Below are 235,000 nucleotides of genomic sequence, written 5' to 3' on the forward strand. Positions count from 1 at the left end.
TCTTGGATTCAGAGCTCTTATGAATTTCCCAGTAGGAAATAGAGTAGAAAAATCCTGTGAAAACATTGCTGTTAAAATATCTTAGTTCGACCAAGGAAATTCTACATTTAGTGTTTAGTTTTTTCTGTATCCATGACAACAGAGCTCTGATTGGTTAGTTTGATTGATAAAAATAAATACACAGCTGCACAGACCATCAGTTTTATGTATATTCATGTATAAAACTCAAACAAAACATATTTTTTAAGTTTTTGTCGATAAATAAGATCAGTACTTGGTGTGAAAGGGCTTGAGTCGGTCAGCAGGACCTCTAGCTCCACTGTCTCCCCGTCCCCGTCCTCACTGCATGGTGAACTCGTATACACGTCCCTGTCCCTGAGATTTTGTGTTTCTGTAGCATGCAAAAGCCAAAAATGCCTTGGTCAGATTTCTCGGGCATTTTTGAACGGCGACGTGATAATGTTTCATAGTATAAAAATAATAATAAGAGATAAGAAACTGCACTTTTATAACCTCCAATCCCAGACTTCATGTATACGGTTGGTTGTTTTTTGTTGTTTTTGGTATTTTTAAGGGTTTTTTTGGACGTACACTATATGTTTAAAAGTTTGTGGACACCCCACTGTAGGAGAGAAGTACTGCCAATAGAATAGGACTCTGTGGAGAAGCTTCCCAAACACAAAGATATTGACTCCATGTCTAATAGTGTCAGGTGTGAGTTATAAAGGGTTATAAACCCCTCAACAGTACTGATCATATATTTCACTTGCTGTCTGTATTTAAAACACCAGTTAGCTCATATGTATATATCCACTTATGCAAGACCAGCTACCTATTTCTATGAATAGCGAGAGACCAAAATACTCTAAACTAACCACATTGAGGGAAGTGCTAAGGGTCACTAAGAGTCGAATTACTATTTTAGTAATATGTTATAAATTACTGATAAAACTGGATCAAATTTGACTTTTTTGCCCCAAAAAACGTAGTGATTTTTGCACTTGTTCCTGCTGCTGCACTTACGCAGATCTCCACATTGATGGACATGTTCCAATCTAATCCGCCATTCTTTGTGCTGATTGGCTGTTTTTATTGATGGGCGAGACTTCTTCCATAAATCTAGTCTTCTCTAGACAGGTGTCCCATCACTTTTGGCCGTATAGTGTACGCAGTGAGGGCGCTGGGAACATGGTGCCCCATTGGGCACAATCAATATTTGTTATATAGAAAGAGATTGAGAGAGTTTTTATGTGATTCGTCTTTTTCGTAGAGTTTATCGTAGTTATACCGATATCGTAGCGTGTATATATATATATTTATATATAAATATATTGCGCGGTATATTGGTGCATTGGCTGGAGTTCGGACGCAGCTGTAATACGAGCCGAGGCTCTTGGGTTTATCGCGCTACAGTTCGGGATCTGTATGTTAGCGGTACCTGATAAAATGAGGGACATTCTCTTCGACGATGTTGTTGTTGTTGTTTTATTATTATGCAAATAGCTTTAAGAACAGGAAGTGGTTTGACGTAGTTTAAATAATAGACGGTACTTTTAGAGATTTTTATTATTCAGAATATTCACAATATTCAGTGACTTTCAGCCTTCGAGCAGAGGAGATCCAACCCCAGAACATAGACACTAGGTAGATCATATACTATATAAAAATATAAATATATATGCAATAGAAATAAATTATATAAATATATAAATATTTATCCATATTTATTTTTTATTGTTGCCTAAATTAAATTCAGTTCAGATGCATATGTATGTATGTTTGGTATGTTTGGTATGTTTTTTGTTTTTGTTTTTGTTTTTTGTTTATTTAAGGCCTCCTCCACACGTATCCACACGGATTTAAAAAAAATTAATGTTAAAAAATTTTAAAGCTTTTGTCTGTGTTTTGGCCTCTAGTTCACACAAAAATAGCTAATTTATTGGCTTTTTAAAACCGATGCATTTTTAAACACTTTTAAACACTGTTTTCATGAAGTTGCTTTATTAAAAGAGCTAACATCACAAAACATACACATTTATTATGGCTGAATCCCAAAAATCTCCTCACTCCCTATATAGTGAACTAAATAAGTAATAAAACTACAGTGTCTACACACAGAAATACACTAGATTCCAGATTTACATATATTAATAAATGAAAATACTGTTTTAGAACACTTAGAATCTGTAACTACCTGATTTGCTATTACTATTAGCGCCCCCTCAAGGCCTGGCATGCTAATGCAATCGCTTTTCTTTCATTGGAGCAAAATCATTTTAAAAGATATTCGGATACGTGTGGACACGGCCTCGTCAGATATAAGAGGCTACGATTGGCCGAAATTGGTCCAGTAAGAGATGTGGTAACCAGCCACAGTCCTTTCCAGCATATAACTGCATCAGTAGCACATCTGTAATCATAGTTTTACCATGTTATTGTCAGTTATAAAGACGTTTGTGAGATTTTTGGTCATTATTAGTGAAATGGGACGATTAGAGTCGATTTATTCTTCTGCGTGGAGTCAACTCAGAGTTTACGACATCGCCCGCGCAAGTAGCTTTACGCTGTTTTAAGTGTTTAGGTGTGTTGGACCAATCACAGTGGCTGTGTCTTGATTTGATGCAGAAGAATAACTTGGCGTTCAGAACTAAGAAAACATTCCAGACCTGTGATCCAGCCGTAGCTTTACTGGTGCCGAGACAGAATCCACTGTGAACTGAATTCAGCCTGTAGCGTTCTTCCCCAACACCAGATCAGAAGCTGGAGATGCTCATCAATTACAGTAAAGCTTCAATTTCCCTTTTTATTGCACTAGAACACAGTAGTGTGTGTGTGTGTGTGTGTGTAGCTTTAGCTTAGTTAAACACCATGACCCCATTAGTTTCTCTTTCGTTCCCACAGCAGACGGTGCTTCTCCTCCACTGCATGATACTATAACACTGCATGACCCGACTCAACTCAATTCAGCTTCTTTACTTTCCGTTCGGATGCTTTTACACTTTATTTATTCCTTTTAGACTTTTTTTTTACTCTGGTCCAAACCAAAGTAGCAGGTGTGAAAGGTTCCGTAAACCAAAGAACCAACAAAAGAACCTATATTTCATGTGAACAAAGTAGAGTGAAATAAGGGTTGAGTTCAGTCAAACTAGTGTGGAATCAGAGTCAGTCTGTGTTAAATTCGAGTCGCGAAAAGTCAAATAATAGTACAATTTAATCAAACTAAATTTGAGTCGACTCAAATAAAAGTCAAATATAAGTCAAGTTAAATCAAACAAAAGTCAAGTTTAAGTCTAATAAAGTCAAAAATTAGTTGAGTTAAATAAAATAAGTCAAATTGGAGTTTAGTTGAATCACATAGGAATCGAGGTCAATCAAACAAAAGTCAAGTTTGAGTCTAGTAAAGTGAAATCAAATTAGAGTTGAGTTAATTTAAATTAAAAAAGTCAAATTGAATCAAATAAAAGTGAAATAAGAGTAGAGTTGAATAGTTGAGTACAGTGCAATAAGAGTGAAATAAGACTCTAAGTTAGAGTTAAGTTGAGTAGTGTAGGTATCATGCAGTGGCAAAGCACCTTTATCCTGTTAATCAAATCAATATTCAGTATTGATTATTTAGGATCGTCTACATGCTGTAGTTCTGAGTAATAATAATAAATTCCCCAGTTTATACTCTGTACGCTAGTTTTCTCCAGCGATGTGTGCGAGTTAAACACCATGATCAGCTAAGAATCGCTCTAATGAACAGTGAGCGACGTTTTATTTTATGTTGACCATTTTCCGTTTGTTTGTGTTGTTGGTCAGTGTAACGGTGGACAGCAGTCCAGTCTTTATATAGTTTATATACCAGTTATTTATAAATATTATGTTGCCTTTATGAGAGGTTTAAAAGAGAAGCAATAGTTACGATAGTTATTATTATTATTATTATTATTATTATTATTATTATTATTATTATTATTATTATTATTATTACAGGGGTTAATTAACAATGTTGTACAAGGAAAGGACCGGGTTCAGATGTTACCTCAGTTGAGTTTGCATGTGTTCAAGAATTTACTTTCAGGTTTGAACCAGTCAAAAGTTTGGGCACACCTCCCCTTCTCATTCAATGTTTATTTTCTGTATTGTAGATTAATACTGAAGACATAATAACAATGAATTATGTAGTAAACAGTAAACAAACAGATTATAACAAACCATCCTCCTAGCAACACCTTAGCAACCAAAGCTATACAATAGCAACACTTTAGCTACCACTTAGTAGTAATGCCTTACCAACTGACTGCCAAGCAACAACACAGTAATCAACACTTATACCATAGCAACACCTTAGCAAACACCAAGCAACCAACATCAACACTACAGCAACAGTTTAGCAATCATTGCCAGAGAAACACCTCAGCAACCCCGTAGCAAAAAAATATCAATACAATATACTATAGCAATATCTTAGCAACCACCTAGCAACAATTTAGCAACCAATACCATAGCAAAACCTTAGCAAATTCATATAAAAATATGAAGGTGCTTTCCGTACTCTTTTTATTTCATAATTAACAGGTTTGATCATTTATAGTTAGTTCCGATGTTTTTAATATTAATCTATGATGTGGAAAATAAAAAAATCATAATAAAGAAAAGTCATTGTTGATTGGTGGGGTTGTGAAGGGGGTGTGTCCAGATTTTGAGTGATGGGTGGGAAGGGGGGGTTTGTGACCATGCATTTCTGCTCAAACTCAAGACGACCAAAGTTACCGCGCCTCGTATCAGATAGTTCAGAAACACTTCGGCCAAAGCCTTTTGCACTTTGATCTGTATCTCCTCCGTCCTGCGCCGTGACGACGGAGGCTCCGCCCCCTGGCTGGGTTTACGTGGAGGAGGGAGGGGCTCCCGTGGCTCAGAACTAATGAAATTCCTTCGGGCTCGGGGTCCAGTCTGCTAATCTGCTCTAATTCGCACTGCCGCTGTTCCAGAGCCAGGGTTTCACTCCCACACTCACCAGAGAGTTAAGAGTTGAGACTTAAATTGAGTTGAGTTAAGAGTTGAGTTGAGAGTTGAGTTAAGAGTTGAGTTGTAACTCGGAGCAGGACGGTTCTCGGTTTGATGATTAGTGAACAGTGGAGGTTAACGATTATGAATGTGGGAGAATTTTCCTCTGTGCGTAATTGATTTACTCGTTGTTTGTGCTCACGCTCGTTTGCGTGTCGTACATTAGCTCGTAGAAAAGCTCGTAGAAAAGCTAAGGGCTTGTCGTCCACCAAACAGCACATATAGTACAGCCCTCCTGGCCACTGAGGAACCACACTATTGCTAAGGAACACACTTGTCTTCCATGCACTTGCTAAAAAATGAATTTACCACAGCAACCCTTTACGTTTTTTTTTTTTCTTTGACAAAATAAAGATATTTCAGTTATAGTTTTATGGACAATGCTAATGATGATTTATTCATCTGGATACTCTTTTTTTTTTTTTCTTCTTCTTTTTTTTTTCTCCCTGAAACATGTACGTTTTATTTTTTCTGAGGGTTAGATTTGAAGTGGCTTTCTTCTTCTTTAATTTTTTTTTTATCTATGTCTATTACAGAGTTCGATTATTTGATTTATTAATATATGATCTGTGTTTCTCTGTTAAGGGAAGAAGAGTGTAACGAGCAAATGTACTGTACCTCCAGGTATCTTCGGTTGTTCTATTTAAAGCAATGTGTACATAGTGTTTTATAATAAATACTGGAGGAGTTCTGATGAAATATGACAATAAATCTGAGAGATCTATTTCTCTATAAAAAAAAATACAGTTCTCAGTGTATTTATTGTGTATGTATTAGATCTTGTTTAAAGCTACAAAAGTTTTTAATAAGGAAACCAGCCAATAAAAGCTTTCATTAACCAACAGCTACTGTATGACAACACCTTATCAACCACATAGCAATACCTTGCAAACAATGTAATAACATAGTAACCACCTGGCAATATCTTAACAACCAACATCCATACCAAAGCAACCAACAGGCATACCATGGCAACACCTTAGCAAGCAACCTGTCACCATATCAGAGAGAGAGAATTTTCAAAACTGTGATATTTGGAAAAGATAAAGTATTGGGACAAAATAGAGAACTAGTATTTCTGACTAATAAAAAGTCCAGCCTCATATAAAAATTAATTCAGACTAATACTAATGATAATTGAACGTATTGATAATGATTTTTTCCCCGACAAAATTAAAAAGCATTATAGATGTAAGACAAGGGTCTCCAAACTTTTCAATAGGGGCCACCTTGGGAATGGTGAACAAGTGATTCTTATATTAAACATTAAATTCCATTTTAGTCCAATAACCAACACAAGAAAATCTATCAGCAATCACTAAATGCTTTCCTGTAGATAAATTCCAGTCAGAGAAACTAATGGCTATTTGTTTTTGCTTCCATAACACTGTTGCAACCGATCACTGTACATAAAACTTAAACATAATTGTGAGCCATTAATAATGTATTTTAGAGTGATGCAGAGGTTAAAATACCAGTAGTCTGCAGTGGTCGGGTGAAATATTTTACAATGTGATGGTTGAGGTTAAATGTACGAACAGTGTTGCTGGATTAAGTTAGGTTACACAACTCATTCTGTTCCTGCAGTTCTGCACTTTATTCATTATTACTCTGTCACATACTGGACTATCTCTGCACTTCCACACACACAGATATCAGCGCATCTATATAGCATTGTATTGTTTTATATCCAGTAACATTAAAATATATATCTACAGTACAATACCATATATCAATATGACTTTGGTGTGTATTGTGTGTATACTGTGTATTATATTATTTTATTATTCTACTCTATGTTGTAAATATTTTCATTTGCACACTAGTGACAATAAAAATATATATTGAATTTTGAATATACAGTGTTTATATTTCACTCTGACCTGACTCGACACGCTCAAACGGGGCGGGGTTTTCTTGTGTCGTTCCTTTTTCCAATTGGTGGCTAACAATGCTGTAATCTGATTGGTCGGGTGAAGCATTCGACGTAGATCCGCCCGAGAAGCGGAGAGTTGAGGAGCCCCGGTTGTTGTTGTTGGGGTTGCGGAGAGCGGGCCGCCGCCGTACCGGGGGTTAGGAGTCCCCGAGCCGCTGGAGGAGGAATCGGTGTATTATTATCGTGTTTTTCCCCGCCCCGTGTTTCGCCATGGCTCCGCCGGTGAGGACGTTTCTGCCGCTGTTTTCCGCGGCGGTAGGAGGGTGACGGTAGGCGGGCGGGGGTCACATGATCGGCGGGGCGGAGAGGCGAGCTGCCCGAATCCAATATGGTGGTCGTGCGGCGGTCGCTGCTCCCGCTGCTGCTGCTTCTCCTGATCCCGCTGCTGCTGGGGGGCAGCGCCCAGAGGCTGGTGGGTCTGCGGCTGGAGGAGGTGCTGGAGGTGCAGCAGGGGGGGCAGCTGCAGGAGGAGGCCGGCAGGCGGGTGTACATGCGCGGGCGAGTTCTGTTCGCTGCTCCGGGGTCTGGATTCAGGCTGAGGCTGTTTGGATCTGAGCTGCTGTTTCTGGTTAAAAATAATAATGTTATTAATAATAATAGTAATAACAATGCAAGCTGGCCGTGGCTCGCGTTCGCTCGGGAGGCGGGAGTGGAGAACTTCAACTCCCAACCTGGACCACCTCCTCCTCCTGCTGCTCCTGCTGCTGCTGGTGCCTCTGGTTCTGATGGTCCTAGTTCCAGTCCCGGTCCAGTAAAGGAACAGGAGGAGGACCCATGCAGGCAGGAGATCCTGAGGAACTCTTCTATATTCCGTGTGGAGGGGGAGTTCTCCGCGGATGAAGACAGCAGCGGTGTGCTGGAGGTCCGCACCGCGGAGGGGGACGCCTCCAGCGCGGGCGCTCTGCACCGGCTGTGTGTGCTGAGCGGGCCGGGTTGGGAGTCGCTGGGGGCGGATAGATTCCAGCTGAAGGCGCCGGAGCCAGAGCTAAAGCCTGAGCCAAAGCTACCCCCAGACTGGATCCCTACCTGGGCTTTATCGGTAATTATAGCAGCCTTGGTGTTTATTTGTGCTCTGATTCGCAGTTTAAGCCTCAGTCTGCTCTGTCTCGACCCCCTCGAGCTCTACGTGCTCCACAGCTGCGGCGCGGAGGACGAGAGGCGGGCGGCCAAGCGCCTGGAGCCGCTCCGGAGACGCGGTAACTTCCTGGTGTGCTCGCTGCTCCTCCTGACCGCGCTGGGTCACTCCGCGCTCGGCGTGCTCCTCTACCGGGCCTTCGGCTCCATCCTGCCCGCGGTCTTCACGTGTGGAGCCCTGCTGTTCCTCCTGGCCGAGCTGCTCCCGCACATCATCAGCTCGGGCTACGGCTTCCACCTCGCCCCCGGTCTGATCTGGCTGGGTCAGGTGTGCCTGGCGCTCACCTGCCCGCTCACCTGTCCGCTCGGCGTGCTCCTGGACGTGGCGCTGCGGCGCGACGTCAGCACGTGCGGCGTGCGCGAGAAGGTGATGGAGATGGTCCGCTCCAACGTCAACGACCCGTACAGCGAGTTCGTGAAGGAGGAGTTCCGGCGCGGCGCGCTGAGGAGCAAGACCGTGGAGGACATCCTGACCCCGCTGAAGGACTGCTTCATGCTGCCCTCCACCGCCCAGCTGGACTTCGGAACCATGTCCGAGATCATGCAGAGCGGATACACGCGCGTGCCCGTCTACGAGGAGGAGCGCTCCAACATCGTGGAGATCCTGTACGTGAAGGACCTGGCCCTGGTGGACCCGGAGGACTGCACCCCCATGACCACCATCACCAAGTTCTACAACCACCCGCTGCACTTCGTCTTCAACGACACCAAGCTGGACGCCATGCTGGAGGAGTTCAAGAAAGGTGAGGCGGTGGGACCAACCACAGGTGTGCAGAAGTGTTTGGATACCTGGGGTTGTGTGGTGTTGCATTCAGTAAAGATTACTGAGGTAGTTTGAGATGTTGGAGATTTTGATGATGACCAGACAAAACAAAACAAAACATGGCAAGATAACACAACACAAATGTAATAAATACACTGCCTGTCCAAAAATAAGTAAATAATCTGGACCTGATGCTGCAGTTTGTCTGCAGGTTTAGGTTCAGCAAAGGAATATACTGAATATAGACCAGGTTCTTCTTCCATCAATGGAAACCATCAGGTTCTTCCATTAATTTTTCTTCATATTCCAAGATGAATAATATCAGGATTGATGGTGCTGGAATTGTGAAAGAGTTCAGGGTTCAGGGAGCATGAGATCATCATTTTCACACATGGATTGAGAGAGAGTTCACCACAGAGTCCAGATCTTAACCTCATTGAGAATCTTTGGGATGTGCTGGATGGAGAAGAGCTGCTTTGTGCAGTGGTCAGACTGCACAGATAAAAAAATTAATGCAAAACTGGATTGAAATAAATAAATCTTGTGACGTTGCAGAAGCTTATTGAAACAATGCTACAGTGAATGCAAAGTCACACAATCAAAGATAAAGATGGTTCAGCTAAATATTAGAATTTTTTTTGTTGTTGGAAACTTTTTCTTTGGCCAGGCAGTGTATCGTACTTGTGTTGGGCGGAAATCACTTCATGCATAGAAACACACACTCACACACACAAAAATAGTTGAATATTGCATTTATTAGCAGGAGTGTCCACAAACATTTGACATAAATAATGAAAAAAAACACTGTTGGCTGTAATTTAGTTTTATTTCTTTTTTTCTAGGAAACTCTCACCTGGCTATAGTGCAGAGGGTGAATAATGAGGGGGAGGGAGACCCGTTCTACGAGGTTCTGGGACTGATTACTCTGGAGGACGTTATAGAGGAGATCATAAAGTCTGAGATCCTGGATGAGTCTGATGGCTACAGTAAGTATAACCTGTACATGTGAAGCTTAGAACAGAGCACATCTACTGCCTGCAAAAATCTGATTTGTGTTGTAAAGCTATGTGGCTGAGCAATATTGAAAAAACAATGATGTATATCCAATGCCGTTGTTGAACTGATAAACTGTACATCTCAGTGTGTAGTCATAAAGCACTGAATAAAGCGTGAGTTTGTTGGGTCAGTGTGTGGTGGTGTGGAGAGATGGTGTGTAGAGTGTTTCTCTGATGGAGTGTCTTCATGTCCTGCAGTGAATATGAAGGTGAAGCGTCCCGCCGCCGCGCTGGAGATTCCTCTGGAGCCTCGCTCGAGTCAGGAGGAGTTCTCGCTCTTTAAACCACCGGAAGGAGAACCCAAGATCCGCACGTCTCCTCAGCTCCTGCTGGCCACACACCGCTTCCTCTCCAGAGGTGTGGAAACACTGAGCTTCAGCTGGAATATTAATTTAATTGAATAGATTAATTGAATTACTTTACATACAGAAGCTGCAGAGTGAATCTTAGTAAATAGACTAGATTTACTTCTGAAAACTTGTAAAGAACTCTCTTACATAACAATGATTTTCATATTTTTACAAATTTCATTATATTTAACTGAAATATGTGGAGGTTATGTGCTGTATTTTTCACACTTTAAGATGCTCTTAATATCTTAGTACAGCGTTATAAGGGTGAGTTTTCAGTGAAGTTTCTCCAGCACTAAGGCTGGAACAGTATTAGCATTAGCCGCTAACCATAGTGCTAGCTCTTTCGCTGTACAGAGATGAGTTTAGTAGACTGTAGTCTGCATGTTTACGCATTGTAGTTTCTCATTGTAGCACTTTTGGGTGGCATTAACTAGCGCTAAGCACTGCGAACCATGGCTAGCGCTGCTGCTAACTGCACTGTTATATATTGGAAATGTAAGCTTGCTGTAAATAAAAGGAAGCACTTTACATACACACATAAATGTTTTTTGCTGAATTAGAAGGGAAGCATGGTTACACCCATGTTCCTTACTAGTGCCACTTGAAATGCACCTTATAATCCAGTGTGTCTTATGTATAAAAAAATAGATCAGAAAACAGATGTTTGTTGATAATGCACATTATAATGCAGTATGGCACGCATAATATGGCACACCATGTTTAGTAATAAGCAGTCTATAAAGAACAGGTTGAGTAATCCTGCAGCTCCTCAGTGTTCTTATCTTTAGCTCTTATCAGTTCAGAATTGCAGTTTAGACTCTTACAGAATACAGAAACACAGATCTGCGTTTCTCCTGCAGTTTATGAGTAATAAAAACACAGTTATGATTATTAATAATCCTGTTTTTTCCTCTCTGTTACAGAGGTGGAGCATTTCAGTCCACAGCGAGTTTCAGAGAAAGTCTTATTTCATCTCCTGCGGCACCCGAGCGTCAACCAGGAGGTGAAGTTTGACCCAAACAACCGTCTGAGTCCAGATCATTACCTCTACACCCGGAACCACCCTGTGGATTACTTCATCCTACTGCTGCAGGTAGACCCGCCATAATTACCCACCTGAGTTATTTTACAGTATAGGAACAAAACGTCAGAATTAGCTTCTGGGGCTGGGTATTGTTTTAAAATTAAATTCAGTACCGATACCCAAATGATACAGGTCTATAGCAGTGTGTGTAATAGTGTGTATAGTAGTGCAGTGTGTTTGGTGTGAAATCATGTAGTTGAAGCAGAAGCAGAGGGGTTTGTTCACTCTGCTGAAATGTTTGAGTTGTTAAACTTGTACCAGCATGTCGTCTCAGGTCGCAGCTCCAGCAGGAGGTTAGCAGGACCTCGGCCTCTGAGGGTTGTTGAGTTACTTTAACAGGATGATGAAACGCCTCAGAGTTCTCAGAAATCTGCTGTTGTTTTCAGTAACTGAAGTTTAGTGCTCAGAGTAAATGTATTTTATACAACCTCTATACAAACTTTATGAATATGAACTTGTTTTCTTTGCATTATTTGAGGTCTGAAAGCTCTGCATCTTTTTTGTTATTTCAGTCATTTCTCATTTTCTGTAAATAAATGCTCTAAATGAGAATATTTTTATTTGGAATTTGGGAGAAATGTTGTCTGTAGTTTATAGAATAAAACAACAATGTTCATTTTACTCAAACATAAATCAAATCAAATTTATTTATTTATTTTGTAAGGTGATAATGATGTATTTTAATGCAGATCTGTTTATCTGCTCTAAACTCAGAGCTGATAATATAGTCCAGTCAAACACATTCCAGATCTTTCCACTGCAGTGTGTGTTCTCTACTGTCTCACGCTGTCTGTGCAATAACACACAATAAAGTGTGTGCGTGTGTGTGTGTGTGTGTGTGTGTAGGGTCGTGTGGAGGTGGAGATTGGTAAAGAAGGTCTGAAGTTTGAGAATGGAGCTTTTACTTATTACGGTGTATCAGCTCTCACAGCTCCCTCCTCAGGTACGTACTCTATACCACTGCCAGGTAAAGAGAATAACTGAATAAAAGCATATTCAATTATTTAGTAAATAAAAAAAGTGTTACAAACCAGAATGTTTTATATTTTACATTATACAGTTAACAGCTGTGCTGAACTCGTCAAGAGATAATAGGTTTGAAGAGGTAGAGTTACAGGTATACAGTGAATAGCTCTATTAGAGTAATGTTTGAGCAAAGACCATTAAAAACATTATAATGGTGAAACTGGCACTCATCAGGACCGTCCCAGTAAAGGTTAAAAGAGTGAGTGTTTCCTCTGTTGTACAGGATAAATTTATCAGAGTTTCCAGCCTCAGAAACCACAAGTTAACAAACAGCTCCTCAGATAAGAGTATCTAAATACTTCACAGAGTATTTTAGTTTGTTTATCACTGTTTTTAAGTTACTACATGATTCATTATGTGTTCCTTCATAATCTCATAGATCACTTTACTATTTTATTTACTGTGTAGGAATACATAATATTAATAGAAACACTGATTGAAAAGGTATAAAGATGTAAGGATGTGCCCACCTGTAGTTGTTTATGTTGGGGAACTGATCTTGTGTTAATACAGTGCATCAGTCCCCAGTGTCCACACAGCGGCGCTCTCCCAGAGACCCCTTTGAGCTGGGAGATGCCACCAGCCCGTCCAGCTACTGTCCTGACTACACAGTCCGAGCCCTCACCGACCTGCAGCTCATCAAGGTACGTATAAACCAGGGGATCCAAACCTCACTGCAGCGCTGCATTGAGGTGTAATAGGAGGAATAGCGGTGCTCTCATGTCTGTGCCGGAGCTCCTCTGAGCTCAAACCAGACTCTGTAAGTTTTCCGGAGGCGGCTGCGACCAACGCTCGCGAGAACTGCAACCTGCTTTCCGACCTTTAGTTCTAAACAGTTCTACAAGAAAAACTGGTTCATTCTTTATAAACTAACATACAGACACTCTGGCAGAAGCCGAATACGTCTGTGAAAGACAGAAAACGAGAAAGAGAAACTAATCCGTCTGAAACATTTATTACACTCTACAACTGTAGGGGGAGCCCACAAGCACAAAATCTCAATCCTACCTAGTGGAGCTTTAAAAGTGAAAGACCACGGGAAGACCACAAATAGACATTTTAGAATTAATGAAAAATCAATGGAAGGGAATGAGGCCTTTAAAAAATGACTTCCTAAAAAGAAGAAATAGTGTTTAATCCCATTTTTTTTCTCTCTCTCTCTCTCTCAGGTGACCCGGTTGCAGTATCTGAATGCGTTGATGGCGTCTCGTGTGGCTCAGAGTCCGGATCCTCCTGAGATAAAGATTCTGCCGAACAGTCAGACGAAGCTCCTGAACGAGAAGAACACGAGCACAGGTACCGAGCTGTGACTGAGGCACAGACTCCTCCAGCACAGCCTCAACTCCTCATGCAAGTAACACACACTTCTGTACATTTACCTCAGCGGATCAGAATCAGAATCACTGATTATAAACACACACTCTCTGATTATAAAACATTTACATTTCTGTTTAGTTTCTTAATTCATCCCACAAATTAAAGACTGATTCTCTTTCTCTTCTCTCTTTTCTCTTTCCTCTCTCTCTTTTATTTCTTGTTTTTTATTATTTTGACATTTTTTTTCTCCCTAATGGCAACTCCAGACTTTCCTCTTCACTTTTCATTCTTTGATGCAATTGAGAACTACTGTTAGAGTACAGTGTGCATGAGGTAAATACCAGTTCAGTCCTAAGCATGAGTTTGTGCAGCATCCTCTGTGAAGCATCCGTTACAGAGCATCACCAGTTACAGTCTTTATTTAAAATCTTTATCTGTCTGATATCTTATAAAATTCTCAGGAATCTTACCCCACCTATCACTAGTGATGCCCCAGTACCAGGACCCATGTGAAGTCAGACTCCGCCTCTTTTTGAACCTTTTTGCCGAGTAGCATTACAGTGCTAACGCTCGGAGGAAAGCGCAGCGACTCGGTTCTGATACATCAGCTCACAGATGCAGCCTTGTGCTGATCTACATCACCCTAGGAGTGATGAGGGGAAAGAGAGAGCGCCATCTACTGTACTGTACCCACCCAGAGAGAGCAAGGACAACTGTGCTCTCTCAGGGCTCCGGCAGCTGATGGCAAGCTGCATGACTGGGATTCGAACCAGCGATCTCCTGACAATTTATCATCCATTAAAAAAAAAGTTATCATGACAGGTCTATGGATAACATGATAATAACAGCTTTTTACTGGGGAGATACGAGGTTTTAAAGCTGTGAAATTTTGGCTGAGCTAAAGCAGCAGTAGCTTACAGCAGTCCTGGAGAAGCTTAGCTAATGTTAGCTAATGTTAGCTAGCACTGTTAATAGCATCCTACTGTAAAATGACCCGCCCACGATTACATCATACCAATCAGCAGCCATCCCCCAGAGCCCAGAGGGAGCGTGGGAAAAGGAGGCGTGGCTAAACGGCTAATAGGCTTCTGGTGTTGCTCTATAAGTTCACTCCTGCTTTAACATGGACTACACGCTGTGTATCATGTGATCATTTTCCTCCGAAAATGACTATAACTCTAAAAATGAGACGTCCTGGATGCTGCCTCCATCACAACCATTAAATAACCTCCTTCCAGTTTATTAGGAACTTTTATTTAATGTTCCCTTCCTGCGATAATTTATCTCCATCTAACTGATTAATTGCATCATCACTAATAATATTAATCAGGTAAGTTTTGATCTTGTGCTCCTTTAACTGATAACCTGTAGTTTTTCCCTGTTTGTCCATTTTAGTCCCTTATTTTAGAAACGTTCTGTTCCTCTGTACGTCTGTCCTTATAGATTTTCCTGTTTATTAATTATTATAATGTGTTGATTAGAAATAAAGGGCCAAGCACCAAAGAGACTGGAGCTCTTACTGTATTACTCTTACTGTATTAATGTTTTTTTTTATTATTTTTCTCACTTTCTTTTTGTTCTAAATAAGAATAAATTATTCTTTAGTGTGTTTTTTAGAGTTGTAGTTCAATTCAGTTCACCAGCTGAAAAAACACACCAAAGAATAATTTATTTTAATTTGAACATTTGTCCAATCTGAACACACCACAGTGTGTGTAGCTCCGCCCACTCCCTTATTTTGGTGATGTTCTCAGGTGGTGCTTGGCTCCTGCTTTTGCTTTTTGTTGTAAAATTCTGTATTTCTATTTTAATTTTGCTGCTTTGTGATCAGATGTGTTTAAAATGCTTCAGTGTGTAAAACCCTTTCTGAATTATATCTGTGAAAATGCTGTTTATTATTCAGTTACATTTGGGTGAAAGAGGAGAGAAACTGCAGATGTGTGAGTGTGATTGTGTGTGTTTTGTTGAGTGTTACGGTGTGTGAATGTGTTATTGTGAGTGTGAATGTGTGAGTGTGTTATACTCAGTGTGATGGTGGAGTGTGTTATAGTGAGCACATTGTAGTGTGTGTGTTCTAGTGAATGTGAGTGTGTTTTTGTGAGTATGTTATGATGTGTGTGTGTGATGGTATGTGGTACAGGTTGAGACCTGCAGTGGAATCTGATTGTGTGTGTGTGTGTGTGTGTGTGTGTGTGTGTGTGTGTGTGTGTGTGTGTGTGTGTGTGTCTGCAGGTCTCGGCGAGCTGCAGGAATTCAGGATGGAGGAAGGAGGCGGAGCTTCAGGACAGAGAATTGCTTTCTGACTCTCTGATGGATGAATCTGATTGGCTCCTGCAGGATCTGATTCTAAATGAATAAATTCAGATTTTTACACTGATTTTCCTTTTTATCTCTGGAGTGCTGAGATCTGACAACTTATTCAGGTGGATTATTATTTTTATTTTTGGACAGTTTGAGACTTTTTGTAGAGCCTGTCTGACGACACGTCCACTACTGTTCACGACTGTCCTCATTCTTGCCTGGTTTTTAATTTTTTTAAACTTTTATTTTGACGCATTCCTCTTGTGGTGTCGTACCGGTTTTTATTGCGGGGTGTTTTCTCGTCCTGTAGGTGGCGCAGTGCCTCAGAGTGTTCGGTCTGAACTGTGCCGGGTCCGGGTCGTGCCGTGCTGTAATGTGGCAGCGAGGGCAGCAGGAACTGCTCTGTGATTTGGACGCAGCCGCGAGTCAGGAACACACTACACTGTTTTGTCTTGTCTGGTCTTACCTGATGTTGCCTTGCCCCTCCCTCCCTGCCTTGCTCCGCCCCCAGCCCGTCCCCCAAACCACGACACACTTATTTATGCTGTTTTGGTATAAAATCCTTTTTTGCCATGATTCTCTCGCTCTGTGGGGTAAAAAAAAACAGAATATTACAGGTTTATTTTCACTTTTTTGTTTTATCGTATAATCTGATCCTCATAACTACAGATTAATATAACATTTCGGGCTGTTGCTCTGAATGACTGGCTGTTTTCAAGCAGTTTAGAAAAACACTCTGCTGAAGATGGTGTTTATAAGCTAACATGAACATGACCATACATAAACCAATCATCATATTCACCATCATTAATGTTTCTTTAGGTTTACATGCACTTAAAAAATCTGATTCTGCAGTTATCTGATTATTATTGATGTAGTGATGTAAACAGCATACTCCCATTTCTTAATCAGAGTTAGAACACAGAAGTGTAAATATTTCTCAGAGTACGAAAGAGAGTACAATAGGTTGTGGTGTGTCTCCATCAGCAGCCGGAGTCAGAGAGAGAGAGAGAGAGAGAGAGAGAGTACAGTAGATCATACTGCGTCTCCATCAGCAGCCGGAGTCTGAGAGAGAGAGAGAGAGAGAGAGAGAGAGAGTACAGTAGATCATACTGCGTCTCCATCAGCAGCCGGAGTCTGAGAGAGAGTATTCTGCAACTGACTAAAGTAATTTTACCCTGAATAATGGCACTTTCTTTGAAAAGCAATAGAAAATATATTAAGGTTATTTAATTAATGCAGAGAAAAGTGGCAAAATGATTGAAAACCTGTTCAGTGTTCTGCCGAACGTATTGTTGGTTTTGGTTCGGTTTCTGCCAAAAATCTTGAATATATTGTGTGTATATTTGCAGTGTTGAGGGGTTTTAAGGTTTTTTTTCTTTTAGTTTGTTTTTAGTTAATTATTTCTAGTGCCTCCAAAACTCCACATATCAGCACAAGCATACAATTCCACTACATGCACACATTATTATCCATAAACATGTATAAACGGAGTGGTGGATGGTGAGCTGCTGTCTGTAGAAAGTGCCGTGTGAAGCTGAAGGACGCCTTCGGTTCAGTCTGAGTCGGTTTGGGTCGGTTTTGATTTGATTTTTGTTTTGATTCTTCATAATAACATCATTTTTTAGTTATTGATGCTTAAACCTGACTGGATTTAATATTATTATTATTAATTTTTTTTCCTCAGAATTTTAATCCAAATTTGTGGGTTTGCGGCATTTTTATGGTGCTCACAACTTTTTTTTTTTTTTTTTTTTTAATCCAGATTCTCTGTTAATCGGATTGGGCAGTCTGAACACAGTATAAAATTAGTTTATTATTGTTATTATTAGTTTTGCCAAATTAATTCAGTTTAATCTGAATCTCATTTTGTCAGAAAGTATTTGAACGATGTGCCATAGCAGTGCAGGTGGGTTGGACGTGGGCGTGTCTGTTTGGGTGGTGGGCGTGACTGTTTGGGTGGTGGGCGTGTCTGTTTGGGTGGTGGGCGTGGTTTTTCATTGCCTTTTTTGTTTTCTTAAAACAATACAGTGTTCTGTTCATTTAAATTTCCGTAATTTTTCAACTTTTTCATTAATTACATTCCAGCTTGTGATTGGACGGTGGATGTGGGAGTGGAGCTGTGTGTGAATGGGTGGGTGTGTATTCAAATGTGCCAATAAAGTGATTGGACAGTTGGGCCGGTGGGCTTCAGGATTGTTTTCCGTTGTTCAGCAGGACTGTAGTTCTCTGTCTTAATTTTTTATTTTTCATTTTTTATTATTTTTATTTTTTATCTTTCTTTAAAACAGCTGTATAACCGAACCTCCACATCTGTAAGGTCGCTGATGCATTCCGGATGATGCACTCCGCTGTGTTACATTTATCGTGAATTATTATTATTATTATTATTATTATTATTATTAATCTTCAGCATCTTTTAACATGTTAATAAACCTAATCCTGAGTAAATATTTTAATTTGTTATAATATGTAGTATCGTTTGTTCTGTTGTTACTCAGTTTGTATAATCTGGAGAGAGTGAATGTATATAGTTTAAAATAAAACTGCGATATTAATCAGGAGAGATGCTGTTTTTTGCTCTTTGATTAGGGTAGAGATTGCTGTATATTAATAAACCTCTAAATCATAGAATCTATAAACAGAATAATTGCTGGCAACTGATTTTTTTTTTGTTTTGTTTTTTTTCCTGAAGGAAACTGAATTGTAACGAGAGATTTTTGTAGAAACTCTAAACCCGTCTGTAATATTAAATATTAAATACTGCTTATTGCATCGAATGCTCTTGATCTCAACTTTTCCAAGGAAATAAAAACAAACCAATGTGAAAAAATTGTTGTTTTTCTTTTATTTTTATGTAAAATTTCATGTCAGTAAACTCCGCCTCCAGTAGAGGGAGCTGTTAAATCACAGTGTTAGTTCTGTGTTCTGCACAGCTTTAGAACAGGGCGTCCCATAATTTCTGGCTCAGTGTATCATTTATCAGTTAAATTTCTGTTTGTTTAATGCTACATTTTACAATATAAAATTGAGTATAAACATTATTTTTCATTAGTTTCAATTTACTTTGATTTTTCTGCATTTTTCACATTTTTACTTATTGATTTCTGCTGTTTGCAAACAGAATTTTAGGTGAAAAAATACTATTTTCTCTGGATTTTGATTTTTTAAATATTCCACCTGATTGAAAACAAAGATTTGTTCTTAATAAAGGTGCATCAATGAAAAAAAAATAATAAAATGATAAAAATCCTTTTCCTCTTTAATATAACCTGAATACAGTTATAGAAGATCTATTGATTATCTAACCTGTGTTCTCCAGATCCAGATCAGTGGATGTTGGTTAAACTTCAGTGGAGTTTATGGTGTTGGAGCTGTGCGTCACTGTGTATTCTTCTTGAGCGTAAATCGTAAATCCTACACTACTGATGATGTGATTTTAAATCGTAAATACTGTTACGCCTCCAAACTCTTCTCGTCTAATAGCTTTTTTTTACTGTTATGTTATTGTTAGCCGTCTTTTGCAAGAATACACTGATCAAATAAATTAGAAATAATGCAAAAAAAAAACAAGTTCATATTCATAAAGTTTTAAGAGTTCAGAAATAATCAATATTTGGTGGAATAACCCTGGTTGGTTTTTAATCACAGTTTTTTTCTATGCATCTTGGCATCATGTTCTCCTCCACCAGTCTTACACACTGCTTTTGGATAACTTTATGCTTCTTTACTCCTGGTGCAAAAATTCAAGCAGTTCAGTTTGGTGGTTTGATGGTTTGTGATCATCCATCTTCCTCTTGATTATATTCCAGAGGTTTTTAATTTGGTAAAATCAAAGAAACTCAATATTTTTTAAGTGCTCTCTTATTTTTTTCCAGTGCTGTATTTTAAAATCTATATTCTTTACTACAAATTCTCACCAAAATCCAGCTGGAGTGATCTCATGGTGTCTGTGCACAGCTGTAGTGACTGTGTAAATAGTGTGAGTGTGTTTTAGAGTGATTTAGTGAATTTCTCAGTAATATCTGTGATCTGAAGGTAAATTTACCCGATTCTCTGTAAATTATACAGATCAGCAGTTTATCAGTTTAAACCCCGGATCTTCCTGAACATCAGACACTTCTATTTAAATCTCACTTCTGTATTAATCCTGCAGATCAGTGTCGCTGCGCCAGAGTCACTTCCTCTTTTTCTCTTTTGTTTTTACACAATTCCCTTTGTCTCGTGTCTTACGGAATTTTTACACGCTGTCGCCAATTTCTCACCACAGGTCTGAAAAATCCTGGATTATAACAATTAAAAACAATATTAATAATGAGATTAAAACAGTAAAAAAATCTGCACCAGCATCATAACCCAACGTGCGCTTTATATTATTACACTGCATTTAAATATATGTATATATATATAAATATCTTATAAAAATAACCAATAAATATTATTAAAATATTTTTAATTAATTAAAACATCACTCTAAATTAACCATAACCCCATATCTTTAATCCTTATCTAATTCTAATTCAGATTATGATTCTAATTCGGTTCTTTATTACTGTCTATTAGTAGTAAATAAGTTAGTATATTAATTTGTGTATATTAATGTAACTGACCTGTCAGACCTGCACTATTAATATTATTATATATTAATGTTTATATATTGAACAATCATTGATAGAAAAGCAACAAGGTAGAAAGAAGTTAATAATTGATAGTTATAATGTAATAAATGTTTATCTGTGTGAGTGTAATATTAATAATAATATATTTAGTAGGGGTGGGCAATATTGCCCTAAAATAATAATAGTATCACAATATTTCATGGTATTTTTTTATGATAACGCTACTCTTGGTGATATGACAAAACACTGAATTAAAATAAAAATTATTTCAAAAATACACCACTGCAACAAAATGAAAATTAAATGTTGTTATTGCATATAATATGATATGATATGGTACACCTCTAATAACTGAGATATTAAAAAATACAATAATTTTATCAGATTTACAGTAACAGAAGTCAATGATCCAGAATTATTAGTCATGATACTACTACTACTACTACTAATAATAATAATAATAATAATAATAATAATAATACTGCACTCCATATATCTCCATATATCCAGGATTAAAGTAAAATAAATGATACTGTACAGATATAATCTGTCTCTAGTAGATATATAATGGGAAATTAAGAGAACAGTGTAAATTTTTCTTTTGATAAAAACAGTAAAAAAGTAGAACCTGATGTGATAATTAGGGGTGGTGATATGGTGTTCCTCCTATCACTACTAGGTGTGACCGACTGTCATATTTCACACCGTAATTCACTGGTTTAAAACACAGCATCTTTCCTGCTGAGTTCAGAAGGTAGATTATTATTATTATTATTATTATTTATACTGATGATACATAGATTAAATCTTAACACTCCCAGCTCAGCTGCTGATGACTGGATTTCCACCATTAAAGCACTTGACCCTTTTTCTGTTGTGATTAATCTGATGATTTTTTTTCACTGGTAAAACATCTAAATCCTGTGATCTCAGTCTGATTGATCTTCTGAGATTTACTCAGATCTGTTTTATGAGTAAATCTGAGTGACTGTGTCACATCCTCTGCAGTAATAGGGGGGAGGGGTTCAATATGACTGACTATTATACACAAAAATCTAATATATGTATATTCCATCCTTTTCTGGGGTGGTCCTGATGAGTGCCAGTTTCGTCATTACAATGTTTTTAATGGTCTTTGTAATTAGGATTAATAATCACAAATCATAGGAAACTTTAAACAAATTAATGTAAAATATAAAACTGTATAAAAATATTCTGGTTTGTTTGACACGTTTTGCTTACTAAATAATTCCACATGTTTGACTTTAGTATTAATCTACAATGTAGAACATTTTAAAATAATGAAAAAATAAAAAACTCAGAATTTAAGGTGTGTACAAACATATGATTGGTATATATTTGTGTATATATATATATATTGTATATATTTCATCAGATCTAGAGTAACTTTAGTAAATTTAGCTGCATTTTAGCTGAATGTTTGAGTCCAAACACTGAAATATTGGACTGCAGATGTGTTTGGATAAGAGAGCTTTATCCCAAAATTAAGGAATGTTTAAAAAACAAGAACAAAATCAGAAGAATAAGAAGAAAAGTAAGTTTCAGGCCAAATTAATACCTAAACTGATTGATGTGTATTCTATTAATAATAATTAAATCAATAATATAATGTAATAAACTAATGTAAATAAAAGTTAAATTGGGGTAAAGTCAGGTCAGTAAGGTATTTATCTGTATCTGTGTAGTTTACTGACTGAAGCAACACTAAACACTCATCAACTTGTGTTTTTATTGCTACTGACGTTCACTCTCTGAGAGGATTACGCAACCCTATATCCGACACCTTTAATCTGTGTGTGGGTGTGTGTGAGTGTGTGTGTGTGTGTGTGTGTATGTGTGTGTGTGTGTGTGTGGGCAGGATTGGTATGAGGATGAGGGAGTTTCTAGGTTTTCCACTTTTTCCTCACTTCAGTTTCAGCCTGAAAAATTCAAGTTCAAAAGTATTGGGACGCTTATTAATTCCTATTCATTTCTTCTGAAATTAAGATTATTAAAAGAGTAACAAAGTGCTCATAAAGTTTTAAGAGTTCAGAAATCAGTATTTGGTGGAATAACCCTGGTTGGTTTTTAATCACAGTTTTTTTTTCATGCATCTTGGCATCATGTTCTCCTCCACCAGTCTTACACACTGCTTTTGGATAACTTTATGCTGCTTTACTCCTGGTGTAAAAATTCAAGCAGTTCAGTTTGGTGGTTTGATGGTTTGTGATCATCCATCTTCCTCTTGATTATATTCCAGAGGTTTTTTAAATTGGTAAAATCAAAGAAATATATATATACAGTTTCTGCACTGCAGTTAACAGATAAATGAGCTAGTAAACATTGTATATGTGTGGATTTCTCGTCTTTTTTTGGACAAAACGCTCATATATTGAAGACTATAATCTGAGAAAGTGTGTTAAAGGAGGGAGATTCTGTAGTTTGAGATGGTAAATATCTGCAGGATATTCTGTAATACCTAGTAATTATACAGTACATGTATAATTACACTGTAATTATAGTATATTAATTGTCTGTAGGTGTTTTCAGGCCACAGCAGCTGGTTTACGGGACAGGAAGTTCCAGGTGTGGATCAGGTATCGTGATTTAATCTCTATTATCTGTAACCGGGTCAGAACCTGCAGAACTGCACTGCTGTGTTAATTATCAGAGTTTTAGACTAAAACGATAGTAGTGATAATCACAGTTAATCCTATTTTTTCCTATTTAACAATGAAACTTTTAATAACTGATGTTTTCATGTAAAATTAAAGAATGGTGTAAATTTTGACTAAAAACTGAAGTTTTAGATTTAAATAATACTAAACAAACAGCAAAACTTTGATTGTAGATATATAAAATTATATTATATAGATCCAAAACTGTTCTGTTTTGTATTTTTCCTGCTCTAACTCTGTATTTCTATCTTTTAGAGTACCTGTTTCTGTTTTCCTAGCCATGTGCCCCCTCCTTACCTCTGTGTTATCCTTGTCTCCGCCTCTGTTTCAGTGCTCTGCCCCCTCGTTACCTGACCCCAGGTGTTTCCTGTTTACTTACCTGTATATAACCCCTTTGTTTTTTATAAACACTAATTACTACTGGTTTACACTATATTAAAGATTTTTTAGAGTTATCATATGTGCCATTCAAAATGTATTTATATATATTATGAAGCTGCAGTTTTACCGTGTAGTAGTGAAGTAATTATAGATCTGTAATTGGAGTTTTTAATAATCTCAGAATTACAGTGTAGCATTCCAGGCTGAGCTGCGAGGCTGTATTTCTACAGAGCTGTTTGTTTTCCTCGTCTTGCATCACTGAAAAGAGGAAGGTTTTACAAAACCCTCAAAGTTTGATGGACTCTCCGAATCCCAGTTACAGCGAATAAAGACTGTAATTCAGCGCTTTCCCTGATTTATGAAAGTTTGGTTTTCGTGAGAAAGTAAAGAGAAATCAAATGAAAGTGTATGTCACGTACTGAAATCACAATCTAAACTCTACACACTGCAGTAAAACACACTGATCACTACACACACTCACACACACTCACACTCACACACACACATTATCAAACTATATTAGGTAATATAAAAACATATACTGTAACACAAAAAAGTATATATGTTATGTAGGAGATACAGTAAATTCACACAATATATAAAAGAAGAATTATAACAGTGTGTCAAACTCATAAACAGAAACAGGAAAAGCTACAAAATCAAACATGCATACAAACACAAGAATAATGCAGGTAAAAACTTCTCATTTAAAAAATAGAAATGCAAAAAAAAAGAATAAAAGATGAGGCATGTAAAAATACATAATAAAAGCATATCAAAATATCAGTATCATGATGAGCAAGGTAAAATAAAAAAAAGGATTTCAAATAAATATAAATGAACAGCTTAAATCTTTAAACCTCTCTGCTAAAGAAGTTTGAAATAAAAATGTAAAAAAAAAAATATATGTATAATCAGATATCTATACATATATAAAAGATGCAGAGCTTTCAGACCTCAAATAATGCAAAGAAAACAAACAAGTTCATATTCATAAAGTTTTAAGAGTTCAGAAATAATCAATATTTGGTGGAATAACTCTGGTTGGTTTTTAATCACAGTTTTAATTTCATGCATCTTGGCATCATGTTCTCCTCCACCAGTCTTACACACTGCTTTTGGATAACTTTATGCTGCTTTACTCCTGGTGCAAAAATTCAAGCAGTTCAGTTTGGTGGTTTGATGGTTTGTGATCATCCATCTTCCTCTTGATTAAATTCCAGAGGTTTTTAATTTGAGTAAATCAAAGAAAATGAATTTAGGTATATCTAAATGTGCTAACAGTGTAAAAATATTAAATGTAAATATTGTTGGGTGTTGAGTTGTGAGGAGATTCAGGTAATTTAACAATAAAACCCTGTTTATTATTTTAATATCTGCAGTAAAGTAAAGCAGATACACTCTCTACAATAAACAGGATCTGGCCCCAAGCCAACTGACAGCAGCAGATCTGCCTCAGAGTCGAGTGACGTAAAGTCTATACCCAAGATTACGCAAAAAGAAATTCCCAGTCCAGCCTTATAAATACTGCAGCTCCTCCACAGCACTACATCAGCTCTACCAGCTCCTCCAGAGCACTACAACAGCTCTACCCCAGCTTCACCAGCTCCACCAGAACTACAACAACTCCAACAGCTCCTCCAGCTCCTCCGCAGCACTTCACAAGCTTCACCAGCCTTACCAGCACTACAACAACTCCTCCAGCTCCATCAGCTTCAACAGCTCTACTGAACACTTCTCACCACTTTCTTTATTTACTTTATTCAGTATTAACATAGAGATGGAAGACGCCCGCATGCTGCTGCTGGAATGGTGAGAATTTAATTCTGATCTGATCTGTGTGGTTTATGTTTCTGTGGTTTATGTTTCTGTGGTTTATGTTTCTGTGGTTTATGTTTCTGTGGTTTATGTTTCTGTGGTTTATGGGATGGTTGATGTGATTTCCTCTGTTCTCTGCAGCTCCTCTGAGAGCGACAGCACGTTCGAGTCTGATGAGATGGATTTTGATGAACTGGACTGTTCTGACCCGCTGGCCATGGTGAGCAATTAACTCATTACATACAGAACCAGTTCATTCAATTCTTTATCTGTATTTGTATTTATATTGTGTTCTAAATGTATATTTGTAGTATATTGTAGAATAATAAACAGCAGCATCTTGCTTAGATGACAGTTTTGCATATTTTCTCAAGAGTTAATTACTTGAGTTTCTTGTCTCTTAATGTTGATGTTTGAGAGCATCAGTTAAAGTAAAGTAGTGAAGAGGTAGAGTTACAGGTATACAGTGAATAGTGAATATTTGAGTAATGTTCGAATCCAGATTATGAGAAGAATAAATAAAGAAAAAAAATACTTTACCATGTATAGTTTACTGTTTAACGTGTTAGCATGTGTAGTTGACAGTTTAGTGTGTAAGCGTGTATAGTTAATGGTTTAGCATGCTACCATGTGTAGTTGACCGCTTAGCATGTTAGCATGTGTAGTTGATGGTTTAGCGTGTTAGCCGTTAGCGTGCTCTCTCTCTGACGCTGTGCTGGTGTTTGTTTGCAGAGCGGCCGGTGTGATCTCCACCGAGGGCTCCGGATCGAGATTTCCCAGCATCCTCACAGCATGAGGAAGGTGGCGAACATCGTGATTGGCCTGCAGAGGCTGCAGAAGTTCCGACACGCTGAGAAAGTGTCTCGATCCACGGAGTTCACCGAGCACGAGCTGCTCAACATCATCCTGGAGAGCGTGGTGGAAGGTGAGTGATATCAGGACGCCGTTAGAGTGCCGAGAAAGACCCGGTCCGGATCTGCTGGACCGTGCAGGTGTTCTGGAAGGTTCTCGTGACGATGACCTTTCACCTGTTCTTCACACAGAGACGGTGGTGATGCGGCTGAGCTGTGATTCGCCGGTGACGTACAGTAAGCAGGATAAGGAGCTGCAGTGCACCGTGTGTGATAACCTGCAGAAGAGGCTGGTGCACAGCGAGGGAGACCCCTACCTGCTGGCCGTCACCCTGAAGGGAGGAAACCAGAGTCAGAGCGGTAAGTCCCGCAGATCACCACATATTTACATATTTACATCACCATCGGGCGGTTATCTCAGTTTCACCAGAAAAGAGTTTTATCTCTATTAATGGAGAGTGATAAAAACACTGGAAGTACCAAAAAAAATCTTATAAACAGTTTGTCTTTGGCTCATTCTGGCTACTGCGCTTGCGCAGATCTCCATATCACAAGCATAAGTAGCAAGCTGATTGGCTCTCTCTGTTAAAGTTTGGGACTTTATCTGTAAATAGATGCCATGTTGAGCCCTAACAGAACTCCTAGTCATATTTCATCCCTTGGCTGCACTCCTCATTAATAACATCTCTGATCTTTAACAGCTTAATCATTTCATTCAATTTAATCAATTGAAATAGTGTTGAAGCAGAATACATAACCTTACACATTAACCTTAAATTTTGACCTAAATCACATCACATTAAGTAGCTCACAGTTTTCGCAACATTAGAGGTTATTTAATAGTTTATATTATATTTTTTAATAAAACTGAATTATTAATTCTATGTAAATAACTGTAATTTTTTTCCAACAGTTCGCATGAACCTGTCGACCTATGCCTCCCCGTCCTGCAACTCCACAAAGGGTCAGCCGGTGTGTTTGGGAATCGCTAAGAGTAACCTGTACCTGTCCTGTACTGAGTCTGATTCTGGATCCCCTCACCTGAGCCTGGAGGTGAGCACACCTGACCATTCCACACAAACCCAAAGAACATTTAATCAAATCAAAGTTAATTTAACCCTTGTGTTCAGCTGTTTTAAGTTGAAGCCAATCAATTACTGTAACTGCTGTATCATTAAGACCTACCACTCCTTGTTTAGCTAACTATTCAGTTCTAACGGTTATGAAATGCACTCTGGATGGGCAAAAAAACGTCAAAGTCGTCTATTTGTTAAGTTTGTATTGGTAAAAAGTGACAAAGTTGCCGCTAGTGTGAATCTTCTTGTAATAAATTATGATTTAGGGCCTCTAAATCAAGAAATGTCGATAATGTGTCTTAATATTTGAGTTCACTGCTGTGTTCTTTCAATTCAATTCAATTCAATTTTATTTCTATAGCGCTTTTTACAACAAAGGTTGTCACAAAGCCGCTTTACAGGAAAAACAGGTCCACGCCTCTTATGAGCAGCACCACAGAGATGCTGATTTTATGGTGACACAGTGGCAAAAAAACTCCCTTTAAGAGGAAGAAACCTTGGAAGGAACCAAGACTCAGTCCGAGGAACCCATCCTACTCGGGTCGACCCGCTCAGTACAAACAAACAACAAACAAATAACAGAACAAAACAGTACAGAGAATTAATGTGAACTATGGCTAATATAACAGGTACTAATTTATGAATATAAGAATGTGATGGGCACAAACTATAGAGCTATGGCTAATACAGAAACAGATACTGAGTGTGTTAATGGTAATCAGTGCAGGGCTGCAGAGCCGGAGAACAACACAACGGGCAGTGGAGAGCCAGGCTGGGAACAGTTCTGTGTTGAATTGTGTCCATATAGAAAAATTACCAGAACAGTTTCCCTCCAATATAATAATAATCAGAACTTTTAGCTTTTGCAGTGGAAAAAAGGCTTTATATTGCTTTCAGGTCCTTTTTAGAACCTCTAGAACCTGAAAAGCCTACAGAACTTTAAGAGACACTTTAAGGGTTAATTCCCCGGTCCGGTTAATCTGTAATCAGAGGGTTAATAATAACAAGTCTTTATCTCTGTTTTAGGAGGTGAAGAATAAAGAGGAGCTGAAGATGATCCGGGGGGAAGACGGGCTGAAGCGCTTCCTCTTCCTCCGCAGCATTAAGGGCGGCTCGGTCAACACCTTCGAGTCGGCCCGGTTCCCCGGCTGGTTCATCAGCACGGCTACGGAGGACTACCAGCCCGTGGAGATGTGCGCCGAGGCCGACACCAGCCGCCAGCGGGTCTTCACGCTGCTGCCCTGAGCGCTCGAGTGAGCGGCGGTACCGGTTCCAGAGAGTATGGTAGTATGTACCGAGTACAGTTCTTACTCTGGAGACCGGCGCCGCGGAGCTCCCGGATCAGTTAGAGATTCTCACCCGAGAAGTAACGTTACTTCAGTTATAAGTGTAGGCCGAAATTCGGCCACTTTAAACGTATTTTATTATATATTGATATATTTTTAAAAGAAATTAATTTAAAAAGCAATGTATTTACATTTGCTGTGTTATTAATTTGTTTAATTTATACACTATTTATGTGTGTTCATTCACTTGTGTATTATTGTGAATTTATGATGTATTTTTATTGTATTAAAATTTTAAAAATCTCATTTTGTTTGCACAGTATTTTATTAGTAATTAAACAACAACACAAAGGATCAAACAACACTTAAATTTCCAGCAGTGTAAAGAGATTTAAAATTAGTTCTGATTATATTTGGACTGCAGAACAAATAATGTGATTATCAGATGATCAGAGTGTGATTATCAAATGACTCCAACAGATCTGAATATAACAGCCAGAAGGTAACATAGAGCTGTATAGTAGGTCAGTATATTAGGGTGTACAGTAAAGGCATGTTCTTTTATACTGATTTGGATTCTGTTGGCAATTCTATAAATTAATACATTAAAATATATATATAAATGGGTTACATTTACATATTTAACGTTCACAGTATCTATTTTACAGTGCCAATCAAAGTCTGGACATGAAAAAAAAATAGCTTTTAATTTTTAGAAGTATTTTCATTTAATCATTTCAGATCTTAATTTCATACTGAGAGTGGAATATTCTATGCTGTTCTTTATTCAGTTCCAGGGTAGATTAATCTAAGAATTAATTTGTATAATTTATAAAATGTATTAAAAATTATACAAATTATAATCATGTCATCAAATCATTTCTAATGGTTGAAAATTATTGACCAGGAAACAACAGGTGTACAAAAATGTATCAAACACACCAAATCATATAATAATGTCCACTGCCTTAAAAAATGTTATTTTCCCAACTGAAGTAATTTTTTGGTCCAAAATTTCTTTTGAGTTCTTTTTCAGTGTACAGTTGGAGATAATTTTTTTTGTAAAATTAAAAGATTTTTGAACACAGATCAATCAATAAAAAATAAATCAATCAATAAATACATATATGAGTTAATAATATGAATATGGAAATATGGAAAAAGATTCCTGATATAATTTTAAGTATGTACAAAATGTTTTTATTAATTTATTTATTCATACATACAATTATTTATGCATGTATTTATTTATTAATTCATTTATATGTGCATTTATTTATTTATTTATTTATTTATTTATTTTTCATCCTCCATACAAGTCAATGTACTCCATTTCAGTGTTAATAAATTAAATAGTTTGAGCTTAAATTAAACAATGAATGAGGTTCAGACTCGTTAAGTAAACAGGATTTAAGCAAATTTATACGTGCATTTTTTATTGTAACAGTTCACAATAAATAATAAACATTAATGGTAATGAGACTAATAATAAAATGTAACTGGCTGTGCAAAATTGGGGAGAAAAAGTGAAAAATAATAAAAATTATATTTAAAAAAAAGAAGATTAATAAGAACAATAGGTTGGCAGTGTGAAGTCAGACTAATCAGTAAAGGAAGCCGGGGCGTATTGTTAGATGATTTTTTATTTATTTTTTTGTTGGTGCTGAATTCGAGGTGTACTTGAGATACGTGAGAGACGTGAGAGACGTGAGCTTCTGCTGCTCTCAGAATAAAAACAGAAGTGCTGGACGACGGATGTTTATTAAAGTGTATCAGAGAGCAGAACCAGACTAACTCTGAAATCTTTACTTTAACCTCAATAATCAACATCTAAAACCAAAACTGCTACTGTTTACTGTACTTACTGACACGCCAAATGTCACGGGACAGCAGTATGTACATTGATCATAAAGTGTTTCCTCAGGGGACAGATTTGGGAACACCTGAGATTGATTGTGATGATGCCAGGTGAATTATGGGAGTTGTAGTGAGGGCTGATTGATAGTGTGTGCAGGTGAATTATGGGAGTTGTAGTGAGGGCTGATTGATAGTGTGTGCAGGTGAATTATGGGAGTTGTAGTGAGGGCTGATTGATAGTGGGTGCAGGTGAATTATGGGAGTTGTAGTGAGGGTCTGATAATAGTGGGTGCAGGTGAATTATGGGAGTTGTAGTGAGGGTCTGATAATAGTGGGTGCAGGTGAATTATGGGAGTTGTAGTGAGGGCTGATTGATAGTGGGTGCAGGTGAATTATGGGAGTTGTAGTGAGGGCTGATTGATAGTGGGTGCAGGTGAATTATGGGAGTTGTAGTGAGGGCTGATTGATAGTGGGTGCAGGTGATTTATGGGAGTTGTAGTAAGGGCTGATAGTGGGTGGAGCAAACAATTGGGACACCTACAGGAGCTTTTATGACATTCCATTCTAAACCCATAGCTTTTAATATGGAGTTGGTCTCCCTTTCACATGATTTCATATTTTAAGGATCCAACTGGAGACTGGTTACAAAAAAATAAGCACATAAGATATCTATGAACATCTATTTTATTAACTTTGTGGAGGTACGGGTGTTTTTATTCTAAAGTAAGATGCTACTTTTTACCATTTTCACTGTTGACCATCAGCAGTCAGATAATTAGTTCCAAATATCACAGCAAAATAAAACTCTTGTGGATAAAAATATGATTGATCAAACATCTCAACAAGTTTAATGAGTGAGAGATGAGTCCTAATACTTTAGTCAATATGGTGCATTCCCAAAGCATTACCTAAAAATAGACAAAGCCAATATGGGCTTGAACAAAGTGATTTTCCTCAAGGGGAAAAAACAAAAATAGAAAAAAAGGAAAATTAAAAAATGAATAAATAATGGAATGATGTAACACTAGAGAAAACTGAATAAAATGAGTATTATAATATGATAGTGTGCACTGAAGTGAAGGTATGAATGATATGAACAGGTTTGTGTGCTGTTTCGTGAAGTTAAGCCTATAGTAAAACTAGCCCTGTCATGATCTGGATTAATCACATCATATGTTTCCTGATTCAGTTTCAGTACAGAATTTCAATATTAATGACAAATGCCATTGTTTTCACCCCCCACCCCCAGATCAGACATCAAAGAGAATAAAAGGAAGGAAGAGTTGCGTGACTGAGATAAAAGCAGAACCTGAAAAAAAATCTTCCCTCCGTTTTCCTCTAAAAACCATATTTGGTCAGTCTGACTTCATAAAGCTTCTGCCCAAAAATAACTCATGATATTGATATCTGATACTGATTTAAACTGATTCGATTAAGAAATTATAATAAAAACACATAATTAATGAGGTTTACAGTGTAAACTAGAGAGTGCAGTTAAACACAGGCTCATATATGTTTTATTTGCATGGGAATCTTTTTTTCATTTGTATGTATTTATATGGTGAAAGTGTTGGCTGCAAATAGCTGGTTGATAAGGTGTTGCTCTGGTTAGTATACTTGTTGGTTGCTAAGGTGTTTGTCACATCCTGAGCCTGTTCTGTCTCTGTGTTTTACTTGTCTCAGCCCATGTCTACCATGTTTTCACCTGTGGTTCATTTGTAGCTCCGCCCCCTTGTTACCTTTGCCTGGTGTTCCCTGTTTCCTTCCCTCTTTGCGTGTGTATTTATACCTGTTTCCTGGGTCAGTTCTTGTACGTTTTTTTTTTAACGTCTGTTTGGTTGATGGTTTTCCTTAGTTCCTAGTCTCTGTTTATTTATCGTTTCTATGTTTTTCTATGTTTATCTCGTTTTATTTTTGTTTGGTTATTGTTTTTTTTTTGTTTTGTAATAAACATACTCGCATATATTTGCGTCTTTCTCCGCAGCCTCTCCTTTCTCCTGCTGCTCAACCTGACAGAGCTAATAGGTGGTTTCTATGGTGCTGTTAGGTGGTTGCAGTTATAATATGCTGAAAAAATTATAGGCTTAACTTTTTATATTTTACAAAAACAATCCATATGTGTGGAGTGATTGAGGGATAAAAAGAAAAAAGGCTACTACTGACAGACAAGGTGAGTAATATGGGATGTTTATCCCATACATCCCATTTCTAAGATACAGTCAGAATGAGTTAATTCAGCATGTGTTTTACCAACCGGTAGAAGGCAGTTTAAGGGGTTAAACAATGTGTGAGTAGTATAATGAGCTGCTGTGATGATGAAATACTCCAGTTAATCCAGTACAGGCTGTACTGCAGCCGATATGATTCAGTGCTTCAGTATGACACTGTTTTTTACAAGCACAAAATTCCCAGTGTGAGTTACATCACACCGTACCTTCCACAGAGACCTGCTGCTCCTATATCCTGTTCCTTTATACTGTATTAACATTATTATATCATACATGCAATTAAATTAAGCTTTATATGCGTAAATGTAATAATGAAGATATATAAATACAGTTTCTGAATCAGTTTCTCTGATTTTGCTATTTATAGGTTTATGTTTGAGTAAAATGAACATTGTTGTTTTATTCTATAAACTACAGACAACATTTCTCCCAAATTACAAATAAAAATATTCTCATTTAGAGCATTTATTTACAGAAAATGAGAAATGACTGAAATAACAAAAAAGATGCAGAACTTTCAGACCTCAAATAATACAAAGAAAACAAGTTCATATTCATAAAGTTTTAAGAGTTCAGAAATAATCAATATTTGGTGGAATAACCCTGGTTTTAATCACAGTTTTTTTTTCATGCATCTTGGCATCATGTTCTCCTCCACCAGTCTTACACACTGCTTTTGGATAACTTTATGCTGCTTTACTCCTGGTGTAAAAATTCAAGCAGTTCAGTTTGGTGGTTTGATGGTTTGTGATCATCCATCTTCCTCTTGATTATATTCCAGAGGTTTTTAATTTGGTAAAATCAAAGAAACTCATCATTTTTAAGTGCTCTCTTATTTTTTTCCAGAGCTGTATATATATATCATGACCTGAGGGAGGAAGTTAGGGAGAGTCAGGGAGTATAAAGACATTATTATGGGATGTTATTATGCTGCAGGATGTTATTATAGCAGGTTATTGTCCTGTAGGCGTGGTTTCAGCTGGAAAACTGGAAGTGAGGGTGTGGATCAGGTATCGAGATTTAATCTCTTCTCTTGTGTCACAAAATACCACAATATCCGCTGAGATTTAATGATTATATTTACGGAAACTCTTCCTCTCTAAACCTGAACTCCTCCTATTTCATCACCTCATTATCCTCACGGGTCAGAACCTGCAGAACTGCAGAACTTTACTAAGAAAAACATCTGAAATATTTACTTAAGTAATATTTATTTAAGTAATAATAATAAAAATAATCTACTAATCTACAGATCTGTACACACATTCTGACTACCCAGATAACATTTTTAAAAAGGTTTTATAACTGGATATATAACTTTAGTAATTCCATGTTAACTGTTAATTAATGAGAACATGTGATTAGTTCGATTAAATGTATAAATCTGTAGATCTGATATTAATAATAATTAAATATTTCATAGAATAATCTGCATTATAGAGATCTGTAAATTGAAAAACTGAAAAAAATGTTTTTTACTGGTTTTACTGGTGAATATTGATTTATTATTGAGGAATAGTAATACCGTATGGTAATACAGTTTGTAATATTTGTTCTTATGTTCAGGTTGTGTTCATTAGGGAAAACGTCTGAGCGAAAAGGGAAGTACTTAAATGGGTGAAATCATGTTTTCCTGCTGCGTTTGTAGCAAAAGAAAAGAAGTTGCCTAACCTCAAATATTTGGACATTCCCAAACTCACAGTTAGAACCAGTGCAGACTGTAAAATCATGAAAACACTGAAAACCCACAATGGTGTAGCTTTCCCAACTTTTACTGGTTCCTCCGAGTTTGTGTCAGAAAGTGACAGATTTGCAGCTAATCCACTACGCTGCGTGTCAAAATAAAAGTCTCCTGCGTCACCAGTTTAAACGAGCATCACATAAAACAAACACACTGGAAACAAAGTTATTTACCTTATAAAGTTATTTACCTATTATCATTTTGAAAAGGGCTCAATTTGTTTGGCACATTTTTTATGTTGTTCCAGTACACACAAAGGAAATTAAAATGTGTAATTGCAATAATTTTCTTGGAGAAATACTAAAATACTTCCTTTTCTGGAAAGATTTCAGGAGTGCCAACACTTTTGGCCATGATTCTATACAGTATATATAAAAAATAATAGAGGTTGAGATAAATATGTTACATTTATTTAGATAAACGAGTATTTTTAAAAACACTAAAATTGAACAACAAGCTTTATAAACAAGCCTTTAATAAAGTAATTACTGTTTTTTCACTTAAATAGAACAGCAGCAGGTTTCTCTGCTGCAAATCAAGGAAATACATTTTTCTTCAATTTAAACGGAAATCAGTGTATAAATATATATATATTTTTAAATAACTTTAGAGCATTTCTATTGGTCTATTCATCATGCCATTCTAAAACAATGTAAAAAAACAACCACCGGATTTACATTATGGGATTCAAAGTAAAAAAACATGGACATAAAACGGATATACAGGCTTGTGCGTGTCGGTGATGAAATTAATAGCAGTTCAGGGTCTGGCCCTGGGCCAGGTGACGTTGGTTTCTGACTTGCGCAATTTTAGCACTTCCGTCAAGAATTTCCCAGTCCTTCCCTTTATAAACACTCAACCACCACCAGAACCAGCAGAACCAGCAGCAGCAGCAGCAGCAGCACTACTGCACCAGCTCCACACCAGTAACCCACTCACACAGGTACGTACTGAACTGCTGCACCACCTTCATTATTTCACTTCATTTACTTATTTATTTCACAAAGAATTACTAGAATTAATACAGTATTTATTTAATAATTATTTTTATTATGTTTATTTTTCTTAAAGAAAAAGAAAATAGAAATGGCAGACTTTGAACTGCAGATGTTGGAATGGTGAGTATTTAATTATCTGATCTGATTATCTGATCTGATAGGTGATGTGTTTGTTAAATAATGTTTTACACATTTAATTGTTTAAAGATTCAGGATAAATATTTATCATTATAATTTATGGAGCATAAAAGTTTAATATTAAGCTTCAATCTGCTTAATTATTGTAAATAGAAACATATTCACTGAATATAATTTGTGCATTTCAATATACCTATATTAGACTGATGCAGTCAATTTGATTTAGTAGTGATAGTAGAGACTTCAAAGAGTAAAAATTAGAGACGCACCAAAATTATTTCAATCATTTTAACACTTTTTTTCACCCCTGAACAAATGTATACCTTTTGTTCAGTATAAATTACCTGGTTACTTTACTTATTTTGCCATTTTTAGACAAGAAATAAGTCATTTTTTTGTTGGTGTTGCTGTTGATGTGTAAATCATAAATTATAATATGTAACATTTATTAAACTAACATTTATCATTTTTTGATCATATATTGATTACTGCAGTTTAAAAATAACAGAAGGCAAAGCTGTTTAGGTTTATATAGTATAATATTCTTTATTTACTGAAACTGTGATCTGATGTTTTTTCAGCTTGTCTGAGAGCGACAGCGCCTTCGAGTCCGATTTTGATGAACTGGACTGTTCTGACCCGCTGGCCATGGTGAGTTCAGCACAGCAAACATCTCATATTAACATGATAAACAGCAAATATCTCATATTAACATGATAAACAGCAAACATCTCATATTAACATGCTGAACCAGTAGCTGAGATCCAATCCTAATCCTTCCTGTTAGCATGTTAGCATGTGTCGCTCACTGCAAAGCAAGTTGGCGTGTTAGCATGTGTTGTTTACTGTTTTGCATGTTAGCATGTGTAGTTTAGTGTGTTAGCATGTGAAGTTCACTGTTTATCACTTTAGCATGTGTTGTTCACTGTTTAGCACATTAGCATGTTAGCATGTGTAGTTTTGTAGGTTTATCGTGTTAGCGTGTGTAGTTCACAGTTGAGGGTAGTTGATGGTTTAGCGTGTTAGCCGTTAGCGTGCTCTCTCTCTGACGCTGTGCTGGTGTTTGTTTGCAGAGCGGCCGGTGTGATCTCCACCGAGGGCTCCGGATCGAGATTTCCCAGCATCCTCACAGCTTGAGGAAGGTGGCGAACATCGTGATTGGCCTACAGAGGCTGCAGAAGTTCCGACACGCTGAGAAAGTGTCTCGATCCACGGAGTTCACCGAGCACGAGCTGCTCAACATCATCCTGGAGAGCGTGGTGGAAGGTGAGTGATATCAGGACGCCGTTAGAGTGCCGAGAAAGACCCGGTCCGGATCTGCTGGACCGTGCAGGTGTTCTGGAAGGTTCTCGTGACGATGACCTTTCACCTGTTCTTCACACAGAGACGGTGGTGATGCGGCTGAGCTGTGATTCGCCGGTGACGTACAGTAAGCAGGATAAGGAGCTGCAGTGCACCGTGTGTGATAACCTGCAGAAGAGGCTGGTGCACAGCGAGGGAGACCCCTACCTGCTGGCCGTCACCCTGAAGGGAGGAAACCAGAGTCAGAGCGGTGAGTCCCGCAGATCACCACATATTTACATATTTACATCACCATCGGGCGGTTATCTCAGTTTCACCAGAAAAGAGTTTTATCTCTATTAATGAGGAGTGATAAAAATACGGAAAGTACTGATAAAACTCATAAGCAGTTTGTAGAGTTTGGCATCATAACACACAGGAGTCTTTGGCTCGTTCCGGCTACTGCACTTGCGCAGATCTCCACATCACACAAGCATAAGCAGAATGCTGATTGGCTCTTTCCTGACTTTATCTGTAAATAGATGCCATATTGAGCCTTAAGAGAACTCCTAGTCATATTTCATCCCTTGGTTGATCTCCTCATTAATAATGTCTCTGATCTTAAATAGCTTAATAATTAACACAGCAAGTAGCCCACAGTTTTACCAGCATTAGAGGTTCTTTAATAGTTTATATCATCTTTTTTAATGAAACTGATTCATTCAATGTAAATAACTGTGATTTAAACTCAATTTTTTTTCCAACAGTTCGCATGAACCTGTCGACCTATGCCTCCCCGTCCTGCAACTCCACAAAGGGTCAGCCGGTGTGTTTGGGAATCGCTAAGAGTAACCTGTACCTGTCCTGTACCGAGTCTGATTCTGGATCCCCTCACCTGAGCCTGGAGGTGAGCACACCTGACCATTCCACACAAACCCAAAGAACATTTAACCCTTGAGTTGTTTTAAGGAGCTAATAAATTACTGTTACCACTCCTTGGATTTGTAAGCAATCTATCACTGGTGGACTCAGGTATCTCCATGCTGGGAAATGCAGTTCTAACGGTTCTGAAATGCACTCTAGATTGGCAAAAAATCATCAAAGTCTATTTGTTAAGTTTGTATTGGTAAAAAGTGACAAAGTGGTGTGAATCTTCTTGTAATAAATGATGATTAATTGCCTCTAGATCAAGACACTTGATAATGAGACTTAATATTTTAGTTCACTGCTGTGTTCTGTGTTGAATTGTGTCCATATAGAAAAAAATACAGAAACAGTTCCCCTCCAATATAATAATAATCAGAACTTTTAGCTTTTGCAGTGGAAAAAGGGCTATATATTGCTTTCAGGTCCTTTTTAGAACCTTTAGAACCTGAAAAAGCCTACAGAACTTTAAGAGACACAAGGGTTAATTCCCCGGTCCGGTTAATCTGTAATCAGAGGGTTAATAATAACAAGTCTTTATCTCTGTTTTAGGAGGTGAAGAATAAAGAGGAGCTGAAGATGATCCGGGGGGAAGACGGGCTGAAGCGCTTCCTCTTCCTCCGCAGCGTTAAGGGCGGCTCGGTCAACACCTTCGAGTCGGCCCGGTTCCCCGGCTGGTTCATCAGCACGGCTACGGAGGACTACCAGCCCGTGGAGATGTGCGCCGAGGCCGACACCAGCCGCCAGCGGGTCTTCACGCTGCTGCCCTGAGCGCTCGAGTGAGCGGCGGTACCGGTTCCAGAGAGTATGGTAGTATGTACCGAGTACAGTTCTTACTCTGGAGACCGGCGCCGCGGAGCTCCCGGATCAGTTAGAGATTCTCACCCGAGAAGTAACGTTACTTCAGTTATAAGTGTAGGCCGAAATTCTGGTGTTTTAATATATTTTATAAATGAATTTTAGTGTAATAGTGTATAGTTAGATGAGTGAAAGATAAGCTGATTATCGAAAGGCATAAAATTAAAGGTTAAGTATTACTTTATTATTTCATTCATTTACATTTTTTATTAAAGTAAAAAGAAAAGACTTTTTTCCACTGGATGCAGCACAACCCCAAATCATGATCCATCCACCCCCATGCTTAACAGTTGGTATTAATAATAATCACAGAGTTATATTGCTTAAAGTATCAGCCTATTTTCTACTCTCTTAGCTATTCACTAAAACAAATTCTGACCAGCGAAATATATTTTATATTATATATTTATGTATGCTGTATTAATGAAATGTTATTTAAGTTTTTTTTATATATATTTATTTATGTGTGTTTCTGCAAAACTTGTATTGAACACCAGTGTATTTATTATGAATTTATTTAATGTATTTATTTTGTGCAGATGTAAACGTCAAAATAAAAATGAAGCAAATACAGATTTGTGTCACTATTTTCTGCATTACAAACAATTTATCTTTTTGAATTGTACTGAAACCAGTTCCTATATAGTAATCAGAACATTACTATATAAATCCTACTCATGCCATTAAACACTATACCTGTATATAATCTGTACTCTGTCTACTATTATATAGGAGTATAATGTACCTATATATAAGGGTACACTGTACCTTTATATAAGGTATACTGTACCTGTATATAACTGTATACACACCCTTTATATTAGAGTATACTGTGCCATTATGTAAGGGCATAATGGACCTATATATAAGGGTAAAATATATTTTTTTATAAGGGTATAATGTACCTGTATATAACAGTATACACATCCTTTATATGGGGACATCTCTACAATATACATAAAAGGTATGTAAAGGTAGAATATATATATATAGGTGTATAGGTAATATAATGGTATACTGTATCTTTATAATACACTCTTTTTATAAGAGTATACTGTGCCATTATGTAAGGGCATATTTTACCTTTATATAGGGGTATGATGTACCTATATATAAGGGTATACTACCTGTATATAACGGTATACACACCTTTAATATAGGGGTATGATCTACAGTGTAGAAGGGTATATATTACACTTTTATATACCTTTATATATTATATATTGGTATACTGTATGCTTATTTATGGGCATTTTGATGTACAGTACCTTTATATATACCTTTATATAAAAGGTATATTGTACCTCTTTTGCATACTCTTTCTTTATATAAGGGTAACTGCACTACTATATGTACTCTAATGGTATATTATATACCTGTAGCTCAGAAGATATTCAGAACTATAAATATTAAGTAAGAAGTGCTGAATCTCTTGACTGTTGTGTGATTGGCTGGTTAAAGTGAATGTGTGTCTGGTTTGTTTTATTGTTTTATTGGAGGTGTACGTGAGTTATGTGAGCTTGTGCAGAATTAGAAGTGTTGGACAGTGGATGTCTGCGGATGTTTGAGCTGATCAGGACTGAATGGAGCAACACAGGAAACAGTGAAATCCCCCCGGGGGGAACTGAGGTCATCAGAGTTAGAGCAGAATGAAAATGCGCAGTAATGCACGCAGAGTAATATCACCCTTTAATGACCTTACAGAACTCACCATCCTACAAAATACTATTCAAACATATAGAGAATAGTGGTGTCAATCCATTAATATAGTTAGATATAATCAGATTAATCACAACACAATTCTGTGATTAATTGTGATTCATTTTAATCACACAAGCTTTTAATTATGACTATTGAAATGTAAATAAAATATTCAGTGTTAGACAGGTAAAACTGAATTACATTAATATTAGTGTTATAAATCGCCTAAAAAAATATTTGTATGAATCACAACAATATTCTGTGAGAATATGAGTGAGTCCTCAATGAATGGGAGTGAATGGAGCTAAATGACTAAAACTCTAATTTATAATAATATCTAACCACTTGACCACGATATTCCCTTAATTTAGAAAAGTGTGTTTGTGAGTGTTAATGTATGCGAGTATGAATGAGTGTTTGCGTGTGCTTGTATATGTGTTTGTGATTAATTTTTTTAAGTGTTCGGGAGCTATTTTTGAGTGTTTGCTAAGCGTATAAATTATATATATAAACTTATATAATAAACATCTAGTGATAATATGTGTCTGTACATCTGTTTGTTATTTGAATTTTAGAATATAATAATAATATTGATTACAACACATTTCTAAGTATTGATGGTGTAATAGTGAATAAATACTGTATATTAGGCGGAGTTAATCATAATCGATGTTTGTGGTTCGATTGAGCGGGCTGTTTAAGGGGAGGAGTCAACAGAGGCGCTCTTTGACCTGATTGGTTATTGGTCGCTTTGTGAAGATGTTTAGGGAACACTGGCAGGACTGTCTGGTTCTTTTCTCAGTGTATTGGTTATTTATTGTGTAATATTGAGTAATTGATTATTTAATTGGTTATTTATCGGGTAATATTGAGAGATAATGGGAAGGATCTGCGCGTACCGCGGCTGCAGGAGCTCCACCGGGCTGCACAGGCTCCCCGCGGACCCGGCGCTGCTCTCTCAGTGGCTGATCCGGATCGGACTGAATCCGGACACTAAAACCTCCGGCCTGCTGGTCTGTAACCAGCACTTCTCCCAGCACAGCTTCTCCAACTACATGGAGGTAAAGATGGGCTACCTGCCTGAGAGATACCTGAAGCTGAAACCTGACGCTGTGCCCAATCCTGCAGAACACCTGGCCTGCTGGTTTAAGGTAAATTCTCATGTCCGGAAGTAAAAATCCATCCCGGGGTTTTGTACCAACTCCCTGAGCGGCTCTGCTGCAGCTCCGCTCATCCAGCTCAGCCCGGGCGGTTGGTACAAAACCCCGGGATGGATTTTTACCTTCTGCCAGTTCTGCAACAGTGTTTCCCAAACAGCCTCACGAAAACAAACATTAACCAATCAGGTCAAAGGGCGTCTTTTTTGCTGACTCCTCCCCCAAACAGCAGCACGCTCAATCAAACCTCAAACATCGATTCAATACTGTCGAGTATAGTTACAGTATTTATTCCCTTATACTCTGAAAAGTACATATAAATGTGTTGTAATCAATATCATTATATATATTCTGATATAAAATAGCAAACGTATGTACTTATGCATTAATAAAATACTCCTAAAGACACATATAACTAAATAAATAAACTAAGAGATCACTTCAGTTTCTGAATCAGTTTCTCTGATTGTGCTATTTATAGGTTTATGTTTGAGTAAAATGAACATTGTTGTTTTATTCTATAAACTACAGACAACATTTCTCCCAAATTACAAATAAAAATATTCTCATTTAGAGCATTTATTTACAGAAAATGAGAAATGACTGAAATAACAAAAAGATGCAGAGCTTTCAGACCTCAAATAATGCAAAGAAAACAAGTTCATATTCATAAAGTTTAAAGAGTTAAAAATAATCAATATTTGGTGGAATAACCCTGGTTTTTAATCAGTTTTCAGTTTTCATGCATCTTGACCAACTTGCATCTTACATGATTACATTCAGAGGATTTTCAATGGAGTTCAGAGATTAAAATTATATTTTCTTTTCTTTTTTTAGCCAAAAGACTGTAAAGACCAGGCGTGTCAGACAGACCCAGCCGACCTGCAGGACGTCTGTGATCAGGGAGATGTTAAACCACACAGAACTTATGACAGTAAGTACAGAGATACTGACATCTCTTATATTTGAATGTGAATTGATATTAAAATTACTTATTATATATAGTTCTTGATCATTTAAAAATATATTATTTTTATTGTGATTTTTGCAGCCAGTTTACTTGATGCCAGTTCAGTCCAGGCAGCTTCAGAGACGCCTTTAGACGCATCCATCCCCCTAAAGAGACCCAAACCTGAGCCTGAGGAGCTCAGCATCCTCCCTGACCTGACTGACTCCGCCTTCCACCCTGATCATGTGACCAATGGCACCGCGAGTTGTGAAAGGTGTGTTTATATCTGTTATACTATCTGAGCCAATCCTCACCAGAGCCCCGCCCACTAGATCAATTATATATCCTATATCCGCTATTTCAGTCTCCTCGTTGAGAACCTCAGACAGTACACAGCAGGATTAGCCAGAAGACTTTGTCTGAGGGAGGGATCTATACCTACTGTCCATAGCAAGTCATGGCAAGTCATGTTGTTGACGATGAGTTTTGTGCTTCTATATAGCGCTTAGCGTAAACATGGGGCGTGGCCAGCAAAAGCTTAATAATTTGCATAAAAGTGACAGAGCTCAAACAGCTCATTCTGAAAGGGAATGAAACTGGTAAGAATAGAGCTGTGAGATCTTTAACTTTTTTAAGAGTGATTTTGTGGAAAAGATCTTCATGAACATGTTTTGTACAGAATATAGACCTTCAATATTCTAACTTATGTAGAAATATATAAGTATAATATGTCTCCCTTCATTTTGGAAAGTATAATGATGGATTTTGATAAAAAAGCAAAGAAAACTAAATTGTATATTTCCATTTTTTTTTTTACATTAAACTGGATTTAGGCAGTAAAAGCTCTGAATTTAAAAGCTCTTTACTTCTTCTATATTATAATCTAATTATTTTACTTTTTTTTCCCCCACATTAGGAATGTACCAGAAGCCCCGCCCCCTCAGAAGAGGAGGAACTTAGTTATTTATGAGGAAAACCTCAATCAGCTGTTCAGGAAATGCCCAGTTTGCTCTAAAAGCTGTGAGATCAGCTCGAGCGTGGCGGGGTCGCTCCTGCACGTGACGCAGAGATGCCCACACTGCTGCTGCTTATTCGAGTGGAACAGTCAACCCAAATATATCCAGAACCTTCCGGCACAGAACCTCCACCCTGAAGCTGAGGGTGAAGCTGAGGGTGAAGCTGAGGGTGGAGGAGGTGTGGTTCAGTCTGAACCCAGCAGCAGCAGCAGCAGCAGTGATACGGTTAATATGGTGGTTTATGTTTCTGTGCCGTCCAGTCACCTCCTCCTGCTGCCCCCCCTGAAGAACCCAGCTCTGTGATGAATGTGTGAATGAATTTTTATATATGATTAAAATATACTGTATAATATATATATATACATTATTATTGTTTTTTATTGTTCATTGATTTAGATATTTTTATTAATCTATACTGATCCTGAAGGTATAATGGACTCTGTGTCTGCCATAAGGATGTGCTTAAAATCATGTACACAGGATTAGTATGGTCATGAAAAAATTATAATGAAAATAGCAATTTTCAGGCCTGGATAAGTTCTGGAAAAATAAAAATACCCAGAAAGATTGGGTAATTTGCTCTACAAATGTGTGTTTGCATTTATCGATTGAGAAAAGCTATTTTGAGCTAACAAATACATCAGCTCAGAGTTAAGTCAGTAATACCACCCTATACTATATTTCTATTATTATTGAAGATTTGTGTCAACATTGCTTAAAGAAATGTTTTTTTTTATCATTATAGTTTTAGTTGTTTTTAGTTGGTTTTAATGTTCATGGCTGCACTGATGTTTTAGAGCTTGTATGGTCGTGAAAATTTGCGTTAAAAACATGAAAATGTCATGAAAAAGTGAGGGAAAATTATATTATTAAAAAGTGTAAAAATCCTGTATACAGTAAAGAAAAAAGGTGAAATATGAAAGACCTCCTTTTCAAAATAAAGAGAGAAAAATTGTACGATTGGAACACAGCACTCACTGTCTAAAAAACAAAATTGATTATTTGATTGTAATTTTATTGGAAAACTCTGTATAAATGGATTATATGAGTTTCTGGTGATTTTTTTTAAAGGATCCACAGCGCCCTCGTGTGGAGATTATTATGCGCTGCATGCATGAAACACAAAACTACAGGTTGTAAACAGTGTTCAGTGTATTAAACATGAATATAAATACAAATACAAAAGGGCATTAATAATAATAATAATAATAAATATATTAGGAATTGCTTAATAACCCAAAAGAGCTCATGGTGATGTATGTGTGTTACATAGCCTTTAAAATCTGTGTAAAGTTTTTTTTTTTTTTACAGAACTCTTTACTTTACTTTTAACTCTAAATCTACAGTTTGACTCATGATACTATTATTAAAATCTAAAACTAACTTATTAAACCAAAAGAGTTCATCTGTTTGGTTTATTTTTAGTCACACAAAAACATGAATATGAATAATGGCAAAATAGTAATAACAATTAAATGAAAGTCAATATTAAACTATTTATTCTGAGTCATTTTGGAAATAACAGAACAACTGAATGACCCTAATGATGAAGAACTTTAAAAAAAAAAGGATACAAATAGAAATACACGTTTTTTGCGTGAGTGCGTGATTGTGTGACAGTGCGAGTGAGGCGTTACAGTGTATTCCTGGTGTGAGTAATATGATGATGCCGTATGATGAAATTGCATGATGTCATCAGCAGCATAATGCAATCATTTTATTTATATTATACATTATGTAAAGTTTTTTCCTAATTTTTCACCCCCAAATTAGTCATTTTAAACTCCCACCCACCAGTGAGGATTCCCCCGATCACACGATTCTCCCAGTGTAACACTGTGTGGAGGAATGATCTCATGTGTTTAATCAGAATCATAAGACCCCGGCGGAGTGCTTTATTACATCGATCACTGTGATTGGACGGCTGAACACGCTTGGGGGAGAACAATAAAGCTGCTTTATTTTGTTGAATGTAATAAACCGAGGAATGCTGTTTGAAGCTCTTAAAAGCTGATTTAAGTACTGAATCTGCATTGTGCATGTTTGAATTAAATTAACTTTTGAGTAAACTTGAAATATTGAATGGGATAATTAATAAATTTAAACTTTAATAACTCTGCTTTTGTGTTTTACATTTTGACTGGGTGAACGTTGTTTAAAATACATAAAAAATACCACATGATAAAAAATATATTTAATAAAAAATATAAAACATGAAATAGATTAATTGGATTTTTTATTATATTTTAAAATGTATGCACCTGATTATTTTTACGCATAGTAAAAAATTCAAATGTATGAATTACATTAAATTTACTTGATTTATAATAAATGTCAAATATATAATGACATTATTATATATTTATATATGACGTTATTATATATTTTAAGTTTATTAAAAATCAAGTTTATTTAATTTAAACAAACAAGATTTAAATATGTCTGTCAGTTTTTAAGTTTCATATACAGAGAGATTAAAACAATGGATATATGCACTTATATTTGTGTATTTTGTTAATAATGTGTTCCCCTAGCCCTTTTATTTAAATTTGGTATCATTGTGTTCTATATGTGTTTATGTGTAGATAAAGCCTTCAATTTAGAAAATACTTTAAAAATCAATCGATTATTTCTATCAGACAGGATCAGACCCGCTGATTTTGGCTCATTTTTAAACTAAATTTTAAAACGGAATTACTTTTAATCTGTAGACTTTTAGGGACTTTTATCCTGTTGGATTGGAACGGAACGGGCGGACCCGGGTTGAAAGGAAATGATGTCAGGATCGCAGAAGCTAAGCTAATACGCCAATAAATAGCCTACCGTCCCGCCCCCAACACTTGAGTGACAAGCCCCTTATCCAATCAGACGCTTGAAGCCTCTGCCACTGACAGACGCACGACCAATGGGATCTCAGCGGTCCGTGCTGGAGGGCGGCGTGAAGGCGGCGGGTTGCTGTGTCGGCGGCGGTGCAGGCGCGGGGAGAAGCGGGCTGCGGAGGTGAAGATGGCGGATGGAGACAGCGGGAGCGAGCGCGGCGGCGGTGGAAGCAGTGGCGGAGGGGGAGGAGGAAGCGGCGGGGGCTTCCCGCACCTCCAGCGGGAGCAGGAGACCCAGGAGCTGGCGTCCAAGCGGCTGGACATCCAGAATAAGCGCTTCTACCTGGACGTGAAGCAGAACTCGAAGGGCCGGTTCATTAAGATCGCGGAGGTCGGAGCCGGGGGCTCCAAGAGCCGTCTGACCCTCTCCATGTCGGTGGCGGCCGAGTTCCGCGACTACCTCGGCGACTTCATCGAGCACTACGCCCAGTTGGGGCCCAGCAGCCCGGAGCAGATCGCTCAGTCCTCCGGCGGCGGGGAGGACAGCGGGCCGCGGCGGGCGCTGAAGAGCGAGTTCCTGGTGCGGGAGAACCGCAAGTACTACCTCGACCTGAAGGAGAACCAGCGGGGGCGGTTCCTGCGGATCCGGCAGACCGTCAATCGAGGCCCCGGCTTCGGCGTGGCAGGCCCGGGCGGCGGCATGCAGGCCGGCCAGACGATCGCGCTGCCCGCGCAGGGCCTGATCGAGTTCCGCGACGCCCTGGCCAAGCTGATCGACGACTACGGCGGGGAGGACGAGGAGCTGAGCGGCGGGGGAGGAGGGGGCCCGGGGGCGGGCGGCTACGGCGAGCTCCCCGAGGGCACCTCCATCATGGTGGACTCCAAGCGGTTCTTCTTCGACGTGGGGGCGAACAAGTACGGCGTGTTCCTGCGGGTGAGCGAGGTGAAGCCCAGCTACAGGAACTCCATCACCATCCCCTTCAAAGCCTGGAGCAAGTTCGGCGGAGCCTTCTGCCGCTACGCCGAGGAGATGAAGGAGATCCAGGAGAGGCAGCGGGACAAGATGTACGAGCGGAGAGAGGAGTCGGAGGGCGAGGACGTGGACGACGACTGATCGTGGTCCTGGTGGCCTGGTCCTGGGTGTGGGTCTGGGTCTGATCCTGGGCCTGGGCCTGGTCCTGCTACCGGCTTGGATGAGGTTCTTCTGCTCCTAAAAGTTGTTGTTTATGAGATTGCAGGACTTAAAAAAACAAAGTGCATGACTTGATGATGATGATGATGATGATGATGATGAACTTGGTGATGAATCGGATTCGAGACGATAGATAGCCTACTAAAAATATTGTGGAGTGATGTTCATTTGACAGAAAATACTAGATTATAAGGTCTGTGAAGTGTGTGGTGGTGGTGATGATGATGGAGAAGGAGATGAAGATGATGGAGATTTGGTTTGGAGAGAAAAACCCGTCTATAAAGCCATGACCTCTCATTGAGAGGGCGAGTGGTGGTCCATTTGTTTGTTCCATTGAGGTGTGAGTACTGAGTACTGATTACTGAGTACTCAGTACTGATGATTACTGATTACCGAAGGCCACCCTCATCCTAAACCAGCAAGTTCAGCTGTCTGCGGAGAAAAAGAACATCTACTTAAATCTCTAAAACTGCAAAACACTAAAGCTGCTGAATCCGGGACGGACAGAACACCGGAACCTGACCCGAGGCTGACCCGAACCCGAGAGGATGTTCAGCACATTGTGAAGAGTATAGTCTCAGTATAGTCTCAGTTTAGTGAGGCATAGGCCTGGTCTCTCAGTCTTGGTTCTGGTTTCTCAGTCTTGGTGCTGAAGTCACATTTTAGTGATTTTCCTGCGTTAAAACACCAACTGTAACAAAAAGGGCTGAGTATTTGCAAAAACGTAAGAACGTAAGTGTTTGCAGGAGTTACAATTCAAAATAATGCAAAAACGTATCTGTAATATAAGGCGATATATTGTGATTATTGCAAAATCTCTATTGGCAAGAACCTAAGATCTTATAATCATAATACAGGATACAGAACTTAGAGATTTAATAGAAGCTTTCTTTTTTTTTTATCCAGTCAAAACAGTGGAATCGACGATAGATGAACCACTTCTGACACCAATCTTCTCTAATCTAAACTAATAGTAATTAAATTAAAATGAAACCTATTTAAGCTTACCAATTACCAATACCCCCACTTTAACCCCACCTTCCATAATGATCTGATTGTTTGGATCAGGAATGTTGGGAGCAGGGAAACACTGAGCACTAAGGCATGCAGGGTAGTGAACCTCCAGAACCAGGGCTGAGAAATCCAGGCCTAGAACTCAACAGAGCCTCGACCATGAATCAGCCTCAGCAGCGGCTCGGTTTTGGCTAGGACTGTATGTAATAATGTAAAAATGAGTAACGTCGGTCAGAGTGGTCAGAACAGACCTGAGGAAACTAGTTATCTAACAGTGCTGTCACTCTCTCAAACCTGCTCGTCATACCTGCTGTTCTCAGGAGCTGCACAGGCTCTGGCATTTCTTAGTTTTTTATTATAAGGGCGCAACTCTACCTGATAAGCCATAGAAACATTAGAAACGCCCATCACCATAAATAAATCTCAGATCACACATTAAATCACGTTAAACTGAAGTCTGAGGGATTGGCGATCTTCAGACGATCTTTAAAACAGACAGGAGATCTTCTTATATTTTCATCTCAGATCATGAAGGCTAATCCTGCAGACTTTAAACCATTTTTTATTTTAAATTTTATTTCAGAATTCATCTAATGCATCTAAACTCACTTCTAAACTCTATAAACTGAGAGCAGAAAACCAGAGCTTCGTCTTCTTCTGTGGCGAGACGTTTTAGACTAAACTCACACCAACAATACGAGCCATTCAAAATCAAAAATCAAAATCTCTGGTTGTATTCATTTAGAATTACATTAGAGATCTAAAACTGCACATATCCTAAATGAACCCGTTACTACTAGTCTGAACGAAATATATTTAGAGATATATTAGAGAATTATAATTTGTACTAGTCAGAGTTTATTTTATTTATGGATATATGGAACTGGAGTTTATACTAATTTAAGAATTTCAATAGAGACATGCTATTATACTTATTCTACTAGACATTTAAAATAAAGTAATTATAAATATTTGTAACTGTATTTCTTACTCTTAGACTACTCAGAATTACAATGTGGATATGTAATTATAATTTCTACCAATAATAGTAAAGTAATTATAAATATATTTTACTGTAGTTCTTATTTGTATAAATGTAATTATTGATAAGAAAATCAATGGGAACCTGTGATCAGTCAGATTTACAGTGAGGATATGTGGTGCTGGTCATGTGACTAGTCTGAATGCATTTATAGATCTGTTGATTAAAATGTATAAACTCCAGTGCAGAGATCTGTAATTTAAGCTTTTCTGGTAAAAACAAAAAAAAACACATTTTATAGTTTAGGATTGGTGTTATTGGTGTGATTTTTTTTTATTCTAAAATTTTTCGCCTTATTTTTCTTCCAGCTTGGGTCCAAATCTCAGTGACAACATTAGAAAGAATAGTTAGTTTCCTCTCTCTGGATCAGTCGGAGAACCTGAGGCAGTGCAATGAAACCACACTCCCTTTTTTATTTAAAGAAAAGAAAAATGCAGAGATGAATGTTTTCCTTTTCTTCCCTTCTTTTCTCTTTTCTCTTTTTTGTTTGCTTGTTTAGAAGAATTATGAATTATAAAGATTACAGATTATTCTTTATGACAGAAGTACTGAACAAACCAGCATATTTTTAATACATAAAATAGAACTTATATGTGTATTACAGAATTATTAAAGCCTGAGAGGCGAATTTTATAAAAAAGAAAAAAGTGAGATGGGATTTGAAGACTGTCCAGTGTATTTGTTTGTTTTCCCAAAAAGTGTTTAGTAAGAGAATAGCATCTATATAAAAGCGTTATAATGATAATAATGATGATGATGATGATGTATCTTGACAGTTTATTATTTTAATTATTTCAGATTATTGATCCTCATCCCATCTCCTGCACTGCGTAGAAATATATGTTTACATTATACTCATTCTCTATTATTTGCTCCTTTTTTGGGTCTAAATTACTTAAATTGCTCCTCTTAAAGGGATAGTTTATCTAGGCAGAGCTAACAAGGCTAATGCTAATTGAAAAAGAAAATAAATATATGAATAAATAAATAAATAAATGTATATTGTAGCTGATTAGTATGATGTCATGCTGAACAGCATATCATATATTTTCTTTGTTATTTAGGCCAATACGATTGACCTTTCCCTTTAGTTTAATATCATTTAATTTGATGTTATAAGAAATGATAGCGCTCACATATATCAAGTGGTCCTTTATTATGAATTTATCAATTTATGAATTCTATATTGTGCATGCCTGTCCCCACATTGCCTTTTATTTAATTTATTAATTATATAAGCTTAGTGTTTTGTGATTGTTTATTTGTTTTTACCCTCCAGAACATAAATATTAACGGGCAAGCAAAGCAAAACACCAGGTCATTTATTTAACCCCTTCAGGGCTGGGCTGATACGGCAAAAATATTATATCATGATCTCTATCTTTTTATTTATTTTCATTTCTTTCTGGAAACAGTAGACAAAATTGACCAGTAGCTTCAGACTTTGAAAAACTATATTAAAACAATTCAAATATATTCACATATTATAGGGCTTTAGTAATTTAATTTGATTTATATTCTAAATGTGCTGCATTTCATCAGTACTGATGAACACTGTTATAAAACCTGCACAATATTGGAAATAAACTGTTATACATTTATTGTAATTAAAAATACTGTAATTTCACCATAACTGAAAATTATGTAGTGAATTTGACATATATAGTCTGCCTCTATTAGATATGTTTATAACTGTTTAAATTAGTAATTATATATATAAATTTATATAGTGCAGCTCTAATGTGTGCTACGATTAAATTGATCACGATATGATGAGACGTTGTGGTATTGCCCGGCCCTCCACATTTAGCAGATGTTTTGTTTGAAACTCGTCATGTATATCGTTTTATTTCTTTTCCTTATGATGAATGTGAGTTATCTGAGTTACCCAAGTATACCGTTGGTTTTTGGCCGTGGAAAGTAAAGGTGTGTTATGATGATGATGATTATTATTTTTCTTTCTACACAATTCTTTATTGCACTTTAATAAGACAGAGTGGGGTGGGCGGGGTCAGCACTGTTTTTATATATTTAGATATATATATATATAATAAGATATATAAAATATAAAATTACATTTCATCACACACATACTGACTCATTCGTACATCATCTGTTACCTGTTTCAGGTATAAATGGCAGCTGCTTTACACCATCGAGATCCTTCTCAGAGATTTATGTTAAGCCTGTTACGATAATTACGCTATCGACTTATCGTACGGTTTATGAACATAACCTCAATAACACATTAAACTGACCCTGATATCTTTAGTTGTTTTTTACGTGTATGCGCTTGTTTATTTATTTATAAATGCTAAAACACTACACAGCTATATTTCAGAATTTTAAAGGCGTGGCTGCAGTCATGTGAAATCAGTGAGCAGCAGCGCCATCTGTGATGATGGTGAAAAATGCAATCTGTTCAATTACTAATGCAGTACAATTACTGCAGGATAATAGGATATATTTACAATAAAATGTGTAAATCTGCCAAAATATTATTAACTAAAAGTTACAGGAAAGGAAAATTGTTCTTTAACCCTCTGGCATGAATATTTTCATTTTATTTGGAGGAAAATAAACAAGCACTGCTCAAAAAGAGGTATGGCTGCATTATGTTGTCCTGGGGTAAACGAAAGAAAACCTTAAGTTTAAATAAGTAAATTAAAACCTCAATGTAAAATTACATTACTCTACATGTTATTGCACCTATACCTATTTATTAATATTACGTTAAAGCTATTTCAGTTCATTCATCAATTACTGATGATGTTGCATCTTCTGTGGCTTTGGTTACTTGAAATATTACTCTACCTCCAGAAACAATGTTAAACCAAATTTTCACCCTCATTTTATTTATTCCTAATCTTGTCTTTTCAAATAACATTGAAAATTAATGGGATTCTGTAGCTCATTACTGAATAAGTGGTTTGTTGCCTGAGGGTTAAAGTGTGTAACTGCATAACTATCAATATCAATCTACAAGTGGATTAAAATTAATTTAGTTAAATGTTATTTGGTAATTTAGTTTCTGGGACTGTATATCGTACTAATAATAGTTATTGTTACAGGTCTACTTTATGTAGGTGATGGGCACATGCTCAGTCGATGTCGGAAACAGTGGCCGTTTTTACAAGACACATTTTGGTGCCAGTTTCTGGCGCGGTGTTCTCGGTGTTCCCCGTTCCTCCAGCTTCTCTCTGAGGCTGCAGGCAGTGGCAGCTGTTGGTTGGCTATTTTAATGTGTGGCAGGCTGGCATTCCTGCCGCGCCGGGCGGACGGGTCAGCTGTGCCGGTGGCTCTCGAGTGCCGAAAGACACAAGGGCTCAATTGTCGAGGCTGCTAAACACACACACACACTACACACACACACACACGATCGCTCAACTTCCGAAATCGTAAATGAATGAATGAGTTAGGTCAGCCACTAAACACAAACACACACACACACTCTCAGCAGATCTTCAGTGCTGTTCTCATCATGCACTGTGTCCAAATGTGTACAACCATTCTACTAACACATTTATTTGTTTAGGACCTGTATATTTGAATTATATTTACCTGACTTTAGAATTTTAACAATGTTTTTTGTGTTTTAAACATGAGCCAAAATTTGCTGTTGGAAAAAATACACTTAGTTTTAAAAAAAGATGATTTTTATATTCCGAATCAAAAATATTCTAATTTATTTAAATATATTTAATGTATTTTTTTTTTAAATATACAGAGCTTCAGCCTGTGCTCCTGCTGACCCACCAATCCCCATTAATCATAAATCTCTGGATGACCCTAGTGACCCCCCCCCCAGCCCCCCTCACCCCCCAACACACACACACACACCAGAACCCCCCCACCAGCTGCCGTCACCCATACGGGATGCCCAGTGAACCAGTCACAGCACCGGTGGCTTGTGGTCATGTAACACCACACTGGGCCTCGGGCCAACTCACGCCAGGATTAGTTGGCATGCAAAGGGCACTACATTGTCTGGCATCACACACACACACACACACACACACACATATATATATATATATATACAGCTCTTTAAAAAATGAAGAGAGCACTTCAGTTTCTGAATCCGTTTCTCTGATTTTGCTATTTATAGGTTTATGTTTGAGTAAAATGAACATTGTTGTTTTATTCCATAAACTACAGACAACATTTTTCATGCATCTTGGCATCATGTTCTCCTCCACCAGTCTTACACACTGCTTTTGGATAACTTTATGCTGCTTTACTCCTGGTGTAAAAATTCAAGCAGTTCAGTTTGGTGGTTTGATGGTTTGTGATCATCCATCTTCCTCTTGATTATATTCCAGAGATTTTTAATTTGGTAAAATCAAAGAAACTCATCATTTTAAGTGCTTTCATTTTTTTCAGAGCTTTATAAAGTGATAAAGCCAAGATAAACAATTAGATATTCTGGTAAAGGAATTTCTCTGTGTTTCTGAAAGGGTTAATTTTTATTATAAACTCTCCACAGCATCCAGTAACCAGCTCAGCTTCCCAGCAGTGTGTGAATGGGAGTAAAACTACTACCCCGGCGGAGGAGGCTGGTTGGGGGGTGGATGGGTGATGGAGGGATCCTGTGATCAGGAGGATGTGGGTCTGATCCGGGAGCTGTGGAGCTGCTGGGCTATATTTAGCCTGGGTTGCCATGTGTGCTGAGTGAGCCTGGCAACACTGAACCACACAGCGCCAGTCTGCAGCACGGGAACATGTGAAGCTGTGTGTGTGTGTGTGTAGAGGGAGGGGGGGGGGGGCATGCTGGAGCACAGATCAGCATATGTTCAAAACAGTTGTTCACCCTTTTGCTCATCACACACTGCACACACTCGATAAAATATTTACAGTATTTTTACAGTTATACTCTGATACACGGTGAAATGGATTGTATCTGATATCGTATCTGAATACAATACTATAGTAAACTGTGTGTCATGTGGTTAAAATATGCTTCTGTTTAAATAGCTGGATGTTTAAAGAAAGGATGCACGTCCAGTTCTGGTTTGGAGAGGGAGAGTCACCTGGAATAGTTTTCTCAGCGTCTTGAAGGAAGGAGTTCCTGGAGGTGCTGAACAATAGTTCCCTTAATTGTATTCATGTCTTTAATATTAATCTACGGCATCGGTTCATGACCTTAAGATCAGGCGTACTTGGGCTCTGTAGCAGGACTATGACCTGAAGCAAACCAACAAGTCCACTTAGCAATGGCTCAAAAAAATTATTTTAGAGTGGCCTGGTAAAAGTCTGATTGATTGAGATGCTGTGGATGATATATTTTAATGCAACCTGTAATTTTCTCAGAGGACGTCTGAGAAAAACACGTATATGGTCGTTCTGGATGGGAATAAAATCACAGAGGATAAAAAACACATAAAAGAGATTTTAAAAATTACCCCAGAACCCCCTGAGAAAATAATCCCATCCAGATAGGGCTTTACATGCATATTTTTGAGTGACACATTTTTATCTGGCTAATTAAAACGTTTACATATTTTACATATAACAGAAAAATTCCAAATACCCTTTATATATCAGGGATAGTGTTTTTAGCTTTAAAGTGTTTTAATTTTGAACATTATTTTCCCCAAAACACCAATAACACCAATAACACCAGCACTGCTGCTGCTGCACTACCTCACATTTTCCACTGTTCCTCTCCTAACCGACAGAGGGCGCTGTTTCCCAAACTACAGATCTGCTGTTTAATATTTTTAATTATTGATTTTTCCCCCTTTATTTACAGTGTATTTCTCATATTTTTGTGTAGATTATAGTTGTGCAGGGACTTAAAAATAAATAAAGCAGTACAGTATTATTTATAATGTCTCTAAATAATTCTGGCGAATCAGCGCCGTGCTTTCACTTTCGCTTAGAGCTGCATGGAGGAGAACAGCGGCTTCCCTCAGGTTTATTTTATTATTTTTCATAAAAACACAGCGATAAAAGATGTTTAAACACCGCACGGTGAATTAGCGTTTATGTATGGTCTTTTTATCTTCATATACAGCGATATTCAGGTAGTTGGGGATCGTTTAATGGTCGAGGATGGAGTTGTTGATGTTTTAGCTTAGCTAAGTCAAGTTAGGGTAAGTTCCTTATCTAGTAAATATTTTACTGTTATTTCTTAAATACTGTAGCAGTTCTTTATCTAGTAAATTATTTTACTGTTCCACCTTAAATACGGTTCCACCTTAAATACTGCAGCAGATACAGAGCTAAGCTTATAATACTCTGTTTTAGCCTGAAGTACAGCAGTAAAACCAGTCATAACTCAGTTTATACCAGTAAATATGTCTCTATAATGTAGTTTATACCAGCAGAAACTTAATACAGATATCAGCTCTTAAATATTTAACTTCTAGTAATAATATCAGATCTACAAATATCTGAACTGTATTTCTCAATAGTACACTAAACTTCTAATCTAGTAGGTTAAATAGCACAACCCTAACAACCACTTATTGAACCACAAGAATTTGTATAAAATAATAATAATGTAATAAAATAAATAATGTAACATAGAATAATAAAATGTAGCTAAAATTCTAATGCTTATAAATTACGAACAACTATAAAAAACAAACTATGCAAAAAAAAACTGTCATCAATTTCCACCCATATGTATCTGAGACACAATTTAAGGTGGAAGCAATTATTGTTGTTGTTTTAATTAGAATAGAAACGGCTAGTGGTTTTGTTAACCCATTCAAACATGTTATTTCCATCAGATTATATCAGATATCAGCCTGTATTGGATCCTTGGATCTTCCTCCTGAGAGTTGTCGGATCCGGATGAGCAGAATCATGCTGCTGCTGTTGAGTATCTCCCTCCTCCTCTTCCTCGTTCCTCCTCTCGAGGCCCTGAATCCTGGAAACACAACCTTCTCCAGTTTACTGTGGAGCATGAGACTCCCGGACAGTGTTAAACCTCTTCACTACGACCTGCTGATCCACCCCAACCTCACCTCCCTGAGCTTCAGCGGGGCGGTTCAGATCCAGCTGGATGTTCTGCAGGAAACCCGGCACATCTTCCTCCACAGTAAGAGTCTGGAGATCTCCAGAGCTCTGCTCTTAGGATCCAGATATCAGCATCTTCTCCAGGTCCAGGAGTCTGAAGCGTTCGAGCAAATCGCACTGTCCTACGAGAACTTCACGTTCAGTACGGGGCTGTACGTGATCCGGCTGGAGTTCTCAGCCAACCTGTCGGAAAGTTTTCACGGCTTTTATAAAGGAACGTACAGAACGAGCAGCGGAGAAGTCAGGTAGGAGCAGATCCTGTGATTTAATACACTAAAAGTGTTTTCACACTAGTACTGACCGAATAATTCCTTTCCCAGGACTGTTTATAGGCTTATTTGGGGGAGGAGCTTATTATCACTGGTTTGTTTTCACACATAGAAACTTTTCCGAACTGTTTATCGTTTGTGTAATTCAGTGTGTCAGTTTTGTGTGTGTAGGATCAGTAAGGCTTCATCTGTTTGCTGTTTTTTAGTTGGATATATTTTTGTTGGATATAAACAGTTGAGCGGTGAGGGACTATCACAGTGCAGTTCATTACAGTACCCTTGCTCCAGTCCCTAGTCACACACCTACTACTATAATCAAAATTAAGAGAGCACTTAATTTTGAATCAATTTCTCTGATCAGTTTCTCTGATTTTGCTTTTGATTGTTGTTTTATTCTATAAACTACAGACAACATTTCTCCCAAATTCCAAATAAAAATATTCTCATTTAGAGCATTTATTTACAGAAAATGAGAAATGTCTGAAATAGAAAACGTTTTAAGAGTTCAGAAATCAATCAGTATTTGGTGGAATAATCCTGGTTTTTAATCACAGTTTTAATTTCATGCATCTTGGCATCATGTTCTCCTCCACCAGTCTTACACACTGCTTTTGGATAACTTTATGCTGCTTTACTCCTGGTGTAAAAATTCAAGCAGTTCAGTTTGGTGGTTTGATGGCTTGGGATCATCCATCTTCTTCTTGATTATATAATTGATTTATATCCATTTCAGGACTTTGGCCTCCACCCAGTTTGAGGCGACTCACGCTCGATCTGCTTTCCCCTGCTTTGATGAACCAGCTTTCAAAGCCAACTTCTCCATCCGCGTTCGCCGAGAGCCACGGCACATCTCTATATCCAACATGCCGAAGGTACAGTCACACTGTTAATTTACTGATTTACGGAATATATGTCTGTACTGATAACTGTGTTGATTATTTAAAGAGGACAAATTATGCATAACTCACTTTTTTGCATGCTTATGTATTTCCACTTGAGTCTCGACTGTGATTCTATGAACTGTTTGGATGCTCCTCCCTTATTGTGATGTCACAATAAAGAAACCTCATAGAACCACCCTATCTTCACCTCTCACCCGGCAACCCCCACCAGAGCCCCACGCACTAGATCAGTTGAAAAAAGGCCATATTAGTTATTTTGGTTGAGAACCTCAGACAGTACACAGCAGGATTAGCCGGCAGTCAGACTTCGTCTGAGGGAGGGATCTGTACCTACTGTCCATGGCAAGTCAGCAGATGAGGAAGATGTGAGAGCTTTCAAATAATCAAATAAGTTTTGTGCTTTAATCGCAGTTAAGCATGAACTAGCTTGTTTGTGTTTTGCCATTTAGCACAAGCTAACGCTAATGTGTGATAAATGCTCACCATAAACTTGGGACGAGACCAGCAACAGCTTATTTGCATAAAAGTGAGAGAGCCCTTACACGGCTCATTCTGAAAGGGACTTTGTAGCCTTTTTATAACTTGTGTAAAAAGAGGCATAATATGTCCCCTTTTATATATACTGGACAATATATCGTTTCAGCATCGTTTTCACAGCGGACATACACAGTAGTGACAATGCAAGAGACACAATCTTGTGCAATGTCAAATACATTTTTTAACAGCTTTTTGTTGTTTTTCTTTAAAGCTGAAGACGGTGGAGCTTGCTGGTGGCCTGCTGGAGGATCAGTATGATGTAACGGTGAAGATGAGCACATATCTGGTGGCTTTTATCGTCTGTGATTTCCTGTCCATCAGTAGGCGGAGTCAACATGGCGTGGAGGTATACATCTCTTTCTTTACGCTGCTTCAGATCAGACTGCAGATAAATACAGCTCTGAAAAAGAATAAGAGATCACTTAAAAATGATGAGTTTCTTTGATTTTACCAAATTAAAAACCTCTGGAATATAATCAAGAGGAAGATGGATGATCACAAACCATCAAACCACCAAACTGAACTGCTTGAATTTTTGCACCAGGAGTAAAGCAGCATAAAGTTATCCAAAAGCAGTGTGTAAGACTGGTGGAGGAGAACATGATGCCAAGATGCATGAAAAAAATGTGATTAAAAAACAGGATTATTCCACCAAATATTGATTATTTCTGAACTCTTAAAACTTTATGAATATGAACTTGTTTTCTTTGCATTATTTGAGGTCTGAAAGTTCTGCATCTTTTTTTTTATTTCAGACATTTCTCATTTTCTGTAAATAAATGCTCTAAATGAGAATATTTTTATTTGTAATTTGGGAGAAATGTTGTCTGTAGTTTATAGAATAAAACAACAATGTTCATTTTACTCAAACATAAACCTATAAATAGTAAAATCAGAGAAACTGATTCAGAAACTGAAGTGCTCTCTTCATTTTTTACAGAGCTGTTTATGAAAAGTATCTGTTATGTAATATGTAGTGTAATGATGATCTGCTGCTGTAGATATCGGTGTACACGGTTCCGGAGAAGATCAGTCAGGCGGAGTACGCTCTGAACACCGCAGTAACTCTGCTCGACTTCTACGACGATTACTTCAACATCCCCTATCCTCTTCCCAAACAGGGTGAGCAACAGACTCTATACAGAGTTTCAGCAACTCTACACCACACTCCTGCAGAAACTCACTATAGAGAATAATGCATTTCATTAATAATATCTTTATTTCAGTCAATCAACCCGTCAGCCTTTATTTACACTGAGAAACACATTTTCAGTGTAGCCAATCGTTTACAGTAAATAGGAACTGTAAGCATGGATGCACCAAAATGAACATTTTTGACAGAGACTATGACCAAAATATTTATAATCATACATTCACCTCAGTAGAGCTATTCTAATCATAAATTTACTTTAGCTGTGCTATTCAAATCATATATTCACCTCAGTAGAGCTATTTTAGTAATAAATGTACCTCAGTAGAGTTATTCAAATCATATATTTATCTTGGTAGAGCTATTCTAATCATATATTTTCCTCAGTAGATAAATTCTAATCATACATTTACCTCCGTAGTGCTATGCTAATCAGAAATTTACCTCAGTAGTGCTGTTCTAATCACAATTTTTTCCCAGATCTTGCTGCTATCCCAGATTTTCAGTCGGGTGCGATGGAGAACTGGGGTTTGACGACGTACCGAGAGTCCGGGCTGCTGTTTGATCCGGAACGTTCCTCCACCTCAGATAAACTGGGAATCACCAAGGTCATCGCCCACGAGCTCGCCCATCAGGTCCGCGTGTATCAGTTTTATACGTCCGTATCGAGAGCGCAGCGTTCTGTTTATAAACCCTCTCTACCTCTCTTCTCTGTATAAACCTCTTATCTCCAGTGGTTTGGGAACCTGGTGACGATGCAGTGGTGGAACGACCTGTGGTTAAATGAAGGCTTCGCCAAGTTCATGGAGTTCGTCTCCGTCAACCTCACCTACCCTGAGCTGCAAGTGGTGAGAGACTGGGGAGCTCCTGATGAGAGCCAGTTTCATCATAACGTTTTTGATGGTCTTTGCAACTGCACATGAGCATATTTTTTCACTGTATACCTGTAACTCTACCTCTTCACTGCTTTACTTTAACTGATGCTCTCAAACATCAACATTAAGAGACAAGAAATTCAAGTAATTAACTCTTGATGAGTTCAGCACAGCTGTTAACTGAAAGCCTGAATTCCAGGAGACTCTACCTCATAAAACTGACAAATACAGCAGAGATGTTCAAAACTTATCATCTAAGAATGTAAAATATAAAGCATATTCTGGTTTAACACTTTCTTGTTTACTAAATACATTTTATAAGTTTTTATTCATAGTTTGAATAAGTTTAGTATTAATATACAATACAGAACTTTTTAAAGTCATGAAAAAACATTACATTTAAGGTATGTTTTGAAGTATCGCGATATGATACGTTTTGTAATTTCAAAAACACAGTATTATAAATGAATAATTAGTTTATATGTAAAGATTGATGTCTTGAAAATAAAAGTAAAAAAAATGATTTGTTTACTTTTTGTGTTTTAGGACGATTACTTCTTAGAGAAGTGTTTCACTGCGATGGGCGTGGACTCATTAAGCTCCTCCCACCCCATCTCTACTCCCGTGGAGAATCCGGCTCAGATCAGAGAGATGTTTGATGATGTCTCATATCAGAAGGTATAAAAGCAAATTATTCCATGGAACACTCATAGTTTAATGTATGTTTAATGTATGTAATGAGTGTTTTGTATGTTTTATATAGGGGGCGTGTGTTTTGAACATGCTGAGGGATTTTTTGACCCCGGAGGTGTTTAAGATCGGGATCATTCGTTACCTGAAGAAGCACAGCTACCAGAACACTGTGAACTCTGACCTGTGGTACAGCCTGACTAACGTGAGATATACTGTACATATATTTAAACACATATAGCTTTAAATCCATTGTTTTTGGTAAAATAACAACTCCTTGGGTATGTATTTTCAGTTGTATAGTATATATAATGTAGATTTTACAAAGAATTTGGCTTTACTGATGCATTGTGGCTTGCAACAAGTATCATGAAAATATCCTATAATTCTGTAAAAAAATCGTTTTTTTACCCTGTTTCTACAATGAAGGGTTATAATAATGCTTATCTTGACATTCACATTGACATATTTTTTCACTTCAAGTAAAAACTATGAATAAATAAAACATTGCACTTCTAAAAAAGAGCATCTAAATTGCTTTTTTTCAGTTATTTATTTGTCTTTTTTTTTTTTTGCAAAAAGCACAACATGTACAAAAAGCACAAGAAATGTTCATGATAGAAAACACCCCAAAATAAAACAAAAATTTGCATGTGAAATGTGCATGTGAAAAAAACAAACAAACAAAAACAAAACAAAGTCAAGCAACATATTCAAAGCAAATTATACAGGTAAGAAATACAGTTAGAGGTCTGTTAAATTGCTTATTTAAAGAAAATATAAATAAATAGTGCAGTTTAAATTTCACTTTTTCATTTTATTTAAATCTGTATTTAAAATTTAATGCATTAGTTGCACTAATTGCATTTCTCGTGTTTTTGTCTCTTTTTTCAGGTGTGTCAGTCGGATGATTTGGATCTCGGGAGGCTGAAAGAGGACGGATTCTGTTCCGACAGCAAAACCAGAACATCTGCCTCAGTACAGTACCATCACTTATCTCATACAGATACAGTCCCGTATTAATTAAATATATAATACTGTATTTTTTGCACTACAATCCACACTTAAAAAATATATATTTTTCCAAAAGTCATCAGTGCTCCTTATAATGTGGTGTTCCTTATAGTTTGAAAAATACAGTGATCAAAAAACTCACTGCCAACACTACAAAGTGTTCATCAGGGGCAGCAAGTGGAGGGTTTTAGACTGGCCTACTCAATCTCCAGACTTAAACCCTATCTATAATGCTTCAGATTGTTGATGGTAAAATCTATATTTTAAATGTAGATAATGTTGGTAATATTTCCTGTAACAGAAGTGGTTTATGGAGGATGATCTGGACGTGAGGGAGATAATGGATACCTGGACGCTGCAGGAGGGATTTCCTCTCATCACTGTGGAGGTTAAAGGTCGAGAGGTTCGACTGAAGCAGGAGAGATTCCTCAAAGGGGCGGAGTCTGCAAATCATCCAAAGTTAGTTTATTTATTATATACTGTCATTTTAATTTTTTTTTTTTACTATTTTTATTAGTGACATTTGTTTGAACAGACATGCAAATATTCATACAATTCATATAATTTAACTTATTGTTATATATTGCAATACTATAAGTTGTGCTGGGCAATTATGAATTAATATGAATGAAATGTTAATTGAGTCAATTTAAAGCACTGTTTAAATGCAGTTTTGAACATAACGGAGAAGCTGCAGAGGATTTTTACTTTTTTCCTTAACTGAAATATATAAACTATATTTTGCACAATATAAAAGCTGCTTAAGATTTTATTTTGTTTTTTTAAGTCGGTTTCGTACAGTATTTCAATATTTATTGTGCTGCACGGTTTTGAATCCCTTATAAATAAATGTTAAAGAAACACTAGTTTTATATATATAATCATTAATATAGTCATCAATATTTAAATTACAGTGTAGAAAATCATAAAAAGAAATAAACACACTGAATGAGAGAAAAGAGGTGTGTTGAAAGTTTTGACTGATACTGTAAATCAGTATTTTCTTACACACCTTCTTTTTTTAATGCCACTGTAAACAGAGGAAATTTTGCAGTGTCTTAATTTATTTATTCTCTTTTTCCTTATAAACAAAGCTTCCTGTGGAAAGTGCCCTTGACCTACATCACCAGCGGCTCCAGCTCCGTCCAGCGCTTTCTGCTCAAAACCAGACACGGTCGGTTCTGTACCTGTACTGAAAATTAACAACTAATTATATATATGTATAAAAGTATAATATTTATATATTTATAATATATATTTTTTCATTATTTTATGCTTTATTTTACTCTCTGCTGTATTTTTGATTATTTAATGGTATAAACTGTCTCTCTCTGCGTGTAGACGTGCTGTACCTGCCGGCGGAGGTGGAGTGGGTGAAGTTTAATGTGGATATGAGGGGGTATTATATAGTGCATTACGCTGCGGGGGGGTGGGACGCTCTGATCCGGCAGCTGCAGCTCAATCACACCGTGTTCAGCGGAAACGACCGGGCCAGTCTCATCCACAACATCTTCCAACTCGTCAGGTGAGACACACACACACACACACACACACACACACACAATAACTTCAATAATGTCATAGTTAAAATATTTATTTTTGTACGTTTCACTTTACAGAGCTAAACAGTGAAAATGCTTTTTTATGCTAATTTGTACACAAGTTACAAAAGGTTTCGGACCATTTTTAGTCAATTATTACACAAGTTAGCAACATTACCATAAATTAATGAGACCACATAAATCATCTGGCCTTGCCATGAGCATGCTGTCCAAGATAACACCTCACAACATACAGTACCGCCCAAAAGTTTGGACAGACCCTCAATTCTGTGTTTATTCATTACTTTTATATGCTCATCCAAACTATGAATAAAAACGGACGTAATTATTTATTAAACAAAAACAAACAAGTGTTATTGATTATTGATTTCAGTATTGGGAAGGTTCCTCTGGACCGGGCTCTGAGTCTCAGTCAGTATCTGAGCTCTGAGAGTGAGATCATGCCGGTCACTCAGGGCTTCAGTGAACTGGTGCCGCTTTATAAACTCATGGAGAAAAGAGACATGGCAGCTCTGGAGAACCAGCTGAAGGTGAGTAACCTGTAGCTCTGAATATTAATCTGTAACCTGAATATTAATACAAATATCATATATACAGCTCTGGAAAAAATAGAGAGAGCATATCAGTTTCTGAATCAGTTTCTCTGATTTTGCTATTTATAGGTTTATGTTTGAGTAAAATGAACATCGTTGTTTTATTCTATAAACTACAGACAACATTTCTCCCAAATTACAAATAAAAATATTCTCATTTAGAGCATTTATTTACAGAAAATGAGAAATGACTGAAATAACAAAAAAGAAGCAGAACTTTCAGACCTCAAATAATGCAAAGAAAACAAGTTCATATTCATAAAGTTTTAAGAGTTCAGAAATAATCAATATTTGGTGGAATAACCCTGGTGGTTTTTAATCACAGTTTTTTTTTCATGCATCTTGGCATCATGTTCTCCTCCACCAGTCTTACACACTGCTTTTGGATAACTTTATGCTGCTTTACTCCTGGTGTAAAAATTCAAGCAGTTCAGTTTGGTGGTTTGATGGCTTGTGATCATCCATCTTCCTCTTGATTATATTCCAGAGGTTTTCAATTTGGTAAAATCAAAGAAACTCATAATTTTTAAGTGCTCTCTTATATATTTTCAGAGCTGTATTAATAGAGTATCTGGGTGTGATTGTGTTTGCAGGGCTACCTGGTGAATGTGTTCCGGAGGCTGATTGATGCTCAGAGTTGGAGTGATGACGGCTCGGTGTCGGAGAGGATGCTGAGGAACTACCTGCTGCTGTTCGCCTGCGTTCGCCGCCTCCCGGCCTGCGTCGGCCCCGCCCAGCGGCTCTTCAGGCAGTGGAAGGAGTCTGACGGAGCGCTGAGGTCAGTGTTTAACCCCCCCGACCTGTGCTGAACACTAACAGGTACTGAACTCCTGCTGAACACTGCGCTGTGACCTGCAGGTTGGCGGCTGACGTGCGGCTGGTGGTGTACACTGAGGGAGCTCGTACAGAAGAAGGCTGGGACTTCCTGCTGGAGAAGCACGGCAGCACCATGTACCCGTCTGAGAGGAGTCAGATTAAAGCAGCGCTGTCCTACAGCCCCCTCCCCCACAAGCTGGAGTGGTCCGTTCACTTTTATATCTAAATCAAATATACCTGCATTTACTGTGATCAGTGTAGAAAACAGTGTTCATGTTTAATTGTGTTTTTGGTCCCTATTTAAACTCTCTGTAAGGTGCGTCATGATGTTCATTGCTAGCTTACACCCCACCAACACTCTATTTTCACGCCTGAGGTGTATTCAGGTACATTTCTGGAGTTTTATCTTGTTTATCTTGGTAACAGAAAACACAGGAGCTCCACTGACTGAATACAACCTAGACAGATGCCAACAGTCAGACGTTCATCGCTATCTCGGCAACACAGGCGCCGTGCCGAGCCGAGTGTACACCCCCACTTATTACACACACATGAACACACAGCAGCACAAACCCAACTTTTACATCAACAATAAACAGAATAGTAAATAAAATAACATTGCTGTTCCCGTAAATGAGCTGCTGGAGCTCCTTCACAGCGTCAACCAGCAGCTCAGTTTCCTCTGCTGAGAAGAGTTTGTTGAACACGTCCAGGTAGCTGCACCGTTACAATAGCAATCCAACAAAGACAGAGCTCACCTGATCTACTCTTAAAGAGAATGATGAGCCATGATGAGACACTCTGATTGGTTTATTTCTCGTTACACCGAGAATTAACCACACCCATGATTAATTAAGAATTAGAATTAGTACATACCTTTTGTGCGTTAAGAGATACGCCAGGTGTACTTTTCCTGTTGTTATGATAGCAAAGACACACTGACGCCCTAAATCAAGCTGTCACTAAACTGTCACTAAAACTATCAGTAAAAGTGTGTTTATCTGTGTTTGTGTGAGTGCAGGCTGATGGAGAAAGGTCTAGAAGGAGAAATCCTGAAGACCCACGAGCTCCCGTCTCTCATCATCAGCGTCAGTAAAAACCCAACAGCCTACAGACTGGCCTGGGACTTCCTGACAGCTAATTGGCAGAAACTGGTTAAAAAGTGAGTATTTGTATATTGTAGACCATTTTGAATAAAACATTTATATGAATTGATGAGCCAAACTAAAATTTAATGAAAGCATCTTAATATAATATTGAATTTTTAATTATTTTTAAATATTCTGCATTGTGGATTAATACTAAAATGTTCCAAACTAAAAAAAGTGTTAAACAAACCAGAGTATGTTTTATATGTTTTGCATATGAAAGGACATGTGTGATCATGTGACACTATTTTTTGATTAGTATTAAATACATATTAAATAAATATTTTTTAATTTCAGGTTTGATCTGGGTTCCTCTGCGATCTCGAGGATGGTGGTGGGCGTGACCAATCAGTACTCAACTCAGGAAAAGCTGGAGGAGGTACATATTACACTTTAAAGAAATCAATTAATTTGATTTATTATAGTACACACACATGGTTCTCCTCAGGTGTAATATAAAAACCTTACGATACTACACCAGCCAGGGTTATTGGGCAGGTATATTTATTGATGTTATGTCCATATATTGTACAATAAATCGATAATGTAATTATAATAAGATGCCTAACATCCATTTGTTGGACGTTAAAATTATTTTTTTTACCTCATAAAAGCCCTAAATTTCCTCGTCCCAACTTTGTTTGGAATGTGTTTGAGGTCTGAAATGTAAATTACGGTAATATATTAAATGAAGTTGAGCAGCTAAAACCTGAAATGTAAATTTTTATTTGCATTTTCAAAAAATATCCCAACTTTTTCTGATGTGGGACTGTAATTTACACAGACTGTACTCTACAGGAATTATATCACACATGCTTAGCTACATAGCAGCTGCAAAATTATGCAAAATATATGGTCATTTTTTAATATTTTATTAAATGATTGAGTACCATTTTTTGATGTTTACAGCATATTGTCCAGCCCTGTTGAAGACGTTTTTGTTTTAAAGTAAGAATTTAAAGCAAAAACAGAGGTGGGTACAGTACAGTAGATGGCGCTCTCTCTTTCCCCTCATCACTCCTAGGGTGATGTGGATCAGCACAAGGCTGCGTCTGTGAGCTGATGTATCAGAACCGAGTCACTGTGCTTTCCTCCGAGTGTTAGCGCTGTGATGTTACTCGACAATGCTGCAGCATCAGCAGCAGTTCCAATTTTATCACTGTGGATGAAAGCAGCTATACAAATAAACTCACCTCCATCAGTGTTTATAAAGATACTAAATGCCTGGTTTTAATATAAACTATATATGAACTATATATAAAATATATTCTGGTTTCTACAGGTGCAATCGTTCTTCGGTTCTCTGGATGAGAGCACAGGGGCGGGGCTACGCAGCATCCAGCAGGCCCTGCAGAACATCCAGGAGAACATTCGCTGGATGGATCAGAACGTTCCGGTTCTCCAGGATTGGCTGAACCGCCACAGCACCGGACCGGCCCTGTAGAACCTCAGCAGATTCATAATGTTCCTGATCCGGAGTGCGTCCCAAAGTCTAGAACTCTAGCATTTCTCAGGTGTTATATTATAGAATCTGTTCCAAACTAAAACAACCGTATGCAGAAACACAGCCCTCGATCTGAAGGGCGCAGCTGATGTATCCTTCCTGGCCCTCAGTTACCCACAATTCTCTGCACAAATACAATCCAAAGATAAAAGGAAAACATCCCAATCAGTTATGCACACCATGAGGTCATTGCGAAGCCTCATTAGACTCATTAGATTAGGCTCCGCCCCACCTCACCTGCAGCATAGACTTTGGAGCTAATACACTGCTAATGTATGGTGGTTTTGGATGGCGCTCTGCTAAACGAGGTTTATATATGAAGCTCCTCCTGGAGAATCCTGCAGGTCATTAAGTACGGCTGCGTTCACATTATTACCAGGCTAAAGTGATCCATTTCACACCAGATTTCTCCTTTAAATCAAAGAAACTCATCATTTTTAAATGCTCTCTTATTTTTTCCCGAGCTGTATTTAATAAGTGAAGCATTAAGATAACCAAGCCCAATCTGAGCAAATAATCAGAACTGATTAATGTGGTTTGTAATGTGAACGGAGTCTATATGTAGAGTGTTGAGATTCTATTTTTAAAGCACTTTTTGGTACAAAAACTACTGATTGTATTTTTTGTAATATGAAGCACAAAGTCCTCTAAAATAAATACATTTGGAACATTTTTTTAAAATGGATGATGTAAAAACATTTTATTTTATCTAATAAAAACATTTTAAAGTCAAAATCACCAACAAATCTGGAAATTCATAACCTGCACAGACATGAGATTTGCATATTTACAGATATAAACAAATACGTTTTGCACTTTAATACATGCAACATTAAAAAAACAAAACAAAAAGACATGAAAACATTCACAGTGTTAAACAACATAAACGTACAGCGATTTGTACACAAATGATTTCCTGAGTCCCAAACAACCTATAAAAATATAAAATAAAAATACAGCAGTAATTTGACGCATGCTGCTGTTATTAAAACTTAAAAATAATAATTATAAATAAATTAGCTGAAGGAGTTAGTACAGTACAAATCTGGAGTATCTAGAACCTTAAAATATAGTTTTAAAATAAAGAGCCCTTAGAACCCGGACAAAAAACAACAAAACGACGTTAAAGGAAACGGGAGTAGCTTACGTCAGCTGGCCCGACGCCAGAACACGGAAACTTACGAAACTTTAGCGAATTATTTCAGCGTTTTGACCTGTTTGAACAATTAAAAAACTATTCATAAAACCGTTTATACTGATCATAAAGAACTAAATATGACCCAGGCGTTATGAATATTAGTAAATTTACATATTAATCTACCAATATTCAGTAAAGCCCCGCCCACTCAGGAGATTGGGGGATTTTACGCTCGAGCGTCGTAATCGCTGACCATCCTCTTAATGTGATTCAGCTTCGCTTTCAGATACTTGCATTTCCTCTTCTTCATCAGGTAATCAGCACTCTGTAAAACAAAAGAGAGGAAAAACATTCAGGTTTTTAAATCAATTAACCTTAAAAAAAAATTAAAAATACAAATAAAATTAAGATCAAGTGTTTTAATCAGTTTTATCTAAAATAAAGAACTTCATAAACAAAACAGTAACATTTCATAAAGAAAGTAAACGGTTAAAATAAATAAAAAAGGTAGAAGGCCAGAAGGTAGAAACTGAAAATAAAATAAATTAAAAGGGTAAAAGAAAAACTTAATTTACTGCTGTTTTTTTTTTGTTGAGTTTACAGCTTCAGGCAGTATTTTATTACTTGAACTGTAGCTATGTATGTGTGTTTTCCCATTTCCACACACAGGGCTGTCAGGTATACAACACTGCAGCACGCAAACGGGCAAGCTTGCCGTTTTTTCAGATGAACAGGTAAACGGCAAGAGGTAAAGGATCACTAAGCTTCAGTAAGGTTGCTAAATGTAGCTACATAATTTAGCGTAGAAGAAATTGGGATTTTGGACATTGCAAATATATATTAACTGATCAGCTACAGAATAAGACTCATTGTCGCTTGCCACTGTGGGTCAATCTGGCAACCCACATGTTTGGCGTATGGGGAGAAGTAGGTGGAGCAGAAAAGTGTATCAAGGGTTTGGAAATTGAACATCTTTGTAGCCATTTTACAAATACACTCATTTATTTCACTGTTTCACTAATAATTACAATAGTTTTAATGATGGATCTACATATCTAAGCTTTCAAAAACAGTAATCGTGTGTTTAACTGAAACACTGAATTCACTACATTAAAAAGGAATGGGGAAGGGTTTAAAATATTTAAAATGTACTTTTCATTGTTGTGTTCAGAGTTTACAAAATACATAAACTTTTATATATCCTTAATATTCTATTTAATTCATTTAACAAATCATCATTAATAGCAGTGCACCTTCAGTGAAAAGAGCTTTAAAAATAAAAGATTTTCCTCAATTTACTCTCAAATTCAGCTGGAATATTAATATCCTGTAACTTTTAAAGCACTGTAAAAGTACTGTAGTAAAGTGAACTCTTGCTCAGCACTTTGCTGTTGATGAAAGTGTGAGAAACGTCCAGGTGAATCAGATTTACCTTCTTCTTGTCCTTCAGCGCGTTGTACTCATCCAGAGCATCCTGTTACACAACAACAACGACAGGAACAGGTCAGCAGAAATATAAACAGCTGAATTCAGTTTCAGGCAGGGTAATGATGAGTCTGTTCATCATCAGGTGGAGTAAAGTACAGTGAGAGCGGAGGTCAGGTCAGGTACAGGTGTATGTACAGGTAAACACTGGGGTATCGGGTCACGCCTGACTCAGCGTAAAGAAGACCAACGGAAAAAGAAATACATCTTTATTTATTTATTTATTTATTTATTTATCTCACCAGGTACTGAGGAGTTCCTTCCTGCAGCTCGTCCAGCTCTCGGTCCACGTCGGCCAGACGCTTGTTAACGTCGTCCATCTCCGTCTGCAGGGTCTTATACTCCTGATGCTGCCGATCAAACTCGCGCTTATAACTCTCGCGCTCCGTATCGTACGCAATGGGCGGGAACTCACTGAGAACAGAGAAAAACCAAAAACATTCCACCTTAAAAACAGGAGATTTACACTTACTGCAGCACTCAGCGTGTATTTTCTCCTCAGATTAGCAGATACTGTATTTTTCACACTATAAGATGCACCTAAAATACTTTAATATCATCAGAGCTCCTTATGTATGAATTCTATCAGTCAGGCATTAAGGAGCTGTAAAGCCACTCTGCTGAAGTACAGAGTTATAAGGGTGAGTTTTCAGTGAAGTTTCTCCAGCACTAAGGCTGGAGCATTTCCTGCTAACCACTAGCCATTTCACCGTTCAGAGGTGAGTATATTATTGGATTGTAGTCTGCAGCTAACCCTGTATAGCACTGCTAGAGCAGAATTAGCACTATCCGTTAACTGTGCTAACCATTCAGGTCAGGTGAGGTGAGTTTACCTGGAGAAGTCCTGGTCGTCGAGCTCGTCTCCGGATGAGGCGTAGTCAGTGTCGTAGTCTTTTCCTTCGGAGCGGCGGGGGCGTCCCGCTCGCTTCTTCTTGGGTCGACTGGCCGAGCTCCCCACCTCCGAGCTGCTGTAGTACGGAACCGAGTTCATCACCGGAACGCTGTGCTCCACCCCCCTACACACACACACACACACACACACACACACTTAAATTACATCACTTACAACAGGGGTTGGAAATTAAGTTTGGCCGTGCCCAGATATTTTCCAAGCCATTACATGGCCACAAAAAAAAAATCTCTTTTGTAAAATGAACTGTAATGGGATGGAGCTACAGATTATGAGCTCTCCAGCCCAGAGGGTTGTTGAACCCAATTGTGTAACAGTTGATCTCAAAGCAGGTAAACCCAAGAAAAAAGGAAAAAATAAAATAAATAAACACACTGCTCCTCACACGGGATCCGACTTGTGTCGAACCCGGCTAGTGAATTGGGACACGGCCGGGAAAAAACACGCCCTTATAAGGAGATGGGGAGGGATGTAAACAAAAGCTCAACAGAGAAGCTTTTCATTATTATTTTTTTTTCATTATGGTTTATTATAGTTCAAACAACCTCATGGGTCAGATGTTTCATGTATATTCAATTTAATATCAAATGGCTAAATTCACACCATGTGTAAAAGTAAAAACAGCACAAAATGAGATAAAATCTGTGAAACTCCACAGTTTATTAGAGCTGAACTCACGGTAAACTCTCGGGAGGTTTGTCGTAGATCGAGCTGCTGTCGTCCAGGTAGGTCCTGGATCCTCCGAACTTCTCAGGATATTCACTCAGAACCGGCTCTGGAGCTCCAGATACATTATTCACCTGAGAGAGTGATTAAACATTTCATGTAACTCATACTGTATCAAACTGTAATGTAATGCATTTTATTTCATTCTTTAGAAAGGAAGCCAAAAATGTCCAAAGCCAAGTAGTCAAATTTGCAACCAGAATCTGCTCAGTAGTGACAAGAGGCGGAGCCACAATCATTTAATAATCCCGCCCCCTTTCTCCCAAACCAAGTGTCTCAGGCTGCCTTCATTGAGTTTATAGTGCTGCTTAAAGGGCCAGTAACAGAGTGGATTTAATTTTGTTCTCCAGTATAGTTTAACTTATTAACCCAACTCTATTAGACTTACTAAAAAAACTTTATATAAAGAGTTTTTTTGCATCTGTTAATGCAGCCAACAACACAATAACACCACATGATCAATTACAGTATTATTGATTAACTAGCTAATCATATATCTAACAGCTGGATTCCAACTCCACTGCTGTACCTACTCCATGCAATGCAATCACTTCATTCCTGCCAATCACTTTATTCCTAAGTGTAGCCCCACCTCCTTATGATAATACAGCAGAACTAACAGCTGGTATCGAACACTGGAGATATAAAGACGAGAGAGATAATGGGCGGGGCTGTATAGTCATGGAAACAAGAAAATATGTGGTGGGAGGAGCTACAAATATGCACGCAATACTGCAACCAGCCAGCAGAGGCGCTAAAGCTGTGGTGAATACATTTTGGCAGAAGTTCTGATGTCCATACTTTTCTACAGCCAATATATAATAAAGCATGTATACGCTTATATTATATTCCATTATATTCTATTCTAAAATACCTGTAGATTTTTTCTGTAGACTTTCAATTTTCTCCTCTATCTGAAATGGGCAGTTCTGGTTAGTTGCTAGAGCGGTTTAGCTGGTTCGATTTTATCTTAAAACATCGTACAATTTTTAAATTTCAGCTAAAATTGTAAAATATTGTACAGAATTTTCAGTTCTGTTATTTTCCCTTTAAATCAATTATTTTCTCAAAATCTCTCTCACTTGTACTGAACTGGAACGTCTTCACTAAAATTAAAAACATGAAGAGTGGTCTCTGACTTGCACCTACATGTATATATAATTCACACACACACACACACACACACACACACACACACACGTACGTTTCAGTTCTTTAGTGCTTCTGCTGCAGGTCTAAACACGCCACAATAACCCGACACTCTACACTGCTGCACCTGAGAAGCAGCAGAACCAGCCGGCCGTGTTTTATAATAACTTTATTTATTTCCACAGCAGCAGCAGCAGCAGCAGCAGCAGCAGCGTCTACACAGAGTTAAATTAACTCTTTCCATAGAACTGATACAGGTGTATTAAAAAAAACTAACCACAGGTAAAACACAGGAAAATAAAGCTCCAGTTCATGAAAACAGCTCTGCAGTTTACCTACCACAGCTACTGGTCCAACCAGTCTGCACACGCACGCACGCGCGCACACACACGCGCACACACACACGCGCACACACACACGCGCACACACACACGCGCACACACCACACACACGCGCACACACCACACACACGCGCACACACCACACACACGCGCACACACCACACACACGCGCACACACCACACACACACACACACACACGCGCACACACACAACTGAACTAGTGAAACAAACTCATTTGAAACATTTTTTAAGAAAAAAGAAAAAGAGGGGAAAAAAACTTTCAACATAACTGCAAAATTCCAAAATTGGGGGAAAAAGCTAAAAAAAAATTTTTTTTTATTATTTTTAAATGTTCTGTATTGTAGATTAACACTGAACTCTGATTAAAGATTAAGACCAAACTTTGAAGAAAAACATAAAAAAAATAATTTACTAAACAAAGAAGCGTTAAACAAACTAGAATATATTTTATATTTTACGTTCTTCTAAGTAGTTCCTCTTGTTTAGATTTGATGATCATTGATTTTCTCAGTCAGTTTTATGAGGTAGAGTCTCCTGGAATTCAGGCTTTCAGTTAACAGCTGCGCTGAACTCATCAAGAGTTAATTACTTGAATTTCTTGTCTCTTAATGTTGATGTTTGAGAGCATCAGTTAAAGTAAAGTAGTGAAGAGGTAGAGTTACAGGTATACAGTGAATAGTGAATATTTGAGTAATGTTCGAATCCAGATTATGAGAAGAAACAACGACTCAACTAAATAAAGATAAAGGAAGAATTTCAAGAATTTCAAAACTATGCTCAAGTGCATTCACCACAAAGGCCATCAAAAACGTTAAGATGATGAAACTGGCACTCATCAAGGCTCCACCCCAGGAAATGAAGGAAGAGCGAGAGTTTCCTCTGTTGTACAGGATGAGTTTATCAGAGTTTTCAGCCTCAGAAACCACAAGTTAACAAACAGCTCCCCAGATAAGAGCATCTAAATACTTCACAGAGTATTTTAGTTTGTTTAACACTGTTTTTAAGTTACTACATGATTCATTATGTGTTCCTTCATAATCTCATAGATCACCTGAAGGAAAAGGTGTGTCCAAACTTTTGAATCTGTATATAAATAGTGCTGAACTGAGTTAAAAATGAGAAACTCACAGTTCCAGCACACCTGAGTGAAACTGTCACAACAAAGCCACACCCAGAAACCAGGTATGTGTGAGACTTCCCCTCCCCCACCTGCCCTGACAGAAACCTGTCTCTCCACCTGCAGCTGCTTTACCCAACGACCAGCCGTCTCACTGCTGCATCACCTCTCAACAATTCACCCGCGGTCTCACCCTGACTCACCACTGCTACAGCTAACAGGTAACAGGTGTCTCACAGCACTGAACAATTAATTAATAAGATAATGAATAGCGTAATTATTGTGATGACCTGTTCTCATTTCATTCATCTTATAAAAGTTTATGATAATAAAATCATTAACCCAGATCTTCAACAAAACACAAACACCCTGATTAACTCTGAAACTGAGGGAGGAACAGAAACAGAGCGTGGAAATATTAAAACTTCCTTTTATATATTTAATGTTTCCCAACATCTTTAGAAAATTAATAGTTTCAGCTGTTCAGGAGAAAAGTTGGGGAAATGAAATCTGATTATGTTGCGTAAAAAAGTTCCTTATCAAACACTGGCAAAATTAGTTCCTTAAAATCTAAAACTAATCCAAATTTGTAGATGGCACGAAAATAGAGTTGCGTAATGATTAACAGATTCTATAGTTTAATAGTACTAAAAACGCCACAAAACATTTTTAGAACAATGCTATAAAATTAGAGATAAACTTCTAATCATAAATTTACCTTGGCAATGCTATTCTAATAAAAAATCAGCAGTGCAATATTAATCATGCACTTCCCTTAGAAGTACTGTTTTAAATATGAATTTACCCCAGCAGTGCTATTCTAATTATACATTTAGCTAGCTACTTACCTTGACAGTGCAACTAAGCAAGAAATGTACCTCAGGATTAGACAAATTCCCTTCAGTAGTGCTATTATCCACATGAATTTACCTCAACAGTGCTATTTTAGACAAATTCCCTTCAGCAGTGCTATTCTCTAAATAAATTTAGCACCTCACCTCTACCCTACTCTCTGCCTCGCTCTGCCTCCAGCCTCAATATGTCACATGATCACAGTCTGCAGTGTAGAGAGCAGGAAACGCAGTCCGAGTTTACTGTTACTGACGATGTTATCACAGCTCTTATAATGATGATGTTTATTGTAATTCATTATTTCGCAATAATGACACAAAAATACTACTTATCTTAGTCAATTTATCTTCACATCATAAAAAGAGAAAAAAAAGAATGTACATACCCAGTCCTCTACATCCTGAGGAGGATTCATATCATCCACAAATTTCTCTCTGTGCCACAGAACATTCTCCTTCCCAAACTCGTTCATTTTCTGACGGGTTTTAATGGCGAAAACCAGGATGATGACGAGACACGCCGTTACCACAAACCCAAAAACGATGGCCACCGCCTGGAGACGAGGAGGAGACGGTTAGAGCTGAGCTTTACTCAAACATAAATAAGTGCCATAACGTTATCCAAAAGCAGTGTGTAAGACTGGTGGAGAAGAACATGATGCCAAGATGCATGAAAAAAACTGTGATTAAAAACCAACCAGGGTTATTCCACCAAATATTGATTATTTCTGAACTCTTAAAACTTTATGAATATGAACTTGTTTTCTTTGCATTATTTGAGGTCTGAAAGTTCTGCATCTTTTTTGTTAATTCAGCCATTTCTCATTTTCTGTAAATAAATGCTCTAAATGAGAATATTTTTATTTGTAATTTGGGAGAAATGTTGTTTGTAGTTTATAGAATAAAACAACAATGTTCATTTTACTCAAACATAAACCTATAAATAGCTAAATCAGAGAAACTGATTCAGGAACTGAATCTTTCCAGAGCTGTATATATTTACTAATTATTCTTCAATGAAGAACTTAAGTCTTATAAAATGGTGACTTAAGAACATTTTATTTATAATAAAATTTTATTTAGTTATCTAGCCACTTTTTTTCAGCACTGCATAAATTAAACAACATAAATATAATTTTCTGTCTTGTTGTTTATGATTTTTTTTAAATATTAATGAATATTAGAATAGAAATGACAAAAATATTGAAAATGTTTACAAAATATCCAAAACATAAAATATAACATAAGGGTCAACATATAGCAACTGAATGATGTTATAGATAAATAAAACTATATAAAATTAACTGTATAAAAATTTCTTCAAAAACGTACTGATACTTTTTTAGGGATTGTCAGTAAAATGGGGCTGTAATGAATATGGAAATTGTAATCTATAGACAAACAGTTTCAGTCATTCAGGATTCAGGGAAATGAAAGCGGATTATATAAAAACTTCCTTATTTCTAAACACTGGCAGAAAAAGTTCCCTAAAAAGTGAACAAAATATCATCAAACATTAGAAACATTATATTATACACAAGAAGAGCGCCAGTATTTAGAGTTATATTTAAGTGAAGCCATGAAAGAACCATTTTTATTATTTCCATTAAAAAAAAAAAAAAATATTATATAATAATTTATTAATTCTTTACTTTTTAAACTATACGTGCTACAAACTGTACAAATGGTGACAAAAAAAAGTCAGTGAACTAAAAATAAAATATTAAACTACTATTAAACTAAATAACCTTAATGCTCAATTTGTGTCATGTTTTTGTTTTTCAAAGAAAAGGCGATTTAAAAATGATATAAAATAACACTGGAAAACTGACTGATTTTTACCATCCCAGCAGACACACCAACGAAAAACAATATGACACCAGCCATTGTTCATTGTTTAGTCTTTCCTTCCATTCTGTTCTTAGAAAGATTTTTTTCACATTTCTGCCTGAATAAAAAAAAGACCCCTTTCTTTTCATAGGAAAATTAAAAGTAATAACTAGATAAACAAACAATTAAAATAGCCATTGTTCTGTATAAATGATTTGACCCATTGTCTTATTGTGAACACTAAAATAATCATTGTTTTTCACAATAATAGGGACTCCTTGTTTTTTTAAATAAATAAATAAGTTGTAAAAAAAAAAAAAAAGTGTTATTTTGGTCAAATAATTTCAGTTGCTGTATATATGGTGCATCATCCCTACATAGAATCAGAGCCATTTTTATTTCTATAAAATTAAATATTTACATATATAAAATAATATATATATATATATATATAAAATGTTTATTAAAGGTGTGAGTTAAAACCCTTTATGGTTTCTAGCTGTTTTAATTGGACAGGAAGGTTCTTCAAGCTCTTGTATAAAAATGGTTTTGGTGCTAAAAACTGGTTGAGGAACAAAGAATAAAGAATAAAGAACAAAAGGACCCTTTGTATTAGATCCCATTGTTTAAAGAGTGTGATCGAGTTTCACTGATCACCTCCACTGATCACCCCTCACCTCCTGAGGATCCACCACGCAGTAGTGATACAGGTACTGGTTGACCAGCAGCTGGCTGGAGATGGACGGGTCCTGGTACTGGGCGCACAGGGCGATCACCTGGTTGTACTGCATGGAGCCGGTGGTCTGGGCCATGGGGTTCACGCCCACCAGGTACACGATGGTGGCGATCAGCATGAAGGCGGCGAGGATGGCGGAGCAGATGATGAGGATGAGGAAGAACTTGCGAGAGCGCCCCCTGTGGGAGATCAGCACGATGAAGATGGCGAGGAGCGCGGCGAAGGTCACGATGGCCATGGTGATCATGAAGCCCTTGGCCTTCCTCGGGTCGTTCTGGGAGCCCAGGAGTCCGTACCCGAACCCGCCCCCGTAACCCCCGCCCCCGTAACCCCCGCCATAGCCCCCGCCGTACCCCCCACCGTAACCCCCGCCGTACGATCCTCCGAAAGAGCTGCCGTACCCAGATTCGTACCCAGAGTACCCGGCCACGCCCCCTGTGGTGTCCCATGCCAGCGTGGACGCCACGCAGGCGAAGATGCCCACGCAGAGCACGATGCACATCACCGCCATGATCTTAATGATGCCCGGCGGAGACGACCAGCGGTAGAAGTGCTGGATTTCCTCATCAGGGTAGTAGGAGTACGCGGGCTGAGGCACCACGTTACTGCAGAACACAAAACACAGACAGAACCAGATAAAATTAAAATTAGTTTTAAAGCTTTAAAACAAAAAAAAGTGTTAAACAAACCAAAATACTAATCAAAAAATTTGTTTCTGATCCTGGAAACTCTGATGATCTTATCCTGTACAACAGAGGAAACTCTCGCTCTTCTATCCCTTCCTGTGGCGGTCCTGATGAGTGCCAGTTTCATCATTATTCAAAAAAAATGTGTGACTACACTTGAAGATACTTTCTTAAAGATTTCTTAAAAATCTGATTCTTCTTTTCAGTTTGACGGACCTTCATTTTTTATTATTTTCTTAGTTGAGCAGTTCTTGCCATAATATTGATTAAAACATTTGTAGTCAATAATAAATATCTTTAAATCAATAATATTAGAGATGCACTAACATTTTTGGTCAAAGAATATTTGCTGAACATGAACATCGTTGACATCCTACCAGATACACCAGCAAATCACAGCATGATTCAGTATAGATTTATCTTATATAACTTTCAGCCACATTATTCAGCAGGAGAACACAGGCTAGGGTACGCATTACTAGAGGATGTTTTAAAAATGAATAAATAAATAAACAAATAAATTCTGAAATGTTTTGGCTGAAACTGAACAAACCCAAACAAAATGAAACATTTGCTCGAAGTTTAAATATCAAGTACCAAACTTGTTTTTTTTATTGCAGGCTTTCATTAAAATTAGCAAGAAAAAAAGCAAATATAAATCTACAACTATAACAAACAAAAATTGACAGTGATCATTTTTAACATCCCAATATTTTTGATTACAAAGCATAATAAAGTTCAGCATATGCTTTCAGTCTTTTTACTTTATTTTATGTTTTCCTTAAATATTTTACTTTAATATTTTATGCCATTTTCTGTTAAAATATTTTAAGCTGCCAAATATTCAGTGCATCTCAAACCAGTTAAAAACTGAAAGATTAAAAATAAAGAAATAAATAAAACATTTGGCTAAAGCCTGAAAACCAACAACCAAACAACTACCTTTTAAATAAAATAATTTTAACATTATTACATTATTTAAAAAAAAAAAATACCACCTTTAACATTACAGTAGACACACCAAACAATGCACAATCATTATGACTTTTATTTATTACACCAAACATTTTTTCCTTTAGCAGTTAAATTATTTTGTTTGGTAAATATTTGATGCACTGCTGACTCGTTAATAACAAAATAAAAGCTGAAATCAGAGTAAAAACAGTCTTTTTTACTGAAACTGGAGGAATATTCTAACATTAAGTCTAAATGCATTAAAACACAAAGACTGAGCTGAGTAGAAATGTAATAAAAGATTTACTCAAATGTAAAAAAACATAAAATAAAAGCATTAAAACCAGAGAAGTATAAGAGAATAAAAGCTCTTACTATTCCGGTTCAGACTCGTAGGGAGGAGGACTTCCATTTGGTTTGGAAGACATTTTCCCTCTGCAGCAGAAAAACAAAGAAAAAGAGAATATAATCACTCAAACACAACATTTACTGCTTTATTAATTACTCCACATAATATCCTACACTACACTGGAGCTTAATATCTAATACATAAACAGGGTCTGATCTGTGAGTTAAATGCTAGTTATTATCTGTAATCTGAGAGCTTGTGGTGTTTTGGTAGATAAATATTGTAGATAAACTCAACATAAAGCCAACAGAATCACATAATCACATTAAATTAATAATTACCAAGCTGTTATTAGTTATTAAAGATGACTACAGGTGATATAAAGCCTGTATAAAGTGTATAATCTGGTATTAAGTGTATAATAGGCTCACCTGTGCTGCTGTAGCTGCGCTCTGCTGGCGGAGATCCGGGTACTGAGCTGATTTTCCGCAGGTGTAGTTTAAACGTTCATACGCCCAAAGATCGCCCCGCCCACACAAACAGTGACGTCACTGTGTGTCCCCGCCCCTTGTTTATCCGCTTCACCAACAGCAGCACCAGCTCTCAGTACAGATCTTATCTAATTTCACAAACTATTTCCTGTTATAATCATAATTATTACACATATATACAAATAAAATAGATATACATATAATTTTATTTTGCATAAAATTACTTTATAATATTATTAATCTAAAATAATATGAAACACTAATACAAACGTATCTTTGTATGAACATTTTAACATTTACATCACTGGAAAAAGTTAAGAGAACACTTCAGTTTCTGAATCAGTTTCTCTGATTTTACTATTTATAGGTTTATGTTTGAGTAAAATGAACATTGTTGTTTTATTCTATAAACTACAGACAAAATGTAGCGTTGTCTGAGAGCTTTTAGACCTCAAATAATGCAAAAAATAAACAAGTTCATATTCATAAAGTTTTAAGAGTTCAGAAATCAATATTTGGTGGAATAATCCTGGTTTTTAATCACAGTTTTTTTTTTCATGCATCTTGGCATCATGTTCTCCTCCACCAGTCTTACACACTGCTTTTGGATAACTTTATGCTGCTTTACTCCTGGTGTAAAAATTCAAGCAGTTCAGTTTGGTGGTTTGATGGTTTGTGATCATCCATCTTCCTCTTGATTATATTCCAGAGGTTTTTAATTTGCTAAAATCAAAGAAAATCATCATTTTTAAATGGTCTCTTATATTTTTCCAGAGCTGTATAATAATATATAATTTTTTAAAGTCCTAATATATACAGTACCAGTCAAAAGTTTGGACACACTCTCTTTTCATTCAATGTTTATCTTTATTAAAATGATTTTCTACTTTATAGATTAATATAAAACACATGAAAACAATTAAGGGACACATATGAAATTAGGTAGTAAATAGTACAAACAGTATTTCTCTTCTACAGGAAATAAACAAGCAACAAGAGTTTGGGTGCATTTGCATATCTGTGTCAGCAGCAATGGGTGCTCGTATCAATAAAGTGTGTCCACAGGTTTTTAGACATATATAGAGTAGAGTAGAGTTAAAGTGATAAGTGTAAACAGTTACACAGTTGAATAAATACACTGAGACAATATTTCATTATTTTTAATGAATAAAAAAGTTAACACTTTGTGGAGTTTAAAGCTTGTAAATGTTTTCTTGAAGAAATAAAAATTGGACAGTGCTGTTTACCACAGAATAACACAATATTCACTCGATAAACCGTATTAAAACAAGACGAACAGATATTAGAACACCGGGCCTCATTCACCAACCATTCCTCAGAAATAAATTATTATTAAATCCCTCTTACGAAGAAACTAACATTCAAAAAATGTATAATCCAGTGTTTTTTGTGCAACGTTTTCGGTTTATGATGAAAATTGGATCCATTACTATTTCCATGAATCTGAAGTAGGGCTGCACGATACGGCCAAAATCACGCAGATCACAATATATTTCTTCATTTTGATCGATATGAAAAAAATTCAGATTTCAATATGAACAGTATAAATGCCCTTTGTGCTCAGCTTGAACGCAGTGAACTGAGAGCAGCTCCCTGTAATGAACAGATGCTGTAAATACTGTACAATAAGATATCAGAAAAAACGTTACACAATCAAATTACTTTTATTAAAACATGTTCTATTCTGATATACTGTACGAAGATATCGAAATTATAGTCCAGCCTCAATCTGATAGAGTTTTTGACAGCATGTAAAAGGGACCCAAATCCGATTTTTGTCCTGTTTTTTTTTCCAAAAACACACTGAATCCGATCTTTTAAATTCCAGAATTAAAATTTGACCTTTTTACAGTGATCTGAAACACATTCTCACTGATAAGCTGCTCCAGCTGCAGATACTGAAACTACATGATAGCTCCTGTGATGAAGGAGAAGATGAAACCGAAACTTCACATGAAGCTCTGCTGCTCTTTAAAGAGCATACGTGCTAATTTAGAAGCGTGAACTGCTCAGACTAAAATAGACTAAAATAAACATCAGATCTGGGTCATTTTTACCTGCTGTGTAAACACATAGCCTTTGTTCTGTCTGTCTTTTCTCAAGAACTATACTTATTAAAAATTATGAAAATTCTTAAGAAAAATGTTGGTGAACGAGGCTCAGCATCGGTATTTAAGCTTTTAAATTGTAAGTGCAGTTTAGTGGTCATTAAAAATGCAAGTATGTCACAAAAAACATCACAGCTTTAAAGAAGTGGTTTTAAATATGAACGCTGCAGGAATCCAGCAAAATAAAAGTGCAAAATATGAACCAGAGCATAATAATGCATGAAAAATAACGAAACGAAACAACAAACAAACAAACAAACAAACAAACAAACAAACAAACAGGCAGACAGCAGGAGTTTCGGCAACAACACGGCAAAACAGAATCGAAACAGATCTGATAAAATCATACAATGTTTTCAGTCAGTAGTTCAATATTGTTCAGCATATCCTGAATGTTAGGAATTGTGTGGAATACTGTGTTTATCTCTCTTCCCTTTAGTAAAGTCTCTGAGCTCCTCGCTGTGGGTTTACAGTATGATGAGATGCTTCAGGCCGGAATGAAAAGAAAGGACCAACTGTGCTGAAGAGCGAGGATTTTAACCGTAACCATCATTCCACATCATAACCTTATCATACTCCTGGATTCTGTGTTTAATGTGAGCCAGTTTGTTTTTCAGATATTCACATCTCTCCTTCTTCTCAAGAAACGAAGGATCCTGTAAAACAAAACATTACATTTACTGTTTACTGTCTACATTACTATTGTTTATTTACCTACATTCAAACAGGAAGAGTCTCAGTCACATTCTGGGCAAATTTTGTCCAAGATCGCCATGAACACATCATAAAACATATCTACACAAATCTGTAAAACAACCCTCGATAAATCATTTAAACTAACCAAGAGAAAAAAATCATTTTAAACACCTGCAGCAGCATTAAAAAAATGTGTTCATAAACCCTTCACAATCTGATCACTGCAGAACATCAGCGTGCGTCAAATAATCCAATCAACCCGTTTACATGAACTTCAGATAATCATGATTACATAACAGTAAAACTTAAGAGTTTATATCAGTCAGACAATATATAATCAGATCTCTGCTTTACAACCAGCCAATAAACTCACTGAATAAGAAGAGTTATAAACATCACATAAAACCCAAACTGAAGATTGAAGATTTTAATGAAGATTGAGGAAGAAGATTATTAAACTCCTTTAGTTTTAGCGTTGCTCCCAAAGTGTTAAACACTGCTGCTTTATTTCCACCACCAGGGTCTGTTTTCACTCATGCACAGACTGAGAGATCAGATATAAGAAATGCTGTTTATATCACTACTTAAATAATCAGATAATAATCAGACTTCTTAAAAAACTAACCCTAGTAAACAATCTTTAATTATTCAGCTCTGAATTTGTGTAGATATGTATACATATAAAATGAGTTAGTTAATTTCTTCTTAATTAGTGTAAGGAGAAGGAGGCACTAGTGTAAGAGCAGCGGGGGCACTAGTGTACTGGGGAAGGGCATTAGTGCAAAGGGAAGGGCACTGGTGTAAGAAGAAGGGGGCATTACTGTAAGGGGAAGAGTACACTAGTGTAAGGGAGTAGGGAGTTAGAGCTGTATTGACATTTCCTTTTCCTCATCACCCCACCCTTCCTGCTCCGGTCGTTCACACAGTAATACACCACTACACACACGCACCCAGGGGGCTAAACAGACACGGGGACACACCAGCAGGGGGCGGAGCTTCACCCGGCATATTTAACATCCCTACCAACTCCCAACACATTACAGAACGAGGAAAATAACATATGGAAATAATGTATTTGGGTGGGGAGTGGTTGTGAGGTACAGTGGGGTAGTTAACAGAAACAACAGGCAGGATGTATCAGAAAATACAGTATTATTATAGTATTACTAGTAATAGTAATACTAGTAATAGTAATAGTATTATAATACTAGTATTACATAGTAATACTAGTATTATAAGTATTACTATGATTCATATTCTATTATATTGTATTTCCAAGTATTGTAATTGTATTGGAGGTCCCTGTTTAGTCATATAAACTATTACCCACAGTAGGACAATTACCCCAGTATATAATGAACCAGAGCAATCACTATATATGAGATATCACTATATATACACACTTGTGAACAAAAAAAAATAAGGGCGGAGCCTGCATTGACTGTGTGTGTGATTTCTGTCACTATTCACTATGTTCACACAGACAATTCTAGCCATAAGCCGCTGGTCCTCATCATTACCCAACACTATTAGCCTTCAATCCAACTCCCATAATTCACCTGGCCTTGCCATGAGCATGCTGACCAGTGTTCAATCAACCTCACCCACAAGTTAACACCTCAGAACTTATGCACTGTCTGTGAGCTCTTTAAAGGGTTAAATTCATTTTTAACTTTAAAAACTTACGTTTTTCTTCCGCTGATATTCCTGAAGGATTCGGTTTATTCGGTCCAATTCCTAAAAGAATAAAGAAATATGAGAAAAATGTAAAAACTATTAATTATTAGAAATGGAACTTGTAGTCATAGTAACACTGTAAAACATTGTAATTTAATATAATGTAATCTAATCTAACAATCAGTCAGAATTTCTCCCAGTTTTATGAGTAATGAGATGATGTCATAAACAAAACACAACACAATGCAACACTGTAACCAAAGAGCAACAACAGACCGCCTGATTGGACGGGTGTTTGGGCAGGGTGCGCAACATCCCGTCCACCTCGTCGAACTTCTTCAGCGTCGCGTTCACCTCCGCGTGCAGCTCTTTATACTCCGAATATTGATCGTTGAACACAGCTTTGTACTGGTCCCGCTCTTCATCAGTTCGGATTGTTGGGTATTTACTGTAAACAAACAAAACAAAAGAAAAGCATTAGAGAATTCAGAGCAGAGATTTAACACAGAAATATAAACTGACCTTTATGCTGGATTCTAGCGGCCATAATCTGATTTGGAGCAAGTCTAGGTAGTTTCCATATTGATTTTTTACGGGAACTCTAGTTGAGTTCGAGACAAAAAGGTAAGATTCTTGATTGACTGATGAGAATATGAAGGATTTAAACTTTTCCAAAAGCATGTTTGGACTTGCATTAAAACAGAAATGACAGAAGTTACAGATGTCCGTGTATCACTTTATTAAACAGAGTAAAAGACTACAGCAGCAGTAAAACTGTAATGTGTATATGTGTGTGTGTGTGTGTGTGTTCACAGTATCAGTACCATCTCTGCTTAAATACGTGCAAACAAACCCAATGACAATATCATAGGCAGCAGAAATAAACAATGGCATGGCAATGTCAGACAGTGTTTTATTTTGTATGGTGTTAAAAAGCTGCTTACTAGATTTGTACTTTGGATAAAAAGTAAACTTTTCTTTCACTCAGATTTTACAAATATAATATATGATATCAAATCACCAGTAGCACTTACGATATATAATCTGGTACGACCACAGGTTTGGGGGTGTATCCAGATGGAATCGGCCCTTTAAGCAGTTTGGTTTTGGTAGCGGTGGGCGGGGCTGGGTAGGTGTGGTCAGCTGGTGCTGCAGACGAGACGATTATGGGATCAGGAATTCTGGATCGATCCACAGTCTGGAGGAGAAGAAGAGAAAACTGTGCTATAATTGGATCATTGTACATATATAACTTATCCTACAATACAACATATATATTTATACAGGGACAATCAGAATAGAGAGTAACGCAGTAGTTACCGCAGGCTGGACCACGGGATAGTCTGTTTGATGCATCTGAGGGAAGTAAGGAAAGTGTCAGTACAGTATTGCCTATTTTTCAACAAAATATTCATATTTGCTACAAATTGATAATGTATTACAACAGAAAACGATCCGGTATATCGGAATATTGATATTTTATCCCACCCCTACAAACAATGATGAAAATTCAAGGGTGGAAAATTCCTTTCTAAGAACAATTATCAATACATGTAATTATCAATACACATTAGGGGAAGGGCACTAGTAAAAAGGAAGGTAAAAGATAGGGCACTAGTGTAAGGTGAAGGGGGCACTAGTATAAAAGGAAGAGCACTTGTGTAAAATAATTAATTGATAAATCTGTTAATATAAGCTCAGTCAGTGCAGCAGTCTCACCTCATGGCCGTATTTCTCGCGGAAGCGCCGGGCGGCCTCGTGCCTCCAGAGCTTCAGGCACACGATCGCTCCTATCAGATACACCAGCATCGACACGAACAGGAAGATGATGGCCGCCGTTTGCCCCGCCTCCGTTCTGCAGAATGCGGCGTTGATCCCGTTACTAAACATGGGGTAATAGCACAGCCCCCCCCGCGTGGTGTCCCTCACGTACACGATCGCAGCGGCCAAATACAGAACGGCCAGGACCAGGTTAATGGTGAACTCGGTCAGTGGCCACCAGCTGGAGTCCAGCAGTATCTCGCGGTAGTACATGGTCATGCCCAGCACCAGCATGATCACCGTCACGATCCACGCCAGCCCCGCCACCACCAGGATGAACGGCGTCTTGGGGCCGGTGTAATAAGCGTCGCCGTATCCCCCGCCGTACGTCCCGCTGTACCCACCGTACATCTGCGGCTGCGAGTATCCGAACATGTTGTACCACTCGTTATCTTTGTGAATGTACGCGCAGACACAGGCGAACACCGCCGCGCCCAACAGCAGCTCCACGCACCCCAGGATCCGCAGGAGCCCCGCCCACGACTTCATGTAGGCGTAGCGCTGGTGGTACTCCTCCACCCGCTCGCTGTAGGTCATCGCCGTGTGCGCGGTGCGACCGTCCACCGATTCCATATGATCCCCCAGCAGCATGGCTTCCCGCGCTTTGTTGGAGTTGTAGCTGCCGCCCGAGCCGCCGTACTTGTCCTGGTAGGAGCTGGGTACGGACGGCGAGTGCGGCGGCGAGCACCGAACCCCCTCGGTGGTGGTGTTGTAGCTGCTGGACGCGAGCATGGAGCTCTTCGAGCTGCTCCGGTTGCTCCCGCGGAAGAAGTTCTTCCAGGAGTCGGGGATGAAGCGGTGGACGGGCTTGATGTCGGAGGTCGGGTCCTCGTTGTCTTCGCTGCCGCTGGGGTCGAACTCCGGTCCGATGGGGGGCTGGTCCGGTAGAGGAGGAGGAGGTAGAGGGTCGAAGCTCAGAGCCAGCTCTGATGACCGGTGACGCTCTATACCGGGGAGGCCATTGGCTCTCGGTAAAGAGTCTGGAGGCAGGTCGTCATCCTCGTCGTAGTGGGTCGCATTTCCGACACGCTCAAAGCGTCCGGGAGAACCTCGTCCCGAGGACATGGAGAACGGAGATTGCCCTGGAGAGACGAGGATACAGAAGAGTGAGTGAAATGAAAGACACACGACCGTGCATCATTACGTATTCATGAGGGGAAACTTTTCCCTTTGTGAACGACTTCATAACACTGATTAGCACAGAGACTTTGGACTTTGTGAAAATGCACTAAAACAATTCTAAACAATTTAACTGCATAACTACAACCTTAAATCAGAAAACACTGGGACCAGCAGTGCACAATATGTATCGTTTAAGCATCGATATCGCGATGTGTACATGAGCAATGTTTTGATTCTTGACACAAGAAGTACTGTAGATACACAGCGCTGTCTCTGTGTCTGTGTGAGTGACAGGCTGCTGCTGCCTACGCGAGAAGCGCGAGGGGGAGGGGCAGGAGTAAGCACGTGGTAACCGCAAGCATGGCCTCCATCCACATGGTTGGGCACGTGCTTGTAAACGTGAGCACGTGTGGAAAGCTGTGCTCCTCAGTCCAGCACAGTTTACCAGTGCAGATATTTCCAGTTACAGATGAATTCACACTTTTAATCCCAGAAAAACAAACGCTCTTATTTACCTTTTAAAAAGCATTTAAATCCTGATTAAAGGGACGATTACTGTTGTTTTGCTGTTTGGTTTTTGAGAAGGGAAACTGCAGGTTGATGACGTCAAGGGCCCTGCATTATTTAATATTGCAATACATATATATATCGTCGAAATAAGAACATTTGCAATATAATTCTTTCCAATATTGTGCCGCCCTAATTGGGATAGTATCTGTAATACTGACTGGTCTAACCATGATACACATTAATATATATCAAGTATCACAGAATCAAATCAACAGTATCGTGATAACCAGTACTCAGTATCAGCCGATACTTAAAATTTGGCACCGGAATCGATGCATCCTCAGTATATATATTAATAAAAGAAATAAAGTAGATCAGCTATTGTCTGCAATTAGAAACACATTGTCCATACTGTCCCTCTGTTTTCTGATTTCAGGTTGTACTGTATTACTGCACTGCTCATTATTCCCTCAGTAAACACAGTCAGTAATAAACGTGCTGAAAGCGCCACCAGGAAGCGAGCAGAGACTGAAATGGAGAAATCACAGTTCATCATGGGGGAGATAATGGATTATTAGTAAGCACAGGATACAGCAGCCCATGACACCAGGACAAGATACGTCTCACAGAGCGATGAGTCCGATACGGCCTTCACAGGTTCCTCAGAACATTTCTATTTCCTGTTTATAGAACTGCACCACTGATCGATGTGTTTATGTGGTGGGAAGTTATAGAGGGTATTTTACGAGTTTACTTCATGTTTTTATTGTTTTATTGTTTGGATTGTTTTTTTGATTGAGTTCCGCAGTTCTGACACCAAATGAAGGCAGCATCGGAGACTCTGATTGGAGAAACACTAGGCCTGTCACAACAGCATAAAACTTTCAATTGGTCTATATAATATTTTAATATAAAGATTATAGAATTACAATTTTAAGCCCATTTTATGCCACTGATATACAGATAAATGTTATTGTATTTTTCTTTCAGTAGCAAAAAAGCAATTACGAAACTACAGTTAAAAACACGGGTGCTATGATAATGAAACATTTACCTTAGCAGTGCTATTCTAAACATGAATTTACCTCAATAGTTCTACTCCAATAATACATTTACCTCAGTAGTTCTATGCTAATCATACATTTACCTCAGTAGTGCTATTCTAATTATACAATTACTTCAGCAGTGCTGTTAAATTAACTGAGACATTGTTTGGTTTAAGCTGAATATTGCTGGACGCATATTTATTTTTGGTACATACCTAATATTAGAATAATAATACACCTTTTTAAAAGAGCAAACCTTTGAATTAACTTTTAATTATAAAGAATATTAAGTTATTATAATTGGAATATAAATAAATACAAATAAATTTAGCATTAACAAATAAAAAACACTGTTTTTATATATAAAAGATCTCACTCATCTCATTAATAAGGCTTTCTGTTTACATTATGGGTTCTCTTTGCTAAGTAAATACATTATAATATAGCAATATTTAAGTAATAAAAAAAGACTGAGGTCATCTACAAATATTGTACGACAAGTTGATAATGTTACTATTGTGACAGGCCTTAGAAAAACACATGAAATGAGTTATTAGCCCCATATTTGAGTTAATGTAGAGGGAATGTGAAGCATGTGGAGGCATGAGGTCCGCCGGCTGTAAGACAATAGGTCTATAATCAGACACAGTAGCTCTGCAGGACGGGGTTCTGTAACCCGAACAGATCTGATAGTCCTGTAACCGAACCCCCCGCAGATCCCTCACGCAGAAACACAGAGCCTGGGGAGGAAAAACCTGCAGCCCAAACACTCACAGATAATCTACAGACACCAACAAGCCCCATCACGCTATTTCAGACCTGCAGTCTGATTATTACTCTGTTCTCTGAGCTCGGGTTAGGACATTAGCACATGATTATCACCCTGGATTTCCTTAATTAAGCAGAATTTCCCTGGTGAAATAAGATAAACAGAATTATTTCCAAACATAAAAAAGCATTTTATAGAATACCTCTTCCACACGCAGTCACTCAGCAAGACTTACATTGGCCTGCAGTTCATTGGGCATACCTGTCCTGGCCATTCATTAACGCTGCGTGACCTGCGGGAACAAAAACGCCATAAACACCTGGATTAACCAGAGTCTGTGAATAAGAGACACACCTTATAAACACTGACATAGCCCCAGATGTGAGTCATCAGTGAAATAATATAAATAATACTCTGTAAATTATTAATATTACATACAATTTTTTTGGCCAGAAAATTTGGCTTTGGAGCATAATATATTTTAGAGCAAATTAAAATAATGTAAACTTTAATTTTGTACAAGAAGCAAAACTATATTTATACATATTATTATTTGGCATTGCACAAGGCATTGCACATGCGCAAGTTGGGATGATAATTCTGAAACAATATGTTGTGAACAATAAAAGAGAAAAATAATATAAACTAGAGCTGGGCTTTTACTAATTTTGGAATATTAAAAATATATTAAATACTGTTTTTCTTAGGAATCTGCTGTTACATTTGGCCAGAATGTCAAAATATTGACAGTTTTTTTGTGTATCATGACAATGTCTTAAAATATTGTGATACAATATGTTTTACAATATCGCTCAGCTTTAATTTAAAACCCAGGGAGAAAAATATATGTATTTTCTTATTATTATTTGAGATTATATGCTGACTTAAGTTTTATTGTTTTTTTCTAGATAAAAATAGTTTTTTTTCTTAGACACAGCGAACTATACACAAAACTATAAGATATTACACTTATTTATGTGAACTTAATATAGACACTAAATGTAAGATCACATCATTTTTCACCAGAAATTCAGTTGTGATGTATTATTTAGATTAGTGACTAACAGAAGGTTGATTTTATTCAGGAGCTGAGTTTCAGAAACAGGAGAAATCTGCAAAAATTTACTAAATTTCGCTCAAATTCAACAAAAAACTAAACCATGCCTAAACAGAACTACTGTACATGTGGGCAGATCTACTTTTCTGTGCGGAGGAAAGACCCCCCCACCTCCAGACCTCCTCCCACCTTCTCCTTCCCCTTCCTCTGGAATTCCACATTTCCACACGCTAATAAACAACATAAACAATGTAAATAACGTGTTTAATCTAATAACATTAAAATAATAAAGAGAGAAATAGCAGAAATAAGCAGGTCTACCGTCATTATTAAAAGTTTAAAACAGTCCAGTCTGCACTTTAATCTACATCCGCCCGCAGGCAGTCTGAAAAAGCGGGACCCGGTCAGATCCAGCGCCGTAATAATAAACAGCACAGCTCTAACTCATCCCTCCGCGCTCTTAAACACCATATAACCCGCTAACGCTGCGCTATAAAGTCTGATTTAGTGAAGTTAATGTGTTTATATAAAGGTATTTACCTGTACAGGTTGGATTCAGGTGTTTAAGCGCTGTATTTTCTCTGTTCTCGGGGTTTATAAGTTAGCAGCAGCAGCAGCAGCTCAGCCAGAGGTTTGGAAACTCGAACCACGTGACCGGCCGATCCCTGCCTCTGACGTCACGGACTGAAACTCTGTACCTGAAGCGGGAAGTGAAGAAGCTCCGCCCCAAAACTGATGATTAAACTCCGCATGTCTTACCTGTTACCTGTGTTATCCGTGTATGTCTACCTTCACACAGCAGGTAAAATTGGCCAAATTCTACGTTTATTTTAGGCTGTTTGTGTGCATGACAGAGCAATGCTTCACGTTAAGATTCACTTTAATCCAGAATAACATAAATCACAATCACACAAGCTATGAATAAGTTCAGCTGCAAAAAAGTGGCCTTTTTGTCGCTTCACCTATAAAAGTCGTAAAAATTCCGATCTGCCCGTTCACACTGAGTTGCAATGGAGCAAATCGGACATGTATTGGATTTCAATACCACATATGAAGTGGCCCAGATCAGAATTGTATCACATACGATATAAATATGATGTTAAGGTCAGATTTGGGCCACATTTACCTGCTGTGTGAACAAAGCCCTATTATTTGTGGTAGTCAAGTCAAGTCAAGTCGAGAGGCTTTTATTGTCATTATATCTGAGTACACAGTGTTGTGAAATTACATTCCTCCGGAACCACGGTGCAACACGGGACAACAAACAATAGACAACATAGTGTCTGTATTACAGCTAGATGTAGATGTTTGATAAAGAATTTACTTGTTTATGTAATAACTTGTTTCTATTATTTGTTGCATGCTACTTATTTTGTGCATGGGCACCGCTTAAAAGCTCTTTAGCTTCTTAGGGTGTCCCTTTTCACATAATTTAATTGTTAAAAATTGCTTTGACACTTGTTGCTTAAACAGATGTGTGATTAAAAGCATGATAGATACTTGTTACTTGGCCTGATCAGCTTATTATAGAGTTATATTAGATGAAGCTGTGATGTTGAGAGTAATAGAGGGGTTTCTCTGCGTGTTTATAATCAGTATTTACAGTATGTAGGTCACTGGCCCTGATTATGGCTTTCTTAATCTGTTATGGCTGGACATCATTTTTCCAGCAGCCCTGGATCTCTCATATTTCTGTAAAGTGGACCAGCTCTGATCCCACTCTCAGCTCTTTAAACAGAAAACTCTATAATAATCTTTTTATCAGGATGGGTGTGTCTGTGCTGAGAAAATTACTGCAGCTAATAAAGATGTAGGATAGGGACTACATTGCTTTGCTTAACACACAAACACACACACTGGTTTTGTTTTTTTTGTGAGGACTTTTCCACTCACATCTTCACTCTTTTTTTTTTTTAAACAATATTTGTATATTTATGTATATATATGTTATATATATATATGCTAATGCTAGAAATGACCTGCACTGGAGCTCAGTGTTGTTGCAGTTTATCACCTGGCCTGCAGAGGGCAGCAGTTTAGTCCTTTTAGACTTGTCATGTCATTCTTACTCATTATTTAGAGTTATTAAGTCACTATTTGGAGACATTAGCTCGTTATTTCTGTATAATATCAAATATGTTCGAGATAATATGTTTTTGTTTCAGATATTGACATGTTTTGAGAAATTACCATTTTGAGATGCAGTATTTTTAGGCATTATTTTGAGTTTAAAACCTAAATCTATTAATTCTGAGATATCATATCGTAGTTTTGAGATATTGTCATTATTAAGAGATAACAAAATAATAAATACAGCACGTATTTATTTCCTGCCTGCTGTTATACAAAATCTATAAATTATATTAGTTGAAATTTGTGCACACATTTGCCTATTTCTGTGAAAATTATAGCATAGTCGTGCATTATTAGTATAGAACATTCTATTTAATTCAAAAGCCAATATAGTTTAAATTTGATTAGCTTTTTACGAAAAATCCTGGAAAGTTTAAAGATAGATAGAAATATGAACATAAAATCATAAAAAAATGTATTATTATATATTATGATATAGTATAGATTGTGGGGAAATGTACTCATCTGTAGAACATGATCAAATACAAAATCTAAAGGATCTTTTACAACAATGTTTTGTTTCCACTGCTCTTTTAGTTTATTAGATTATTAAACGTAAAATCCTGTAATCTTACTGTACCACTTCAGTCCACAAGCTTCTCTCACATCCAGGGATGCATTTCTTTGCATTTCTGCTTGTCTAGAAATGCATGTGTACAGCATGTCCTTAAGGGGTGGCTCTAAGCATGAGTTACAGTTTCAATTTAGTTTATTATGATTTTTGGTGTTTTACTGGGAAGGCCTCTCAGAAATGGAACACAGATTCTATATTCAGAATATTTGGCACCAATAATAAAATCCTTTTCCAAATATACATGGAAAATACTGAATAAATGATTGACGGCACATTTACAGTATATAGTGCTGGCTGCCCATATCAGTGCTGATTACAAAACACCTCTATCACTACTGACCTCCATTGTTTATCACAGAATAATAAAAGATTCAGCAGGGAGTGGAGATTTATAAGGTTATAAGGCCCTATGTCTCTGCAAACCATCACAGATTGGTGGAAACTCGAGCAGTTTGGACTGTGTGTCTCTCCACTCTTCCTCCAGACTCTGCTCCCTTAACTTCCTTTAAATAAAATGTAGAATTTACTGATGATCAGTGATGGTTTGGAGAGACATGTCTGTCATCTGCTGGTGTTGATCCACTGTGTTTTATTATCAAGTCTAAAGTCAGTGCAGTTTTGTTTTCCCACAAAATCTTACAGCTCTTCATATCTTACAGCTTCCCTCTGCTAAAAACAACTTTTATGGAGATGAGGATTTCATTTTCCAGCAGGACTTGGCACACTGCCCACACTGCCAAAAGTACCAATTGGTCTTATATAATATTCTAATTTTCTGAGACACTGATTTTATGGGTTTTCATTGGCTTTAAGCTTCATAATCATCAACAATAAAAGAATAGATCACTCTGTGTGTAATACATCTATATAATAAGCTTCACATTTTCAACTGAATTACTGAAATTTATTAATTTGTTTATATTAGTGTAGTATGTGTATGTATGAGTGAGTATATATGTGTTTATTTTAGTTTAGTGTCTGTGTGTTTATAAGTGTGTAAATATATATATATATATATATATATATATATATATATATATATATATATATATATATATATATATATATATATATATATATATATTGTGTGTGTGTGTCTGTGTGTGTGTGTTTATATTAGTTTAGTATTTATGTGTTTATGGGGACGCTGTAGCTTTAAGGGAGTTGCTAACCTGCTAGCGGGAGCACACCGGCGCTCTTACAGCAGCAGAACTGGAGCAGCTGCGGGATTTCTGAGGAATAAACCCGCTGTTAGCCGCTGTCCGCCCCTTCAGAACCGAACCGAGTGGACCTGGCACCGCTCTGAGGACCGGGGACTGAACTATGAGGCATTTTACGGTAGATATCCCGCGGAACCGGGGCGGAGATCTGACCGGGGCTGTTTGGGTGAACGGTTAGCCGGTTAGCCGCTAACAGCTAACCCGGGTTATTTAATGCTGAGTGTAGCTCAGTTAGCCGCGCTAAGCTAACCTACTGCTAACTGTCCTGCTTCAGCTAGCGACAGATTTATCTCCAAACAGCTAACCCAGACAAATAACACTATTTAATAACATTACTTATATTTAAGTATTTATTCAGGATCAGACAGTACATATTAATACATATTACTACATATGTGTGTATGTGAGTGTGTATATATTAACCTATACAAGCTGTATCTGTGTGTTTATATTAGTTTAGTATCTGTGTTTACGAAAGTGTGTATATACGTGTGTATGTTCAGTACATTAGTTTAGTAGCAGTGTTTACAAGAGTGTATATAAGTTACAGCTCTGTAAAAATAAAGAGACCCCTTCAGTTTCTGAATCAGTTTCTCTGATTTTGCTATTTATAGGTTTATGTTTGAGTAAAATGAACATTGTTGTTTTATTCTATAAACTACAGACAACATTTCTCCCAAATTCCAAATAAATATATTCTCATTTAGAGCATTTATTTACAGAAAATGAGAAATGGCTGAAATAACAAAAAAAAAAAAGATGCAGAGCTTTCAGACCTCAAATAATGCAAAGAAAACAAGTTCATATTCATAAAGTTTAAAAAGGGATAATTTTATGCCACTTCTAATGGTTGTGATCATCCATCTTCCTCTTAATTATTTCCAGAGCTGTATGTGTGTTTATAGTATTTGTTTTAACATTAGACCTGTTTAGTTCATTATTTAGGGTTAATCAACGGTTTCCTCTGACTCACACTGCTGTGATTTAGCTGGAGATGTTTAGTTTAATATTTTACCTGCTGATAAACATCTTTCTGATTGTGTTGTTGTTCAGTTCGCCTCTAAAGTAAAGGGGAATCTGATGTCCAGCTGACTGACTCACTGACTGACTGACTGACTTCGTAGTTAATTAACCCCAACCTTCCTCCAGTTCTCTATTATTAGCAGAGAAGTTGTTAAAGCTCAGCCTGGAAGAGGTTCTGGCTGTAGCTCCGTGAGGAAAAGAAGATTATCTGAATTTAGAAAGCTTGCTGCACTAAATGTTTGATGAAGAAACCCAAAAAAACACAAAACATTTCCAAAATTAGCTATACTGTAGGTCCAGTGATCAGGAGTTGACAGTTCAATAGCTGGTAACAGTATAATAAATTATTAATATTAGCTATTACAGTTTTTGTTTGAATGGCAACTATGCAGTGAACTAGGTTAACTAAGATAGCTATTATATTAAGGAGAGAAAACCATCCTGTCCAGTAGGGTAAAAAAAATAACAGGTAAAAAAAACAAAATAGAGATAATAGATCTATGGAAACTAATAAAAATAAATAAAAAATGGCTTAAATCAATACATCTCCATGTAGCGTGGCCCTTTTCATGCATACAATAAATATGTCAGGAAGTATTGGGTAGAAATATGTAGACCTCGGCCCAATGCTGGTGAATTTTTTGCTGATCTCGATATAATTACGATATAATTGTGCGTCTCTAATTATGTTACAGTATTGTCAGTATGTGAGTGGCATAAAATGACATAAAGATTGACTAGAAAAGTAGGAATTGAATTGTAGGAACAGATTTTAAACCACATTAGCCATAATAGACCATCTGAAACTAGCTACCAAAGCTGCTTTTGAGCTGGATTTTTAGACTTCAGGCTATCAAGATAACTAGTTTTTTGTAAGATATACATTAAATGTTATGTTGTAGGATATGATCATGACATGTCTTAACTTCTGAATCCATGTGTTCACCTCTTTCCACAGGGGTGATAGACGCATATAGTTGCCCTATAGGATGGACAGCTATTTTAAAGCTGCTGTGTGTGACCTGGACAAGCTTTTGGACGACTTTGAGCTGAACTCAGGTGAGATGATCTCCTCTTCTTTCATTGTAGTGTAGCGTACTGTGTTGTACTTTAGTGTAGCATAGTGTACTGTAGTGTAGTGTACTGTAGTGTAGTGTAGTGGAGTGTATTGTACTGTAGTGTACTGTAGTGTAGTGTAGTGTACTGTACTGTAGTGTACTGTACTGTAGTGTACTGTAGTGTAGTGTAGTGTAGTGTAGTGTAGTGTAGTGTAGTGTAGTAACCCGTGGGAGAATGAGAACATGCAGCAGTTCTGTTGTGATTAATTACCGTGTCCACTCTGAAGACACAGTTATTGTCCTTTATTGAACCCAGAGTTTGTATGGAGACTAACGTGCTTATTGCAGAACAGCAGCGCTGAGGTATTCATAATAACTGCTGAGGTCGGAGAGCACTTAATAGCATTGTTCACAACTGGCCTTGTGTGGTCTGTTAAATGGATGGTCTGTTAAAGTACACGTGCGAGTAAGTTTTTTTTGAGATCTTTGTTAAGATGACGGTACCTACATAGAAAATATATCTGCACTGTTCTCAGTATAAACTCAATTTTGTGGTTTGGATCGTTGCCTCGCCAGAAAATCAATCGGCAGCCCAATTTTAGCTGCCTGACCGAGGGAGTCCGTTTTCATCCTATGCTGCCCCAGAACTTAACACTGTCTATATTATCATGTAATTTAAATAATTAAATAAAAGTCCTTTTATACAGCTTTGAAGTTTTTGAATCAGTTTCTCTGATTTTGCTATTTATAGGTTCATGTTTGAGTATAATTAACATAATAACCTGGTGGTTTTTAATCACAGTTTTCATGCATCTTTGCATCATGTTCTCCTCCACCAGTCTTACACACTGCTTTTGGATAACTTTATGCTGCTTTACTCCTGGTGCAAAAATTCAAGCAGTTCATGTATATATATACACGTAGTTCAATTACAGTCAGTAATGAGGAGAGTATGTACTTAAAGGAAAGCTTTCCAAGAGTATTTTAAAAATAACATTTTTGCATTTCATGCTTCAGGAACTGTTCTGCTTCTAAAAGTTTTTTATTTTGAGATCATTATTCTCAATTGTCACAGTTTCTAAAAGACACTGGCTGAATTTAGAGCTATGAAATTCAGCTTTCGTCCCAGTTGTCTTATTTGTTAAGTGAGCCGTCACCTTCTCAGTGTCAAATACAGTTATTTTTAAACTTTTAGTCACATGGGAAGCAATAGAAGCATAAGAACAGAGACACGGGACAGATCAGATGCTACTTCTGCTTTTGTTCAGAAAATCTGTGGGTGTAAAACACTGGGGTTTTTCCTAAACTAAACAAAAAAGTGTCACGTGTAGTTCACATCAAGTAGTAGTTTGTTAGCAGTGCTGTTCTAATCATGAATTTACTTCAGCAGTGCTATTCTAATAATAGATTTACCTCAGCAGTGCTATTCTAATTATGTATTTCCCTAAGCAGTGGTATTCCAGTCATGATTTTACCTTAGCACTGCTGTTGTAATCATACTTTTGCCTCAGAAGTGCTATTCTACTCACACCTTTAGCTAAATAGCTAACTCTGGCAATGCAAGTTAGTCATACATTTACCTCAGTAGTGTTATTTTAGTCATACATTTACTTAAGCAGTGCCATTTTTTTGTCATAACATTTTTGTTTTATTTCCAGAAGAGGCAGAAAGCAAAGCTACATGCCAGGACCCGACCCTCATCACCCGTCACTGTTTGAGCTCGCCATGCTTCGTACCCGAATCCCCCACGGCTCCACCGGTTCTCCCCGACGTCAACGCCCTGCACTACGGCCCAGCTACAGTACCCTGCAGCGGCCAGAACCAAAGAGACGACGGCGTGAAAGTGAAAGCGTTAACGGGTGTTGACCTCCTGTCCTCTGTGGACAGCAGAGCTTCCAAACATTTGACTCCTCCTTGTCCGGATAGGTCGTTAAAACCTGTTTGTGACCTTGTTAACGATACAGGATCGGTCAAGCTCTCTAACAAGCAGACGAACAGTCGCGATGTCTTTAAACAGCTGGAGAAGGCTGAGAAACAGCTGGAGAAGGAGCAGCAGCAGCAGGAGCAGCAGCAGGAGGTGGTGGAGGAGGAGCTGCTGGTAGATTTTGATAGTCCGGTTGTGTCGTATCCGGAGCCTAATCATGGAGTTGACCTACAGGGATTGGATATGGGTGTTCACCTCGGTGATTTATCAAACTCTCTTAGTTTGCTAGATGTTATATTACCTGCAGCTGTGGACAGGACTATTGAACACCAGCCTGAGCAAACTTTATCCAATGATCCACCACCTCCAGAAAGCAATGAGGGGAAATTAGGGGTTCCTCAAAGTAGCTGTCCTGAAGCAGAAACAGGAATTCCTGTTTCTTCTGAACTTCTGAATAGCAACTCTCAGTTCTCTTTAGAAGAAGATGAAATAACTCAGAAAAGCCCGGTTTCAGATTCAGATGGATTACCTGGAATAGAAACTGAAATAGAAACTGGAATAGAAAACGTTGTAGCATCCAATGACGTCAAGACGTCAAGTCAAGACTCAACAGATGTCAACCTAGAGTGCCAACACTCTGTTGTTGAGGATGACGATGGTTCCTCAGGCCTTCCCCTCAACGATAAGTCAAACGATCGCCAATCTTCCCTCTCCTGTCTCCCCATGGCTGTCTCCATGTGTGGATCTCTCGTAGCTTCTTCAGAACCTGAGGAGACGACGACGACGAAATTGAACGAAACCAAAGACGAAACCGAAGTCATTTCCCCTCCTGAATCTGAATCGACACCACCCGCTCAAGATGTGGGAAACATCATCGCTGGTCCTTCGGAGAAAGTTCCATACGGTGCTTCGTCTCTATGTCTCAGCCAGCCTGATTCCTCGCCCGAGGACGATCCTGAACTTGTACAGATAATGTCGAATCCCGAAGGCGTGACAGCACTCTCGACTCTTGCTACAGTTCCTGAGCGAAACTTTGAATGCACCTTATCTCTTCCAGAGAACCTCGTGTCGAGAGATCTGCCTGATAGCAAGTCGCCCAGTGACGCCGGAAGCCCTGGGAGCCCCACGAGCCCCGATTACCCCTCCGAGTTCGGCTTCTCCAGTGACTACCTTCCCGAAAGCGAGCAGAACATGATGATGGTCACAGACGAAGAGTTAGACGCTTATTTAATGGGACAGGCGCAGAGAAGCGATTCTGAGACGCTCGCTTCAAGTGAAAAGTTTGTAGATGACGGATTTTCTGAGTTTAACGGAGATATGGAAGGAGAAGGTCTCTTGGAGGAAGAGTTGCAAAGCTGTAGAGTTACTACATTCGCGTCACCAGAGAGCGAGCGCTCTCTTCGATTTTTAGAGGAGAGCGAAGAAGGTTCGAATGTTTCGTCGTCGTCTCAGGACAGTAGCCCGTTGAAAGCATCAGACACGATGCAAACCGGTAAGATGGCCCAACAAGGCATGGATGTGCCGAGCCCTAGTGAAGTTCAGGCGGTCTGCAATGCGAGCCATCAACCAGCGTCGTGTTATGGAGGAGCACGACCTAAGCAGCTGCTGTCTAACCAATCGACAAGACCGCTACTGTCGCAAGAGGGACAGAATAGTATGAGCCAGTCTGTGTCTGAAGAGATTGTCTTAAGTTCTGAGGAGGACAGCAGTGGACAGTCTTCTCCTGCGACTCCTGTAGCTCCTTCAGCTCTTGCAAATCCTGCAATTCCTGCTATAGGGAGGCAACCGCCCAGCTACAGCGAGGTCACGGCCGAATGTCAGGAACCGTATGACGACAGTTACGGCCATGATGAGCTTTCAGAACCTCCTCCATACCCAGGAGAACTTAGCGGAGATGGAGAATCCTCGCTGGAGCTCGACCGTTCCAGACCAGACAACGGCGACGGCAGCCTGGGCTCGAGGCAGCCGCCCTGGGTACCCGATTCTGAGGCTCCAAACTGCATGAAATGTGGGCAAAAGTTCACCTTCACCAAGAGGAGGCATCACTGCAGAGCGTGTGGTAAAGTAAGTCCCTTTTTTATTTTTGCTCGGTGGCCTTTTGATCTCTTTTAGAATCTGCCACGGTTCATTTTTAATCTGAAAGTGATGAGTTACTTCATTACTAAGTAATGACCGAGGCCTGTGTTGCATTATTAACTCCACTGAAACACTGAAAGATGGACTGTACTGTTTATAATGCTTCATGGTTTTGGCTCGGGAATAAAAATCCTAGAAATGTGTATCAGATGCTCTGTTGTTAGGTGTTTTTCTCTGATGTTGTACTGATATTGAGTTTACATTCTTGAGTTTCTGACTTCAGACTCAGAGTGGCTCCTGAAATCAATATTCATTATATAAATATATACAGAGTGTATATATATATATATACAGTAATCTGACAGCTATAGATATAATAGAGATGGACGTGCTTTGAGTCAGCGGGTTGGATAAATAGCATTTATATTTATTAATTCTCTCGACATGACGCTCCACTGCAAAGATGCTGAGCAATTCATTGAACTCCTTACAGTTTATTTACAGTAGCTGCATTATTTCTAATGAAGACAGGGTTTCTTGTTATCTGGTTTAACAGCGGATACTTTGACATGTAGATTACAACCATATAACCATATTCTTTAAATATATGAGCGATTCTCAATTACAGTCAGTTACAATTTTTAGTTCTTACATAACAACTAAACAAGCAGCACCATTTATAGTGAAACTTTTGTTTCTTTTACATTTAATTTTAACATTTTTCCCCTTGAACCTTTTATATTAAACGCATAATATTTTACGCATATGATATTAAAATATATATTAAATGATACAGTATAATATTAATAATACATTTCTTATATTCTATTAAATTATATTAGTATATAAAATTATGTTAAACTTTTATATTAAACGCAATGTAAACATAACTTAAAAACAATAGCGTTAAAAAAGGGTCAGATATGATAAGACAAAAATAAGGAGACTTTTTCTTCTTTTTATTTAAGTGTATAAACAATAAAAAAGGCTCTCTCTACTGTTCTGAGCGTGAACAAACTACGGTGCTGTTTTATTTCTCAGTTAATCACTTGTTTATTTGGGAAATCTAGAGTGAAAATACCATTGTCTAAGTGGACAGTTTGGTGACTTTACTTTAATTAGGCTGCATTTAATATTCTACTACACTTTTTGAAATCTGTCATTCCTTTTGGCTTGTGAGGGCTGGGTGGAGAGTCAAATCCAAAAGTTTGGAGAGTCAGAACTTGTGTAGTGACCATAGAAAACTCTCCAACCACCAATTTTTGTGACCTGTTTCAGTCTAAATGACTAAAACGACTGACGTATCATCTGCCCTTTGCTTACGCCCACTGGTTCTCCAGCCTGCACTAGCAGGATTTCGATCTCTGGTGTTCCAACAATGCAACTGCATAAGATATGTTCCCATGATGCACATCGTGAGATTTTTACTGTGTGATACACAATGCGTGATGTCTTGTTACGCCCCTATTTGTAACACCATCTTTGAGTTTAGACCAGAGGCTGTAAATAAAATGATCAGACATTCTAACAGAATTTTAGCAATAACAGCAGAATTGTATTATTTTTAATTAGTGGTAATTGGTTGAAAAAATGCAGTGATTGACCATAATCTCTGCTGGCTGTTACAGGTATACTGTGCCATTTGTTGCAACCGAAAATGTAGACTGAAATACTTGGAGAAAGAGGCGCGAGTGTGTGTAGTCTGCTATGAAACCATACAGAAAGGTGAGTGTACTTTTTTACTTCTCTATTTTATGCTAATACTTGACTGAATATACTGTTTGTTAGTATTTTTAGTAGTTTTAAAAATCAGCCAGTAATCTTTCTATGACTCATGTAATATCGTGTGACGTAGCTGAAGGAAGTAGGAAATTAGTGCTCTCTGCTCTGTGGGTGTTGTGTTTGATGGATTATTGCACTGATTGTGCAGCAGTGTGGAATGCAGGGCAGCTCTGTATGAATTTACTCTGCTGTACAGTACAGTACAGTACAGGTGGCTTGTACAATAATAGAGTTGTAAAGTAGTATGGTGTGTAAAGTGAGTCCATCTTTATAGAAAATTTGACGTTTCTTAGTTGCTGTATTGCTGCAACACTGCAGAGGCATGCTGCTGCTGTCCGTTAGCATAGTCCTGCTGTTAGCATTGTAACAAACCCAGTCCCACTCATTAGGACTCCCCCTGTCACTGGTGATGCTCCAACACTGACCCATGTGAAGTCAGAGCTGCTGCTGATGCTGTAGCATTGCCGAGTAGCATCACAGTAGCGCTAACGCTTGGAGGAAGGCGCAGTGACTCGGTTCTGATACATCAGCTCACAGATACAGCCTTGTGCTGATCTACATCACCCTAGGAGTGATGAGGGGGAAAAAAGAGCGCCATTTACTGTACTGTACCCACCCAGAGAGAGAGTAAGACCAACTGTTTGTGCTCTCGCAGGGCTCCGGCAGCTGATGGCAAGCTGCATGACAGGGATTTGAACCAGCGATCTCCTGATCATCGTGGCAGCTGTGTGACATTGTTTTTCATTGGTATTATTGTGTAACAATACGATATAGCACGCCCCTGGTACCAACTAACCAGAGTCTTTTTAAACCGGAATAAATAGTGCTGGTGTGAAAACCCTACTATCGTCCAGATCTCATTTATCACCTTTCAGTGATTTGCTCTCGTTCAGTGAACTCTTTACACGCCTCGCACGAGTCCAGTCGCTCAGGCTGAGTGTGAGGACGGATGTTTGGAGAGGACGGGTTTGTTTTGGAGGCTCTAGAGGAGTTTAAAAAGGGGTCGCCGGTGTTTAGCAGTGCGTGACGTCCATTTACACATTAAAAAGGACATTCATCAGCTTTCTGAGGTCTGAGGGAATGGTGCAGAGAGAGCGAGAGAGCGAGAGCGAGAGAGCGAGAGAGAGAGAGAGAGATGCTGGGTGGAGCCTCTGGGAAATGGTGTACGTCCTTGACAGAGTGTGTGTGTGACAGTGCGCGAGAGTGTTTGTTTGTGTGTGTGTGTGTGTGTGTGTGTGTGTGTGTGGTATAGAGACCCACCTGGTGCAAGTGTGTGCTCTCTCTCAGACTTTCCACTTCTGGCACAGATTCCAACAAACACACACACACACACTCTCGCGCATTGGCACACACACACACACACTCACTCTCACATGCTCACTCATGCAACATCCAGCCACCTCCTTGGTATCGTCTCCTGTCAGGAGAGGGAGCAGTGCGTCACCTTCACTCACTCCTCTCGCGCCCCTAGCTCCTCTGACTGCTCTCGCGCCTCGCTCGGCCCGGGGCGGCCATTTAAGACGCACTCGTCCATCTTAGCGGGCATCTGACAAAGGTACAGAGAGCGAGAGAGGGCAAAAGAGAGAGAGAGGAAGCGAGAGAGTGAGAGAGAGAGAGCAAGAGTGCAATAGAGAGAGAGAGAGAGGGGTTTGGCGCGCACACTCGCGTTATTGTGGAGGTTGGAGCCAGGACGGGGCTGGCGGGGGCCCGGGGACAGACGGGTCCTCAGCGTGAGCGAGCGAAAGTGGGCCGCTCCCCGTCCTGAGCGAGTGAATCGTCCCGAGGCGAAAGGATGAGCGCCCTTCCTCTCTCTCTTCCTCTCTCGCTCCTCTGCTTCCTCCTCTCTCTATCTCTCCGTCTCCCTCGCTCTCTCGCTCACTCGTCAGCATGGGACGCTCTCGCTCGCCCCCCTGCTCGGTCAGTCCGGTCTGAGGGACTCCGGGGACGCTGATCTCAACTCGCTCGGCTGGGCTGAGATGAAGGGGACTCGGGCACTGAGCTGAACCACACTGAGGTACGGGGGGGGGGGGGGGGGGCATCAGCAGCTCGGCTCAGTCTGATGCAGATCGGCAGGTACGACGGGACGGGTCGATTATGTGCGATTATATAGTTATGTGTTTAAATGTAGAGTAGGCATTAGTAAGTAAGACTTTGTGACGTAACTTCTTGTGGTCTTCATTTTCTTTACTTTACTTCTTTGCACCATTAAAGATATGTAGAAAAGTGCTGTGTTTGGGTGGTTAGGAAAGTGAGTGTTTGTATATCTGTGTCTTTGGATAGTTGAGTGTTCGATAGGTGTATGTGTTTTTAGGTATATAGTTAATGGTGTATTTGGGTGGGTGTGTGCTTAAGTGTTTGTATCTATAGGTGTTTGGGTGATAAGGTGTTTAGGAGAGGATGGAGTATATGTTTGTGTGTTTGGATAGTTGAGTGTTTGTGTGATTGGGTGTTTGTTGGGTTTAGTGTTTGTGTTTTAGGTGTATGTTTAGGTGTATAGATAAGTGGGTGGGTGTGTGATTGAGTGTTTGTCTAAAGGTGTGTATAGGTGGTTGTGTGTTTCAGTGTTTGAATGGTGGAGTGAGTGTGTAGCTAAGTGGTTGAGTGTTTGGGTGTTGGTCTGGATGAGTGTTGGTCTGGTTGAGTGTTGGTCTGGATGATTGTTTGTTTGGTTGAGTGTTGGTCTGGTTAAGTGTTGGGTTGTTTGGGTGGTTCAGTGTTTGTGTTTTTGGATGTATAGTTGTTTGTGTGTTAGGTATTTGTGTGTTTAGATGTTTGTTTAGGTTTAAAGGTGTTTGTGAGGTTAAGTGTGTGGGTGGGTGTGTGGTTAAGTGTGTCTGTAGGTTTATATGTTGAGGAGTTTGTGTGTATAGGAGTTTAGGTGTATAGGTGGTTGTGTGTTTGAATGGTTGAGTAAGTGTTTGGGCGGTTGTGTTTTTGTTTGTTTAGTTGTTTCAGTGTTTAGGTGGTTGAGTGGTTGGGTCTTTTGGTGTTTATGTTTTGGTGGGTGTTTGGGTGTTTGTGTGGTTGAGTATTGTTGTGGTTGAGTATTGGTGTGTTTGAGTGTTTGGGTGTTTATAGGAGTGTTTGTGTGTTTATAGGAGTGTTTAGTTGTTTATAGGGGTGTTTGGGTGTTGGTATTGGTGTGGTTGAGTGTTTGGGTGTTTATATGAGTGTTTGGGTGTTTATAGGAGTGTTTGGTTGTTTATAGGGGTGTTTGGGTGTTTATAGGAGTGTTTGGGTGTTTATATTGGTGTGGTTGAGTGTTTGGGTGTTGGTATTGGTGTGGTTGAGTGTTTGGGTGTTGGTATTGGTGTGGTTGAGTGTTTGTGTGTTTATTGGAGTGTTTGGGTGTTTGTATTGATGTGGTTAAGTGTTTGGGTGCTGCTCGTGGTCGGGATGGGGTCAAATTAAAATCACGGTTGAAGGACGTCCCGAGCCCTGCCCCTCTCAGCTGTGTTTGAAAGCAGCTGCTGTTTGTTTTGATGCCTGTATTCCTCTGTGCTTTATTAGTGTGTTATATATGTTTTATATATATTTATATATGTGTATAAGCTCTGTGTATCTGTGTGTGTGTAGGTTTACAGTGTGTATAGATTGTACTCCAGGCTTTACATGTTTACTCGTGTTCTGATCCGATGCCGGTGTAATCGGGCTGATGGGATTGTATGATACTTAATCAATATACTGCAAGGCCAGGCTTACTCAGCACTTCAGTACACGCAGCAGCAGCAGCAGCAGCAGCGATGGCCGCCGCTGGCACTGGATGTTCTTTTGAAGCAACTTTTACTTACCTTAATGTTTTGTCCCGCAGCCAGACCCGGGGTCGTTTGGCCGGAGCGCAGACTCTGTAACTGATATATATATGTGTGTGTGTGTGTGTGTGTGTGTGTGTGTGTGTATATGCGCTGTAGTGGTAAAAACATTAGGGCTTATTGTTTACTGTGCCAGAGATTACTGGATTATTGGATTCATTCATTTAACTTTCTCAATAAAACAGTAACTTTTGTGTATTGTAAGTTATTTTATTTATTCATAAATGCCTTTATGAATTAAGGAATATAATTCTAAATTAATTTGTAAATAAAAAGGGAGAAATAGTAGATAGTAGGGCAAAAATCTCAATTATATATTGAGAGATAATCAGTCTTAACTATATATATATATATATATTTTTTTTTTTTTTTTTAAGAGTTTAATGTGTAGTTTCAATGTTTTATGGCCGAATTCTTCATAACAAGCATAAACAAAGACCGCTAGTAGTTTGTCTCAGTAGCCAGCTGAGCTTATCTAACTTTCCCATTCCACCTTAAATAGTAGAACAGATCGCAGCAGCTGCGGCATTTAAGGTGGAATGGAGCAATTAAGTAAAATAAAAGATAAACAAATAATTTATATATAAATGTATAAAAATATTTATATACAAAAAATTTCAGTAATTTTTATTTAATTTCTGTACCATCTCCCCCCTTTCTAAAGACATACAATAAAATAAACTTTTAAAATTAAAACTAGTTAACCAGCAGCAGCTCGGTTACTGAGCTTTAGAGCCTCTGTTGGTGTATCGGTGGTGATGCATGAAGAGTTTAACACTTCTTAGAGGGGGAATTTCACCCCTTACCCTTTTCTATTCTAAAGGGGAAGGGTGACACTCGAAAATAAAGGGTAGGGGCCAAGGGGTGAAATTGGGATTGAGCCTTAATGTACCACCATTCAACAAAATTAAAAGAATAGAAGCTATATAAAAAAGAAAGAGAACTGTTAAAAAATATGCTGTGTAATAATACTGTAGTGTGTGTGTGTGTGTGTGTGTGTGTGTGTGTGTGCAGCTCAGGCCCTAGAGAGAATGATGAGCCCTACTGGGCCTAGTCCCAATCCTAACGTCCCGTCCGAGTACTGCTCCACCATCCCCCCCATGCAGCAGGCTCGCGCCGCCGGCACCCTCAACTCACCCCCACCCACGGTCATGGTGCCCGTCTCCGTCCTCAAGCATCCGGGCACTGACGGTACACACACACACACACACACACACAGTGCACCAGGCTGGAGTGTAGGTTGAAGACAGAGGGCAGCATTAGCATCAGGTTCTCAAGCGTCTTCACTTAGAAGATCCCAGACCCATTTCTGAATATTGATTCTCAATTCAGAATTGAATCACATAAATTCAGTGAGGAGAAATTCATGTTTGTTCCTTTTTGTCATCACATCACTGCAAATATAGTTGAAGGTAAAATCCTGATGTAACATAAATGACACAACATTTTCATAACTAGAATTTTAACATTATACTATAGAAAACAGGTCAGAACTAATTATATGGAATGTCAAACGTTTACCTTATTTACCGAATTATAAAGCGCATTATTTTTAAAGTCAAACGAGTGCACAGATTTACCTCCTAAAACTGTTTATGTGGGAGAGTAAAGCACTTCTGTTTATTTACAATAAGCTTAGATTTACAGACAGTGCTAAACTGAGGAACCCTGAGAGTTCTGGTAAGCCAGGGCGATATTAGCTAGAGGTTCGTCCCATGTAACTTGTTTTAACACTGTAAACGGGAAGGCTACAGTCCGACATACCTACCTCTGAATGGCGAAAGAGCTAAACTGTGCGTAGCGCGGTTAACAGGTAATGCTAATGCAGCTGCAGCAGTGCTAGCCGGAGTTAGCAGCAGGCTATAGTCTGATATACTCGCCTCTGAACGACGAAAGAGCTAGCACTTACCGCGGTTAGCAGCTAATGCTAATGCTGCTCCAGACTGGGTGCTGGAGAGCTAAACTGAAACTCCTGTATAACTCTAAACTTCAGTGGAGTGGCTATACTGCTCCTAAATAATTAATTTTATCATTGATATAAGTGTGCATTATTAATATCATAGCATGTTTGGTCATGTACATGGGTAATTTTGCTGTTTTTTGTTTTGTTTATATTTTTGTAAGAGAAATCTGTACAATAATTTAAAATATCCATTAATATGAAGCCAATTGCTGAATTATCTTAGTAAATTCCAGTCTGAGTGTTTTAACGGTGAATTTCTCTCCTGTTCTGCAGGTTTCCCTAGAGAACAGAAGCACGTGTGGTTTGCTGATGGGATACTGCCTAACGGTGAGGTAGCAGATACAACAAAGCTCTCTGTACGTCCGCGGAGATCCTCACAGGAGTCCAGCCCGGTTACTCCCGACCCACCGACAGTACGATACGCCTATTTATAGTTTTACACTCTCACTAATTAATCCTCTAAACTCTAAACAGCAGCCATTTATCTTAATGGCCCAGTTTTACACACAGCAGTTCCTGTATTAAACTGTTCTGCACTAATTCAGTAACTTGCAAAAGTATTCATATTGATATAGGGGGCTGAATTCTTTTGCACGTCTCATTTTTTAGATTTTTTATTTATTTAAAAAAACAAGTATAATTTCTGTTTTCCTTTTCAGTTATGTGCTGCTTTGTGTTGGGTCTATCTCTTAAAATCTCAAAGAGAATTCGTTAAATTTGTGGTTTTAAGGTGACAAATGTAGACAAATTCAAGGGGTATGAATACTTTTGCAAGCCACTATATCAGTAGGTTTGAACAATAAGTCTTGAATAAAATTAAATTTAATAAAAAAAAAAAGGAGTTTATTTGGGTGAGCAAAGCGCTTCCATTTATTTACAGTAAGATTAAATTCACAAATTTCTCCAGCACTAAGGCTGGAGCATTGGCATTAGCATTAGCAGCTAACCTTTAGCGGCTAATGCTAATACTGCTCCAGTCTCGGTGCTGGAGAACTAAACTGAAACTCCTGTATAACTCTGTACTTCAGTGGAGTGACTTTACTGCTCCTTAATACCTGACTGATAGAATTCATACATAAGGAGCACCGGATTATAAAGAGCTCTGATGATTTTTGGGAAAATTAAAGGATTTTAGGGGCGCCTTATAGTGCGAAAAATCCGGTAAATTAAAATGATAAGTTTCAGTAGATAATCAGAGTAGAATAATATATTATAATTATATAATATAATATAAATATAATATGAAATATAATATAATATATTTCAGGTTAAATAAAGCTGTTAATCTGAGCTGTATATAATATCTGTGGTCTCTTCCTGTAGCTCACAGGTAAGTTCCCGGAGGTGAGTGACGGGTCCAGGGACTGTTCTGAGGTCAGTGTGGAGGAGGTGCCGCGCCGGCCAATCAGCGGACCCTGGGACTTCGCCCTGCTCTGCGGCCTCGCCACCAGCGTTCAGGGAGCCGTCAGCCTCGTACCCGAGGACGAGGAGGGGCTCCCACCACTGCTCATTACCACCGGAGAGGAGGAGGAGGGAGGGGGTGAGTCTAATAACTTATTATCTTTACATTTTCACACAATTATCACAACTTTCTCCTCTTATATTCTAATAAAATCAGCCTCATTACTCCTATTTACTCATTTCAGCTGGTTTTCATTCCGGCTTCTCATCATTTAATAAAACCCCTATCCAGATAAATCTCTCCATCCAGATAGAGTGAATCTGATTGTGATTGGATGTAGAGAAGTATAAACATATACCATTCTGACTCCCTATTGGTTTATACTGTGATCCATCTCAGACGTATGTAGTCTAGTATGAAGATGATCCGTGCAGAGACTCAAGAGAACTCCAGATAATATAGTGGAATATAGGACTTTGTGGGCGTGGCCTAAGCTTTTGTTCTTAATGGCTTTTTTATTTTTTCACCTAACATTACTTTTACTTTTATACTTGAAGTAGTTTTAAAACCAGTTTTTTTAAAAAAACTTTTACTTAAAGGGTAAAAATAAAAAATATATATTTTTTAATCCAATCAGTACAGTGGGATTAGAGAACACTTTCTCTGTATTGAGAGACTGTGTAGGATGAACTTTTGGGAAATTAGACCCAGAAGAGTTGTTGGTGAAGCTCTGTGAGCTGTGGAGCCGTATATAACACACACACACACACACACACACTCACTGTTTACGCTCTGTTAGTTCTCGCGCTCAGCAGCCTCCCTCACTGCAGACCTGAACCTGAGCTGAGAGCCTTTTGCTGTTCAGCACCTTGATTATTAATTCCCCACCTCACATTATTAAACACGCCCCCTCCCTTCAGTTATTTAAGAACTTAAAACCCTTCTTCTTTTAGAAAATTGTTGATTATTATTTTCTTTTATTGTTTTTTTTCACAACACCACATTTTTTTTTTTACAGTTTACTAAAATTAAAAATTAAAAATACTTATTGTATTATTGTAATAACCTTTTTTTTTGTATATTATATTACAGATTTACTAGTAGAGGAGCGCCCTGCTGCCTGCCAGATCATGCTGCTTTTGGAGGAAGGAGGTCCAAGGCCTTTGACCTTTGTGCTGAACGCCAACCTCGTGGTTAATGTCAAGCTGGTCACATGTATGTAAAGTTTAATTATGCACTAATTATGGATAGGGATGGATGATATGGCCCTAAAATAGTATCATAGTATTTAAGCAATAAATAATACACTCGAGGTCCGTGCTATAAGGTATAATATTGGCACTGCTGTGCTGCGGTCGTAGGCGCGAGGCCTGAGAAATCTAAGCTTACTGTAAATAAACGAAGCGCTTTACTCACTCAAATTAACAGTTTGTAGGAGAGAAATCTGTGTAGATTAACATCCAGTGCTCATTTGACTTGTCTGACTCATCTAAAAAAAATTTTTTTTTTTTTTTATGATTTATAGTTTTGTTTGTTTTCTTAGTTTAGCTTAGCTTTACAGGTGGCGAGACCTGCAAAATTAGATTTACAGGAAAACATGGCAACACCCCTGTTTCTTACTAGTGTCGCATAATATGTGCCTTATAATCCAGTGCGCCTTATAGTGCGAAAAATAAAGTAATTAATTTAAAATACTTGCTGCTTCAGGTGTTCAGGTGTGTGTGTGTGTTGTGTGTAGACTGTGGGAGGAAGTGCTGGTGTTTGAGCTCTAACGGGCTGCAGGGTTTGGGACAGAGAGAGCTGGTGTTTATTATCGAGTGCCTCCCGGAGGAGAACAGTCTACCCAGAGACGTCTTCAGCCTCTACATCAACGTTTACCAGGATGCTCAGAAAGGTAAATCATACAGGAGGAGGAATAAAACCTTTTTACTGTCAATGAGTAAAAACATTCATTTAAATTTATTAGTTATAAAAACGTTTTTTTAACAGAATGATGAATGTGACAGACTTTACATTTTAAATGATGTAGTAAAGTATAAATCGACAAAATTTAAGATACATCTGAGATGTATTTCTTATATACAATATATATATATATATATATATATATATATATATATATATATATATATACATGAATGTAAGTAATTTTTACGTTCAGTGTAAAAAAATAAGGCTGTAATGATGCACTCTGCTCACAATTTGCATTGATTCATGATTTTCATGATATTTGAAACAGATTTTAAATAATTTTTCAAAAATATTTCTTAACTGTATAAACAATGCCAAACGCACCTTATGTAAATGTTCCATTTATCAATATTTGTATATGTACTACTTATTATTTTTATTAAGTATCATTGTGTGGGCATCCCTCTACTAAATGCTGCGTGAGGTGGACCTCGCCACAGTCGCTGTGACAGATCTATAAACCCTTTTAGGAGGCTGCAATAGAAAAGATGGACAGCTAACTTTGTTGATTGGCTTAAAAAACTGACTTTGACCTCAAAAAGCTGTTGTGTGATTGGCTTTGGTCTAAAAACATGAAATAATGCTCCGCCCTTTGCTTACGCCCACTGGTTCTCTCACCGCCCTGCACTAGCAGAATTCTGACCTCTAGTGTTCAAGCAATGCAACTATACAAATGTACATCCGTATTATCCTGAAAGTATTATATTCTAATAATAGATTGTCTGTTTTAATTCCAGGAAAGTATCTGGAGGATCTGGGGAACGTGGCGTTTACGGACAGTTTCCTGGGCAGTAAGGATCACGGCGGCTTCCTGTTCTTCTCTCATAGCTTCCAGCCTCTCGATGGGCTCAGCCTTCCTCACAGCTCCTTCCTGTTTGGGGTTCTGATCCAGAAGCTGGAGGTACCGTGGGCCAAAGTGTTCCCTCTCCGGCTGTTTCTCACTCTGGGAGCAGAACACAAAGGTGAGCTTCCTCCATTTATCTGCTTTTCATTGCTTTTGTGTTTAGTTTAGTTTTTCTTGCTGGAACAGTCTGTGAGCGCAGTCTTTAAGAAAGTGGAATTTTCAGAGGGTCAGTCAGATGGGGAAAGACTTAATTCAGGGTACCTAGAAATCCCTTTGTTGCTGAAAAATGCAGCGTAATTTGTTTGGGAAAGGGAAGTTATCTTCCTCTGGTTTATTTTCTATTTGATTAAAGCTGCAAAAACATTATAAAATTTCAATTTTATTCAAGCTGCATTTAAAATCATTTAATTTTCCCAAAATTCAGGTATTAAGCAGCAGTAAAGCCACTCCACTAAAGTACAGTATTATAAGCATTAGCATTAGCTGCTAACCGCAGTGCTAGCTCTTTCACAGTTCAAATTCGAGTATATTAGACTGTATTCTGCATGTTTACCGAGGTAAAACAAGCTACGTGGGACAAACCACTAGCTAATATCGCCCTGTCTAACCGAAACACTCTGTGTTCCTTAGTGTAGTGCTGTGGCTAGCGGCTAATGCTAATGCTGCTGCACCTAGCCATAGTGCTGAGGAAACTTCACTGAAAACTCACCTTAGACAAAATACTGGAAATCTATGCTACTGAAAATAAACAGAAGCGCTTTACTCACCCAATTAAACAGTTTTCATTTAAGAATTTATGCACTTCCCCCAGATTCCCTATTAGAAGGGAAACATGGCAACAGCCCTGTTCCTTACTAGTGTTTCCTTATAAACCGATGCACCTTATGTATGAAAATAGACTAGAAAATAGATGTTCATTAATGGTGCACCTTATAATCCAGTGCATTTTTGTCTGGTTGTTATTATGTGCGTGGCCTTATTGTGATGCCAAAGCTGAAAAAATATATTTTGCAGTTCTAGTTTGTTGTGAAAGTTTGCTGCTGCTTATAAGTTTACCATATCTTAATGTACGCTGTAATATAGGTATAATTAATTCAACAAAATAAACATTCAGATCGTGAATATAGCAAGATTTGAGTGAAACAATTTGTATCTGTTAACCTATCTCCAGAAATGAACCTACTTGCAGCTGTAATTTTAAAGTTTAAAGTTTATGCTCCTACTTACAACCTAGAAAATAGCATGTTATTTAACCCCATATGTGCTTAATATTGTTTGTCGTTATTATTATTCTTAATATTAATATTATTACTGTTATTTTTTTATTTATTTATTGTTTTTTCCTCTGTAGTTTATCCCAGTCCGCTGGTCAGTGTCCGGTTTCGGGAATCTATTTTCAGAGAAACGGGACACACCATCATGAACCTGCTGGCTGTAAGTCCTGCCTCTCCTCTGCCTCTACTCATACTCTAATCTGAGTCTGAGTCGTTCTGTATTCATGAGATTCAGGACTGTGTTTCCTGCAGTTACATCCTTACATACCTCAGGCACTTTATAATATACATTTTAATGATGAGTTTTTTATATTTCTTTATTTTAGTGATTTTGTGCACTGCGGCAGCAGGACGATGTCGGCTATAGAATCAGAGCTGTATTAGCACCACAGTTATTTTAAACACACTTTGGTTAATTAATTATAATAATAGTTCTGGTTTATGTAAGTTGGGCCTGTATGTATGGTTTGTAAGATAAGTGAAAGGCATTTTATTGGCTAATATAAAATTAACTTTTAGAGCCCGATTCAGATTTTCTGTACGTGGTTGTGACACTATTTCAGGTGCAAACACGATTTAATCCTCTTACTGTTCCCAGAACTTCATCCTGAAACCTGAAAGTCTCGCTTCTACAAGCCTTTGTGTAAAAACTGTATAAACTGTGATTTAAATGCATTAAATAAAGCGCTATTTAGTGTTTGTTTTGTCTGTAAATGAGGATAAATCCGTAACTGTCTGCAGTATTAAGGAGAGACGTGGTTATTTATTAAAGAGCTCTTGTTGTTCCTCCTGACTGAGCAGACTGAATTCAGTCCAGCGCAGTTCAGCCGGCTGATTAGATTAGAGCTGGAGATATATATCCTCTTTAGTCTCGGCCACTTTCACTCTCTACAAATGAAATGGCTTCCTGGCTGAACGCTCTGTTTTACTTTTACTTTTCTTACATACAGACCTTCTTGTTTCAACACCCATCCATTATGTTTTATATAAGCAAATAACTTTAATGCTCTCCTTCCGCTAAAATGAAATTTTTCTTGTTGTTTCTGAAATACAGTGGGTCTCTCTGAGATGTTTATGATGCTGCACATGATGAAACTCTTCCTCAAACCTCTTCCTCATTGTCTGCAGCAGCTAGTAAAAGAAAATATAAAAAAACCCAAAAACGAGTCGATCAGGAAAAGCACCGTGTCTATATCAACCCGTGAATTAGTATTCATGGCCCCGCCCACCTCAGCTCAGGACCGCCCACGGGCGGCAACGCGGCCTCTTCAGATAGGAGCTAACTAACAGCGCTAGTAACAGCATGCAGTTCATTCCTGTGTTATTTGTGCGAATAACACATCAGTGTTTATATACTTTACCCAGTAATTCAGAGCTAAGAAACAAATGGGTAGAATTAGTCTATGGAGGAAAAACACCACCAGCCAAGTACAATTGTGATAGGTAGGTGTATAGATGTTCCAACTGCCTGGGGTGGATTTTTTTTTTTTACTTTCTGAACCTGGACTCTACCCAGGTTTAAATAGGATCTCCGGTGGATTTGGTGTTTTACAGAGACTCTAAGACTAGGTCAGTGGCTGAACAGCACTTAGCAGGGCATTATTACACATGTTGTAAAGTAACATATGACATTGTAAAGACTGTTATTAGTGTAAAAATAAATTTTAAAACATTTCAAAATCCTATTGTTGCATGCAGGATTTGAGGAATTACCAGTACAGTGTGCCTGTGGTTGATGGTCTTCGGATCCACATGGAAGTGGGTAACAGCTACATTGACATTCCCAAGTCGAAGTTTAATGAGGTGAGATTTCCTTCATAATCCATCATAATTGAGCAATCCTCAAACTTACTTCAACCATACGAACATAATATACTTATATATTGTATATTCTATCATTTTTGTAGTTACAGCTCTGGAAAAAAAATAGAGCACTTAAAAATGACGAGTATCTTTGATTTTACCAAATTAAAAACCTCTTGATAAATTATTATATGCTGCTGATTTAAACGGTGTGTTGCTGGTTACAGATGCTGAAAGTGGTGAATTCATCCAATGAACACGTTATAAGTGTTGGCGCTTGTTTCAGTACTGAGGCAGACTCTCACTTAGTCTGTGTTCAGAATGAGGACGGAGGATATCAGACCCAGGCCAACAGCATTCAGGGAAAGACCAGGAGAGGTTAGAGCTTTTACTGTTCGTGTTTTTAGTGTTTTTCCTTTCCTCTGTACAGTATCAGTGTAGATATATTCAGAAGCTTTGCTGCTGTTTAGACCAGGCAGGAGGAAGGAGTGAAAATAGACTGTTGGTGGGGTGGAAGATAGCAGTGAGCATCACAGTGCACCTAACGGAGGGTGCAGGATAGGGCCCAGCAACATTTTTAGGTGATTATTTTATGAAGGTGACGATATGTATGATAGTAAATACCCTCAGGAAAGTGTTTAGAAGCTTTGTATAAGACTGTGTAAGTATGTAAGTAAATGATTCTGTCCTTTCTTAAAAAAGCCAGTGTTTCAGTGGCTGTATTTTGATTGGATGGTTTATTGTATATTGTGTGTTTTGCAGTGACCGGAGCGAGCTTTGTGGTTTTTAATGGAGCTCTGAAAGCCTCTTCTGGATTTATTGCCAAATCGAGCATCGTTGAAGGTAATGTGATTCTATATCCTTTAGACAGTAGGGTCTAGCTATTTTTAGGAACTCTCAAGTCTTTTGGTGTGTGGATTTAGGTTTACAGTATGTAGCTAAAGCAACAAAAAAACAATGATCTTAATTAAAATTATAGTAAAGAATAGTATAAAAGTCTGGTTGCAAAATAAATGATGTAAAATTATTTTATCTGTGTTGTCTGAATTGTGGAAATAATTGGCCTGTTGAACAGGTAATCACTGAGCTTCAGTAAGGTTGCTAACAATAGTTAGGTAATTTAGTGTGGCCTTAACAAGAATTAGTGAGTGAGGCACTGCAATAAAAGGTTTATTTTTTTAAAACAGGGATGCACATTATTTGTCTAAGACAAAAAAAAACAGATGAAAAGAAAATTTATTTTTGCAGAAAAAATTGGTAGAATTAATGGAAACCCTTCAATAAAATGTTTTTTGTATTAAATTTTGTTTAGTTTAGACCTAAACGTTTATTTCCAGTGCTCTATGGTGTGTTCTCTGTGTGATGGTGTTCGCTGTTCTCTCAGACGGGTTGATGGTGCAGATCCCCCCGGATACGATGGAGGCTCTGCGGCAGGCCCTGAGGGACCAGGCAGACTTCCAGATCACCTGCGGCAGGGCCAACTCCGCAGACACGCGGGAGAACGTCAGCGTGCGCTGGGTGGACTACACGCCTCCCGTCAATACCGGGTACTGATCAATACTAATCACCTGCCTGATGTTAATCACCTGCCCGGCAGCTCCAGGGCTCTGTAGTGAACAGAGCTGCTGATGAAACGACAGCATCCGAACCTTTACTACTGTCCAGCTCTTTATAGAGAGGGAGGATAAATCAGAGTGAACACTGATTAATGTAGAGCTACATTAGGTACTTCCTGTAGTAGAGGAGTTCTGCCAATAGAATAGAATTCTGTAGATAAATAGAAATGAAGCTGTTGGCACCATTTCTAATGCCAGGTGTATTTAATGCCCCCAGTATTGAGCTCTAGAGCAGTGGAACTGTGTTCTCTGGAATACTTTAAGATACTGAGATGAGTTGTGGGATGAGTTGAAGTGTTTGGAGATGAGTTGAAGTGTTTGGAGATGAGTTGAAGTGTTTGGAGATGAGTTGAAGTGTTTGGAGATGAGTTGAAGTGTTTGGAGATGAGTTGAAGTGTTTGGAGATGAGTTGAAGTGTTTGGAGATGAGTTGAAGTGTTTGGAGAGGAGTTGAAGTGTTTGGAGATGAGTTGAAGTGTTTGGAGATGAGTTGAAGTGTTTGGAGATGAGTTGAAGTGTTTGGAGATGAGTTGAAGTGTTTGGAGATGAGTTGAAGTGTTTGGAGATGAGTTGAAGTGTTTGGAGATGAGTTGAAGTGTTTGGAGATGAGTTGGGGATGAGTACCATAACTTTTGCCAGTATAGTAAGTGTGTGTCTGTGTGCTTGTTTTACAGCATTACCAGCCCTGTAGACGGGAAGTCTCTGGAGGGCGTGTCCAGCATCCGGATCCATCAGGACTCTGAGTTTGAGATGGACGGGAGGACAATCAGGTGTACTGAGGTGCGTCTGAGGCGTATATATGTATTTTTGTTTAACTTTAGTTAAAAGGGTTTGCAATAGTAAAGAAATTAACAAATTTCTTCCCAAATGGTTATATATTGGTAGGGCTTAGTATGAAAAATGTATATAAAATAGTTTATGAAAATATGTATGTGTGTACAGAAATAATTTCTCAGTAGCAGAATTAAATACTAGAAACAGTAACTAATATTTATATTTATTTTGTTTATTTAAATTATAAGTTTGAATCTCTACTACTTTTTGTTGTAGAATAATACTCTGATTTTAGTGAGGATGGAGATTTACAGCTGTACCGCTCGCTCTGCTTTACTCACCTGTTCTGTTCACCTGTCAGGTGTTTTACCTGCTGAAGAGCCCGGACTGTGTTCTCTCTGCCATCCTGCCGTCCTGCAGTCAGTTCCAGAGAGAGATCGCCACGGCCGGCTGTGCCGCGCTCTGCCCTCACCTCTCTGTTCTCATCAGCAGCGGCATCAACTCCCTCGCCCTCAGAGTTTCTACCGACACCGACATGGTCTGTACTTTATTTATCTGATTTAGATTTTTCAGTCATTAATAACAAGTAAAAATGTTTTTTTTAATAATAATTTCCTAATTTTCTAATGTAATAAATAAATAATAGCAGTAATCTTGTAAATGTATAACAGTTGAGAATTAGATAATAAAATATGATTCTGCCCCCTTGTGGATCACTCCTGAACTGCATGCATACAGATTTTTGAACTGAATTACTGAAGTAAAGTAACTTTTAAATGATATTCTAATTGTTTGAGGTGCACTAGTATGTTGGGACAGTGTAACATTCATCAGTTTAATTTTCTGACAATTGCAGGTAAAATTCATAATTTTTTTACATTTTGTGCAGTGTAGAAAAAGTAAGTATTCTACCATTTTTATTATTATTTTTTTTTAATAATAATATTTATTTTTTCCTTCTCTGCCCCTCACAATCAGAGTTTTAGGTAAAAAGAAAATATATATATGTTCTTTCTTTTCAGATTTTTCCATGTTGGATCTTGTAACAAAAGTTGGTTGGATTATACCATCAGAAACTGAAATAATTAAGTTTTACAACAAATTTGAAATGTTCAGAAACTGGAACTGTTAAACATCACACTGACCATGCTGCATAATTCAGGGTTCGTACAGTCATTTAAAACCTGGAAAATGTCAGGGAATTTAAACAATAGCGATCATTTCCAGGCCTGGATAAGTTTTGTAAAAGAAAAATACCCAGAAAGTTTGGGAAAAGTCAGACGTTTGCTCTACAAATCTCTCTGTTTCAGTTTCTCAATGGGAAAAAAAAATCTATTTTGAGCTACAAATACATCAAATACATCAGCTCAGAGTTAATTCAGTAATTTATCTCTACACAATAGAGCTCTCAGGATCTGACTCATATTGTATTATTAAAAAAATGCGTGTCAACATATGCTTTTATATGGTTCATTTTAGACCTACTGTAAAATAAAATCATGGAAAAGTCATGTTAATCTAATGTATTGGTTAAAATGTGTATCTTTTGAAGATTTCACTTATAGCTCGTTCTCTGGACATCATGTATTTTGAATTATTGTAATGAATGTATTGCTCTGATTACTGTTTATTGTGTTTTTGTTGCGTGTCTGGTGTGCAGGTGGAGTACCAGGCCGGCTCGGGGGGGCGTCTGCTGCCTCAGAAGTACCTGAACGAGCTGGACGGAGCTCTGATCCCCGTTATTCACGGGGGAAGCTCATGTGTGCCTCACCAAGCCATGGACATGGAGTTCTTCTTCTACATCACTCAGAGCATCTGAGAGAGAGAGACGCCCTCCAGTGGCAGGGAGCCTGTCTCTCCTCTTAATCCAGGAAACGCTGATGCTGGAGACACACAGTCAGACGCTGGAGTCCTGTAATAAACACAAGCAGCGTGTGCAAGACAGGAACTGATACAGAAATTAGATTATTAGACCTCCTCAGAAACGGTCAGGAAGGGTCTGATAGGAAACGGCTCTGCGCTGGATGCAGGTTGGTGAGATGAGCGAGGGTATGTCTGTAGACGTGATGAGCTGAATCAGTTATTATTATAATGCTTATTTTATATTATTATTATTATTATTATTATTATTATTATTGTTATTAGAGATGGAAAGATTTATTGTTTATGATCAGTATATTGATATTAGCCAAATTTCCCCAAAATATAAAATGCTCAACATGCAATCAGCTGATATTTCTCTTATTTAGCCAATTTAGAGATCCGTTCGAAACAAATTCGACAATATGAGTTAAAACGTCTCTGTTATGCTCATTTTTCTCTGTGCAAAGTTTAGCTATTAAGACGTGTGAAGTGTGATAGTTAAATAATGAAGAATAAGAACAAAAAAATAATAGTAATACTTCATTTAATTACGTAAATTCTGTTAAAAATTACATTTTACATGCACAATATTTCCAGCTAAAATACTGCATGCCATCCCCAGAAAAAAACGATATTTCTCTAAATTTAGCAGATCTTATGTGCCGATCTGTTCATATTTAGAAATTAAGAGGTTTTTATGACCGTGTGATGATTCAGTATGTAATAAATAAAAATAATAATATATAATAAATCAGATAAATATATATATAATACATGAGAATCAGAAAATAAAATCAGATGTGCTTTCTGATGAAAGCCCCCTTTTGGATTAGCTTTACACTGCATGCACCACTGATTTATTAGTGATTTTTAGCTAAAATTTGCTGTTCTCAATGCGAGGCTAATTTTAGCTTCTCAGAAAAGCTGCAGTTTCTCATTTAAACACTAGGTTGTGCTGGTTCTCAGCGCAGGCATCTGTTAGATCAGGGTATCAGAGCTGGGAATGCAGTGCTTTCCTCTTAAAGCTCTTAAAGCACTGTTCTAACGTTCCTGAGTGATGCTGCATTTCATTGGCTGCACCTGGAAAGAGGCGGAGTCTGAATTTGCATGTTCAGGAGGAGGCTAAGGTAACTGAACTTCGGAATTTAGGAAAAAATGGGATGAAATTATTAACTTAATGACGTGATTAACTGATTAAGCTGAAAGATGATCAGATATTTATATTGACACCAAATCACTGATCGTACCATCTCTAATAATAGTGATATTAATAATAATATAATGATTATTATATAAATATATATTAATATTATAATTATTATTACGAGTTTAGAGATATCAGAACAGACTTTGATTTTGTTCTGAACAGGAACAAAGAGTATGAAGGATTTCTCAGAAGACGGATCAGATCAATCTGATTTTATTCGTAGTTTCTCATCGTCACTCCCCTGATCCATCCGCCGCTTCATTCACCCGTTATAGTTATATATTTCTTTAAATACGGCGTACTATTCGCCATTCTGTCGTCGGATTTGTATCGTACGTTCTGCTTCTGTTCCTTAAAAAAGAAAAAGAAAAAGTGTAGATGAAATCATCTCGTAATTCTGTGAAGCTTTTATGAAGCTAAAATTCTGTTTTTTGGAATAACGTATAATAATATCTAATAGCTGTAATAAAGAGATATTTTTGATAGGCCACTAATATTTAACTTAAATCTAAAAGTATAGAAGTGTAAATGTGAGCAGTTTCACTGCAGGGGAGCCGGTTAATGAACTTCATTCAGTTCACGAGGCTCAGTTTTATTTTAATTTTAATCGCACTCTTATTCACTGTGTGTTACTCATTGTGAATTCTATCTATAATCTATAACGCTAATCGATAATAAAAAAACAACAATGACACAATTAGCATACGTTTTGCTTAATGGAGATGATTTGTTGTTGTTTTCACTCGGCTGCAGTGTGTGTGCAGATTGCTTTAAAAAAACTCATTAAAACCAGTTTTTTTTAGCTGTGTAAAATAACACTACAACACAAAAAGCAACCCTAATGTTTGTATTAAACACATTGTACATGAATTATATATGAATATATATTTTCAGTCTGGCTGTTTTCATAATGAATCAATGAAAATATTGCAATAAATATTAAAAATATTGATGATCATACGGTTGGTTAGAGCAACATCAGCCAACCTACAAATAATGCAAATGTAATGTAGCTTTGAAAAAATGTGTGTTTCTTTATTTTCAGGGTTTGAATGTCTCTTTGTTGTATTTTTTAACAACCATGTTAACATTTTCCCCTGAGTAGAGAATATTTATGCTGAATTCGGTTATTATGCACCGCCATGCAGGACACTGGTACAGATTAGTTTCTCAGGGGGTTCTGGGTAATTTTCTCTTTAATGGGGGTTTTTATCCTCTGTGATTTTATTCCTGTCCAGAACGATCATGTAGGTGTTTTTCTCAGACGTCCTCTGAGAAAATTACAGGCTGAATTACCTACTGTTTTTCTCTGAACTCCGTGCTCCTCCGGTAATTTTAGGCCCGTCCGGACGCACATCTCTGAGTTTCGTCTCCTCGCCTTTAATAAAATAGATATTTGTCCACTGCCGCGCACCGTAATTACACTTTGGGTGCGCCCTGGTTTCCATGGAGATCCACGTTAAAAACACAACAGAGAGTGGAAATGGAGGAGCTACTGAACTCCGTGATGATGTCATGTGACCGAGAAAAACTAAAACCTAAAAACTCACTGGTCCTCCTGTTTTTTCAATTGCAGTCCGAATGCTGGAGTTTTATCACTAAAGAGTAGAAGTGTGAAATATAAATTTTTCGAAGACGCCCCCCTGAGAAACTAATCCCGATCAGATAGAGCTTAATGCTGCGTTCCATTTTAACTCCGATGTCCTCATTTTAACAGGAACATTCCCACGAATCCCACAAAATTCCTATTTGTTTAAATGTTTAAATTCTGTTTGGATTAAAAAAATTAAATACTGTATTAAGTGTTTCTATCAATGCTAATCTGGGACAGTACTGACCATGATAACCTAGGATATAAAAAAGTGGGACACAACTCTTGGGGAGAAAAAAAAAAAAGAGCACTTAAAAATGATGAGTTTATTTGATTTTACCAAATTAAAAACCTCTGGAATATAATCAAGAGGAAGATGGATGATCACAAACCATCAAACCACCAAACTGAACTGCTTGAATTTGCCGTAAAACTTTGGTCCTAAATTAAACTGTGGCATGTTCGACTTCTGAGGTAAATGGAACGCAGCATAAACTCTTACACCAGAGTTATCTTGAAAAAATGTAGCTGCTAATATCATGGAGAATGAGTGATTTTATAGTATTTCCCTAAAAGATCAGAATTCTCATTTCATGTTTAAAGTCTGAGTAGAAGTAAGGCTGCGTTCACACAGCAAGTAAAAGTGTCTCAAATTCACACTTTAATCTGTTTAAAGTGATCTAAATCCAACATTAGTCTGAATTTTGTCATCAGCTCACACTCCTAAACTAAAGCTCATGCACTAAAGAGCAGCAGAGCTTCACGTGAAGTTTCGGTTTCATCTTCTCCAGCGTCACAGGAGCTTTTAAACAGTTTCAGTGTCTGCAGCTGAACTTAAATCTGAAAATATAGAAGAGTAAATGTGAGCAGTCCCACTGCAGGAGAAGTATATACTTCTGTGTGCGCATATCAGCGGCTCTGAATCGCTCTACAGTTTAAACCGTGAAGGCGGGAATGTGTGGGTGGGAACACAAGGCCTGACGGATCAAATTACGATGCGCAGTTACATATTCAGAGAGGTGCACGTCAAGCTACGGCGTGGGGTGCGCAGCAACGCCTAGGCTATGGCGCAGATTTAACCCAGTATAAATTGGCCTTTAGTTGCATGGCCATGAATCAGAATCATGTATCAGATTTAAGTGTCACATATAAAAACTATAAATATATCAGATTTTTCTATCGATTTAGAGATGGAGGACATGGCAGAAATAATCGCTGACTAGTCGACTAATCGTTTCTGTCTAAAAATGATCATCAGATTAGTCGACCACCAAAATAATCATTATTTACAGCCCTAATTCACACTAATAACACACCTCACTTTTTATCTCTCACTTTTACCTGCTGTGTGAACTTCTAGTCTAAATGATGTCTGGTTTAAATGGATGTTGCTGATTTGTCCTCTAGGTGGTGCTGTTAAATGAAGATTTGGGGGTGAGTGAGGCTGGTCTGTATGAAGTGCCATTTTTGTGCTGCTGTCACATTCTGTGATTTATCGTTTGTGACGATTTAATGATTTATTAAACCAAAAGAAAGAAAGAGAGAGAGAAAGAGAGAGAGAGGGAGGGATGCCGATAAGGAGAAATACGAGTCGTTTGATTGATTGGAGGGAATTTGATAGATGCCTAGTAAATACAGAAGGAAGGAGAGAAAAAGAGAGAAATGTGTCTTTAAAACCAGCAAAATGAAGTCGTTAGATGCCAACCGTTAACCGTGTCTGAAATTTACGATATTATGCACTTTCACAATGCGAGTTGTGATCTGACTGCGAAGTGATTGTACTTTTCTTATTTCGTCGTCTCGTTCTGACTGTGCTGACTGGAATAGTACACTTATTAAAGTGTGATTTTATCTGAATTAAGTCTGATAGACCGTGTATGACTCATAATTCTGTATACTTTTTAAAGTCTGCGTTTCCTTTATATTCCTTATTATGATACCATTTAAAAAAAACTGTCTTCTATAGTAAAATAATTAAACTGTTTTTTTTCCCATTTGGTTTATTTAGTTTTTTTCCTCCATCACGTTTTTTTTTGTTTGTTTCTACAGATCGGACAGGTTCTGTAACTCTTCACAGTATACTTTAACTAATGCAATGCTGTGTAAATATACAGATTATTGATTATTGATTGTTTTGGAAGGTCTGAGATGAAATGTGATCATTTTGTAAACATCTATTAAGCTGAATTTCCGATTCAATTTTGGGGGATTTAAATTATTTTTCTCCCCGTCGTTGATTTGATTCATTGATAAATCATCACTAAAAAAAGTATTTTATGCTTTACAAAGCTGTTTAACTGTGTCATTTTGCATAATGTATATCTATTTATTCATGAAAACCAGCTTTATTTGGTAATACTGGTATCTGGGACCTAAGGATGTTCTTCAAACATTCATTTCTAATATGTATCACATGTAGAATAAAATTTTGATATAAATATACGAGCGTCTTTTCTTTATTTATTTTACCAAATTAAAAACCTCTGGAATATAATCAAGAGGAAGGTGGATGATCACAAACCATCAAACCACCAAACTGAACTGCTTGAATTTTTACACCAGGAGTAAAGCAGCATAAAGTTATCCAAAAGCAGTGTGTAAGACTGGTGGAGGAGAACATGATGCCAAGATGCATGAAAAAAAACTGTGATTAAAAACCAACCAGGGTTATTCCACCAAATATTGATTATTTCTGAACTCTTAAAATTTATGAATATGAACTTGTTTGTTTTCACATGAGTTACACACTATTTCTGCATGTGTAGATCCATAAATATTACAAAATAAATTTATATTCATTTATTGATCACTTTTATCTTCCTTATGAACAGCATTTACATCATAAAGCCCCCTGACCGTTATGTAATGTTGACAGACAATTATATATTCTAGACAATTCCCACTTCTGACATCATTCTGCTGTTTAATTTCTTTATTATACACTCCCTGAGCACTTTATTAAGAACCGAACACTGTAGTATAATACTGAGTCGAACCTCGATTCCTCTGAAACCAGCCCTGATTTTTCAGTTCCTTTAAGATCTGTGTCCATTTGAACATGATTGTCATTCAGGTCCTGCTGATTTTCTTTTTCACATTCATGAAATCTGCAGATCCTGAAGAAGTTCTCCTGGATTCAGTTCAGCTGTTCATATTCTAGGTCAGTAGTATAGATGATTCTGTGCCACTGCAGCCTTAGCTTTCTGTTCTTGACTGAAAAAGTGGAACACATTGTGTTTCTTCCAGGGTTTGTAGTCCATCCAGCTTAGTGTTTTATGTGTGTGTCCTTTTTCACAGTTGACAGAGTTATCTGTAGAGTTATCATAGTTGTCTGGAGAGTTTACAGAATTGTCTGTAGAGTTATCAGAGTTATCTGTAGAGTTTACAGAATTGTCTGTAGAGTTATCAGAGTTATCTGTAGAGTTTACAGAATTGTCTGTAGAGTTATCAGAGTTATCTGTAGAGTTTACAGAATTGTCTGGAGAGTTTACAGAGTTATCTGTAAAGTTTACAGAGTTGTCTGTAGAGTTTACAGAATTGTCTGTAGAGTTAGCGTAGTCAAGCATGGTTTTAAACATCCTACTGCTGCCGCGTGATTGGCTGATTTAGGTAATTGCATGGATGTGTAGATGTACACATAATAAAGTGCTTATCAGTGAGTGTATATACTTGATTGATTAATCACAGAAAGACAAACACACAATAGAGTTCAATTTAAACTGAGTTGAAGTGAATTATGTGAGTTTTAAGAATAATATACAGCACACAAAAGTGGACAAAAGTATTGGGACATCCAGGGCCGTTTCAAAGCATTTGGGGGGCCCTTAAGCAAAATAGATAAGTTTGCTTTATGATTACTGAAAGTTCATATTTTGCCGGCTGCAGGAATGATGAACCCGGCTATGGGTTTAAAAAATCCATATTTTTTTTGTATTTGATAATTTTGTAATATTTTATCCTCTTCAGTAAAATGAAGAATCGTACAAATGTCTTGTGATCCTGAAGACCAGGATCGCAGAATCACAGATTCACAGTATCATGAGATCATTATAATCATTATAACGGGCAACATATCGTGATGATATCTTGGTTATCAGGAGATGAGCTGTGATTCCCAGCCCTATCAAAGAATCAAAGACCAATTTTGATCATGATGATGGTTCTATTCTTGCGTCTTTATGACTACGTTAATGATAATAATTTATATTAGTCAGCCATATTTAAGTGATCAATGGCCGAGGATGTCATTGAAATCTCCTAGCTGTTTGATCTGCTCAGTCTGCATGGAGTGGCGTCTCATGAGCATTCTCCTGGTCTTCAGATCCTTTGGTAAGCCGGTGGGTGCAGAGGGCAGGTAGGGCATCATGCCTGGCACTAGACCGCAGGCCGGCTTGTTGCTGGGGCAGAGAGTGTGGGCGTGGGCACCGCAGGATTCGGTAATTGGTGCAATTGGCACATGTTGGTTCAGCGGCGGTAGGAACCCGGGTCGTGGGTGGGAGGCGTGATCCATGAGAAGAGCACCCGACCCCCTGCGCTCCAGATTCATTGGGTATTTCTTGTGTAAATACGCCAGCGAATTGTTCTCCAGGGACTCTCGGGAGCCAATCAGCGTTGAGGAGCGTGCGCTGACCAGTTGCCTCCTCTCGAGTTGCCTCTTCCGCTCCTCTGGGGAATGTCCTGACAGGGAAAGCTGTGAATCGGAGCTGTAGTGGTCCATCCCAAGCTTTCGGCGCTGGATGATGTTACAGAGACTGGAAACCGCCAAGTTAGGAAGGGACTTCTCTGGGTCCTTGTCCGTTGCTGCCGAGACCTCTGTGCTGCTTTTGGAGTGGAGGTTCGGATGCGAGTGGGAGTGCAGTGAGGAAAGACCATCGAAGGACATGTTGCGAGATATTCCGAGTGCTTCCTCTGGTCGTAAACAGCTGGTATCTCTTGCGGTTCTTCCTTGAAGCAGGGTCTGGTTTGAGACGTTGGCTTCTTTGAGGTCGATGCTGCAATGGTGCGAAAGAGGAGAACCGAACGCCAATCGATTCATCCTGAACGAAAGCTCTTCTTCGGGAGTTATGTCAGGTAGGTCTTCTATAGGAAAGGGGCATTTGTCTTGCTGTTGGGCGAGGAAGGATTGGGGTATCTTTAGCCAGGGTTCTGAGTGTAGTCTCTGGAGGTGATGGAGCTTGTTTGCTTTCCCGTCGAGCAGCTGTGGATGGTGAGATGGGGAGGTTGGCTGAGATCCGGTCATGTTTTGAAGGTCCTGGAAGGAGAACATGTGCTCTGAGGAGCCTGAAGAGCTAGCGGCGACGGTTCCTTGGGGCGAGCTGCTGAGATGAATCTCAGAAGGAGACGCACAAGGAATTGATGAGAAGTTCGTCTTGCTCCAGAGGTTCTCGGATGTCGCCAATGGAGGAACTTTGAGGTACTGCTTGGCCATCTGCTTTCCAGAAGCGAGAGTGTCCGTTGCGATGATGATGACCTCTTTACCTCTGGCCTTGCAAGCATCCATTAGCAGCTTCAGCGTTTCCTCGTCGCTGGACTGGATGGCGTAGACCAGAGCGGAGGAACCCGTGTGGTCCTTCAGGCAGGGATCTGCTCCACTCGCCAAGAGCAAGGACGCCACCTCGGGTCCAGCCTGCTCCAGGCAGGCGTGCATCAGCGCCGTCTTCCCACTCTTGTCCTGGATGTTTGGGTCGGCGCCGCTCTCCAGCAGATATCCCACCATCTTCACCTTCGGAACCCCCTGATGGTCCGTTTGTCGGCTCTTGCAGGCGATCATGAGGGGAGTCTCCCCGCGCTCATTGCTCTCGTTTATGTAGGCCCCACCCTCGAGGAGAAGGCGTGTCAGGCGGAGGCGGCTCAGGTAAACAGCTTTGAGAAGAGAGTTGCTGTCTGTGTGGACGACCTGAGCGCCGTTCATCCTCACTGCTTTCACTGGGATTCACACCTGGCAGATGTTGCCATCACAACCTGTGAAGACAAAAAGATAAAGATAAAACCAAGTTTAGTATTGTGAGGTCACACAATATACAGGATATACAAATCACGTAATTCTTAGCCGACTTGAACCCTATTGAAAACCTCTGGAATATAATCAAGAGGAAGATTGATGGTCAAAAACCATCAATCAAAGCTGAGCTGCTTGAGTTTTTGGACAGTGGAATAAGGTCACCCAAAAGCAGTGTGTAAGACTGGTGGAGGAGAACATGATGCCAATATGCATGAAAAAACTGATTAAAAATCAGGGTTATTCCAATAAATATTGATTTCTGAACTCTTAAAACTTTATGAATATGAACTTGTTTTCTTTGCATTATTTGAGGTCTGAAAGCTCTGCATCTTTTTTATTATTTCAGCCATTTCTCATTTTCTGCAAATAAATGCACCAGTCTTACACACTGCTTTTGGATAATTTATGCTGCTTTACTCCTGGTGCAAAAAAATCATTAAAGCAGTTCAGTTTGGTTTGATTCAGTTTGTGATCATCCATCTTCCTCTTGATTATATTCCAGAGGTTTTCAGTTTGGTAAAACTAAAGAAACTCATCATTTTTAAGTGCTCTCTTATTTTGTTCTGTGTTATGAGTTAAGATTTTCTCTCTGCAGTGTTTTTCTGTATCTAAGCTGAACTCGGTGAGCTGAGAGACCTTGGCTTCATTGTCTGGTAGCAGAAGATCAGATGTTTAGAAGTGTCTGTGTCTCTGAGCGTGATCTCCGAGCTCCGCCTCCTCCTGCTCTGTGGAGTGATGGCGTCGCTGTGGAGTCCAATGTGTCAACTGGCCTTGCTGTTACCGTCTCCGCACTGTGCTGCAGAACATCACGTCTCAGAGAAACACGCACTGTTTCACAACAAACTCATCTGAACGGAACGTTACACACGTCCAATGCATTTACAACCACCTAACAACACCTTAGCAAGCAATTTCTGTTTCAGAGTAACACCTTATTATCTACCTAGCAACACCTTAACAACAGGTATATCCAAACAACTGCTTAGCAACACCTTAATAATAGCTATACCATAGCAACTTCTTAGCAACCATCCAACAACACCTTAACAACAAATAATTTATATATCATAGCAGCTTAGCAACCAATTCCTATTCCACAGTAACACCTTATCAACTACCTAGCAACACCTTAACAACAGATATACCAAAACAACATATTAGCTACAACCTAACAGCACCTTAACAATAGCTATACCATAGTAACAGCTTACCTACCACCTAGTAACACATTAACAACAATAGATATAGTAACACCCTAGCAACCATCATTTTTAGCCCCACAGTTGGCGCCTCTTGGGTAAAAAAGTGTGTGTTTGTTACTAATAAACATATAGATAAAAAATATATATAGTTTGTAAAATGTTATAAAACAAGAGTACACTGCATAAACACTACATATTATTATAATTATTATTAAACAGAAAAAAGATCCCACTGACTGACGGCCTAATTCCTCATACATTTATCCTGATTTATCCCTAATTTATCCTGATTTATCTCTGTATTGCGGCGGGTGGAGGAGGGAACTGCGTGTTTCTGCTGCTTTAAGAAAATGCGAGTGAAATTGCAGCTTTTCAGATCTGGCCTTGAGAGTCTGTATCTGTCAGATAGCCAGTAATGACAGTCCATTTCCACACAGCAACATAGCGCAGTGTTACGCCGCCGCCGCCGCAGCAGATAGCACTGCAGCCTTTGTTGGTTTTCCTGGAATTGGCCTGAATTCAAGCCTAGAGGTTCAGGTTGAGAGACACAGCCCGTCCACAACCCGTCCACAGCTTCAGCTTATATTTTTAGGTAGAAGACCATTAATCTGGGATTTGGAGTAAAATAATACAAAATAATAATGGAATCATCTGTACTGTAAGACGTGTTGCATTGCTCATTGCTATCTTACACCGGCTACTTACACCGGCTAATAAGACAAGGGCACACTAGCAGGGCTAGCAGGAACTTCAAGCTACACCAGACTGCTCTTTTACTTTTTTTACTTTACTTTCACTTCAGATACGCTGTAGCAGCAACAGCAAACGCGCTTTTCAGCGCGCTTTTTCGGACAAGGTTGGGCGATTCTCACTTGAGCGGGGCGTGGCAAACCCCCTCTTTCACACTTTCTCTGTTTGCGGACCTCGGGGGCGTTACTCACGGCTTTAAAAGACAGTCTGGTGGCGCTGATTTCCTAAATAAGACAAGGGCACACTAGCAGGGCTAGCAGGAACTTCAAGCTACACCAGACTGCTCTTTTACTTTTTTTACTTTACTTTCACTTTAGATACGCTGTAGCAGCAACAGCAAACGCGCTTTTCAGCGCTTTTCACTCACACGATCAATGCCTCTTTAACTTCTGGTGTATTCCCGACTGCTTTCAAACAAGCACACGTGACACCACTGCTTAAAAAGCCTTCTCTCAACCCCGCCCAGGTTGACAACTACAGACCGGTCTCACTGCTACCCTTTCTCTCTAAAACACTAGAAAGAGCAGTTATAAATCAGGTCTCTGGCTTCCTCTCCCAGAATGACCTTCTGGACCAGAACCAATCTGGGTTCAAAAAAGGACACTCTACCGAGACGGCTCTGTTGTCTGTGACTGAAGCGTTGAAAACTGCTAGAGCTGCAGGTCAGTCCTCAGTGCTCATTCTGCTGGCCCTCTCGGCTGCTTTCGACACGGTCAACCACGACTTCCTCCTAACTATACTCTCAAACATGGGGATCGCAGACAATGTGCTGTCATGGTTCAGATCGTACCTCACTGGGCGCTCGTTCAAGGTGTCGTGGCAAGGACAGCTGTCCTCAGCCCGCTCCTTATCCACTGGGGTTCCCCAAGGTTCGGTACTGGGACCCCTTCTCTTCTCCATATACACCACCTCTCTTGGTCAGGTTGTCCGCTCACACGGATTTTCCTACCATTGCTTTGCTGATGACACCCAGCTATACCTGTCGTTCTCACCTGAAGATCACTCAATCTCCGCACGGATATCGTCGTGTCTCTCTGACATATCCTCATGGATGAAGGAGCATCACCTTCAATTAAATCTCTCAAAGACTGAACTTCTGGTTATACCAGCAAAACCATCTTTTCAACACAACTTCTCTATAAGTATCGACTCTCTCTCTCTCTCTCTCACCGACAAAGGTTGCTAGGAACCTGGGTGTTCTGGTTGATGACCAACTCTCCTTCACGCACCATGTGGCCTCGGTTGCTCGGTCCTGCCGCTTTGCGCTCTGTAACATCCGAAAAATTAGACCGTTCTTGACGCAACAGGCCACCCAACTCCTGGTGCAAGCGGTCGTCATCTCACGCCTCGACTACTGCAATGCCCTGCTAACTGGCCTCCCGGCCTGTGTAGTAAAACCACTCCAGATGATCCAGAAGGCAGCAGCACGTCTGGTCTTCAACCAGCCAAAACGGACACATGTCACTCCGCTGCTCATTGAGCTCCATTGGCTACCAGTTGATGCTCGCATCAAATTCAAAACTCTTACAATCGCCTACAAGGTGATGTCAGAACAGGCTCCTTCCTACCTGCACTCGCTCCTGAAGACTTACGCTACCTCCCGGCCGCTGCGCTCCTCCAATGAACGTCGCCTCGCTTTACCAAACAAACATTCACACAAAGCAATCCAGACTGTTCTCATACAGAGTTCCCCAATGGTGGAACAAACTACCTTCTACTACCAGATCAGGAGAATCTCTCGCTATCTTTAATAAACTCCTGAAGACAGAGCTCTTCAAAGAGCCCTTACTCTCCTAACACCTCTAACTAACTACCTTCTACTACCAGATCAGGAGAATCTCTCACTATCTTTAATAAACTCCTGAAGACAGAGCTCTTCAAAGAGCACTTACTCTCTTAACACCTCTAACACACTAACTACTTCTAACCTCATTTCCTTCTTCCCCTCCTTCACTCCTCTATCCTATTATTCCCCTTTGACCTCCTTTTATCCCTATCCAAAGATGTTTTTACCTTTAAACTTATTTTACATTGTACTTGACTATTGTAAGTCGCTTTGGACAAAAGCGTCTGCCAAATGTAATGTAATATAATGTAATGTACTACATTTACGAATACAGCTCTGAAAATAAAAATACAGATCACTTAAAAATGATGAGTTTCTTTGATTTTACCAAATTAAAAACCTCTGGAATAAAATCAAGAGGAAGATGGATGATCACAAACCATCAAACCACCAAACTGAACTGCTTGAATTTGTACACCAGGAGTAAAGCAGCATAAAGTTATCCAAAAGCAGTGTGTAAGACTGGTGGAGGAGAACATTTGATTAAAAACCAGGTTTATTCCACCAAATATTGATTATTTCTGAACTCTTAAAACTTTATGAATATGAACTTGTTTTCTTTGTATTATTTGAGGTCTGAAAGTTCTGCATCTTTTTTTGTTATTTCAGTCATTTCTCATTTTCTGTAAATAAATGCTCTAAATGAGAATATTTTTATTTGTAATTTGGGAGAAATGTTGTCTGTAGTTTATAGAATAAAACAACAATGTTCATTTTACTCAAACATAAACCTATAAATAGATAAATCAGAGAAACTGATTCAGAAACTGAAGTGCTCCACAATCTGAATGTAGCTGAATGTAGAATTAATTATGGGGGCATCCATCCAACATTTTAGACATATACAGGAGTTCAGACTGTAGGATCACCATATCATCTCCACTTAAATCTCAGAAATGCCAGTGATTCAGATTAAACCAGCAGTAAATGATGATGTATGAATGAGCAGAAGGCATGGTGGTACAGAGAGCATCGCTATTAGCAACATGCTGCCCGTTACCATGGTGCACCTGGGCATCGCATCACTGTAGCGCCAACTTCTGCCCCTGTCAGCAGTGTTCCTCTGAGCTCCGCCGGGAGAACCTGCGGCGCTGCATGAGTGTAGAGATCAGATCAGGATACACAGAACAGAGCGAGGAGACCTCTGGAACCCCAACCAGACTCTCTTTTTTTATATATATATAATTAAAACATGTCTAATTTTTATCCCATTACCCAACCCACTTATTAGGACTCCCCCTATCACTAGTGATGCTCCAACACCAGGAGGGTTAAGAAGACTAGCACATGCCTCCTCCTATACATGTGAAGTCAGACTCCGCCTCTTTTTGAACCGAGTAGCCGAGTAGCATCACCGCGCTAATGCTCGCAGGTTAATGTGGGCGGGGCTTTGCTATCTTCACTACAATAATAATAATAATGTCATCATATGCATCTCTGATCTCTTGCTAACAATAACACTTATATAACAACTTTCTGCCTTTCTAGGCGTCCAAGGACGTTTACAGTTACATTCTACACACAACCAGTGAGAAGCAGCAGCCAATCAAACACAGAGTACTCTCAACCGGAAACCACCGTCCACCTGCGCTGTATCCCGATATCCACACCTGTATACTTTGTGTTGGACACTTGATTGGATGATTCGATTAGCCAGGATTAACACCTGTTAAAGAGCCACTAGACCCAGACGCTTTTATATTGTGGTAATTTCTGCCTTTGTAGCGCCCTCACAGGTTCAACTGTGCTATAGGTGAGGATGATGTTTCCGAGTACTTTGGTACACAAACACAATATCACAATATGCAAATCAATCAGTCTATCAATAATAGCACCGCTCCCTGCTAACGTTTAACCATCTGCGTCTCACTGCTATCAGAGGCACACTGCTCAGCCCAATTAAATTTCTTTCTTGCTCCGCCCCTAAACCCATACATCACCCCTCACTTATTTCAGCTAAAATGTAGGGGGTTTAGCTACACTTTAATGCCAGTGTGAACAAATGCAAAATGGGGCGGATCTACCAAATCAGTAGGTGATTCAGGCTCCGCCTTCACCTCACCTTAATTACGCAGACTCTGGTTGCAAATTCGACAACATGTCGGACATTTTTTTGGCTTTTGTCTTTGTTTTTTGTAAATGGGATGGGAACAGAAGCTCGGCTCTGTGTTTATCTGCAGTCGTTGTGTTGAAACGGATGCTGAAAGTGTGCTGAATGGGTTGTGAAGAGGACGCGAGTGTTTCTATTCTCATCAAAGTACAGCTATTGAAAAGCTTTCAGCGGTGCTCTGTAACAGCGGCAGCGGCGCGAGAGGGACGCGAGAGGGAGAGAGAGGAGGATTGGGTCGGAACTTTCATTCGTACGGATCGAACACTGCGGCGAATACTGTGTGTGTTCTGACATGATGAGATAATAAGAGGCAGCAGATACAGAATGGAGCACTGACAGGGAAATATATATACATATAAATACAGTAAATATATGTAATATAATAAAAGGCATGCTGATAAATGGAGAGATACTCACCCAGAAAGCTCGATGAGTAGAGACGTTAGCCGAGCTGACAGTGGTGTTAATACAATACTGGTTTGTTCGGATGGTTTGGCTGAATGTGGAGTGTGTGATAGAGTGTGTGTGATAGAGAGTGTGTGTGTATCAGTGCAGGTGTGTGACGTTAGTTGGTTAGATCTGAGCGACAATGAGCAGAATTACTCACACGCAACAGAGCTGTACTGAGAGAGAGAGAGAGAGAGAGAGAGAGAGAGAGAGAAACATAGCAACCAGTAGACAGTTACAGATTTATCAATCTCTCGATTTTCTTGGATAAAAATAAAAAAACTCACCAGTAAGAAGATGAGAGTTGTATGTAGTTGAATGTAATGATGATATAATCAAATAAAAGTATAAAATGAATTGGTAAAACTGTTTAAAACACTTGAAATGATAAAAGGCACTGATCTATCTAGTTCCCTGTTGGTTCCTCTATGCTGGATATAAGATGAGATTGAGACGGTTGGGTTTGGAGGTTCTACAGGTTCTTTATGGATCCTGCAGCACATTTACCCACAGATGTTGCTACAGCTGGGCCTGTAGATCCTGTAGCTCTACACTGGCCAATAGGTTCATATACAGCTCTTAAAAATGACGAGTTTCTTTGGTTTTACCAAACCTCTGGAATATAATCAAGAGGAAGATGGATGATTACGAACCATCAAACCACCAAACTGAACTGCTTGATTTTTTTTTTTACCAGGAGTAAAGCAGCATAAAGTTATCCAAAAGCAGTGTGTAAGACTGGTGGAGGAGAACAAGTATCTGTGAAGAACCAGAAGCTGTAAAAATATGTCTTTTTAATCCAGTCCCTCGTGGCATTACTGGGCACTTTATTAGAAGACCCCTGTCGGTTCGCCCACAGATAAACACGATGCCCATCTGCTGATCTGCATAATTCCTGCTGCAGTGCTTCATCCTGGTGTCCAGTTTCTGAAACTGAGCCACTATTGGCTGGAATTTTTGGCAGGTGGACCCAATCTCCTCCCACAACAGAGAGACTGAGAGAGGCAGATAAAATACCCAATAAATACAGATAATAAAAATCACAGGTGAATTATGGGAGTTGTAGTGAGGGCTGATTGATAGTGGGTGCAGGTGAATTATGGGAGTTGTAGTGAGGGCTGATTGATAGTGGGTGCAGGTGAATTATGGGAGTTGTAGTGAGGGCTGATAATGGGTCTAACCAGACCACACACAGCACATATTGAGTTTTGACGCAATCTGAAGTGCGTTATTCTTTGTAAATGAGTGTATTTCTTGACTCAGTCAGTGTTTTGTCTCTGTGTGATGATGAGCGATGGCCATCTGTGGGTGTCTGAAACGTCCCGGGCGAAGCGGATGGATGAGGACTTATCGAGAGTATTCAGATCTCGTAGAAAACAGGAAGTGACTCTGACGAGGATCTTTTCCGCTTCTCTGTAATGATGAGAATTGTGTGCCGGGTTGGCTGGCAGCTGAATTAACTGTCGCCAGGTTGAGAGGAAGGTGAGATGGCGTAGTTCCAGCGCATTTGAGCAATGCCATCGCCATGACAACCGCTGAAGGGAAGGATGGCGGTGTTTTGTGGGAAGTCCACCTGACCGGTACTTTCGCACTGCAGCCAGTCGTCAGCGTTCAGATCTCAGGGTCGTATTACGAAGGACGTGACGTATCACCAGGACTTTCTAATCAGAAAATCACCAGTGTGCTCAAAGACCCTGTGCTCATAATGGACTCTGACCTGCTGCTCATTGGTCACTTCCATACTGGTCAGTCACTCTGAGAATTAAGAATTGGTGAAGTGTTAAGGTGCACACTAAGAAAAAAAAGCACAGATTTGTACTTGTAAGAGTATAAAGCTAGTCTCTGGGGCTGTACATTATATTTTTGAGGTACAATAGAGTGAATTATTTCAGTCAAAGCCTTTTTTGTACCAGAATTTGTGAAACTGAATTTGTGTGTCAAGAACTTGATTATCCAAAATTGTCTGGCTTTTGAATGAAAATTTTAAAATTAAAATGTATATTCTTGTTTATTAGTGCAGTGATACAGAGTACTGAATGTACAATTAGTAGCTGGATAAATGGTACAAATATGCTCCTCCTGCTGTTAGGAAAGACAAATCTGACCCTTTAAAGACCTATATTATACTTTTAAAAGTAAAATTATGAAAATTCTTACTCTGAGTACAAGACAGTACTTATATCGTACCTCTCTTTTTTAGTGTGTGTTTAGGAGATTTCTGGCAAAACAGAGGTGATGAGGTGATTACATGTAATGACATGATTAAGTGATATATATTATATGAACAGTCAATCATTTTAAGGTTGTTTTATTTTAACAGAAAGAGACAGAACATCAAAAACAAATCCAGAAAAAAACGTTATAAAAATAAAAGTTATATTTGTAGGATAACAGTGATTCTGAGAAAGATGGGATGGGCTTGTTAATGATCTCAAGGGAGCTGGGAGCAAAGGCACCAAGAAAACCATTAGTGACACAATTTCGATAATCAATTGAAATCCTGCAGTTCCTCTGCTGAAGAAGGTTCGTATACAGCTCGTCTGAATTTGCCAAAATTAGCTAAATTTGCTAATGAGTCATCATCAGCTGTTCAGGAACAGAGTGCTCTTCGCCTAAATTCGTATGACAATAATTTCCTCTAGCTGATTTTGATCTACCAGCTGTGGTCAGGTGAGGACAGGTGAATTTAGGTGAGATCAGGTGAGTGTAGGTACGATCAGGTGAATTAAGGTGAATTTAGGTGATGCTCATGTGAGTTGGTGATTCAGTAGAGTGGTTTTATAAGGATGGCCGGTAGGTGGCAGTGTTTGAACACTTTTCAGTACAGCAGCTTTTCCTGTATAATAGACTGAGCTGCTCTGACTGATCTCAGATCATTAAACACGTTTTCCCTCCATACAGCTCAGAGTCACAGCCGGGGATCTTTACTGATCTCAGACAGAAACTGAGAGTCTGGGCTCAGAAAGAAAAATAATCAAAATAAAAATAACTGTAAAACACACAGACAAAATATTTCCCCTGATATATATATATATATATATTTTTTACAAATATTGACCTGTATAAATGTAATATATTAATTAATCTTAATTATCATCTTAAGCACATGTTTAGATAGAAAAGAATTGATATAAAAAATAACATAATATTGTAATTTTTTGTATTTTGTAATTTTACACAAAATTACTTTTGCAATGCTCATATACAGTATAGCAGAATAACACTGTAAAATACAGTTTTTAATTGCAATAATTCAATTGCATTTTGCATTTATTTTGTTGCAGATGTTGGTGCAGTTCTATATAAAATACTGTATTTATGATATTTCACATTTTCTTAACTTCACTTTTCAGAACAGGTTTTCTGTAGTGAGCCGAACCGTCTGGACGTTCCTGGTTTTAATGCCTTTAGATTTTTAGCATTAGCTGCATCTGTTCTAAAACAAAACATCAACAAATGGATTTCCCTACCAGCCCCATTTTACCGACTTATTGGGCAGCAGCTATTTTTGGGATTGACAGACATACTAGTAATCCACTATAATCCCCCAGTATTGCCTTTCCCTTCAGCACTAACACACACACACTAAACACACACTCACACTAAACACTAAACAGTGTTTATACTAAATATACAATAGAAATGTCTATTATTGCTGTATATTAATATTATTTCTATTATATTCATCAATTATTGCTGACTATTTTTGTGATCATTAATATAATACTGATATAGGATTAGATTAATTGCTTCATTGACTTTCTGAACCATAGAACCAAGAAATAACTCAGAAATAATTCATAGAATAGTGAGATCTCACTATTCTACTGTTTTTATGAAAATAAGGATAAGCACTAAAATGCACTAACAGATAAAAAATAGCATTTTTAATCAAACCCAAAATTAACATTTACCACATTTTTCACTATTGCATTAAAAAAATATAGATATTAATAAATAGCTCCAATGTTTTTTTTTTTGTTTTTTTTTATCAATTATTCAGTTGTTTTATTATTCTACTGAACATGGAAGGTGTTTTTCGTCATTTTCAGCTGAATAATTTTGTTTGCAGAATATCTGATGGATTCCTGATTAATATTAATAGATGATGTGTGATGAGTTCAGTAGTGAAACAGTAGTGAAACAGTAAAACAATGCAGCTGCTGCTGATTGATTAAAACAGCAGCGCAGAGTAAATGTAGAAATCTTTAGCTGTTCTCTCGGAGCACAGCTGCCACTCTCTGACCCGCAGGCGGGCACTGCCAGTGTCCCGGACTCGCCTTTGCCCCAGATAGCGCTCCGTTTCTCCTGACATACTTTCCTATTGTCTGCTCATCATTAAAGGGCCTAGAGGTGTGTCATATCGCATCGTACGCAATAAAAAGCACCCTCTCTCTGCAGCGTGTACGGATCGTCTTCTTGATAAAAACGCTTTAACTTTACTTTGAAATATGCTCAGAGAGGGGGTGCTTTTCCTGGCGGGGGTGCTGAATTCAGCACCTGCTTCTCATCGTTCAATAAAACCCCTATCCAGATAAATCTCTCCATCCAGATAGAGTGAATCTGATTGTGATTGAATATAAAGAAGTATAGACATATATCGTTCTGACTCCCTATTGGTTTATACTGTGATCCATCACACCTGCACCCCCCCCACACACTCCAGTAAGAACATAGCAGATGTATGTAGTCTAGTATGAAAATGATCCTGCAGAGACTCAAGAGACAAACTCCAGATAAACTCCAGTCCAACTAAACTAATTTAATTTAAATATTTACATTCTACTAAATTTAAAATACATTCATTTTAATCAGCATATATGCAGCTGAAACACTAGAGAACAGCCGAGTGCAAAATCCCAAATTATATTATCAACATTAACATTTTATTATTTTAACATTATAGTTATTATGGCTTTTAGAAAAAAGTGTTTTGGGGATTGCTTCTAATTTTATACTTTAAGTTTAAGTTTTGAAGTTTTTTTTTACAATTTTACTTAAAGCGTAAAAAGCTTGAATTGATACTTTTTCAACTTCTACAGAAGTATTTTATTTAACCCGAGTATCTATACTTCTACCTACAGAAAAATGAATGGAGATACTTTTTTCACATCTTTGATGTTTGTGTTGTTTGTGATGTTTGTAATATGTGTGATGTTTGTAGGCTGGCTGTAGTTTAGCGCGCAGGGGCTGCTGGGAGGTGTAGTTCCTCTCCGGGCGCGGTGTAAACAGAGCGGTCTCTTTAAGTGGGTGTTAAAGCGGATTAGCGCTGATCCCGCTCTGATTCGGGTTCGGCCGTCTGTTCCTCAGTCCGGTTCGGGTTTACGGACGGTCTGGGTTGGGATGTTCGGTTCTGGTGTTCGGGAGTTTGTGTTGGACCGGTCCCGGTAACAGCTGGACCGGACCGATCCTGCAGCGCGCGAGAGAGCAACTTTCCCCAGCGCGCGGATTATCCGGAGCGATTCACTCTCCTCACACCGGACCGGACCGAGCCAAGACCGCTGAACCGGACGGGACCGGGGCCAGGAGTCTCTCCGAGGGGAGCATGGGCTCGCGCGCGGCGGCAGCGGCGGCGGAGTGACAGGGCGAGCTGAAGATGCAGAAGAGCGTGCGCTACAACGAGGGGCACGCGCTCTACCTGTCGGTGGTCGCGCGCAGAGAGGGGGTGAAGCGCGGGTACCTGAGTAAGAGGGGGGCGGAGAACAGCCGCTGGAGCGAGAAGTTCTGCGCGCTCCACCAGAACCTGCTCTTCTACTTCGAGAACGAGCAGAGCGCGCGACCCACCGGCATCTACCTGCTGGAGGGGTGCACCTGCGAGCGCGTGCCCGCGCCCAAAGTGTCCGCCGTGGGGAGGGACGCCTCGGACAAGCAGCAGGTGAGCCCACCTTTACCTGTCACCTGTCATATTTCCTGCCATTACATTAGGAACACACTTTCACACACTTTGATGGGGAGCAAAAAAGAAGAGAAGAAGCCTAAAGCGCGAGCGCGCCCTGCGAACCACCCAGCTGGCATTCATTTGATGTTGATTTTGAAAAAAGTGAATCAACGTTGATATGGCAACATTTGATCAACTTTCAACCTTTAATAATCCATAGCTCACTTAAACTATAGCCTAGTAAATCCTGTGGTTAACAAAAGTGGTTTTATTCTGTTTGTAAAAAGCAGTAACTGCTTTTTAATTTAACACCAATTCTTCACCATACCTGCGGGAATGTTCTAGTGTTTTTGAAATCAGTTGTTCAGTAATCAGATTCAGAGTTCAGAGAAAATCAGTAGATAATTCAGCCTGTCTGAGAAAGGACGTCTGAGACAAACACGTACATGATCGTTCTGGACGGGAATAAAACCACACAGGATAAAACCCCCATAAAAGAGAGAGAAAATGACCCCAGAACCCCCTGAGAAACTAATCCCGTCCGGATAGGACTTTAGTCACACTCTGAGAGAAGCAGGTTGGTAAAACAGGCCAGAGGCTCCAACAGTGCACTAGCATCCTTCCAGTTGTACAATGTATTCTCAGTAAACTTCTCCTTTCACTCTCATCTATCATAAATACATTCATTACATTCCAACTATTAGCTTCATGCTGCATTATTTATATACATATATATGACTTTTTTAATGTGAGGATTGATGCCTAATCCTTGAAAATAAAGTAAATGTAAAAACTATTCTTATCCTTCAGTAGAGTTTATTTGTAGATGTTTATGTGTGTTTTTATCAGCAGCCTGTTATCACCACATCACTGCCTGGGTTTATAGTTATGAAACACGAGTGACATAATTTTTTTCGTGGAAAATTTGAAATGCCGCTACGCGCCCCCCCGGCCGGCGAGGGCCGCTCAGTGAACCTTCAGCAGACGTCGCTCATCAGCACGTCTCTAAAATCTAATTTAATGCACAGCGCTCTGAATAAGCTGTGTTTATCGGACAGTGTGTCTAAAGATTCCTCTCTGATGTGTGAAGAATTCTGTCTATTAATAACTCAGTTTATAATAGATAGAGCTATTTTAAGACCAGTGACAAACAGAATGATCCAAAACAATAGGACCAAAAGAATCAGACCCCACGTTCAAGATTCAACAAACAACAAAACAGATAAAAATAATAATGAATACTACAAGACCTACTGCACAACATGGGGTCCTGCCATCATGCACCTCTGACTATATCAAGCCCCGCCCCCTGACACCTGATCATCCTAGAGGGGCATGTGGTCTGTCTGGACTTTCAGATTTTTCAGTTGACTCTGAACTAAATCAGCAGATGTGGAAGTTAACAAAAAGTTAATAAAAAGTTTATAGAGTCAGGCTATTACAACAGATTACAGTGCTGGTGATTCTGTATCTACTGTAACTGTAGATTAATTACAGAGCAGTATGGGTACAATAGATTACAGGGCTGGTGATTCAGTATCTACTGTAACTGTAGATTAATTACAGAGCAGTATGGGTACAACAGATTACGGTGCTGGTGATTCTGTATCTACTGTAACTGTAGATTAATTACAGAGCAGTATGGGTACAGCAGATTACAGTGCTGGTGATTCTGTATCTACTGTAACTGTAGATTAATTACAGAGCAGTATGGGTACAGCAGATTACAGTGCTGGTGATTCTGTATCTACTGTAACCCACACAGATTATGTGACATACTGCACATAGCTCACACAGTTCAAGTAATAAAATACTGGCTTAATGCCAGTATGTAAACTTTTTTACTTTTTACTTTTATTACTTGAACTGTGTGAGCCATACTGCTCTCTTAAAAGAGATAATTTAACATTTAAATTTGTACTGTGTTCAAACACATCACATCAGTAACAAACAGTTCTGAACAGATCAGATCAAAGAGCTTCTGAGAGCTCCGGTGTTTGGCTAATTGATTGGCTGCGTTTGATTGGCCGATCTGTTTGAAGAGGTCTTCCTTTGTGAAGCGTTAAGTGTTCTGCATGTTGATAACTCTGTTGTTTATGGATGGAGCTGTTATAATTATAAGATAAAATAAATTATCAAGTCTATCGTTAGCTTGTATTATAAAGATGAAATAGATTTTTGATTAAATCGTACAGAATTCACTTTTTTGTGTATTAAATTCATTTACTTTAAGAAACAAACCCAAGCATCGTTATGAAGCCGTTATGTTGAGTAAACACAGACTGGCGTTAGCTCGGCGGGCCGTTAGTTAACGGCGCAGTCGGGCCGTTTGATGGTACCCGTTAAAGATTCAGATGCAAATGGGAAATACTTGACAGAAGTGTGAGCGAGCGAATGACTTGGGTTGCCATGGAAACGGGGTTTGATGTTATGCTGAAGTGGCACTGTATTATTATGCTTGAAGCGCTCGCCGCTAAACGTTACGCAAGATATCCCGCCACCCTCCCGCCGAACCGGTGAACCCTCGCCCCGGACACTGAATTACAGCCTTACTTACTGGATTTTTACTGTTTTAAAGTTTTTATGCTCTAATTTCTCGTTTCCACAATGTTTCCAAACATTTATGCATTGAGATGTTTGTGGTGAGACTTTAGATAATTATTATAATGCAGTGTAGCACTAAATAAAGCACAGGAAATACACTAAATGATTTTACCAAATTTAAATCCTCTGGAATATAATCAAGAGGAAGATGGATGATCACAAACCATCAAACCACCAAACTGAACTGCTTGAATTTTTACACCAGGAGTAAAGCAGCATAAAGTTATCCAAAAGCAGTGTGTAAGACTGGTGGAGGAGAACATGATGCAAAGATGCATAAAAAAAAACTGTGATTAAAAACCAGGATTATTCCACCAAATATTGATTATTTCTGAACTCTTAAAACTTTATGAATATGAACTTGTTTTCTTTGCATTATTTGAGGTCTGAAAGTTCTGCATCTTTTTTTGTTATTTCAGTCATTTCTCATTTTCTGTAAATAAATGCTCTAAATGCACTGAATGAATGAGAAGAGAGTGTGTCCAAACGTTTGACTGATACTTTATATGAACAGATACTATTGTAATTATCCTGCTGTATGTTATAATAGAGTGTTCAGGTTGTCTGGGCTCTGTGGAACAGTGCAGGATCTCTCAGGCGAGTGTGTCTCTGCTCAGTGCACAATTCACTACTGCCCTCGCACTAATAATAGCTCAGCCCTGCTGGTGGTGCTTTACTTACATTTACAACATCTGTACAAATACAGAAACTCATCCAGCAGACCGTCATCATAACTGTATTTTAACACCAGATACTGTCCTAAAAATAAACTATATTATTGTCAATTTATGTCCATTTATTGCTGCTTTTAAATTATAATGTAATATCATAATAATGCAGTTGCACCACTTTAAAAAGCAAATAATTACTGATTATTATTATTATTATATTTATAATGGACTACATTTGGATTTTGTGTTTGGATAGTTAGTTTTTCCTTAGTAAATGAAATCATTATTTTAAAAAGGTGCTTTTTATATTTACTCAGGGTATATTTGTCTGATTTCTAATCATGAATTTACCTCAGCAGTGCTGTTTTAATCATAAATTGACCCTAGTAGTGCTGTTTTAATCATAAAGTGGCAGTGCTGTTTTAATCATAAATTCACCTTAGTAGTGCTGTTTTAATAATACATTTACCTTAGTAGTGCTGTTTTAATCTTAAGTTGGCAGTGCTGTTTTATTCATAAATGTACCTTAGTAGTGCTATTCTAATCGTATGTTTGCCTCAGTAGTGCTGTTTCAATCATATATTTACCTCAGCAGTGCTGTTTTAATCATGAATTTACCACAGCAGTGCTATTCTAATTGTGAATTTATGTCAGTAGTGCTATTATATGTGTGTGTGTGTGTGTGTGTGTGTATGAGTGTGTGTGTGTGTGTGTATACTATAGTGTGGAAGTGGCTCTATTGTTATCTCGCAGCTTAAACAGGGCCCGGGGCCGAGGACAGCGCATTAAAGGCAGAGAGGAGAAGCACCGACTGTTACATAACACACACACACACACACACACACACACACACTCACCAGCCTAGCTGCTGTAGAGCAGGAGAACACAAACAAGCCCTTAAGCCTACGTCCTATAACGCGCATGCATGCACACACACACACACACACACACACTACACACTACACACACACTCTCTCTCTAGTTCGTTGCATCAGCACACTTCTGGACACTGCAAAACACACACACCTGAAAAACCCTTGCAGTTCCTCTGCTTTAGATGGGAGATGTATTTTTGGAAAATGTCAGAAGCGTGATCACAGTCAGATCAGTTTTCCCTGCTGAGAGAAACTGCAGATAATATATATTTATATATATTTTGTAAATGCAATTTCATGGCGGTTCATAAAAGTCTTTAACAGCGGCATCAATACATTTTTGATCTATCAGACTATAAAAGAAACACATAATGAATCATGTAGTAACTTAAAAACAGTGTTAAACAAACCAAAATACTCTGTAATACTCTTATCTGGGGAGCTGTTTGTTAACTTGTGTTTTCTGAGGCTGGAAACTCTGATGATCTTATCCTGTACAACAGAGGAAACTCTCGCTCTTCTATACTTTCCTAGGGCCTTTCCTAGAGTCCTGATGAGTGCCAGTTTCCTCATCATAACATTTCAAAGTTCTTTTAAAAAATCTTCTTTTTGTATTGACTAACCTTTATTTTTTCTTAAAGTATTTTAAGAAAACTCAACAACACACCCGCCCAGAAATCCATCCTTCCTCCTGGTGACCAGGTGCTGACGCTGTCCCCAGACAGTGTGAGGAGAGCATTCAGCAGGATCAATGCTCGGAAAGCTCCTGGGCCTGACAACATTCCTGGCCGTGTGCTGAGAGACTGTGCCTGGGAACTCGCAGAGGTTTATACTGACATTTATAACACCTCTCTGAGTCAGGCGGTGGTTCCCACATGCTTCAAAGCCACCACCATCAACCCTGTCCCAAAGAAGGCATCGTCATCCTGTTTCAATGACTATCGTCCAGTTGCACTCACCCCCATCCTCATGAAGTGCTTCGAACGACTAGTCATGCATCACATCAAGTCTTTGCTCCCTCCCTCCCTGGACCCCTACTAGTTTGCTTATCGGTCAAATCGCTCGACCGATGATGCCATCTCCACTGTTCTCCACTCAGCCCTCACACACCTAGACAAGAAGAACTCCTACGTCAGAATGCTGTTTGTTGACTTCAGCTCAGCGTTCAACACAAGCGTCCCCCAACAGCTCATACACAAACTGGACAGTCTGGGGCTGAGCACTTCACTGTGCAACTGGCTGTTAGACTTCCTGACTGGAACACCACAGGCAGTGCGGGTTGGCAGCAGCACATCCAGCATCACCACACTGAACACAGGGGCTCCCCAAGGATGTGTGCTGAGCCCCCTTCTGTTCACTCTGCTGACCCACGATTGCACACCAGCACACACCTCCAACCTCTTCATCAAGTTTGCGGATGACACGACGGTGGTGGGTCTCATCAGCAACAACGATGAGTCACACTACAGGAGAGAGGTGAGCCGCCTGGCCTCCTGGTGCAAACACAATAATCTCTCTCTGAACACAGAGAAGACCAAGGAGATTGTTGTGGACTTCAGGAGAACTCACACACTGCACACCCCTCTGTTCATCAACGGAACTGCTGTGGAGAGGGTGAGCAGCACCAAGTTCCTGGGTGTGCACGTCACAGAGGACCTCTCCTGGAGCACCAACTCAGCGTCACTGGCCAGGAAGGCAAACCAGCGTCTCTACTTTCTACGCAAGCTGAGAAGAGCTGGAGCCCCCACCCCCATCATGACCACTTTCTACAGAGGGGCCATCGAGAGCATCCTGACCAGCTGTTTCACCGTGTGGTACGGCCTGCACAGCATCCTGCCGCAGGACCCTCCAGCGCATCGTGAGAGCAGCTGAGAAGATTGTTGGCACCTCTCTCCCCTCCCTTCAGGACTTGTACAGCTCCCGCCTCACACGGAAAGCCCTCCGTCTGGCAGGAGATCCCTCCCACCCACTACACAGCTTCTTCATCCTGCTGCCATCAGGGAGGAGACTGCGGAGTCTCGGGTCTAGGACCAGCAGACTGCGAGACAGCCCCATCCATCAGGCTGTGAGGATGCTGAACTCTCTTCCTGCTCTACCCCCCATCCCAATCCTGCCCCCAGCACACACTCACTCAGCATCCTGACCCCCCCACTAATAAAGTACTGAAACTCTGCACTACAATGCACAAAGTACTGGTCCCTTCCAAACGGACTTGCACTACACAACACCTGCACTACTGATATACTTGCACTGTCAATACGCACTTTAATTCCACTTAATTAAACTGTGAACTTTAAGGACTTACGCACCCATTCACTTTACCAGCCTTAAGCTATATACCATATACCGTATTTGCACTACTGTTATTTACTATTTTTACTGTCATTCCATCTCAATCACCATCAATATTGCACTATTGTCTTACGTATGTTTATTGTGTCTTGCTGTATTGAACATATAGTGTCTCCCACTCTTTTATATTATAATTATATATCTATTTTTACTTATTTACTTATATTTATATATCTATTCCTCCCCCACACCACTGCTCCTTGTTTTTGTCTCATGTATGTCTATTTGTGTCCCTGCTGTATTGTACACATAGTGTCTCCCATTCTCCTTTATTATATCTATTATCTGTACTTGCTGTAAAATTGGGAAGGAGAGTAACGTAATTTCAATTCTCTGTATGTCCTGTACATATGCAGTACTGACAATAAAACTACTTGACTTGACTTTATTTTTTCTTTACTTTTAGTAGTTTTTGCTTCTCATAATCTGCATTAAAACATTACTCACATATTCACTATTCACTGTATACCACAAGAAATTCAAGTAATTAACTCTTGATGAGTTCAGCACAGCTGTTAACTGAAAGCCTGAATTCCAGGAGACTCTACCTCATAAAACTGACTGAGAAAATCCAGCAGAGATATGATTGTGAGAAGTATTTATATGTTTTTAGTGTTATTGATGATTCTGATGGACGGTCTGTTATTAGGATGTTCTTGTTCGGACACTGTTGTGTTTTAGTATAATGTCAGAAGCGTGACGCTGAAATAAACTGAAATAAACTGAATTAAACTCTTTGTGTGAATCCGACCTGCAGACGTGTCTCAGATCCAGCATTAACCCTTTCTTTCTCTGCTCCTCGTTAAGCACTATTTCCTGGTGATCTTCGGTCATGACGGGCAGAAGCCTCTGGAGCTGCGAGCCGAGGAGGAGGCGGACTGCAGCGAGTGGGTGGAAGCCATTCAGCAGGCCAGGTACAGCACAGCAAGGACATTTACTCTATTTTACTGTAGAATTATTATTATTATTTCTCCTGCTGCAGCGGCCTGGTTTAATAACACTACAGATATAACAGATCTTCTGTAGTCCTGTCTTTTAAATCGTGTACCAGGACTTGTTCTGTATACAGTCTACAGGTAAAGGTGATATAAAACCCTCTTTTATCTGCAGTAAAATAAATTATTTACACTCTGAAAACGGTATTTGTTTTGGAGAGACTCTCCTACAGGACACTCTGAAAAGCTGCATGTTCTCTCTCTACACTACATTAATTAACTTCAGATCAGTAACAGGAATCTATGCAAATTGATGCAAATCTGCATGTTTGGAAATAGATATAAAAAAATAGAGAAAACATAACGAAACTAAAGAGAGAGAGAGAGAGAGACAGAGCGATATATATAGAGTGATATTTTGAGAAACAGAGATAGAGAGTGAGTGTGTGTGTACTGTTATTATTACTATTATAATAAATATATAAATTATAAATGTTATATATCTTTTGCTTTATCTTACTTTTTCTTTTAACTATAAACTATACCTTTAACTTTCATGTGCTTTTGTAACTTTTTTCTCTTTTCTGTAACTTTTTTATTTCTGTTTATTATTATTATTATTATTATTATTATTATTATTATTATTATTATTATTATTATAAGTAGTAGTAGTAGTAGTAGTATTTTCTAATATCTGTTTACTTTTATTATTAGTTGCTTTGACAATAGCGTATAAAATTACATTTATGCAAGAAAAGCAACACTAAACTGATTGTTTGAGAGAGATAGAAAGAGAGAGATAGAAAGAGAGAGATAGAAAGAGAGAGATAGAAAGAGAAAGATAGAAAGAGAGACAGAGAAAGAGAGAGAGAGAGACAACCAGTGTTGAAAAAAACACACAATATCAATTATTATAACTAATTTCTAATATTACTGATGTATTACTTATTATTACACATTTATAAAGTATCCACACTCTTATTTCCTTTTATTGTAAGTTACCATTAATAATATGTATAATTGTTAAATCTTGTAAATATCTCAAGTTCTGTTGTTGTAATTGTATGTAATCTTTCTTTTATTTTATTATTATTTTTTTATATATATGTTTTCTGTTATATGTTTTGGCAATAATGTTGCTTGTTACATTTATGCCAATAAAACACTGTTAAACTGAAATTGAACGGAGCGAGAGAGAATGAGAGAGAGTAATAGAGAGAGAGAGAAAGAGTGATAGAGTGAGAAAGAGATAGAAAGAGTGATAGAGAGAGAGAGAGAGAGAGAGAGAGAGAGAAAGAGTGATAGAGTGAGAAAGAGATAGAAAGAGTGATAGAGAGAGAGAGAGTGATAGAGAAAGAGAGAGATACAGAGAGAGAGAGTGATAGAGAGAGAGAGAGAGAGATAGAGAGAGAGAGAGTGATAGAGAGAGAGAGAGTGATAGAGAGTGATAGAGAGAGAGAGTGATAGAGAAAGAGAGAGATACAGAGAGAGAGAGTGATAGAGAGAGAGAGAGAGAGATAGAGAGAGAGAGAGTGATAGAGAGAGAGAGAGAGAGAGAGAGAGAGATAGAGAGAGAGAGAGTGATAGAGAGAGAGAGAGAGTGATAGAGAGTGATAGAGAGAGAGAGAGAGAGAGAGAGAGAGAGAGTGATAGAGAGAGAGAGAGAGAGACAGAGAGAGAGAGAGAGAGTGATAGAGAGAGAGAGAGAGAGATAGAGAGTGATAGAGAGAGAGAGAGAGAGTGTTAGAGAGAGAGAGAGAGAGAGTGTTAGAGAGAGAGAGAGAGAGAGAGAGAGAGAGAGTGTTAGAGAGAGAGAGAGAGAGAGAGAGTGTTAGAGAGAGAGAGAGAGAGAGTGTTAGAGAGAGAGAGAGAGAGAGAGAGAGAGAGTGTTAGAGAGAGAGAGAGAGAGAGTGTTAGAGAGAGAGAGAGAGAGTGTTAGAGAGAGAGAGAGAGAGAGAGAGAGAGAGTGTTAGAGAGAGAGAGAGAGAGAGAGAGTGTTAGAGAGAGAGAGAGAGAGAGTGTTAGAGAGAGAGAGAGAGAGAGTGTTAGAGAGAGAGAGAGAGAGAGAGAGAGAGAGTGGTTGATGATCTGGTTAAATCCCTGTATTTTCTCACACACTCTCCATCTGTATCTGCAGCTCTGTGTTCAGTAGTTCAGACTGAGGTCGAGCGCTGCTGCCCTCTGTTTATAGATTACATCACACACACACACTACACAGACACTCTATCCAGTCTTTCTTTGAGAAATTTTGTTTTTAAACATTTCTAAACATTTTATACTCTTTTATTGATGCTGCTTTTATAATAAAATCATGTTTACAGTGGATGAATAGAATGCAGAGCTTGATAACACACAGAGAGATTGTTTAAACTTCTGTAAATTATCTTTCTACAGAGGTTCTGTTTATTTAAAACATTATTTATATTCAGAAAGGATGAAAAAAGAAAAAAGTGAATATATTTTAATAACAGCTGTGCACTCAAATGTGATCATCCTTCATCCTACCGCACATCTGTAATTACATCATACAGAATATGCTGCACAGATACACTCTGTCTCAAAACTGTTGATGCACATGAGTATTTATATAAGCTGTATTACTGTAACCCATCTGTAACAGTAAATATAATATCACTCCACTGTACAACACTGCATTCTGTAACACTGACTGTAAAATAGAGAGAGTAGCATCTCTAGTGGTGATACTCTGGACTCAGAACACAGATAACTGCACCATGTAACTCTGGTGAAGCGAAAAATACAGGTTAACACTCTGCAGAACTGTGTAACACTGTGTAAACATGATTGAGTGTAAATATTAGTGTAAAATCCTGTAATAAAACTCTATTCCCTCAGTGAACATGCTCCTCCCACTTTCTCTAAACGACGCATCTGTATCTCTCTCAGCTTGTCCAGAAATGCATGTGTAAAGTGTGACCTTTTAATGGCAACTCGAAGTGTAAATTGACTGCAATATATTATTAGAGAATTGTGCTAAGCTAATTGTGTAAAAGTGTGACAGAAATATGTTTCACGCTGCTGTTCTTCAACTCCTCCAGTTACTCTGACCTCATCATCGAGCGGGAGGTGCTCATGCAGAAATACATTCACCTGGTGCAGATCCTGGAGACGGAGAAGGTGGCAGCCAATCAGCTCCGGACTCAGCTGGAGGACCAGGATACGGAGATCGAGAGGCTCAAGTCTGAGGTTAGACATTTAATCTGATCTGAGATTAAAAACTGATAATATCCGGAATACACTGTGTTAATTATTTTCCTAGTGTACGCAATTTACAAAATGGTCATTTTGACCAATTATTTAAGAAAAAAGGGGTAAAACTTTGCTATCATATCAACAGGAAAAGTACACCTTGCTCGCTGTAAACATGCAAAAGGCATGTACTAATTCTCAGAGGTGCTAACTTTATGCATTTTGCAGATAATTCACCAGGGGATACGAACATATATCTGATTTTGTTTCCTTATTTATGCTTATTAATAAAAGTTTTTGTTTATTTTGGTTATTATTTATTTACACATTACACTCTTGGTTTTAAAGTTTAACGGTTGTAATCAGGTGGTTTGTTTCTGTTTTGTTTTCAGATTGTTGTCCTGAATAAAACAAAGGAGAGGATGCTTCCGTTTCAGTCCATTCAGGATGAGGAAGATCCTGATATAAAGAAAATCAAAAAGGTATATTATTTAAATTAAAGGTTTAGATTTAACATTGATTTTAAGATTCAAGCCATACTTGCTGTGAATGTAGTCGAGCTAAAAACTTATATTATATACATCACTCTCTCAGGCCTCTCTTGTGTTTCTGGTGATCGTGGAGACTCAATTTCCCACAATCCACCTTCTTCTGTACTTTCGGTCATGTGTTCTCTTCCTACCAATCAGAGACAGTTCCCACATTCACAGTCACCTGAGTACTAGATTATCTGCGCCTATATTTAATGTCCCTGTTCTTTATAAACACCTATCTGTCTGTTTGTCCGGTTCTTTGCGAAGTATTGCCAACACAGTACTTGATCTTTTATTGGTTTTTGACTCTGATTCGGTTTATAACTTAATTTTCTCTTTTATGGGTTTTTTTTATCCTCTGTGATTTTATCCCTGTCCAGAACGATCATGTACGTGTTTTTCTCAGACGTCCTCTGTAGAAGAGTGAAATATCGTCCAGATAGGTCTTAATCCACCGTATTTTTCAGTAAACCTGTACCTCCTATCTCTCGGTGGTCTTCTCTCGGTTCAGGTGCAGAGCTTCATGCGTGGTTGGCTCTGTCGGAGAAAGTGGAAGATAATCGTGCAGGACTACATCTGCTCTCCTCACGCCGAGAGCATGAGGAAGAGGAACCAGATCGTCTTCAACATGGTGGAGGCCGAGACCGAGTACGTTCTTCAGCTCTCCATACTCGTCAACTGCTTCCTGCGGCCGCTCAGGATGGCGGCCAGTTCCAAAAAACCGCCCATCAGCCATGATGACGTCAGCAGTGTCTTCCTCAACAGGTTTCCTCTCTCGGTTTGGTTTGTTTTCACACAGGCACAAATCTAAATGCACCAAAATGCGCCCCAACAAACTATGTGAGCACAATGTTGTATATCTGTGCAGCATATAGCTACATACATGCTTTAACACTGAATGCAGAACTCTTTGCTGGGCTTTAATTGGGTAGAGTGGTCCCTGCGGTTGCATTGTAAAGCGAATTTGTGTGAGCAGTGAACGCTGCACATACGGCATTCTGTATGTAAACAGCTTAGCATGGAGCAGCAGCAGAGACAGATACAGAGCTTGTTAATAGCTGTAGTTTTTTTTTTCTGGGTAATACATCAGTTAAACTGCACCTGAACAGCCGGTTAGCTCAAACATGAGGAGTATATTTAACCCTAACCCACCTGAGAGCAAATACTGTATTCACACTTGCTGAAACAAACCGCACCAAAGGTACCTTCGAACCAGAGTCTGAATAGCGTTATTGTGAAAATGCTCTTGAATCTCGATGATTAAAAACTATCTATAATGACCATCTTCTATTTTGCTAAACTTAACTTTTGTATGAATATATACGATTATATTCAAGATTGGGGCACTAATCCCACAGCACTCCCACATTTCTAGCACCAGGTAGCACTTTAGGGACCGTAGAAAAAATACCGGACAAAACGAGTAATGAATAATTCTGTTAAACTTTCTCAATATGTGATCTTGTGATATCAAACCAATATTTCATTATTTGTGTAAATTACTTTGTATGGTGCGATTGGTTTCACATATTTCTCCTATGGTCCCTAAAGTGTCCACAAATAATTGGACATTCAGGCAAATGGTGTATTAAAGATAATCCAGGCCAATGTAAAAATGAGATTTAGTTTTAGTGAACGATGTCCTGATTCAGATTTTTTTTTTTTTTTATTTCAGTGAGACTATAATGTTTCTTCATGAGATTTTTCACCAAGGGCTAAAAGCAAGAATCGCCAACTGGCCAACGTTAGTTTTAGGTGAGTGTCTCTTATCTAAATAACAAGGTTTTTACCTAACAAAAGTAAAAAATATACACTTATCATCAGAGAAATGCAAAAACTGTTCAGACTGAAGTGTGGGATTGTGATGCTATTTGACAAAAGATACAAGTCACCAGGATCAATAAGTGATTATAAATTTTGGGTAATATTTATTGATCTACGCATACAGAAGTAGTGTAATGCATGTGTAACTGTTTTACCGTTTAGTATTTACTTTAAATTTGTTTATTTTATTATTACTATGCATTATTATTAATATTTTATTTTTTATTGTACTAAATACATTTGTTTTAGCTTTTTTGCTGTTTATTTTTTATATTTTATTAATCTATTTTTTATCTATTTTTATTTTTTATTCACTGTTATTTAATTTTTTATTTTTTTATAATGTAAAATGATTAAATTTAGTTTTTAATGGCATGTCAATCCATGTTTTTGTAAATGCTCAACTACATTGAAAATGAGGGTTACCCTCAATGTACTTCCGAGTCGAACTAAAGATTAGTTAATTGATTAATTGATTGATTGATTGATTGATAGACTACAGTCTGGCATGACCACCCACCAAGTTTCATTCCTGTTTGTGCTGATTGTCCTGATTCTGCTTTTGTATGTCTTTATTTTGCAGCTGATCTGTTTGATATTTTGCTGCCGATGTTAAACATCTACCAAGAGTTTGTGCGGAACCACCAGTACAGCCTGCAGGTTCTAGCTAACTGTAAGCAGAACCGGGACTTTGATAAGCTGCTGAAGCAGTACGAGTCCAACGCTGCATGTGAGGGACGGATGCTGGAGACGTTCCTCACCTACCCCATGTTCCAGGTAATCAGCAGAACCTTTCACTGATTAGATAACGCTTGATCAGAATCAGTGTTTAAAGAAATATTCGATTTAAATTTAATATTATTTTAATCATTATTGTTCCTCCGGTTCTAGATTCCTCGATACATCATCACTCTGCATGAGCTTCTCGCGCACACGCCCCACGAACACGTCGAGCGCAAGAGTCTGGAATTCGCCAAATCCAAACTGGAGGAGCTCTCCAAGTGCGTAAAAATCACACTGATCTCTTAAAAAAAACACTTTAGTATTAAAAACACTTTCTATAGTATTAATCATCTTTAATTTCAAATTATATTACTGTAGGAAATTTAGTGGAGTTATTTGATGGCACAATTACAAAAAAATGCATATTTGTTTGTATATAGACCAGAAATTACACTCCTATTAAATAAAATCAAAGGATTATTAAATAACTCAACTGAAGTCTTAAAGAACACTTTATTATAGATGTTTCAAGTAATAATGCTTTTTTGTCTAATTAATAGAATGAAACGTGTTGTGTGTATGCTGTAAACATAACCCGTAATAAAAGTGTTTTTATTAATGATTTTATTGTGTTTTATTGTATATAATGAGGATGTGGTTTGTGTTTATGTGCAGGATGATGCACGACGAGGTGAGCGACACGGAGAACATCCGTAAGAATCTGGCGATCGAGCGAATGATCGTGGAGGGCTGCGACATCCTGCTGGATACCAGCCAGACCTTCGTACGACAAGGTGAGTCTGAGTATCTCCAGCAGACTGAGCTTCATCATCTTCTTCATCTTCATTCACAGATAAACTGCTAATATCAGTGAGCTGGTGTCTCGTGATATCTGGCGCAGTGGTTTATACAGAGCGCTGTAATGAGTTCAGAGTGTCGGATAGAATAACACTCATCCTGTATAAAGTCGAATTCAGTGAGACAGTGCTGTCTAGTCTCCTCATCCTTTCAGAACCTTCAGAACCTTCACATTCTGTAGTTTGGATTATAAGATAATATAAGATAATAATATTCTTTTATACAATTATATATTGAAATGTAACTATTTTTCTCAGGGGTTTCTGTGATTTTATTCCCGTCCAGAACGATCATGTAGGTGTTTTTCTCAGACGTCCTCTGAGAAAATTACAGGCTGAATTATCTACTGTTTTTCTCTGAACTCCGTGCTCCTCCGGTAATTTTAGTGCCGTCCGGACGCACATCTCTGAGTTTCGTCTCCTCGACTTTAATAAAATAGATATTTGTCCACCGCTGCGCACCGTAATTACTGTACACTTTGGGCGTGCCACTGTTTCCATGGAGATTCACAGACTGTAAACACAACAGCGAGTGGAAATGGAGGAGCTACTGAACGCTGTGATGATGTCATGTGACCAAGAGAATCTAACGCATAAAAACTCACTGATCCTCCTGTTTTTATAATTGCAGTCCAGATGCAGGAGTTTTATCACTAAAGAGTAGAAGAGTGAAATATTTGTATTTTTAACAGACGCCCCCCTGAGAAACTGATCTCGTCCAGATAGGACTTAAATGCTAAATTTTGACTGTCTGTGATGCTGATTGATTGATTGATTGATTGATTGAGTGGCTGATTGTAAAAGCTAATGAATCTGTATTTTATTAATATTTTATGTGAACGCTCGTCTCCTGCAGGCTCTCTGATCCAGCTGCCGTCGGCGGAGAAGGGGAAGCTCAGTAAGGTGAGGCTGGGTTCTCTCTCTCTGAGGAAAGAGGGGGAGCGGCAGTGCTTCCTCTTCACCAAACACCTCCTCATCTGCACCCGAACCTCCGGCGGGAAACTGCACCTGCTCAAAGTGAGTCTCCGCTAATGCTAATGCTAACGCTAATACTGTGAAACTACAGCTGTGTACAACACTACCGTCTGCACCGCCTGAGGGAGGACAGACTGAATAACTGACTTATTAATTATTTATTAATCATGTATGAATAGTATGTGTACTTTAGTGCAATAGTGAGTGTTAAAATGCACTAATTTAACAGCACATACGTGTTTTGTGCAGCATATTTTAAGTACAAGCCGTGAAGGAGGGTCAAAGATAATTTTATCCCATTTTTCCCCAATTTATCTGGCCAATTGTCCTGCCCATTCAGAGAGAGTGCCATCTACTGTACCCACCCAGAGAGAAACTACAAGGACAACTGTGCTCTCTCGGGGCTCCGGCAGCTGATGACCAGTATTTAAAACAGCAATAGAGGTTAATAATATGCCTGTTTTAAACAAGGGTAGTCTTGGTAAAAATGTGGAATCTTAGTAAATGGGCTGAAACTACAGTTTTTTTTTCACATTGCGTTGTTGTTACTATTTAATATATATTAAAAGCCAGATATTTTATTGTGCTATTGTAATAAACAGATTAACAGTTTATTTTATAGAGCGAACTGTGCCATTTAAGGATGAGTTTGATGGAGTTTGTAAAAGGAAAGAGTAAAATATGCGGATGTTTTGGCTGATTTGACATTTGACATGGTTGGAGGTACAGTAGGTGTTAGAGGTTTTATAGCAAATTGCTCCGGTCTGTGTTGGTGGAGTTTGGGTTCTCAGGCCGGGTGCTGAGCACAGTAAGCTATAAGATCTGGTGAATGGTCGTGGAGCTGTGTGCTACAGTATGAGCATTTGTAATTTTATAATTTAACAATATACTTTATATATAATTAATTCAGCTTGTTTGATCTGTTATGGTTTACAGCAGGGAGGAACTCTGTCTCTGATAGAATGCACTCTGATTGAAGAATTGGATGCCAATGATGAGGACTGTAAGTATACTAAATAGCTGTAAAATAACAATTAATAACTGTTTTATTTGTCTTGTTTCTTGTTTTGGTGAATTTCCTGTTCAAATACACATAATGTCCTGTACCTTTATGTCCTGTAGATAACGCTGCAGGTCAGGGCTTCAGTCATCTGGAGTTTAAGGTGGTGGTGGAGCCGCCGGACGGTTCGTCCTTCTCGGTGGTGCTGCTCGCTCCATCTCGCCAGGAGAAAGCAGCCTGGACCAGCGACATCAGCCAGGTAAACTTCAGGACAACACTGTGGAATCTGTGGGAGCCTAAGCTTCCAGTTAAGAGTTAAAAATGACCCGCCACCATGTTTAACATCTGACAAAAAAACTCTAAATCAGGGGTCGGCAATAGGCGGCATAAAACGACAATAAAAAAAAATAATAAAATGCTTCTCTGGAGAGCTTTTGTTTACCATCCTCCCCTGTCTCTCTCTCTGTTGCTCAGTGTGACTTTAGTTTAGTTTCCACCTGTTCTTGTTTTTCCACCAGTTCTTAGGCTCCCGTTCTCCTTATGAGATAATTATTCAACGAACAAAAAAGTGTTAAACAAACCAGAATATATTTTATATTTTACATTCTTCAAAGTAGATTTTTAACACAAACATATTTTTAAACATTTTACAGTGCGTGGAAAAGTCCGGACAGGTTGTGTAAATATATAAATATAAACACTAACATTGACTGGTACTCGGGGGTTAATGGGTTATTGTAATTGAGTGTGTGTTCGGAGGGCCGTGTTTTTCTGTAATTCTCAGGACTGTAAATGCAGAGGGACCGGGGTGTGTGTACACACACACACACACACACACACACTCTAACACTCTGTAACACACTGCAGAGCCGAGCAGAGCGCGGTGGGTCTGGTGCGGCGGCAGGCCCGGCAGCAGGTCCGTCTCTGGGGGGCGGTGTGTTTGTGGTGCAGGCGAGGTTGAGGCTCTGGGGACGAGGTGCTGCTTGTTTTGAAGTTCAGGGTGTTTCCAGTCCCTCCCTCCACCTGCAGGGTATCCCCACCGGACCGGTACACCCCCACCGGACCAGAACCCCTGCGCTTATTCAGAGCGTAGCAGCATTTAACCCCTGTGTAGCATCAATATTCTGTATAACCTGCTCGTCCTGAGGGTCAAAAACTGAGAATAGTGCTATTCGAGTAATGTTTTAATCCATATTATAGCAAGAACTACTCAAATAAGTAAATAAAAATCTTAAAAGAAGAATAAAAAAAATGAAAATTGAGAACTTTTTATTTTACCCATGTTCAAGTCAGAGATCATCCACCACCATGTTTAACAGCAGTGAAAAGAAGTGAAAAGCCCCTAATGATGAACCTATGCTTTGATACATAGGTAACTCCCGCTCTTCCTTTCTTGGGGCCGTCCTGATGAGAGCCAGTTTCATCATTATAATGTTTTTGTTGGCCTTTGTTTTACAGCTGCTAATCTAAGTGAAAATTACCCTCAGTTACCACATGTTTACCCATTTTTGAGACCACCATGTTTAACAGCAGTAAAAAAAAGCAGAACCTATGCTGTAAAACAGAGGTTACAATGATGAAACTGGCTCGCATCAGGACCGCCCCAGGAAATTAAAAGCACTAGTTGCCTCAGTTTCACAGGAAAAGTTCATAATTAGAGGCTTTTCACTGCTGTTAAACATGGTGGTGGATGATCTCTGACTTAAACATGGGTAAACATGTGTGTTTGGGAACAGAGGGTAATTTCCGCTTGGATGAGCAGCTTTAGGACATCTAAATCCAGATACCAGTAAACGCTGTGTGACCTGTGTTATTTTCAGCAGGGTTATTATAGTATAAGAGAAGTGAAACTATCAGGAGATAAATATAATGTGTTTTATTTCCTGTTTCCTGATCGGTGGCGAAGTGTATCGATAATATCCGCTGTAACGGCCTGATGACCAGCGTGTTCGAGGAGAACTCCAAAGTCACCGTTCCTCACATGCTCAAGTGAGATCTTATATAAAAATACAGTTCTGAAAATAATAAGAAACACTTAAAAATGATGAGTTTCTTTGATTTTACCAAATTAAAAACCTCTGGAATATAATCAAGAGGAAGATGGATGATCACAAACCATCAAACCACCAAACTGAACTGCTTGAATTTCTGCACCAGGAGTAAAGCAGCATAAAGTTATCCAAAAGCAGTGTGTAAGACTGGTGGAGGAGAACATGATGCCAAGATGCATAAAAAAACTGTCATTAACTTGTTCTTTGCATTATTTGAGGTCTGAAAAAATATCTTTTGTTGTTTCAGCCATTTCTCATTTTCTGCAAATAAATATTTTTATTTGTAATTTGGGAGAAATGTTGTCTGTAGTTTATAGAATAAAACAACAATGTTCATTTTACTCAAACATAAACCTATAAATAGCAAAATCAGAGAAACTGATTCAGAAACTGAAACTAAAACATGCATCTTGGCATCATGTTCTCCTCCACCAGTCTTTCACACAGCTTTTGGATAACTTTATGCTAGTTTGTGATCATCCATCTTCCTCTTGATTATATTTGGTCAAATCAAAGAAACTGTATTCATCTAATCGTTAACTGATTAGAGAGCGCAGTATAAATTGTGACTCTGCCCCCTGCAGGTCAGACGTGCGGCTGCATAAAGATGACGTGGATATCTGCTTCAGTAAGACTCTGAACTCCTGTAAGGTTCCTCAGATACGTTACGCCAGCGTGGAGCGTCTGCTGGAGCGCCTGACCGACCTGCGCTTCCTCTCCATCGACTTCCTCAACACCTTCCTGCACACCTACCGCATCTTCACCACCGCCGCCGTCGTCATGGACAAGCTGGCCGACATCTACAAGAAGCCCTTCACCTCCATCCCCGTCAGGTCAGGCCTGTGATGATGTCAGCAGTCTGCTATTGTGATGTCATTTCAGTGAGAATTAATTTGTCGTTATTCATTTGTTATCCATTTAACCTGAACATCAGTATTTGTAGGTAAAATGTAATTTTAAAGGGTTTAGAATTAAAGGGTCAATAAAACTAAAACACTGACACTATGACCCAAAAATCACTGGTTACAACCCGGGTCATGCTGCTTCTGCATCAGCAGCCAGAGTCTGAGAGAGAGAGAGAGAGAGAGAGAGAGAGAGAGTACAGTAGGTCATTATGCTGCTTCTCTGCTAATTTGGGGGGGAAGAAATAATTACATGGGTAAACAAATCTATATAATTATATAATATAATGATGTATATAATTAAATATAATATAATTATATATGAACAGTATTGATGTCCCTAACCCAAACCCTCCTCCTCCTCCTCCCTCCCGCTGCTCCACTCTCACTGTCACTCACAGGGTTCAGTATCACTCATCTGACCGTTTGTCCATCTCCTCCATCTGTCCAGACTACAGCCTGAAGATCACAAGGCTAGCCCTGGACCAGTCCAAGTAAACACCATGTGTCTGTCTGTCCTTCTCCTCCTGTATCTCCTGTGTTCCAAACCTTTACACTCATGTAATAATAACAAACATAATAATAAACATAATATTAATAATCATATTAATAATAATAATAACTAGAGAAGTGAATGTCTTAATGGAAACATAGGATGGTTGTGCAGTTAAGGTATTCTGGTGGTGGCAAAGCCATCGCTAAGTGGTTGTTAAGGGGGTTGTAGGTAGTTGCTATAGTGTTGTTGCTAGATGGTTGCTATGGTATCCCATGTGGCTGCTATGGTGTGGCTAAGTGGTTTCTAAGGTACAGTCCATAGTCCAAAACAAGCACTGAGAAGTAGTTTATATTCAACTGGAGAATGTATACAGGTTGTTTGTCTCCGTTACTGGTTCAGAAAGAAGTAAGATGTGAGATAAATGGTTTTAAATGTGGTAAATTATACAAAATAGAGAAAGTTTTGGCTTGTTTGACTTTGAAGAAATTTAAGGATTTTAATGGTCTGTGGTCAATAAAATAAAAATGGAGCTTATTACATTATTCTACCTGATTTCTGACTGTTTTGGTACAGACAGCGTTTGAGAAGTAGTTTATAAGTGGAAAGGATTGTTAATAAACTTAGTACCATGCAGGGTATAATTTTGGTATGGTAAACATCTGAAATAAAGAGATGTGGAATTTGAAGTCTAAGACAGTTATTCAGTCATTAATTATTTCAGTCAAATACTTCTTAGTAAAATATAATATATGCAATTAATTTAGATTAATTAATCACAAAGGTTTTATTTTGTTTAAAAGCTTGACAGCACTCAATATAAGATACACATAAAACATATTAATGGTTTAGGATTTAAATGTGAGCATCACATGATAATTTTCACATTATAACAGCATAACTTTCACTCCAAGATGGATTGAGAGATGAATTTTTGAAAATAAGTTTTTTCTCTTTTCTCTCTGTATCTCTCCCTCTCTCTTTCTCTCTCTCTCTTTCCTCTGCTCTCTCTCTCTGTCTCTCTCTCTCTCTCTCTCTCTCTCTCTCTCAGGTCTCTGGAGCTCTTCTTCGCCACTAACCAGGGCCCTTGGGGCAGCGAGCACCTGAACAACAAGTCCCCGCGACTCTCGCGCAAGTTCAGCTCTCCGCCGCCGCTCTCCATCCCCTCGCGCACCTCCTCACCTGTGCACTCGCGCAAGCTCTCGCTCAGCTCCCCGGTGGGGGGCGGGAAGACCGGTGCTCTGGACCTGTCGGCCGGAGCCTCGTCCTCCGCCGCCAGCAGCCCCACCTCCCCCTACAACCCCGCCCTCACCTCCCCCCCGCCCACCTGCACCCGGGCCCCGCTGGACCTCAGCCGCGGCCCCACCTCACCTGAGCTGCCCCCAACCACCCCGGAGGAGGGCGGAGACCTGCCGCGGATCGACGCCTTCTGCGGGAAACTGAGGAGGAGCATCCGCCGGGGTGAGCATCATCACCATTAAACACCAAACACTAATCACTGAACACTAATCACTAAACACTAATCACTAATCACTAAACAATAATCACTAAACACGAATCACTAAACACTAATCACTAATTACTAAACACTAATCACTGAACACTAATCACTAAACACTAAACACTAATCACTAAACACTAAACAATAATCACTAAACACGAATCAATAAAAAACTAATCACTAAACTCTAATCACTAATCACTAAACACTAATCACTAATCACTAAAAAACTAATCACTAAACACCAAACATCAAACACCAAACACTAATCACTAATCAATAAACACATATTCACACTGTGACATTTGCTCTGCTGCCACCAAGAGGACAAATATATACATTATATATTTTTTTTATTTATATATTTTATTGTATACCTACACTAGAATAAACTAGAAATGATGACTCACAGCTGTGATATTATTAATCATTTCTACACTACATTAGCTATACTATTGTAAATTACGTCATACAGTCCTTATATTCTAAAATATCATAACATAGCTGTAATTTCCTTCTATTTGTAAGATCATTTAAGTAAATCATTAGTTAGTTAGTTAGTTAGTTAGGTAATTGTTGTTTTTTTTTACAGCTGTTTTAGAATCTGTATCGTTGGACAAGTTCATCCCAGAGACGCCCACGTCCACCGAGCCGGGAGACATGTCCCCCTGCCGCTCGCCGTCCACCCCCCGACACATCCGCTACAGACCACCCGGAGGTACCAGCTTTAATATTAATCATTAATATTCTCATTTATTCAATATACTCTAGATGTAACAGACTCTACCTATTAGTATAGTTTTACAGGTGTTATTCTGCTGTTATTATTTTTAATTCTATTTTAAGATAATTTAATGCAGATTTCAAGATTAAGATTCTAAAAAAAAACAGTATTAAGCAAATAGAACCAGATAGATCTTTAATATGAGATATTTGATAGCTTTGTTTTAGATCATTTATTTACAGAAAATGAGAAATGACTGAAATAACAAAAAAGATGCAGAACTTTCAGACCTCAAATAATGCAAAGAAAACAAGTTCATATTCATAAAGTTTTAAGAGTTCAGAAATAATCAATATTTGGTGGAATAACCCTGGTGGTTTTTAATCACAGTTTTTTATCATGCATCTCTGCATCATGTTCTCCTCCACCAGTCTTACACACTGCTTTTGGATAACTTTATGCTGCTTTACTCCTGGTGCAAAAATTCAAGCAGTTCAGTTTGGTGGTTTGATGGTTTGTGATCATCCATCTTCCTCTTGATTATATTCCAGAGGTTTTTAATTTGTTAAAATCAAAGAAACTCATAATTTTTAAGTGAAATCTTATTTTAGAGTACATTTTACTTAAAAAGCAATATCATAGTGAGACATAAGGGGGTTCTATTGGTTTTTAGGTGTTTTTTATTTGTGGAGAATCTTTATAAATGGTGATTTGTGTTCTGATGCCCCTCCTTTCTCCCGCTGGGTCCGGACAGGTCAGTCTGCAGAGGGCTCTCGCTGTGCCATGTCCCCTGCCTCCGCCTTCGCCATCGCCACTGCTGCAGCCGGACACAGCGGCCCACAAGGTCATCTGTCCCCCCGTCCCCCGCCGAGACACTGTCCCATGTTACAGACCTGCAGGGGGGCTAGATCTCCTCTAAAGCTTTACAAACACAGTGTGTGCTGTTCTAAAGCTAATGCTAATGCTAACACTACCCAATCTCACTCTCCTCAGGTTTTACCAACCCGGAGAAATCCTACGATAAAGAGTTCCTGATCCGCAGAGCCGCGACCAACAGGGTCCTGAACGTCCTGCGACACTGGGTCTCCAAACACTCACAGGTCTATTTCAGAATTATTATCATTATCATAATGTAGCTTTAAATAAAATGTAAAAAGAGTTTATTTCAGGTCATTTTGGTGAATTTCTTGTTAGGAAAATCGTAATATTTTAATACAAACAGAGGTCAAACAGAGTACCACCAGTGGTACCTGAACCACAGTTTGGAAAAACACTTCTTTAGTCTGTATAAAGTGTTGATACAGTAGTGATAGTAGTGGTCCAACGCCTTCACACTGAAGCTTCTTTCAGGCTGGATTATCTCCTTGGCCGGTAGTGAAAGGTCAGTAGCGCCCCCTGTGGATCTGTGGTGTTAACCCTGCTGTCCGTCTGGATCAGAGCGAGGGGGACGACCGGTGGGACAGGGCTCAGAGGGAGGTCCGTCTTCTTCCAGACATAATGATCCGTCCCGCTGAGTTTATTACAAGAAAGTTGCTTTTCCTTCTACAATACATGGACAAAAATATTGGGACGCCTGATCATTGAGTGTTTCTTCTGAAATCAAGGCTATTAACCCTCTATAGCATTATTTTCATATCAGTTGAAAAATATATATACAACTCATCAAACCAAACTGAACTGCTTGTATTTTTGCACCAGGAGTAAAGCAGCATAAAGTTATCCAAAAGCAGTGTGTAAGACTGGTGGAGGAGAACATGATGCCAAGATGCATGAAAAAAACTGTGATTAAAAATCAACCAGGATTATTCCACCAAATATTGATTATTTCTGAACTCTTAAAACTCTATGAATATGAACTTGTTTTCTTTGCATTATTTGAGGTCTGAAAGCTCTGCATCTTTTTTGTTATTTCTGTCATTTCTCATTTTCTGTAAATAAATGCTCTAAATTAGAATATTTTTATTTGTAATTTGGGAGAAATGTTGTCTGTAGTTTATAGAATAAAACAATAATGTTCATTTTACTCAAACATAAACCTATAAATAGCAAAATCAGAGAAACTGATTCAGAAACTGAAGTGATCTCTTCGTTTTTTTAGGGAAGTTCCTATTCATAAAGTTTTAATAAAGTTTAAATATTATGGGATGTGATGTAAAGTGTGTGTTTGTGTTCTGTACAGGATTTCGATATGAACGGTGATCTGAAGGCCGGGGTGTTCACTCTGCTGGAGGAGGTGCTGAGAGATCCTGATCTGCTTCCTCAGGAGAGGAAAGCTACAGGAAACATACTAAGGTTCATTAACCCAACTTTTACATCAACAATAAACAGAATAGTAAATAAAATAACATTGCTGTTCCCGTAAATGAGCTGCTGGAGCTCCTTCACAGCGTCAACCAGCAGCTCAGTTTCCTCTGCTGAGAAGAGTTTGTTGAACACGTCCAGGTAGCTGCACCGTTACAATAGCAATCCACCAAAGTCAGAGCTCACCTGATCTACTCCTGAGAATGATGACCAAGAGACACTCTGATTATTTCATTATTTAATTATTTCATGTTATGCCCGAAATTAACCACACCCATGATTAATTAAGAGGATTAGTACATGACTTTTGCGCTGTGTTTCAAGTCACGCAACATGTACTTTTCCTGTTGTTACGATAGCAAAGAACTGGGTTATTTACTGCACAGATGATGATATATATGATCCAGATCACTGGATTCTGATGTTCTGCTTTGCTCTTCTTCCTCAGTGCTCTTTCTCAGGAGGAACCGGACGACTCCCAGCTGAAAATAGAAGATATTCTGCAGATGGTGAGTGATTTTGTCAGGCGTCAGTGATTGTGTGCTTTAAATTGACATCAAATAACAATAAATCCATAATTTCACAGATTCTGATATCTGTAGGATCTGATTTAATCTGTGTAAAAGGTAATGCAGTTCATAATCATGTCATTACTGTAGGTGATTTAGCTGAGTTTCCTTAAGAACTAAATAAAGTTTCTATCTGTATATCTAGAAGTTCTTATATTTCTGTTTACTGTTTACAGTAATCCTCTCTCTGTGATCTGTTTATTACTGTGTGATTTTAGGCTGAATACCCAAAATCGGAGTGTTTTGAGTCGCTGTCGGCGATGGAGCTGGCCGAGCAGATCACTTTACTGGATCACATCGTGTTCAGGAGTATTCCTTACGAGTGAGTTCCTTCAGTAAATTCAGATAAATAAAAATAAAATCCAGAGTAAAGACTGTCCTGCTGTTATAAAATACTTATTTAATTTCATATTTAACCTTTAATGTTATATGTTTATGTAGCTCTTTCTAGTGTCAAAGTACTATAATTTATACTTAAATACCACCCTAACACCACAAACATCTTGAACATGTTGTGTAATACTTTATTTACTTTTTACTTTTTTGTTACCATAATAGGCTATATGACATCTAAATTACTCAATTTTAACATTTCAAAATTTTTGAACTGGAGATATGAATCCAAATATGAATATTGTTATGTAGAACATTTATTTACATCTAAATAAGCCTGGGAGTGGCATCACTCAAAAGCAGTGTGTAAGACTGGTGGAGGAGAACATGCCAAGTGCTCTCTTTTTCTGAAGCTGTATGTAGTTTAAATTCACACATTATGCATGCAAATGTTAAATACTATTTTATACATTTGTCTATAGATGTAGTTATAATTGTATAATTAGTATGTAATGACTTTATACTACAGTTTTGGTCTGATTATATCTGTGTTTCTCTCTACAGGGAGTTTCTCGGTCAGGGCTGGATGAAAGTGGACAAGAATGAGAAAACTCCGTATATCATGAAGACCAGTCAGCACTTCAACGACGTAAAAACACACATATAAAACTACAGTCAGATTTACACTCAACCTGATTTAATTACTGATCATCCCTCTCAATTCAATTCAGTTCATTGGATTGTGGGAAGTTGAGTTTCTAGAGTCACCAGGAAAAGATTTTAATAATATAATAAAATAAAATATCTAATATCTAATAAATCTTAGCTCGGCTACATCCACAATCTAATTAAATCTGGGGGTTTTAATCTAATTAAAACCCCCATAAAAGATGAAAATATTAGCAGAAACATAACTTTTAATAACTCCCTCTCTCTTCTCTCTCTCTCTCTCTCTCTCTCTCTCTCTCTCTCTCTCTCTCTCACTCTCTCCTCTCTCTCTCTCTTCCTCTCTCTCTCTCTCTCTCTCAAATTCAAATTCAAATTCAAATGGCTTTATTGGCATGAATTGTAAACAACAACTGTTGCCAAAGCAAACAATTCAACAAATACAAAAATAATAATCAAATTATGACAAAATTGAAGGATAATAAATAAATTACAATATGTGAGAAAAAAAAAAAAAATAATAATAATAATAATAATAAGAAATAAATGTACATATAGTTTATGCAATAATATATATATAATTATATAAGCAAGGTGGTTTAGTGTAGGGTGGGGCTCTGGTTTCTCAGGGTGTGGCAGTTGTGTACATATTTAGCAGATAATCCAACACATTCTGGAATCTCTCCTAAATACAGTCTGATCAGATCTTCCTCTGTTATTAATCTGAGTGATGGGATGGTGGATGTGATGTTCTGTAGGAACTGGAGTCTGAGCTGGGTGTATTTAGAGCAGGAGGAGAGGAAGTGCTGCTCGGTTTCTACCTGTCCGGAGCTGCAGTGATCACACACTCGCTCTGCTCTGGGTCTCCAGTGTTTCCTCTGTCTCCCGCTCTCTATCGCCAGGCTGTGGGCACTGAGTCTGTACATCGTCAGCGTGTGTCTTTCTCTGGGGTTTTTAATTTTAGTCAGGTAATCTGCGAGGGTGTATTCTCTATTTAATGATCTGTAACATTCTAATTTATTAATGGAGGAAATTTCATGAAGCCAGTGATTAATATAGTCTGATTGCTGTGTTTTGTGGATGGTTTGGAGGTGTGTGTGTTTGAGGGTGTAGCAGGTGGTGGTGTGAAGGTGGTGGTGGTGTTTAATGTGTGTGAGAGGGTCTGTTTCTGGGTGTGTGCAGGTATTAAGGTATGCTGTGTGGTGGTATGAGTCTGGGTGGGATTGGGACAGGTGAGAGTGGAATTTTAAAGCTCTGGTTATGATGGATAGGGAGAGAGGAAACTGGCCGAGCTCTGCTCTGCACGCCAGGTTCACCGTGCTGCGATGGACTTTTAAAATTTCTTTGCAGAATTCCAGGTGAAATTTTTCTATTGGATTCGTGTCCCATGATGCGTGTCCTTTATAAATTTTAGGTCCCCAAACTTCACTGCCATATAAAAGTATGGGTTTAATAATATAATTAAATATTTTTAGCCAGATTTGTATTGGAAGATTAAATTTGTTTAGGGATCTTTTGATGGTAAAAAATGCTTTTCTTGCTTTCTCTACCAGTGCATTCGTAGTCTTATTAAACCTGCCAGATGCACTTATTACCAGGCCCAGGTAATTGTAGTCCATACAGTGCTGTAGGGTTGTTCCTCTGAATGTAAAGTGGAATTTAGATTTTTGTGATCTGGCTTTTTTTTGGAAAATCATTATTTTGGTTTTGTTGATATTAATGTCTAGGGCCCAATCTTGACAAAATTCTTCTAATATATTTAAATGTTGTTGTAAGGCTTCTGCTGTTGGAGCTAATAAAAGTAAATCATCTGCATATAATAGGAGTTTTATTTCTTTATCATTTAATTCAAGACCTAAGTTTGGAGAATTTTCAAGGGTTGTAGCCAATTTGTTGATGTATATGTTAAATAAAGTTGGGGATAGATTACATCCTTGATGCACTCCACGTCCTTGTTTAAAAAAATCTGTTCTTCTGTTCTCAATTTTTACTGCACATTTATTTTCATTATATTTGGATTTAATTAAATCATAAACCTTCCCCCCTATACCAGATTCAAGTAATTGGAGAAATAGTCCATTGTGCCAAATTGAGTCGAATGCTTTTTTAAAGTCTACGAAACAAGCAAATATCTTCCCTTTGGTTTTTTGATGGACGTGTTTTTGAATGAGTGCATCTAAGGTGTAAATATGGTCTGTGGTTCGGTGTTTAGGTAGAAATCCAATTTGACATTTTGATAGGGTATTATGTTCAGTTAAATATTTTAATAGCCTGGTGTTTAGTATACTGCAGAAGACTTTGCCTAAATTACTGTTTACACAGATACCCCTGTAGTTATTTGGGTCAAATTTATCACCATTTTTATAAATTGGAGTAATTAGACCTCTATTCCAGATTACAGGAAAAAATCCACAATTAAGTACTAGATTAAAAAGTTTTAGTATGGCCAATTGTAATTTGGGACTGCTGTGTTTTAACATTTCGTTTTTTATATTATCAATTCCGCAGGCTTTTCCTTGTTTTAGTAATTTGAGTGTTTCCTTTAATTCCTGTATGGATATGGGGTAGTCTAATGGAGACTGATTGTCTTTTATAGCTGATTCTAATGTACTGAGTTTTTCAGTGATGGTATTTTTGTTTGATTCATCTGGAGTTTTATAAAGGTCTTCAAAAAACATTTTCCATATTTTGCTATTTTTAATTGAGGTATTTTTAAGATTGGTTGTTGTAATATTTTTTTTCCATAAATCCCAAAAATAATTTTCTTTAATAGCTTTTTCCATTTTACTACATTGGGTTTCTGTGTATTGATATTTTTTAGTTCTAATTAATCGTTTGTATTGTCGTAATGTTTGAAAATATTCTAGTCGCAATTGTTGGTCATTTGGGTTCCTGTGTTTCCTGTTGGCTAAATTTCGTAATTGTTTTTTGGATGTTAAACATTCCTTGTCGAACCATTTTTCTTTTGGTTTTTGTTTCAATGTTTTGGTTATTAATGTCTTTAGATTTGACTTTTTAGTTAGTTGGTAAAAAATTTTATTTAGGCAATCAGTTGCCAGATTTATGTCTTTTTTGGTAGCTTGATAGTGTGTTTGAATAAATGTATCTAACATTTGTTTAATATTTTCAGAGTCCAGTGCTGTTGTGTAATTTGTGGTACTTTCTTCTGTCCATTTGTATGGTTTAGGGAGAGGGTAAGTGTCGGTGTCTGGGTCGTGTGTGTTGGTGTTAGTTGTTGATTTTTTCAGGTACAGGACTGTTTGGCAATGGTCTGAAAGATATAATTGTGGTAAGACTACGAATGCACTGATATGTCCTGGATTGATGTCTGTGATGGCGTAATCTACCACACTGCTGCCCAGTGCAGAGCTGTAGGTGAATCTGCCCAGCGAGTCTCCTCTGGTTCTGCCGTTAACGATGTACAGACCCAGGCCTTTACACAGCTGGAGGACGTGTTTTCCGTGTTTATTAATTACACTATCATAACTTTGTCTCTGAGTGGTTATGCTTGTGTGGCAGTATAGGGTTTGTTTATGTATATTTGTTGTTTTATCTATATCAATAAAGTCATTTTCTCTTGCAGTTCTGGCATTGAAATCTCCACATAGTAAAATATAACCTAATGTCTGGTAATTATTTATTTCACTTTGAAGATTTTCAAAAATGTCTTCTGTGTAATAAGGCGAATTTTGAGGAGGTATATAAATAGTGCATAAATATATATCTCTATCATTTCCTAATAGGTTCTTGTTTAATTTAATCCATAGATAATTTTTATTATTTTTTAGAAGAGTTATGAATGATCTATATTCTTCTTTATACCACACAAGTATACCACCTGAGTTTCTACCATTTTTAATATGGGCATGTTTTGTGGGGGGTAGATATAGTTCTATGTAATTATTCGGACAGGAAGAATTTGGATGGTTATCCCATGTTTCTTGTAGAATAATTAAATCTCTATTATATATATTATTTATAAAATCTGGATTTGTAAACTTTAGACCAAATGTTGACGAGAAAGAACCTTGAATATTCCAACAACTAATTGAAAAGGAAGCCATCATCAGATAATTATAGGTATTTCACAAAGAGATATTCAATTCATTACCCAACTATAATCATTTTTTCTAATAGTATTAATTGATTTAAGTGTAAATATTAGTGCAGTTGTATCAGTGTAGATAATTTTAAAAAGTAAAACAAAAATGAGTTCATTAGTTTGATAAAGGATGGTGATAAATTCTCTTATCTGGTTGGAGTGTAGCTGGTTAGATTGCAGCTGGTTGGATTATATTTGGTTGGGATGTAGTTGGTTGGTTGGTTTTGGTGTAGCTGGTTTTGATAAAGCCAGTTGTGGTGTAACCAGGTGATGGGTAGTTGGTTGTGTGATAGCTGGTTGTGTTGTAGCTCTTTGGGTTGTAGTTCGTTGGGGAGTAGCTGGGTAGGGTGTAGCTGGTTGTGTGATAGCTGGTTGGGGTGTAGCTGGTTGTGCTGTAGGTCTTTGGGTTGTAGTGGGTTGGGGTGTAGCTTGTTGTGCTGTGGTTCTTTGGGTTGTAGTTGGTTGGGGTGTAGCTGGTTGGTGTGTAGTTGGTTGTACGGTAATTGGTTGTGCTGTAGTTGGTTGATGTGTAGTTGGTTGGTGTGTAGTTGGTTGTACAATAATTGGTTGTGCTGTAGTTGGTTGGGGTGTAGCTGGGTGTACAGTTGCTGGTTGTGCTGTGGTTCTTTGGGATGTAGCTGGTTGAGGTGTAGCTGGGTGTACGGTTGTTGTTTGTGCTGTGGTTCTTTGTGGTGTAGTTCACTGGGGAGTAGCTGGGTAGGGTGTAGGTGGTTGTGTGATAGCTGGTTGTTGTGTAGCTGGTTGTGTTGTGGTTCTTTGGGTTGTAGTGGGTTGGAGTGTAGCTGGTTGGTGTGTAGTTGCTGGTTGTGCTGAGGCTCTTTGGGGTTTAACTGGTTGAGATGTAGCTGGGTGTATGGTTGCTGGTTGTGCTGTGGTTCTTTGAGGTGAAGCCAGTCGGGGTGTAGTTGGTTGGGGTGTAGCTGGTTGGGTGAAGGTGTGATTCCTTGAGCAACTACAGCAGCATAAGTTCTGGGCTGTAGTTCTGGGTAAGGGTTGAGTTCTAGCTGTGGTGGTGGTGGTGGTTGCCAACTGCTGTTGGGTTGTGGAGTCTGATGGAGTGAAGGGCACTGTAGACTGTAGCTGGGAGCAATAAATGCTCTGGTGGTTTCACTGTGGTGGTTCTGAGAAGAGCTGAGGGGTTCAGATGTTGATCTTGGTCTGACTGTAGGTCTTTTGCGGTGTAAGACTGTGTCTTTCAGGCTCTTTGCAAATAGTTTGACCCCTTTTTGGTTTAGATGAAGACGGTCATAAAGGTGTCTGTGAAGAATCTGCCCATAAAGCACTACTTGTGTGTTGGGTATGTGGGTACAGAGTCTGTAAATGTCTGAGTTGATGTTGTTGATAGTGTGTTGGGCTGTGTCCAGTCTTGGTAATAAAGTGGAGATGGTGATTGTTGCTGTAGGAAATCTCTTGCTGGCTGTCATTGCTGTTTGTTGGAGTGCTTCAGGTATGTTCCTGCTGTTCTGAGTTAGATCATTGGTCCCCGTATGAATGATGATGTGCTGAATTCCGTTGTAGTTCAGGTTTGATAGTTGATCAATGGCTTTGTTTATGGTTGGAGTCCAGATCTTTGTTGAATGTTTTTTTGGGAAAAGACGTTTCATGTCTAAATATTTCCCATTAGAATCACACAGAAATAATACATCCTGTGTTGTCTTCTGTGTGTGTGGCGTTGTGTGTGTGGGTTCCTCAATGTTGAGGGAGTTAGGTGTGAGTGTGTGTGTTTGTATTGGTGGGGTAGGTTGAGGTATGGTATGAGGAGAGGGTAGTGTAGGGCGTGGGGGTGAGGAGGTGGGAGAGGTAATGTTAGTGGAGCTGGTGCAGTTTTCTCTGGTGCTTGTCTGGCTGTGTTGGGGTATCTGTGCTGGAGTGCTGAGCTGTTGAGTGATTGTGTTTAGTTCCTCTGTTATTCTCCGTAAAACTGTCCTCAGATTCTGATTATCCTCTTCCAGTTCTCTCATGGCCTGATGTAGTTCCCGGATCTCATTCTTATGTTGTAGAACTTCAGTGTAAAGTTCTCCTGCTGGTTTGCTGCTGTTGTTGTTTTCCTGAGGAGGGCAGGACAGGATTCTCTCTTTAAAATGAGTAAACTCCTGTTCCAATATAGATAGCCCTTCTCTCAGAGTCCTGATGCTGCAGGCCAGTTTAGGTGTGAGCTCCGGCTGTGCTCGTGGTGTTGTAGGGCTGTGTACAGATCTGTGTACAGTGTTGTTCACTGGTGTTCTCTGTGAATCTGTAGTTTTTCTTTTTGATGCAGCAGATTTCTTCATATTTTGAAAGCAGTTTTGAAAGTTGTGTAAGCTGTTTTCAGGTCCCTGGATCATAACTGTACCGTTATGATATATATTTATTGTTAGGATGGGGCATGTGTACTCAGCATCTTCATATGTAGTGATTTGTCTGCCTTTGCTTATTCCGTTTTTCTTTATGTAAGTGAAAGAATCACTGATCACTGTATGCCAGTCTGCAGGGTGATGGGTGGAGAAGAGCAGGTTACACATTACCTTTAGATTGTTCTTTGTAGTGAAATCTGCCACTAAAGTTTCTGGGTTGTCAGACAGGATTTTTGTTTTGAATATTTTCCTGGCGTTTGCTGATTTGACGTGCGGTGGATACTGCACCTCGCTGCCGTTCAAGTATAGCGAGTGTCCGCTGGAAGCGCTGGGTCCGCTGGAAGCGCTGGGTCCGCTGGAAGCGCTGGGTCCGCTGGAAGCGCTGGAAGCGGCCGTTTCCATTTTCCGTGTGTGTGTGTGTGTGTGTAAGTGTGTGTGTGTGTGTAAGTGTGTGTGTGTGTGTAAGTGTGTGTGTGTATATGTGTGTGTGTGTTGTTCTCTCACCGCTGTGTGAGAGCGCTGTGTGTTAGTGTTAGGTTAACAGCTGATCGGTCGCGGATGTTGTTGTTAGAAACGGCTGAAGTCCATCAGCTGATCTTCGCGCTCCGTACTTCGGCTGTAGTTCATAATAAACTCTCGTTTTTTTCCTACAGGTGCTCTGTCCTTTACTTCATCGTAATATCATGTAGATAAATGATAAATCAATCACTCAGTGTGAAAATACCTTAAAAGTTTAGGTTCTGTTTAGGAGCTTACGTTTTCTGCTGCCATTTAAACGCGTCTCCATGGTAACTCACAGAGATACACTCTCTCTCTCTCTCCCTCTCTCTATCACTCTCTCTCTCTCCCTCTCTCTCTCTCTCTCTCCCTCTCTCTCTCTCTCTCTCTCTCTCTCTCTCTCTCTCTCTCTCTCTCCTCTCTCTCTCTCTTCCTCTCTCTCTCTCTCTCTCTCTCCCTCTCTCTCTCTCTCTCTCTCTCCTCTCTCTCTCTCTTCCTCTCTCTCTCTCTCTCTCTCTCCCTCTCTCTCTCTCTCTCTCTCTCTCTCTCTCTCTCTCTCTCTCTCTCTCTCTCTCTCTCTCTCTCTCTCTCTTTCTCTCTCCCTCTCTCTCTCTCTCTCTCTCTCTCTCTGTGTAGATGAGTAATCTGGTGGCGTGTCAGATTATGACGCATGCGGATGTGGGCTCCCGGGCGAGCTCTATAGAGAAGTGGTTGGCTGTAGCTGATATCTGCCGCTGCCTCAACAATTATAACGGAGTTCTGGAGATCACCTCCGCCCTCAACCGCAGCCCCCGTCTACAGACTGAAGAAGACCTGGGCCAAAGTCTGCAAACAGGTCTGAGCATCTACTCATACTTTTATTATTACATACAGTCAAAAGTTTCATTTAATGTTTTTATTTATTTATTATGTTCAGTTTGGTGGTTTGATGGTTTGTGATCATCCATCTTCCTCTTGATTATATTCCAGAGGTTTTCAATTTGGTAAAATCAAACTCATCATTTTTAAGTGCTTTCTTATTTTTTTCCAGAGCTGTATATTAATATAATTTATTATTAAAGTGAATGTTTGTTTTCCTGTCAGACTAAAGCTTTAATGGACCGGCTGCAGAAGATCGTGTCGTCTGAAGGAAGATTTAAGAACTTGAGGGAAACCCTGAAAAAGTATGTTTATATATTATACACTGTATATTATAAGCTGTTTTAAAATCAAAATAAATTCAGTGATAAGATAAATTCTGAAAAATACTACTAATACGATCATTTTTCCCTCACAGCTGTAATCCTCCGTGTGTACCGTATCTGGGGATGTATCTAACAGATCTGGCTTTTATTGAAGAGGGAACGCCCAACTTCACCGAGGAGGGGCTGGTTAATTTCTCTAAAATGAGGATGGTAAGAATCAGTCTTATAGTCATACTCTCACATCTTGGTTGGCAAAAAACTTGTATTTTTTTTTCTATATTTCATTATTTAGGACATAAGGTGAATCTCATGTGAATGTTGTAACAGAATAATAATAAAGCTAAAATAATAATAATAATAATAACAAACAGACCAGAAATGGACCAAATAATATTTTTACAATAAAGCTAAAATCAACCAAACTAAGAAGAAAAACATATGGAGTTATTTATTGAACAAAGAAAGTGTGAAGAAATGTTTTATATTTTACATTCCAACATTTTACAACTGGCACTCATCAGGACCACCGTAGGAAAGGAAGAGCAAGAGTTCCCTCTGTTGCACATCATAGTTTCAGAATCAGTAATAATAATCTCTTTTGTTTTGTGTTTTTCAGATTTCTCACATCATCAGAGAGATACGGCAGTTCCAGCAGACTCCATACAGGATAGAACACCAGGCTAAGGTATCAGAATTTAACCACCGAATATTTGGCAACCGAATAAAGGATAATAAGTAATTATCTTCATATCTAGTACTAATGAAGGGGCTCTGTGTCTGTGGGTAAAGGAGCTTAATTTATAACATCCACCCAAACATCCATTCAATATATCTGCTTTTACCATTCTGTGGATCAGCACAAGGCTGCGTCTGTGAGCTGATGTATCAGAACTAAATAGTCGCTGCGCTTTCCTCCGAGCGTTAGCGCTGTGATGCTACTCAGCAATGCTGGTGTTGGGGCATCACTAGTGATAGGGGGAGTCCTAATGAGTGGGTTGGGTTATTGGTCGTGTAATTTGGGGTGAAAATGGGATAAAATTAGAAATAAAATCGTACAAAAAAAAAAAACACTACGTTCTGTTTGTTTTGTGTTGGAAACTCTGCTGTTCAAGCTAAATTCTCCTTCTCATCCAGTTACTGTGACTACCTGTAATTATCTGAGTATAATATATAACTTATTCTGTACGTTTATTCTCACTGTGGGTGTAATCCCTGTAATCACACAGAATTGGGTGGATAGAATGGCCTAAAATCAGGTTCTGCAGCTTTGATGAATTTTAGCTTTCAGGTTTACAGTGTTGATATAAACTGAGCTACTGAAGTTAATTATCATTTAAAAATCTCTATATAAAATATATAATAAAATATTCCTGTTTTCCGAGCAGGTGACCCAGTTCCTGTTGGACAAAACCTTCATTATGGATGAGGACACTCTGTACGAACTCTCCCTGAAGCTCGAACCAAGATTACCCGCTGCCAACTGACCACGGACTACTGACCACCGTCTACTGACCACAGACTACTGACCACCGACTACTGACCACCGACTACTGAGCACTGTCTACTGACCACTAATTTCTGACCACCAACTACTGACCATCGACTACTGACCACCGACTACTGACCACCGTCTACTGACCACCGTCTACTGACCACCAACTACTGACCACCAACTACTCAACACTGTATACTGACCACTGTCCTCTGACCACCGACTACTGACCACTGATTACTGACCACTGTCTACTAAACACTGTCTAGTGACCACTGACTTCTGACCACCGACTACTGACCACTGATTACTGACCACCAACTACGGACCACCAAGTACTGAACCTCGACTACTGACCACTGTCTACTAAACACCAACTACTGACCACTGATTTCTGACCACTGACTACTGACCACCAACTACTGACCACTGACTTCTGACCACTGACTTCTGACCACTGACTACTGACCACCAACTACTGACCACTGATTACTGGCCACTGATTACTGACCACCACTACTGACCACTGTATAATGACTACCGCCTACTGACCACTGACAATTGGCTTGTGACCACTGTCTACTGACCACTGTCTACTGACCACTGTCTACTGACCACTGTATACTGTATAATGACTACCGTCTACTGATCACTGACAACTGGCTACTGACCACCAACTTCTGAACACTGTCTAGTGACCACTGTATACTGATCAACGACTACTGATTACTGACTACTGTCTACTGACCACCAACTACTGACCACTGATTACTGACTACTGACAACTAACCACAAAATTCCAACAAACAATGACCTATGTCTACTGACCATTGATTACTGTCTACTGTCTACTGACCACAACTACTGACCCCTGTCTGCTGGCCACCGTTACGATGGAGCACTGCTGCTGCACCAGTGCTGGACAGTATCATACAGTGTATGATTATTTCTGTGTAGATTTGCCCCCAGTGTGCCAGTGAACAGTGATGCCAGCGTGGGCATGATGTATGAAGTGGGCATTAATGGGGCAGAGCACCATCACTCCAGACCCAACACAGCTTTTTATACCTGCATTAATGCAACGACGTCATTACGCCAATATTCCTCAGCTTTTACACTGTTCACACTGATCATCCACACTAATATTAGAGCCAGAATATAGAAATAAAATAGAAATGATTCTGTTTATCTGATTAGTACGAATATTATGTTGTTTAAGTTAAATAGTTTTTCTGTTTATTCACATTAATCCAACACTCAGGTCATGAAGTGCCTTTATCTGAATGCAAAATAAAAACAGGACTGATCATTTTTAACTAAGAGCGAATTAGAGTCGTATTTTAGGATCATATCAATAAAAATGCCTGATCTTCATAAAGAGGATCATATTTCAGCGTTATTGTTGAAGCTGGCGTTTCTCTCTCTGTCTGTGTTTAATGGCCGAGTAAGTGTTCAGTGTGGGGGGTTACTAAAACTGTCTGAGACGATCTTTAGGATTAAATAGTCAGCTGTGTAAAAAACGAAGAGAGCACTTCAATTTCTGAATCAGTTTCTCTGATTTTGCTATTTATAGGTTTATGTTTGAGTAAAATGAACATTGTTGTTTTATTCTATAAACTACAGACAACATTTCTCCCAAATTACAAATAAAAATATTCTCATTTAGAGCATTTATTTACAGAAAATGAGAAATGTCTGAAATAACAAAAAAAAAAAAGATGCAGAGCTTTCAGACCTCAAATAATGCAAAGAAAACAACAAGTTCATTTTCATAAAGTTTTAAGAGTTCAGAAATAATCAATATGTGGTGGAATAATCCTGGTGGTTTTTAATCACAGTTTTTTTCATGCATCTTGGCATCATGTTCTCCTCCACCAGTCTTACACACTGCTTTTGGATAACTTTATGCTGCTTTACTCCTGGTGTAAAAATTCAAGCAGTTCAGTTTGGTGGTTTGATGGTTTGTGATCATCCATCTTCCTCTTGATTATATTCCAGAGGTTTTCAATTTGGTAAAATCAAAGAAATCCATCATTTTTAAGTGCTCTTTTATTTTTTTACAGAGCTGTATCCGGCACCTTTATCTCCTCTGAATTCTTGAATCTTAAATACAAATTTCACATATCTTAAAATTGAATGCAATTTTTATTGCATTGCTTGTTTACCTGATTTCAGCAATGGGAAATAATTGAGTATGAACTGTTTTTGGTGACGGACTTAAAATTTCAGCTTTCGTTTAGCATGTCTGTTTATGTTTATACAGTTGTTTGATAGTTTTGCGCATGTTGTTTTAATAGCATGTATTTTTACTTTAATTTAATTTCGTTTTGCTTCTTTGTTTAGAAATACTGAATTATTGTAAATTATTATTACGAAAGCTCTTCCTGATCATTAAAACAATCGTAGCAAACTCTTATTTTTGCTGAAGGTACAGAAAACTGTGTAAATAAAGTTTACTGTATAATTTGAGAAAAAAAGGAATATTATCTCTGGCAATACTTCAGGTTTTGTAGAGTTACAGAGCTCCAAATTCATTTTTAAAGTATTTTTGGATCATATGTTTTACACTTATTTTACTGTAAAGGTTTCTTTCTTTTTGGTAGAAATTTAAATAGATTTTGATTTATACGAATATTTAGTCATTAGTTCAGTTTAGTATATTTTATTTATTGATGTATTTATTTGTTTGTCTGAATTTTAGCATGTCCTGCTTGTTGCTTCTGTTTTTGTACAGTGCTGCAGACAATGGAGGTGCCTAATAGAGTCCAAGTCTTCACTTTTATACCTGTTATTATAACAGTTTATCGGATTTCTGATTTTCCATAGGCATCAATTAATATGTACATGAAATGTATTTACAGATTAGACATTGTATGTGTAATAAATGATCTTCTATTATTACTATTTTTGTCTGTGTGTGTTTGGTTTTTATTTATTGGCCAATAAATTTAATTGAAAAAGCAATTGCAGAAATATGTTTTAAAAATATTTTAATATTCCAGCAGACATACTAACAAAGCACATATTTAACTTTATAATTTACCTTAACAGAGATATTCTAATCATAAATGTACCTCAGTAATGCAATTTTAATAGAAAAATGTACCTTGTTTGAGCAATTCCCAACTTAAAGTTACCTCAGTAGTGCTGTTTACCCAGTAAGAAGTTGATAGTTGGAATTTAATAAGTGTTTATAGGCCTGTGTGTGAATGTAATGATAATATATTAGAGAGATTGCATTATTGGACTGAAATGATAATGATAATTTATTGGTAAAATTGTACAATTGAAAGAAACTTAAGTGCTCTGTTGGAGCCTCTACAGTTTTATATGGCCTCCTGCGTTGGTGGTGCACTGTTCTACTGTGCAGTATTTCTAACACAGATGCTGCTTTTATACTGATTTTAATCCGACATTGGCCTGATGGTCCTGTCGCACACATTCAGGCCAGTAATTCCTGACTGGTGTCTGCTGTGGTTAAGGGGATGATCTCAGATGGGAAGCGACTTAATGACTGGAGCTGCTGAAGAGTTCCAGGTTCTGAATCGTTAGCTTAGCATAGGCTAGCGCTATAAACCAGTGAACAGTGTAAGATACAGGGGTTGGAGAATGAAAGTGAAACACCTGGTTTTAGAGCACAATAATTGATTGTGGTGACGGACAGTTCTGGTGGAAACAGGAGAGTTGAGGTGAACATTGAATTCTGCGTGATTTGATCAGCCGTGGTTTTATGTTTTTTGGATAAAATCCGGGTTAGCACCCGAACATCCCTTTCAGACAGCTTCCTCTTACAGCGTCCACAGTTAATCCTGTTGGATGTGGTTGGTTCTTCTTGGTGGTATGCTGACATTACCCTGGATACCGTGGCTCTTGATGCATCACAAAGACTTGCTGTCTTGGTCACAGATGCTCCAGCAAGACATGCACCAACAATTTGTCCTCTTTTGAACTCTGGTATGTCCCCCATAATGTTGTGTGCATTGCAATATTTAGAGCAGAACTGTGCTCTTACCCTGCTAATTGAACCTTCACACTCTGCTCTTACTGGTGCAATGTGCAATTAATGAAGATTGAACACCAGGCTGCTCCAATTTAGACATGAAACCTAAAATCCCACACTAAAATGATGACAGGTGTTTCAGTTTCATTGTCCAACCCCTGTAGATGTGCAATAGGGTTCATAGAGATTGGCGCCTGCCATAAGCGTGGTGGACCATCCATGCCCTCCATGCCCATAATGCCCTTCACATTAGATGATGATGATGATGATGATGGAGGTGGTGTAGAAGCTGAAGGGTGAGCTGATTGACAGACACCTGCAGGTCGTGACCCGACACGCTGAAGAGGATTGGACAGCAGGACAGCGTCTAATCCAATAGCAGGGCTGGAGAGCCGGCTCTACTCCCAGTGAGCTGAGCTTCTGCTGAGTGAACTCTGGAGTCTGGAGCTTCAGCCACATCTCCACAGGTACCTCTCTCTCATATATATATATATATCTTCTGAAATATATTGTTTTTACTTAAAATTTGTTCTATAGATCTGATAAAACTGATAGAACTCAGACGTGCTGTAAACTTTGCTGAAATATCATTGGTCAATAAGAGAGGGGAAGTTATTTAGAGTTATAAAGTAGAGTATTTTAATCAAATTGAAAATTATCGTTGGCATAATGAATCATTAAGCAAACCATTTTTCGTTGGTAGAAAGTTTTCTAAATGTTACAATTAACATTCTTAGAATGTTTAATCTGTATGTGATGTTTTTGAAAGTTCAGGTAACTTTGCTGAAACGTCACTTGTGTCAAAGTTTTAGTTAAAAATGTTTAGTTTTGGGGATGTTACTTTTTTAATGTTTGCAAAATGTTAGTATTTATCTATCTGGGATCATAACATGAGAAATGTTCTAAAAACACTGTGATTCAAATCATTATTACTTTATCCGAGGGTTCCTGGAACATTTTCCAGCTACCTTTCTTTTTAGCCTAGGTTTCATTTTATTTGTCCAACATATTTCTTAAATGGTTTATAAAGTGCAATTTAAACATTTAAAAAACGTTACAAATGCATAATGTAACCTTCAATAAAGAAAACAGGCCATTTATGGGTTTGTTTTTTACTTTAGGGTCTAAAAGGACTAAAACGAGATCCTTCTTAATGTGATACATTAAATATACTGTAAATATACAATTTAACTTTTTTGGAAAAGAGAATGAATACCATCAGAGCTTAAAGACATTAAACGCTGATGAACAAAACATTTCAGTACAGAGATTGTAAAAATTAAAAAAATCAAATTTAACTGGATAAATGGCTTGTCAAATATCACTATCAAACAAAAAAAACAGGACTGTTGTTGTAAAAATGTCTCTAAATATTGTGATACAGTATTTCTATCAGATTGCCCAGCCTTGCTCTGTTTACAGCGTTTTTACAGTGAGTTTGGAGGTAAATATGGAGTATAAACACTTTTTTTTTTGGGAAAAATGTTACTGAACATACTGATGTGTAAAGATTGTCAGTTAAACCTGCAATTTCCAAAGGTGACCTATGAACAAGGCGGCCATCTTGGAATAAGGTCAGGTGTCACACCTCAGCTCAGCTCACCTGCTCACCTGCCCTCAGGTTTAAAACCATCAATCAATCAATCAATCAATAATTTAATCAATTCATATTTATTTCCATTCAGAAGTACATTAAACCTGTAGACTTTATTTTTAATGTAGCTGATTTACAGTAAACAGAGGTTTAGGGAGAAATAAAAATAATTTTTAATGTGTAACTTAATATTTAAGCAAATAATTCAAAGAAAACAATCAAGATAATAGAAGAAACATTATTTTAACATATGATAAAATAAACCAATTATAATTTATCTATAAATTAACGAACCTTTGTTTAAACTCTGAGAACTTTGAGGGCGACCCTTATGTAGCAGTTAACTGAGCATCAAAATATTAAAATATACATTTACATTACATTACATACAAAATGACATTTAAAAAAAGAGAATTGAGAAATAAAAAGATTTAAAAATATGAACATATTTGTCAAAATTAAAAAAATAAAAAAATATATATATATATATAGAAATAATATTATATTAATATATATTAATATATAATATTAATTTCTGTATTATATTAATAATCCTGTTCAGCTGAATCAGTAGTGAGTCGGGTCTGGAACAGTGAGGATGGCGAGCTCCTTCACTAAACTGCTGAGCGGCCGGAACACCAGCCTGCTGCTGGCCAGCCTGGGCGCTGGAACCATCGCTGCCGGGTACCTCCTGAGAGAGAACGCCAGGATCTCAGCGGAGGAGAGGAGGAAACTCTACCCCCCCAGGTACCTAAATATATATATATACCCCATAATACTACTGATATACATCACATCTATAACTTCATTCTGTTCTGTTAAGTGTATTTATATACTTCTATAATACTCATCAAATAACAACTCATTATAAAACACTGTAGTACTGTAATACAGAATATATTTATATAGATAGACAGAGACACAGACAGGTAGGTAGGTAGACAGACACACAGATAGACGATACACAGAGAGATAGATAGATAGACAGACAGACAAACATAGATAGATGGACAGACAGACATACATACAGATAGATAGATAGATAGATAGATAGATAGATAGATAGATAGATAGATAGATAGATAGATAGATAGATAGATAGATAGAGGGATGGACAGATGACTGACAGACAGACAATAGACAGAGAGCTACATTGATAGACAGACAGACAGATAATAGATAAATGGACAGACAGCGGGATGGAAAGACGATAGATAGATGGAAGGACAGACAGATTATAGATAGATAGACAGACAGACAGACAGATAGATAGATAACTGAGTGAAAGGTGAAAGGGGGCGGGGCTGGTAAAATGTAAGGAGCTTATCTCCTGATTGGCCAGCTCCCTTGTGTATTCTACACACAGGAAAGATCAAATTAGATCAAATTAGATTAAATTAGATCTTCTGTCCAGACGAAAGCTTCTCCTCACAGTTAACCCAGACAGACTGCAGAGTTTATAACTCTCACATCAGAGTCGAGACCGCACGGGAAACACTAACCATTTATTTTTACCTGTTTTGATAAAATTGTTTCGCTGACAAAAGCTGAATATCTGTTATTTCTTAAATTAAGCAGAACATTTATATTTAAAACAATCATATGTCAAGTTTTCTGGATGTTTTAATTTTTAGTTTTTGCAAAAGGGAGTGTTATGTAAGAGACATTGTGTTTACATTGTGATGCAAACCATTATTACATCACAAGTTTTCAGAAAGTCTGTGAAACATTATTTCTGTAACGTAATTGGCTAACCTTCCTGGAACTTTTTCAAAACGTTGCCAAATGTTCATATAACAGAAAAGCCAGGGGTTCGGCCCAGCAGGGAATTGAACCCTGGTCTTCACATGATAAACAGAGATAAAGTCCACTACACAACACTGTGTGTGAGATGTTTTTATGTTTTTGCTTGTTATTATATATATCATTGTTTGGGCGTCCCCATACTGTCCTCAGAACATATAATAACAGTCTGTCCTGATCCCGGACCTGTCTCTCTCTCTACAGCGCCGATTACCCTGATCTGAGAAAGCACAATAACTGCATGGCGAGCGCTCTGACCCCCGCCATCTACGCCAAGCTGAGGGACAGAGTCACCTCCAACAACTGGACCATCGACCAGTGCATCCAGACCGGCGTGGACAACCCCGGACACCCCTTCATCAAGACAGTGGGCATGGTCGCGGGCGACGAGGAAAGCTACGAGGTAAAGTACCCATAGAATATAATATAGAATGTATGAACGTATGTTTTACTACACAAATATAGACTTAAATTTTATTCAAATTCTCTTCTATAGAAAGTTCCTCTGATCCTGATGTTGGCTTGTGTTTCTGATCTGATATTGCAGTTGTTTGCTGAGCTTTTTGATCCCGTGATTAAAGACAGACACAACGGCTACGACCCGAGAACCATGAAGCACCCCACCGACCTGGACGCCTCCAAGGTCTCAACTTTTTCCCTTTCACTTTTGTTGTTTTTGTTTTCTGTTTCCACCACCAGACCTTTATTTCTTATAAGAAAGTCATATTATGTAGATCTAAAGAAAAATATTGCCATCAGCTGCCGGAGTCCTGAGAGAGCACAGTTGGTCTTGTTCTCTCTGGGTGGGTACAGTACAGTAGATGGCACTCTCTCTTTTCCCTCATCACTCCTAGGGTGATGTGGATCAGCACAAGGCTGCGTCTGTGAGCTGATGTATCAGAACCGAGTCGCTCACAATAATACTGGTAAATTCCAGTGTAAAAAACATTAATCGAGACCTGTTACAACGTTACATCCCAAAAAAGAAAACATGATTATAATGAAGTTTCATTGTTATTATAAAGTTAATAAATGTGAGGCTATACAGAATGCCAAGCTTCTTTATTTTTACCACCAACCGCACCGAAAACATACCGAAAACATACCAAAAACATGTGAACCAAACCGTGAATTTTCTGTACTGTTACACCCCTAGTATTTAATGTATATGTAATTTAAACTGTGCTGTTTTCTTTGTTATCTCTTTGTAGATCTCCTCCGGTGTCTTTGATGAGCGCTACGTTTTGTCGTCCCGGGTTCGTACGGGCCGCAGTATCAGGGGTCTGAGCCTCCCCCCGGCCTGCTCGCGCTCGGAGCGCCGGGAGGTGGAGAAGGTGGCGGTTCAGGCCCTGTCCGGACTCAGAGGAGACCTGGCCGGGCGATACTACAGCCTGAGTGAGATGACGGAGCTGGAGCAGCAGAGGCTGATCGACGTGAGTATCAGATTCAGTAAATCTTCAGGGTTGTGGTGTTAAGGTTTGGGTTCTTCTCTCACTCTGTGATCCTGAACTCTTCAGGAACACTTCCTGTTCGATAAGCCCGTCTCCCCCCTGCTGACGGCGGCCGGCATGGCGAGGGACTGGCCCGATGCTCGCGGGATCTGGTAAGATCAAAATTTAAGACCTAAACACTTCCTTTACTTCCTCCAGACTTTACCTTCAGACCTGATCTTTAACTTCCTACTCCAGTCTTCTTCCCTTCATGTGTAGCGTTTAGTTTTATTCGTTCTTCCAATATGTTTTGTTTATCTCCTTAACAGGCTAACATTGTCAATACACTACCCTAAAGAAAAGCCCCAATCAGTTTACATAGAATTTCCCTATAGGTACTGAATAATACACCTTAATATGTAATAAACCCTGGACTACTCAGGGTTAACATGTGTAAACATGTGTCTCCCCGTATTGAGTTGTATTCCTACACTGCAAAAATTTTGTCTTTAGCATCTAATATTTTTCCTTTTTTCATTTAACATAGTAATTAGGGGTGGGAATCTTTTACTATCTCACGATTCGATTCGATTCCGATTTTGGGGGCCACGATTCGATTCAAAATCGATTTTTGATTCAAAACGATTTGATTTATAAAAATTTCTGCTTCTGGCTTATGAATCTTATTGAAAAAAAGCCTCCATAATATACACTGGTCCTGGAGAAGGTAATGTGTTACAAAAACAATAAAATGTGCAGGAATGTGGGTCTTCAGTGACAGAGGAATCACTGGGATATCACAATGACGTTAATGAACAATAAATAAATAATAAATAACACTGATTTATTACCAGGCTACTAGCGGTGGTGTGTAGGTGACGCTGCTGGGCTGATGTGATGATAGCAGTGAAGCGCTAAAGTTCAGGAGCAGCTGCTGATTAACTAGTTAATTTAAGGTCGTTGTATTTCTTCAGAAAGGGGGCAGGAGGTGGAGAAATTAATTCATATTGTCCGTTCCTTAATTCCTCTGTGATGAGGAGCTGAAATTAGCTCTGATTAGCTTATTGTTATTTTTCCGTTCCGCCTTAAATGCTGCAGCCCGCTGCCACCTGTTGCATTATTTAAGGTGGAACTGGAAAGTTAGCTAGTTAGCTAGCTAACAGTTACTGAAACTAACTACTAGCGATCTTTTTTATGCTTGTTATGAAGCATTCTGCCATAAAACATTGAAACTACACGTTAATCTAATGTAATATAGTGCTTGTTCTGCCATCTTACCGGTGATTCTCATACACCTACGCTCTGTGTGGGTCTGACGGTAAGTTCAAACTGCAGCGCCACTTGTCGCTTTGGGCAGTGGGAGGCGGAGCGAAAAACGCTTCGTGCCGCTGCAGTGTGAACTTACAGTGAGGGGTAGGGCCAAGGGAAGAAATGGGATTGGACCTTAGAATCGATTTTGGGACATTTTAAATCGATTCTGAATCGTAGTAAATGAGAATCAAGATTCTTATGTGAATCGATTTTTTGGCACACCTCTAATAGTAATTCTGTTATTTTTTAGATTTTAAATGTATTTGATCTTATTTTTACTTTATAGTTCATAGTTAACGTTTTATCTTCTGAAAATGTAAACTTGTTCTATTGGCAAATAACTTAATATAATAGCTTAATTCAACAAATGAGAGATAATTTAGCTTCTGTGAAAAAAAAATGTTTGAAACAATCAAAACAATCTGCCAGTGAAATAAGACACTTTCAGTATATACAGTACAGTATAACCACTTAAAACAGGTAAAATTAAGCAGTAATACAAGAGAGGGAGTGCTATAATGTGTAGTTTTGGCCCTGCCCATATTACACTTTATAGCATGAATCTCGAGTGTATTATTGTTCCATTTTCACTGTTTATTGGAAGATTTTGAGATGAAAAGAAATTATAAATTAGAAATCGCAGTTGCAACATAAGCCTTTTAATATAATTGGAACATAGACTTCACCGCTAATTTTTCAGAGCTTTCTAGTGGACTTAAAACATCAGATTCATTGCCTTTTATTTTTGCCATTTAGACTGACACACAAACAACTCATCTGTTTTACATATGACATAAAAGATCGGATTTGGGAGAGTTGAGTCTATTTGAGAGTTTAATCTCCTCTTAAATAAGTTATTGGGTAATGCAAGCATTTATTAAATTATTTTCAAAGCCCCAGTAAGCTGCAGATCCACTTAGAACTCAAGCTTGTGTACTGAATGCTGTTAAATCACAGTAACAATGTTCCCGTTGTGATTCTGAAGGCACAACAACGACAAGAACTTCTTGATATGGATTAATGAGGAGGATCACACCCGTATCATCTCCATGGAGAAAGGAGGCAACATGAAGAGAGTGTTCGAGAGATTCTGCAGAGGACTCAAACAGGTACACCTGCTTCTGCATCAGCAGCTGGAGTCTGAGAGAGAGAGAGAGTACAGTAGGCCATGCTGTTTCTGCATCAGCAGCCAGAGTCTGAGAGAGGCATCTTTTAGCTGATTTATCAGAGCTGGGGATCCGGCGCTTCCCTCTGGCTGCCCTGATTGGTGGCACTTGAAAAAGAGACGGAGTCTATATATATTTACATCTGATCCTCACAAGAGCATGATAGTTGGGATGCTGTCATTTCTCCCCATCCATTTTATTCATTTTTTCTTATTGATTATTGATTATTATTGATTATTAATTTTCAGGTGGAGCACTTGATTCAGGAGAGGGGCTGGGAGTTCATGTGGAACGAGCGGCTGGGATACATCCTCACCTGCCCGTCCAACCTGGGCACCGGCCTGAGAGCCGGAGTTCACATCCGCTTACCAAAGCTGGGCAAGGTGAGAATTATAGATTTATTATTGATCCAAATCATTAACTCTCTACTGCATGTTTCTATTATAGGTCAAACACAAACCTTTATTAAATGTTTATAAATAGTAGTCCTTTTTAATCTGCTGCTAATGATAAAATGATAAAAATATCTTTATTACATAATACAATAGTTTTTTTTGTACCATATCGCCCACCCCAACTGGAGTCTGTCTGGATGTATATATATTTATAGTTAAATATATTATTTGGTTTTTAGCTCTGTTAAATCAGTGCTGGTCTCCCAGTTTGGCCATTAATTGTTCTCTAGTCCCGCTACAGTAAATAACATCTAAACTCCAGTCTCTGTTTCCTGCAGGATCCTCGCTTCAATAAGATCCTGGATAACCTGAGGCTGCAGAAGCGCGGGACAGGGGGAGTGGACACGGCCGCTGTGGGCGACGTATTCGACATCTCAAACAACGACCGTCTGGGAAGATCTGAGGTAAAGATGCTTAAAAACTTTTCTATTTCTAGCTTAAAGATGCACTAAACCCTAAACCATCTTGTTTTTTACAGGTGGAGCTGGTGCAGATGGTTATTGACGGTGTTAATTATCTAATCGAGTGTGAGAAGAGGCTGGAGAAGGGTCAGGACATCAAGATTCCTGCCCCCCTCCCTCAATTCAGGAAGTGAGGTGTTGTGACCTACACCCATCAAACTTTAACTTACCTAAACCTCAATAAAATGAGCCCTAAAACTACAGATGTCCTCTTTTTTTATAAAGCAGTTAATGATCTTTCATGAAGAGGTACGCTACCCAAAAGGAGATGCCACTATGATCAGTAGAATTCGGGTTTAAATCCTGCTCATGAAGCTTGCCATCAGCTGCCGGAGTCCCGAGAGTGCACAGTTGTCCTTGCTCTCTCTGGGTGGGTACAGTACAGTAGATGGCGCTCTCTCTTTCCCCTCATCACTCCTAGGGTGATGTGGATCAGCACAAGGCTGCGTCTGTGAGCTGATGTATCAGAACCGAGTCGCTGCGCTTTCCTCCGAGCGTTAGCGCTGTGATGCTACTCAGCAATGCTACAGCAGCAGCAGCAGTTCAAAAAGAGGCGGAGTCTGACTTCACGTGTATCGGAGGAGGCGTGTGCTGGTCTTCTTAACCCTCCTGCTGTTGGAGCATCACTAGTGAAAGGGGAACACCTAATTGGCCATGAAAATTGGTGGGAAGATGGGATAAAAAATTTGAAAAGAAAAAAAGTAGATCCCATATACACACATTCACATAGTAAAATTATGCATTGTGTTACCCTGATTAAATTACATTATTAATTTGTCACAAATATACTCTTGAATATACTTGAATATACACATTATCAATTTTATAAGCTCTGCTTTCTACTCAAGAACAATTGAGAACAGTTCTGTTTCCAGAACGTCTAGAACAGGTTCTAGCTGTATTTCGTGACTGGTTTTAGTGGCAGTAGCATGTCCTGTATCTTTAAGCCCCTGACTGGCTTTAGCACCTAGAGTTACTTCACACTGATCTGCAGTTAGAGCCGTTAAAGGGTTTAGAGTAGTAACTCTGACATAAGCTCCTGAGAAACACCAGGTCTGACACACAACCCCCATTTACTCCCAGCGGCCATTGACTGAGACACCGGCTGCGTCCCAATTGCATAATAATCACACCACCGCTCGAAAGTTGCTTTATTATCGTCTATTTTTGTTATTTTAGATTTTAGCTCCAGTAATAAACTGAAAATGTGCAAAATCCAACTTAAATTATTTAAAAGTTGTACATTGTAGACAAGACAAAAAAGTGGGTCACTTTTAGCAATGAAAATAAGTAGGAATGGAAATAAACTGAATTTTGTAAATGGATGCATCAAAATGAGAATTTCCACAGCCTGTGTTACTGCACTCTCTACTGCAGCATTTACTCAACACACAGCACATTCACACTTTCATCATAATAATAACTAGAAAAAGACTCAGAAACACAGAGAACTCTGTAACTATTAAAGTAGAAGTTCTTTTCTTTAGAGAAATTACAGATACAGAAGCCAGAGAGCAGTGAGTACTGTTTCCTATACCTTCAAACTCAGACTCTCTCCTCTTACTACAGGAAGACGTCTGGCTGACCCACATGGTAACAGCCCTGTCTCAGTTACCTCCTCACTACTCCAGGGATACTGTATAATTGGAACAAGTTAATATAAGTTAGATGGTGTAATAATAATAAATATACAGATTTCTTTTTATATTTTTAACCAGTAGATTTTCTGATGCACTGGAGATGATCACGACTGTCTCTAAAGCTTATAAAGACTGTCTCTACCCGCCCTCGTCTCCCCCTGAGTGGGAGATTTACCTTAACTGCAGACTACAACCTCCCATCGTTAGACAGTCTAATCCCGCGGGGCTAATTTCTCCCCTAGATCTTCTTAGTGACGCGTTCCTGATCACGCTAATCTCCTATACCTGCTCTATACCTACAAACCAAGTGGGTAAGGAATGGGCCTATAGCTTCCAACACAGTGAGTGCCCATATATATATATACATATAGTTTCTGAATCAGTTTCTCTGATTTTGCTATTTATAGGTTTATGTTTGAGTAAAATGAACATTGTTGTTTTATTCTATAAACTACAGACAACATTTCTCCCAAATTACAAATAAAAATATTCTCATTTAGAGCATTTATTTACAGAAAATGAGAAATGACTGAAATAACAAAAAAAAAGATGCAGAGCTTTCAGACCTCAAATAATGCAAAGAAAACAACAAGTTCATATTCATAAAGTTTAGAAAGTTTAGAAGTTTAGAAGTTTTTAATCAGTTTTTTTCATGTGTCTTGGCATCATGTTCTCCTCCACCAGTCTTACACACTGCTTTTGGATAACTTTATGCTGCTTTACTCCTGGTGCAAACAGATTCTGGTTTGTTTAACACTTTTTGTTTACTATAGCAACTGAAATTACCAAACAATATATATTTCAGTTTCTCTGTACTGTAACAGAGGTACAGTGAGCTCAGGTAAAACACCTGTGGTTATTTTTACTGTTGAGTTAAAGCGCCCCCTACTGTCCACAAGGATCAAACTCAGACCCTTTTACAATGGACATCATTTATTTCTTTTTCTTCACTATCAATAGTATGAAAATAGGTCTTCAATAATTTAATTATCTTATTTGATTTAATTTCCTGGTTTACAGGACTCCAAAAATCTGGTTTATGCAAAATCGAATTTTTCCCATTACTCCAAAATGCTACAATAATATCACTTATAACATTTACTAAACATTAATAAATAATAATAAATGAGAATGAGAAATTTATGAATTTAGTGTCGTGATATATTATTGTTATGTTTTATAGGGCTCCAAACTCTGGAGTCTATACAACCAAATAAGCAAATTTCCTACATTTACCTACAATTCAAATTCTTACAGTATTATTACTTGAAATATATATAATAAAGTGTTCAAGACTTCAGTGGTGTTATTTGATCACCCTTTGATTTTCTTATTTTACAGGAGTCTAAACTCTGGTCTATATACAACCAAATAGACATTTGTTCTAATTTTGCCATTTCGTAAATCCCAAATTCCTACAGCAATATCATTTGAAATTAAACATGATTAATACTCGATTGGATCCATTTCAAGAGGTCAGTGTTTTCTTTTGATAAGACCCTGATTTTGTTCTTTAATAAGACTTTTAAAAAGCTGAAAACAAATGCATTTCATTTTTTAATAAGAGAAAGGTCTCAATTTCAAGAATGTTGTTCTGTGTTTTTATTTTTTTTTTGGTCGCCAAATATTTGATGCATCCCAAAAATTTTACGTTTTTTTTTTTTAAGCATTTTCTCAATTAGCCATCCAACTAGTTTAAGGATTAGTTTAAAAGTACTCCCCATTTGGCTTTGGCTGTTGCTCATAATCAGAAAGAAGTTTTACAGACACATTGTTTTTCTTTTTTTATAACATCATAAACATTTTATTGGTAACAGTGACTAAGCTGCAGTTTTGAATATTGGATGAGTTACAAACAGAGGTTATGAAGAACATAACACCTTGTTCCACAGATTACAGTGCAATCTAAGCCAAAAACAAAAAACATAAAAGAAATATAAAAGAAAATGTCTGCCACACACCTCAAATGCAGTAAAGGCCAATTTATGCTTCTGCGTCGAATCTATGCCACAGTTTACTCGCACTATACGCATAGCCACGTAGCCAACGCCTGAACGCCTACGCTGTAGCCCGACATGATCCTCCTGCAGTAACTGTGATTGGTCTGCTGAGCATCGTACTCCCGCCTTTGCGTTTCTGCCTACACTACCAACTAGTGTTCTGGGGGTGTAATCGCAGAACGACGCACCAACGCACAAATATAAATGCTAACAATGGCGTAGGCCACTTTCGCAGGCTACACCGGCACTCCGTAAACTGTAGGTGGACTCGGCGAAGAAGTATAAAGTGTCGCCTATGGTTTAGGTACAGGAATTTCAACAGAAGACGTGGAAGCGTGGAAGGGAAGGACAGTGAAAGGACATTATAATATAATATAATCAAGTTCACCGTAGTACTCTGCTCCGAAAACAGTCGAGATTCATTGCACAGCAGGTTGCGCGACCAGTACACTGTATCTCTGTGCAAATTAAGAACAAATTAAAAGGAACAGCATTCACCCCCACCCTCACCGCCCCCCACCATCCAATATTTGCCATTTATTTCTTTTATTTTTTTTTTATTTATTATTTAAATCAAGGTCCCGTTTATGCTCATATTTGGGTCACATTATCTTTTTTTTATACACACACTATAGAAAAATCAGCCGTCCACAGCTGGCACCCAGAGGGCGAGGAGACCGATTGAGAAAGTCCCGTAGCGAGGGCGAGACACTGCCGAGATGCTCGTCTCAGAGTTCTGGGCGGGCGCTGGGGGTCTGAGTGTGGGGGCGGGCTGGGTAGAGGCGGGTAGAGGCAGAGGTGTATAGATTCGGAGGGGTGGGCAGAGTGAGCGGGAGTCACTCTGGTGTTATTAGTCCACTGGTCGCTTTTCTCCGTGTTTCTTTGTAAACTCTTCTGCGTTCTTAAAGAACTTTTTACGATCTTTTGAGTATTCCTCTGCTAAGTCGGCCCTCAGCGGGTGCTCTGGTTGAGGGTCGTTGACGAGGGCGATGAGAGACTGGATTACTAATTAGGGGAGAAAAACAAAGAGAACACAATGCATCGATTTATTAAACAACATGACATTTGAGGCTGGTTCATGTCTACTGTGGACGCAGGTATGCAGATATGGTGCCCGGCCAAAGAGAAAAAGAGGGAAAAAGAAAAAGAGGGAGTGACACGTAGGGGTGGGCGATATGGCCCTAAAATAATATTAAAATAATATTAGGATTTCGTGGAATTTTTACTTTAACGATACTCTTAGCGATATGACAAAACATGGAATTAAAATGGCACGACATGGCACACGTCTAGTGACAGGTGTAGGCCTAATTGCAGTTGCACAGTGGCACTGGGGTCTTGGGTTCAAGTCCCTTTCTGGGTGGAATTCCCATGCTCTCCTGCATGGGTTTTCTCCCCCAGCCCAAAAACATTGAGATCAGGTAAAGTAGATACTCTAAATGGTCCTGACTCTAATTTTTTTTTGTGTGTGTGGTATGAATGTAAGTTTGTGTAAATGTATATATGACTGTGTGCCCACATATGGACTGGCACTCTTTCCTGGGAAAATGCTGTAGTACCCAATGCAGTGCTCCAGGTGGACGGTGGTTTCCGGTTAAGAGTAGGCTGTGCGCTATTGGCTGCCGCTTCTCACCGGTTTATGGATGAGTGCCGAGTATGAATAGTAGTGTGTAAAACGTAAAACATTAGAAAACGACCTTGGGTTTCTAAAATGGGGACATACAAGAGTAACTTCATTTATTGCAGACAAAACGAACGGATTAAAATTGTATATATTCTTTTTATCTGTAAATTGTTTAAATTGCATTATTATATTATACATATATTTCAGTGACAATTGCAATTATTTCTGGGACAAAATATCATGACAGGCCTGGGTATGTTTAGGGGTCCCATTGTGACACAACATCTGTTATGTTCAATCGCTGAGCTGCATCTGCACTATGTATGAACCAGCCTTTACGCCTCACCTAACTAAAGGACCAATCATTGGTCCTCATTCACCAATATCTCTACTTCAGAATTATGATGCCAAATAAGAAAACAAAGATCAGAATTTATATAAAAACTGTACCTTGGTCAGTTTTAGTTGCTGGTTTCCAGTTTTCAGCACTTATGACTGGCAGGCAGACCTGGCCTTTCTCGTCGATGTTCGGGTGGTAGATCTTTGTTTTGAAGGTGATTTTTGGAGGCTTAAACGGATACTCAGCAGGGAATATGATCTCAATCCGGAATGCGCCTTTATCGTACGGAGGGTTGTCCTGCAAGAAACAAACAAGAGCAACAAAACTTGGTCAGAAAATACAATTTTTATTTTTTTTCATACAAATTCAGTAAAACTGAAGTCTTCAGAGAGACAAGAGTACAAAGCTAACAATAAGATGATATTTCATAATACTCACAGGAACGATGAGCCCTTGCCAAGTCAAAATGTTTGACTCGTCAACTTGGATGTTGCGGAAATTTTTCATTCCAGACTTGCGGATTTCATCAAGTTCCTGTAAAACAAGATATCAAGATATCTGATGTAAGGCTTGGTGATAAGACTAAAAGCTAATATTTTTATTAGATATACAATATTATTCATGAAGGTTTGCTTATATTGTATAAGCATTAGTATTTATTTATGTAAAACATACTGTACATTTAGACCTGTTAAAATAATTTCGTCTTTGACTCATAGTACTACTTAATATACGGTCATGATCTTAATCATCAATAATATCCACTGTATGTTCCTAGTGAGAAGTGCTTTATATTATTTATTTAGGATCTTATTAGTATTATTACATAACTATTTTTGCAACCCATCCCAGTGCCTGAATATTCTTAAAAAATGATTTTGCTATAACACATCTGAATTACATTACCATACTTATATCCATGACAATAAGGTATATTTTAATAGTAAATCTCTAACTGTGTATCCAAGTGAGTATCTCTCCAATTCATATTATCAGTATTAAACTGTACTGGACAATGTTCAAGATGGTGTAATATAGTCAAGAATTTTTTTTTTTTCCCATTAATAACACTCTGTTGAGTGTCATCTCACAAATTTAGGCCCTATAAAGACAAACATTTTCATACTCTTGTACCATATATTTTAAATATTATCAGTATGTATGATATACTGCTATTTCCTGTAATTTAACACTTTGTCAGAGTTAGTGCTGCTCTGCTAACTGCCGGAACCAGTTCCTGTTTATTTCACTTCCATAGTGAAACCAAAAAGGATGTGTGACTTACAAAGCCTGACTTATTCTTTACATACATGAACAGCCAACAAAAATGACCAGAGTTTAAGCTTTTAAAACCAAGAATAAAGACATCAGATCCATCTTTCCACTCATAAATGAGAACAATACACAGGTAAAAAACAAATAATAGGAACGACCTCTGGCCTTAAAAGGCTTTCAGGTTCAATTCAATTCAAACTAACAAAAAGTGAAAGTAAAGAAGAATTCACATGACTGCACATACACATTCAGCTTTGGTCTGTCAGGAAATCACCTGAAACTTTTGTCTAAATTAAAAGAAAACTTAATGTTAAAAACATACTTTTGGTTTAGTATTTAGACCTGCACTCGAATAAATACAGACAGCAGACTTTGTGTCAGCTTCTAACAATGAAAATGCTAAATACATAAGGACAGTACTAAATTATATATCTAAATTAAAAGGTAATGGACAGTAAAAATGTAAATGTTATAGATAACATCACAACAAAAACAGTGAGGGTGACACTAGAGTCTTTTTACATAAAATAAGCTGAATAAATTAGCCTCTTTATATATAAAAAAGGTTTACATTAGCGCCATAATAAATCAGGGTACTTTTACATTCAATACTATAGAACATATGAAGGTAAATGTGCTTCTATTTTTACTTAAAAAAGAAAAGGGAGGACTTCTAGAACATCTACTTTAACTGGAGAAAATTACCTTCACTATTTTAACTTTAACTCAAGTAGATTATATCTTTAGAGTATTTTAATACACTTAATTGGTATTGTTATAAGGTAAGTACACCATTTTTTTAAATAAATAGAACAATTTTTTATAATAGCTAGTGTTTGAAGAGTGTACACAAATCCCACACAATACAATATTGCAATAGTTAGAAGCACAGTAAACCATTATAGTTTTCAATACATTTAGTACAGGTTAAATACTTGTATTTTACTCTAAAGTAAAGAAACTTGTAGACATTCTACTTTAACTTAAGTTATATTCTATCTTAAGTATGTTTCACTATCTAAAGGTTCACCTCTAAACTGAGGGAAATGTTTAAAGTTTAAAGTATTTTAGAGCATTTTACTACATGTTGGGTATTGTTAAAAGGTAAATACACAATCCTTTAAGTAACGTTAAATAGAATTGTAACTGAATTAGTAATAGATACTTGTTACCTTCACTAATCTACTTTAACTCAAACTTAGCTAAGTTACATAGTTTGGGCATGAGTAACGTTACCGAGTTTCCGTGGCTGAAGTTTCCTCTCTAACCTGAGGTAAATTTTAAGTTAGCTTAGCATAATTTATACCTCGATAACTAGTTAGAAAGGTTAGCTACTTTACAGGCTTCATATAGCATATTAAGTATTGTTAAACAGGTAAACACGCAATTATGTAAGTAAATCAGCTAAATAACATTATTATGTTGTGTTTTTTAAGCTCAGACAAGGACTGTAGCTACTATCAGGCCATCTGGGTCATTAGCTCGCTAATGCTAACGGTAAGCTCGCTAGTGTTAGCCAACCATGCTAACCCAGCAGTTTCTTCCTCCTCTAAACTGAAGCGGGTAGCGGAAAATAACCGGCTTAACAACTAATTTCGGTAAAACTGAGAGAAACCCCGATTCAGGGGAAGTTTTAAACATTTAAGCGAAGTTCTAATATCGTCCCCGGCACGGCTGGGTCTGTCTGCCGGGACTGAAGCGGGAGAAGCGGGTGGCTGGTTTCCCTAGCCCCGCTGCTAACCCGCGGCTGCTACACGGCTAACGTAGATTAGCTTAGTTTAGCTAGCTCGCATGGGAGGGAGCTAAACTATATGGTAAAGTTAGCACCCATTTACAGAGAGGAATGTACTGAAATAGCTGATAAAATACATTTTATAATAATTAAACTAGTGGAAAATATTAAAATGCAACGCTTTCTATAATAATTTATTTCTGTGGTGTGTCTGAGAGACTTTACTGTGCGGTTTAACTTATAAATACATGAAAGCATGTAAATCCAGGTCCAGACCCTAAAGATTCACCCCACGTTTTTCTTCCAACCGCCCGGGCGGGTCTGCTACAGCTAAAACCCAGCGGAGCCGCCCAATCAATTAGAACAAAATCCCGGGACGGATTTTTACCTCCTAGACCTGGACTACCCACATTTACTTTTGAACGGTAGCTACAGTTTCTCTACTGAATTACTCAGTAAACGTAGCTTATGTTAAAACTCCACTTTAAAACACTGACATCAGTTCGAGAACCAGAGATTTTGAAACGCAAAAAACGCTCAAAATCAAAAACCCAGCTAAAAATATATTAGCTAAAATTTAGTTCCTTCAGCGCAGACAAAATGTCGCACTAGGTGTTGCGCTGAAGTTTGTCAACGCCGAATCGTGTAACCGAACTTCCGCTTACCAACATACAATAACGAAATCAAAAGCTTGTAGAATACTCTCAGATTTTACATTTTTATTTAAAATTACCACTAAAACGCCACATTTATTTCTTAACATACCTATTTCTTTGGACTACAGGTATATTGTCCTACAGATAAATTTGATAATGCATAATATTGTAATTTTAAGACCATTGGCTGGCTTGTTTGCCACTGATATATAATGATAATCCAGTCACTCCATTTAAAAGAGAAAAGACCATTAAACAACAACAAAAAAAACTTTAAAATATAAAGAATGTTCAGACATTTTACATGGAATAGATAAATATTTTAGTCAGCTACATTATTATAGTTTTTTGACACATAATGAAATCATCTTGGACAAAAATAAATAAATTTACGTTTCGAGTTTAGTGTCAAACCTTAAGAGAACCTAAAATAATAAAGCATATAATCAATATATTAAACATAGATTTAAACAAAAAACAATATTTCAAGTACAAAATCGTGATATTTAAAAAGTAGTGTGCGTAAACGGATATGTCGCAACAGCGCCCCTTGCGGTTACCCAATTTGGCACTTGAACATTTCGGTGTAACACCGGCTATATCGGGTGGTTGTTACCGGGAGCTCAGCGGGATAAGCTGCTGCTAACCTGCTAACTAGCTCTCCTAGCCCTGATATCGCACAGGCCCGCGCTGCCGGCGGACTAGCCGCCGTGTTTACGCCCAATCAGATAAACCCGGCGGACCCCGCCGCTGCGAGGCCGCCCGCTGTGACCTGAGGGTCGGTGTGAGAGAGCTGGGCGCGCCGCGGGGCTGCCGGAGCTCCGGATTCACCCCGCGGAATATTTACCTTATGCAGCCTCCTGCTTGCCGCCATCTTGGACTCACTGTCTGATTACCCACAATGCAGCAGTGCTTCTGGAAAAAACCTAAGATCACTCCATGAGTCAGCACACACACACACACACACACACACTCACTCTCTCTCTCTCTCTCTCTCTCACTCACTCACTCACTCACTCAACCATTATACACCCATACTACAATCACTATACACTTACACACAAACTATACACTTCCTATACACACAAACATAATACACTTTATACGCACTATACACTCTATACACACACAATAACTACACTCACTCTATACACTTACTAGAGACACTAAACACTGTACACTAAACACACACTATACTATACACTCACTAGACACACTCACACTAACTACATTCACAAATTGTACACTCACTAGACACAATATATTAACTTCACACAATATACATTTAATACACACTTACTACACTCACACACTAAGCACTTACTATATACATTCACACTATATACGCACACACTACACACGAACTACACCCCTACTGATTCTGAGTATGTATTGTGGATTTTTGAGTATTTTAAACTTACTCAAACACTAGACAGTAGTAATTAGTAAACAATTGGGACGCACCCGCAGGCTCTCCATAAACTGGCTCTGACTGGCTAGTTGTGTAGGTCATGTGACTGCACTATGCCAGACCAAACAATGAGCTCACACATGTTTTATTATTGAAGATAATTAACAGAATTTCTGTCACATCCCGAACAACGGTTGCTAATAAATACAAAACAGAAAAAAATACATATTTCCAGAGACATATTTCCTTGCAGTACCACTGCCGCCCGTTAGAGGGCAGCGCCTCACAGCTTTAAGCTAAAATAAATATAGAAATAAAAAATATACGTAAATAACAATTATTTATAAATGTATTTTTTATAAAACACTTTTCATACATAAATTGCAGATCAGAGTGCTTTAAAAGATTCTCCTGAAATTCTCCTGAAAATATTTTCTCTTTGTGAGATGGTAGATGAGTACAGGTTCTATCCAGCAGGTGGAGATAATAATATTTGTATTAGTTGAGTAAGCAGATGATTACTAAACAGTATGTATATATTTACAGAAACATCATAAAAATCAACTTTAAAAAAGTTTATTATATAGGAGTATGCGTAGTGTAATTATAGTGTTTGAATACAAATGCAACAGATGATAACTGCTTTAAAACAGTTGAAACAATATTTCAGTATTGAGTATATTTTATATGTTCAATAAACAGTCATTTATAAGTATAAATAAACATGTTGGACAGAAAGCTGAGTTTTGGGCAGTGGTTAAAAAGTAGTCTTATCACCAACAGGTGAGGTTATGACTACATTGCTGATTAAATGTAAAACGTGCGACCTTGTAGCAACGTTGTTAGAAAGTAGACAATTTTATGACAACCAAAACCCATTAAACCACATTAATCACTGCATGAAGGAAAGTATTCATGCTTGATTGATGGGTAACTAGAAAAATATTAAGTTGGTGTCCTGAAGGTGGCACTAGAGTACACATTATAAACCACCTGGCAGGGTTTTCAGAACCAAGGGATGGAGTTTGTGGGCACTGACTTATCTGAAATAGTTTACTCGACCCTGCTAATGCCCGGCTGAGGTCCTGCTGAGGTTCTGTACCAACACACATGATTCTGATTAGGACATAATTAGATAAGGAGTTAGATCAGATTTGTTAAAGGAGAGAAAATGCCAGACTGTGCACTGCATGACTGGCAGCACTGGGAAACTCTGGAACTAAATTATTAGGAGATGTTTGGTCTGTTTTCCTGCATCTGATTTAAGGATATATTTTAAATTAATTCAGCCAATTCTGAAGGAAACTCAGAAGAACATGGGCCATGCAGCAGGACAACAACCCTAATCACAAAAGTTGTCCTTACAAAGAACAATTAAAGAACAAAACATTTATTGGAACAATGTCTCGTGGACGAATGAGACCAAAACAGATATTTTTGGTTACAATGAGAAACATCATGTTTGCAGAAAAAAAAACACTGCATTTCAACATAAAAACCTTATTTCATATGTAAAACATGGTGGTGGTGGGCCTTAAATTTGGAGCCATATACAGTTAGTTAAGCTATTATTGAACCATTTAACAATGTGTATTATGTGACCCTTTTGTAAAGTGTTATTGTTTATGTCATAATGGCAAGAATAGTGTTACAGCAAAAGTGCTGTTATTAACATGATATATTACTATAAAAATTATTTTATGATTTTAACATGTCAAAATTACCAATGATGGCAGGCTCCCAGTAACACAGAATATAAAGCATAACTTCGTTAACAATACATCAAACAAGCTTTTGGTTGTCAGGATTTCTAATGATGCTCCAAAATGTGAGGAAACAAAATAAAAAACATAACGTTTTTAAAGCTTATAGCATTTCCTAATCTTTGTACTAGGACTGGAAGATACAACCAACATGTATTTCATAGTACTTATCTTAAAACATCTTAATTCTGGCCAATACAATATAAATCCTATAGTGATATGAACAATAAAAAGCTACATAAAAATGCTAAATTACAAACTTCTGCTAAATAAATCAATTAATTAAAATAAATAAATAAATAAATAAATCTGACAGACAATATAGACATATGGTGTAAATAATGTATCTATATTAAAAACAATCGTTAATGTGTTTGAAAATCATATATTAATAGTTTTGGCATAATAATAATGGAATTATTAAATGGTATAAAAAATTAAGCTTTAAAATAATCACTTTTAATAATGTCTTATGGCAATTATTAATTAGTTTAGACATTAATTGACTATTTAACAATGTTTATTATGTGTTCATTAAGTGATTTTTTTGTCATATCGGAAAAAAAAATGTTCGTGATATTATTATTATTATTATTATTATTATTATTATTATTATTATTATTATTATTATTATTATTATTATTATTATTATTATGATATTAGCTCTGTATCGCCCACCCCTACTCGCTAGCTAAGCTAGGCTAAGCTAAGCTAACTACATTACCCTGCTGCTAATAATGTGTGAGAAATCAAGGCGAGCATCGTCTTAGCTAGCATTAGCCACCTCCCGAAACATGTGGAGAAAATACCACGTTAACCACATTTAGCCAGAGAAACCGGGGCAGATTTGGCGGCTCCTGGTTGGCAGAGGCATTTCTGCCCTTCCACCCCCTTTATACCCCCTCATACCCCCTTCTTTTACCCCCGTCTTTTACTGGCTTCCATTCAAATTTGGGTCAGGGGTGAGGGGGGTTTTCACGTCACAAGCTGCAAGATGGCGCTCGGAACGCTGTGAGATGAGAGAACAGGATGGCTGTGTGAAGAGATTCGGTCGATTTTCTGAGGTAAAAGTTGTTTTATCGCTGGTTCGGTTCGGCTGGGTTTGGTGGTGAAGGTGTGCCCGCTCGGACCGGACCGGTCCCGGGTGGTTCGGGGGCGTCGCGGCAAGCCCGTTTCTTAGAAGAAAGCCAGGCTGGGCTGCGGGGCGCTGGGCTCGCCGTGTGCCCGCTGGGGCTGCTCCCCCGTTCAGGGCGCCGCCAGCAGCGCGGCTTGGCAGGGGCATCGTGCCCGAGATGCTGGGGGGTTCTTTGGGCTTGGAGAAGAAGAAGGAGAAACAGGAGCGAGAGGCTTTGTTTTAGGGTTTAGAGCGTTTTAAACACGTTTAAAAGGTTTTAAAATAATAATAAGACGTAGTTTTAAGTGGAGGTTGTTTTTATTTGACTTTAAACGTAAAGGTAACTAGATAAAAATAAAACGTAAAAGCATTAACTGTTATGTCTTATCGCCTTTTAGCTAACCAGACCTAGCTAATTATTCACACTGTGTGTTTTTAGTCTTATTTTACTTGGTTTTTTTTGTTTTGGTCAGTGAATTTGAGTGTTTTCTCACGTTTAATGCCTTTGATCAAAATTAGAATTTAATTTTAAGAGTATTTCTTAGTGATATATGCTGTACAGTGTTGACAAGAGTGCCTCCTTTAGCTTTTGTAGTTAAGTTATATTTTTATGGACGTAGGTTAGCTGTTATGTTCTCTTATAGCAAGAACATTGAATAAACGTTAGCTAATTTACTTTATCTTTTCATTTTGATTATGGTTCTTAAAATATGCACATTTTAAACCAAAAAATAGGCGTCATCGGTTAAATAATTGAAATGTTAAAATAAATCTGACTTAGTTTCTTTTATACGTTTATTGTTTAAAATAACATTTTATAACTGAGATAATTGGCATTTAATTGTTGGAAACACTCAAATGTTTCTTTCTACAATACTGGCTGTAAGAATAGAAAACAAACCAGATAAACATAGCTGTTTCATGTAAGTAGAGTTTACTATAAAGGACACACAAAAATAACGTTGAAACAATGTTTAATCAGTGTGCACTAATAAATCAATTCTGATGTCGGAGATCAACGTTGTGTAGTGCATTAGCTGCTAGAGATGAACGTTGATTCAACATGCAGTACTTTTGCTATCTGTTTTGGGTTTCTATGTGTAAGAGTGATATCTAAAAAGGATGGCTGGACAATTATTGATGATAAATTTTCGAAAACGAAATGTTCGATTGTTTTCAATGTAGATGCATCTTTTACGCCATCTTTCAGTGGCTGGCATTTATTCACAGAATTGGAAATTATTAATTTATTTGAAGTTTGTAGTTGCATTATTCTGTAGCTTTATATTGTTTAAATCACTGTAGGATTTATATTGAATTGACCAGAATTAAGATGTTTTAAGATGACTTAAGTATTGTGATGTACATTTTTGTCTGTATCGCCTAGTTCTAGTACAAAGATTGGGAAATGCTAGGAGTTTGAAAAGAAAACAAAATGAGAATGTCTTAACTTTTGTTTAATTTAGTATTTTGGAGCATCATTACAGAAATCCCAACAACTAAAAGCTTGTTTGGTGCATTGTTGATTAATCTAACGTTATGGTTTATATTCTGTGTTGCTGGGAGCCTGCCAATGTTTGTCATTTTAGCATGTCAAAACCATAAAATCATTTTATATGAATATATTATGATGTTTTTCATTGGATCTCATTTCCTTTAGCTTTCCCAAGCTTCACGCCTTGCACTAGGATTTTTTTATTATTATTTTGAGAAGGCTATTATCCTCGAGAGAGAGAGAGCGAGGGCTCGAGTTAGAGAAATAACGGATGGTACCTGAGTGCATGAAAGGATAAATTATTGCACGGCTGTCTTCGTAATCAAGGTTTTAATTTTTTCCTATGGGACGTGATTGGATTGCTTGAATGAACCTTTTATCTCATCCATTTTAGTGCTTGGGGGGATGGGGCTGTTTTACAGTGGTCTCTGCACTGATGTGCTGCATATAGGTAGTAAGGTAGGAGCTCTTGCAGTGGGACACTTTCCCTGAATGGGAGCCAATATGAACCAATGAGAACTCAATGGGCGGCTCATTCTTTATTTTATTATTCCACTTAAATTTGGTGTAATTGATTAGGTTCACCATTAAACTGTGAACCTCAGTATGGTGCAGGTTGTCACTGTATATTAGAGTGCCCCAATATGTCTTGTTTTTTTATATTTTTGGCAGAAATTATACATTTGGTCAAAGAGCAAATGCTGACCACTTCATTTAGTTTACTTTTTTTTCAGATTTTCATTCATTTGTTTATTTTCATTAACAATCCAGCATGTTATGATACTAATAAAGCACTCTGTGAGTCAAATATTGGAGCAAAATAATACATATATATGAAATATATCCTGTAAGTGGTAGATCTGTAGTGAAAAATTAGAATTATGAAAGTATTATAGATATATGTTGTGCCACCCTAGTTCATTGCCTATATAAAACATAGTGCCAGTGTTTGCAGTTGGAGTCACACAGTAACTGTGATTAAATGCATTAAACTGGGGGAAATACCCAAAGTTGTGGGTGCCCTATTATGCCGTTTTTTTTGTGTGTTGTAATGGAGAGAAAAAGGAACCAGGCCTGCACAATATATCGTTTCAGCATCGCCATCGTGATGTGGCAACATGCAGTAGTTGCATTACACAGGACATTTAGAAAATGTTATGTTTTTCATATTCCACAACCATGTAGCTACCAAATCTACCAGAGACAGATTATATTTAATGCTCTTTATTTTCTTTATTATACTTAAGTCATGTATATAAATTGTGCACTATTTATATCATGACATGCATCATCAGATTATTGACTTCTAGTTCAATAGTTAATGTTGCAATATACAGCTTTGCAAAAAAGAGAGCACTTTAGTGTCAGTCAGTTTCTCTGATTTTGCTATTTATAGGTTTATGTTTAAGTAAAATGAAAATTGTTGTTTTATTCTATAAACTACAGACATTTTTCAAATAAAATATCGTAATTTAGAGCATTTATTTGCCGAAAATGAGAAATTGCTGAAATAACAAAAAAGAATGCAGAGCTTTCAGACCTCAAATAATGCAAAGAAAACAAGTTCATATTCATAAAGTTTTAAGAGTTCAGAAATAATCAATATTTGGTGGAATAATCCTGTTTTTTAATCACAGTTTTTTTCATGCATATTGGCATCATGTTCTCCTCCTCCACCAGTCTTACACACTGCTTTTGGATAACTTTATGCTGCTTTACTCCTGGTGCAAAAATTCAAGCAGTTCAGTTTGGTGGTTTGATGGTTTGTGATCATCCATCTTCCTCTTGATTATATTCCAGAGGTTTTTAATTTGGTAAAATCAAAGAAACTCATCATTTTAAGTGCTTTCATTTTTTTTCTAGAGCTGTATATTTTATGAATGAAAATATAATTTTACATTGGTTAAGACCTCTCAATGAACATGTACCTTTCAGTAGGTCCTTGGATAATACAGTGTCACTGAAAAGCAGGAGGGAATTATACTCCAATGTTTTGACAAGTGTCCATCAGCATCGAGTGATTTCGTACCTGTGTAATCAGACCCAGGTAAATATGGCCTATATTTAGGTGTGCTGGGGTTGTGTTGTTTTCACACACTGCCCTAGATTTAAAATCTTTACTCTACATGCCTGAAATGTTTGAGGATTTGCTGAGTTTTTAGAGCTTTCCTAATTGAGAGTTGTTATGACTGTTACTGTGTAAATACTGTGTTGAGCCCTGGTGCTGGAGCATGGTTTGTGTACAATTAACATACCTGTCCCTTTAAACTGTTAAAATACTGTTAACTATTCAACTAATTAAGCAATTAAATATAAACTTGACATTTAACTGTGTAATCTTCAGTGTTGTTTTGATACCAGAATTACTTGAACATTTCTTTACTTTATAAGCAGCCATAGAAATGCCAGTTCTACAGTAATGTAGGTGTTTTGCCACTTATAATAGGAGTTAGTGCACATTCACTTTCCACACAGGGTGTATAATTATATAGTTTAGGCCAGCTTTTCTTAAACACCTGGCAGGGGTATTAAAGAGACATATTAAAAAATATTTAGATTATTACAATTAAAAGATTAATATTGCACTAAAAAAGAAGCTCATGTAGTTATTATTGAGAGTTTTTTAAGTGAAATTTTTGACCTTTTGACTAAGTGATCTGTTCTGTTTAGATGTTGTAGAGTTTTTGCGTAAAAAGTAGTGTTGTGTATTGGCAAGAACTTACAATATGTATGATACAAGGGTTATGATTCAATACATCATAGCAATATACATCGCAACAATTTCCGTTTTTTATAAATTGAAATATTAAAAATTACTGCAGCAGCAGTCAACAACCAAGCACTTTGTAATATTGATAATGCACTATGTGCACCCAGTATTGAAATAGAATGAATTTTATTGGACATGTTACAGGAAATTGAGAACAGTGTGGATTTTCCTTTTGCATCAAACAACTAAATTACGAAATGGACAAAATAACTAAAAAAAAAGAGGCAGTACTTTCAGACCTTAAAATAATAATAAAACAAGTTCATATTTATTTAGATAAATATGAATATTTTGGTGGAATAACCCTGTTTTGTTTATCACAGTTTTAATGCATCTTGGCATCATGTTCTCCTCCATCAGTCTTACACACTACTTCTGGGTGACCTCATGTCGCTCCTGCTGCAAAAATTCAAGATCCGCTTTGTTTGAATACAATGGTGATTTTGACCACCATTTATCTTCCTGTTGATTATATTTCATAGGTTTTCAGTGGGGTTCAGATGATGTGATCTGGTGGTTCTTCATCCACACCTTGATTAACGTAGCTGTGGCATGGAGCATTGTCCTGCTGGAAAGACCCAATAGCTAGAGTTGAGGAAACATTTGCCAGGGCAGAAGAAAAAGTGTGTGTGTGTGTGTGTTATAGTGAATGAAGTGGGTTTGGGCAGTAAAGGAGGTGCCCTACATTCTTGAGATAACCTGCCTGTGGCACGCTGCGGTTCTGGTGGTTTTGTTTGTCAGTGTAGTTTTTCTCGGTTTGAGTAAAGCTGTTCTCCAGAATCTCCACAGGAAGTGGTGTGGTCTGGACTGTGATGATCTCTGAAGTGCTGTTGCTGTTTTAGTCTCAGTTAAAGCCTAGATTTTTGTTAGGGCTGTTTTGTTTAAACATGGAAGTTACTGATATTTAATGATTAAATATTTAATCTGTTGAGTTTAGGAACTTTTGGAGACACAAACGTTGAGTAAAGTTGATCTGTAAACAGTGTGAGTGAGCCATTTCACCCATTTATCGCCCACTGCGCTTTTATCCCCAGCACTTTGTGTAATTCAGCACTGTTACAAATTAACGATTAGTCGATAATAAAATTTGTAGTCGACAAATTTAAATAATCGACATTGTCAATTATATCGACTAGTCATTGCAGCCCTAGTTTTGGACAGTGTAATGTAATAGAGCTCGGCGATTAAGTCCTGGAATTACAAATAATGGTAATGGTTTGAGGTGTTTTCTGGTCGGTGCGCGCCTGTTTCTGGTTGGCCCGGTATTTTAAGGTGGTGTTCTGGTCGGTGCAGGACTATTTCTGTTCGAGCCGATGGTTTGAGGTGTGTTCTGGTCGGTGCGGGCCTGTTTCTGGCCGGCCCAGGTGGTTTGGTGCGGGTTCTGGCCGGGTTTGGGCCTGTTTCTGAGGAGGGGTCGGAATGCACAGCAATAAAAGGGTCAGCAGTGCCTTATCAACCCGACCATAGAGCTGTGATAAATACTTTACTATAACTCTCTTTACTTTAAAGTTTTCCTTCTCAGTGAGTTTGTTCTTTTGTGGGCAGTGGTCTCTGTGGTCTCTCGGGGGGGTTTAGGGGGCTTGGTTTGATTATAGTCACTGTTTGATCAGACTGATGTGGTTTGATGTTATCTGTACAGTCCTTAAACTATCTGTAGGCTATAGACCCGGGGCAAAATAAGAGTCTTTTGAAAGATAGTATCACTCTTTAACCAGGTTAGTGTTAAGGGTTGGGGTTACAGCCCGGCTAACTGAAGATATATGGGTGGGAAAAAGTTGAAATACATAGGCATTGTAAAGTTTCAATGTTTGTCTTTTTAAAGATGATTAGGTCAAACAAATAATCACAATATAGTAAAGGATTACTATGAGCGCAGACCTGTTTCTGGTCAGCCTGGTGGACAAAAAAATTGCTGTCTGAGGGCAACACTTCTATGGTTAATTCGGCAGATATAATAATATTTAATTTTTTTACTTTTTTATCACATTGTTTTGACACACAAGTGTTCTGGAAAAAAATAAGAGAGCACTTAAAAATCATGATTTTCTTTAATTTTACCAAATTGAAAACCTCTGAAAAAATAATCAAGAGGAAGATGGATGATCACAAGTCATCAAACCAAACTGAACTGCTTGAATTTTTGCACCAGGAGTAAAGCAGCATAAAGTTACCCAAAAGCAGTGTGTAAGACTGGTGGAGGAGAACATGATGCCAGGATGCATGATAAAACTCAAATATAATATGTAATTTTACTCAAATATAAACCTGTAAATAGCAAAATCAGAGGAACTGATTCAGAAACTGAAGTGCTCTCTTAACTTTTCCCAGAGCTGTATTAATAAAGTCATTTATACTACTTCCGCTTATTAAAGGAAACACTGCAATGTGGTTGGTTGGACATTGTGCTTTATAAATAATTGGGTCTTTTACTTTGGTCACTTTTTTTTGCCATGCTGGTGATTTTAATGTTTGTTGCATCCCAGTGGTTATAGTATATAGTAGTTTAGGTTCTGAAACGTCAGGAGAACGCTTAAATAAACAGTTCAGTTGATTCAGTCGACTCAGCCCCCCCCCCCCCCCCCCCCATAGTTGTTCTGATTAGTGGGAGCCAGTCAGTCTTATCATTGATCTGGTGATACAGTGCTTTTAGCCATTTTGTAAAGATTTCACAACCACTAACGACACAGTCGCTGAATGACAGCCTTTATCTCACGCATTGCAAAGATTCTGTTGCAAGCCGGGGCCTGCTGATCCAGTGGCAGGCCTGCTGGTTTACCTGTTCCCACCACACCCTCGGTGATCCCTCTGGCTCAAGTTTCATGTTGTCCTTCATGCGGGCCGGCCAGAAACATCCACCGGCCTCCCCGCACCCAGCCCCCACCCCGCAACAAAGGGAACGACCCTGGAGGCTGGCATTAATGGCCGGTGGCAGGAACGTTAAGAAGGCTCAGAAGGAAAAAATGTTCACTGTTACTCTTTGGGCCTTTTATTTTCCTGCTGCCTTTGTGCTCGGGCCGGTGTTTGTAAGCATTTAGGAATAAGAAGCTGCTTTTTGTGGCAGAGAGAAAGCTGGGCCCCTGGATTCTCGGTCATGGTGGCTGGCAGCGTGGTGTTTTTCACAGTTTGAAGTTTGGCCGGTTTCTGTTTGAAGGTTTGGTAGTGTCGTTGGGTTCCTGCAAATTTATGGAAGCTGTTTTCACCTTGGTTTCACACTTGGGCTGAACGATACAGACAAAATTAATGTACCCATCTATGTTTCTTAACCATCTGTGGCATCTGTGGTTCGCAAGGCATTACGGGGTGGTACACCAGATAACCTTAACCTTAAATTTAATGCATGCACAAATTTATAAATGATTTGAAATCTAGAAATTGGTTTGTTGCCTTAATTATGGGTTCATTTTGACTGATATGATAAAATTCTAGCATCAAAATGAACAATTAAAGCCACAGTCTTGTTTACAGAACTAGGTGAAATGGTAAAAATGTTATACAACAATATTTAAGGTCTTAAGAAGTGTTTTAAGTTCTTCAGCGCACATGAAATTGGACCAAATATACCAGATCAAATGTACAGCGTTCAATCTAACAAAGAAAACTTACTTAAAATAGTGTAACATACAGACTAGATATATAAAAATAAATGATGGCTTTGTGTATTCTATATGAGAGTAACAGTATACTGATTTTTCTTTTCTGTTTTCTTTTTTTTTTTCAGGATTGTAGGTGCAGAACAAGAGGTCGGAAATGGAGTTGCCAAATCATGCCAAACAATTGCTGCTGCAGCTGAACCAACAAAGAGCCAAAGGTTATCTGTGTGATGTGATTATAGTAGTAGAAAATGCCCTCTTCCGGGCACACAAGAACATTCTGGCAGCCAGCAGTATCTACTTCAAGTCCCTCATCCTTCACGACAACTTAATAAACCTCGACACCGATATGGTCAACCCGTCGATATTTCGGCAGGTTTTGGACTTTATTTACACCGGCAAGCTTTTGTCGACGGACCAGGTCAGCGACCACAACTTTAACGCCCTCCTAACGGCAGCAAGCTACCTCCAACTCCACGACCTGGCAGCTCTCTGCAGGAAGAAGCTGAAGCGCAACGGAAGATCCCTCCACAACAAACCCTCGACCCCTACCAATGGAAGAACTTCCAGGAACCAAAGGTTGTCCTCTACTCCGGTCACACCAAACCAAATTTCAGGGTTCAAAGACAGTGAAAAGACAAAGAGACCAGAAGAGCTTCTCAAAGAGGAGTTGTCGGAAGAAGAGGTTTTTGCTGGGAACGCCCATTGTGCAGCTAACTCTCTCAGTCCCTCTACCAGTAAGAATGGGAGCAATGGCCCCGTTCACAACAGCGGCGGCCTCCTGGAGCTTGGCTTGGACCTCTCCAAGAAAAGCCCTTCAGGAAGCACGGCCACTGAAGAAGTAAGTCCCAGCAGCATCCCGCAAGAATCACCTCAGTCTGCCTCAGAATCCACAGCCAACAGTGCCTCTTTCGATGAGCTCGCCACCAACCCACAGAACCTCACCGGGGGAGAACCTATGGAATTGGGCGAAGCGGGAGAATGCGAGGAGAGCCAGCATCCTCCAGACTCCGACCAGCTAACGACAAATAAAAGCTCTCGCCAGACCTCACGGCCGAGGCGACAAACCAAAAGCGAGAGCCACAAAGGCGAAGATGGCGAGCGAGCCTCTTTGCCCAACGGCGTCTCCAAGAGGTTGAATGTTGTGAGCGGTGGGAACCTAAACTCGGACGTGTCTTACCAATGTAAGGACGAAGAGGACAGTCTGGTGAATGGCCATGAGCAAAGCGAGGAAAGTGGCCAGAGCGAGAGCGAAGGTGGCCGCAACAGCGCCAACTACGTGTACCGCCAGGAAGGCTTTGAGCCTGCCCTCGGCGACAACCTTTACGTCTGCATTCCTTGCGGTAAAGGCTTCCCCAGCTCTGAAGAACTGAACGCCCACGTCGAGACCCACACAGAGGAAGAGCTGTACATCAAAGAAGAGGAGGACGACGGCTATCCAAAGGAAGACGAAGCGGAGGCTGAGGACCTGTCATCCCAAACGGTGCAAGCGCACGGTGCCGAGTCACGCCGCTTCTGCTGTACGGTGTGCAATAAGAGCTACAAGGATCCGGCCACCTTACGGCAGCACGAGAAGACCCACTGGCTCACGCGACCGTTCCCCTGCAACATCTGCGGGAAGATGTTCACGCAGCGCGGCACCATGACGCGCCACATGCGCAGCCACCTGGGCCTGAAGCCCTTCGCCTGCGAGGAGTGCGGCATGCGCTTCACGCGGCAGTACCGGCTCACGGAGCACATGCGGGTCCACTCGGGCGAGAAACCGTACGAATGTCAGCTTTGCGGCGGCAAGTTTACCCAGCAACGGAACCTCATCAGCCACCTGCGAATGCATACCTCCCCATCATAAGCCAAAGACGCTCTGGACGGGAGAACTACTTCTTCAGCAAAAATATCTCAGTACAACGCACACCTCTTTTCTGTGAAGACGACTGCTATTAGTGGCGACCCCAAAGGAATATTCGCTTCTGTCTTGACATGACGGGAGTAGCGGTGACAAGAGTCCAAATCCTGGAAGCCCTAAAAGTTGAAAGTAACATCCTCAAAAGTTGGTACGATTCTATGGCTTTTGTTTTTTTTTTTTTTTTTTTTTTCAATTGCTGTGAATGTACGATTGGAGTAGTGACGCTGTTTCAGGATTCAGGATTTCCAGACGACTGCTACAGTCTATGCATTTGGTCTGAGTAACAGATTTTTAGGTATCCCAAGAAAACGCCAGTTCTCTTCTTCCCTTGGTCCTTCAAAGAAAAGGGTTGAGGGTTCTGAAAGTACAGAGTATTTTATTATGAGCATTTTATCCAAAACCTTTTCAAGCTTTTCGATTCAAAGAAAGTATGACGTGAGTGTTTCCAAGGCCCGAAACGTATTTTAATCACGCAAAGACATTGACATGATGGGTGTTGCTGCAAGAAAGGTGCTGCATTGGCAATGTTGTCATTTTGTACCACTGGCGACAATGTGGCGTTATGATTTAGTCCTTTATTGCCTTTGTTGTAACGTAAAAACATCAGAGCACACATTGAGTTTGTACGGCAGAACAATGTGTTTGCAGAGCGTTTGTGTCTTTGTATATGTTGAGTATGTTTCGGGCCTAAAAGTCTCAAAGAAAGTGTTGCAGAACATGCACACAAGTCTTTCTTTCTTTTTTTTTTGTTTTATAAAACGAAAATAGTGTTTCATAAAAGCTTTTTTTGCATTCAACCAAACAAAAATTTACAATATTTCTACTCTGTACCATGTGGCCGTTGGCTGTTTGTAGATGTGGAACAGGGTCCAACCAGAGCTTTCATACTTTTTCCATAGCGTCTTGAGGTATTTTTTGGGACGTGCACATGGATTCCTCAGTTTTAAACAGCCTCGGTTATAATTGCCGCATGAAACCAATAGATGTAGATCTGCGGAGGCTTTGGTTCAGCCTTTGCGATGAACGTTGGACGATGAATGAATGACGGATGGACGGGCTACTCGCTGGTGAAGCTTCTCGGTTGTGTCCGAGAAGTGGGCGTGGTCAGATCTCTGCTGTGTTCCCTCTGCACCTGAACACGGGCGTGTTGGGCACGGATACGAGCGAGTGGTCCTGCACGTCTGTTTTTAAGCTGTGTCGTTTACTCCTAGTATATAGAGGTTTACTCTCAAAGAAAAGCCAAAATGAACGGTACTTGTTTTTAGATAACTTATTATTATTATTATTATTACGTTTCTCTGTGAATGTTTTAAACTGGAAGTTCTTTTGATATATATTTTTTTTCTTTGGGACGAGACAGTCCGAAAGGTGAGGTGATTTGGGTGATGGGTCGGGTCGGGTTTGTTTTTAGTGAATGTTGAACTTTCAGAATTCTGTCGGTACTGTTTTACTGTTTTTACTCTGTTTTACTGTTTTTATTTTCAATTTTGTCAGTTTTTGAGTTTTCCTTTCACTGAAAAAAGGCAAGTCTAATTTTTTAGTCTTGTCACATTGCTACCTCTTAATTCTAAAGAACAATACATTCATTGATGACGAGGATGATGATGATGATGATGATGATGGAAACAGGGGGGTTTCTGAATATAGATGTATAAAGTTTACCGATGCTTTTCAAAATGATAGTTTTAACTTGCCCATCTTTCAACATAGGTTTTAAATTTTACATAAAGTTTTAAAGCATATTAAAGTAGAAGTTAGCTTGTTGGACGCATGTATTTAAGGTTTTGAAAGTTTTATGTCAGTGAAATCCAAAGATAAAATTAATATTAAGGAGAATAATGGCTTTCCAACGATTTTTCTTTTCTGTAGATTATCCCTACCAAAGTTCAGAGTAATTATGGAAAAATAACAGGTGAATGGTATTATTAAAAATAAAATTTTAGTTTCTTTAGTTCTTAACACAGAGCCTTGTTATGGGAATATTAGCTTATACTGATGACCATTGTACTAAAAACCAGTTGACGTCTGCTGATTTTAGGTCGGTGGCTTTCCATTTTTTACAAGTTTGCAGATAGTGTCTCAAGAGGGTCTGAGTTGATTTTGTGGTTTGTTTGTTTTTTTATCTTCAGAAAGACTAATTTATTTTAGTTCAGACCGAAAACGGAAAAGTAACCAAGTAACGGAGGGTAGAGTGTCGTAGATGTTTTTGTTTTCAGTGAAAAATTCATGCACTGGATTGCCTCAGTTTTCAGTAAAAACCCTGTTTACACCTGGTCATTTAATGCATATTAAGCATCAGAATTTTAGCTTAATAAGACCAAACTATTACATACATTTAAAGATACATTTGTGATTGCAAATGCATTCGTCTTTCCAAGATGCATTCCACAACCAAAACCACTCCCAGTGAAACTAGAACCTCTTTAATACAACCAAAACTCTTTCAAGCACTACTGAAACTCATCCCTAAGATAAGCAAAACTCCTCCCATTATAACCTAGCCCATCTAGGTACCAACAGAACCCTTCCAAAAGCAACCAAAACCCCTCCCAGTGCCACTGGAACCAATTCAATGCAAACAAAATCCTTCCAAGTACTACTGAAAAGCCTCTCAATGGAGCCAAAAAACCTCACCAATGCAACAAAATCCCCAAGATCCCCTGAGACTAGAACCTTTTTAATACAACCAAAACTCTTCCTAGTACTACTGAAACGCCTCTCAATGGAGCTCCATCCAGGTACCGTCAAGACATTTTCAAATGCAACTAAAACCCCTCCCAGTGAAACTGGAACCCCTTCAAATACAACCAAAACTCTTCCAATTACTACTACTAAAACTCCTCAAGATAACCAAAACTTCTCCCATTATATTGTAGCCCATCCAGGTACCATCAAGACCATTTCATATGCAACCAAATCCTCTCCTGTTGAAACTAGAACCTCTTTAATACAACCAAAACCCTTTCAAATGCAACCAGAACCCCTCCTGGTGCAACTGGAACCTCTAAAATGTAACCAGAACCCCTCCGGGTGTAGCCAAAACTCACCACCAACTGAAACCTTTACCAAGACAACCAAAACTTCTACCAGGGCAGCCAAACCCCTCCAAATGCAACCAAAATCCATCTCTCTACAACCTAAACCTCTCTAACAACCAAAAGCCCTTCATATACCATCGACAAAACACCCAGTACAACCAAAACCCCTTCTAGAACAAACTAAATCCCTACCAGTGAAACTGAAACTCCTCTTGTAGAACTGAAACTCCAGATGCTAGTCACATGACCTGACCAGGTGTAAGCAGGGCTTAGAGTTCGAGATCAGACCAGAACTGATTTAATTTCGTTGGTTTTATAAAGTATTGTCTAAACTCCTGCGTGGATTAAAGAATGCATAGAGGAGGTTATTCCAGAACGCTGATGGTTAGTTAGGTTACTGCCTTGGGGTCAATGTTACATTATCAGTGCGGATATCCGTAAACAGATTGAAGTGCTGAATACTTCACTGCTGAACGTTTTGATGTGTTATTTTTTATATAAATGCTGTATAACTCATTACATATTAGCTGTTTATGCTTTAAAGCCAATTCCAGTGAATCACATTCCATTAATTAACGTTTTTGCCTTCTTTATTCAAGTCTTAATAGCATTCCTTATTGGTTTGGTTTGTTGTAGGTCTTACTCCATAATCCAGCTTGGCCTCTTTTCCACTGCAGGGAACAAAACGCTTGCCCACATTGCTATATTGATGTTGGCATAAAGATAGATGGCATTGTTTCACATTACTACCACATTGTTAGGAATCTGGCTATGTTGTTAGCAATCGTTTGGCAGTGGGAAAGAGGGCTTTTCAGTACTTATTGATGACCGTGGGGAACTAATAGTCATTATAATCTATTGAGTACTGTTTACTGACCTCGTTTTTTTCCTGGAATTCGTTTGTTTGCGAGTCCAATTGTGCCGACACGTTATCCGATTTTGCTGAACACTACATGTTACACTGCATTGTTGGAAAAACTGTAGCTTTAAGTTCTTCTAATGTCACTCAGTAGGCCTGGATCGAGATGTTCGCTCCTTGGCTTGTAGCTGTGTTGGGTTTGCTCACATTTCGTGTCTCTCTGAGTTTGAAAAATGTAAAATTTTTGCATTAATAAGTAAAACCTTCTACTACAAGATCCTGGTCATCACAGACAATGTCTGGGATCACTTCAGTTTTTTCTGTAATTTTATAGATATTAATAGGGGTGTAACTGTACGCAAAATCAAACATCACAGTTCAATTTTCACTGCAGTTTTAGTACAAAAAAAGAAGAACCCAGAAGAAATAAGCCAGATTTCTTTTCATTTAGTAAGAACAGACAGTTATGCCACTATGCAAGTTACAGTTTATTCCACATAGTGCTCTATAACGCCCCCCTGAGGTAGTTGGCATAGTCCGTATTGTGTTAATCAACCCATGGAACCTTAAGATTTTAAGATATAGTTTATTAATTGGGACCTGTTTTGTGGAGTCCCACAGGGCTCTACCTTAGGGTCTATAAAATTTGATAAATAACAGGCACAGTAATGTAGTTATACACTAGCAATATTCCTAAACCACTACAGTTCCCACAATGCCAAGCAAATCCAAATCTGGGTTGCATGAACGCTTATAAAATTACCGTAATTACTGTAAAAAAATGTTTGTAACAGTAATATAGCGATACGCATAAATCACTACATATTTCCTACATTGGTATAATAAACTTTATTTTATTGCTATTTTCATTGCACAGTTTCGACCCTGCAATGTGATTGGCTGAGAGACGTTCTATAAGTGCTGTTATCAGCCGGTAATGCACTGTAACCGAAGCTCTCCATGTATTACTCCGCCACATACAGGTAACTTAGCAACGATGCAGCGCTTACAAACCAAACAGCGCAGCTACAAACAGAGCAGCAATGAAACTATTTTAACTGCTGGAGTTTTTATAACCAAACAGATCCTATTTTCTCCTCCTCTTTAACTCTTTAAAATCTTTCAATAAACAGTGATAATGGAACTGTGGTATAATCGCTATAATACACTCTGAGCTTGTGCTGTAAAGTGTAATATTGGCACTGCTGTGTCATTGCAGTGCTAGTATTACACGTTATTAGGGTTGCAACGGTATGAGATTTTCACGGTATGATAACCGTCTCAGAAAATACCGCGGTATCACAGTTATCACGGTATCACAGTTTGTTACATATATTATTAAACTGACCCTTAAAGAAATTACAACAAAGGTTTTTTGTTCAATTAACTATTTATTGTAGAAACCTGGAACAACTATATAGATAATGTCTCCTTAAAAAAAATTAACTGTACACCATTAGGTGAAGGAAACCAGGTTTTTCCACTACTCTTAAGGTCATTAAGGGTGTATATAATTATATATATATATATATATATATACACACACACACACACACACACACACACACACACACACGTGTCACACATAACATGTCCTCTAAGAAGTAAAGATCCTGTGTTTAAACTATTCAGTACAATTATTTAAGTTTAAATTATTTAATATCTGATAAACTGAGCCTGGGTCAGTGTCTGATCAACAACTGTTGTAAACGTCCGTTTTACTGCCAAGTTGGTATATAACCAGATAGAGGGGATTTATTTCTGAGTCTGGTTTTAACACAGGCACGTCAGAATTTGAAAATTAAAGCATGTAAATGAATGGCGTCTTTCACATCCAGTCCGGCGAGCACCTTTACACGGACACGTGAATCCGTCGTAGCACGCACTTCACGCCTGTACCTGCGTGCCCAAATTTCGGATAACTCAGCGCTTTTGCGGGCGCTTACCGCATGGGTTGTGCACGACTACAAAGATTTTATTTATGTTCAGATTAAAATTATAAACTAAACACATACTTCGCGCTGCACAGCGGGGTGGTGTTCTCGGAGATGGGAGAACAGGTTTGACGTATGTCCACCTTTAGCTGTGACTTTACGGCCACATTGATTATAAATCGGATAACCATCCTCGGGTGCGTTCGGCGGGTCTCTGAAATAGTCCCACACTGCTGATTTTAGTTTAGCCTTTTTTTAGGCGGACGGAGATTTGTTTAGTCTGATGCACTTTCTGCTGTTCTCACCGCTGTGCTGAGCAGCTGAAGCGGAGCAGAGTTGCGCATGCGCGGGTGAGTTTCTCCGCTGGCTTGCGTTTTACCGGTAATAAGCAAACACACACGGTATGATAACCGTGCATTTTAATACCATGGTATACCGTGAAACCGGTTACCGCTGCAACCCTACACGTTATAGCATGAACCTCGCGTGTATTATTGCTTAAATGATTCTGCATGGAATGCACGCATGGAAATGACCATATTTATACCAATATTACATACCGTACGAATTTACATAACGTTACACCCCTAATATCATCTCAGGGAGACGTAGTTTTGTCCTCCTTGCCGTTTACATGCGCAAAAACAAAGGATTCCAGGAAAAAGTTGCCATCATCGATCTTGTACGTATCAGCACTTAACCAACACAGCATCCGTATCTGAGCAAGATGTTAAGTGTGGTTTTTAGGAATTTTTATTTAATTTAATTTAAATTTAATTTCTGTTTTCTTTTCTTTGTTTTTGTGTGGAGATGTGGTCTTTTACTAAAGCATTTGGAGCTACAGCCGAGTAGAAAGAACCGAAAAGAACGTAAAACGAGCTCAGCAAAAGGACGACAAAACGTTTCAAACTGTGACAATAATGTTTCTACTTCAAAACTTTCAGGGACGGTTCTGCACATTTTTGACGTGCGGAGCTTTCAACTACTACATTTGTACGACTGTGTCAATACTGTGTCAATTTCTGTATTTTAATGACAAAAAGCAAAACACTAGTTTCCTACGAAATAGATTTTACGAGAGTGTGTTCCCATTTCAAACGCCTTCAAAACAAAATGAGACAAAAATAAAAATAAAATAAAAAATGGAAAAAAGGAAAACTGAAAAAAAAGGCAGAGATGTACATGAAAAGTTTTACTTTTAAGTTCCAGAGTGTTTTAGAACAAAAAGAAAAAAAAAACAATAATAGTAAGCAGGAAAAAAATGTATAAATTAATAAGATAAAGCTCATACCCAAATGTTGTTCAGACTATTTTCTAAACCAAAGCACATTTTTTTGAATGATTGATTGATCGACAGCTTTGTCTGACTCTGACTCTGACAAAACGATATTTGTGTATAATAATAATAATAATAATAATAATAATAATAATAATAAATATTCTCATTGTTTACATATATACTCTTAAAACAGTCTCAGACCTCAGGAGAGGAGAGTCCAGTTTGAGTGCACTTCTTTTCATTCGAGGCTTCGTCGTCTTAAACGGAAAGAATTAAAAAGAAAAGAAAAGAAAAATAGTAAAAGGAGGGGAGGGGCGGGACTTAAGTCTGCATACGTATCTACGTACGCGTTTACGTCGTGTCTTATCTTATAGAGAAGTAGCTGCATGTTTCAGGAGAAATAAGAATAATAATAATGGCTCGGGAGATGTCGTTGTCTCTTTTTTTTTTTTTTTTTAAATATATATAAATATATAATTGTTAGCTGCTAGATATTTTATTTTTATTATTCATGTCCAACCACTTTTGGCCTGCATAATGTGCTGTTGTGGGACGGGGGCTGATGGGGGTTTTTTAGTGTCGATGCATTACTTTTTAAAACAAAAAAATAAGAATCATATCACTGGATGTACTGGATGTATTTGTGTTTAGTCTGCTGCTTATTTTTTATTTTTGTTTGTAATTTTTTTTTTTTTTTTTATTAAGGTGTAAATAATTATATGTACACAAACTACACGGATATCATTTACCTCAGAGTAAGCCATTTTAGATTTTACACGTTTAGAGTCGTCTGTTTGTTTGTTTGTTTGTTTGTTTGTTTGTTTGTTTGTCTGACGAGCCTGATGTATTTGAAAAGAAGTATAGTAAGTCCGACTGGCCTCTCCTCCGGCAACATTGGTGCAAACACTTACTTATGGACAGTGTTCACTTTTATTTTATTTTATCAGATGTCTTTTTGTCGGTGATGAATGTATTTATTTTTGATCCTGTTTCACTTTTGCTAGAGTTCACATTGGGTGAGGTAAATAAGGTGTTTTCAGGGTCTTTTTTATTTTTACGTTTGTTGTTTTTTTGACGAGTATAAATGACACAAAGCGAAATTTTTTGTTTTACTTCTTTCTACAAAACCTGTGAAGATGACGTAGGCGTGAGGAATGTAGTGGTCCCATGAAGTGTTCATATTCTTAAGGGTGATTTTAGGAGATCTTTTCTAATCCTTCTCTCACTCTCAAAGCTTGCGTATACTCTGGATTATATTTTTGTGTTTTAAATTTTTCAAGGATTTTCTTCCTCCTCCTGTACTGAACACTCAAAAGGCTGTATTTTCTATTTGTATTTTTTTATTTTCTTTCATATCTGTATGTCTGTACGCTTCAGTCTGTCAATATTACCAATAATACAGTGCGGGACCTTTTTTTTTTTTCTTTGTGTTCCTAGTGAACGAAAGCAAACGAAAGGTGTTGTCATGCGATCATGGTTCAAGGCTTATATAGTCGATTCCATTGTTATTTCTTTCCATTTTTCCCATTTCTTTCTTTCTTTGGGGGGATTTATTTGGTGGTGGGGGGTCCTAGTTACAAGTGAGCAACAAAGCCAAAGCTTTCGTAAGAACGTAAAAAAAACTCTTACCTTCACTTTCTACACCTGAATACGTCAGTAAGACCCTGTTCACACCTGGTCACTTATGTGTATTGAGTCTGGATTAGGCCAAGTCATGGAAAAATGCAAGTGTAAACACATCCAAGTTACATTAAATCAGATATAAATCCCATCACTCGAACCACTTCAGGAGATGGTCTGAGACGCATTTAAACCATACAAATCCAATCAACTTTAGAACATGGTCTGAGACACATTTTATAATACATACAAATCCAAAACCACTGCATAAGTAAGCCTGAGATGAATTTAATGTGGATACAAATTTGATCACTCACTTCACATCAGTAGTTGGTCTGAGACAGTCTTAGGTGCATTTAAAATGAATACAAATCCAATCTCTCAGACCACTTTAGGACATGGTCTGAGACCCATTTAAAACATACAAATCCAACTACAGATCCAAACCACTGCAGAAGGTGGTCTGAGACACATTTATAATGCCTTTTAAATCCAATTGTTTGAACCACTTCAGGAGCTTGTCTGAGAAATTTAAAACATACAAATCTGATCATTCAAACCACTGCCGAAAGTGGCCTGAGACAGTCTGAGGTGCATTTAAAACCCAAACCATTCCAGGTGATCTGAGATGAATTTGACTACAGAGTGTAAATGCATCAGGATATGATCCAGATACTTTTCACGTGACATGACCAGGTATGAACGGGGATAGAGGTGGTGTGCAGATCTGCCTAAACTTTAAGCTTTATCAAATGCACTTTTCACACTCAGTGAGGTTTTAAACAGTTGTTTAGTTCGTTTACATTCATCAGTTACCTGTTAGTTAGTCGTTACGTCACAAACTGAGCTTTAGTCATAATTTTTTATTTTGTTTTTAAGTGAATTCGGAGATCCGAGACTGAAGAAGAGAACGCCCGTTCATTTGCTGCTATAACGTGTAGTCCGTCAACAAACCGCTACTACAAATGGCTACGACCACTGCCTGTGTAGTTCTCATTGTAAATATGCGAGAGAGAAAGAGTCTCGTTTTGCTGATCGTATTGTGATCCCACCACTTACTACTTACTACTTCTTGGACCTCATGTTACCAAACCAACACCTAACTAAACCAAAGCCAGCTTCACGAGCATCTGCCGAGCAGGTGGGCGTCGTCCATGTGTTTCTGCTCAAGGCCATGTAGCGCCTAATCCTGTATTCCTGCTGCCTTCAGCCTTCAACCGTTCGCTCAGCCGGTATGTCCAAATTTCCACAGCCTCTTCGGGCCACGTCCTGCCCGTTCTCTTAACTCCGCCGGTCTTCATACGCCTTTCATATATATCTAGATTTAGATTTTTACTCGTAACTTTATGGACCTGAAAGAATGTATCCATCCGTCTCGTAATGTTTCGTACGTTAAACATTAAGAACACCAGTATTTGTCCAGCTCCTGCTGTTGGAACAACCCAAAGACCAGTTTCTCTCTTTCTCTTGCCTCCGAACGAATGAATGAATGAATGAATGCACGCCATTTATCTCGGGCAGCGTCTTTAAGGATTCACATTAGCGTCTTCACAGCCTTGAACATGGCCTGCTGACAACACCACGGTTTCACGTTTCAGTTCCTCAGAGAGCTTGTATTCAGGGCAGAGCTACACGAAGCTTGCAGCTCGAATTCTGTGGTGTGAATAGATATGATGTACAGAGGTGATCTCATCTCAGCATTCACGGTCTTTACAGTCTTAATGTACAGCTACGAGAAGTCATTTTAGAGTCTTTTCATTAAAATCTCAATTAAAAAATGCTCACGTCTCTCAGCGTCTTTTATGCACCTTTTGACTTGTTCTTTCTTTATTGATATTTTGGATTGTATGCATTATGGGGAATGTCTGGTCACATTTGAAAGTGTATTTTAATCATTTGTTTAAGTTGGTTTAACTTTTTTTAACATGCCTATTTCATAGTGAATTCATGAATCCAAATCATGAATGTATTTGAAACAGTCTGATGTCTTTTGATTGCATTTTGTGAGTGTTCTGTACCTTTTTGTTATGACACTAAAGAAACTGAGAGCAAGTACGGGTTAATGATCAGAGTTTAAAGAGTTTTAAACTAGTTGTGTTCAAAGCTAACATTAGGTGGGAGACTGGGATTCAATTCTCGATCTGGATGACTATTCTAATACACCAAAAAATGCGATTTCACACCAGCACTATTTGGTTACTCAGGTGTGAATCAAAACAACCGGCCTAAGGCCTGGTAGAGGAGGTGATCGCAGTCCCAAATAAACTCTGGAGCGCTGGTTCTCTTGTGGTGAGAACGTGATCGGGTCTTGATCTGACCCAGCTGTTAAATATACTCCTCTTATTTGAGCTAAACTGCTGATTACCACAGCTATCAACAAACACAGTCTCTGCTGCTCCATGCTGTTTACATGCGCAGTCTGTGCTGCATTCACTGCTTTTTTTTGAGTGTTCAGTGTTTAAAGCACAGATTTATTCACTGAAACACAGAATATTCCCGTTATATTTACTTTCTTGCTCCCACGCCAGACAGCTCAGAGGCGTGATCAGAGGAGAGAAATGTGCTTGCGTAGTTTATTATTTTTTACATACAAAACCAAATCAAACAGAGGGAGAAAACACTTGTTTACTCCCACAAGTAAACAAACTCATCATCTAATCCGCATCATAGAAACTAACTACAGGTGTGAAAAGGAGCTAAGAGTCCTTGGGCAAGACTCCAAACATTACATTGGTTGGTCCACCACTGTAATAGAAACATCCTTGTAAGTCACTTATAAGTGCCAGCTAAAGGCCATAAACGGTAGGATTTTGGGGGTGGTGATGGTGGTGGTTGTAGGGGTGGTAGTTGTTCTGGTCATGGTGGTGGTTGTGGGGGGGTTGGGGTTGGTAGGCAGTGATTGATGATGAGCGGGTGAGCGGCAGGCTGCCCCAGTCCGGGCCCCAGCCAGCCGTGGCACACACCCCGGCCCTCGTCTGCCATCTGGGAGCCCTTCTATCTCCAGCCTCGCCAATCAGGAGCGAGGGGGCCACCCGAGCTCCAGCGGCCGGCCGTTTACTCCTCCGGCCCCCGAGCTGAGGCCCTGTGCCTTTTGTCTACCCGAACCCCCTCCATCCCTCCGCCCCCCCCCCCCCCCCAACACACACACCTAACACACACACACACTCTCCAACACCACCACCCCCCCCCCTCCCTGCCCTGAGCTTGCCAGTGTGTGTGTGAGTGAAGAGGCCAGCGAGCGCCTCCCTGCCCCGGGGGAATACAGGGTTGGCATTTTTATGGCCCTTGTGTGGCCGATTCCACGGGGCCATTTAGCCCCGCCTCAAGTGGTGTCACATGCCAAATGACCCTGAATGGGGTCAGTTTCAGGCACAATGAGCTGTATGTTGATGCCGCCTCCCCCCGCTCTCCTCCCGTCTGCTAAGTATAGATTAACTATAGTCACATCTGCGAGGGGCCAATCACATGCAGATCTGCAGGAAAGGCCCTGAATGCCTGAAAAGCAGATTCAATTGTCCGGTGCCCACGACGTCGCCGTGCCTGCTCTCCTTTATCCCGCTCCAACGTGGCATCTGCTGCGTCATGCAAATTTCCACTCCAGATTTTACAACGGGCAAGGCCTGCCAGGTGGTGCCACAGCTGAGAAAATAAACTTTATATATATATATATGCAAAATAATAGTAATAATAAAAACTGGACACAAGCTACTATTTAATCATACAATACTTCTAATACTTCTAATAAATACTATATCTAATATATAATGGTTTGCAATTGTGTTTTGTTTTTGTTGGTTTACATTCTCTCATCTTCATTTTACAAGCCTAATATGAACATATTTGTGTTTGTCTTTTCCAAACTAAAAAAGAAAGAAAAACGTTAAATATTGTAGGTGGGTGTGGGTGTGTGTTGGATATAGATATATATATATTTTTTTTTTTATTTACATTTTTTTTTAAATTTTGTGCAACCAAGATATATAATATATAAAACACACTCACACAGAGAATCTAAACACACAAAAAAAAAGTGGGACAAATAAAAAATAAATAAATGTATATAAATTACTTTAAAAGTAAAAACATCACACACACGTATCAGTGGTAAACAGTGTCTTGGTTGTACATACAGATAAACAGAAAGAATGTTGGATATATTACAATATATTAATTCTATGTGCATCTTTAATTTTTTTATTTTAGTTTTAGTGTATGATTAAGGATTTTTTTTATTTTATTTATATTTTATTATATTCTTGCTCAAAAAACCTGCTAAGAAAATTATTTTACGAACATAAATTCATCCGTATATAAAATTGTTAAATATATAAATGTTACATTTTCTAAATGTATTCTGTTTAAAAATATTTTCTTTTTCTAAACCTTCTACTCTTCTTTTTTTTTCCCCCCTCTTTCTCTCTCTCTCTCCACTCTGTCCATCACTTCAGTTTTCTCTTCTTTTTTTTTGCGTTTTTTTGGAAATGTGGCATCTGCTGCGTCATGCAAATTTCCACTTGAGATTTTATAACGGGCGAGGCCTGCCAGGTGGTGCCACAGCTGATCAGTTGAGGACACTTTACAAATTTCTCTCTCTCTCCCTCTCTACATGTCTCACTCTACATCTTTCTCTCTCTCTCTCTTTACGTCTATTTCTCTACATCTCTCCCTCTCTCCAAATCTTTCTCTACATCTTTCTCTCTCTGTTTACATCTCTCTTTTTCTACCTCTGTCTCTTTCTCTACATCTCTTGTACTCTCTCTCTCTTTTTCTCTCTCTCTGTGTTAAACGGTAGAGTGTTGTGAGTGAAGGAGGGATTTTTCTCCTCTGTTTAGTGATGGTGTGGCACCAGGTGTCTGCAGCTACATCAGCCCAGCAGCTGCCCCTCAGAGCCTGGATTAATTGTGTAGAGGAGGATGGGGGGGATGAAGGAGGAGGGGTGTAGAGGAGGGTGGAGGGGTGTAGACCGCGGGCCAAGCAGCATTCAGCCCATTCTTCCCTTTCTTCCCTCAGAACCGCCTCAATATAACGGCCCGCTCTGCCCGGCCCGAAGAAAGGGCACTACAGGTGGCACAGAGAGGGCGAGCAAGCCTTTCATATACAACACAGTACCTCTCTCTCTCTCTCTCTACCTCTACCTCTTTATTACACAGATGTACACTCTCTTTCTAAACCTCTCTCGCTCTCTTTTTTTTGTATCTGTCACTCCCTTGCTCTTGCCCCCTCTCTCTCACTTTTTTGCACTCTGTTTCTCTCTCTCTCTTTTTCTCTTTCTCATTCTCTTTATAACACAGATGCATTTTCTCCCTTTCTCATTCTACACCTCTCTACCTTTTTTGCGCTCTCTTGCTCTCACTCACCCGCTCTACCTCTTTTTCGCTCTCTCTGTATATCTGTCACTCCTTCCGTTACTCTCCTTCTGCTCTCTCTGTTTTTTTTTCTCTCTTTTAAAACAGATGCACTCCCTCTTATGCTCTCTCTCTGTCTCTCTGTCTCTCTCTCTCTCTCTCTCTCTTTTCTTTGCCCGGTGCCATGGCACAATACAAAAACAGGCTTTGGATGGATAATGGGCTTCTTTTCTGGTGCTGGAGGAACCGGACCACAAAAGGCCGGACCCTCCTTCTCTCTCCTCCGTATATGGAGCTGCTGGAGCCGGACGAGGCTGAGCATCCAGTCTTTTTACACAATTTTAAGATGATTAATAAACTGGTAATAAACTTAAAAAATATGTTAAAAACAGCCAGAGCTGTTATTAAAATTATGTTCCATTTGGATGTAAACTGAAAAATGAAAAGATGTTTATGTAATAAGGTTTTTCTACGGATAGATTTTCTAATTTTGTTAAATTTTCTCCCAAACTTGGAAGGCCAATTATCCAACCTACTCATTTAAAATTCCCCCATCTTGGATTGTCACCTACTGCCACCTATGTAAAATTACTAGGCAGTATCACAACAAGAAACAAGTACAGTACTGTGTGACTGCTTTGCTACTGTTGATGTGCGGGGGCAGCCATATTGGATTCTCACCTCACAGATTTCCCATCAGTTTAAACTTCCTATTTGGTACCTGGAAAATCTGACATTTGAACAAGTTTAACTGTAACGCAGTATAGGCTATAAAATCTAGTTCATAACTTCATCACTAATTTAGCCACTGTTTGTTTCTTTCCATATTTTTGTTTGATTTTGTCTACTTTTGTTAATATTTACAATATACTGAATATTTGTTATTTAAAATGTAGGTAATTAGAAGTCATTTATTGGATATTGATTAGTATTGGGAGATTGCTGGTTCAAATCCCGGTCATGCAGCTTGCCATGTAGCGCTGTGATGGAGTCTGACTTCACATGTGTCGGAGGAGGTGTGTGCTAGCAGGTTCTTAACCCTGCTTGTGTTAAAGGGGTATCACTAGTGATATACGGCTGAGTAGCCGCTGATTTGGTGGGATAATTAATTGTGAGTTTATGGGTTTAGTGTATCTTCATCCTGCGCTAAATCTAAAACCAGCTGCATCCATTCTGCTCAGCACTAATCAGTGGGTGCAAGTGTTGCATGATATTTACACAGCGGTGCATGTGTTAAACACAGTGCACGTGTGTGTGTGTGTGTGTTCTGGTTTAGTGGTAATAAGTGTGTTCTCCGGGTACAAATTTTTTTAATCAAAGCCTGTCAGCTGCATTTGATTAACATTAATGGGTCACTGAGACCAACTCTATCCCCCTGCGCTGAGTGTATGCAGATTTAGAGTGGGTTCAACAGCAAAACGACCCTAAAACACACACACACACACACACACACACACACACACACACTCTCTCTCACACACACTCTCTCACACACACACACACACTCACACACTCAAACACACACACTCTCTCACACACACACACACACACACACTCACTAGTGCTGCATCCAAATTCAGTAGCAGCTTTAGGCCCATTCATCACTGTCAGCTTCTATTAGGTGTGTGTGTGTGTGTGTGTGTGTGTGTGTGTGTGTGTGTGTGTGTGTGTGTGTGTGTGTGTGTGTGTGTGTGTGTGTGTGTGTGTGTGTGTGTGTGTGTGTGTGTGTTGAATGCAGGATATGCAATAAAACCGCTGCCACTACGCCGCTCTTGTTTTCCTGCACTTGAGGCAATTAAGAGAAACAGCAGCTGGTAGAGATTCCCAGTAGCTTCCCTCAGTCCTGCACCAATAATACTCAGCAGGAGTGAATCACAGGGCATCTCACAATATATCGATATTATCACAACAAAATAATCATAAACATAAGTAAGCTGTATCTAAATAATAAAATAAAAACTTGCTTTAAACAGTAATGAGGTTCACTAATAGGTTTTTTGGTTATTATACTGCATCTATATGTTCCATAAAGTCATATTTTATCCTATGTTTTGATATGTTATATTTTTATGCACAGCTTTTTAACCCAAAAGTAACCTTTTCACAAATTTAGTGAAAGACAAAGTAAGATACTTGGGTTTGAAATGTGTGGAATTTAAAGTTAAAAAGTCATGCAAAATGTAAGAAAAAAACATAGGTACATTAGAGTACAGATACAAAATTCAAATTCTTCTTCTTCATTAGTTTATAGCTTTTTGCGCATTTGTAAATATTCTGTATTGTGGCAAAAATAAAGGTGATGGGATTTAAGGAAAACATCTGCTGTACTGCTGCTGTTTTTCTCTGGTGCTCCAGACCATTCGCCCAACCCTGTTTTGGAAGTGTTTGTATACACTTTATCACAGGTGCTAATTTAGCAACTTTGTGTATCTGAAGTGGCTTTTTTATTTATTACAGATAAATATGATTGAGTTTCATTTGGTTTAAATGTATTTAATTTGAATAATTCTGTGGTTCTATTGTTAAAAGGAAGACAGTGTTAAACCATATATTTTATCCATCACAACAGCAGGCATTAATATTTTTAAAAATACCAGCAAAAGTTCTGCGAAAACCGATCACCTATTTTAGCGATCTATAGGCAATGGGTCATCAACCGTGCACCGTGCAGTTTGATTCAGGGTGTGTCAGAGTGTCTTTGCTATCGTAACAACAGGATAAGTACACCTTGAGCGGCTTGAACTTAATTAATTATGGGTGTGGTTAATTTTGGGCGTAACGTGAAATAAACCAATCAGAGTGTTTCTTGCTCATCATTCATTTTAAGAGATTTACGAATCTGTGTAAATTATAATGTTAATTATCAGATAAAGTTGAGTAAGGCGGTGCAGTAGCTCTGGTTAGGGTTGTAGTATCAGTGGAGTAAAGGCTAAATGGCTCAGTGTCTCTCATTAAGGTGCTCGTCCTCATAATCTAAACTGACCCGGCTCACTGTTCTTTACTCACTGTGTGTAATCTGGGTCTGGGGTAATCTGCCCTCAACTCCCACCATCACCTTAACACTGATACACATATATATAATCTTTATTTATATGTGTTTATAGATATATAAATATAGTGTAGAATGCTGAGATACAGGGATATAATGTATTTTTCTCTTTCCCAGCTTTTGTTGTGCAATAAATAAACAGAAAACAGTAAATAAAGAACAATCTCACCACATCCTGTAACGGTGAAACCCACCTTAAAGCTTCTAATCTCTATAAGCTCATTAAAAACAGGAGGGACTCGACTGCAGTGAGTGGTCTCCTCCCAGAAGCCCCAGCAGATACACTGCATTCTCACTGTAGTCTTTAAAGGATATTATAACTCCAGTTAAAGGGGAGTCTTAAGGCTCTTTTACACTGTCTCTGATTTTTAAGAAGAAATATTAATATTTTGCACCATAGATTAATACTAAAGCCATTCAAACTATGAAGAAAAACACATATATATAACTATTTAGTAAACAAAAAGTGTTAAACAAACCAGAATATTTTTTATATTTTACTTTCTCAGTCAGCTTTATGAGATAGAGTCTCCTGGAATTCAGACTTTCAGTTAACAGCTGTGCTGAACTCATCAAGAGTTAATTACTTGAATTTCTTGTCTCTTAATAAAGTGTTTGAGAGCATCAGTTAAAGTAAAGTAGTGAAGAGGTAGAGTTACAGGTATACAGTGAATAGTGAATATTTGAATAATGTTTGAATCCAGATTATGAGAAGCAACAACTACTCAACTAAATAAAGAAAAAAAATACTTTTTTTTTCAAGAAAAGGATGGAAGAGCGAGAGTTTCCTCTGTTGTACAGGATAAGTTAATCAGAGCTGCCGGAGCCCTGAGAGAGCACAGTTGGCTGGTCTTGCTCTCTCTGGGTGGGTACTGTACAGTAGATGGCGTTCTTTCCCCTCATCACTCCTAGGGTGATGTGGATCAGCACAAGGCTGCGTCTGTGAGCTGATGTATCAGAACTGAGTAGCTGCTCTTTCTTCCGAGCGTTAGCGCTGTGATGCTACTCGGCAATGCTAAAGCATCAGCAGCAGTTCAGAAAGAGGCGTGGGTGGGAGAAAAGTGAAACAAAAATATAAGAATTTTTTTTAGAGGGCCTTGTTTTAAAACATGATGCACAACTTTCTTTACATCTTATTACACATTGAATTGTGAATGTAATATATATATATATAAAAGTTTTAACATTTTAATAAAAGTGAACCTTTTATCCTGCTCACCTCCAAAAAAAAAGACTGCTTAAAAATGAAAGCAGCGTTGGCTGTGAGAGGTCTGATGGTGTACACTCTGCAGAGATGCTTTAGTATTTCTCGGCCTGCAGTGATCTCTGAAGTATCTGTGGATGAATTATTAGCGAGAAGTGTGTGTGTGTGTACGCAGTGGGGGTTGGATTGGGGGGTGGTAGGGTGGGGTGGGGGGCTTTTTTGAAAATTGCCCTGTCGTGTGTGAATGGGGCTGTTTGAAGAGAGGGGAGAAATCAGTTCCAACACCTTTTACTGCGCTAAACACACTCACACACACACACACACACACACTCACACACACACACACACATACACACTCACACACACACACACACACACACACACACACACACACATACACATACACACACACACACACACACACACACTCATCCACCCAACACCCCCGGTCCCTCTTGGCTGGTTGCCATGGAGATCCAGTATTGGGCCTAATGTATGGATGGAAGTGGAATTCCAGTAGACAGTGCAGAGAATAGCTTCTGTAGAGGGGGTACTCTCTCGCTTTCTCTCTCTCTCATCCCTCTCCCTCTCTCTTTTCTCACTCTCTCTTTTAGCTTGCCCACTATCTCCATCTCCCTCTCTCTCTCTTTTTAGCTGGCTCACTCTCTCATCCCTCTCCCTCTTTTAGCTTGCCCACTCTCTCCCTCTCTCTCTCTCTCTCTCTGTCTCTTTTTAGCTGGCTCACTCTCCATCTCTCTCTTTCTCCCTCTCTCTTTTTAGCTTGCTCACTCTCTCCATCCCTCTCTCTCTCTCTGTCTCTTTTTAGCTGGCTCACTCTCCATCTCTCTCTTTCTCCCTCTCTCTTTTTAGCTTGCCCACTCTCTCCATCCATCTCCCTCTCTCTTTTCTTTCTCTTCTTAGCTTGCTCACTCTCTCCATCCCTCTCTCTCTCTCTCTGAGCTGGAGGTTCTCCAGTTTGGCTCAGAGGTCTGTGTCCCCCCTGACTGGTGTACGTGTGCTGGATGGAGGATGAGGAGGAAAGAGCGAGGGATAGAGGAAGATAGAAAGAAGAAAAGAGATGGAGTGAGAATAGAGAGGTAGAAGTGGATACTCTGAGCTGTGTGAGGAGTGTGTGTGAGGTGTGGTGGGGGATGGAGGGGTTCTGTAATGAGTCCTCTGGTGTTTAGTGTGGAGCTCTGCTCGGGATTAGCTCAGCGATTCTGTGACACACTACATCCCATAATTAAATATTAATGCAGGACACACACTCACACTGACCACACAGCCTTCCCTAGATACGACACACACACACACACACAGTTACACACACTCTTACACACACACATTTACAGCCACACCCGATTTCCACAACGACTGAATAGTGCTTGACGATATGACCAAAATATCTAAATATCACAATACAGAATTTTGCTTCTTTTCAGTCGATACAATATAATTTCGATATTGACGTACACAAATAAATAAAGGCCAAAATAAAATCCTGCAATTTGTATTTTAAAGCACTGATTACTTGTGTTCTTAAAACTCTTATGAAGATATTATCCTCAAAATGCTTAAGGAAGCTAATTGTCTATGATCCTGTGAGAAGAGAGAGTAGAGTAGATCATGCTGCAGTGCTGCTGGAGGTTTTAAACACTGTGATGACTGTGTGGTTTTAATGTTATGGCTGGTGACTGGTGTATGTTAAGATTATATTATCGTTTTATATGATACTGAAATAATATAGAATTAACCAATCTAAAGAAATGTACTGTAATATAAAATAATAAATAAATGCATATCTTAAAGCCCTACAGCAAAGTGCTTTAGTTCATATACTGCAGATAAATAAAAATGCAAATATGTCTGTGGGATGAGAAGTATGGGATTTTATATCTGAAATGGAATATATATTAGGGACGTATAAAAAGCAATTCATACAAAAAAAGAGACATATATGAGTGCGTTCTGTAATTTTATTTTTTATTTGTATATTTGTACAGTATGTGTACATTTTACAGCAGGATCAATACATACAGGTTTTTGTTCAAGAAATGAATGTCACTCAAAAATAAAAATAAAAAAACGATAGTATTTTGGTGGACGCACACTGATTGGACTCGAGTGGGATTGGATAATCAGTTCTACAGCAGGAGCTCCGGACTCGCCGAGCGCTCAGCAAAACCTCGCCGTCCACCAACCTGACCATATAAACACCAGTCCAGCAACACGGGGGGGGTTCGATATTATTGCACAGTGGAGTAAATACATACAACACCAAATTAACCAGACCTGCACTCAGGGAAGAGCAGAATATAGTCGTATAGACCCTGTTTACACCTGGTCACTTCATGCTTTAAATCTGGATCAGGATCCACTTTAGAAGGTGGTCTGAGACGCACTTAAACCAGACCCAAATACAATCACTCAAACCACTTCAGGAGGAGGTCTCAGACGCACTTAAAACGGATGCAAATACGTTCACTCAAACTAATTCAGGAGGTGTTCTGAGACGCACTTAAAACATATACAAATCTGAAATCATCAAACCACTTTAGAAGGTGGTCTGAGACGCACTTAAAACATATACAAATCTGAAATCATCAAACCACTTTAGAAGGTGGTCTGAGACGCACTTAAAACATATACAAATCTGAAATCATCAAACCACTTTAGAAGGTGGTCTGAGACGCACTTAAACTGAGACAAATCTGATCACTCAAACCACTTCAGGAGATGGTCTGAGATGCACTTAAAACAGATAAGAATCCTATCGATCGTAACATTTCAGGAGATGGTCTGAGATGCTTCTAAACAAGACACAAATCTGGTTTCTTAAACCACTTCAGAAGGTGGTCTCAGACACACTTAAAACAAATGCAAATCGAATTTCTCAAACCATTTCAGGAGGTGGTTTGAGACAAACTTAAAACAGATACAAATCTAATCTCTCAAACCATTTCAGGAGATAGTCTGAGACGAATCAAGTTACTGCGTGTGTAAACATCAAATTCTCAAAGAATGTTCAGGCTGCCAATTCAGATTGTATCCAGATTGATTTTTGATAGTCTGTACAGCCAGAAACCACATGAAATCAGATTTGTCCCCCTGCAAATCTGATTTAAACTGCATGTGAAGAGGGTTTGATTCAGATTCTGCATGTTCTGGTCCTGGTCTTTACTCGGACTCCTGTCTAGCGATCTTCACTACTACACATTTGGCTAAAAGCTAATCAGAATGCAATCCAGATGCCAGTCAGAGGAAGTGAGCAGGTGTAAACGGGTCGTAATAAAATACAGTATGTGTGTTCTGATCGTCACATTAAGACTTTATAACGTTAAAATTCCACGACTCATAAAGAGCATCATTCTCAGCAACTGATCATCATCATCATCATCATCATCATCATCATCATCATCATCATCATCTTCTCACACTTAAGACAATACAGTATATACACAAACACACACACGAGTGAAATGACGCTTCTACACTAGACTATGGTACATTTACTAAAATAGTTTCTTCTGATAGTCTCTGAATAAAACATTTTAAATAAAAATGAATGAACAGACAGACTAATTTACTGATTCAGTTCTAATGAGCAGATCTGTGAATAAAGTCTCTGAAACATCTTTAAAATAATAAAGCAAGTCTCAATTCTCCTCTTCAAGCATCTGATCTGAGCTGAAATTTAAGTGAAGTAAACGTTTTTGAGCTGTTTTGCAGGTTTAAAGCATCAGATAATTCTGATTTATAATCAGATAAAGGTTCTGTTCTGGTTTAAAGGGAAAAGCAAGCTGTGGATTATTCAATATATTTAATATCACCAGAGTCAGGCGATCATCACCTATTAAACAGAAGAATCTATTTAAATGCTGAATGGGATCAGCAAATATTAAATATTCCCCAAAACATTTCTTTTAA

At 38.5% G+C, this 235,000-nt stretch overlaps 16 protein-coding genes across 27 annotated transcripts in view; 11 read left to right on the forward strand and 5 right to left on the reverse strand.

The window, feature by feature from the left end:
• LOC103027926 (metal transporter CNNM4) overlaps positions 1-5,789 on the forward strand; it is a 25,223-nt gene extending 19,434 nt beyond the window's left edge. For both annotated transcript variants that reach the window (XM_022680743.2, XM_049468497.1), the window contains one exon: positions 1-5,789. This exon is cut by the window's left edge and continues 1,938 nt beyond it. The gene's annotated coding sequence lies outside the window, so the exon portion shown is untranslated.
• A 1,232-nt stretch (positions 5,790-7,021) lies between these two features.
• Positions 7,022-18,851, forward strand: LOC103042277 (metal transporter CNNM3). Of its 3 annotated transcripts, XM_022680745.2 has the most exons (9): positions 7,022-8,862; positions 9,725-9,868; positions 10,136-10,294; positions 11,214-11,383; positions 12,221-12,317; positions 12,914-13,044; positions 13,570-13,696; positions 13,984-14,050; positions 15,950-18,851. In XM_022680745.2, the coding sequence occupies exons 1-8, from the start codon at positions 7,314-7,316 to the stop codon at positions 14,031-14,033; spliced, it is 2,427 nt and encodes an 808-aa protein (XP_022536466.2). In that variant the 5' UTR covers positions 7,022-7,313; the 3' UTR covers positions 14,034-14,050; positions 15,950-18,851. The 3 variants fall into 3 exon arrangements, with proteins under 3 accessions (XP_022536466.2, XP_022536467.2, XP_022536465.2); XM_022680746.2 differs by lacking the exon at positions 13,984-14,050 and having other exon boundaries at positions 7,023-8,862; positions 13,570-13,750; XM_022680744.2 differs by lacking the exon at positions 13,984-14,050 and having other exon boundaries at positions 7,023-8,862.
• Positions 18,852-25,247: 6,396 nt separating this feature from the next.
• On the forward strand, positions 25,248-29,033 carry LOC111194997 (interleukin-1 beta-like). The gene is made up of 6 exons (XM_022680752.2): positions 25,248-25,508; positions 25,656-25,734; positions 26,247-26,439; positions 26,558-26,725; positions 27,279-27,418; positions 28,468-29,033. Exons 1-6 carry the CDS (start codon positions 25,477-25,479, stop codon positions 28,684-28,686), a joined length of 831 nt encoding a protein of 276 aa, XP_022536473.2. The 5' UTR covers positions 25,248-25,476; the 3' UTR covers positions 28,687-29,033.
• Positions 29,034-35,420: 6,387 nt separating this feature from the next.
• On the forward strand, positions 35,421-39,325 carry LOC103026214 (interleukin-1 beta). Its single transcript, XM_022680751.2, has 7 exons — positions 35,421-35,496; positions 35,625-35,671; positions 36,271-36,340; positions 36,763-36,955; positions 37,074-37,241; positions 37,738-37,877; positions 38,447-39,325. The coding sequence occupies exons 2-7, from the start codon at positions 35,640-35,642 to the stop codon at positions 38,663-38,665; spliced, it is 822 nt and encodes a 273-aa protein (XP_022536472.2). The 5' UTR covers positions 35,421-35,496; positions 35,625-35,639; the 3' UTR covers positions 38,666-39,325.
• A 1,864-nt stretch (positions 39,326-41,189) lies between these two features.
• Positions 41,190-43,929, forward strand: LOC103025911 (uncharacterized). The gene is made up of 4 exons (XM_007250308.4): positions 41,190-41,604; positions 42,448-42,544; positions 42,662-42,833; positions 43,476-43,929. Exons 1-4 carry the CDS (start codon positions 41,332-41,334, stop codon positions 43,876-43,878), a joined length of 945 nt encoding a protein of 314 aa, XP_007250370.3. The 5' UTR covers positions 41,190-41,331; the 3' UTR covers positions 43,879-43,929.
• Positions 43,930-46,509: 2,580 nt separating this feature from the next.
• LOC103025596 (transcriptional activator protein Pur-beta) lies at positions 46,510-51,582 on the forward strand. Its single transcript, XM_022680753.2, has one exon. It carries the CDS (start codon positions 46,582-46,584, stop codon positions 47,506-47,508), a length of 927 nt encoding a protein of 308 aa, XP_022536474.1. The 5' UTR covers positions 46,510-46,581; the 3' UTR covers positions 47,509-51,582.
• Positions 51,583-55,468: 3,886 nt separating this feature from the next.
• On the forward strand, positions 55,469-68,409 carry erap1a (endoplasmic reticulum aminopeptidase 1a). 2 transcript variants are annotated; one of them, XM_022680748.2, is made up of 19 exons: positions 55,469-55,557; positions 56,380-56,913; positions 57,671-57,809; positions 58,588-58,722; positions 59,378-59,498; positions 60,007-60,161; positions 60,261-60,374; positions 60,948-61,079; positions 61,165-61,296; positions 61,986-62,069; positions 62,407-62,564; positions 63,200-63,279; positions 63,447-63,630; positions 64,041-64,197; positions 64,854-65,038; positions 65,119-65,280; positions 66,098-66,238; positions 66,522-66,603; positions 67,507-68,409. In XM_022680748.2, the coding sequence occupies exons 2-19, from the start codon at positions 56,444-56,446 to the stop codon at positions 67,666-67,668; spliced, it is 2,793 nt and encodes a 930-aa protein (XP_022536469.2). In that variant the 5' UTR covers positions 55,469-55,557; positions 56,380-56,443; the 3' UTR covers positions 67,669-68,409. The 2 variants fall into 2 exon arrangements, with proteins under 2 accessions (XP_022536469.2, XP_049324453.1); XM_049468496.1 differs by lacking the exon at positions 55,469-55,557 and adding an exon at positions 55,640-55,737.
• Positions 68,399-80,535, reverse strand: oclna (occludin a). The gene is made up of 9 exons (XM_022680750.2): positions 80,454-80,535; positions 80,049-80,108; positions 77,975-78,638; positions 75,854-76,021; positions 71,940-72,061; positions 71,185-71,367; positions 70,594-70,765; positions 70,299-70,340; positions 68,399-69,191 (listed from the first exon to the last, which is right to left on the reverse strand). The coding sequence occupies exons 2-9, from the start codon at positions 80,099-80,101 to the stop codon at positions 69,093-69,095; spliced, it is 1,503 nt and encodes a 500-aa protein (XP_022536471.2). The 5' UTR covers positions 80,102-80,108; positions 80,454-80,535; the 3' UTR covers positions 68,399-69,092.
• Positions 80,536-81,657: 1,122 nt separating this feature from the next.
• On the reverse strand, positions 81,658-92,042 carry marveld2a (MARVEL domain containing 2a). Of its 3 annotated transcripts, none has more exons than XM_049468498.1 (8): positions 91,881-92,042; positions 90,519-90,575; positions 86,735-90,426; positions 86,336-86,371; positions 86,050-86,213; positions 85,292-85,463; positions 85,025-85,075; positions 81,658-83,298 (listed from the first exon to the last, which is right to left on the reverse strand). In XM_049468498.1, exons 3-8 carry the CDS (start codon positions 87,899-87,901, stop codon positions 83,179-83,181), a joined length of 1,710 nt encoding a protein of 569 aa, XP_049324455.1. In that variant the 5' UTR covers positions 87,902-90,426; positions 90,519-90,575; positions 91,881-92,042; the 3' UTR covers positions 81,658-83,178. The 3 variants fall into 3 exon arrangements, with proteins under 3 accessions (XP_049324455.1, XP_007250368.3, XP_007250367.3); XM_007250306.4 differs by having other exon boundaries at positions 86,735-87,918; positions 91,881-92,041; XM_007250305.4 differs by having other exon boundaries at positions 86,735-87,918; positions 90,486-90,575; positions 91,881-92,041.
• A 3,160-nt stretch (positions 92,043-95,202) lies between these two features.
• zfyve16 (zinc finger, FYVE domain containing 16) lies at positions 95,203-125,691 on the forward strand. 3 transcript variants are annotated; one of them, XM_049468488.1, is made up of 18 exons: positions 95,203-95,385; positions 97,249-97,349; positions 99,010-101,336; positions 102,977-103,073; positions 107,957-108,133; positions 109,179-109,318; positions 110,229-110,445; positions 111,400-111,522; positions 112,046-112,201; positions 113,016-113,240; positions 114,474-114,556; positions 116,095-116,199; positions 116,427-116,577; positions 116,962-117,042; positions 117,584-117,746; positions 118,489-118,594; positions 118,950-119,126; positions 120,249-125,691. In XM_049468488.1, the coding sequence occupies exons 2-18, from the start codon at positions 97,280-97,282 to the stop codon at positions 120,405-120,407; spliced, it is 4,557 nt and encodes a 1,518-aa protein (XP_049324445.1). In that variant the 5' UTR covers positions 95,203-95,385; positions 97,249-97,279; the 3' UTR covers positions 120,408-125,691. The 3 variants fall into 3 exon arrangements, with proteins under 3 accessions (XP_049324445.1, XP_049324446.1, XP_049324444.1); XM_049468487.1 differs by having other exon boundaries at positions 95,204-95,385; positions 99,007-101,336; XM_049468489.1 differs by lacking the exon at positions 107,957-108,133 and having other exon boundaries at positions 99,007-101,336.
• Positions 125,692-126,766: 1,075 nt separating this feature from the next.
• ankrd34ba (ankyrin repeat domain 34Ba) lies at positions 126,767-136,283 on the reverse strand. The gene is made up of 2 exons (XM_022680756.2): positions 135,576-136,283; positions 126,767-129,210 (listed from the first exon to the last, which is right to left on the reverse strand). Exon 2 carries the CDS (start codon positions 129,158-129,160, stop codon positions 127,478-127,480), a length of 1,683 nt encoding a protein of 560 aa, XP_022536477.2. The 5' UTR covers positions 129,161-129,210; positions 135,576-136,283; the 3' UTR covers positions 126,767-127,477.
• Positions 136,284-140,803: 4,520 nt separating this feature from the next.
• On the forward strand, positions 140,804-180,118 carry rasgrf2a (Ras protein-specific guanine nucleotide-releasing factor 2a). Its single transcript, XM_049468490.1, is given in 28 exon segments — positions 140,804-141,480; positions 148,793-148,899; positions 151,980-152,127; positions 152,523-152,612; positions 153,175-153,428; positions 154,339-154,418; positions 155,071-155,264; positions 155,379-155,488; positions 155,886-156,004; positions 156,924-157,084; positions 157,979-158,045; positions 158,165-158,301; positions 159,949-160,031; positions 160,678-160,926; positions 162,540-162,949; positions 163,582-163,707; positions 164,468-164,557; positions 164,707-164,813; positions 165,893-166,005; positions 166,463-166,523; positions 166,802-166,905; positions 167,481-167,565; positions 175,173-175,325; positions 175,327-175,371; positions 175,620-175,699; positions 175,813-175,930; positions 176,337-176,405; positions 177,106-180,118. Coding segments are annotated over 28 exon segments (3,738 nt in total). The 5' UTR covers positions 140,804-141,201; the 3' UTR covers positions 177,205-180,118.
• Positions 180,119-181,590: 1,472 nt separating this feature from the next.
• On the forward strand, positions 181,591-189,633 carry ckmt2a (creatine kinase, mitochondrial 2a (sarcomeric)). The gene is made up of 10 exons (XM_022680757.2): positions 181,591-181,679; positions 183,369-183,553; positions 184,814-185,012; positions 185,157-185,252; positions 185,821-186,042; positions 186,127-186,212; positions 188,336-188,459; positions 188,765-188,899; positions 189,250-189,375; positions 189,450-189,633. Exons 2-10 carry the CDS (start codon positions 183,405-183,407, stop codon positions 189,564-189,566), a joined length of 1,254 nt encoding a protein of 417 aa, XP_022536478.2. The 5' UTR covers positions 181,591-181,679; positions 183,369-183,404; the 3' UTR covers positions 189,567-189,633.
• Positions 189,634-192,843: 3,210 nt separating this feature from the next.
• On the reverse strand, positions 192,844-199,697 carry ube2l3a (ubiquitin-conjugating enzyme E2L 3a). Its single transcript, XM_022680758.2, has 4 exons — positions 199,547-199,697; positions 195,475-195,570; positions 195,147-195,333; positions 192,844-194,077 (listed from the first exon to the last, which is right to left on the reverse strand). Exons 1-4 carry the CDS (start codon positions 199,571-199,573, stop codon positions 193,923-193,925), a joined length of 465 nt encoding a protein of 154 aa, XP_022536479.1. The 5' UTR covers positions 199,574-199,697; the 3' UTR covers positions 192,844-193,922.
• Positions 199,698-202,579: 2,882 nt separating this feature from the next.
• hic2 (hypermethylated in cancer 2) lies at positions 202,580-214,520 on the forward strand. The gene is made up of 2 exons (XM_007250301.4): positions 202,580-202,937; positions 210,971-214,520. Exon 2 carries the CDS (start codon positions 211,000-211,002, stop codon positions 212,689-212,691), a length of 1,692 nt encoding a protein of 563 aa, XP_007250363.3. The 5' UTR covers positions 202,580-202,937; positions 210,971-210,999; the 3' UTR covers positions 212,692-214,520.
• Positions 214,521-234,287: 19,767 nt separating this feature from the next.
• pi4kaa (phosphatidylinositol 4-kinase, catalytic, alpha a) overlaps positions 234,288-235,000 on the reverse strand; it is a 41,520-nt gene continuing 40,807 nt past the window's right edge. For all 4 annotated transcript variants that reach the window (XM_049468484.1, XM_022680760.2, XM_049468485.1 and 1 more), the window contains exon 55: positions 234,288-235,000. This exon is cut by the window's right edge and continues 731 nt beyond it. The gene's annotated coding sequence lies outside the window, so the exon portion shown is untranslated.

The sequence above is a fragment of the Astyanax mexicanus genome, chromosome 20, assembly GCF_023375975.1.
Source record: "Astyanax mexicanus isolate ESR-SI-001 chromosome 20, AstMex3_surface, whole genome shotgun sequence".
NCBI lineage: Eukaryota > Metazoa > Chordata > Actinopteri > Characiformes > Acestrorhamphidae > Astyanax > Astyanax mexicanus.

Coding starts and splice junctions, on each gene's coding strand:
- LOC103042277 (XM_022680744.2), top strand. CDS start 7,314: ATGGTGGTCGTGCGGCGGTCGCTGCTCCCGCTGCTGCTGCTTCTCCTG. Junction 9,869..10,135: donor GGATGAGTCTGATGGCTACA/GTAAGTATAACC, acceptor CATGTCCTGCAG/TGAATATGAAGGTGAAGCGT. Junction 11,384..12,220: donor ACTTCATCCTACTGCTGCAG/GTAGACCCGCCA, acceptor GTGTGTGTGTAG/GGTCGTGTGGAGGTGGAGAT.
- LOC111194997 (XM_022680752.2), top strand. CDS start 25,477: ATGGAAGACGCCCGCATGCTGCTGCTGGAATG. Junction 25,509..25,655: donor CGCATGCTGCTGCTGGAATG/GTGAGAATTTAA, acceptor TGTTCTCTGCAG/CTCCTCTGAGAGCGACAGCA. Junction 26,440..26,557: donor CCTGGAGAGCGTGGTGGAAG/GTGAGTGATATC, acceptor TTCTTCACACAG/AGACGGTGGTGATGCGGCTG.
- LOC103026214 (XM_022680751.2), top strand. CDS start 35,640: ATGGCAGACTTTGAACTGCAGATGTTGGAATG. Junction 36,341..36,762: donor GTTCTGACCCGCTGGCCATG/GTGAGTTCAGCA, acceptor GTTTGTTTGCAG/AGCGGCCGGTGTGATCTCCA. Junction 36,956..37,073: donor CCTGGAGAGCGTGGTGGAAG/GTGAGTGATATC, acceptor TTCTTCACACAG/AGACGGTGGTGATGCGGCTG.
- LOC103025911 (XM_007250308.4), top strand. CDS start 41,332: ATGGGAAGGATCTGCGCGTACCGCGGCTGCAGGAGCTCCACCGGGCTG. Junction 41,605..42,447: donor ACCTGGCCTGCTGGTTTAAG/GTAAATTCTCAT, acceptor TTCTTTTTTTAG/CCAAAAGACTGTAAAGACCA. Junction 42,545..42,661: donor ACCACACAGAACTTATGACA/GTAAGTACAGAG, acceptor TGATTTTTGCAG/CCAGTTTACTTGATGCCAGT.
- LOC103025596 (XM_022680753.2), top strand. CDS start 46,582: ATGGCGGATGGAGACAGCGGGAGCGAGCGCGGCGGCGGTGGAAGCAGT.
- erap1a (XM_022680748.2), top strand. CDS start 56,444: ATGAGCAGAATCATGCTGCTGCTGTTGAGTATCTCCCTCCTCCTCTTC. Junction 64,198..64,853: donor CTCTGGAGAACCAGCTGAAG/GTGAGTAACCTG, acceptor TTGTGTTTGCAG/GGCTACCTGGTGAATGTGTT. Junction 66,239..66,521: donor TGGCAGAAACTGGTTAAAAA/GTGAGTATTTGT, acceptor TTTTAATTTCAG/GTTTGATCTGGGTTCCTCTG.
- oclna (XM_022680750.2), bottom strand. CDS start 80,101: ATGTCTTCCAAACCAAATGGAAGTCCTCCTCCCTACGAGTCTGAACCG. Junction 76,022..77,974: donor GCGTGGTGGATCCTCAGGAG/GTGAGGGGTGAT, acceptor CCTCGTCTCCAG/GCGGTGGCCATCGTTTTTGG. Junction 71,368..71,939: donor AAACCTCCCGAGAGTTTACC/GTGAGTTCAGCT, acceptor GTGTGTGTGTAG/GGGGGTGGAGCACAGCGTTC.
- marveld2a (XM_049468498.1), bottom strand. CDS start 87,901: ATGTCCTCGGGACGAGGTTCTCCCGGACGCTTTGAGCGTGTCGGAAAT. Junction 85,464..86,049: donor GTCGTACCAGATTATATATC/GTAAGTGCTACT, acceptor GTTTGTTTACAG/TAAATACCCAACAATCCGAA. Junction 83,299..85,024: donor AATATCAGCGGAAGAAAAAC/GTAAGTTTTTAA, acceptor TTTGTTTTACAG/GATCCTTCGTTTCTTGAGAA.
- zfyve16 (XM_049468487.1), top strand. CDS start 97,280: ATGGACAGCTATTTTAAAGCTGCTGTGTGTGACCTGGACAAGCTTTTG. Junction 112,202..113,015: donor TTACCAGGATGCTCAGAAAG/GTAAATCATACA, acceptor TTTTAATTCCAG/GAAAGTATCTGGAGGATCTG. Junction 119,127..120,248: donor TTTCTACCGACACCGACATG/GTCTGTACTTTA, acceptor TCTGGTGTGCAG/GTGGAGTACCAGGCCGGCTC.
- ankrd34ba (XM_022680756.2), bottom strand. CDS start 129,160: ATGAACGGCGCTCAGGTCGTCCACACAGACAGCAACTCTCTTCTCAAA.
- ckmt2a (XM_022680757.2), top strand. CDS start 183,405: ATGGCGAGCTCCTTCACTAAACTGCTGAGCGGCCGGAACACCAGCCTG. Junction 185,253..185,820: donor CCGACCTGGACGCCTCCAAG/GTCTCAACTTTT, acceptor ATCTCTTTGTAG/ATCTCCTCCGGTGTCTTTGA. Junction 186,213..188,335: donor CCCGATGCTCGCGGGATCTG/GTAAGATCAAAA, acceptor GTGATTCTGAAG/GCACAACAACGACAAGAACT.
- ube2l3a (XM_022680758.2), bottom strand. CDS start 199,573: ATGGCGGCAAGCAGGAGGCTGCATAAG. Junction 195,571..199,546: donor CAAGCAGGAGGCTGCATAAG/GTAAATATTCCG, acceptor CTTGTTTTACAG/GAACTTGATGAAATCCGCAA. Junction 195,334..195,474: donor GGCAAGGGCTCATCGTTCCT/GTGAGTATTATG, acceptor TGTTTCTTGCAG/GACAACCCTCCGTACGATAA.
- hic2 (XM_007250301.4), top strand. CDS start 211,000: ATGGAGTTGCCAAATCATGCCAAACAATTGCTGCTGCAGCTGAACCAA.